Below are 203,735 nucleotides of genomic sequence, written 5' to 3' on the forward strand. Positions count from 1 at the left end.
GTACTTGGGCGTGAACTTGTAGGCAATCTCCTCCCCCTCCAGAATCTGCCTCTTGATCCTCCAGTTACCCAGAGACTGGTCCTGGCGGAGGGGACAGGTGCCTGAGACACGGCTCAGGCAAGACCCTGCGGCCAGGCCCTCCCCGCGCTCAGGGGCCCCTCACCTTGTCCGAGCTGTTCTTCAGCCTCACGAACTTGCCCTCCAGGTCGATCTCCTCAATGCTCACGCTGCCCGAGGCCGAGGCCTGCTGGGCCAGATGGAAGCTGCTGACACTGCTGCTGCCCGAGCCGATGGCACTCGAGGCCGAGCCCAGCGACTCCTCGGCCTCCAGCCGCTTCCGCTTGCTGCGGCCCGAGCGCACAGCCGTGGACACGCTGCTGCCGCTGCTGCTCGAGGCGGCCCGCGAGATGGTGATCCGCGACGACGGGCTGGGGGACAGCTTCAGTCTGGGGACAGGGGGCGGGGTGACTGGCGGTGGGACCCGGCAGCCCCAGAAGCAGGCCAGATTCGCCCGGCCGCCCCTCCTCGCCCCCCGCCCCCTCTCCCGCCCACCTCTCCTCCTCGCCCTCCAGGAGCTTGCGGTAGGCGTTGATCTCCATGTCCAGCGCCAGCTTGACGTCCAGCAGCTCCTGGTACTCGGCCAGCTGCTGCTGCATCACATCCCGCATCTCCGTCATCTCCCGCTCCTTGGCGTCCAGCAGCTTCCGGAACTTGTCCCGCTCCCCGGCCATGGTCTCCTCCAGCTCGCGGATCCGGTCCTCAGCTGCACTCGCCTGCGGAGGGGTTCGCGAGGCCAGGTCAGGCCAGCCTCTGCGCGTCGTGGGCCGAAGGCCAGGTCTGGGGGAGCCAGGGTGCAGTGGCCGGTGGGCCTGACAGCCCCACTCAGGGCCCAAGAGGGAAGGGACGGCCTGGCCCTCAGGCTGCACCCACCGCCCAGAGGCGGGGGAAGGGCCGCGGCTCGAGGGTGGAGCTGGCAGGGCTGTCACCCGTCACCTGCTTCTGGAGGCCGGACAGCTGGTAGCTGAGGGACTCGACCCGCATGAGGGCCTCCTTGAGCTCCTCCCGGGCGGCGCTGGCGGCCTTGTCATTCTGGTCAGAGATCAGCTTGGCGTTGTCCAGCTGCGGGGACAGGACGGCGGGTGAGGGCCGGCGCAGGGCGGGAGGGCTGCGGGGCCGCCCCAGACGCCCGGCGCACCTTGGCCTGGTAGGTCTGCTCCAGCTCCAGCTTGTAGAGCCGCACTTGCTCGTCGTGCTGGGCACGCAGCTCCTCCAGCGCCTGAGCCATCTTGAAGTCGTACTCCTGCTGCCGGCTGCTGTCCACCTCCACCAGGCGACGCTCATGCCGCCGCCGTGTCTCCCGCACCTCCTAGGGACGGAGACACGGCCGCTGTGCTGCGCGGTGGCAGGGCACGGCCCAGAGGGACACCCAGCTCCACCCCCGCCCGGCCCGACCCGAGCACAAGGCAGCACAAGGGCTGAAACTGCGCAATGAACGTCCGGGCACTCGCGCCAGCGACCTGTCCTCAAGCACCGCCTGTGACACAGCCCACAGGCGTGAGGCCCAGTCACCAGAGTGGAGGCAGCCTGACCGCCCCCTGCTGCTGAGCGGATAAACAACAGGTGCGTCCACGCACCGGAGCACGACAAGGCCGCGAAGAGGAGCGAGGCCCTGACACGGCCGCACGTGGACGGACCTGAACACACGACGCTCAGGGAGAGAAGCAGAGACAGAAGGACACACGGCGTGTGATCCCATAGATGGGAAACATCCAGAACAGGCAGATCCACAAACAGAGAGTGGGCTCGTGGGGGCCAGGGGCTGGGGAGGGGCTGGGGGTGATGCTGATGGGGACGGGGCTTCCTCTGGGGTGACTGAGTATTCTGGAATTATACAGAGGTGATGCTTACACAACAGTGTCAACGTAATAACTTCCCTTAAAATAACTGTATGTTCTGAAGTGCTCCATTTTATCTCAACTAACAAACTGAGAAAAGAAAAAAATCAAGAATGCTAATGGGTGTGGGGGTTTTTTTAGGATGATGGAATGTTCTGGAATTAGAGGTGATGGTTGCACAACTCCATGAATGTACTAAAAACCACTCTAAATTGTACACTTTGAAAGTGTTATTATGGTCTGGAAATATTTCACTAAAGTTGTTGTTTAAAAAAAGAATTCCTGGTGGAGTCCTTCCCAGGTGCCCAGGGTCGGAGACAGACACCAGCGCTCAGGACAGCAGTGGGACATGACGGTGACACCCTGGCCACACGTGTCACGGGCGAAGCTGCCCCAACTGGGGCTCCAGGGGCGGGGAAGTCGGGTTCTGTTCTACGAAACCTGCTCCAGCCCACAAAGTGGCCCCTTATCGCTGTCATCGGTTTCCAGGAACAATAGGGATGTTTCTAAAGGAAGCCAGCGCTGTTTACAAAGAGCTGGGTGACTCGCGGGACCCCGACCAGCACACCCACCTGTACAGTGGCCCCCGGGGCTGCTCGCACGGCTCCGCTGCAAGAGCTCCTGGTGGCCCACCCCAGGGCCCCCCTGCTGGAGGCCTGCCAGGGTGCCCTCCTGGCCCCCCTCCTGGGCCCCCTCCCGGTTCTCTTCAGGGCTTCCCTCAGGGGGTCTGTCAAGCGTCCGCTCCCAGGTTCCCTCACAGGCGTAGCTTCAGGGGCCCCCACAGGTTCGGGACCCCCCATGTACCCCCCGTCAACACGGCCCGCAGCCTCCATCCCAGCTGCCCTGGCGGCTCCGGCTCTCTTGGGGTCTGGCTGGAGCTGGAAGCCGCTCCTCAGCTGCATGGATATGCTTCCCACTAGCAGCTCTTCCCAGCAGGGACCACAGGCCCCCAGGGTTCCGTTCTGGGCCATGACAGCACAATGGGGTTTGTGAGGATGAGGCAGGAGGGCCCCGAGGGGCCAGGCTCCCGGCAGGATGGGCCCAGGCATGTCGGGCTCCCACACCAGCCCCACTCTCCGAGGGCACAGAGCCCCGGCTCTCCCGCCAGGGACCCTCAGGCACACCCAGCCAGGCGCAGCCATGCCAAGGAAACGAGGCCCAAAGATTAGGAGGCTGAGGGGAACGGCTGGGCCCCAGCCCTCTCTGAGACAGGGAGGGTCTGCAGTGGGCCGAATGGTGGCCCCAAAAGGGTGTCCATGTCCTAACCCCAGAACCTGTGAATGGGACCTTATTCGGAGAAAATAATTTTGTAAATATAATTGAAGGTCTCAGGATGAGGTCATCCTGGCTTATCTGGGTGGGCCCTAAACCCAATGACAAGTGTCTTTTCATAAGAGACACACAGAGGAGACAGAGATGAGGCTGTGGGACACTGGAGGAGAGACTGGGGGACGCGGCCACACACCCAGGGACGCCTGGAGCCTCCAGAAGCTGGAGAGGTAGGACGGACCCTTCCCTGGAGCCTCGGGAGGGAGCATGCCCCTGCGGCACCCTGACCCCAGCCTCGGCCCTCCAAAGCCGGGACGGGGGAGATCGCCGGTGGCTGAAGCCCCAGTTTGCTACACTTTGTCACAGCGGCCCCAGGACACTGACGCCCCGCGCCAGGCGAGGGCGGGCCGCACAACTCACCTCCTCGAAGACGCTCTTGCGGAAGTCCAGCTCCTCCTGCAGGCTCTGGCAGCGGTTCTCCAGGTCCACGCGCATCAGCGTCTCCTTCTCCAGCTGCTTTTTGGCCACCGCGTGACCGTCCTCTGCCTGGGACATGCCGGACAACAAGCTGGGTGACCCCCTTACACACACAAACTCCGACGTGGAGTGTCAGCTGGGTCAGGGGCCTGCAGGCCACTGGTGTCGGACCCCAGGCCGCTCGCCCCTTGCGGGACGTCCCTCAGCCACCCCAGCACCCAGCACGGGCACAGGCCCGGCGGCGCAGAGACCCCCTGCAGACTGGGGGCTGCCCGGGGCCCACCTTGGCCAGCTGGGCCCGAAGCTCCGCCACGTCGCTCTCGAGACTGCGCTTGTCGCTGAGGGCAGCGGCCAGCTCTGCCTCGCTCCGATGGAACAGGGACTCCAGGTCCTTGACGCGGCCCTGGGCCACTGTGAGCTCACCCTCTCGCTTCTTGGAGCTGAAAGTCAACAGGAGAAGTTAGGCAGGAGGACAAGCAGCATGCAACGGCAGGGAGCCTTCAGGCGGCTGGGACAAGCTCCCCTTGGCCTCCAACCGCGGTCACCGGGTGCCAGGGCCCAGCCTGTCGGCCCAAGGCGCCCTGTCTTCAAACCCGCCCTGCGCCCTTGGGACGCCGCCTGCCACCAAATACAAGCAGACGCTCAGAGACCCTCTGGGCATGGGTTTCCCTGTCCTTGTCTGAGACTCAGACACAGGAGAGAGCACTTTGGGGAGAATTATGTTCTTTTTTTAAAAAATTAACGTATAATTTGTTAAAGTTACAAATTATAACCCTGTTGCAAAGTCGATCTTATTTGTAAACATGAGCCATGTTGAGCGGGCTCCCCCAGCATCCTAAAAGACGATTACCTCCGGTATTAAATACTTAGGATGGCAACCAAATTCTTTAGCACACGGCTACTGAGAGCATGGACCCTGGGCTCCCGAACATTTCTAAACGTGACTCTAAGCCTTCCTGGGGCTGAACGCCTACCCACCTCCCCCTCCAAGGAGCTCACTGGGCCATCCTCAGCAACAGTGGGGACACCCAGGGGTCCCCCCCCAGCACTGTGGGCACTGGGGCAGGGTCACTGTCTCTGGGGGGCCGTCCTGGGTGCTGTGGGGTGTTGAGCAGTATCCCTGGCCCCACCCACTCGAGGCCAGGAGCATCTCCAATGTTGACAACCAGAAACGTCCCCAGACATCACTCGGTGTCCCCCGGGGGGCAGATTCACCCCAGGTGAGAAGCACGGGGACCCGACATCAGCTTGCGTTAGGTGGGGTGGCATCAAGACCAGTGACTAAGCCGCAAGGCTGACCGTGTCCACCTTGGAGCTCTAGGCAGGTTTGGACGGACAGCCTCCACAAGGGTCTTGGGGTCCCTGAGCTTCAGCCGCACAGTCCTGGTTCCTCTGCTCACAGGGGGCTGCAAAGCCCGCAGCCCTCAAGGGGCCTTTGCCGGACTTTGGAGAAACTGCAGTCATTGTGTGATCAAGCGTGACTGAGCGCCAGCTTCGTGGAGAAGGCCGCCCTCCCGGCAGACACACCTGGAGGACGCCTCTGCCCTCAGGGGTGGAGAAGACAGAGACACATGCTGCCTGTCAGACGGGAGCCTAAGGACAGATGACGCAGGGACAGGAGGAGTAACGTGTGTGTGCTGGGTGGGAACTGCACTGTTACGTTGCGGAGGTCCCGCGGGAGCCCATGAAACAGAGAGCCGCGGGAGGGGAGCATGGAGCGAGCCAGGCCCGCTAGTCCCAGAAGAGCGTTCAGGCAGAGGAAAGGGAAGTGCAAAGGCCTGGGGGTGAGGTGTGCCTGGCAGGTTCAGGATCTGCAACAAGGCCAAGGTGACGGGAGCAGAGGCACCAGGAGATACAGACATTTCTAGACCACCATCCAAGCTGATCCGAGGTTCTGCAGAACCACCTGGAACAGCCCGGAAAGCCGGGGAGCAGTGGCTCTCGCTTGCTGCAGCGCCCGTAAGCAGATGCCTCACCCCGAGACAGGAATTCCCGGAGGATTAGGCGGGAGGCCCTGGCCCAGGGGTCAGCCCCTGCGGGGCCCCACCTTTCCGTCTGCATGGGGATTTGGTGATAAGCTTGTCAGGAGAGGAAAGCGCTGGCCAAGAGCTGTCAGGAGGGCAGTGTGTCTGGGCGACACCTGCCACCCTGGGTCTGGAAGGGCCCCTCGGCCAGCAGAGGCAGGGTGCACCTGCCGAGGCAGGACCGGGACAGGCGCCTGGACCCGGGAGGACAGCCGGCCCCTTCCAGAGTGCGGGCCTTAAATCAACGAAAGCACGGCTCCAACACGGGCAGTCACTCCCGCCAGCACCAGTGGCCTCAGTGACAACGGGACAGTCCAGCGGGCCACTGAGGAAGGCACCGCGCCCCGCGCCCTGTCAAGGACCAGGCGGCTGTGTACGCGGGTCTCTGCTGGGCTGTCTGCTCCGCTCTGCTCCAGCAGAGCGACCCCAGGGGGAACTGGAAACGCACCTCACAACTGGGAGGCCAGCCTGAGGGCGACACACCATGAGTCCCACTCCAGGACCCCCTGGAAAAGGCAAACCACGGAGACGGCCAGGGATGCACGGTCTATAGGGCTGGGGAGGAGGAACTGGTGGGGCACAGGGACTTTCGGGGCATCGTGCGTGGCACGATGACGGTGGACACGTGTCATCCTCCAGTTGTCCCAACCCGCAGACGCACAACACCAAGGGGACCCCCAGGGTCGACTGTGGACTATAGTTGATGACAATGTATCGGCACCGGCCCAGCAACTGTCACAGTGCGGCACACTCGCTGATGCAAGATGTTTAGAACAGAGAAACGAAGGGGAATTTGGGAAACACTGTACTTTCCACTCGTTTTCCTGTAAACCTAAAACGGCTCAAAAAAACCAAAAGCTGGAAAGACTCCTGCAAGTGTGAAGGTGGCTCTGGACACCACCGAGCTGAGGGACCCCGGACAAGGCCCTGACCCCGTGCCTCAGTCTCCGTGTAAACGGAGAACTGGCACTCGGCCCTGCCAGGGTCACTGTGAGGATGACAGGGGCCCTGTGTGAACCTGTGTTCCTCACGGTCTCCTTCGTTACTTTAAACACTGGAGGTATGTCAATCACTTTACTGCTCGCGCCATGACACCACCGGCACCACCTCGCCCTCCAAGCGTCCCACGAGCCTGACTCAGAAGCAGGCGGGAGAATGTGCTATGTGAACAAGCAGAGAAAAGCCCCCAGCCCAAGGGTCGCCCGCCCCGCCCCCCTGGGGAGCTGGCCCGAAGTCTACTGGGGCGGACAGCCACACATGAGGCAGCCAGCGTGCCAGGTCCAGGGCAGAGGAGGGAGGGGCATCCGTGGGGAGCTGGGGCTCTGCGGCCTGGAGCCGGCCCTCCTCTCTGGGAAGGGCGAGCGGGCCCAGCACCGAGAGCTACCAGGATATTCAGTCCCAGGACAGCTGCTCGGGTTCAAAATCCTCCTGGGGCCAAATGACGTTTGTGGGGGAACACAGCGGCGGGCGAGGCAGGGAGAGGTCCAGGCTCGAGAGGCCGGCCCCATCCCAGGGGCCTCCAACACGCCACACGGCCGCTCCTGGAATGGCCGCCTGAATGGGGACCCCCGCTTGGACCCGAGCCCCCATGGGTCCCTGGGTGCTTCTCAGAGCGGCCCCAGCCACGCACGGTGACAAGCCCTGCCCCCGGCGCCCACCCAGCCCCGTACACCCCAGCGCCCGGAATGCCATCAGCCACGAGCCCCTACCTTTTGCTGGTTTCTTCCAGCTCAGTGTGCAGTTTGCCGATCTCGATCTGCAGCTGGGCGCGCTCGCGGGCCGTCTCGTCCAGCACCCTGCGTGCGTCGGCCAGCTCCGACTCGTACAGTGTCTTGATGCCGCTCACCTGGGGACAGCGAGGCCCCTGAAGGCAAGGACCCTCCCCCACGACCGGGCGCCCCCAGCCGGCCGGCTGCAGGACACATGAGCTCCTACCAACCCCGAGGCCTCTCCACCCAGCTCAGCCCCGCCAACCCGGAGGGACCCCAGCCTGCCCATGTCCCTTGTCCCTGCCCAGGTCACACCCAGCAGCAGGGCACACCACTGACACTTCCCATCGGCCTTCTTACCCCTGCATGTCAAGGTGAACGGGGCCACACACACGTGTTCACAAATATGGGCTCAAACCAGAACAGACACTGCGTCACCCCGCGAGGACGGCCGAGTCAAAAGGACAGGCGGGAGGGAAGGAGCGCTGGGGCGGAGGTGGAGACACAGCACCTCCACGCCCGGCGGGGGAGGAAGGGGCAGCCGCCGCGGAAGACAGCCTGGCGGCTCCTCAGATGGTTCAACAGTTTCCCTGTGACCCAGCAGTTCCGCTCCTAGGAGTCCACCCACGAGACGCAACAACGTCCATCCACACGGGACCCGTCCAGGCCTGTCCCCAGCAGGAGCACTCGCCACAGCAGAAAGCAGAGCACCCCGAGTGTCTGCTGACCTCTGAGCGGATCCACACACGTGTCCCCCCACCCGCTGGAGCACGATGCAGCCGTGACGAGGAGCGAGACCCTGACACGGCTGCACGGGGACGGACCTGAACCCACGACACTCAGGGAGAGAAGCAGACACAGAAGGACACACCGCATGTGACCCCAGTGATGTGAAATGTCCAGAACAGGCAGATCCACAGACAGAGAGTGGGCTCGTGGGGGCCAGGGGCTGGGGAGGGGGTGGGGGTGATGCTGATGGGGACGGGGCTGCTTTTGGGGTGATGGAACATTCTGGAATTAGTGGTGATGGTCAGACAGCTCTAAATAGACTAAAAACTACTGGACTGTACTGTCTGACTGGGTGAAGTGTGTAAGATGGGAAATACGCCTCAATAAAGGCGTTAGACCTCTTTCTGGAGCTGAGAGAGAAGGCAGGCAGTCGGACAAGGAGAAGCAGAGCCGGCTGCTTCCCCCCTGCGCCCTGGCCACCTCCCCCCACACACAGCAAGGGCCCTCCCTGCATTTCCACCCTCTAGGAACCGACTTCTGGAATGAACCTCGGTTCACAGAAAGAGGCCAGCCCCACTCTCCAAAGAGAGCCGGGCACCTGGGGTCACCCGTGTCTTTGCCCTCTCCTGCCACCTCCCATTCCAGAACTCTCTGAAGCCCATGGGAGGGTCCGGCACCCTGAGGGAGGGCTCAGAGACAAGACCTCCAGGGAGCAACGCGACCAGCAGCGGGGGCCTCGGGGCCTCCAAGAGCCAGCGGTCGAGATCTACTCCAGCTCCTGACGTTCCGCTCACTGCGGGCTTTGTGCATTACCTTCAACTTTTTAAAATATTCCACTAAAAGGTTATTCACCCCATTGGCCCAGGCTGAGTGGTGGGAAACGCCAGAGAAAGCCCCTGGGGGGCATCCTGCAGAACTGCCCGGGCCCCTCACACCGGCCAGGGCGCCACCATCATGGAGCATGGGAGGAACTGTCCCCACGCAGAGGGGCCCGAGGAGACGGGCGCCTCAGTGTCACGTGGGGACATCAGGGAAACTGAGGGACCTGAGGGAAGTGTGGGAGGAGTTCACATGACATCTCCATGCTGGGGAGTCAGTTGGGAGGGACACGGAGGTCAGAGGCTGACAGGGACGGGACACATGGGACCCCGCGCCATCCCGCATTCTTCTGCATAGCCAAAAGGGGCCTGGAAGATGACGGGGAGTAACGAAAACTCTATCCCGCTGTTCATCTCGGGCCGGAGACCGGCGCCCAGTCAGTCTGTGCCCGAGGGGACAGCCTCACTCGCCTGCCCCGCTCCATGACCACCCTGGGCGCCTTTTTAACGCACTCATGTTCCTCTCGCCATGTGCCGGGTTTCTGTGTCTGCCTTGTGTGTGTGTACGCACGTGCACATGTCCGTTTGTCTCAATGAGGCAATCACCCACAGCCAGGTCTGCAAACTCAGGCCCCTTGGCCCCGACTCCAGCCCACCGCCTGCCTGTCCAGCCTGCAGGACCAGGACAGTTCTTATACTTTTAAATGGCCGAGGAGAAAAAAGAATAAGAAATGTCGTGACACAAGCATGCTCTGCAATCCACAGTTCAGCGTGTGGAAATTGTCTCGCTGGGCCGTGGCCTGGCCTGTGCCACTAGATGTGTCCGTGGCTGTCCCCTGTGAGGGTCCAGCTGAGCGTCCAGCTGAGCAGGCAGGACTGGGACCGCCCCGCCCAGCGCGGAAAGCACGGATTCTGGCTCTCTCCAGAGGGCGTTGGCTGAGCCCGACCTGTGGCACTAGCCGATTCAGAACCTGCGTTTCCAGAGGACGGACGAACAGATGGCCGAGCTCACAAAGACCCTGAGAGCACTGACAGGCGTCTCCCGGCAGGCCCACATGTCCCCGCACCTGTGCCCGAGCCACACGGGGAGGCACAGTGGGGCCTTTGTTTTGTCTCTGACAGTGTCACCCAAGTGCCCAGCGTGCAGAATCCCCACAAATGCCTTAGCATGTGGTGGCCTGGGGGGGGGGCACAGATAACCTGAGGCAGCCTTTGCCTGCTGCCTGCCTCCCAGGGGACAAAACCAGCCCCGCTGAGAACCACAGCTCGACAAGGGCCCTCATGGGCCCCGCCTCAGGCCCCCCATGCTCCTTCCACTCCCAAGCTGCCCGGTGCAGCCCAGTGCCCCCCACCCAGCCCAGTGGGGACACCCCATCCCCCAACCCCCCAGTCCACCTGGGAACACCCCCCCCACCCTCAGAGCAACAGGATGCCTGGGCGGTAAGAGAAACTGAAGCCTGGAGGAACCCAACACCCAGCCGGCTGGGCCAGCTCCCTGGAAAAGCCCCTCCCGCCCGGCACCCAGGATCCTTCTCCAACAGACGTCAGGCAGTGCCCCCGCCCAGCAGCAACCTCCACCCTCCAGAAACCCTCCGGTGACACCTGCACCCTAAGACTGCCCACCGGCCAGGAGGTACCAGCCAGCGCCCCAAGGGAAAGACCTGGAATCTACACACCGCTGCGGCCCGGGATTGTGTCCGACAAGAGTGACGGAGCGAGTGAGCGTGGACGGGACAAGGGGGCAGGACGGCCCAGCCCAGGGGGAGGGAACCTGAGTTTCACCTGAGGCCCCCGAGCTGTCCAGCTTTATCCCAAGTATGCGGGGTACTTATAACGCTTCCGATGGCATCTTCAAAGGCTTCCTTAAGTGGCTTCTCTACCTTGACACTACGGCAATCAGGGCCGGGTCACTCTGTGGGGGGCCGTCCTGGGCGCTGTGGGGTGTGGAGCAGCATCCCTGGCCCCCACTCATCGATGCCAGGAGCAGCCCCAGTTGTGACAACCACAAATGTCCCCCGACGTGGCCCAGTGTCCCCTGGGGCAGATTCCATCCAGGCAACAAGCCGCAGTACAGGTAAAGTCCCCAGGCCTGACGCCTCCACGTCCCTCCTGATGAAGCCACCTTGCGTCCCGCCCACTCACCGCTCACTTCCAGCCAGCCTGTCAAGCCCAGGCCCCACCAAGGCCACTTCAGGTCACTCCCTCCACAGAGCCCACGTGACCCCCCAGGCCCACTGCTCCACACCCCTCCCCCCATTATCAGCTGGCTCCGTGGACAGCCACAGGGGCCTTTACTGCCTCACCCCCCAAGTGGCCGCCAGCTCCAGGAGAAGGCAAGCTGGTGGGAACGCCCCAGCTCCGCTGCGGACACACCTGTCACCCTGGGGGACACCAGAGCCTGTGCACCAGCCCTCGGCACACAGCGGGGCAGGCTCCCCTGGCCCCCACGTTTTAGTCTTGCATTCCAGCGAGCCTAAGCAGCTGAAAAATAAATAAAGCCACTGCCCAGACACACAGGGGCTGCATCAAGGGCCCTAGGCACCCACTGTGTGTGCTCTAGGTAGGACTCTGGAGTCTAGGTAGGACTCCAGGGGGGCCAGCACCCCCAAACGTGGTGGGACGACTAGAAACCAGGTCAAACACGGTGCCTGGACCAGCCAGCAGGTAGGAAGCGGGCCCTGCATCCTGAGGATGTGCGCACTGAGGCAGGTGGCCACACTCTGGGCTCGAATTCCAGCCCCACTGTACAGAGAACAAAACTGAGGTCACTGGGTTGCGGGGGGCCAGCGGGAGAGAGAAAAGAACCTGTAGGGGATTAATTTGGCAGCCACTGTCCCCAGCTCTGGCTAGACCCCCGCTGACCCCTGGACCCTCAACCCTCACTTATCCAGCTCTGCTCCCTGCGGCTACAGTGAAGCCCCAGGCCCACTTGGAACCCAAACTTCCCGCTGGATCCCCAAGACATCATGTCACCCCCTTCGCTCACATCCCTTCGGGGGCGGGGCCGACCAGGCTCCCGCCCATCAGCCGACGCGGTCTGGAGGCCCTCCCAAATTTCCCTCGGGTCCCACGCATCAGACCCCTCCCCTCGGACCCCACCCAGGCCAGGCCGGTAGGAGCCGAACCGACTGCCCAACCCCCACCCCAGTCCCCGAACTCCCCCGGATTCATCACTGGAGCCCTGAAAAGTTCCACGGGAACTGCGACCACGTGACTCGCCCCAGGGAACCTCCCCCACCCCGTAAGACCCTCCAGCCCTGCTCAGGGCCCCCTCAGAGGGCCTGAGCCTCCCAGTCTCCTCGGAGAGCAGAGAGCCTATCCCACACTTTTCTCCCAGGACAGCTGAACACCCAAAAGCATCCCCGGAGACTTTCCGCAACTCCCTTAGGGGCGGGGCCTCGCCCGGCTCACACCCCCAGGATCAGGGGATCCCACGATCTCCTCCGACCCCAGTCTGCGGGGCCTGCCCCACCTCTAGCTGTCGTAAAGGGGGCCCCGAGATACCCTGGGGACTCCTGAGGATAGGTGTGCCCCAGATTGCACTCCTCGCTCAGGGACCCCCCCAAAACCCCTTGGGAGCCCCTCGATGGGCAGGGCTCGCCCCAGCCTCCACCTCTCGTAAAGAGGATCCCCAAAACCCCATAGGAGCTCCTCAGAGGCCGGGGGCCCTCCGAAGTGTGCACCCCTCGCTCAGAGGGCCCCCGAAAGCCCGGGGAACCCCTTCGGTGGGCAGGGCCGTCCCAGCCTCCACCCGTCGCACGGGGGATCCCCAAAACACCTGGGGATCCCCAGGGAACCCCCTCAGAGACCAGGCCCCGCCCCAGCGAGCACCTCTAGCCCAGGGGTCCCCCGAAATCTCTTGGGGGCCCCTCAGAAGCCGAAAACCCGCCCCAGCGTGCACCCCTCGCACACAAGGGGTTCCCGAACGCCCCGGGGCCCGCTCCAGCGCGCGCCCCTCCCTCAGGGGACCCCGGCCCCCTCGGGGGGCGGGGCCGGCGCCCGTCTCCGCCTCGCGCCCCGGGGACCCCCGGGACGGCCGCCCGGGGCCCGCGCCCACCTCGCGCGTGGTCACCTCCTCCTTCTCGGAGATCTTGAGCAGCAGCCGGTCGTTCTCGAGCTCGAGCGCGCGGACGCGGTCGATGTAGTGCGCCAGGCGGTCGTTGAGCTCGCGCAGCTCCTCCTTCTCCTGCAGCCGCGACAGGCGCGTGGGCGACAGCGGCGTGGGGGGCCCGCCCGCGCGGCCGGGCAGCGGCGTGGCCATGGCGGCGGCTCGGGGCCCGCGCGGCTCGGGTCGGCGGCCGCGGCTCGGCGGGCTCATTCAATCCGCGCCGCCGGCAAGATGGCGCCCGCCGCCCGCCGCCGCCGCCGCGGGGCAGCCTGGGCTTCGTAGTCCGGCCGGCGCTGCGCGAAGCACGCCGGGAGTTGTAGTTTCCGGCGGCGGAGGGCGGGAGGGAATCTCGCGCTCGGTTTCCCTCTCGATCCTGAGCCACTCATTGAACCGCGAGCGGAGGGCGCGGGGTCCGGAGCGAAACCGCCTGGCCTCAAAATCGCAGCTCGGCCGCTGTGTGACTCTGGGTTTCTGTCCAGTGCCTCCGTTGTATACCCTACCTACCTCTTAGGAGTCTCATTAAAATTAAAAGTTGTGCAAGAACCTCGAAAACATGCTCAGTGATGTCACTTACATGTGGAATCTGAAAACACAAACCGAGCTCAGAGACAGAGACAGATTGGTGGTTGCCAGGTTGAGGAGTGGGAGAAATGGGTGAAGGCCGTCCAAAGGTACCACCTCCTAGTGATAAAATAAATAAGTCCTGGGAATGTCACGCACAGCACGGTGATGATAGCTAATAATACCGCATTGCATTTTTGAAAGTTGCTAAGAGATCTTGAAGTTTTTCATCACGATGAAATAAATTGTAACTATGCACGGTGATGGATTTATGGTGGTGGTCATTGCTCAATATATACAAACGTCGAATCCTCAGGTTGCAGACCTGAAACTAATATAATACTATATGTCAATTATACCTCAATTAAAAAAACAAACATGCTCGGTGAAAGCAGACAGACAAAAGGCCACACAGTGTATGATTCCACTTATATAAAATGCTCAGAAGAGGCAAATCTATGGAGCGGAGTCTCCCCAGCCCGCACTATGGACATCTGGGCCCCATTTTTCTCCAGGGCGGGGGCGTCCTATTCACTGAGGGATGTTGTCCGGCATCCCTGGGCTCCCCCTACCCTTGATGCCAAGAGTACCACCATCCCCCTCCAGTCGAAAGAACCCAAACCGTCTCCAGATTTGCCACGTGTCACCTAGAGGGCAAAATCGCCCCCCAGCTGAGAATCGCTCCCTTGCCGTCACTCTGGAATTTGCCAGGTGTCCTTTCTGCCCGGAGAACCCCTCCTCCGCATGCACCCTCCCTCGGAGGAACCTGGCTCAAACAGCTTCCTTCAGGGATCCCAGCAAATCGCACACGGAGAACGTTGACCCCCTTTCCAGCCTTCCGAGGACACCCAGGCGAGGACTCCCCTTCTTGCACACCTGTCTTGAACACCTGACCCTCACAATACTCCCCTCTTAGCAGAAGCATCGGCCCCGCCTTGGAACCCAGGCAGGCGGGGTCCCCGGCGACACCGTGACCACGCGGTCTCTCAAAAGCTCCCCTGTGTTTGTGGCCCCCATGCTGCTGTCTCTCCCTCACGGTAGGAGGAATATCAAATATAGAAGACGGTAAAACGTGAGAGCAAAATATGAATAAATGATGCCACAGGGGGCACGGCCGGAGAGCAGAAGAATGATTGACGTTGGGGAGTGGCACGGGGTCACTTGCCTACCCGCCACCCCGAGACTTAGCTCCCCATCAAAGCTCCCGCTGAGGGCCACGGGCGACCTCATCCCCGCTGGCCTGCCACTCAAGGCCTGCAGGGTCCCACGCGTCGCCGGGCGCGCTGCCCCTCTGCGCACTCGGACGTCCCATCCGCCTCCCGGTCTTTGCCTGCGCTGTTCCCCCCACCAGGATGCTGTTCCCGTCCTGCCCGTGCGGGTGGGCCTGGGCCTCAGTCTTCTCCTCTGTAAAATGGAGCCTGGTCCCTCCTCCTACCCCCACCATCTCTCGGCGCAGGGCGGGACTCGGGGTGTCCACAGCACCCCCTTCCCTGAGGACCCCCCCGAGGGAAGGACTCCAAGTCCCAGAAAGCCCCGCGCTTTCCGTGGGTGGGGCCCGGGCTCCCCCTCCCTGCGCTCAGTTTGGGAGGCGTTGGCGGTTTTCAAATTTTGGCGCAGGGCAGGCGGGGCGGCGACAGCTGCGGCCATCCCCCCCTCTTCCCCCGGAACCCGAGGTCTGGGCAGGGCACGGCAGGGCTGACTCCCCCGGCACGACCCGCCGCGGGGGGCTCCGAGCCCAGTTCCAAGACGGGAAACTGAGGCACGGAGAGATTAGGGGACCTGTCCTGGGACCACCCCCAGCAGGGGCGTGGCGGAACGGGATTCGAACCTGGGGCCCTCGGACCCCAGGACGCTAGAAAGCTGACGGCCAGTTGCTGTCCGCTTTGGGGGCAGGGGGTGCGGACGGTGGGCGAGAAACCCCGAGCCCGGGATGGTCCAGCCCCGCCAGGCCCTGTGCCTCTCCGCGCGCCGCCGCCCCCGCTCCGCGCCGAAGTTTGGCGCCGGATTTTTCAAAATCTCAGCCCAACGGCTGCCGCTGGCTCCCGGCCCGGATCCTGAATTCCGGAGCCTGGATCTGGGGATCCCGGATTCGGAGTCTGGATGGCGGGGGCCCTGGATTCCGGAGCCTGGATCTGGGGGACTCCGGATTCTAGAACCGGGGCCGGGGGCGGGGGGATGCTGGAACCCAGACTCCAGAATCTGGAGGAAAGCTGGAATCTAGGAGGAGAATTTGGGAACCCCGGGGCAGGAGCCATGTTATCCCAGCTGCATCGTGGGAGGCAGGTGGAGGGCTGGGGCCGCGGCTGCAGCCGATGGTTACCTGAGTGGAACGGACTAATGGAATCCACAAGCATTGACTGAGCATCTCGTGTGCCAGGCACCGGGGCTGCCTCAGTGACCAAAGCAAAGATCCCTGCTTTGGCGGAGCCGACATTGGTGAAGTAAGGAGACAGAGGAAACAGACGCATAACAAATAAGCAAATTATGTGGCATGTTAGGAAATAGAAAGCGTGGAAAGATAAAGCAGGGTCAAGGGGCTTGGGAGCACGTGGGGTGGGGGAGTTGCATTTTTAAATAGGATGGGCCTCTTGTAGAAGGTGACATTGGAGCGAGAACTTAAAGAGAAAGAGAGGATCAACCTTGTGGACATGGGGGAGGGACCAGCCAGGACAAAGTCTATGTTTTAGGCATGACAGACATGGCAATGAATGAGGATTTCCAATGGGGGGAGGCAGATATTAAAGAAGGAAACATATGTGTTATGCCATTAATGTATTAGTTATTTACAGCTGCGTAAGAAACAGCCCCAAGATACAGTAGCTTAAGGCAATTCACATTTCTTATCTCAGTTTCCGTGGGTCAGAAATCAGGGTGCAGCCTAGGTGGGAGGTCTGGCTCCCAGGTTTCACAAAACTGCCATCCAGATGTCAGCTGGGGCAGGTCCATTTCCACGCTCACCCATGCCTCAATGGAAGGATTCAAGATCCTCGCAGGCTGTTGGACGGAGAGCCTCAGGTCCCGCTGGCTGTTGTCCAGGGGCTGTCTCAGTTCCTCATCACATGAGAGAGGATTTTTTTGGGTTCTGAAACCCTCACTGCTGGTTGTAATAGGAAAACAACAACTGAAAAACCACCCAAATGTCCGTCAATAAGATCAGACCCATAGCTTCGTTTAGATTCACACAGTGGAATATTATACAGCAGTGAAAATGAATGCACTTCAGGGATGCCCGTCCCCAGAACATCCTCCCAAACATAAGATCATGCAAAGCACAGAAGAATACCTACGGGACGCTGCCATTTTTATAAAATTCACAACTGGGTTAAACTAGCTGATATGTTATTTAGGAATGCTAAATATTTTGTGAGCCCAGTGGTGGTGAATGTTTCTATTCTGTAAGCCAGACGTATCAATTACAGATGCTCTTTGTGTGTTTGATCTATTTCCTGTTTCAGAAATGGAAAAAACAACCTCCTTCAGTTTGCTGTGTGAAACAACATGGTCCAGGGAGAAACAGAAATAGAAAATCTCTCCACAAACAAGAAATGACAGTTGCTATGACGGTAATCATGTTGCAACTTATAAACGTATCAAATCAACACCTTAAACTTACAGAATGTTATTTGTCAATTACATCTCAATTTTTTTAAAATTCTTCAAAAAATAAATGTGAGCCGCATACATTAGATTTTCTAGCCCATACCTTAAAAAGACTAAAAAGGGAGAGATTAATTTTTAATATATTTACTTAACCTGATATACCCAAAATATTCTATCCAATTAATTTTAATTAATTAAAATTAAATTTTCCATTTAAAATTCAGTTCCTCAGTCGCACCAGTCTCATTTCAAGGGCCCAGGAGCCACATACGACTGCTAGCTACCTGGCCAGCACAGGTGAAAAGGATGCTTGGAAAGTCACCCAGGTGAGGGACTGGAGTGGCCTGGGCTGTCCCCCTTTCTGTGCATCTTGCCACACCTCCTTTTTCCAGCGCTCACCCCAGTCCCCAGGACTCAGGAATCCTGTTTGCAGTGTGTGGGCAGATCTCAGCCCGGGGGGCATCCTCCCAAAGGCAGGCTGGGCCCCAGTGTGCACACCCCCCGGGACCCAAGAGGCGGCAAAGTGCAGCTGTTTGTTCTGTGGGATGTGGATCTGTGAGCCGAGCTGCCACCTGTGCGCAGAGGAGGACCCTCAGGATATAGGACAAACCCTGGGGGAGAGAAAGAACCGAGGCGGCCCGGGGCTTAGGGCTGGCCCTCCCCACACTGCCACATTCCAGGGGCAGAACCGCAGGGGGGGCAAGAATTCTAACTGTGGACCAGACTTGGGGGAAGTTCCGAAGGTTTGAATTCCAATCTGTTACTGTGTAACAAAGCCCCCCGGCACCTTATTGCTGATGCCCATGGGTCAGGAATGCAGGTGGGGCTCAGCCCGGCTGTTCTTCTGTCCCCTGCGGCGTTGACAGGGGTCGCTGGGTGATGTCCAGCTTGCCGCTGGGCTGGGCTGGGGGCTCCGAGCAGCTTGTGTGGTCCCCCTGGTGCCTGGCTGGCCCCTCGCCCTTTCTGTGTGGTCTCGGGGTCGCTCCATGCCCGCTCCTACAGCATATTGACCCTTCTTATACAGGGTCCCAGGACGCCCTGAGAGCCAGACAGGACCTGCCAGTCCTCTTGACGTCTAGGCCTGCATCTGGCAGTGAGTGTCACTTCCCCCATGCCATCGATCAGGGCCTTTCACAGACCCAGCCCAGATCGAAGCAGAAGAGAAACTAAATCTGCCAGTGGGAGGAATGTTCAAGAATTGCAGCCATGTTTTTTCTTTTTCCTAACGGCTTCGTTGAGGTATGACTTACATACCATATAATTCACCCTTTCAAATGTACAACCCAGCGGTTTTTAGTGTATTCACAGATGTGTGCAACTATCACTACTATCTGGTTCCAGAACGTTCCATCACCCCAAAAAGCAACCCAACCCTGTTAGCAGTCACCCCCCCCCAGCCCCTGGCCCCCATGAGCCCTCTCTGTCTGTGGATCTGCCTGTTCTGGACATTTCACGTCAATGGGATCACACGCCGTGTGTCCTTCTGTGTCTGCGTCTCTCCCTGAGCATCATGTGTTCAAGGTCTGTCCACGTGCAGCCGTGTCAGGGCCTCACTCCTTTTCGTGGCTGCATAATATTCCAGCATGTGGACGGACCACAATTTTTTTAAATCTATTCATCAACCGATGGACTTTGGGGTTGTTTCCACTTTTGTCAATTGTAAATATTGCTGCTAAGAACGTTCACAAATAAGTTTCTATGTGGAGGTGTGTTTGCATTTCTCTCGGGCAGACAGGAGTGGAATGGCTGGCTCGTACGGTCGGTCGACATTTACCCTTCGGAGAAAATGCCAGACTTCCACAGTGGCTGCCCCGTTCCACCTTCCCACCAGCCCTGACAGTTCTGATGCCTCCACGTGCTCCCCAACATCTGGTATCTTCTGTCTTTTTGACTGTGACCATCCTAGCGGGTGTGAAGTGGTTTCTCGCTGTGGTCCTGATGCTGCCGTCTGTAATCCACTGCAACATTGGTCCAGGTGGGAGGATAGAAGAAATTTTGTTTAGCAGTTGGTTACTGGATGTATAATTGTGAACACTGAGACGTGGGGTATGTGGCCCCCTTGAATTCTTGCTCTGGGTCCCATGAATGTTAGGGGCAGGATTGCTGGTGGTCTCCAAAGGCTGGAGAGAAGGGATCGATCTGAGATATGTTTTGGGGTCGAAGCTGATGGATGAGACGTTGGGGAGGAGAGAGCTGTGAAGTTTGCCCCCCACCCCGGCCCCTCCTGCACTCCGTGCAGAGCCCCTCACGGTCTTTCTCTCTTGCTGGCTGACGGGTCTGTACGTCTGGCCCCCTCCAGCCCGGGGGCCCCGAATCTTCACTGTCGGTGTTGACACCTGGAACCTGTGAATGGGACCTCGTGTGGAAATGGGGTCCTTGCAGATGTCATTGGTTCAGTTAGTTGAGGTCGTCTGGATTAAGGTGGGCTCCAGTTTACCGACCGGTGTCCTTATAAGAAGGGGGCACTGTGGACACAAGGAGGAGACGTCACATGAAGAGACAAGGAGAGCCGCAGGGAGGGGGCCAGGTAAAGACAAAGGCAAAGATTGGATGGACGCATCTACCAGCCAAGGGTCGCCGAGGATTCCCGGAGCCGCCAGAAGGGCTGGACCGGAATCTCCCTGAGAAGGTCCCGAGGCCCCAGCCCTGCCCACACCTTGATTTCAGACCCCGGCCTCCAGAACCGGGAGAGGGTACCGTCCCGCCGTTTGAAGCCCCCCATTCGTGACACCTTGTGGCGGCCGCCCCGGGAGACGCACACGCTGTAATCACAGGTGGGGCCCTGTCCTGAGTGCTGAGCTGCTCCGGTGTATTTTCCAGCCCGAGGGTGGCCCTGGGGACCTCCGCTTTTGTCGCCAGCTGGTGTCTGAAGTGAGAGCAGTTGTCCGGGAACCACATCCTCCAACGACACCACTGGCTAAAGGGCGGGCATCCGCCGACGTACAAAGCATCTGACGGAAAGCTGAGGATCGTCCTACGTCGTTTCGCATCTACCGAGCAAATTCGCTCCGGTATCCTGACGGACTGGAAAAGCGTGGTTCTGAGTTCTTTGAAGCGGGCGTGACATCTCCCTGGTCCCTTCGTGAGCGAATGAGTTAGACACCATCTTTGACCCTGCTTTCATTGTATATTCAGGGGCCAGTCAAGCTTCCTCCTTTTTAACGAATGTACCTTCTAACATAATGCCAAGCTCCTCCGAGTGTTGCCAGGGACTCATTCAGTCATTCAACCAGCGTGTATTTCTGAGCATCTACTGTGCGCCCTGTAGACGCTGACATGTAGTGAGGGGCACAGATAATCGTTCCGATGAATAAGTAAATAGACAGACTGTTAGATGGTGTTAGGGGCTAAGAAGAAAGATGGGGGTGTGGGATGTGCGATTGGGGGCGTGTGAAATGTGTTGAGTGTGAACCAGGGGAAGCCCCAAGAGGACATAGTGCAAGGAACGGTGTTCCACGGAGAGGAACCAGCCCAGACAGAGGCCCAGAGGCAGGACCGTGCCTGGCACCTTCAGAGAGAAATCAGAGCGGCTTTCCGGTGGTGTTTGGTTTCTGGAGGGTGAGCAGAGGACGGACACGGCGAGACAGCCTTTTCGTGCTGAGAGAGAACCAGCTGAGGGGGACACACGTGTCCAGAGAGGGAGGGGAGTGGCTTCAGGTGGCTTTCAGGGTAAAACAGTAAGGAAGATGTAAGGAGCATTTTCAACACACCAAGCCCATTCCAGGGCATTTTTTACAAATTCTTTTATCGAGGTCACGTTGGTTTATAACCTTGGAAATGTTCAGGTGTCCATCCTTATCCGTCTTCGCAGCATCTTTTCGAAAACTACGTCTCCTCCGGCAAGGGAGACAAAAGAGAAAATTAACAAATGGGTCTTCATCAGACTAAAGAGCTTCTGCCAGGCACGGGAAGCCATCAGCAAAACGAAAAGACAACCAGCAACTGGGAGAAAATGTTTGCAAGTCATACATCAACCAGGGGTTAATTTCCAAAAGATGTAAGGAACTCGCACAACTCAACGACCGAAAAAAAAGAAAATCGGATCAAAAAGTGGGCAGAGGAGATGGCCAGACATTTCTGCAAAGAAGATATACAGATGGGCAACGGGCACATGAAAAGATGTTCGAACACCAATTATTAGGGAAATGCAAATTAAAAGGACAATAAGATGTTACCTCATACCCATCTGGGTCATTGTTTTTTGTAATCCTTTCGACAACCTGGTTTTCCCATGAAAAAATGAGGGAGTTTCAGAGAGGTTCAGTCACCAACTCAAGGGCACACAGCTTTTGAGGAATGGAGGTGGGATTTGAACCAGGCAAGCTTGACCTCAGAGCGGATTCCCCAGCTATCTCCCTGGGATGTCACAGGGACAGGCATCCTGGCCTCCCACTGCCCCCCCATTTCCCTGATTCCTGCCCCCCCATCCTCCTCCCTGCTTCCAGGCCTCGGCCTTCTGACCTCCTTACCTTTGTTCTTGCCATCTTTGCCACCTGGTGCGCCATCCCCACCTCCTCCCAGCCCATCCTGTCTTGCCAGCATCTGTCTCAAAGTTCAGATGATGACTCACCTCCACCCGGAAGCCTTTCCTTGGGGACAGGAATCACATCTTGTTCATCTTCGCAAAAAAAAAAAAAAAAAAAAAATGACATCAGAGGCCGAGCCTTCCTCTGCTTCAAACTCCCCAATCCATGGCTTCCGGGCACATCCAGAGTCAAGTCCAGACCCGTCCCCATAGCTCCCAAGGCCACCTTTCTGATCTCATCTCCCCCATGCTCTGCTCCTCAGACATGCCAGGTGAGGTCCCACCTCAGGGCCTTTGCACGTGCTGTGCTGGAGCACTCTCCCTTTGCATCTTCCCAAGCCTGGCTTCCTCGAGTCACTCTGGTCTCAGCTCATATGTCACCTCCTCAGAGAAGCCCACCCTGACCACTCTACCTGAAGTGGTCGAGTTGCCACCTCGAGAATCAGTGCCCAGTGGGCCTTAAGTCAGTGTCCGAAAGTTAGACAACAGCCCCCGTACAGAGGGCAGTTCCTACGCACAATCCCTCTTCTACCGGGGGGAACCAGAATGAACTCATTTCGTGCTCAGAACGATCCTAGATAATGCTATTATTTCCATTTTGCAGAGGGGGAAACTGAGGCACAGAGTAGGGTGGGGGAATGACGTGCCCAAGCTCTCACGGCCGGTCAGCAGGGAAGCAGGGATGCAAACCCAGGCGGTCAGCAGTCTGCCGGGTCCCCCATCGGCCATCCCTCCCACGCACTGTTCCCTCTGACCCCCTGTCTCCCTCCCCAGCCCCGCACGGCCCTCCTGCCCGGGTCCGCTCGGGCTGCTGTCTCAAGATGCCACCGGCTGGGCGGCCCAAACAGCAGACATTTGTTCCCCAGGGTCCTGGAGGCGGGAAGTCCACGATCGGGGGTCCGGCAGACTCAGGTCCTTTCTTCCTGCCACTTCCGGCCGCCTTCCGCTGTGTCCTCACGTGGTGCAGAGCCAGCTCTGGTCTCTTCCTCTTCTTACAAGGACACTAACGCCATCGCGGGGGGCCACCCCTATGACCTCATCTAACCCCAATCACCTCCCAAAGGCCCCACCTCCCAATACCATCCCACTGAGGGTCAGGGCTTCTGCATATGGATTTGGGGCCCACAAGCATTCAGTCCGTAGCGTCTCCTCCAGCTCTGCTGTCACCTTTCAACTGTCCCCCCCCCCCAGGCTTGGGGCTCCTAATCCTGCACCATGCCCGCCTCCACCGTGCTCGGGGGGACCCTGGATCCACTCCTCCCAGGCAGACCAGCCCCCCACCTCCTGGAGACTTGGTTTCCCGCTCTGTCCAGTGGGAAATCCCCTGCCTCCCAGGTTTGCTCAAGGGGGGCATAAAGGCAGTGCAGGGGCAGGCCTAGGAGAGGCATGATGAAAAATCATATTTCGATGCAACATTTTTTTGTGTGTTTTTTGGGGGTTTTTTTTGAGGAAGACTAGACCTGAGCTAAATCTGCCGCCAATCCTCCTCTTTTGGCTGAGGACGACTGGCCCTGAGCTCACATCCGTGCCCATCTTCCTCTACTTTCTATGTGGGATGCCTGCCACCAGTGCCGATCCTGGGCACGGACATGGCACCGCTCGTCAGGCCACACTGAGGTGGCGTCCCACATGCCACAACTAGAAGGACCCACAACTAAAATATACACAACTATGTACTGGGGGATTTGGGGAGAAGAAGGAGAAAAAAAAAAAGGAAGACTGGCAACAGGGCCAATCTTCCTCAGGAAAAATAAAACAAAATAAAATACTGTTGATCTCATCCTGCACTCGTGGTGACAGTTGCACAAATTTGCACCTATCTAAGAACCCACTGAACCGAACACTAATAGGATGGATGTACGGTATGCCATTATATTTGATTAAAAATGAGAGGAAAAAAATTATTTTAAAAAAATTGTGAAAAGATTCTTTGTCTCGATGACTGAGTTTTTTGACATCCCCTTAAATTTTGTGCTAAAAATTTGAATGCTTCCCTCAGGCCAGCCCACATGTCCAGGACCTTCCTCTGCGTCAACATGACAGCCTTTCCCTGGGAGGCCAGGCCTTTGTCCCCGCTGTGTCCTCTGCCTGGGCGTGCCGTTTCCTGTCTCCACCAGGCAGACTCCTACCCATCGTTCAGTGTCGCTCTGCTTTGCTCCTCCCCGGTCTGGCTTCCCTGACCTGCATCAGCCCAGCCTCCTCCCTCCAGGCCCCAAACATCCCGTTCTAACCCAGGATCTTGGAATATCTGGGGTCTCTGGGACTCTCCTCGGGGAACTCCGAGCTCTGTGCTCTGAACGAATGCCAGTGTCTTCCTCAGTCTCTCTTCCCGCCTCTGAGAACCTGGAACAGTCACATGGGGCTCCTTGGCGGGCAGTGAAGGAGACACTGCTTACACGGCGCTAAGGACGTGCTAAGAGCTCCATCAGGGTCTGCTGTTTTTACTGCCTTTAATGCAACACAAAGTTCGTTTAAAAAGTGCTTAAGTTGATTGATTCCAGAGACGAGGAGTCTGGTTTGCAAGGTGGGCAAGGATCTGCCCATTTTCTGGCACGGGGAAGGCTGTGGGTCCCCCCGGTAAAGGGGGTCACCTCCTTTTGGGGCAGATGGGGACATCCTCAGGGCTGGGACGAGGGTGAATGAGTGAGGCACTGGCCTGAGGAGCAGAATTTAAGGGGGCGCCAAAAACCTCAATTATCAAGATAAACATTTTAATGCGATATTTAAAAAACAAAATCAACACAAAATATCCATGGTGAACAAAAGATTAAAATTGTAAATAAAGACAGGACCTGACTGCATCTGCACAGCTCCCCTCCCTGATCCCCCCTCCAGTCCTGGTCCCGTCTGATCTGGTCTATATTTAAAATCTTGATATTTTGTTCATTATGGGTGGGGGGTTGTTTTTGCCTAAATTTTGATTTTTAAAAAATATTGCATTAGAATATTATTTATCTCCATGACTGAGTTTTATGACACTGCCTTAAAATTTTTGCCTGAGGGGTCAGCCTGGTGGCGCAGTGGTTAAGTTCGCACGTTCTGCTTCGACGGCCTGGAGTTCACCGGTTCGGATCCCGGGTGCGGACATGGCACCGCTTGGCAGGCCATGCTGTGGTAGGCGTCCCACACAGAAAGTAGAGGAAGATGGGCACGGATGTGAGCTCAGGGCCAGCCTTCCTCAGCAAAAAGAAGAGGATTGGTAGCAGATGTTAGCTCAGGGCTAGTCTTCCTCCAAAAAGAAAAAAAAATTCTGCCTGACGCAGTGCCTCACTCTCCTGGCCTTAACATTCTTCCTGCCCTGGCGCCAACAAAAGTTTATTAACAAAAACAGGTGTCCACAATAGCCAAATAGTGGAAGCAACCCTAGCGTCCACGGATGGACGAACGGATAAACAAAATGTGGTCCATTCACGCACTGGAATATTATTCAGCCTTAAAAAGGAAGGAAACTCTGACACCTGCTCCAACATGGATGGACCTGAGCACAGTAAGTTCAGTAAAATAAGGCAGACACAGAAGACCAGAGTGTACCATCCCATTTATACAGGGTGTCCAGAATAGGCAAATTCATAGAAACAGAAAGTGGTAAAGAGGTCACCAGGGGCTGAGGGGAGCTACTGTTTAACGGGTTCAGAGTTTATGTTGGGGATTATGAAAAGGCTTTGGGTCTAGATAGTGGCGATTGTTACACAATATTGTGCACACACTTGATGACCCCGAATTGTACACTTACAAATGGTCAAAATGATCAATATGGTGCATGGTTTACCATAATAAATAACAGGCGCCCCTGGGCAGTAGTTTGCCTATTTGACTTTTTAAAAATATTGCATCTATAAAATTATTAAACATATGTTGCATATGTAAAATATTGTGTATATAAAATATCGCGGGTGTCGCAGCTCCTGGCCCGCCCGTGGGTGCCTTCCGGAGCTGCGGGCGCAGAGACCTCACGCGGCCACCAGGTGGCGCCGCCGCGCCTCGAGGCGCCCGGGACATTTCGCGCCCCCACGGTGGGCGGCGCGGAGGCGGCGCGATGCGTCAGCCAGACCGCCGGGCTGGGGAGCCGGGGGAGCCGAGTCCCGGGGCCCAGTCCAGACCCCAGGCTGGCGGAGGAGGGGACGCAGTTGTGAGTCACCCGGGAGCCTCCGATCGATCGTGGGAGACACTCCCACGCGGGCCTGCCCGCCTGGCTCGTGAACTGCCCTCCCCGGGAGACAGCGAGGCTGGCGGCCGTCCCTGCGCGCGGCCGTGCACCGCGCACACGTGTAGCTGGTGGCTTGGGGTGGGGGTGGGGGGGCAGTGGTGGCCTCACCAGGCCTCAGTTTCTCCTTTTGCATAATGCAGAGAAGTATGGCCTCTGCTTCCCGGGTCCTTGAGAACTGAATGAACCATGATGCAGGCAGCCTGGTACACAGTGTGCGCTCGAATGCACAGCAGCGCCCACCCCGGAGGGAGGAAATCACAGTGGTGACCATCGTTGCAAGCTGACCCGCGGTGGCAGCGTGCAGCGCCGGCAGGAACCACGTCGCCCTGGCTTTCTCCCGGGCCTTGATGACTCCCCACGTTCAGGTGCGGAGGTACGGTCAAAAGGTGGAACGCCAGGCGCCGTCAGGGGGCGCGGAGCCAGCTGAGGCCCAGCCACCTGCGCCTCCCACGCGCGCCACACCCTGAAACTCGCAGCGGGTTGGGGTGGGGAGGGGGCGCCCGGCTTCGTCCCTAGAGTGCTTGGGGCTTTGCAGCCCCAGCTCCTGGGGACCTCGAGGGCGGCCTCCCACGACCACCCTGTGACATTTATTGAGCGCTTACTCTGTATTCCTTAGTTTATTTAACGCTCCCTCCAACCCAGTGAAGCCGGCCATGCATGCGCATTAGATCGGTAGGGACGCAGGGGCTCAGAGAAGTTAAGTCACCCAGGATCTGGGGTCCCTGCAGCCAGGGGAGACCCCCCCCACACACACCACCACCACCTGGGAGGGATCAGGCTGCAAACCCGCTCCCTTCTCCATGCAAACCTCCAGTACAACCCAGGAAAGGTGCGGGCCGGGGACTCTCCGGGGACGGGGAGGGGATTCCTGGCCCCCCCGAAAGTCCAGGCCGCCTCGCGCGCTGGAAATCCCGCGCGCGCCCCGAAACGCGGCGCGGCTGCCGGGAAATCAGGAGAGAAACTTCTGCTTTTTTTTTCTTCTCTGGCACTCACGCTCCCCGCTCGGCCCCCCCCCCCGCCCTCCTCCCGGCTCGCGCCCCCACGTGGGGCGCCCCCGCGCGTCGCCCCGCCTCCTCCCCGCCGCCGGCCAACCGCAGCGCGTGTTTCTCTCGCCTTTGTTGGCTGTCCAATGGGAGGGGCGGTCGGGCCGCCTTGGCCACGCCCCCTATTTTCCCAGTCTATAAAAGGCGGCGCCTGAGGCCGTGGGCTTAGATCGTTGAAGCGGTGGGAGCGAGCGTTTCTCTTGCGGGTGCTGTTGCCTGGATTATTCTTGCTGAGGACTTTGTAATTTTTTTCCGCCTTTTTTGGGGAGGATTTCGCCGCCTTCCGAAGGTCTTGGACGAGCGCTCCGTGGGAAGGTTTTTGGCTCTCCGGCCTCGGATTTTGCATTTTTCTCCCTTGGGACTGTCGTGGGGCTGTTTTCCACTGTGGATTATAACTGTAACATGACGCTGGAAGAGCTCGTGGCGTGCGACAACGCGGCGCAGAAGTAAGTAGCCGGGGCCCCCGCCGCCTGAGGTCGAGCGGGCCGGGATGGGCCGGGCCGGGCCGGGCCGGGCGGGGACCGGAGCGCCGGGTGGCCGGGCCGGCGCTGACTCCCTCTCCGCCGGTCGCAGGATGCAGACGGTGAGCGCCGCGGTGGAGGAGCTGTTGGTGGCCGCGCAGCGCCAGGACCGCCTCACCGTGGGGGTGTACGAGTCGGCCAAGCTGATGAATGTGTGAGTCAGATCCCGTCCCCGGGCTGGGCGCGGGTGGGGACCCCCCTCCGCTCTGCACGCTCCGCGCTGCACCTCTCTCTTGCACGGGGCTGGGACTTTCCCAAATGTCTCCACTGTGGATCGAGGTGAAGGGGGCTGCAGTCTCCGGACGCTGCATCATTTGTAACTGCACCCCGTTGCATGTATGCGCCTCCCTTACACCCCCCCCCATACTTTAAACCGCGCCTCTGCCACACTCCACCATCTGCGTGCAGACACCATCCTTTGCACACCTGCGGTTCCTCTTTGCTTTTGCAAATTCCCCATGCACCGTGGCCCCTCCCCTGTCCCCAGCTGACCCGTCCCCTCCCTCTGGCCCCCTCAGGGACCCTGACAGCGTGGTCCTGTGCCTCCTGGCCATTGACGAGGAGGAGGAGGATGACATCGCCCTGCAGATACACTTCACGCTCATCCAGTCCTTTTGCTGCGACAACGACATAAACATCGTGCGGGTGTCAGGCATGCAGCGCCTGGCACAGCTGCTGGGCGAGCCGGCGGAGACCCAGGGTACCACCGAGGCGCGGGACCTGCACTGCCTCCTGGTCACGGTGAGCTGGGCGTCCGCCGTCCTGCCCCGCCCCACCGACCCGGCACCTGGGCCGTGTTTGTCAACAAAGTTGGTCTCGCACCAGCTCAGCACTCAGCCATGCTTGGCATGTCCCGTGGGCAGCCGGGCCTGGGCCTCGGTCACCCAGCGAGCTATTTTGAGCCAGCCTGTTTTCCCCAAACGAGCTCTGGGAGAGGGAGGCTCCCCGCCCACTCCTGGGGCTCCCGCTGAACCCCGTCTTCTCTCTCCTCCCGCAGAACCCTCATACAGACGCCTGGAAAAGCCACGGCCTGGTGGAGGTAGCTAGTTACTGCGAAGAGAGCCGCGGAAACAACCAATGGGTCCCCTACATCTCTCTCCAGGAGCGCTGAGATCCCGCCCGGCATCACAACGTGTCGAGTTGCTGCCAAAAAAATAAAAATAAAACAAATATTTGACCCCCCTCCCCCCCCAGAACAACCCCCCCAAAACAACCCGGGAGACCGTCGGGGGCAGAATCATTGGAGAAGACTGAAGACAAGAAGAGGGGAGCGCACCGGGGGCGGTGAGCCTGGAGCTGCGCCAGCGGCGGCCACAGAGAGAGAGAGAGGAGAAGAGGGGGACCCAGGCCAGCGGGAGAGGGGACCCCGGAGCTCAGGCCTTGCGACAGAGCAGAAGCTGGAGTGGAGAGCCTGGCTTCACACTGCGGGGCTCGGGGGAGCCTGACTGCATCCCCCCCCCCAGCCTTCCTGGAACTGGAGCTGACACCTGCAAACCGGCCCTGGTGACCGAGGGTCTTGCACCCTCGCCGGACCGTACTTTTGAGACTTGGGAGCTGGGGCTGATGTTACTCGGTACCCACGAACTCCCAGTTTGCAAACTGAATAGACAATCGATTTTGTAACTTGCACTGGTTTGTTTCTGGAACCACTGAAAAAGAGAGGGGAAGCTCACAGATACGTCTATTTTTTGCTTCTATGATGGCCTTGTAATAAATTGCTAAAGCTTCTGGGTTCTTGTGTACTTGCCACCGCCTCCGAGGACGACCAGGACCCCGGCCCCCCCTCACCCCGCAGCACCGCCCCCGCCCCGCCTCCCGTGGGCTCCCCAGGAAGTGTTGCCTAAGTCCCAGCTAACAGCTCCAGTCTCCTGCCCAAAACAGTGGCTCTTCTCTCTGCAGCCGGCGCCACCCAGGTCCAACAAATCTTTGCCTTTTTTTTTCTTCTCCCTCCTCCTGCCCTGTAGCAATTAAAAGACCGGTTTATTACGAAACCTGGCCGCCGTGCCACTGCTGTTACTGGCTGTGCTGGAGCCAACCCCAAGCTCTGGGCACATATAGGTGCCCCCACTCCCCCCCCCCACCCCCGGGGGAGTGGGGGTGCTGGCTCCAGGCCCTGCCTGCCCAGCCGCCACCGCAGCCCCAGGTCCAGAGAGGTCAAGGGGGCACCTGCGACCACACAGCGAGGCGGGCTCAGAGCTGCCTCTGGGGGGAAGGGCTTGGGCCTTGCAGGAAGAGCTCCTTCGGAGAGCGCCGGCCTCCCCCGGAGCAGCCCCCTCCCCCCAGGCGCTGTCCCTCCCACGATGCGCCGGTCACTGCCCTACAGCAAAAACTGATTTTTTTTTTCTTAAACTCAAACCGACGAGCAGAAAAGTACCCCAGGAAGCGGTGGTGCTCCCGGCCCCTGCGTTTGCCTCTAAAGCGAAACTGGAGGCCGGGCCGGCCACCTCCTCGCGACAGCGCAGTGGCAGGCGCGGGGACGCCCCCTCCGCGGGCTGTCCAGGGTGCCAGCCTCCCCTCCGCCCGCGCCCCGGCCTGGGAACTGGGGGGGAGCCCGCAGGCCGCGACCTTTCCACGGGGCCCACGTGGGCGCGGGAGGAAAACCCCGGCGGCCCCCCGGAGTCACGGGGCTGGGGGAGCCCCGCCCGGGGAGGGGGCGGGCGGAGGGGAAGTCCCGGAGGAGGGCGAGGAGGAGGGGCAGGGATCCCTCCCTGGGTTGGGAGAAGGGGAGAGCCCACATGGGGAGGGAGGAAACCCTGAGATGCAGCCCCGAGTGAATAAGGGACCACCCCATCCCCCCCCCCCCGCCCCGGGGGAGAGGGGGAGGGAATCCCTGGAAGGGTTGGGGGAGGGGGATTCGAAGTGTCGAGACCCAAGTCCCAGGGCTGGAGGGGGAGGTGAGGGGGAACCCAGACGGGCTGGGGGGGAGGGGGAATTAGGTAGAAGGAATCCCCGTAGGGGTGGAGGGAGGGGAGAGAGGAGACCTGTGCCGCAGGGGGGCGATGAAGGGAGCCTAGGGTGGGGGGCGCCGACACCTGCTGGGGTTGGGAGGTGAGTTGGGAACCCCGAGGGGGAGCAAGGGAGACTCCGAGGGAGCGGGGAGGGGGGAGACGGGGAGATGGGGAGAGGGATCCCTGAGATGGAGCCCAGAGGGGGAGGGGCCCTCCGGAGGGGGGGGCCAGAGGCTATGGGATCCCCCCACTGGGGAAGGACCAGTGGTGACAAGGGTTGGCCCAGCGGTGGCCTGGCTCCTGCTCTTTCCCCGAGGCATCTCCCTGCCCGCTCCACCCCCAGGCATGGGCTGCTCTGTCCCCATGTGACCTTGGCCTTCCGGAAGGGCCACATGACCTCGAACCCTCTCCTCCCTATGTCCCCTGTGCCGTGGGGGTGAGACCCCAGGCTCTTGGGCCCCAAGGAGACCCAGGGCATGGGTAGGACTCCAGCTGTGTGACCCTCAGGGGGCACCTGAAGTGTGTGCCTCAGTTTCCCCCTCTGAAAAGCGGGGCTCCAAATGCTGCCTGTCTCATAGATTGTTGGGGAGGCTAGAGGAAACATATTCCTTAGATTAGTGCCTCCGACAGAAAAAGTCTAAAAACCATTAGCCACTATTATGCGGATGACTACTGTCACTGTCACAATGATTATGTCCCAGGCATTTCTAGAACCATCTCTCCTTTAATCCTCCCACAGCCACCCTGTGAATTAGCAGAACCCAGATGAGGGTGAGTCGGGCAAATTTCGGGAGCAGGCGCCCGAAAACTTAGCCAGATGAAGGATATTTTCAAGCAATATTTTTTAAAACTCGAATGCAAAAATAAATAAATCCATAAAATTCCCCGGTGAGCAAAATTGTCATTGACAAGATTCACATCTGATGTTTCCCTTTGCCTCGGCCGCCCTGGTCCAGCTCCTGTCTGATTTAAATGTTTGCTGTTTGGTTTGTTACCTTCGCGGGTGAAGGACCGAGGGCTCAGAGAGGGGCGTGGCTTCTGACGACGCGGACCAGCCGGGGGCTGGATTCTGACCCGGCTCTCGCCACCGTCACCCGCGTGCACGTGGAGGGCCGTGGCTCCTATGTTCTGACAGTAGTTCTCTCATTACCATTATTATTTTGTTGTTGTTGTTGTTGCTGTCATTAATAAAAGTCCCCGTAAGTCTTCCTGACCCAACACAAGGGTGTCCAGGAATTGGCTTCAAATGCTGTTGTCTTGTGAGTAAATAATAGCAGGTGGGTTTATCCGGGCTTCCCTGGGTATAAACACCCTTAACATCGACCTCGGACCTGCGAGGCTGACGCTGTCGTCCCGTTTTTCCAGAAGAGGAGCCTGAGGCCCAGAGCGGAGGACCCACAGCCTGGCGGAGTCTCGAGTCGTGGGCAGCCGGCTAGTGGGCCCCTGGGAGATGCTTGGGGTGGGGGCCAGGTTGCACCACCCCCAGCGCACACTCCTCCCACCCCCGGAGTTCACGCTGGGTCAGAGAAGGTCTCCGAGCCCCCTTTCCATGTCTGTGGGATGGACACACGGCCTCCCACAAGCGTCTGTCCACCCGCGTACACACACGCATCACAATGGACACAGAATCGTGCGCATGTTGATGGGTGTGTAAACACAGAAGTGCTCCCTGCCCCCCGGGCCTCGACAGGTGGTAGGATTCTAGCCATTTCCCTGAATCCTCCCTGCCCGGGGAAGGGGGGATGGCCTTGTGAGCATGTCATGAAGCACATACCATGTCCCGGGACTTGGGGACCAGACTGGGGGGCCGGGAGTGAGCCCGCCAAATATGGGCGGGCCCTTCCGCCCTCTGTCTCTTGTCATCCTCACAACGACTCCCACAAGGTAGGTACTGTTATTATCTGCTTTTTACAGAAAGGGGACACAAGGGCTCAGAGAGGTGCAGCGGCTTGCCCAAGGTCACACAGCTGCCCAACGGCAGAGCCTGGGACCAGGCCAAGGCCTGTGTGATTCAGAGTTAGAACGTTCTATCTATTTCTATTTCTGTTTCTATGTAGTTGAGACAGAATTCACATACCATAAAACTCACCGCTTTAAAGTGTAATTCAGTGGGTTTTAGTGTATTACACAAGGTTGTGCAACCGTCACCGCTATCTCGTGCTAGAACATTCCATCACCCTACAAGGAAACCCAGTCTCCGTGAGCACACTCCCCATCCTCCTGCCCCACCCCCTGACAGCCATGAGCCCACTTTCTGTCTCTGTGGATGTGCCTGTCCTGGACATTTCCCGTCAAGCGGATCACATGCCACGTGGCTTCCTTCCTTTGCACAGGGTTTGAAGGGCCCTCTGTTGTAGCACGTGTCACTGTCCAAGCCTGACCTCGTATCGCCCGCCCCGTGTTTGTACCCTCCCGTGTAGACGAGGACACTCAGGATGGCCCTTGGAGTTGCACGCTCAGTTCTGTTTAGCAAGCTCCCCTGAGCGTGGGCGGGCATTGCACACTCCCAGCCTGGACCCAGACGCCACTCGCACACCTGGCCCTCTCCCCTCCAGCTCGTGCACACGCTTGTCCCTCTGCCTGGAACCCTTCTTCGCCACCTTTCTCCAAGCTAACGCCTAGTCACCCTTGGTTCTCATCTCCGATGCCCCCTCCTCAGGGAAGCCCTCTGGATGGGACCCCTGGGAGCCTGTCTCCCGGCCCCGTCTGGCTCCCCGTCCTGGCACCTGCCCTGTTTCTAATGACATCTTTAATGGCTCCTTGTATGTCTCCTGTCTTAGGCTGCGGACTCCAAGCAGGCTGGGAGAGGATTGTTGTCCTCACCCGCAGGCCCCGCGTGGCTGAGCTCAGGGCCTGGGACCCAGCGGGCACTTCATCAATGCTGGAGGCATAGACTCAAGCCGGAATCCCGAGTCGCGTATAACTAGACACTGACCCCTCAGTGACCTCCTTCTTCGGGACAGACTGTTTTGTCCCTAAGGGACACGCGTTGACCTGCCAAGTGCTGGCTCCTGGCAGGTACAATGACACCACCCAGCACAGGGAAGCAGGAACCCGTGGAGGCGGCCGCCCTGTGCCCTTGGGCTAGTTGCTCCCCCTCTCTGGGCTCAGTTTCCTTATCTGTACAAAGGGGTACTAACAGGAGTGCCCATCTCTCGGGGCTGTCACGAGCATCGAATTCGCGAAACTGTGTAAGGCTTTTTAGAACAGCCGAGAGCCTTCCGGAAGAGCTGTTATTGTGCGAGTCCGTGTGCGACCGTTTCCAGGATTCTTTCTCCCTGTACACACCTTGTCTGCCTCTCTGCCTGTGTCCCCGTGAGAAGGAGGTTGTCTCTGAAGCTGCACGCAGTGTGTGGGGGCTGGACGACCCGCGCTGGTACACAGGGGCGCAGCAGGACACGCGCACGTCTGGCTGGGCCTCGAATTCTTGGGGTCCCCCGTGGGAGCCCACCGGGGTCCCACGATGACACCTCACCCCAGCTCAGAGATGCTGCAACATGGCTTTGTGTCTCCCTGAGAAGTAAGGTGGCCCCAGGCGGGGCATGACCTCTGGGGGGCTGGGGGGCAGCAGATATGGCTGGTGGCCCGAGGCCTGTCTGTTCCATGTGGGCACCGATGGCCACATGGATGCACGCATGCACACACGTGAGCCTGCACATGCGGACCGCATGCACTCGTGCTCAGACATGCAAATGCACATGCACATCTTCGACATCCACACTCCCCCACAAAAATACCCAAAACTCCCAGTCACACATGCAGATGCTCGAGAGCCCAGGCTCACGTTCGGGACGGGCACACACACGCAGGTGCGCCGACAGACGCTCTCCCAACACTAGCCGGGCCCTGGGGCTCCGCCGGGCGGGGGGGGGGGGTCCGATGAAGACTGAGTGTTCTCAGGAGACACAGGTGCGGGGACACACCCACCTCCAGGTCAACACGCGGGGCCAGGAGGGAGCAGGGCCCTCATCCAGTTCTCCATAGGCGCTCACTCTCCCCACTGCAGGCTTGTTCCTGTGGGGGGGGTGGGCGCGGCAACTCCCTGGTACTGCCTGCCCACCCACAAGGGGTCTGGGAAAGCCCCCAGGAAAGCTGGCGGGTGTTGGCAATCACCCCAGGCGACCTCTGGGGTGGCCGAGGGGACATGGGGAGCATCTCAGGGGGCATTCCGGCCCATGGGCATGGCACACACCTCTGGGTTCCTGCATTTGGTAGGTAACATGGTGCCCCCCGGAGGGGCGGGGACCCATGTGTGCGGGAGACTGGTCCCCCTTTCTAGGAAGGGGCTGAAGGAATTCAGGGCCCTCCTGGCCAAAGTGTCCGGCCTGGCTTCTGACTTACTTCTTCCCTCCTCGCTCCCAGGGGTCAGCCAGAGGTCCTGCCCCACTCTGATCTGTCCCTTGCCTCCACAAACCGCCAAGCCCTTCCCAGCTCTGCGGCTTGGGCCCCTGGTCCCCTCCGCTCGCCAGGGGTGCCTCCCCGCGGCTCCTGTTTTCTGACCCCCACCCCCAAGCAGAGGGTGTGGCCTCTCTGCTAGATTGTCAGGGTCCCAGGAGCGCCCAACTCCAGGGGGTGGCGAGGCGGGGGAGGGGCTCGGCTTTATGTGTTGGAATTGAAAGTCTGGGGATGACGCCCCCGGAGTCGTGCAACAACCGAGCCTCCGCGACCGGCCCGCTGCCTCCCACCCCCCGCCGCGGGGGAGTGAACAAAGCCCCCGAGTGCACATGCATGCCAGTGACCACAACCTTGCAGATATCCAGGGACCCACGGTGACTCACAATGACCCAGGCTGACACACAGCGCGAGGGACACCCCCTCCCCAAGGACGCGCGCCCGGGAGCCGGCAGAGACACACTCACAGACCCGCTCAGAAGCTCCCTCTGGAGAGGGGCGGGGGGCGGTTTCCTCTCGAAGCCCCTCCCTGGCCTTTCCCTGCATTGTTCGTCCCTCCGCGTTCCCACCCCACCCCCTCCTCCCGGGCACCCGAGGTTCCCAGGCTCTGGGACTGGGGTGGGGTGGGACGAGGGACGTCTCGGGGCAGCTGAGTCCTAGCCGAAAACCCTCGTGCACACGGGGGTGCGCCTGCCCCGTGCGGAGCACGAGCCTCCGATCACATGCGTGCACGCGCCTGACGGTGTTTCTGCCACGGCGTACACAGCAGGCGCGCCATAAATGCCTGTGGGCTGGCCGCCAGGGCGGGTGGAAGAGGGGCAGAGTTCAGGCCACACGGGGATGGACGGCCTCAAAGCTTTGGATTCGAATCTCACCACTGCAGCTTACTAGCTACCGCGGCGGCGCGCAGCAAGGGTGACTCAGTTTCCCCATCCATAACAGGGAAAGTCTAGTCGCCCTCCCACGTGGCGAGGACAAAAAGCAGGACGCTCGGTCCTGAGAACCCTTATTACGCCGTCCCTCCACCCCACCCTCCCGCCAGACGCTCAGCGGGTGGAGAGGGGCGCTGACCCAGGCCCCAGATGCCCCTCCCTCCGTCTTTAAATTGGATAATTGGAGACAGAGGCGGGTGCGCGAGAGACAGAGAAATCCCCGAGTGGGCGAAAGGCAGGGGCCTGTCCGGCTCTTTCCCCACGCCCGAGGCCCGGACCCTCACCAGCGCCCCCTCGGGTGCGCCCTAGGCGCGCAGCCCCTGCACACCGGAGCCCACAGCGCCGGCCGCCGACCTCCTCCCGTGCCCGGCGGTGCCAGCCTCCCTCTGGTGCCCGCCAGGCGCGGTGTCTGCGGCCGCCCCCGGGGCGGGGGGTGTCCGCGCCGGCGGCGGCCCCGGTGGCGTCTCCCTGCCCCCAGCCACTGGCGGCGGGCGGCCGGGCCGAGGGCGGGGCGTCTGCACAGACCCTCCTTTTGTGAGCGGCGCCTTCCCCGGGCGGCCTGGCGCGCAGGGCCCGGGCACCGCGCCAGCGCCCGGAATAGCCTCCTGCCCCGTCGGCCGCCCCACGCCCCGCCGGAGCCGCCTGACCTGCCCGGCCGGCCGGGCGCACGGGTGGGGAGGCCGACTGCGGGGACGCGGGCAGCAACCAGCGTGTGCCCGGCGGCACCGGGTGTGGCGGGCATGCAGCAAGTCCCACTGTGTGCAGCCCCTCTCCTGCGTGCAGACACCCACTGTGTGCAGACCACGGTCTGCATGCAAAGCCTGTGTGCAGACCCCCACCTGCGTGCAAACACTGTGTGCAGACGTGCGCCAGCATGTGAGACCCACTGTGCAGCCCCTCTCCTGTGTGCCCACTGTGTGCAGACTCCCACCTGCGTACAAATTCCCATTGTGTGCAGACCCCCGCCTGCATTCAAACACCTACAGAGAGCAGATACTCTTATGTGTGCCAATGCCCACTACGTACAGACACATTCAAACACCCACTGTGTGTTGCCCCTGAGTGTGCACGCACTCACTGTGCACAGGCACAGACACTCACAAATATCCATTAGCGGAGACGTCCCACACTTTCCAATGCCCTCATCTGTGCATGCATTCCTTTGTGGTTAAACACCCTAGTGTGTGCACAGCTATTCTAACATGCACCACGTGAGGTCATCAGGATGGTGCGAACATTTTCCTGGGTCACAGGGTCACTGTGCAGAGCCCCTATGCCTGCAAACACCCGCTGTGTGCAGAGATCCACATGGCGCGGGCGCCCAGGCCATGAAGGGTGCACACACTGACGTGGGGTGGGAGCGGCATGGGGTGCCCAGCAGAGAGCTGGGACCTTCTCCTCGGGTCCCTTGTGTATGCCTCAGCTGACCCCACTTGCAGAGACTCTGCTCTGCTGGAGTCTTCTCTAGTCTGGCCGTCAGGGGCTCGGAAGGTGTGGGAGGAAGTGGGTTGCACACCCCCCTGCAGTGTCTGGGTCTGTGCGGCGGACTCAGGCGTGCAGCACTGGGGGTGGGGCCTCCCGCGGCCTTCCTGGAAGCTCGGGGCACAGGTGCAAGGGCAGGCGAGCTCTGTGGGCAGGACGCCAGCGGGTGGCTTCCCTGAAACTGGGCACAGCAGCTGGGAGAGGTTTCCGGGCCTGCCCGGCCCCACCTGGCCCCGGGCACTCTCGGCAGATGGGCAGGGCGGGCGGGCAATGCCAAGGAGGGCCAGGCCGCAGCCTGCACATGCCCGCCCAGGAGGCACCTGTGGACCTGTGCACGCACGCTTGTGTGCATGCATGTTTGTGGGCCACGCGGGTGGGAACTCTGCACCCTGAGTACAAACGTGCATCCTCGTGCACGCACAGGTTTATGCCTGCGTGCTGCACACGAACCACAGGACACATGCAGTGGCCCGGGGGGGCCTATATTCGTCCTGAGGCTACAGGACAGACATCTGTCGGCTTTGCTCACCGCCTTGCTTCAGTGCCTGACAGTTGGTTGGCGCTCCATAAATATTTGTGGAGTGAACAAAATGCACTAACGGACACATCATTTTGCAACTATGTACTGAGTGTGTAAGATGGGCTGGGCGCTGCTACATCCGGGAACAACAAAAACCTCCTTGGACCGGCATTCTAGACACGTACTCAGGGGTGTGAACAAGCTCACACCTGCACACACCTGTGGGAACACACGCGCATTGATCAGGAAACACCTGAGTCCGCTTGAATTCATTCACCTGCAGGAAGCAGGGCCAGGTGGATGCACACACATTTCTGTGCACATGATTTTCCCTCTTCTCTCTCTGCAATCTGCTTGTGCTATCCACTCGGCCACCCCCTTGGGGCCCCCCTTCAGAGGCCACTGGGTGTCCGTGCCTGACTTTGGAGGGGTTCCTCAGGGCGCGGCAAGCCCCACACCCCACTCCCCAGACTCTCTTACCAGGTGGCCTCATGGCCTGGGGTTCCCACCACTGGAGCTTCTCCTGGGGCCTAGACTGTCTGCCGAGGGCTCCAGAAAACATGCAGCCAGAGTTGGCAGGATCAGAGCCGTGCAGGATGCGAGGCTTGGAGCAGCGGCTGCCGGATCCCCCCCAGAAACCATCCTTTCATTTTGCAACATGGGAAACTGAGGCCCAGAGAGGGGCGGGCCTTCCTGTGGGAAGAGAGGGGGAGGCTGTGAGGAGCAGATCCCCTGCGGGGCCCCCCTTCCTTCTCATCCCCTTGCAGCCAAAAACAGGAGGTTCCCACGGCCGGTGGCCGGCAGGGTGGGGACAGGATGGTGGAGGACAGAGCTGGGAGGAGGCGGCCTGCGGGGGGGGAGGGGAGCCTGTCTGCGTCCTGGAGCCAGACACAGAGGCCCGAGGCCCAGAAACACCCACCCCGGCAGACAGACACACACGCGCGGCAGACAGACCCAATCTGGGACACACAGCCACTCGACACTCGCAGGCCCCTTCCTGTCACAGATGCTCCCTCCCCAGCCTCCAGATGGGGCTCTGGGAGCCTCTCCCCTGCCAGGGAGCACGTGTGTATGTGTATAAATGTGTGCATGCATGTGTGTGAATGTGTTTTGTGCACGTGGATGAGCACACACATTTCTGTGCACACATGTGCTTGCGTGTATCCGTGTGTGTGTGTGTGTGTGTGTGGTGTTTTGAGCGTATGTATGTGTGTGTTGGGGAGGTGAGGCCAGTGCTCCAACTGTCCTTAGAATCCAGGCTCCACATTGGGCAGCTAGTTTCATGCCCTTGGGGGCACACGCACGCACACACACACATAACAACAACAACGACGGCAATAATAGTCACACTTATCGTCTCTTGTTTCTTTCCTATGTATGGGGCATTTTTCTAAACACCTCACATTTACTTTTTAACGAGGTTTACTGAGGTATAACGCACAGAGAGCAAAGTCCTGGTTTTTATGTGTAGAATTGATGCGTCCTGACAAACGGGTAGTCGTGGAACCCTTCACAGTCAGGACTAAGAGTGGGCGCCTCGTCCCGGGGCCCCCTCCCGCCCTTTTGTGCGGGCAATCCCCTCGCCCCATTACCAGCCTCTGCAGCCCCTCATCAGCTCCGGCTCGATGGTTTCCAGAAGGTCACAGACATATGATCACACCGGATGCAGCCTCATGAGTCTGTTCCTTAAATTCACCGTAATGCTTCTGAGACCCACCCACGTCGGCGCATGCCTAAGTAAGTTCCTTTTTCTTAAATTGTGGTATAATTCACATACCATAAAAGTGACCCTTTTAAACCGTGTAATTCAGCGGTTTTCAGTGTATTCACAGTCATGCAATCACCACCTCTAATTCCAAAACATTTTTATCACCCAAAAAGCAACCTGTCCCCATCAGCAGTCACCCCTACGCCCTCCCCAGCCCCTGGCGCCCACGAGCCTGTTCTCTGTCTGTGCATCGGCCTGTTCCAGACGTTTCCCGGCAATGGGGTCACACGCTGTGTGTCCTTCTGTGTCTGCTTCTCTCCCTGAGCATGGTACGTTCAGGGTTAGTTAGTTTCTCTTTCCTGCTGACTAGTCGTCCATCCTGTGGACTGACCCCCACTTATCCTGGGTAGCTGGGTCTTGGCAGCTGTGGATGACTGGGAATAAAACTGCTGTTAGCATGCTCCTCGGGGTCTCGGTGTGCACCTAAGTTTCTGTTTCTCTTGGATAATACCTAGGGTGGGTCTCATGATGAGTAAATGCCTTACATTTATTAATTCATTTATTCCTCATAATCTGGGAGGTAAGTACTCGATGAGATCCATTTTATACAGAAAGAGAATACAGCTCCCACAGCTCGCTCTCTGCCCTCCCCCCCCCCCACAGTAGACAGGGATGTTGCCCACATCGCCCACCCGAGGCCCTCCAGGACCCACACAAATGCCGAGGCTCCTCACGGCACACACAGCAGCACGGCTGTCACGCCCCACTCCCCCGGAACAGACGCCGGTGGGGCCTGCAGACCCAGACGTGCTGCAGACACTCTGCGATTTGTTCATCTTTCCAGCCAACCCGTCTCCTCCTGATAGTAATTAGCTCCCAGACTGGCGGAGAGACGGTGAACAGGCTCCGAGTCATCGCCGTGGCCCCACGCCCACAGGCCACGGGCTCCCGGCAGTGTGTGTGTGGGTCCAGGCTGGGTGCGCCCCCCACCACCCCAGATATGACAGACAGGCCCTGGAGAGTCAGGCCAGGGGTTCCCACCCACTTCCTAGAGCCAGCCAGGCTGGTGCATGCACGCCCACCGTGCGTTCCACGCGGGATCGCGCCCCGGGGGTTTCGGAGCATGCACACGCACGCACGCCCGTGAGCTCGTGCACGCCTACACACCCCAGACATGCAAACGTGTCCGTGCACTGAAACGGTGTCGGCGCGGGGGGCCCGGGGCACTCGGCGCCCGCGGAGTGTGCACATGCGCGGGTGGGCGCGCGTGGAGAGGGCGGCGCGCGCCCGGGCCGGCGGGGGGTGGGGCACCGTGCGAGACGCCCCGCCCCCAGCCTGCCGGGCTCGGGGGCCGGAAGACCTGCGGCGGCGGCGCGGCGCTGGCGTCACGGGTTTCCACTGGGGCCCCCGCGGGGGCCGGGATTCCCTGGCGCAGGAACGAACGCCCGTGACGGTGGCGCCGGCCTGCGTCGGCCGCGCTGGGAGGGAGGCTGGACCCGCCTGGGAATGACATCAGCCCTGCGTCTCTGGAACGTTTCTGGAGCGGGCCTGGGCGCGGAGGGGGCCCTGGAGAAATTAAAGTCACTCCGGCCGCCGCCGACACGTGGGCTGCGCTTGGTACCCGCGCTGAGCGCTGCGTTCCGGCGGATCCGGGTGCTGCTCGTGTCCCCATTGCACAGATGCGCAAACTGAGGCCCGCGGGCTCTCATCTGTGAAACTACTGTCAAGCGAGGGGCGCGTGCCTGGCGCATGGGCAGGCGGTTGCCAAGTCCCCATCTCGGGGTTCTCAGAGAGTCCCCCAGTCCAGAGTGAGGGGTTGGGGCTGGAAGCCCCCTTTGCCCAGCGCCGTCTGGGGTCCAGACCTCTTGCCCGCTTGTCTCCCTCTCTCTTCTGCAGCAAGCAGGCTCAGAGGGGGCGTGTGGATGCCCTGGCGCCACCCAGCAAGTCGGGCGCTCAAACCAGATCTGTCCACACTGTTGGTCTCTCCCCAGCTCTGGCCCCTGCAGTGGCCAGAGGCGGTGCCCGCGTCCGAGCCAGGGCGCCCAGGCTGCCCGGCGGGGTGTGCCCACCGGCTGGCTGCCTTTGTCCTGAGGCCTGGGCAAATGGACTCTAAAAATAGCCTGGGAGGAGGCGAGGGCTATTTTTAGCTTGAGTGGCTAGGGCCCTCCCAGTTCCCGGGTCAGCAGCCCTGGGGCCAGGGCCTAGGGAGGGGGAAGCGAGTCTCCGTTTTACAGAGTCCCCACCCCCCGGATCCCGGGGTCAGCCAGCGGGCCCTTCTGCCACAGCTAGCCCCGGAGAGGACAGCTGGGGAGAAGGGGCCTGGAGGGGGGCTGCCCGAGGCCACCTTTGCTCAAACCCCACCCCCATCTCTAGCAGCCGGCCCGCCCTGGCCTTTTGTTGGGCCGGGAGCCTGCTTTCTATTTGGGGAAGGTGTTGGAATAATTTCCCCGGCTATTTTTAGGTGGTTTGGGGATTCCTCCACCCAGGCTGGCCGCCCCGCCTCTCCGCCTTCTCGTCCTCTTCCTCCCTTCTGACCCAGGGCTTGCCGCACTCATAAAGGGCAGTCAAGGACACACAGCCCCCTGGAGCAGGAGGTCTCCCCTGGGGCAGTCCTGGAGTGGAGAGACCCCCATATGTCCTGGTTAGTGGGGGAAAGGGGACTCTGAGGGCGTTCCCGCGTTCCAGGTGAGCCAGCCATTCTGGTCTCAAGGAATCCGTGACATGTCGCATCTGAATTCCATCCCCAGGGCAGGGTGTGCTCCTGGACTCTGACCTTTCACCTCCTTTCAGGGTTGTGACAGGTCTGCCCTGCTGGGAACAGATCTTGACCCACCACACCCCTTGGCTGGAGGGCTCCCATGTCCCCAAGCGGAAGATCTGCTCCCTGAGAGGAAACTGAGGCCCAGAGAGGACGCAGGCGTGGGCCACATCTTAGGCTCATTCCTTGATGGTTTCATCTCCATCCACACACTTAACAGCTAGGTAACCCTGGGGTGGTGGCTTCAGCTCCCTTCTCAGCTGCCTCCTTCTGGAAAATGGTATAATAATTGCAATGGAGTTATTGTAAAAATGTGAGTGCAGATATTCAAGATCTTAGAATAAGATTCTGGCAGGAGATGGAGCAGGTGGGCGCAGAAAGGATGCTGAGATGGGTCTGGACGGAGCTAAGAGGAACATTTTGGGTTCTGGCTGGCTCCACACTGAGGCGACTCTCCTGTCACCTCCTTACCCCTCAGAGCCCATGAGGCTGGCAGGAGTGACCCCACGCTACAGAAGAGGAAACCGAGGCCCTGGAATAACTTCTTGGCCCAAGGGTCTCATGACTGGTGACATACGGGAGGCCAGCACAGTCTCCTGACTCTTGGCTCTGACACACACTGTATTCCACAGCTGCCTTCTGCATCCTTTCATCCGTTCCTTCACTCATTCAGCAAATATTTGTTGGGCACCGTATGAGTTTCCAGTAGCTCCTGTAAGAAGTCATCACACATTTAGTGCCTTAAAACAAACAAATTTGTTCCCTTACCGTTCTGGAGGTCAGAGGTCGGAAATCATTCCTACTGGGCTAGAACCAAGGTTCCCACAGGCTGTGTTCCTTCCGGAGGCTCCCGGGAGAATTGGCATCCTGCCTTTTCCAGCTTCCAGAGGCACCTGGGCTCGTGGCTCCACACCACATGCCTTTTCTCTTGCTTCCATCTTCACATCACCTTCCCTTTCTGACAGATCCGCTTATAAGGACCCTGGTGATGACAGTGGGGCACCCCCAGATAATCTAGGGTCACCCCCTGTCTCCAGATTTTCAATTTAATCCCATCAGAAAGTCTGGAAAATAGTCACAGGTTCTGGGTATCAGGACATGGGATCTTGGGGGGCCATTATTCAGCCTACCACTGGTACCGCCTCAGGTAAGACCCTGCTGGGCACCAGACAGACAGGGAGGAACGAAAGCTGGCAGGTGCCTGTCCTGCTGGAGCTCACCGTCTGGGGTCCACGGCCACGTGGATCAGATGGTCACCATGATGAACAAAAAATTGTACATAGGGTTGCCCGATAAAATTTGAATTTTAGATAAATAACAAGTAACTTTTTAGTATAAATTTGTATTAATGTATAATATATATAAATTTATTATATTTATTATAAATATAAGATATATTTATATTTCTAAAATAAAAATATTATAAATATATAATACATAAATATACTATATAAATTATATATAATATATATAAACTTATAAACTATTTAGTATAAATTTGTATAAATAGTATAAGTTTAGTATAAACTTGTCCTATGTAATATTTGGGATATTTTAAGTATGTCTCATGTAATACTTGAGTCATGCTAAAAAAAATTAGCTGTATAGTACTCCCGTGCGTGACTAGACCACAAGTTAAAATTCATCATGGATGGTTTAATCAGAGACAACTAATCAGCTGATACGTGTGTTAGATCACTCGGCCCTGGCAGGAAGAACACAAGGGTTCCATGCCCAGGTGCCCACTTTGTGTGTTTCTGGACGTGGCTTCCTGGATTTTATAGCTTTGGAGTGGGCGGGCCCTATGAAGGCTCCAACCCCTCATAACTGCGCATGCGCATCCTATCATTCCGCATTCCCCCACAGCCCCCACCACCCGGGGAGACGCTCGGCCAATCAGAAGCCGAGCCTTAGCGTCAGGTTCTGAGGATGCGCTTGCCTGCGTTGCCCTGGCACCTTCTGCGCAGCCTGGAGGGGGCGGAGCTTCACTCTGGCACCTTCTGCGCAGCCTCGCGGGGGCGGGGCCTTCTAGTGGGCGGGGCCTCGCTCTGATTTCCCGCGCAAACAGCCCTGGAGGCTGTCATGCACACAGAGCATCCCCGGGGCGCCAGGAGGAAGGAGCTATGGGCCCGCTTCCCGGGCTCCTGGAGACCCCCAGGTGTGGCCGAATGGGGATTAGGGCCCGTGGGGCCGCCCAGCTCCGCTCTGAATGCCCCGAGGCTGAGGACCCCCACCCCTGCCTCCCTGGCCTCGTCCTCCTTTTGCATCGCACCACATCGCAGCCGCCCTGACAGCCGGCCGCGTCTTGAAGTTCATTTTCCGTCGGGCCAGTTGATTCCTGCGTCTCTCCAGGAGAGGACAGTCTGGGGAGACAAGGCCACACGCAGAGAGTACCTGGGGGTTCAGTCTCCAGCAGGAAATGCGCTGGAGTCAGAGGAGACGCTTGTCCCTTGTTTGTGCGCCAGTGGGATGTCGGCGACATTCACAGCATCTCAAGACCATCCGTCGGTTTTACTGCTGAATGCTTATTCTGCACTTTGCGCCGATTAAACGTCTTCACGACAGCCCTGGTGCAACTAATTATCATCGATGACAGACGAAACCGAGACGGGAGCCAGGAGATGGTGGAAGTCGCCTAGCCAAGATGGTGGCAGAACCTGCCTGGCCTGTTCCTTTTCCTTGCATTTCACCTGCTGCCTCGTTGGAATGCTTTCAGAGGTCGTGCGAGAGAACCACTGCGGAGCCATCCCACCAACTGTCACGGGAAGATGGTGGGTTCCACAGTCCGGGGCCTGAGCCCGCTGCAGCCCTCCGGATCTGAGCAAGGAGCCTGCAAGAGCCTGAGGAGGGAGCGCGTCACAAGGTGCTGGGCAGGAAAGAGACCAGACGTGGAGGGCATTTCCTTCCTCCCTCTGTCCCCAAGGTGGCCAGGATGAGGCTGGCGGATAGATGAGGCAGCAGGAGCGTGGGGAGGACAGCAGTGGCCACTGCTGCCTCCCAGGGCCGGATGTTGCTGGAAGCACTACTCCATGACCCAGGGGTCCGGCCTGGGCTTTCTTTTACCCCTAAGCCAGCCCTTTTCATGCCTTCCACTAGACGGGTGTCTGTGGCTCTGACGCCATCGTTGTGCCCACGTTGTCCCATGAAACTTTTAGACCCTGGTCTGAGAATTTCTCCTTTCCAGAGGCAGCTCCACGTGGCTTTGAGGATGGGGACGTGAAGATTTGCCAAACTCAGAACCGTTCTAGAGTCTTCTCATATTTAAGGAATGGGTTGGGGGCAGATAAATTACCTGGCAGTGCGAGTCGGGCTTTTCTGGAATGTTCTCCAGGAGTTGCCTTTCTCCAGCTTAAAGCTGATCTGTTGCCCAGGGTTTGAGGCTTGAGAAGGGGAAGTGTCACTACGACTTGCTCCAGAATCTGCATGCCACTCGATCTGTGGCTGTACATTTTCTTGATCCTGGAAGAGGGGAGTAAGGAGACATCACTGAGTCGTCTCTGGAAACCGAAGATCTGAGAAGGGATGTGTTTGCCATGTGAGATCACAGAGCAGATGAGGGGCGGAGCTGGGATTAAGAGCCCAGACACCTGTTGGCTAGCCCAGTTCTGCTCCTCGCCCTGGTCTACTTTGGTGTAGGCCGACTGACTGCATTCTGACCAGAGGAAAAATTTCTTTCTCAACCCTGGGCTTGGAGTTCTTCCCAGGGTGATAAATTTCGGTGAGAAAGAGGGCCACATTCTTCAGGCAGGCTCGCCAGCGAGGCCTTGCATCACTCTTTCCACTGTAAACGCTGCGCTGGCTTCTACGCATCAGCCACACGTGCGCTGCAGAAAGCGCTGAGCCTGCTGTGGCCACCCAGGGGGACGCCCCCGAGCCTGGAGACTTCGCTGCTGCCTCCGAGGCCCCTGATGTGGGTTTTTTCCCCTCATCTCTTTGGATCTCTGGGGGGACTGAATCCTGAGCCGCCTCATTGGCTGCCCGGACTTCAGAGCCCAGCGTTTGCTTGTGAAGGATTTTCTTGGAACCACACGGACTAGCCGGGAGGGCTGGGGCGGGCTTCCAGAGGAGGGAAGGTCGCCGTGGGAGGCTTCTGCTGCTGGCAGTGGGTCAAAGGTGGAAGTCTTGATAGAGAGGATCAAAGTCATCACTGAGGTCCGCACTTTGGTTCTGCACCACGGCCTTAGAAGAGTCTCGTTTACCCCTCCTCTAGCACGAAATCCACCTTTCTGATTATTACAAATAAAATGTGTGCAACGCGAAGGGTGGCTGGCGGTGCTCCGTAATCCTCCTCTCGTTTGCGTCAGTCAATTTCGAAAGGGTTCCCCTTCGTGGAGCTGGTTGGTGCCAAATGTTTATGCCTAGAAGAAGGTTCAACAGGAAAGCTAAAGATGGACGAGGCTGGTGGGCGTGGAGATGTGCAGCCCACGTCCCTTCGAGGGGGGCTGGGTCGCCCTGGCCTCTGGGATTGTTGTCTGTGGACACCCTTCAGCGGCGAGCTCCTTGAGGAAATGCTTCGGCGAGCGGCAGAGAGCTGCTTGGCCTGGGTCGCAGCCCTCTGGAGGCAGCCTGTCCGATGGCCGCTCAAGACGGAGATAGAAAGGCCTGCATTCGGGCCCCACAAGGGCTGTTCTAGTGGGGGCGGCCTGAGGTCCCTCCCTCTCCCTTCCACATGTTTTAATCCCCAAAGTCCCCCCTAATAAACATCCTGAACACAAGGCAGTCTGCTTCCTGGGCAACCGGACCTGCCCCTCCAGCACTGGGATACTGCGCTCGCCTGTGTGCACCCTGCATTTCCTGTGCAGGGCGGTGCATCTGAAGTTACAGAAATGAGGAAAGAACGTTAGGACTGGTCTTCTAGAACTATTGCAGGATCCTTGCAGTTCCTACAGTTCTTGCTTTTGCTTTTTTTTTTTTTTGAGGAAGATTAGCCCTGAGTTAACATCTGCCAGCCATCCTCTTCTTTTTGCTGAGGAAGACTGGCCCTGAACTAACATCCGTGCCCATCTTGCTCTACTGTATATGTGGGACGCCTGCCACGGCATGGCCTGCCAAGCGGTACCATGTCCGCACCCGGGATCCGAACCGGGGAACCCCGGGCCGCTGAAGCGGAACGTGTGCACTTAACCGCTGTGCCACCGGGCCAGCCCCGCTTTTGCTATTTGGACGCGGTGTTACTGGTGTGGCGCTTCCTCTAGGTTGTGACTGCTGCCTTTTCTCATATCAGGAACCCCTGAAGGTCTCAGTAGATGCTTTTGACCTTGCTTTCAACTCTGAAATTAAACACCACTTGTTCGAGTGACTTGCCCAAGGTCACAGGGAGGCTGGGCTGTTTCCACTTGGTGAGGTTTTAAAATGTAGTTAAAAGAAGAAGAAATACCAAAACAGGATAAAGACATTGCAGAAGAAGAAGAAAAACGAGATTGCAGAAGGAAAAATAGAAGACGCTATTCACAAACTGATGACGCGGTTTATAAAGAGATGAATTCGTCGTGCCCTGCAGGTGGTGGAGTCTGGTAACGGGACACAGATTTAAAATTGGAAGATGAATACGCTCTTTCAATCTGGTCAGTCCACGCCTCACACTTATCATTTCTTTGGGAGATAACACAAGAGTCTAAAGAGGCTCTGAGGGGCCAGCCCGGTGGTGCAGCGGTTAAGTGCATGTGTTCCGCTTCAGCGGCCCGGGGTTCGCCGGTTCGGATCCCGGGTGTGGACATGGCACTGCTTGGCAGGCCATGCTGTGGCAGGCGTCCCACATAGAAAGTAGAGGAAGATGGGCACGGATGTGAGCTCAGGGCCAGTCTTCCTCAGCAAAAAGAGGAGGATTGGCAGCAGATGTCAGCTCAGGGCTAATCTTCCTCAAAAAAAAAAAAAAAAGTAAATAAAGAGGCTCTGAGCTCAATTACTGAGCTGGATAGAGATCTGGCCTCTTAAGTCAGTGTTCTCGCTGCCACATTCATGTCCCTGTTGTGCACCGATCAGTATTTGGTGTCCATAAATTAAAAGAATGAATAAGCATGATGTGTTTGAACAGCCGTGGTGCTACGGACCTGGCTCTGGATACAGCTGTGACGTGAGTGTGGTATCTCCAGGCACCTTTAAAAAATGATTGATGGGGCCAGCCCCGTGGTCGAGTGGTTAAGTTCCTGTGCTCCGCTTCGGCAGCCTGGGGCTCGCAGGTTCAGATCCCGGGCACAGACCTAGCACCGCTCATCAAGCCACACTGTGGCGGTGTCCCACATAAAGTAGAGGAAGATTGGCAACAGATATTAGCTCAGGGCCAATTGTCCTCACCAAAAAAAATTAAAAAGTGACTGATCCTGAGTTAAAGATTAGCCTCTTAATTTCATAAAATGCAGTCATTTTGATTTGAAAGGGATTCGGGACCTTTTTTTTTTTTAAATTTACATTGTCTCCCGAGCAAAGAGGTTTTTGTGAAGGAGAACTCAAGGTCAGTGAACACTTTTGGCATTGCATTTCTTGAAAAGTTGGTTGCAAATGCAAAGAGGGTCCCAGGTTCCCTCGTTCTGAGCACACTGTCTTTGAAGTTCCTGCATGGGAAGGCAGGACATGTGGCCTGTGGGGCCTTTTTTCAGTGCCCAGCTCAGCGGCATGAAGCACATTCACGTTGCTGTGCCACCATCCCCTCCATCCATCTCCAGAACTTTCCATCTCCCCAAACGGAAGCTCTGTCCTCATGAAACACTGACTCCCACCCCTCCCCCAGCCCCTGGCCCCCCATCCACTTTCTGTCTCTGTGGATGTGGCTCCTCTGGGGACCTCCTGTGAGTGGACCACACAGTGTGTGTCCCTCTGTGTCTGGCTCACGTCCCTGAGCATCACATCCTCCAGGTCCCTCCACGTGGGAGCAGGTGTCAGGATCTCCTTCCTTTTCACGGCTGCGTAATATTCCAGGGTGTGGACGGACCACATCTTGTTCATCTATTCACCTGCTGATGGACACCTGGGGTCTTTCCACTTTTCGGCTGCCGTGCAGTTGTCTGGGCCCCTGCTCTCGATTATTCTATAGGCTCAGAAGTGGAACTGCTGGGTCATGGAGCCATTCGATCTTTAGGTTTCTGAACTGCCTTCTCATTTTATATTTTTTGATTCATAGGGGATAATGTTTATGTCATTGAATCTATAAATGCTTGACACAGAGAAAGCTCTTCTCTGCTCAGAGGTCAGAATCACCCATTTACAGATTTATTATTAAAAATGTAGCTTTTTTTCCTCGTACGGTATGAGTCAGGGCCCTGACTTGCTTGACATCTGGGGGTCAAGGATAGTCTCTGGGCGATGGGAGGGCAGGGAACAAGCCCAAAGGGGTGAGATTAAGATCTTCCCAGGCTCCAGGCCCTTTCCCATGTCTGTACCTGACAGTAACGGTCCTGAACTGTGGGCCCCATGGCGCGTGCGGATCCTGAAGTAGCTTTTCCCCCTGCAAATCGGAAAGCCATCAGAGCTAAAGCTTACTCATTTGGGCTGCTGCCCAAGGCCTGGGTCCATCCATGTTGCCTCTTTCCCGGGCAGCCCCTCACCTCTGCCGGAGCCAAGCCGGGTCATCCCGCCCCACCCAGCAGCCAGAAGAGAAGGAAGGGCCCGGAGCCGGGAGAAAAGGAACACTGAGCTGCTTTATTGTGGATTAATTCACTTTGTATTAACGATTCCACACAATATTAAAACACTGCGAGAAAGTGGGTGTGGCACACTTGGAATTTTTTTTTTTAAAAATCAGAAATAAAAACCACGGGACATCCAAATGCAGACGGGGTGGAACCTGCTGGAACCACAGATCGCTTGCGAAAACCAGGGACTGGTCTTTACAATGTTTGGCAATGGTTTCCACGGGGGACAGAGAAAGAGGGCGAGTGACCTGCATATGGCTTCTTGTCCAGGGACCCCGTGGCGGGCTGGCTTTTTATAAGAGTGACCTTGGTGGCCTCACCTCGGCCCGAAAACGGCCCTGGTTACTCGTGCTTGGGGCGGTGGTTCGATGGCCTTTTCCTGCCCGCCCCAGAGCTCGGGCAGGGCTGGAGCTGGTCACATATGGATGAGCTGCCTGGAGGCCCGGCACTGTCCCCACTCAGTGGCCGGGACCTCAGAAGAAAGACAGCACCTTCCGCCTGGTGTGGCCCAGCGGCTACATCCTGGGGCTGGAGGTCACAACCGAGTCCTTTAATTCTTGGCCTGGGGGTCACCTTGGGGGAGGGTGGCGGGGGGGGGTGCACATTCTGGCTCCTTCCTGGATGGGAGAGGGGAGGGGAGGTGCCCCCATGGTTGGGGGCTGAGACGGGCCCCCTGGAAACACTGAACAGGCTGCAGAAGAAAGAGAGGCTCCGTGTCTCCCACCCCTGCCCTTTTTTGGGGGTGCATGTGTATCCTTCATCACCCCCCCATGACATAGCTTTGATGGTGGTTTCCCCAAGGTCCGTGATGCCACCACCGCCAGCCCGCTGCCTCGCTGGGCAGGTACAGTCCCAAAAACCCCGTTTGCACGCCAGCCGCTCTCGCCAGGACAGCACAAGTGCACTGGCGCTGAGATCGACTCTAAGGGGTGGGGCGGTCCTTTTTCTCAGCTAGAAGGAAACCCATGGTGTGGCTTCTGTCCTTCGCCCCCTCCCTGGGGTCCGAGGCTGCGGGCATCTGGGCTCAGGGGGGAGGCAGCTGAGCAGGTGTGGTGGTGGGGCGGGGGCCCGCCAGTCCTTGTCCCTCGTGGGCCTCAGTTTACCCAGATGGTTCGGTCTCTGGGGTCTCTGACTGGGGAGCCTCCTCCCGCCCCCTGGCCTGGGTTCGAATTTGCTTCCGGCCTGGGGGGGTGGGCGATCATGCCCCCCCTCCCTCAGCCGGGGGTCCTAGGGGGCTTTGCTTCCTGCTGGCTTCTTCAGGGTCACTCGGCTGGGGACACACGGCGGGGCTTGGCACAGCTGGCAGGGCAGGGGGCAAAGAGAGGGGAGGGCTGGGCCCCTGGGGCGCTCCTGGCTGGAGTCAGGACCTCCCGTCCGCTTTGGGGCCCAGTGGCCGGAGGACGGGGATGCTGGGGGACGCAGGAGGAAGGACGGGCGTGCAAGGATCTGACGCGGGCTCAAGGCATTAAGGCTTCTTTCACGGAGCAAAGGGGGGGGGGGCACTGGCCACCAGTCACCAGACAGCAGGCGGGAAGGGCCGGGTGGCCGGGGTCACCCTCGCCGGCGGACGTGGCCTCCACGAGCCCGGCTCTGCCACTTGCCCCCCAGGCGTCTGGGGGTTAATCCCCGCCGCGCCCTGGCCTCCCCCTGGGTGCGCCTGGGTTTCCAGAACAGTCTTTTGTTCCGTCCTGCTGCTCTGCAGGGGGTGGGGAGAGGCGCCCCCAGGCTGGCGGCTGCAGTCTCGGGGACCCTTGGTGGCGTCCCCATCCAAGCGCAGCTTTGCAGGAGCCGGGCTCCCCAAAGCCCCCTGGGGCTCCCGGACCCGCCGGAGAAGCTGGGCACGGGGGGCTCGGCCGTGCGGTCTGCGCCTGCGCAAGCCGGCCGGCAGGGGGGAGGGAGGGGCGCCCACCCGCGCGCACTGCATCCCACCCGACCCTCCCGGTGAGGTGAGTTCGGAGCCTGACGCTGCCCCAGGGGCTCGGGTGAGCACGGGCACGAGGCTCTGGCCCCCGAAGGCGAGGATGGGGCCCTCAGACTCTGCAGAGCTGGACCAGTTTCTCGCCACCGGGCCCGGGGTGAGTGACAGGGCGGGTGGGGATGTTCAGGGCTGTGTGGGGTCCCCGCGGCCGCCGGCGGGGGAGGGGGCTGCTCCGCGGCTAACAGGGGAGAAGTCATTAAAACAGGTTCCCTGGCCCCAACTTGTCAACTCCAGGATGCTTAGCTAGCTTGCCGAGGCTGCCGGGATGCTGGAGAATTCTGCTCAGAACGCCCCTTGCCTCCTTCCAGACAATCGCACACCTTTTTCCAGCCGCCCAGGCCCCAGCCTCCCCTGGACTGCATTTCTGTCTGAAAAACGCCCAGGGTGATGCTACAGCCACCTGGGTGACACGAGGGGTCCCCAGCAAAGGGCGGGGCCCACGGTGTGGCGGTCGAGCGACGCATGCCACAAAAACGCCACACAGCGGGAGGACACTGGGCGACACGGGGTGCGTTTCGCAGACAAAGCCCCCCTGGCGGCCGCAGAAACCCACCTGTGCATGATTACGCGGCACAGTTAAGCCTCAGCTCAGCTGTCAAGGTCTGATTTGAGCAGTATGCAAACACAATTTTTTAAGAGGGAAGGAGAAATTTTCCCAGAAAAGTTCCTTATGTCCCTCCCCTGCCTCCCCCCACCCAATTTTACTCCGCTCAAGAGAAAAAAAAAAAAAAAAGCACAGCAGCATCGATCTGGCGAAAAGTCTTTTCACAAACGGCCGATCGTGCGAGAATCGTGCGGGCTGGTGGCAAACTCACCCGCCTGCGCCCCTTCCCGGCCCGGCCTGGCTCCGGGCCACCAGCTCAAAGGGCGACCAAGAGGCTTAAAAAATCGCTACCACATTGCCCGGCACGCCAGTGATTCCTGGTCGGAAGTGGCGGGAAGCCACCGTTCCATCTGGCCGGGCCGGGAGAGGCGTGTCGTTGGGTCTGGAAACCCCAATAAACCCAGAGGGTGCCTTTTACCCCATGTGGGTGGTGGCGATGCTGTGCATTTCTTTTGGAATTAAAAGTTTTGGGGACTTGAGCTCTTTGCTTGACTACGTGCTGAATGACACCCTGACAGAGACAGAGAGGGGCGGGGGACACACAGGAAAGCAGAGCTATAGGATAATACACGGCTTCTTGTCCTTAAAGGGATTCTCGGAGGCAGGGACGCCGACCAGCAGGGGGTCGTTGCGGGCGTGCTGCTCACAGTAGCTCATGAGTTCCGACGAGGCTTTGGAGACCTGGGTGTGGAGACAAGGACGAGAGAGCAAAGATAAGAAGGGTGACACACGCAGGTGCACAGCATCGTACACAATGGCCAAAAGGTGGACACAACCCTAGTGCCCATTGACAGCTGATGGATCCACACAATGTGTCCCCCCCACACACTGGAATATTACGCAGCCGTGAAGAGGAGCGAGGCCCTGACACAGCCGCACGTGGACGGACCTGAACACACGACGCTCAGGGAGAGAAGCAGACACAGAAGGACACACGGCGTGTGACCCCATTGACGTGAAACATCCAGAACAGGCAGATCCACAGACAGCGGGCTCGTGGGGGCCAGGGGCTGGGGAGGGGGTGGGGGGTGTCTGCTGATGGGGACGGGGCTTCTTTGGGGTAATGGAATGTTCTGGAAATAGATCGTGGTGATGATTGTGCAACACTGTGAATATCCTAAATATCACTGATGGCTAATTTTATGTTATGTGTATTTTACCCCAATTTTTAAAAGATTTAAAAAGAACAATTCCTTCAGCAGGAGTTGCCCAGATTTTGAACAAAAGGGTTGAGGGAGAGATGGATTCGGTCAAGGACCCCCTCCCGCCTGAGAGAGGCCCGGACAGGCAGACCCTGCCTGGACCTCGGCAGGACCGAGGGGGACGAGACAGACGTGTTGCGTTTCATTTCTGTGTCATCTGAGCTCTTCGGGGTCTTGGTGACCCCAGCGAGGGGGCTGACGCTCGGGACCACCTGCATCACGGTCCCCAAAAGAGGACGGAGGAGATGCCGGGGGGTCCACCCCAGCCCCCGGGACAGCTGACGTGGGAAAAAGCGGTGCTTAGCGTCCAGGGAGCTCGGGGTCATCCCTGGGTCACGTGCCCCATTCCTCCTGGGGGCGCATTCGGGGTGCGGTAGGAACCGCCCCCTCTGCTCACCCCGCAGGGCTAGGCGGTTGGGGGGCAGGTCTCGGGTGTCCCGGGCCGGGGTGCGTGGGGCGCCTGGATCTCACCCAGTGGTGGGAACTGTGTTGGTGGACTCGGATCGCCTTTCTCAGCCCCCACACTTTCTGACCTGTGAAGCGGTGGCTGTGCAGGGGGCGTCTGAGGGTAAGTCGAGGCAGGGCTGAGAAAAACGCTTTGAAACCTCTCTGTGAGCTGTCTCTGCACCCGAGACCCCGCGACCCTGGATGCCAGGACGGCCCCGCCGCGTCCCGTGCTGCCGAGAGCCCGCGGGTTTCTCTGGGTTTGCCCCGGGGACACTCATGTCCTCAGAGACAATTGCCACTGTCGGGAGCCCACGGGGCCACTCCCGGCTGCCTTTGATGACCGCGGCGGCGCTGGGTTTCCAGAGTTCTGTCTGGAAAGCATTCCTCCTAGACGCCAAAAATAGTCTCCAGACCCTGGAAATAGCTGAGGTCGTGGGGCCGGCGTGGGGCCCCGCCCGCCGCGCCCCTGGGGTGACAGCAGGCTGTGCCCAGGGCTCTGGGCTTTCCAGGCCGTGGGGACGCTTGCTGGCCGGGCCTTGGCTGGCTGGACTTGCAGACATGATGCCCTGTGGTTCCGGCCGCCGGGCTGGGGGCACCGGGAGGGAGAAGGGGTCCTGTGCTGACTCCCTCCTCGCGGCTTTCACGGCCAGCCCAGGCTCCTCCTGCACAGCAAACGGCGGGTGAATCAGTGCCCTGCGCCCGGCCCCAAGGAATGCTTTGAATGTGCAGAGTTCTGGAACATTCAGACACCTTGTGGGGCAGCACCCTCCCCGGGGCAGGGGTTACCACAGCCCTCCTCCCCACCTGGCTGGGCCCATCACAACGGCTTCTGACTCCCTTCCGCTGTCTGGTCGTCAGGGGTGAGTCTGTCTGCACCGGGGGCCAGACCATCCCTCCCTGGTGAGTTCCCGAGACCAGCAGTGACTGGGGAATGACAGGTGCTCAGGAAATCCGGGTCTGAACAAACACATGGGGTGATGGGTGATTTTGTGTCCACTTGACTTGGCTGCGGTACCCAGATATCTGGTCAAATACTGGTCTATATGTCTCTAGGAAGGTATTTCTTAGATGAGATTAACATTTAAGTCAGTTGACTTTGAGTAAATGACCCTCTGTGAGTGGGTGGGCCGCATCTAATCAGTTGAAGGCCTTCAGAGAAGAGACTGAAGTCCCTCGAGGAGGAGGGAATTCTGCTTCCAGATTGCCTGGGGACTCAAGCTGCAACATTAGCTCTTCCCTAGGTCTCCGCCTGTGGTCTTGCCTTGCAGATTTGGGACTTGCCAGGCTCTACAATCTCATCAGCCAATTCCTCAAAATACGTTTACCTCTCTCTCTCTCTCTCTCTCTCTCTCTGTCTATATACACACACCCTGTTGCTTCTGTTTTTTCCTGGAGAACCTTGGCTACTCCAGTAGGGAGCTGGAGCAGGACTGATCTAGAAATGTAAATGGCTCAGGTCTTCCAGATGGAGACTTCTTGGTCCTTACCTAGCCACACAGGTGACTTTGAAAAGTGTCAGAAGCCATGACTGGCCCGCTGGTCCATGCCCTTTGAAAGGGGAAAACTTGTGAACCCTGGATGTTGTCCTGATGTCCCCTCGTGGGTTTAAAATTCATCTACATAAACACAACATTGTCCCCCCACACGCTGGAATATTACGCAGCCGTGAAGAGGAGCGAGGCCCTGACACAGCTGCATGTGGACAGACCTGAACACACGACACTCAGGGAGAGACGCAGACACAGAAGGACACATGGCGTGTGACCCCATTGACGTGAAACGTCCAGAACAGACAGATCCACAGACAGAGAGTGGGCTTGTGGGGGCCAGGGGCTGGGGAGGGGGTGGGGAGTGACTGCTAAGGGGAACAGGGGTGCTTTTTGGGCTGATGGAATGTTCTGGAACTAGATGGTGCTGGCTGCACAGCCTTTTGAATTCACCAAATGCTGTTCAATTGTGCACTTTAAAAATGGCTAACTTCACGGGATGCGAATCGTAAAGAAAAAGCCAGTGTGCAGAGCTGGCCGCCCGGCCGTGCGGGATCTCATTTTGCTTTGCACGTTCCCGGTCTCCGACGGGCTAAGCGTCTGCAAGCAGGAACTGTTTGTCCTTTTTCTTTTTTTAGCCTAAAAATCAAACGTGCTTATTGCAAAAAATTCAGTCAGCACAGAAGTGAAGAAGGGAGCCCATGACCAGCCCTGCGTCCTTCCTTCCCCAGGGCCGGGTCTCTAACTTCTGTCCCCATCTGTTGTGACGAGGGAGCTGGACACAGCTCTGCAAATGAAGGGACAGAGAGAGAGAGCAGGGCCTGCTTTCCGCTGACCCTTCGCTGGGCCGTCCGGGGCAGGATCCCAAGGGCTGGGGGTCGGCTTCACAGAGAACTCTGGTCCCACTGTGTTTATGAAGCATTGTGGCACATTGGATGGCACAACAACCCAGAATGAAGGTGTACGTCAACTGTGCCTTTCTGCTGAGAAAACTGAGACTCAGAGAGGTTAAGTCAGCAGCCCAAGGTCACACAGCAAGAGGCCCAGCCGGAGCGCAAACCCCGGCTCTCGCGCTGTGCCTGAGGGTCTCCCCCTCTTCCGCCCGCCCGGCTCACCTTGATGCGCTCGATCCCGGCTTCGATCCGCAGCTGTTCCACCAGCTTCCGGGCCTGCGCTATGTTGTTAGTGGCTGACATTGTCTGCCATCAGCTCTGGGCCCCGGCGTCCAGAGAGCTGTGGGGAGAAGCAGATGGACGTGAGCCGGCTGGGGAGGCCCCGGGGCCACGGGCCGAGGACGGAGCGGCAGCACGCCCCGCTCCTGGAAGCCTCGCCAGCCCGCCGCCCTGCAGCCACGCTGTCCGCGTCCCCAGTCCCCGCTCGCGGCCAGCTGGGGGTAAGTGCTCGCAGGGGGCAACCTTCGAGGGCCCCAGGAGAGCCCATGGAACAGCGGCCTCTGCTCCTGGCTGGCTCAGAGGGAGGGGCTCGGCAAGGAAGAGCTGGGGTCGTCTCTGATGGACGCTCCGCTCCGGGTCTCCCCCTTGCCCTGTGACATCGGGGTTGGGTCACTCTCTGGGGGGCCGTCCTGGGCACTGTGGGGGGCTGAGCAGCATCCCTGGCCCCACCCACTCGATGCCAGGAGCACCCCCAGTGTGACAACCACAGATGTCCCCGAACATGGCCCAGGGTCCTCTGGGGGGCAGGACCACCCCGGGTGAGCTCCCTGGCTCCGGATCACCTGGGAGACGGCACACTGTGGCCCTGGGTACGTCACCCCTACTCTGGGGGGCCTGGCCCTATGTCCTTCCTTCCTTCCTTTGTCCGCTCGTCCAGCAAACTGTCACAGAGAACGTCCCTACCAGGTGCCCCACGCTGCTCTGAGAATCAAGCTGACGCACGGAGGCTGCGGGCCCCACGGGAGCCAGCTCCCCGGTTCAGACTCCCGGCCTGTGTCCGGGGCGTCCCCTCCGAGGACACAGCGGGGGCCCGGGGCAGGAAGGGCTGCACAGGAGCGGCTCTGGGTCGGGGGTGGGGGTGGGGAATAGCACAGGGGAGGGGATCACGTCAGAAAGCCTGGGAGACTCAGGGACTGCGGTCGCCAGAGGGTGAGGGAGCCCAGTGGGTTTTGCAGGATTTTCCAGAACTTTCCAAAGTCTGGGGCTAATGTTCCCTTATTAGTGTCCTGGGGTGGCCCGGACAAATGACCACAGGCGGGGCAGCAGGAAACAACACGAATTTGTTCTCTCACATTCTGGAGCCTGTAAGTCCGAGATCCGGGCGGGCACGGCCGCGCTCGCTCCACAGGCTCCAGGGGGGATCCTGCTCGCCCCTCCCAGCCTCTGGTGTGGCCGCCATTCTGGGCCCTCCTGGGCTGGGGCCTTGTCACCCCACCCTCGGCTTCTCCCCCGTGCGGGCCTGTGTCCAGATTCCCCTCTTCTTATGAGGACACGAGCCATAGTGCACTGGGCCCCCACTCCAGGGTGACCCCATCTTCACTGATTACGTCTGCAGGGACCCTCTTTCCACATCGGGTCCCATCCTGAGGTTCTGGGTGGACCTGAATTGGGGCAGACACTATGGTTTCCTTGAGTGAGGGTGGTGAGCTTGGACGGGTGGATGGTTCGAGATAAACGCTCTCCCCCCAAGCCCGGGTGGACCTCCAGCCACCTCAGTGCCAGGACGAGAGGGCGCCTGCTGTTTCTTCTGCACCGAATCCCACCATCGACCTCTTTACCTCCACGCGCCCTTGGGAACTGGGGGTCACACGTCCCAGTGTCGTGGGGTCAGAGAAGGCCAATCCTGCATTGTACCAATAATTCCTACTTCGCTATCGTTTAGGATGATTTCTATTTTCTTTCCAAAATGTTTTAAGTGATTTGTTTTTAATGACATTTTAGACACTGAGATGCCCATAGAGCCACACGCAGCTGTGGGAAATAACAGGGAGGGAGCCGCGATCCCTGGATGGGTCTCCCTCGGCGGCCACATCTTCTCAAACCGCAGTATGGTCACGACCAGGACGTTGACACTGACACAGGGAAGATCTGGGGCATCTCCACCCCTGGCCCCTGGCGACCACCCAGAGGTTCTCCTTTTTGGTACTTCCGTCATTTTGAGAAAGTTATATAAATGGAACCATAGGTATGTAATGTTCCCCCCCCAACTCCAGCGAAATTATCTGGAGATCCACGGAGGTGGCTCACGTACAGCTGGTTTATCCTTTTTCACTGCCGAGTAGTATTCCACAGCACGGGTGGGCCAGAGGGTAACCTGGTGAAGGACATCTGTCTGGGCCGACTCCACTTTTCAGCTGTTGTGAAGAAACCCGCTTCACTGTGTAAGCATTGAGCAGACACGAGTCTTTATAAACACCCAGGGATGAACGCCGAGGAGCATGACTGCGTGTTTAATATTTTAGAGAAAACACCAGACTGTTTTCCAGAGTGGCCGGATCATTTTACTTCCCACTGGCAGCGTGCGAGTGATAAGTTATCATTCAGTTATGCAAATTTTTTATCTGTTCCTGGAGGCAGTGAAAATTCTACTTTTTCCACCCAATCTTCATTTAGCGGTCCCTCGTGGTTCTCACCCGGGGTGTCCCTGCCCCCAGGGGACAGTGGGTGACGTCCGGGGACATCTGTGGGTGTCACACTGTGGAGGCTTCTGGCATCGAGTGGGTGGGGCCAGGGATGCTGCTCAACCCCCCACAGCGCCCAGGACGGCCCCCCAGAGAGTGACCGGGCCCGATGTCATCAGTGTTGAGGCTGAGGAAACCCCCATGAGGGTCAGTGCTGGGGGGCGGTGCAAGGCCCCACTGCAAGCAGCCTGGGAAGGTGGGGACCCAGGGGGCCGACATTTAACTGGGTAACTAAGGAGCACTCAGCCTTCCGCGTGACACACTGTAGCTCTGTCTGTTCCATGATCAGAGCCAGGTAGCTCCAGAAAATCAAAGGCAGATTGCAGATTTTCAAAAAATGTCCTATTGATGGGGCCGGCCCGGTGGCGCAGTGGTTAAGTTCGCACGTTCTGCTTCAGCGGCCTGGGATTTGCCGGTTCGGATCCTGGGTGTGGACATGGCACCGCTTGGTGAACCATGCTGAGGCAGGCGTCCCACATATAAAGTAGAGGAAGACGGGCACGGGTGTGAGCTCAGGGCCAGTCTTCCTCAGCAAAAGGAGGAGGATTGGCAGCAGATGTTAGCTCAGGGCTAATCTTCCTCAAAAAAAAAAAAAATTTTCCTATTGAGCAGTAAAAAGGAACGGACTGTTGACGCACACAACCCCTTGGATGGCTCTTCAGGAGCTCTGATGGGTGAACGAGGCCAGTGCACAAAGGTCACACTTAGAGAAGGTTTCAGAGATGACCCGACTGTAGCGATGGGGGTAGATTCGAGGTTCCCGGGATCAGGGGTGGGTGGGGGGGTCTGGGGAGCGAAGGCGACAGGAGTGTCCTTGTGGTGCTGGAAACCTCGTGTTTGGACTGTGGCGGTGGATGCACGCGCCTGCACGTGGGATCAGCGTGCAGAGAACTTCACGCTCAGGCAGAGGAGTAACCTGCAGAAAGGGAAAGGGGCGGGAGGATGCACAGCGCCAACAGCCAGCCTGGGCTGCTGGCCGAGTTTGGACACAATGTTACCAGTGGGAGATGGACTGAAGGATGCAGGGAATGTCTCTCTGGGGCTTGTTACAAATCCCATGCACGGCGATCGACAGAGATCTCCACACAGGTTTCAATTAAAAACCAAACCAGGCCACACGGCTGGCTCCCCGCACCCCGGCAGACATCCAGACCACCCCCCCGCCGGGGTCAGTAGGGGCCGGAGTGTGTCTGCCCTGGGCGCGCGGAGCCCACGTGTGGCCTTCCAGAAGGCTCTGATTCAGCAGACAGCTTCAAAGCAGCCACAAAACATCCAGCTCAGGGAAAACCGCCCTTGGTTCTGCTTAAAAATACTGAAATTACTCAGCGCTAAATATAGACGCGCACAGAGAACAAACGGGTGGGCCCCACGGCGTGTTTCCTTGGAAGGCGGGAGACCTGCTCAGGGCCGCACTCAGAGGTGTCCACCGGGGCCCTGGGGCCCGGCCACCCCGTGAGGCCACCCCAAACCGTGGCCGTCCCCGTAAGCTTGGAGCCCGAGCGCGGCTGGCTTTCTGCTCCAGGCACCAGACCCTCAGATGCTCCCTCTGAGCCTGGTCATAACCCAGACCCCTGGGAATGGCCAGAGGGCTGCAGGGTATGTGTGTGCGTGTTTGTGGGTGCATGTGTGCATGTGTTTGCGTGCATGTACCTATGTGTGAGCGTGTGTGCATAGGGGTATGTGTGTGAGCATGCCGAGAGGCTGAGACCCAGACGCTGGCTGTGTCACCACAGCCCATGCGGCAGACTGAAGCCCTGTGCCAGCCGGTGTCACCTCCAGGCACTGACTCAGGGCCCGGCCGTGCCCCCCGCTTCAGGCTGGAGCGGCAGCATCGCTGAGTCAGCCGAGAACATTCCTCACCGGCCGGCTTGCCACAAGAGCACGTGACGGCGCCGGGCACCCCTCCTGGCCAGCCCGCCCGGGCCCTGCAGAGCGTCCGCCAGCCCCTGGAGACGGCAGGGCTTGGGGAAGCTGGGGGGAGAGGGCGGAGGGGCAGCTCCAGGAGGCAGGGGCGGGTCACTTTCTGGACTCCGGTTTTGCCTAAAATAGAACCTGAACAGACGCGGCAGCACCGGGCTGGCCTCCAGGAGGGGCGGGGAGGTCACGGCAGGTCTCAGCCGGCTCCCGCAGACGGATCGGACAAGCGTGTCCGACGGGCAAGGATGGGAAGGCCCCCACCGCAGACCAGTATGTACTGTGAAGCTGCGATCATTATCAAGGAGGGTATCGCCCCCGAATAGCACAGATCTGAGCTGAGACACGAGGCCTCAGTGCTGGGCTGCGGGGATGGTGAAATGGGGGACCTCGTTCAGAACAGGGTCTCCCCCCTCGGTACTGTGGACACTGGGGCCGGGTCACTCCTGGGTGCTGTCGGGGGCTGGGCTGCATCCCTGGCCCCCACCCACTTGATGCCTGGAGCTCCCCCAGTGTGACAGCCACAGATGTCCCCAGATGTCACCCGGTGTCCCCTGGGGGCAGGACTGCCCCCTGGGTGAGACCTTTGGGTTACATCAGACCTATTTCACACCCAAAGAGATTCCACATAAATAGCTATAGAATGACAACCTGCACGTCAAGAACCACAAGGCCGTCCTCTCCAATCCCTCGATCGGGTATTTATCCCGAGGAAAAAAATTAAAAGAAAGAAAACGCTCCATACAGGATGGCGTTTACAGCTGCATTATTTATAACAGTAAAAAAATGAGAAGGAAGCTGCACGTTCTGCACCAGGGGGGACGGCTGATTCGATGGGATGTTTCCCAGTGGAACATTATACAACTGTCATAAATGATGCGTAAAGATGTGGAGCAGAGAGGAGGCGTTCTGTGAAGAAAAGGCGACGGGCCAGGTGCGAAGGTGTGATTATTTACCGTTGTATTGAAAAATACGTGGATAAAGGCAGAAAGGGAACCTCAAAGTGAGTTTTGTCAGTGACTGTTTTCATGATTTCCTTTACGGTTTTTCGTTAAGGTATAATTTGCGAACAGTAAAATTCGTGCTTTGGGGCATACAGTTGATGAGAATTTATAAACACAGACAGTCGCGGAGTCAATACCACCATCAAGATACGGAACGACTCTATCATCCTAAGAGACTCCCCCGTATTGTTGCTCTGCAGCCAGCCCCTGCAACCCCCCGATCAGTTCTCTCTTCTGATAGTTTCGCCTTTTCGGGAAATCCTACAGATGGAGTCACCCGGTATGGAGTCTGGCTTCTTTCACTCAGCACGATGCCTGTGCGATGTGCTGTTGCACTGTGTTTTTGGGGGGGGGGGGACCATCGTTCCTTTTTCACTGCTGCGTAGTACTCCATTATGTGACCATCGCATGGTTTGTTGAGCCATTCGCTAATCGGGCGACATCCGGGTTGCTTCCAGTGAATGAAGCCACGATGAACATTCGCACACAGGCTTCCGTGGGAGCCTGAGGTTCCATTTCTCTCGGGTCACCCCTGGGCGTGCGATCTCTGGTACCCAGGGCAGGTGTATGTTTAACTTCACAAGTTAAACATTTTCCAAAGTCCATGCGCTATTTCGTGTTTTTGAAATAACCACAGACTCACGCGCAGATGCAAAAATAGCACAGAGAGCCCCGTGCATCCTTCTCGCCCAATGGTGACCTTCTTGCGTGACTGTGGGACAAGATCAAACTGGGACATTGGCGCTGGCCTGATGCTGTGACACGCTCGGATTTCCCAAGACTCATCTGTGGGCCGAAGGGACTTTCGTCAGCACTGATTGTCCCTCCAGGAAGGTCTGGCCTAAACATCGCCTGTCCCAACCACTGTCCCTGAGCGAGGGCCGAGCCCTGACCCCCTGCGCCCCTCATGGAGCCACACCACCTGCCCGCAGGCCGGCCCCCACGCTGCTGTGAGCCCCACGGGGCGGACTGGGTCAGGGTCAATGTTTGCTGAGTGGCTGGATGTGAAGATCCAGGCGAGAAGTGTGACAAAAGTGGTGACAGGGTCAGGGAAGAAAGTCCAGGGCTCCAGTGTGTCAAGTGGCTCAACTCTTGTGTTCATCAAATCCTAAAGGTGCCTGATCAGCAGTGGGGGGAACAAGTCACCATGGTCCAGGCTCCCACCTCGCACTGTGACATCGGGGCCGGGTCATTCACTGTGGGGCTGTGGGGGGCTGAGCAGCATCCCTGGCTGCATACACTCGATGCCAGGAGCTCCCCCAGTGTGACAGCCACGGACATCCTCAGACATCGCCCAGTGTCCCCTGGTGGCAAGATTTAAGGCCTTCATGGGACTCCCTTATCAGAGGAAAGTCTGCAGCTCAAAGAAGTTCATTTTGGCAAAATGCAAACAGTTTGGACGGAAACGGTACTGAATGAAACAGAAGCCTGTCTCCAAAGGGGGTTCAATTTTCTCAGCATCCAACGACCCCGTGTGACTAGGAGAAGTCACACAGGGCCACAGCTTCTCCTTGAACTTGCCCAACAAGACGTTCGAAGAGGGTGAGACCGCGACTCCTGAGGAGGAGAGAACCTCAGGAGGCGGAGCTGCTGTGCAAGGCGGCAGACCTGGATTCTGCCCCGGCTCCCAAAGCTGTGTGGCTTTGGGAAAGTTACCTCCCCTCTCTGAGCTCCAGTGCACTCCACTGGAATGCTCAGAGGGGCACTCCCTCTTTGCCCTGAGCCTGACAGACCCCCAGGTCCCAAGTTCCTGTGCCAGGGAATGGGGGACCCCAGAAGCCAGCAGCCATGGAGAGGGCCCTTTTTCAGAGACTTGTGGCAACTGCCAAGTATAACACAGCTGTTGGAGAGAAAGAACGAGGGACAAGGTGACCCGGACATCCTGCACCCAGTGAATGTGGACGGGCCGGTTTGCCGGGAGCTGTTGAGAAATCCCACTCTCCACGGAGCTTACTGCACTGTGATGGCCACTCTCCCCACGCGGCCTGGGGAGACCTGGGCAGGGCCTGAAGTTAATCATCTTCAAAACAGGAATGGGTGAAATGAGTGGGAGAGTCAGAAATGGAGAGGCCTAAATGGTCCATTTCGTGTCTGACGACGCCTGCAAATTCCTCCCCTTTCGGAGGCCATAAAGTCAAGGTGAGCTTGGATTCCTTTAAGCTCTGCCGTGAGCTCAGAGAGTCCACGATGTCCGGTCAGGCCCAGGTCACCTCTGTGACATCTGTGGACACGATTAGCGGCTTCTTGGCCTCTGGTGACCCTGAGTTGCATGAGGGTCCTGCTGAGCCCACCGTAATTTCCGGGGACCTCAGTGCAAGGGACAAAAGCTGCCACCCGTTCCTGCAGATCCAACAGACAGCGCCACGTCTGGAGACGGGAAACCCAGATTCACACGCCGGCTTGGCCCTGACCTGGGTCTTGGCTTCCTCAATCAGGAAATCAGAGGTTTGTGCTAAAAGCTGAGGCTGGAGCCCAGCTGGTCGTTCTGTGCTTCTCAGATCAGGATGCTCTCTACACTGATGGCCTCCTCCTAGGCCACCTGGACGTCAGATAGAAATCTCTATGGGCGGATTTCGGCTTACACAATGGTGGGCCAGCTAAGATGGACAGATTCTCCCCCTGAGGGCAAAAGCTGGAGAGAATATAGAAGCATCTGGAGGGTTATTAAGAGAGTGAAGAGCTTCCAGCCAGGATCTGGGGGAGGATGGAAGCCCAGGAGTCTGGTTTTTGGGGTGACAGACCCTCCCAGCGACTGCAGCTGAGTTTTGAATAATCTCAGTTCCTAACTGGGGAGGGCGGTGACCCCCGATGGCTATCAACCCTAGAGGTGGGGCAGAAGTAAACACAAATCCCCCTTGGCAAAAAAAATCAACATCATCTTAGGCTGCACATTATCTCTACAAACAAATCTGCAATCACAATGTCCAGCACGCAACTGGAAATAACCAGGCATACAAGGAGACACGACCACATGAACAAAAATCAGCAGAAATAACGGGCGATACAGACAGACTCACAGGGCTTTTGTACACTTTAAAATCATCGTGTTAATTATGTTCAAGGAGATAAATAGGTGAAATCGGAATTTCAGCTGCGGATTGGAAGCTATAGCAAAAGAGAACCAGCGGACATGTGGAAAGTGTCAATAACTGGAAGGTAAGAGCACGATGGAAGAAACAGCATCATTAAAGACAGCCAAAGGGGAAATTAGTGAACTGGAAGACGGGTCAGAGGAAACATCCAGAATGAAGCACGGAGACACAAAGAGAAAGAAATCGCAGAGTAAAAGACAGAGAAACTACAGTAATTCCTCATATGCATGTAATTGGAACTCCAGAAGGAGGGGAGAATGGGGCAGGAGCCAACTTCGAAGAGATAATGATGGATAAAACGGAGGATAAAACAGCCACTCTGGAAGATGGCTTAGCGGTTTCTTATTAAACTACGACCCAGCAATTCCACTCCTAGGGATTGACCCAAGATAAATAAAAACATATCGCCCCAAAAGCACTTGTGCAAGATGTTCGCACATCTGTATTTATATAGCAAAAACTGGAAACAAACCAAATGCCCGTCAACAGAACAGATAAACAAACCGGTCATTCACACTGTGGACTACGATTAGGCAAGAGCAAGAACCACCTACTGATAGACGGGGCCCCACGTGCGGATCTCAGAAAGATTTTGCCAAGCAAAAGGACAGACTCTAGACATGTTCTGTATCTTCACTGAGGTGTTGGTGTACACAGGTGTGTGTGTTTGTCAAAATCCATCAAGCTGTATGTTTAAGATCTGTTCATTTTACTGAATATGAAGGATACCTTAATAAAATCAATTAATTGTAAAGCAAACAAACAAACATAAGCTGCCAGAGGAAAAAGGACCAACAATTTGACCGCTCCAGTGGAAATCCTAGACCTGATGAAAGTAAACTTCAAGAATTAAGGTGAAATACAATAGCCAAGACGTGGGGGCAACCCGAGTGCCCATCGATGGGTGAGCGGATAAAGCAGATGTGGTATATACAGAGATAATGGAATACTACTCAGCCATAAAAAAGACAGAAATCGTGCCATTTGCCACAACATAGATGGATCCTGAGGGCGTTATGCTAAGTCAGATAAGAAGAATGGAGAAAGACAAACACCATAAGATTTCACTCATATGTGGAAGATAAACACACAGATAAAGAGAACAGACTAGTGGTGACCAGAGGGGAAGGGGGCTGGGGGCTGGGCGAAAGGGGTAAAGGGGCACATGTGTATGGTGACAGATAAAAACTAGGCTATTGGTGGCGAGCACGACACCGTCTACACAGAAACTGATAGATAATAATATTCACCTGAAATTACACTATGTTATAAGCCCATATGACCCCAATAAAATAATTTAAAAATATATTTACAAGAATTAGGGTGAAATAAAGACATTTTCACACAAACAGAAAGAAACTTTCTCACCAGCAGTCCTGCCTTCTTAAAGGTAAAATGAAAGGATATTCGAGAAAAATGACTCCAGATGAAGGGTGGGAAATGCGAGAAGGAGTAAAAAAACAAACAGATAAAAAAAAAAAAACTCCCAAAACGTGTTGAGGAAGGGAAAGAATTTGATAAAATAATTAGAAAGTTCCAGAAAGAACTTGATAAAGTAATTAGAAGCTTCCTGTGGAAAAATCAACAGGAAGTGAAAATCCAGAAAGAGCCTCGGAACACACAAGAATCCTAAGAGACGTCAACTTGACAGTCGCGACCAGCCAGTCCGTCAACAGAATGGCCTAAGCTTCCGCCTTAAATTTACAGCAGTATTTTTTATTACGCTGTTTGGTTACTGGATTCCAGCGAGTGGGGTCCTTGGGATCATTTTGGGAGTTTGCTAGTGACATCTCATCGAATCGTGTGACCCTACACACAGGAAAAATGAAGTCAGCATCTGAAAAAATATATACCTGTCTCCATCTGCAGCGGCTGGTCTGGGGCCAGAGGGCGCAAGGCCAGCTGTCCCCTGGGGTTTCTGAGCCCAGCCAGCCCCTCCCTGCACGGCCACCACGCAGCCTCAGGCAGCTCCTGGGCCGTCCCACCAGGGGTGTCTGCTCCCTCCGTCTCTCCTGCCAACAGTTGGAGCGAGCTTCTCAAAATGCACTTGAGTCCGTCCCTCCCCGACTCAGAAACCAGCAGAGGCCCCTGCCCCCCGGAAAAGGAAGTGCCAAGTCGAAGCTCGCATCCTGGGCCTCCCTGCCCGGGGCCACATCTCGTGTGGGGACGTGGGTCACACCCAGGTGGTTGGTGCACCTGTCTGCCTGCCTCTCTTTGGGAACAGGGTCACTGTCTTTCCCTTGGGATGTCTTTCTCCAAAATATCTTCCGCCCTGGGCCCCTGAATCATCTTTCTAGAAGAAATCTCACCGTGTGACTTCTCTGCTTAAAACCATCCCAAGGCGAAACTTTAAAGAGAAACGGGACATTTCGCATCAATGAGATCACACACCGTGTGTCCTTCTGTGTCTGCTCCTCTCCCTGAGCGTCATGTGTTCAAGGTCTGTCCACGTGCAGCTGTGTCAGGGCCTCACCCTTTTTCACAGCTGCATAATATTCCGCACGTGTACGGAGTAACATTTTTAAGCCAACGCTTTTTAACAGAAAAGGAAGGAAAAGGCCTCATCTCGCTGCTGTCGAAACGGAAGCTATATGTTTCTTCCTGATCAGAACTAAACTGGAATATGAAAACAACCAATGGTTTGTCTGACTTGGAGCACGAAAGCTAAGATTTGTGTTTTTGGCCCGTGGACAAGGACACTGGAGCGCTAATCTGTGTGCGTACTGAGCACATGATGGAGCGCAGGGAGCCAGCTCTCACTTGGGGCCGGGAGACCCAGTCCTGGGCACGTCCCCTGGACTCTCTGAGCCTCAATTTTCTCATCCGTAAAATTCAGAACTAGAAAGTGGCTTCATTTCCATTTGTTATATATATAATTTAAAAAAACTTATAACAACTTCATACTCTATAACTATAATCAATATGCAATAAACTGAGCTTATGTAAAGTGTAGAATCTGATGGCTTTGGAAATCATCCCCATAATCAAGACGATGGACGTACCCCAGACCCCCAGGAGTGGAGCACTGCGAGCGTCTGTTCCCGCTCAGAAGCCGAGGGTTTTCGCTCTGTTCTGTCTTCGTTTTGCAGGCGGGGAAACTGAGGCTCAGAGATGGCACTGGTTTGTTCAAAGTCACCCAGCGATAAAGGTGCAGAAATGGAAGTAAAAATAGTCACAATAGTCCCAATCGTTGGTGAGGACCATGATGTCAGGCGTCACGACGGAATTATTGTGTCAATTTTCACAGACGAGGGGACCGAGGCTTGAAGATGTTAGTATGTTAACAACCTTCCCAAGATCACGCGGCTGCTGGAGGTCTGGCCAGGGTTTGAATCGAATTCCAAACCAGAGCTTACGGGAGACCCGACCGAGGGGCAGCCTGGCCATGTCCCGCCACACTGCCCCGTTCCCTGTGCACCCAGAGGCAGGCTGCGGCGGCCCAGGGTTCGCCAGTTTGGATCCTGGGTGCGGACATGGCACCACTTGGCAAGCCATGCTGTGGCAGGCGTCCCACATATAAAGTAGAGGAAGATGGGCACAGATGTGAGCTCAGGGCCAGCCTTCCTCAGCAAAAAAGAGGAGGATTGGTGGCAGATGTTAGCTCAGGGCTAATCTTCCTCCAAAAAAAAAAAAAGTCTCAGCCTCGTGCCTCCTGTCTAGTGGTTTGTAAGCGATGCCAAGGTTCCTGGGAATTTTTCCCCAACGCCTGGAGCAGGCTTTCCCGCCAGCGAGGCAGGACAGGCCCAGACGTGGCCGGCTCCAAGACGTCACTCGGTTTCGCCAAGATGCTTTGGAGGATTGCACATTGGGACTGCCCACAGGGGACACGAGGCAGAGAGGTCCCCGAGCCCCATGGGGGGCGGGCAGGCTGGACCTCGCTGCCCTACTGTGCAAAGCCAACATGCACTCAGCAGGCCTGCGGTGGCCCCAGCCCCACGGGAAAGTGGATCAGTTCCCTGCCGCCCTGGCCCACACCCTGGGCACCCAGGGAAGCTCCTGGCTGCCGGGTGACCCAGAGACTGGCCCAGACACCGCGGGGGCCGGCGTCCCCCAGAGACCCAAAAAGCAGCCGCGGCTCCTCTGTGGGCGCCGTGGTCCCATCTCCGCTCAGAGGTGTTTTCCGGCTGCACAGGAAGCAATGACAGCAGGACCCAAAAATGCCCCATCCCGTGAATTCCTCACATAGCTCTCATAGCTGGGACAGCGCCCCTCCCCGCGAGCGCTCCAGAAACCCACACCCGGCCGGCTCTTTCCAGAAGGCAGCGAGCGGGATGCTTCCGAAAGTCGGCCAAAGTCGGCCAGCGGCTGCGTAAAAGGAAAAGAATGTGAAAAATGCGCAGCGGGCCGGCTGGGCGGGAAGGGCCTTCGAGGAGTGGCTCCCGGTGCTGGTGGCCGAAGGGGACCCTCCTCCGGGTGAGAGGCCCCGCCCCTGGGGAAGTGGGGGGGGGACAGGTCTCCATCCAGGCGGCCGCCCAGGCGCGGGCGGCCCGGCTGGCTGTTTCCTGGTGTCAATTCCCTCCCACGAGGGTTTACCCACAGCCCTGGGGACTCAGGTGGGGACAGGCCGGCCCCCGAGGCCAGAGCAGCAGCATCTCTTCTCCACCTCCATCCAGAGGCGCATGTTGTCGACGGTCGAGGTTTCCAGCAGCGGGCCCTGCGCTGCCTCCTAAGTTCATGAAAACCTGGGCTGGTGGTGCTGGAAGATGAGAGGACGGGGTCGGGGTCAGCGCCCCATTAACCCGCTGCTCCCGCATCCTGTGTCTCAGAGAGCAATGCCTCTTCCAGAAGCAGCTCGAGCCGCCAGGCCGGGGGTGAGAAGGGTCAGCGAGCCCCCGGCTTTCAGAGTCAAAAACGGGACCTCTGTCACAAGTAGGATGGACCACGGCAGGGTCCCCCCTCAGCACTGCTGACATGGGGGCTAGGTCCCATCCTGGGCGCTGTGGGGGGTTGGGCAGCATCCCTGGCCCCCACCCACTCAATGCCAGGAGCGCCCCCAGTGTGACAGCCACAGATGTCCCCAGGCATCACCCAGTGTCCCCTGGGGGCAGGACCGCCCCTCGGTTGAGGACCCCTGGATTAGAACCTCTCAACAGAGCCCTCAGATAACGCTTGTTTCCTGAATCTGCTGTTGCAGACGGTCAGGAGCCCCCAGGGAATGGGTACCAGGGTTTCTTCCTGTGCTGGGTTGCGGGCTTCAGGCCCCACCCCGAGTCAGGGCTGCTGCGCCCAATCTTGCCTTCAGCCTGTAGAGACCACCCTGGGGCGTGCACTGGTGGCCCCTCCACCACCCCCCCCCCCCCGTCTCCAGGGGGCTGTGTGGCCATTTACAAGGCATTTGTCACACCTGTTATGTCACAATGAACCTTCACCAGCAACCTAGCAAGGGGGCAGCAGGGGCTATGTGCCTGTGAGAGAGATGAAACAAGGTGGGGCCCCCAGTGACCCTGTCGCATGGCCTCCCCTAGAGTGTGGGACCTGAGACTATGACAGGATATCGCTCCAGGCCAAGGCCATGTCACACGGCCCAGGTTACTTTAAGAAGGGAGATTATTCTTGGTGGGCCTGACCTAATCAGGTGAGCCCGTAAAAGGGAGAAGCAGTCATTCGAACCTTGAAAGGGACTCCATGCAACGAAGACCCTCTGCTGTGGCTTTGAAGACGGAGGGGGCCAGGTGGCAAAGAATGGGGGCAGCCCCTAGGATCTGACAGCAGCCCCTGGCACAGTGGACAAGGGAACGAGGACCCGAGTCCTGCAGCTGCAAGGAACTGAATTCTGGAACAATCTGAATGGGCTCGGATGACCTCGAGCTCCAGGTGAGACATCCCGACTTCAGCCTCGTGAGCCCCTGAGCAGAGAAGCCGGCCACACCACAGCCCGACTGCGGACTTCCAGAACCTCGAGGTGACACGTAGGCGCCGTTGGAAGCTGCTACGTTTGCGATACTTTGTTACGCGGTGCAGACAGCTGATACACAGGCCACGGTGAGGCCAGAACGGGGTCTCGGGACTGCCGGGCTGGCTTTTTTCTAGTACCCTCTGTGCCACACCTCGGTCACTCAGCTCAGGTGGTGTTCACTGCTGGCCGCTGGGTGTAGACGCTACCTGGGCGGGCTGCACACACGGTTTCTGCCATTTGCCTTTGCAGCGGCACTGCCATTCGGGAACAGCATTCAAACCAGAGGGCTTTCCGGTGGCTCCTCCATGAGCGGGCCGAATTGTTCCCTGTGGTCCCCGTGAACTGGGACATGAGTGCCACGTGCGTTTAAGCTCCCGACGGTGCAGGAAGTTGGCCTGAGCGAGCTCCTGCTCCGGGGGAGCCCTGGCCATTCCAGGCAGTACAGCTCTTCGCCATTGAGGCCGCAGGGCTTGAGTGGCCGGCCAGCGGGCTGCGTCAGGGCCGGAGGACGGTGGCCTTGGTGATAGACGGGGGAGCGGCTGGACGGCCCGAGGGGAGGGGAGGCGGCTGGCGGCGGCTCCCTGTCTTCAGAGAGAACACAAACAGCCTTCGCTTCGCCTTGAAACTTCCGGAACCGGCAGCTTCACAGCTCCCGGAGCTGCTGAATTGTCCCCTCCGGGGCCCAGCAGCCTGCCCCCGGCCCTGCCTGCCGGTAAATAGGGAAGAAAAACATCCCGCAGACACACAGCTGCGGCCCGGCTCTGCCTGGCGGGATGACTGTTCCGGGGACGCCGCGTGCAGGAGAGATGGGCTGTATGTTGACAGGAAAGAATCCCAAAGCCAGACAAAAGGAGGCGCGGGTTGGGGGAAACAGGTCCCGTTGGAACAAGCCTCCCCCTTCAGGGCCTGTGGAGCCGGGTTTGCAGACAGCCGGGTCTGCATGCACCTGCAACAACGTGCATTTCTGCACCCCTACTGTGTGCACGAGGCCTCGGCCCTGCACACCTCGGGTGGGGGGAGAGCTTTGCACTATTGTCCACATCACAGAAGCCCCTAGAACAGGGACTCCCACCCGGGGGTCCTGCTCTCTGGGGACCCCAGGTGATGTTGGGGACATCTGTGGGTGTCACACTGGGGGAGCTCCTGGCATCGAGTGGGTGGGGGCCAGGGACGCTGTTCAGCCCCCCACAGCGCCCAGGACGGCCCCCCAAGAGAGTGACCCGGCCCTGATGTCACAGTGCCTGGGGGGAGACACGGCTGTAGACTCTACTGAAAGTGCACAGCGTGGACGGCACAGGCTGGACGTTGGGCTGAGAGAGTCAGAGGGAGGGTCCCGGCCGTGCCGCCTCCTGGCCGTGGGGATGGGGCCACCCCCCACGCGGGGCATCCACGGACAGCCAGGGGAGCTGCGCTGGCATCTGAACCCCAGTACGAGGCCGACGCAAACCTTGTGGAACCCCTCTGCCTCCGCAGAGGCTGAGCCGGCACCCCGGCCTCGCTCGCCCCCTTGGGGGCCCCTCGGGGGCCGGACCTCGGCTCCGAGCCCTGGGCCTCCCCTGCCTGCAGCTCCCCCAGGGTCAAGGTCACCCTGGCCGGCACGGGGAGGGGAGGCCGCGTGGGGGCCTTCTCTGACCCTCCGTGGACCTTGTGGTGGGACCGCGGGGGCCGTGACACCCGAGCTGGCTTTCGCCAGGGGCCGTTCCCCGAAAGAGGGCACGTGCCCATGGGGGACCAGCGTCTTGTGACTGCCTGTCAGCCGCTCCTTTGTGTGCGGGCTAAATCGGGTCCCCAATGGCTATATTTAGAAAGGGCCGGAGAAAAGGGAACGAAGGAGGTGCCCACAGAGTGAGGTCGCCTTCGGCTGGCAGCGCGGAGCCCCCAGACCGAGCTGGCTCGTGGGCGCGGGCGGACGGCGACTCTGCGGTGACGAAGGGTGACGAGGGAGCAGAAGAAAAGACTCTCTCTGTGCTCCCGGAGGAGGACTGCGGTCATGTGAGCATTTGCAAGCCTGGGAGCCGGGCCCGGCCAGGACACCAAGCCCCTGTCACATGGCACTGGGCCTCCGGCTTCCCGGCACTAAGGAAATGCCCCGAGAAGGTGCAACTCAGGAGCCAAAGGGCAGGAGGGCTGGGAGAGAGGGGAGGGCAGATCCAGGCCTCCCTACCTCGGTTCAGGCAAGTCTTTCTCCGCCTGGGCCCAGACAAACTCCTACACATCCTGCAAAGCCCTGTGAGACGTCATCCCCTCTGAGAAGCCCCTGGTCTTCTGTCTGTGCACAACCTGGCTGCACCAAACCCACTTTTTGGGGTGTCTCCAACTTCTTGGGCACTGTATGTGTTTCCTGTGGCTGCCGTCACAAATTACCACCGACTTAGTGACTTAAAACCACGCACATTTATTATCTGTGGGTCCGACATCTAAAATGGGTCCCACTAGGCTAAAACCCAGGTGAGGCCAGGGCGGGTCCTCCCAGAGGCCCCAGGGCAGGAGCGTGTCCTGCCTCCTCCAGCTTCCAGAGGCGCCGCGTCCTGGGCTCGGGGGCCCATCCCTTGTCTGCACGGCCAGCAGCGCAGCGTCTCCATTTAGGCCTCTGACCCTTCCGCCTCCCTCTGATCAGGACGCTGGGATGACCTTGGGCCCTGGAAACCCTGGGTCATCCTCGTCCCAGGGGCCTCGACTTAACCCATCTGCAGAGTCCTGGAGCAAAACAGACCCATAGAAGCTCTTCCTCAGGGCTAGCTGCAGTTAGAGACATTTCTCATGCCAAAAATGAAAAAAAAAAGCCAACAATGTGATTTAACTGAACAGTTTATTTATTTTTATTTTTATTTTTTTGCTGAGGAAGATTGGCCCTGAGCTAACATCTGTGCCCATCTTCCTCTATTTTGTAGGTGGGATGCTGCCACAGCATGGCTAGGTCCATGCCCGGGGATCTGAACCGGTGAACCCCAGCCTGTCAAAGTGCAGCGCATGAACTTAACTGCTGTCCCACAGGCTGGCTCCGTCTGAATAGCTTTAGAGAGGTGCCTGGTGTAGGGGGCCAGAGTCCAGAGGCGTGGTTCTCAACCAGGGGGGATCTGCCCCCCAGGGGACACTGGCTATGTCTGGGGATGTCTGTGGCTGTCACACTGGGGGTGCTCCTGGCATCAAGTGGGTGGGGCCAGGGATGCTGCTCGACCCCCTGCAGTACCCAGGACGGCCTCCAAGAGAGTGACCCGGCCTGATGTCACAGTGCCGGGTGGTCTGGCAGGAAGCTTGACCCTCCAACGCGGCAACAGGGCCGGCAGAGTAGCAGTCTTGGTCCAGGCAGGATGCAAGTTTCGGCCTTGACTGAGGTGTCTCCGGGCTGCATCCTCACTGGGGGACCCGGTTGGGGAGCGAAGGGTCCACATTAGCGCTGTGGTGCTAAGCGTGCAAGTTTGGTGCGTCCTGTGGAACTTTCCAGCGAGGGACAACGGCAGCTGCCCTGCTGAGGACCCACAGCATCCAAACCCCAGGGAGGGAGCTCAGTGCCTGGTGCCCACGGGGGGCGGCAGGGGTGTGGGGCCAGCGCTCGATCTGCAGACGACCCTCGTGAGACTGAGTTCATCGCGGCCTCCCAGCGGCCTCTGCCCAGGATGAGGTTTCGATGACCCGCACGGAATTTCTAACAATGAGCCCGAGTGTCTGCTTCTGCTCACGCTGACATCCCCCTTCTCGTCCGTCCAAATTCCATGACGCCTTTTCTTGTTAATGCAGAAATGCGGCCAAGCCCCGGGCTGCCCAGGAAGCGGGGAAATGTGGCCGCCTCGGGGGCGGGGGTGCCCCGACCCTCGGATCCTGGCAGGACCGAGGGAAGACGGCCGGGCGACTCCAGCCCTGGAGGTGGAGGGGACGCAGAGGAGGGAGCCCCCGGTGCACGCGCCCTCGTGGGATCCTCATGGGACTTCCGTGTGGCGGCCGTCCGTCCGGTCTCTGGGATTTTCAGAGAGGGCCGGGCAGAGCCCCCCGACTTCTAGACGCCTTCCTCACCGGCCCGACGGTCAGCCTGTGTTTCAGAAGCCACACGAGGCAAGGAGCTGTGGGCAACCCTCAGCTGACAGGCAGGGAGCACCCAGGGGCGCCGTCCCACAGCCGCAAGTGAAGGAACCCCGCCAACGCCCCAAGGGACCCTGGAGCAGCCTCTCCTCCAGCTGAGTCCCCGGGTAAGAATGCAGCTCCGGTGACCCCCGGATGGCGGCCTGGGGGGACCCTGAACAGAGGCCCCTGCCTCACAGACACTGTGAGCTGATAAACGGGCAGAGCTCGGGGTGACTTCTCTCGCAGCGTCGCTGACTAATACAGCAGAGGAGCACAACCAAGACAGAGAACTGGGGCCCGGAGGAGACGCAAGGGGACGCGGCCCCAGGTGGCCGGCCACGACGTTCCCCACTTATTCCTATGATGTCACGTCCCCTGGGTCTTCTGCCCCTAAATTATCTACATGACTGTAAAAATAATACAGACAGAAAATATAAAAATAATGCAAAATAAATAATAACGTCTCCCTCCTGATCCCAAAATCTTGCACTAAAACGACCGTTCTAGGAAGACACAGCCGTGTGTCCTGCTTGGAGAAGCCAGCCCAAGGCCACATGGCTGGGGAGTGGCAGGGCCCGGAGGGGAAGCCAGGGGCCCGGCCAGCATCAGCCCCGGTTCCCAAGGTGTGACAGGGAAGGAACAGCGGCAGGAATAAGGAGATGTGCCGGTCAACCACGCGCTGAAGGGCCATCGCGTGACGAAAACACTTGCCACGGGCGGCAATCCGCTGCGTCTGAAGCCAAACCCAACGGCCTCCGACCACCGGGAGCCGTCCAGAGACTGGACTCCCCCATCTGGTCAGACACGCCGGCCTGTCCCCTCTGTGCCCTCTGTCCCCTGACCCTGCTGTGGACGTGCGGGCCCCGCGCCCAGACACAGGAGGGCCAGCGTCTCCTTCTTGTCTACCGTGTCGCAGGCACAGAGGCGAGAGCTCCGACTGCGTCCTGACTCTGACGGCCCGCGCCTGCCCCGTGTACGACCGTCTCTCCCCGTCCCCTCGGCTCATCCCCCAGAGGCTGCGGACGCGGGAGAGAACACGGAACCGGCCCCCGCCCCCCACCCCGCGGCTGTGCTCGCTCCTTGTCCCCCTCACCCATCATCATCTTAACAGCTTTACTGAGACACAGATTCCAAGACCGCACGGTTCACTCATTTAAAGTACTCCACGGTTTTTAAAAATTGTGGTGAAATATATATAACATGATATTTGCCATTTGAACCGTTTTTAAGTGTACAATTCAGTGGCATGAAGTACATTCACATTATTGTGCAAACAGCACCTCTGTGTAGTTCCAGAACATTCCATCACTCCAAAAAGAAGCTCCATCCCCATCAGCATCACCCCCACCCCCTCCCCAGCCCCTGGCCCCCACGAGCCCGCTCTCTGTCTGTGGATCTGCCTGTTCTGGACGTTTCCCGTCAATGGGGTCCCACGCCGTGTGTCCTTCTGTGTCTGCTTCTCTCCCTGAGCGTCGTGTGTGCAGGTCCGTCCACGTGCAGCTGTGTCAGGGCCTCGCTCCTCGTCACGGCTGCGTCATATTCCAGCGTGTGGGTGGCCACATTTGTGTGTGTCCCTCACCCGTCGATGGCCATTTGGGCCACGTCCACCTTTTGGCCGTTGTGAATCGTGCTGCTGTGAACGCATGTGTACAAATATCTGTTGGAGAATTTGGCCTTTTAAAGCTGCCTCCTCAGTCACCTTCTCACCAAACACCCAGCTGCTGTCTGTGCCCTGACTCTCCCAGGGAAACTGACGATACTCCCAGAGGGCTCTGAGGCATCTGGTCCAGACGGACAACTGGCTGTGCAGCCTGGGAGACCCTGTGACAGTTAATTTGTGTGTCTACCTGGCTGGGCCACAGGACACCCAGATAGATGGTCACACAGTCTTCTGGATGTTCCGTGGGGGTGTCACTGGAAGAGATGAACTTTGAGTAACGTGCTGGCCCTCTCCAATGTGGGTGGGCCTTGTCTGATCAGTTGAGGGTCTGGACAGAACAAAAGACAGGCCTCCCCTGAGCAGAAGAGAATTCTCCAGCCACGGCCTTGGTCTAGGACCACCCCTCCTGGGAATCCACCCTGCAGATTTTGGACTCGTCAGCCTCCGTAATCAATTCCTTACAATAAATCTCTCTCTCTCTCCGCATCCTATTGGCTCTGTCTCTCTGGAGAACGTTGACTGATACAAACCAACCGCCAGGCGCTCTGTGCTCAGAGGGGAATGAGCTCAAATCCGGGCCCCGTTGTCCACCGGCCGCTGGGCCTCGCTGAGACCCTCTGTTGCTCAGCCTCAGTTTCCCCACTATAAAGTCTGGATAAGGAAGGCTGCTCCCTGGGTGCCTGACGGACGGCTGCTCCGTGGCTGAGGGGGTCTGCAGACGCGGGAGGAGGGGAGGGGGAGGCGGCGGGCAGCAGCGCGGGCATGGGGGGCTGCCTGGGAGCCGGGCCCGGGGCTCAGCACCTGCTCACAGCCACGGCCCGATGTCACCGGCTGGGGCTCGTGTCCTCCCTGCTGGCGGCTACCGCAGGGCAGGGACCTAATCCCGCGGCCCGTGGCCACGCGCCTGCTCTCCTGGCCCCCGAGCCCCGCGAGGTGGTTCCGCTGTCATCCTCGTACAGATGTATGTGCGTCCCGGAGGACCAGATGCAGGTGAGCCCTGGGCTCCCCGCCAGGAGGATGGGTTGCGTGTCTGTGCCTCACTGACCGAGAGGGTGCGGGCCCCTGGTCATCACTCAGAAACGGCTGCGGGCCCAGCATCATGTCATCGGCGTCATCTGACTGTCGGCGGGGCCAGGGTGAGGCTGGGGAGCCACTCGCCTCAGGCACCGAAAACTGTCACCACGGGAACTCACATTTTCACGTAATATTTTCTGAAAAAGTCAAAATGGGGGCTGGCCCCAAGGCGTAGTAGTTAAGTCTGGCACGCTCCGCTTTGGCGGCCCTTGTTTGGTTCCCAGGTGGGGACCTACACCACTCATCGGTGGCCACGTGGTGGTGGAGTCCCACGTACAGAACACAGGAAGACTGGCACAGATGTTAGCTCAGGGCGAATCTTCCTCAGCAAAAAAAAAAAAAAGTCAAAATGAAAGAAAAATATTCATGATAAACCAAATATCAAGCTTTTCAAAAGAGACAGGATCAGATAGGGCTGGGATTAGGGTAAGGTGATGGCCTCTGCAGGTAACATTTTGACCTTCAACTGTGGATTTTTTTTTTCTTTTGCTGAGGAAGATTTGCCCTGAGTGAACATCTGTGCCCATCTTCCTCTACTTTGTATGTGGGACGCCACCACAGCACGGCTGACAAGTGGTATAGATCCACACCTGGGATCTGAACCGGTGAACCCTGGGCTGCTGAAGTATAGCATGCGAACCTAACAACCACGCCACCAGGCCGGCTCCTGGATTTTTCTTTTTGGCATTAATTTCGATTTTTAGGAAATATTGCTACATTAAGATATGACTTACCGTGATGACTGGGTATTTCGGCCCCCCTTGAGTTCTGTGCCCGGGGACAGTGCCCAGCTCTCCTTACTTGGGTCTCGGCTCTGCCTCCGACACTCGCAGGCTGCAGGGAGCAGAGGTCCGGCACCCTTGGGGCAAACGAGGCCAAGAGGCACCAGCCAGGGAGGTGAGCCCCCACTTACGAGCCTGGCGTGGGCCGGGGCGCCAGCCTCTGCAAGGCTCCTTAGGACCGCTGGGGGCTCTCATCCCCATCTCAGAGGTCCAGGTGACAGGGGCCACCCAAGCCACAGCCTGTGTTCCCCTAAAAGGTGTGTTCAAGTCCTAACCCCTTAACCCCCGGTACCCAGGAATGGGGCCTTATCTGGAAACAGGATCACTGCAGATGTAATTAGTTCAGATGAGGTCACACTGGAGTAGGGTGGCCTTAAATCCAATGACAAGTGTCCTTATAAGAGGAGAGGACACAGACACACAGGGAGACGGCCACGTGACGACGGAGGCAGAGATTGGAGTGACGTGTCCACAAGCCAAGGACGGCCAGCCACCACCAGAAGCTGGAAGAGGCAGGAAGGACCCTCCCCTGGGGTCTGCAGAGGGAGCGTGGCCCGGAGACACCTTGATCTCGGACTTCTGGCCTCCAGACTGTGCGAGGACGCATTTCTGTGGTTTTAAGGCCCCCCGTTTGTAGTACTTTGCTGTGGCGGCCCCAGGACCCTACTTCAGGGAGGGTTCTCTCTCAGCCCCCGCCAGCCGCCCCCCAGCCCTGGACCCTGCAGCCTCACTCCTGCTGCAGCCCCGTACCCTGGGGCCTCACACTGCGCCCCCGTCCCGTCTAGGAAGCAGGCAGTCTGGGTTCCTGGTGGCGTTAAGAGAGGCTCAGAGAGGAAGTGGTGAAGCCGGGGTCCAGAGGATATCGCCCCCCAACTCCAAAACTAGCCCCCCCTCTACCTGACCAGCCAGCCCCCCGCAGGGTCCCGAGGTGACCCTGGGATGGGAGCCCCTTCCAGCCACACAGACCCCCAACGCCCTCGACTGAGAAACACATCCGGATGCGCTTTCCTGCCCACACCGATTACGGAGCAGATGGACACTCAGCAACACCCTCTTAAGACAACCAGTGGGTCCAGGAAGAGACCGCAGGGGGAACCAGCAGAATGAAAACGCAAAACGCCGAAACTCTCCGGATGCCGCGAAGGCAGCGCCCGGAGGGAACCCGACGGCTGCGAATGTCTGCGTCGGGAAACATCTCACATCCACACGACTCGACTTCACACCCTAAAGGAACCAGAGCGGAAAGAGCGAAAGAAACCCCAGGCCAGCAGGAGGAAGGGAATGACAAGGACGGCGCGGAGATAAACGGAACAGACTCGAGAAACGAGAGCAGAATCAACGAAACCGAAAGTCGGTTCTTTGGAAAGATGGACGGCGCTGGCAAACCCTCAGCCAGAGGCATCGAGAAAAAAGGAGAGAGGATGCAAGGACCTGAAGGGGGGCAGGAGAGCAGGACGTTGCCATCGACTTTGGGAAACGCAAAGGATCATGGGAGAATCCGTGGATAATCGGATGCCAACAAATTAGGTAACTGACGTGAAATGGACACATTTCCTGGAAACACATCACCGCCCAGCCGCGGTTCCAGACCGGCCTCAACAGACGCCCGGCGCTGTGCAGTTTCATATCAACAGACTCGTTTAATCTTTGCGACCTTCTCGGGAAGCTGCAGGACGTTATTTCCGTGGCAGAGAGATGAAAGGGATCCGCCCGAACGTGACAAGAGCCGCCGAGAGGCGGATGGAGGATTTGAACCCAGGTTTCCTGGCTCTGAGCCCAGAGCTCTTTTCACGGTGACACAATTCCCAGCGTGTCATGTGGGCGTGAAACACTGTGGCTTGTTTGTTCCTTTTGCTAAAAAACAAGAGATTCCAAGCTCATGAAGTCAGATAAAACGCTACATACCTTTTTTAGTTTTTTCTAATCAAGGAGCACCGCTTCCCCCTGTTTGGAAAAGGAGAGAGAGAGAGAGAGAAAAAAAAAAAGCACGGTTACATATTTTTCACTTAACCATCTCCAGCTTCTCTCGGAGAAATACTTTGCTGTCGCCAAAAACGGGGCATGGTTATTGGAAACGGCCGTGTCCCGCCAAGAAACTGGGGGGGTGGGGGGGAGAAACCACTTTATTCTTTACAACCAGTCCGTTCACGAGACACAACCATGTTTCTTTGGGGTGGGATGCGGAGACAGCGAGGGGGGTCAAGTTTTCTTCTGGAACTTGTATTATTCCATCTCAGAACACGGGGACCCCAAGCCATCAGACACGCGGGTACTAGCAAAACACAACCTTCAGGAACTGAGCCCAAAATGAAATGCACCGCATGGGGTTTTTCCATGTCTGGCTTTTGTTTTGATGGGAGCCACGTGCCGGGCGAAACAGGGAGGATGCGAACTCAGGGCCGAACAAATTAACCTCGGCGGGGGGGGGGGGGGGGGGGGGGGCAGGGAAGAGGTGACAGGTATATGGGCACAGGGAGGCGAGGGGTCTGAGGCCGGCCACCCGGGGCCCGGGGGCCAACGGGAAAGGAAGGAAGTCCCCGTGATGGAGGCCTGGGGCTGGGGGGGGGGGGGCTCGGGCACTTCGGAGCCGCTGTTTTCCGGGGAACGGGACCCTCTGCTCCAAGTGGAACCCTGGAAAGAGCATGCGTCTCTGATACTCGATGCAAACAGCATGGGGGTCCCTGGGGACCGCCATGTCCAGCTCTTGGGGTGACCCCGAGACCAAAAAAGCCAGGCCACACCCCGCTCTCCACACCCCATTGGCTGCCCCGAGAATGCACGGCCCAGGGAGGCACGGAGGAAGAGGCGAGTGGAACCCCATCCCGTCCAGCAGCATCGCCGTCTACACGGCCGGCGCCGGCCTCCTATTTGTGCAGGAAGAGGCTCCAGGTTACGAGGCCCTGCTGTGACTCTGCACGTCCACCTCGGCCAGCCGGGCCTCTGTCTGTCCTCCCACGGGGGACCCCTGCAGCCGCCAGGACATGGGCCACACTCTGCAAAGCCGGCAGCCAGCCCGCCCTCCGGTTCGTGGGGAGGCGGGACCCTGGGGCTCACGCTGCTGTGGGCTGGCCTGGGGAGGTCAACAGAAGCCCCCGCCCCGGCCAACGCAGGCCAGACTTCCTGAGCTGAGAGGCCGGCCTGCGGGCGGGGCTGTTTCCCTCTGGTTCCGAAGGCCCCCTGTGGTCTCTGAGAGCCGGCCCCTCTTCCTTTGCAAACATCTGCTCTTTCCACAAACGAACGGGGTTTTTTCCACCTACACAAAGGGATACACCACTGCTGCCAAGCCCTGAGGGCCGGAGCCCTTCTCTGCAGCCCTGGGCCCTGGGCGGGGGCTGGCACTGGAGGCTGAGGGGGCCTGAGGATGGGCGGGAACCCCCCACCTCGGGGCTCAGCCTGAGGCTTAGGGCAGCTCCAGGGCAGACAGGAAGGAGGTGGCTGGGGTGGCTTTCTCTAAATTGGGGTCTCCCCCGGTGCCCCAGGCATTGCTGACATCGGGGTGGGTCACTCTCCTTGGGGGGGCCCATCCTGGGCAGCATCTTGGGCCCCACTCACTCAATGCCAGGAGCAGCCCCAGTCATGACACCCACAGATGTCCCCAGACAGGGCCCAGTGTCCCCTGGGGGCAGAAGCACCCCTGAGAGACGCCCTGCCTCGAGGAAGGGCTGTGTGAGACACAGAGAACTCAGGCACCTCCTGATGCCCTCCTGAAACGCCCTGACGCCCGTGGTCCCCATCGCCTGCTGGAGGGCAGCACTGGGGCTCCTGTGGCCTGGTGGGGGGACAGACCACTGCTGGGCTGGACCCCGGGGTGCTCAGGGGACGAGCATCAGAGGTGGCACCTCCCCGTCAGCCTCTCCTCCCGGCCACGGGCTGGGCCTCTGAGAAGGGCGTTGCTGGGGCCGTGACGTGCTTGTGACAGCAAACTCGCGTGGGCTCCAGGCTGGGGGTTAGAGACAGTCTCCATTTTCTGCGGATTCCAGATTTACAAATTTTCTCACTCTTGAAAATTTATCTCTAAGCACTGAAATGAGACACGGGGGTTTTCCCAGTGGACACACGCAGCGCCGAGGTGAGAAATCTGAGTCACCGACAAGCCCGTGCCCGGCTGAGCCAGAACGAGGGGACACTCTGCCTTCTTGTTTCAGCTCAGCCTGTAAACCGGGGTCCTGCTAACTATTTAGGGCCATGGCTGTTGCATTTCTGTCCTTTGCTGGGTGATTCTGCTGTTTCGAGGGGACCCCAAGCGCAGAGCAGAAGTGCCCTGGGGTGAGAAGGCGCGACAAGGCCATGTACATACACAGCCCCCTACTGCTACCAATTCAGGTCCTTATGCTGTTTGATCACCTGCCTTTAAAATTCTTAACATTAAGTTGTGAGGGAAACGTCACTTTCCCATGACATCTCCAGTTCTCGTGACGCTTGACATTTTTAAAAAATACATTTTATTCTGTAACAATTTTAGATGGATGGAAAAGTGGCAAAAATAGTCCAGACAATCCTCCCATGGCCTTCGCCCAGCTTGCCCCAAGGTGGACGTCTTGTCTAAAGGAAGCAGTGAAGGCGGCCCGGTACCGTGAACGGAACCCCACACTTTATCTGGATTTCACCAGTTTTTCCCCCAAACGTCCTGTCCAGGATGCTATGTTGCATTTAGGAATGTGACTTTTTATGCCCGTGTTTTAAACGTTATGGATGTACCGTAATGTATATGGTTAAGTTCATGCACTCTGGTTTGGTGGTCCGGGGTTCGCCGGTTCAGATCCTGAGCTCGGACCGACACACGAGCTAGAAGGATTTACAGGTAGGATATACAGGTATCTACTGGGTCTTTGGGGAGAAAAAAGAAAAAAAGAGGAAGAGTGGCAACAGATGTTAGCTCAGGGCCAATCTTCCTCAGCAAAAAAAAGCATAAAAAAACCAAAAACAAAACCCACGCACAGAGAAGTGTACAGACCCATCCACATACAGCTCTGCGTTTTAAAAGTGCACACACCTTGTCCCCCTTGCCCGAGCCAGACACACAACATTTCCAGCACCCGGAAGGCATCCCAGGGCCTCCTCCCCCGGTGACTCACAGCTCTGAAGTTATTATTACTCCTATTTCCATTATTACCATCATCCTGACTTCCGCTCCTGAAGATGGGAAAGAGGGTACAGATTTGGAGTGCAGGATGAGATGTTTAGGAGAGGAGGAAGCACTTCCTAGAAGATTCTAGAAGGTTCTAGAAGCCAGCCAGCCAGCATCTGCTCAGAGGCACTGAGGAGTCAGTCACCCTGGCCAGAGGTGCAGCAAGGGGATTTGGAGTGAGCGCCAGCCCCGGCTTTGGATGTTGGTCGGGACGAGCTGCCCACTCGCTCTCTGAATCTTGATGCTCTCGTCTGCAACATGAGGCCCCGAGGGTGGCCGTGAGGACCAAACGAAAGAAGCACAGACCTGGAGCTTTGGAAGGTGGAAGGCGCCATCCCGGGCAACAAAGATGCAAATCATACAATATGTATCATATATAATAGACAACATCTATCATATATAATATGCATCATATATAATATATAACATGTATCATATATAATATATAACATGTATCATCTATATCACCTGTAATCTATAATATGGACGCCAACCCCGGTTGTTGCAAGTGGGTGGGTGTCGCAGGGTCCTGGGGTCGAGTCGAAAGGCCCTCTGGTTCTGGGGCTGACGCAGGCTGATCCTCGGTCCCCTCCCCTGATTTGATCCCAAGTTTATGGATGTCAGAGCCCCTGCAGGAGATGCGGCCGGCTGAGGTCACCAGGGCCGGGGTGGGGATGCCACGCTTACTCAGCGTTTATGACGGGTCACAAGTCTAATCTCCCTTCTTTCTCCTCCACGCTCCTGGGGGCGGTGTTAGGAGGGCTTCTGTGGGCCGGGCCAGGCCGGGTCCCCGAGGCTCTGGGAGGCACGGGCTGCTCCATGCCTCACACATTAGAAGGAAGAGGGGAACATTCCAGAATGCCCGGTTACTCTGTGCTTTTGCATTAACAAGGCTCTGCTTTATATGAGGCGTGGGCAGAGGGGTGTGTGTGTGTGTGGGTAGGACAGGGGCAGGTCACTAGGTCAGGGGATCTCTCCTGAGGCCATCTCACTCCCCAGGGGACACGGGGCGATGCCTGGGGACATCTGTGGTTGTCACAGCTCCTGGCATCGAGTGTGTGGGGGCCAGGGCTGCTGCTCCATCCCCTACAGCACCCAGGACGGCCCCACAGAAAGTGACCCGGCCCTAGTCCAAGGTGTGGAGCGGGGACCAGGCCTGGGTCCCTTCACACCCATCAGTGCGTCCTCTGGGCCCGGGATGCATGCCTGCCTCCCGGCCTGTGGCTGCTCCTCAAGCCACCCCTCCTCGAAGAATTTACAAAGAGACCCTCAGCTTTTCGGCTTTTCGTTTCAAGTCTCAGAAACGTCCAGGGGGCCGGCCTGGTGGTGCAGTGGTTAAGTGCACACGCTCTGCTTCAGCGGCCCGGGGTTCGCCGGTTCAGATCCCGGGTGCGGACATGGCACCGCTTGGCAGGCCATGCTGTGGCAGGCGTCCCACATAGAAAGTAGAGGAAGATGGGCACAGATGTGAGCTCAGGGCCACTCTTCCTCAGCAAAAAAAAAGAGGAGGATTGGCAGCAGTTAGCTGAGGGCTAATCTTCCTCAAAAAAAAAAAAAAAAGAAAAGAAAAGAAACGCCCAGGCGGCCCGCCCCGCAGAGGAAGCTGCCCGGGCGCCACCGAAACCGGAAGCGCTCTGTGACCGGTGCCAGCTCTTCTGGGAGCCGCCGGGTAATCCCCTCCCCGGGGCAGTTCTCTTCGAAGTTTCTCTGCTTTCCACTTCTCAGAACGAAACTGGGCCGGGGCAGGCATTCACGCCCTCCGCCCCCTCGGGGCTTTGCCACCCAACCTAACGGAGCAGGCGACTCGGAGGGTCCAGATCAGAGCCAGGACCCTGAGGGGGGGGGGACCAGGAAGCCCCAGTGCAGCCGCCGCGGGGGTCCCCTTGTCCTCGGCCCCACAGTGGCGGGCGGGGGGGGGGGTCCCAACTTGTCACAGCTGCAAGGAGACACAGCTGATTTTTCTTTCCTTCTTCCCTTTTTTTCAAATGACCAATAAACATTATTTCTGTTCAGTTGAAAGCTATTCTCACTCGATATCGACAACAGGGTCCCTGTTGGCACTGTGACATCGGGGCCGGGTCACTCTCTGGGGGGCCGTCCTGGATGCTCTGGGGGGTTGAGCAGCATCCCTGGCCCCCACCTGCTTGATGCCAGGAGCTGTGACAACCAGAGATGTCCCCAGACGTGTCCCCTGGGGAACAGGCTTGCCCCCCCCAGCCCTAGGATTATTCATAAGGTCTTCGAATGTCCTCAGTGTATTCATTTTAAGTCTGAATTTGTAATATAACCGTTAACCGTCAACTTATTTTTGAAAAAATGTATTCGTCCTGAGACATCACTGACATATGACACTGTGTGACTTTGAGGCGTACACTATCTTGATCTGGAATGTTTATACACTGCGCCGGGAGGACCCCCGTCCTGTCCACCAGCCTGAATGCTCCTCCCCACCCGCCACCCCTCCCTGGTCCTAGACGGATTTGAGGCGCTCACACAACCGCCGACAACACGAAAAAGTCCGTGCAGAGCGAGTCAGCGAGGAATCGAAGGTGGCGTCCGGGGTGGGGAGGGGATCGGGCAGTGGGGCGACGGCTCTGGGCAAGGCCATGTGTGCGTTCGTCTCAAGGATGGGTATTTTTCAACCAGACAGAAAAAATGTCCACCGGTGGCAGAGTGTCCCTAAATATTCACGTTCCCTGGGAGGCTCAGTACGTGGCCTTATTTGGAGAAAGGGCCCCTTGCAGAGGAAAGAGGTTAAAAATCCCAAGATGAAATCATCCTGCATTTAGGGTGGGTCTTAAATCCCATGAGGGGTGTCTCTCCAAGAGAAAGTGGGGGGAGATGAGATCCTAAGACACACAGGGAGAAGCCACGTGAAGACGGAGGCAGAGACAGGAGGGAGGTGCTGACAAACCCAGGGACGCCGGGGGGTCCCCAGAAGCTGGAAGAGGCAGGAAGGACCCTCCCCTGGAGCCAGCCCTGCGACACCTTAATTCCTCCAGAACATGAGAATAAGTTTCTGTTTTAAGCTGCCAAGTCCGTGGTCATTTGTGACGGCCGCCCTAGGAAAAGAAGACATCAGTCATTCAGAAAAAGAATGGTTGAGGCCGGCCGGGTGGCGCAGTGGTTAAGTTCACACGTTCCGCTTCTCGGCGGCCCAGGGTTTGCCGGTTCGGATCCCGGGTGCAGACATGGCACCGCTTGGCAAGCCATGCTGTGGCAGGCGTCCCACGTATAAAGTGGAGGAAGATAGGCACAGATGTGAGCTCAGGGCCAGTCTTCCTCAGCAAAAAAGAGGAGGATTAGCAGCAGTTAGCTGAGGGCTAATCTTCTTCAAAACAAGATAAATAAGTAAAAGATCTAATTCCTGCCCGGAAGGAGCTTTCTGGGCCAGGGAGCAGGGGAGGAATAAACAGATGACTAGAGGGTGTGATAGAAGTGCTATTAATAACACACTTTTTACTGGAAAAGGCCAGAGAGTAAATAATTTCGGTTTTGTGGGCCACGTGGATTCTGTCACAACAATTCAACTGAGTTACCGTAATGGGCGTGCTGTGCGCCAATAAAACTTTATTCGCAACAAGAGGCAGGGGGCCAGATTTGACCCCGCGGCTATAGTTTGCAGGCCCTGAGCTAGAGGGAGGAACGGCCTCTGAAGTTAAGGGATGGCAGCTCCTTGAAAGGTTAAAATAGAGTTAACCATCTGACCTAGCAATTCCACTCCTAGGTACGTGCCCAAGAGAAATGAAAGCACACGCTCACACAAAAACGTGTGCACTGACGTCCACAGCAGCATGAGCCATAACAGCCAAAGAGCGGACACAACCCAAACATCCACCAACCAGCGAAGGGATAAATAAAATGTGGTATATATATGCACACATAATGGAATATTATGCAGCCATGAAAAGGAGCGAGGCCCTGACACGGCTGCACGGGGACGGACCTTGAACACACGACGCTCAGGGAGAGAAGCAGACACAGAAGGACACATGGCATGTGATCCCATTGACGTGAAACGTCCAGAACAGGCAGATCCACAGACGGAGGGCGGGCTCATGGGTGCCAGGGGCTGGGGAGGGGGATGGGGTCTAGGGTTATTTTTGGGGGTGGTAAAAATTTCCTGGAATTGGACAGCAGTGATAATTCTAGAACCTTGTGAATGTACAAAAAACACTGAATTGTATACTTTAAATGGGTGAATATCATGGCATGTGAATTCTATCTCAATTTGTTTTTAAAAAGGACTTAAGCAAGGAGGGCTTCCTGGAGTAGACAGTGTCCACGTCCAGAGGGCAGGGATGGGTACTGGGGAGCCAACATAATCCCACAACGCCTAAAATATTTACCCTCCAGTTTTGCTGACCAGTGGAATATTATGCAGCTGTGAAAAAGAACAAGGCAGATCTCTATGTACTGATGGATCAAGCCCCTGGAAGGGATTATGTTGGGTCACAAGGAATGGATACCGTGGGGATCACGGCTCTGGGCACCCCTCCCCGGTCAGGTGTATGCACTGATGGAGGAGGCTGGGCTAGTCGGAGGGAAGCAACGGAAGACGTTGTTTGTGCCCCATCCCTTCACATCTGCACCCCCTTGGCCAATTCTCTTCTCCGTTCTCTGCGCAGAACCATCTAGATGTGGAACTGATATCCACCTCCCGTGGTTTTGCTTGAGAGATTAAATGAGCGTCTGGAGGAAGCCGGAAAGTCATTGCATGAATGTGACAGACAGCGGGGGGAAGAGACCGGCTGCTGAGAGGCTGCAGCCTGCAGGAGCTGGGAGCTCCCCAAGATGGAGATGCTTCCTTCTCGCCTCCACGCCCGGGTCGAGCCGGGAGCCCATCGCACCTGTCCTGGGTGGAATCCAAGTGAAGCTCCCCTCCTGGGCTTCCCATCCCCCCTGCTGTGGTCCTCCCATCGCCTCTCGGGGGGTCCCCCCTGCACCTGCCCTGCCGCCTGGCCCCCAGGCTCCACGACATGGCTGGCTGAGCACACACCGAGGTGTGGGCTGACCTGCAGCCAGAAGACCAGGACCGAGTTTGGGCCTGAGGCTCCTTTCTTTCCGGGAAAGCCTCGCTTTTTGTTTAAATTTAATTAAAAAAAAAATTTTAACTCTGGGAGGCCAGTGACCCAAGCAAAAGCTCAGAGATAGAAGTGTGCAGAGAGAGGGGGGTGTGTGGGGGGGAGGGGTGTCTCAGAGGGCAGGGGGGGCGGCGTCTGAGACCATTTTTTACTCCACATCCTCAGTAACATCAATCTTTTAAATATACATTACAGGAAAGTTACCATTTTAACTTTTTTTTTTTTTTTTTTTGCTGAGGAGGATTGCTGCTGAGCTAACATCTGCTCATCTTCCTCTATTTTGTATGTGGGACGCTGCCACAGCATGGCTTCATGAGCAGTGTGTAGGTCCGCATCCGGGATCCAAACCTGTGAACCCCCGGCCGCTGAAGTGGAGCACATGAACTTAACCATCATGCCACCGGGTTGGTCCCCATTTTAACCATTTTTAAGTATATAATTCAGTGGTGTTACATACACTCACAATATCATACAACCGCCCCCACAAGCCATCTCCAGAACTTTCCATCTCCCCAAACTGCAGCTCTGTCCCCATGAAACACTGACTCCCACCCCTCCCCCAGCCCCTGGTCCCCCATCCACTTTCTGTGTCTGTGGATGTGGCTCCTCTGGGGACCTCCTGTGAGTGGACCACACAGTGTGTGTCCTTCTGTGTCTGGCACACGTCCCTGAGCATCACGTCCTCCAGGTCCGTCCATGTAGGAGCAGGTGTTAGGACCTCCTTCCTTTTCACGGCTGCGTAATATTCCAGGGTGTGGATGGACACACTCTTTGGCTATTGTGAAAAATGCCACCGTGAACGTGCACAGACAAATATCTCTTTGAGTCTTTTGGGTCTGTACCCAGAGACGGAACTGCGGGATCATATGTGGATACTGTTTTTAGCTGAGGAACCACCATCCTGGGTCCCCAGCTGCCTGTCTTACATTCCCACCAGCAGTGCATGAGGTCCCAATCTCTCCCCACCAGTACCAGTCCTAAGCCCCATTTTCAGCTGAGCCTCAGTAGCCCCATCTATTAATGGGGCCCACACTTCCTCCCACCTGCTGGGAGGCCCCACGGCAGGTGTGTTTGTATGTCAGACTGCCTTTTGCTCAGGGGGGACAACAGAGGTCTCTGGGCTGCCGGGAACGGGGGAGGCGATGCTGGTTGGATTTTGTCCCGTGTGTTTTTGGCTGTCCTTTGGGACCGATCTGGAAAGCCGCTGGGAGATGAACACACAGGAGAAGGGTGGCCACCCACCCGCCCGCACGCACGCACACGCAGACACATGGACACACGTTGCAGGCATCCGTGTTCCCGGAGCACGGGTCGCGGGGCTGGCGGCCTCTGGGACCAAGTTTCCCAGCCGGTGGCCGGGCTGCCTTGGATGACGTGCGGGCCTGCAGCCCAGGGCGCAGGAGGCCGACAACAAAAACAAACACGCCGGGTCACTGACAGCGAGCGCTCAGCCGGCCTGCACGTGGGGCGCTGGGAATCCGCACAGGGCTGGGGGGGCGCGGGGGCGGGGGGGTCTGCCCCTTCCCGCAGGGCCGTGTGGCTCCGGGACACGCGCAAGCCCCCGGTGGACAGGGTCACCCGCTCGGGACCGGGAGAGGGGCGAGAAGCAGCCGCTGGCCATCCTCACACATCTGGAAAAGGGGGCGCCCGGGCACGCCCCTTGTTCTGGGCTCCTTCACTCTGCACACTGTCCCCCGGGCCCTCGTGGGCGCAAACCTCGCTAAGTCCTGGTGTCCTTGTCCACGGGCTCGCAGGCTGGGGCGCTAGGCCAGCGGATCTGTTTTCTGTGCTGTGTAATGAATCGCCACAAACGTGGTGACTTCAAATGCCACCCATTTAGTGTCTCACAGTTTCGGGGGCCAGGAGTTGGGGCACAGCCAAGCTGGGGTCTCTGCCCTGGGGCCCCACGAGGCTGCCGTCCAGGTACCGGCCAGGGCTGCCGTCTCATCAGAACCTCGCCCGGGGCCGGCCCCCCCTCCTGGCTCCCTCGTGTTGCCGGTACAATTCGGCTCCCTGTGGCTGCACGATGGGGGTCCCCCATTTCTTGCTGGCTGTTGGCTGGGGGTCCCGCTCAGCTCCTAGGGGCCACCCCAGGGCCCTAGCCATGTGGCCCCCTCCACAGGCCCTCTCGTGACGTGGCAGCTGACTTCTTCAAGGCTGGCAAGGCAGAGTGTGATTACGAGCCTGCCGAATGCGAGTCTTGTAGCACATCCGTCACCTGAGCCACCTTCTGGTTAGAAGGAGCTCACAGGCCTCGCCCACGTGCGGGGAGAGGGGACCGCACGAGGCTTCCCGGGACGGGAGGGTGGAGATCCTCCAATCGAGTCCGGGATCATCTCTCCGGGCCCCAGAGCTGAGAAAAGACAGAAGGAGGGTCTGTGGTTGCCCGAGGCAGGCTGTGCGGGGCCCTGAGCGGGAAGACGGCTGCTGGGTGGGCCCTAAACTGGGGAGGGGCCTTCCGGGGGCGGATCGGGCCAATATGTATACTATATATACACATAACATATACGTAACAAATGTATACATATGCATACATATATCCGAACGTATATATAATTATATGCATATATCATATCTTTACTTACATGCATATATACTATATACTATATACTTATATTTATGAATGAATCTAGAAAAATGCAGAGCTTGTCTATATAAAGCATTAGGGTCCCCATACACAGAACCATGACCGCACAGAGGGGCAACCTGGAGCGAGCTGCTGAGGTTCGGCGGGAGCAGAGCCGGGACCCCCGGGGGAAGCCGGGCTGGAACCCCGGTGCAGCGGGCGGCCGCATGCACGCGCTGGCGCTTGCTTTCATAAAGCTGTGAGCCGGTTTCTATTTGATCGGATCCCTTCCTGCACGCGCGATTCTTGGGGGAATGAGACAGAATACAAATAAATGGGCACAAGGGTGCGCTCAGGCCGCAAGCAACAAACCGCCCGTCCTGCAGGGCAGAGCGTCGGTTGGGGCGGGTGGGGTGGGCCGAGGCCGCCACGTGCTCACAGGTCCCACCATCACAGGATCCCGAAGACACCCCATAAACCACCCCGGCACTGTGGACACCGGGGCCGGGTCATCTCTAGGGAGCCGTCCCGGGCGCTGTGGAGGGTTGAGCAGCATCCCTGGTCCCCACCTCCAACAAGAACCATCCGGCCCCAAATGCCAACAGCGTCGGATGGAGAAACACCATGGTAAAGAATTTCCAAGTCACACGACCAGGAAGGGGTGGAGGGGGGCCTGGAGCCCACATCTCCTGCTTCCCAGGTCGTGGGGGCACGGACCCCACACTGACCCCCCACATGGAAAACAACCAGCCCTGGCTTCGTGCCAGCATCGCCCGTCTGCGAGGGGCCAGGAAACGGGCGGAGAGCCGGTGAAACGGAAAAACCCCCCGGAGAACGCAAACGGCTCCTCTCCACCCCTGGCCCTCGCCTGCCCCCACGGCCCGCTTCGGAGGGACCCATGACTCCCGGGTCCCGGCCCTGTCTGGACAGGTCCAGACGCAGAGGCCTGGGAGGCGGCCTCAGGACACGCCTGGCACGTGTCTTGTGGCTCCCTGTCGTTTTGAAACTTCCTGGCAAAGAGGCCACTTCCAGGAGTGCCGGCCGCTGTCCTGGGCCCTGGGGTCACCGTGTCCTCCAGGGCAGCCAGCCGGGCGGGCACCCAGAGCTCTGGCCGGTGACTCACCTAGAACCCTGCAGGGACCCAAACCCTGACCCTGGCCACCGGGGGAGACGCAGCCGAGCGTCTGAGGGGCTGGGACCTGAGCACTCGAGTGGCTTTAGCTGGAGGCGCTGGGAGCATTTGCCCTCAAGTCCGGGAGCATTTGTGGTGACGAGAGGGGGGACAGGCAGCTCTTCCTGCCGGTCACCTGCTCGGGGACACATGAGGATGGGCCACCCATCTGAGGGGCTTCGCAGAAACGAGAGGGACGGAGAAGGATGCTTTTCTAGTCACCAAACTAGCAAACGACGGGCATGAACCCCAATTCGTCCTTACTCTGCGTGCATCTCCTAGGCTGTCACAAATACCATCCATTTAGTAGCTTCAAACCGCACATTGATCATCTCACGTCCTGGGGTCAGGAGTCCTAAACCCAGGGGCGGGCAGGGCGGGTCCCCCCGGAGGCCCCAGGGGAGGAGCGTGTCCCGCCTCCTCCAGCTTCCAGAGGCGCCGCGTCCTGGGCTCGGGGCCCCTTCCTCCGTCCGCACGGCCAGCAGCGCAGCGTCTCCATCTCGGCCTCTGACCCTCCCGCCTCCCTCTGCTCAGGACCCTGGGGTGACCCTGGACCCGGGGAATCCCGGGTCACCCCCATCCCTTAACCCATCTTGGGTTAAGTCGGGGCCTCGTCCTGGCCTGTCCCGGCTCGCTGAGCTGTAAGGCCGTGCATGTGCTCTTCCGGCTGAGGGTGGCGTCACGGGTTGAATCGTGTCTCCCCCTCATTCCTACGTTGACATCTGACCCCCTGTGTGATGCTCTCAGGAGCTGGGGCCTCTGCAAGGTGACTAGGTCTTGCGGGGGCACCGGGAAGCGGGCCCTCCTCTGACATGGAATCTGCCGGAGCCTTGATCCTGGTCCTCCGGCCTCCGGAACCGTGAGAAATGAATGCTCGTCGCTTGCGAGCCACCCCGTCTCTGGGATTCTGTCACAGCCGCCCAGACGGACCGAGACACCTGGAGATCGGGTCGTCACAGATGTCATAACTTAAGTGGAGATGATCATGCTGGAGCAGGTGGCTCTGATCAATGACGAGTGTCCTTACAAAAAGGGAACACTGGGACACACAGAGAAGCTGAAACAGATTCTCCCACCCAGGGAGCCAGCCCTGCCGACACCCCGATCTCGGACTCCGGCCTCCAGAACTTCAGGGGAAGAAATCTCTGTTGTTCTCAGCCCCCCGGTCTGTGGTGCCTGTGAAGGGGCTCCAGGCAGCTCAGACAAGTATGGTCCCTATTTTATAGAAAAGAGAACCAAGGGGACAGACTGAAGCCCCCTTCCTGGGGCTGTAGAGCTGGTGAGGGCAATGACCCAGGAGACAACACGATTCCAATTATGGTTTTTATTTTTTTTTTTGAGGAAGATTAGCCCTGAGCTAATATCTGCTGCCAATTCTCTTCTTTTTTTGCTGAGGAAGACTGGCCCTGAGCTCACATCCATGCCCACCTTCCTCTACTTTATATGTGGGACGCCTGCCAACGCATGGTCTGATGAGCGGTGCCATGTCCGCACCCGGGATCTGAACCAGCGAACCCTGGGTTGCTAAAGCAGAACATGCGCACTTAACCGCTGCACCACCGGGCCAGCCCCACAATTCTAATCTTCTAAACGAGGTTCTGAGACACAGAGAAGCTTCCAACTTGCTGAACACCGCGACGCTCTGGGGCCCCTCCGCCTCCATGCCCCTCAATCTAAAGGCAGGACGCGCCCCAGCTCCCCTCTGCCCCATCCCTGTGGGCTCATCTTCTTTCTCTCCTCTTTCCTCCCGACCCCGTATCAGGCCACCTTGTAGGACAACCCGCTCTGTCCCCCACGTCCGAAGTACTTTCTTGCGACCCCAGCCTGACAAGTCATCAAGCTGTGGTTTGGCCCCTCCCGGCCCCCAGCCGAGTTTTCCTTAAGGACACAAAGTCCCCAATAATGAGACAAGAGAAAAAACAACAGAGGACGGCAGAGGTGACAGTGTGATGGGAGGGGGGCGGCCTGCCAGGCGTCAACTCCCTCACTTACAGATTGCCCAGGAGGGCTCCCCGGACGGGTTTGCCAAGTTCCCAAACCACAGGGGGGTGAGAACTGGCCCCTCGCTGGGGGGTGGGCATGGGGGCCGCCCCGCTCATCCCTGGCTTTGTGCTCTGCCCTTCAGGGGTGACGGTCCCCGCTCCGTATTTATAGGGACATGTATTTATAGGGAACCCATGAGACACCCCCCCAGGTGCTTGGCGGGGTCCCACTCACTCCTCACCACTTGCCAGATGCTGGATCAGAGGGCAGCACGATTCGGTACGGGACACAGCTCTGCCCATGGCTGGCACAACTTTGTGTAGGAAAATACTGAGGTTTTCATGAGGCACCGTGTGGCTGGTTACTCAGCTTGTGCAGGGGAACAGCGGGTGTCTGGGAAAGGATGGGCCGGTGTGCGTGGGAACTGTTTGTGCAGGGCCCGGCAAGTGGCCTGTGCCCTGCTGGGTGGCTCATGTTCTGATGTTTGTTCCCATAACCTGAATGCAGGACACAGGCACATCGTCCTATGAGTCCTGTCCACCGTCTCTGGTTGGAATTAGGACTTTGGTCTATGGCATTTCTAATTCACCACCACAAAATGAAAAGGCAAAGTGGGAAATACTTTGCTACAGGTCTGAGGGACAAAACGTTCAGGTCCTTCATATACAAAGATCTCCAATAAATCAATAAAAGGTCAACAAACCAACTTAATGAATGTGGGCTTCTGGATAGGATGGCCAATGGAAAAGTTTCATTAGCGGAAAAACTGGTGAAATTCGAATCAGTTCTATGCTTTAGTCAACAGCATGGCAGTGAGGTTAGTTCCTTGGTTTTCTAACTGTTCTGTGGTTATGGGAGACGTCGACCAATGGGAAGCTAGATGAAAGGTGGAAGGGAACTCGATACTGTTTCTGCGCCTCTTCTGTAAGTCTCGAATTATCTCAAAACCTTAAAAATGAACTGCTAACAGTGAACTTAAATAATCCACAAAAAGCACTATAAAGGACGATTATCAGAAATTTTCAACTCTCTAGCAATCAAAAAATGACAGATAATACAAGGAGATGTTACATTCAGGCTGTGATCCAAGGAGACCGACAAGCTGGGGCACCTGAATGCAATGGGGGATCCTGGGGGGGAGGTGGCTGTGAATGATGACGCAGGGGACAAGTGACAGAACAGGGGTACGGACCGTGGGTTAGATGAGACCGTGTCATAGTGTGTGAGTCCCAGATTCTGACCACAGGACTGTGGTTACACAAAAGAATGTCAGTGGGGCATGTAGGGGTTAAGGGACACGATGTCTCCAACTGGATCCCAGATGGCTCAGGAAAAATTAATATGCACACATGTCTAATGACATATATTCAACCATACGTGTACAGATGACTACATTGCTATAAATGCTATAGGATGTACACACACACATGGCTATGCACACAGGAAATACATGTGCACACACACACGTGAATACACCCACATATATAGAGAGAATTATAAAGGATGTGAGGCCAATGTGACAGGTGGCACACCTGGATATAAGGGTATATGGCGCTCCTTGTCCTATTCTTGCAACTTTTCAGCCAGTTTGAAACTCTCTCGAAAACAAACCATTAGAAAAAGACAGTCTGGGGTTGGCCCCATGGCCGAGTGGTTAAGTTCACGCGCTCCGCTTCGGTGGCCCAGGGTTTCGCCGGTTCGGATCCTGGGCGCGGACATGGCACCACTCGTCAGGCCACGCTGAGGCGGCGTCCCACATGCCACAACCAGAAGGACCCATAACTAAAATATACAACTATGTACCGGGGGGGCTTTGGGGAAAAGAAGGAAAAAAAAAGAAGAAGATTGGCAACAGACGTTAGCTCAGGTGCCAATCTTTAAAAAAAAAAAAAAAAGCTAAAAAAGAAAAAGAAAAAGACAGTCTGGAAGATATTTTTAACTTATCTCCAGGTAGGGACTGCAGGTGAACTTTTCCTAATTTTTTAAAAATTCGGATATCGTTCACCTATCATAAAATTTACCTTCTTAAAGTGTATAATTCAATGGTTTTTTCTCAATATCCTTTTTTCTTTAAACCTTTGTGCGTTTTCTGAAAAAATTTTAAAAACAACGAGCATGTGTTCCTTTTATAAATAGGAAAAAAGTGCTATTTTTAAAAAAATCCCGACCTTTCGCCCCGTTTACAAACTGTGGACTAGGGGTCAGGCCAGGCGTCCGGAGGGCACGGGGACGGGCTGAGAATGACCTCGGGAGGGACGGGGAGGCTGGCCCTCCGCACACCCGGCCCCCATTGAGCCATGGGGGGGACGGGCCCCTTGATGCAGGTGCGCTGGCACCCTGCCTCCTAGACGGACGTTCTTGCCCTTATGACCTTCCCACCTGCTTGGCGGGCCCTTAAATTCCCAGCAAGGGCTGCACACGGCAGCCACCTGGGGTGGCGGGTCTGGCCTGGGAAGCCTCGAGCCAGGATGCGGGACATCCCACGTGAACCGGGTCCCCCAGGAGCCCAGCTGAGGCCAAGGACCGGGTGGGGTGGGAAGGACACACGGGCCCAGATGCAAATGCCAGTCTGCACACCTGCCCGCCAAGGGCCCTGGGTCTTTCTGAGCCTCGATTTCCTCAAATGACAAAAGGAGATGGAACTGATGGACACACGCCCCTCCGCGGGAACGCAGCATGAATGCTGCATGTGGATGCAGCAGAATGTGACCTTAAACCAGACCCACGGCGGAGCGGCCTGACACCCATGATCTCGGCCGGGGGACCAAGGTCAACAGCCACAGTGAGAAGTCCTGTGGCCAGCACTACCCTGGATATGGTGGGGTCAGAGCGGCACTTCACCTCTGAGGTCTTTCTCCCAGAGCCCACGGCCGCGGCCCGACCACGAGAAAGTCACCAGGCCAACCCCGACAGACAGACCTCCTCCTCTTTAACTTCCCGCCTAACCCGCCCCCCGCTGTCCGGACCATCGGCAACGAGGACAGCCTGAGAAACCGCCACGGCCCAGAGGCGCCGACTGCATGTCAGGTGGGGTCCAGGGACAGAAAGAGGACACTAATGGGAGAGCTGGTGACATGGGAATAAACCGTGTTGTTCCGTTAACGCTAAGGCGCCATTGTGGTTTCTTGGTGGTGGCGATGCCCTGGGGCTGGGAGACGCCACCGCGAGAGGAGGTTGAGTGGCGGGTTGATGGGAACTCTGTGCTGTCTTTGCAACTTGCCTGTATGTCTAGAACTTTCCAAAAAGAAAAGGTTTACTTAAAAGATGACAATTGGGATTATTACAGCAAAGTGGTCTCGATGGCTCCCTTCGGTGGGATCCACACCACCCCTGTTTCCCGCGGACGGGAAGCCGGTCTGAAAGCCAGAGCCGGGTCAGGTGACCATTCTTGGCAGGCGTGTCCCCGCTTCCCGAGGGGCACCCCCCCGGGGGGTGACACAGAGAACCTGGATCCTCGCAGAGGGCCGGCCCCCACTTTGAACAGGTCGTCTTGGGGTCCACGTGCAGTGCCCCCGACAATGTTCCCCTGATGGTGTCAGCCCCTGAGCTCAGCTGAACTGTCCCCCCCAAAACAGCTTCAAGTCCTAACCCTCCAACCCTGTGAATGCACCCCCATTGGGAAATGGGGTCAGTGTGGACATGCTCAAGTTAACAAGAGGTCATGGTGGAGGAGGGGGACCCTCAACCAATGTGATGGGGTCCTGATGAGAAGAAGGAGAGTGGGACATGGTGACACACACAGAGACAGCCATGTGATGATGGAGACAGAGACTAGAGGGACGTGGCCACAAGCCAAGGATGCCTGGAGACCCCAGGACCCTCCCCTGGAGCCTCCGGAGAAGCACGGTCCTGCCCCCCTGGATCTGGGACTTCCGGCCTCCAGAACTGGGGGAGGATGAATCTCCACGGAGTGAAGCCGCCCCGTGTACAGGGACCTGCCGCGGCGGCCCCAGGACACTGACTCGGCACGCGACGTGAGCTTCGCCCCCAACAGTTCTTCCCATCACGATTGGGGAGGGGGTTTGCAGAGTCCCCCCGCCTCCAAAGGAAAAGCCTCCAGCCCCCTCCTCTGTTATGGGCGGAATAAAAAACCCAGGAGGGGGCAAGCTCTACCAGACTCTCGGCTCGAGAAAAGGGGTCACTTTCATGCGAAAGAAACAGACACAAAAAGGTGCCGGTGGAGATTGCTCCTCGATGAACGGAGGCCCCAGGGATAAGCAACTGCACCGAGGGGTCCTGACGGGGGCTCTGGGTCCGGGGGACCCACGATGACCAGCCCTAAAAGTGCACGTGAGGGGCCGGGTGGAAAACCCTGAATTTAGACAGGATCCTGGTTCCATGTGGATGTGGAGGAATGTCCTTGTTCTCAGCAGGTGCACGCGGAGAAAGTTAGGGGTTACGGGCATGGTGCCTGCAAACTGCTTCCAGAAGGTTCACCCAAAAATGTGTGTGCAGGTAGACGGATAGATGACAGACAGATTGATGACAGATAGACAATAGATAAATAGAATAGATAGACAATAGATTGATAGAGACAGACGGATGGATGGATGAGACTGACAGATGATGGATGAATAGACAGATGATAGACAGGTGGCAGATACACAGATGGGTGACAGACAGGGGATGGACAGAAGAGTGAGAGACCCACACGCACCTTTCTGTATACACACACATCCTCGCACGTTTCCATAAACACATTCCACGCAAAAGCACACGTCTCTCGCCATATACCACCTAGGACATTTCCGATCTAAGTTCTAAGTTCTCTGAGGTTCCCCCTGAGCCTCTTCCTGTGTCCCTCTTTGTCCCTCCCTCTGTGTCCACAGCAAACCAGTCGCCGCGTCCTGCCAGCCCAGCTTGGCGGAGGGTCAGCCACCGGCCCCTGCTAGGTACTGTCCTGTGGCCTCTGTGTGTTTTCCAGAGCCGCCCCCCGCCTCCCGTGTGGCCTCTCTGTGTCCTCAGCACATGGCTGCCATCCTCCTGAGACCTAAGCCTGACCGTGTAAATCCTTGGTGTCATCCTGGCTTTCTCCCCCCGGGGACACTCCCTCCGTGGGCAGCCGTCCTGGGCGTTGTGGGGGGTCGAGCAGCATCCCCGGCCCCCACCCACTCGATGCCAGGAGCACCCCCAGTGTGACACCCACAGACGTCCCCAGACATGGCCCAGTGTCCCCTGGGGGGCAGGATGACCCCAGGCGAGGACCATACTGGGTTGGGGGCTTCACCATGGCCGACCTGCAGCCGTGAGAAGAGACTAGAAGGTGTTCCAATCGGATCTTTCCTGGATTTGGAAACTCTGCGTGGACCAAACCCTTTCAGGTTGGGGTCCAGGGTCTCTCCTTCTCCTTAGACTCCCACCGTGCCCCGCTGTGCTCCACCTGTCCTCTCCCTGCGGACGGCTCTGACATGCTGACAGGCTGCCCGGGGTCCCTGGCAGATGGACGGATGCTCCTCAGGCGGCGATTTCTGCTGATGAGGATCCCAGCTGGCGCAGGTCTGGGAGAGTCCCCGGGAACCAGAGAGCTGTCAGATGTCGCGCCTGGCCCCCACGTGGGAATGGGAGACGCAGGCTGCCACCACCGACCGACTGGGGGCTGAAGGGCAGGGCTGGCCCCGGAGGGACGGGGCCCAGACCCGGGCTGCTAAGTCATTTCGGGGCGTGTGCATTTTGCAAAAAAGTTATTAACCTGAGAGGTGGCTTCATGAAACAGAACTCAGAGCTCCACGGGATGGCCCCGAGGCTGGTCAGGGCAACCCACAGATCAGAGGTCTTCTTGGCCGGGGTCTCTTCCCCTCGGCACTGCTGACATGGGGGCCGGGTCCCATCCTGGGTGCTGTGGGGGGGTTGGGCAGCATCCCTGGCCCCACCCACTCGATGCCAGGAGCACCCCCAGTGTGACACCCACAGATGTCCCCAGACATCATCCGATGGCCCCTGGAGGCAGAACTGCCCTGTGAGACCCCCGCTAGGTGACAACCAACCCTCACCCCCCCCATGAATAGGGCCACCGTCGGGATGAAACCCTCCAGGGTCAGAGCAGGCCTAATGCTGGCCTCCCCCAGCCCGGGCTCTCGGCTCAGAAGGAAACAAGGTCATGGAGACCCGATGAGTCAGAAAACTCAAGGGGGGCGGAGGGCAGCCACTGACAGGCTCCGGCTGGCTTATCTCTGGGGAGCTGCTTGCTGGGTTTCCTTCCCAGGAAACAGAGAGGTGCAGATTCTGCCCCCCAGATAAGGACGGGGTCCCCGGCTGCAGGATTTCGTGGAAGGGAAGCGTGCTGAGATCTTTCCCTCCTCCTCCTTGGTGACCCCCCCCACCTCCGCCATCTGCCTCAACGTGAAGCCACTCAGCTACACCCTGCTCGCAGACACTTAGCAATGGCCCCTGGAGTACTTCTGCATCTGCGGCTTTGGTTCATGAGTGACGTTTAGGAAGGAAGGCACGTCCAGAACATACTCCCCCAGCCCCTCCCATCTTTGCTTCCTGGCACGGGGCCGGGGACAGGGTCCCCCCACGTGGCAGTGACGGGGACGGGGAGCCTTGCTGGTCCCCAGGGCACGGAGCAGAGTGTGGGGGAGGCTGGCATCACTGAGCAAATAAGCACTCGAGATGAGGATGCTCAGAGCCTTGTTTCTTGTGGTTGGAGAAGGCGTTCGAAAATGTGTGGACGGGGAGGCAAGAAAGGACTGGAGGTGCTGGATGGGAACTGGGGTGTCAGTGTGGACGCACAGCTTCTTTAGCAGGTAGTGGGGTAGAAGGGAGAAGATAGATATGTACATAGAAGATACAAGTAGATACATACGTACATAGAAAATACAGATAGATAGACAGATACATCTCTACATAGAAGATACAGATGATAGATAGACAGGTGGCAGATGATCGATACATACAAACACAGACGATTGATACATGGATGATACATACATACATTGGTTCATAGAAAAATAGATGAGAGATGGATGGATGACAGATACATACACAGATCACAGATAAAAGGATGATAGGTAAGATAGGTAAGTAGGTAGGTAGGTAGATATAACTACCTAAAAACAGTCACAGATGCACACCCACGCACAAATCTTTATGTGCACACACACGTGCATATCTCTACTTCCCAGCCCCGCCCCAGGAGAGCTCCTAGAAGCAAGGACACCCCAAAGCAACGTGCACACGACGAAATAGGGCCCACCCCCAAACGAGGGAGGTGATGGTCTCTGAGAGATTTATCGCATTTTGCACCACAGACCCCGAAAGAACCGCCTGCGGCTGGCAGACAGACATCGGCCATTCTCTAACACCCAGTTCGCAGTCCCCGAGGCCTCGAACTTACGGAAGCAATAGGAATTGCTGCTGATACACCAACATCCGGTAAAAGGAGAGACTCAGACGGTCGTTATGAAAATGCTCATTCCCAAGGCCAAACCAGGCCAGCCTCTACAGGTTCAACCAATCCGGCCCCCTGCTTGCTTTTATAAATAAAGTTTTATTGGAACCCAGCTGTGCACATTCACTTACAAACAGCTATGGAGACCCCCTGGAAGGGCTGAATAGTTGCAACAGAGGCTTCCTCATCTCCAAAGCCAAAAATATTTGCTACCTGGCCCTTTAAGCAAAAAGTTTGCCAAACTCTGGATGTGACGACTTCAGGGTGGGCTGGCAGCTCTCAACAACATAGAAAACATCATAGTTCCTCTTTTGTTTAAAGGCTTCCAGGACTTCTCACGTTCACTTTTCAGCAACGGGCCACAGAGCTCCTTGCTGCCACTGGGCCTTTGCACCTGCTGTTTGCTCTTCCCTGCACGTCTCTCCTCTCACAGAGCTGGCCCCCTTCATCCTTCTGATCTCACCCCCAGAGGCAGTTTATTGGAGAGGCCTCCTCAGCCCGCTCTACTCCAACCCATTTTTTTTTTTTTTGAAACAAGAGAAAAGCCCAAGGGAACGGTTTTCCATGCTTTAGGTCAGTGGTTCTCAACTGGGGGCGATTCTTCAACTGGGACGCTGGGTGACATCTGGGGATAGCTGTGGTCGGTCTTAGGCTGCCGTAACAAAACGCCATAGACTCGGGGGGTCTAAACCACAGGACATTTAGTTTGTCACACTCTGGAGGCTGGAAGTCCACGATCAGGGGGTAGCAGGGTCGGCTCCTCGTGAGGACTCTCTTCCCGGCCTGCAGATGGCCACCTTCCCCGAGTCCTCACGTGGTGCAGAGCGAGCTCTGGTCTCTTCCTCTTCTTACAAGGACACTAATCCCATCGCGGGCCCCACCCCTATGACCTCGGTTAACCCGAATCACTCAAAGGCCCCGCCCCCTGACACCATCCCACTGGGGGGTCAGGGCCTCAGCATGAGGATCTGGGGGGCCACGAGCACTCAGTCCATTACAACCAGACGCTGACACTGATACAATCCACAGAGCTCGTTCACGTGTCCCCGGTTTTACATGCATGCATTTGTGTGAATGTGTGTGTGTGTGTGTCATTCTATGCAACTTTAGGACGTGGGTAGATTCACGCCCCCACTACCGCTACCAGTCAAGATACAGGACGGTCCCAAGACTGCCTCGTGCTATTACTTGCAGCCACACGCCCCTCTTCCTCACCCCCAATCCCTTCCCCAGGGCAGCCATCAAACATCCACAAAATGCCAGCAACCCAAATCCAGCAACGTATCCAACAGATTCTACGCCGAGGCCACGTGAGATGCATCCCAGGAATGCAAGGTTGGTCTAACGTCAGCCAGCGTGAACTCATCATCCCAAAAGGATAAAAGGGCGAAACGCGTGTGATCATCTCGACAGACGCCGACAAAGATCTGACCAATTTCTACCCTCCTTTGGATGAAAACAACTCAGCGAACAAGGAATAGAAGAGAACTTCCTCAAGCTGACGGAGGGTCTCTAGGAAACCCCCACAGCCACCATCATAGTCAACCGTGAAAGACCGCAGTGCCTTTGCACGAGACCAGGGATGAGTCAAGGATGCCCACTCTCGCCACTTCTGCTCGATGTTGTCCTGGAAGCTCCAGCCAGGGCAGACGGGCAAGAAGAAGGACTGAAAGGTGTCCAGAAGGGAGAGGAGGAAGGGAAACCGTGTCCCCACTTGGAGGTAACATGATCTGACATAAAACATGCATGGGTGTGAATTGTATGGCACAGAAATGGCAAGGTGCTCGATGGACTGCTCAGAAAGCAAGAGGGCCTCTGGAGCCACAAGCCTTTTCCTAAGCTTGGCAGGGGAGGTGGGGGGGACCGGAGGAGGTGACGGTGTCATTCGCGCCCCGGCAGGAACAGGAACTGCAAGTGGCCTTTTTACATCCTCATCGGCTCCCTCGGGGCAACCAGAAGGGGATCAGATCAAAAAGCCACATTGAGATAAACCCACGGCAAGACAGAGAGAGAGGCAGTCAACAGACCTCTTAAAACACGTCATGAGGTTATTTTTTTAATTTATTTTTTAAGTCAGCAGCTGCCCCGAGCCCGGCAGGGCGGTCAAAGGGCCCGTTCCTTGGCCGGGAAGCGGGTGGAGACAGCGGCCGCTGGAGCTGGACGCCCGCCCTGCGGGAAGGCTTGCCCGCCACGGGCCGTATTTCTTCCCCAACCTCCTCTGGCCTTTGTCCCAAGCTGCCTGCTGACGTATCTGCTGTCGGCCGCCTCGTGGGAACCCTAGACTCAGGGGGAGAAACTTATCCTGCTTTCCCACTTTTAAACCCTGCATCCTGGGGACCCCTCAGCCCTGGCAAACGGGGACAGCTGGTCACCCCACAAACTCCTCCAGCTGGCCCTCTTTCTCTCCCGCTGGGCTTTGTGGCACTGTTTTTCTCCCCCACTGAGACACTGGGGACCCCATGCTGTCCCCTGCTGCTGGCTGGCTCCCAGCTCTCCTTTCCCGTGACTCCTCAATTTCTCCTGCCTGCCCCTTGACCTTCCTGCATCGTCCCCACCTCTACTGCTGGAATTCGGTCCCCTCCTCCGTGTCTAGGCCATGAGAGCAACAAGGACAATAAATTAATGATTTGGTGGCCCTGGGCCCTGTGTGCAGAGTGTTGCAGAGTGTCTGTGATCATTTAAAACTTCGTTGCATACATGCTACCTTATAACACGGATGAACCCCCAAAACACGACGCTCAGGGAGAGAAGCAGACACAGAAGGACACACGGTGTGTGATCCCATTAACGGGAAACGTCCAGAACAGGCAGGTCCACAGACAGAGAGCGGGCTCGTGGGGGCCAGGGGCTGGGGAGGGGGTGGGGGTGACTGCTGACGGGGCACAGGGTCTCCTTTGGGGGTGATGAGAATGTTCTGGAACTAGATAGTAGTGATGGTTGTAAATAATGTAAATACACTAAAAACTGTTGAATTGTACACTTAAAATGGATCAAGTTTATAGTATGCAAATTTTGAATAAAGTTGCTAGAAAAGAAATGATAGGTAACAACATTATCAAGAGGTTGGGCCCTTTATCCAAAAGGCTTTTTTGAACGCATCAGTTTTCAAAAGCATCATTTTACAAAGAGAGAGTGTGCAGGGTTTTTTTTTAAGGTACAGTTTTTTTGTTTTTGTTTTTGTTTTGTTTTTTTGGTGAGGAAGATTGGCCCTGAGTTAACATCTGTTGCCAATCTTCCTCTACTTTTTTTTTTCTCCCCAAAGCATCAGTGCATAATGGTATCTATCCGAGTCGTAAGTCATTCTAGTTCTTCTATGTGGGATGCAGCCACAGCCTGGCTTGATGAGTGGCATGTAGGTTCATGCCCAGGATCCGAACCAGTGAACCCCAGGCTGCCAAAGTGGAGCATGTGAACTTAACCACCCATCCGCCATCCATCCATCCATCCACCCATCTGCCATCCATCCATCCATCGACCCACTCACCCATCCATTCATCCATTCATCCATCTATCTATCCATTCATGTATCCATCCATCCATTCATGTATCCATCCACTCATTCACCCATATACACAGACGTAATAGAAATGGCAGAATTGCAACTAGAATTCAGGACTTGCAAAACATGGTTCACACTATTCTTATCCTTTTTAAACGTCAATACCTATTTTATTTTTCCAAGTTGAGCACGATTATAAGTACGTTGTTCCACAGACTCCTGATGCTCTCGGTATCCTAGCAACTCTACATCTTCCGGAGGACACGCGGGAACACTCTCTCACACAACATGTTCAACTCGCAAACAAGCTTTCCATGCTCGGAGGGCTTGTGTGAACCGATGTTAAAAATAATCAACCCTCCTCGCCATTTCCTACAAGATTTGTAAGGAATACTCCCACGTGCCCATATTATTTGCCCACATGCTACCTGCCTCCGCTCTGTCTTCTTTTCTCTCCTGTAGGATGCCAATGACACGCACAGCATTTGACTTCGGGCACAGCATTTGACTTCAGCACTCTACAGATCCAGGGACCGTCCAAGGGTGAGGGGCTGCTGCCCATCGCCTGACTCCAAGGAGAGGAGACATCGCAGCCACCCAGGTTGAGAGTCCAGGGGCTGCTGGTCTTGCCCACCAAGAGCTTGATCCTGTTCTTGTTTTTTTTTTTTTTAATCACTCTTTCCCGTTAGTGGGAGATTTCAGCACACACTGAAGTGGAGACAGCAGGGTGCGGCTGTCCGCACACCGTCCCCCACCTTCGACAGTGAAGAACTTGCCATTCCTGCCCATTCTCTTCCTCCCTCCATCTTTGCCTGAGTATTTAAGCAAATTCAAACAGCCCCCCCTTTTTTTTTTTTTGAGGAAGATTAGCCCTGAGCTAACATCTACTGCCAATCCTCCTCTTTTTTGTTGAGGAAGACTGGCCCTGAGCTCACATCCGTGCCCATCTTCCTCTACTTTATATGTGGGACGCCTACCACAGCATGGCTTGACAAGGGGTGCTATGTCCACACCCGGGATCCGAACCGGTGAACCCCAGGCTGCCTAAGTGGAACGCACAAACTTAACCGCTGCACCACCGGGCCGGGCCCTAAACAGCACTTTACTCGGCTTGTACAGCTTCAGAACGTTCCTCTAACAGTTGATGCCTTTTTTTCCCCAACACAGAACCACGATAGCGCTATTGCCCTCAACGACATGAGCAATAGCTTCCTATTATCTCAACACTCGGTCTGGGATCAGGGGTCTCCGACGACCAAAAACGTCCTTTCCCGGCTGGTCTGTCCAAATTGGAAACAGCTGACACACCTGCGTTGCATTTGGTTGGTGTGTCTCATAAGCTTCTTTCTCTTTTCCAACTGTTTTTTAAAAAATAAATTTTAAGGGCTGGCCCCGTGGCCAAGTGGTTAAGTTCACGCGCTCCGCTTCGGCGGCCCGGGGTTTCATGGGTTCGGATCCTGAGTGTGGACATGGCACCGCTCGTCAGGCCACACTGAGGCAGCGTCCCACACGCCACAGCTAGAAGGACCCACGGCCAGAATATACAACTGTGTACTGGAGGGATTTGGGGAGAAGAAAAAAAAAAGAAGAAGATTGATGACAGATGTGAGCTCGGGGCCAATCTTAAATAAATAAATACATAAATTTTAGTTTTCAGACTAGTTTTAGGTTTATAGAACCATCGTGAAGACAGCTCAGAATTCCCACATACCCCACGCCCAGTTTCCCCGATTATGCATTTCTCGCCTTCGTCCGGTACATTCGTCCCAATGAAGGAACCAATACTGATATATGATTATTAACTGAAATTGGAACTTATGCGGATTATTCCGATTTCCTTAGTATTTCCTCGACGTCCTTTTTCTCTCCTGGGATCCCATCCAGGACCCCACGTTATATTCACTTGTTGCGATGGTTAATTTTCTGTGCCAACTGGAGCGGGCCACGGGGTGCCCAGACCTTTGGTCAAACGCTGTTTCTGGGTGTGTCTGTGAGGGGGTTTCTGGGTGACCCTGACACATGAATTGGTGAACTGAGTAAAGCAGACTGCCCTCTCTGGTGTGGGTGGGCCTCGTGCAATCAGTTGAAGGCCTGAGTAGACGAAAAGGCTGAGTACGGGAAAAATCCTTTCTCTCTGCCTGACTGTCCAGCTGGGACATCAGTCTTCTCCCACCTGCAGACTCAGGCCTGGACTGACGCTACACCATCACCTTGCCAGGGCCTCCAGCTTGCGGACTGCAGACCTTGGGACTTCTCCCCCTTTGTCACCACAGGAGCAATGCCTTAGAATAAATCTCTTTGTGCATATATATCCTACGGGTTCTATTTCTTTGGAGAACCCAGACAATGCAGTTGTCACATGTCTTAGGCTCCCTGGGGCTGTGACAGTTTCTCAGACTTTCTTTTTTTTTCATGACCTGGACAGTTTTGAGGAGGACTGGCCCGGAATTTTGTAGGAAGTCCCTCTCTTAGGGTTTGTCTGATGTTTTTCTCACAATTAGACCGGGGCGACGGGTTCTGGGGAGGAAGACCACCAAGACAGCGTCCTTTTCATCCCAGTATACAAAGGGGCTATACTTCTTGGATAGGACACCAAATGCACAGGCAATGACAGAAAAAACAAACTGGACTTAAGCAAAATTAAAAACATTTCTGCATCAGAGGACACAATCCATAAAGTGGAAGGCAACCCACAGACCGGGAGAAAAAGTTTGCAAATCATAGATCTGAGCAGGGGTTAATATCCACAATATACAAAGAACTCCTATTACTAAATGACAATAAACTGATTTAAAAATGGGCATCTGAATAGACACATCTCCAAACAGGACACACAAATGGCCGATGAGACATGAAAAGATGCTCCACATCATGAGTCATTAGAGAACTGGAAGTCAAAACCACAGTGAGGGACCCCTTTGCGCCCATTAGCAAGGCTATTACAAACGTAAAAGAGTAATAATAGAAAATAACAAGATTGGCGAGGATGTGGAGAAATTGGAACCCTTTGTGCTGCTGGAAGGAATGTAGGATGGTGCAGCTGCTGTGGGAACCAGTATGAAACTTCCTGAAGAAACTGAACGTGGAATTGCCATATGGTCTAGCAATTCCACTTCTGGGCACAGACTCGAAAGAATGGAAAGCAGGACCTCAAATGGATATTTGCACACCCACCTTCACAGCAGCCGAAAGGTGGAAACACCCCAACTATCCATGGACGGATGATGGAGAAACACAATGTGTCCATCCACACCCTGGAATATTATGCAGCCATGAAAAGGAAGGAGGTCCTGACACCTGCTCCCACGTGGATGGACCTGAGGACGTGATGCTCAGTGACGTGAGCCAGACACAGAGGGACACACACTGTGTGGTCCACTCACAGGAGGTCCCCAGAGGAGCCACATCCACAGAGACAGAAAGAGGAGGGGGGGCCAGGGGCTGGGGGAGGGGTGGGAGTCAGTGTTTCCTGGGGACAGAGCTGCAGTTTGGGGAGATGGAAAGTTCTGGAGATGGATGGTGGGGATGGTTGCACAGCAATGTGAATGTGCTTCATGCTGCTGAGCTGTGCACTGAAAAATGGTGAGGACGGTGAATTTTATGTGATGTGTATTTTACCACAATAAGAAAAAAGTTACGTATATCTTTTAAAAGGCCAGGACCCTCATAGGGCTTTCACCCTCTAGACAGAAGACCCACCCACTGTGGAGAGACGCAAGAAGGACGCCCCCCTCCCTGAGTTCATGGGGCTTCTCTGAGGACGGGTGGCCAGAGTCCTGTTCTCACCCTGTGTGGCTCAGAACCCGGAGCTAAGAAACCAACATAAAACGTGATCCCACACACCTGGGGAACCCACTAGAAACCAAACCTCTGTGAAGGGACATGCACTCAACCCAGGCCATCCCGGGGCCTCTCAGCTTCGGGAAGGCGAATTTGCAATGTGCTCAGCATTGTCATCCTGCACGCCCACACCCATACGGGCGTGCGTGCCCGGGAAAAGTCTAGACACAGTTTCAGAGGGGGACGGGGGCGCTGCCGATGACAACGGCAAAACGGGCATTTATTTATTTAGCACCCACTCTCGTTGGGCCTACTATTTAGCTTTTTCCATAAATTATCGAACATCGTGCTCATGACAAGCCGGAGCTACAGGTGGTGATTATTCCACTAAACAAACGCAACGCCAGCTCTTTGCACAAACAAGGAAGCTGAAACATAGAAAAACCCGGAAACTTGCCCAAAGACTCATCATTAAAATTTGTGGGCGAATTTAGACCGGACAGCTCACCTCCTACCCACCGTGTTAACGATCGTTACCATCCACCCTGCCCACACTCTCCGTGGCCTTATTATTAGATTTATTTATAAATACGCCCTCAAAGGAGGGGTGGAAATCAATTCTCGGGGAGGCGAAAAAAATCTTTCTCTTTCTACGCATCCAGCAGCGTTGTACACACACTCCACACACAGGTACCCAGTATACACGCTACGAACATTTTGTGGATCTCCCATCAAGAGACTTTTTCCTCGTCAACATTTGGACGATCTGAACTTCAATTTTTCCCAATAATGATTTGGTCACCCAGCCAACGATGAACAATCGAGGGGTTCTGCAAAGCCTCCTTATAAACTCGTCTTGCCCCGTTGCCGGCCGCATTCTTTCAGACGAGCAATTAGGAAAAGTTGGTCTAAAAAGTCTCCTTTAGAGAGAATGATCACAAAGAGAAAAAAAAAGGCTGAGAAAACACTGATTTCTACTGAACTAGTCTCACTTCTGCCTTAATTTCTTTGTAAGTGAAGAAAAAAAAAATTGAAACTGAGTTAAAAGGTCACCTCGTTTCAGCTGGAAAGAAATCTAGTTTCTAGAAGTGTCTCTCCCAAAAAGAGAAGCTGAGTTTTACCTAGTGCGAGTAAGGAGGAGAGGCTGCAAAGAGGAGCATGGGGGCAGCAGGAACTGGGGTGCCCCACACGTGGCTGGAAAAACCAAATGCCCCCCAGTCCTGCCGTCTGCTTGCAGGACGGATGGATGGACACACGGCCGCCCGGGGTGTGAGCAGGCACGGTGGCTGTGGGCGCTGGGCCGGGGCATAAACACCACGTGGCATTTTCCTGGACGGCCGGCCCGCTGTCCTGGGCTGACCTCGGGAAGCTGCTCTTTGCCTCGCGGACTTGGGGAATGTCTGTCTTCTGGAATATCTGCGTGGAGATCTGAGGCTTCAATTCCACCAAAATAAACACTGCGCAGGGCCCACCCCTCCCTTGAAGCCGGGGCTCCAGGAATCCAAACCAACCAGCCTGGTTTCGGAGAGCATCTCTGGGGTTTCTAGGGGGCGAGCCCACCCGCCAGCCTCCGGCACGCAGACGGCAGCGGCTGCAAGAGTAGACCCCGGTGCAGTGTGACACCCAGGCGCTCCCCTTCCCCGCTGGGACCAAAATTGGGGGGAAGTGTGGGCATTTCTCTAAGGTTGTTAAGTAATCATTTAAACCCAGGTTTGGTCCGTGACATCAAAGTTGGGAGGCAACATGGGAGACCTTGTATGTAGGGACCTTTAACACCTGAAGGAGCGTGACTTAAAAATCCAAGGGGCAAGGACCCCGGGGGTCAGTGTGATCACCAGGCCTCATGTGCAAATCTCAGACCCCATGGAGAAGGAACTTTCTAGAACACCGAGTTTTCCTCCTTGACACTGCTGACACTGGAGCTGGGTCACTCTCTGTGAGGCCGTCTTGGGTGCCGTGGGGGTTGGAGCAGCATCCCTGGCCCCCACCCACTCGATGCCAGGAGCACCCCCAGTGTGACACCCACAGGTGTCCCCAGACATCACCCAGTGTCCCCTGGAGCCAGTCACCGCAGGTGAAAGACCTGGTCTAGAAGAATTCACGGCACGAGCGACTGTCCTTTGTTGATTCAATTTAAGGAACATTCATGGTGCACCTGCTGGACGGCTCCCTCGTTGCTCGGCCCTGGGCAGGTCAGTCAACTCTTCGGGCCCCTGCATCTCGCAGGGCTGTGTGGTCAGCACCCCACATGGGTGGAGCCACGGATGGAAGAAGGACAAATGAACAGAGTAGGAAAAAAAGACACGGTTTCGCAGGGAAGTCCAGCCAGCAATCATGTAAGTAATGAGCTACATCCTTTCTCTCAATCCCTGTCTCTCCAGAAAAAGTTCCATTTGCAGCCTCCCAACGACTTGGACAAACGTAAGCAAGAAGTTTAGAAAAACGAGCAACGAGAGAGCTGAAATGTTGCCTCCGAGACGACGACGACACTGAAAATAGCCTTTCCTCTTTGGAATTGCCGGGCCTTCCAAGTTCTAGGCCAGCCTCCTCCGAGCCTTCAGGTTTGGCTGATCCCTAAACGAATGTTCCTCAAGCATTTAAAACAGGATCCGCTTTGCAAAACAATTCAGACGACTGACATCAGGAGCGCCCGTTGTGTTCTGTGGGGGGGGAGTTAAGATGAGTCTCAATGTCTGAGCGTTCAGCATCCCCTTGTAAACAGGGCGGCAGGTGGGTTCCACCCACCATTCTGCGACAGCACCCACAGGGTACACGCCCAGAGGGAGATGGTTGACATCGACTCGCAGTTCCCTCCTTCCGTCACTGTTCCCCGTGCTCTCACGGTGACAAGCCTGGCGGCGTGTGCTGTTTCCATTTTTAATTTTTAACAACACGGCCCCTGAATGCAAGCTATCTCCTTCCGTATGTAGGTGAAGGTACAGTAGGTTGTTCCAACGCCGGCAGAAAAACTGGTTGTGTTGGACTTACAGAGCGTGACAGCAGACCTGAAGGCCCTCCGGACCCGTCTGCCTTATCTCAGTTTTAATCTTTTGAAAGGTAATAATGAGAGGAGCACTTTCCTAGCAGCTGAGAGCACAAGCGTGGAGGCAGAAGGGCTGGTTCCCCAGGCCAAGCTCTCCCATCCACTGGCTGCACGATTCTCGGAAACTGAATTTGCATCAATTTCCTGGTTCCTCACCTAGAAAACGAGGCTGGCTTTTGCCCCAAAAGGAAGTCGAAGGGTCAGATGAGGCAAAGATCTCCTGGAACTGTTATTTCAGGTCAGGGATTCTCAAACTTTCTGGTCTCAGGACCCACTTACACTCTTAAAAATGATGGAGGCGCCACGTTTGACAAAATTACATAGAACGGCGCACACACAAATGAGAGTGTGTTAAGCTGGGGAAGTGCGGGCTGGACCAATGTCAGCCTCCCGGATTTATATCAGACTTTAGTTATTTGAGATGCTGACATGGGAGGAGGAAGGCATCCACAGGACCACTTTTCTTTGCAACTTCCTGTAAATCTATGTTTCAAAAGAAAAAGGTAAGTAAAAAAAAACCAAAACATACAGGCAAAGCCTTCTTAGCTATGACACCAAAAAGCACGAGTCACACAAGAAAAAAATAGATAAGTGGGGGGGACGTCACCCAAGTTAAAAAGGTTTGAGTTTCAAAGGACACCAGCAAGAAAGTGAACAGATAGGCCACAGAACGGGAGGAAATATTTGCAAATCATAGATCTGATAAGGGACTTATATCTCTAGAATATACACGGAACTCTTACAACTCAACAATAAAGGGAAACAGCCCAATTTAAACACAGGCAAAGGATCTGAACAGACGTTTCTCCAGAGAAGATAAACAAATGGCTAATGAGCACACGAAAAGATGCTCAACATCACTGACCACAGGGAAATGCAAATCAAAAAACCACAGCGAGATGCCGCTTCACACCCACGAGGACGGTTAAAATAAAAAAGACGGACAATGACAAGTGTTGACGAGGATCTGGAGAAACTGGAACCCTCACGTACTGTTGGTGGGAATGTAAAATGGTACAGCTGATGGGAGAATGGTCTGGCGGGTCCTTAAAAGATTCGAAAGAGTTTGATATGACCCAGCAGATCGACTCCTAGATGTCTACCCAAGAGAAACGAAAACACACGTCCACACAAAAACTTGTACATGAACACACACAGCAGCATGATTCACAACAGACAAAAAGTGGAAACAACTCAAATACCCATCAGAGGATGAATGGATAAACACAACATCCACACAGTGGAGTACGACGCAGCCATGAAAAGGAGCAAGGCCCTGACACAGCCGCACATGGACAGACCCTGAACACACGACGCTCAGGGAGAGAAGCAGACACAGAAGGACACACGGCGTGTGACCCCATGGACGTGAAACGTCCAGAACAGGCAGATCCACAGACAGAGAGCGGGCTCGTGGGGGCCAGGGGCTGGGGAGGGGGTGGGGGTGATGCTGATGGGGATGGGGTTGCTTTTAGTGGGGGACAAAAACATTCTAAAATTTAATTGTGGTGATGGTTGCACAACTGAGAACATACTAAAAAGCACTGACTTGTATCCTTTAAATATGCAAATTGTATAGTATCTTAACATCTCAATAAATTTGCTATATAAAAAATACATTTGTGTACATAGTTATGATAAAACTTATAGGGCAGACAGCAGACATGTGTGGGGGACGGAGCATATGGGAACTCTCTACTTTCCACTCAATTTTGCTGTGAACCTAAAACTGTTGTAAAAAATAAAGTCTATTAAAAACAATGATTGAGGACCCCAAACTAAGTGTGTTCAAAAATAACCGATTTCTCAAATTTTAGCAGGACTACATTTTTAAATGACAAGGAACAGTTTTTTCAAGAAAAAAAAAAATCCTTCTTAGAAGAGGAGAATGGTGGCGTTGTTTTGGATTTTTGCAAATCTCTTTCGCATCTGGCTTAATAGGATGCAGCTGGATTCTCGTGTCAGCTTCTGCGTTCGATCTGCTGTGACGTCCGACTCCCGGAACCGGCGGAAAGCAAGCTCCACCACACTCGTGCGCGAAAATGCAACTGAAGGAGGCAGATAGCATCTCAGCCTTATCATGTCACCAGGGAGAACGCCGCTGAGCGGATTCCCTTCCCTCCATTGCACAGAAGGGAAAATGGGCTCCGAGCAGGTACGTGAGCTGCCCAGACCCACCCAGTTCAGCCGAAGGAGTGCTTCCCATCCTCTCCGTTCTGTCCGCGTGGTCCAGGGTGCATCGGGGACCTCTGTGTCCCCAAAGAACTTGGGCATCAATAGGTACCACCAGACCAACCTGCTTGATTCATTTCGACCGCCCTCCATGGACCAGGCCCTGCGTTTCCATAGTGATGTGACTGCATCCAGCTGAGGCTCAGGCTGACTCCCAGGGACACATGCGTGTGTCGCCCTGGCCCTGCCACCACCGTCCCCCTGCCTGGCCTGCAGGAAGGGGTCTGATGTCACCTCCCCGTGCGAGATTCTGTCGAGGAAGAGAAAAGGCGGTGGGATCTCAGACGCTCCTTATCGCTCCTCCCAGAAGCTGCCAGGAGCCTTTGGGAGGCATCTCCGGGAAGGAAGGCCGCTGGGTCCTGAGACCCGCTTCTGAGCAAGGCTTAACCATCCCGTAAGCTCTGGCTTTGCTCTCCCCGCCCCCTGCGCTGTCAGCACAGCCGCCGCCTCCCTTCTGGGCCCCGGGGAGAAGCTGCCAGCAGGAAAGAGGGAACAATCTGTGCGAGGGCTCCAGGCTACACTGGGCCCCCCCAAATCAGCAGAGCAAGTGAACACAGATCTGCAGCCGGGGACACCTCAGCCGGGGCCCCCGGAGCATCTGAGCACGGGCTGCTACGCAATCCTAACAGCATGTGCTGCCTCCGATGGTATTCTGGGAATCTAAATTAATCCCAGACGCCGGGCTGTGAAGCAGAAGCTGAGCTCGGCCCGGGCAGCAGGCCACCCCGCTCCTCAAACTCGCTTTTCCTTAGATCAGAATTGCCTTTTATAGCCAGGCTGATATTTAACCACCAGAAGGGGTCAAAGGGCAAGAGGAGTAAGCACGAGAAGCGAGGGTTACGGGAGCAGGGAGCAGATCAAGGCTGGAACCCGGACCCTGGGCTCCGGGGGGGAGGTGCTGAGCACAGACGAGCTGAGAGGTGGCCGAAGGTCCAGGACTCACAAGAGGGAAAGTGCAAAGCCTGGCCGGGCATCGTGCCACGCGCTCCCCCTGCTCTGCGAGGTGGGTGCATTGCCCACTTTCTCTAATTTTTACAGAGAAGTGAAATGCTTTGCCCTGTGTCCGCCAGGCTAGAGAGGGGACAGTGGTGGCTCTCTGGGTGGCAAATGCTAGAGGGAGACGCAGGAGAAACCCAACCGTCCAGGGCTTGGAAATGCAGCCTCAGGGCCGTGTTTTCAGAACCTGGACCAGAGACCGACCGAAACTATGCTGGGCTCACGCTTGTGGGGCGGCGGCTAAATTTAGGAAACCGAACTATCTGGAGAATGCAGGCAGGCGAAGCTGGCAGGAGCGGCCCCTGTGTTGGGGAGAGGAGAATGTAGGTTTGTTTTTATTCATTGTTCACAGGGGTTTTTTTTTTTTTTTCTTCAGTTTTTCTAGTTTTCGTCGAGCGTTAAGAGCTGGGAGGAATTTCAGTTTCTCTCACCTAGATTCATTTTACAGCCGGGGGAACTGAACTCGTGAGTCAGGGGTATTCTTTGCGGAGGAACCGAAAGTTCTCTGGCAGGTGCTTCCGAGCGAGGAGGTGAAGACCTTCCGCACGCCTCCATTCCCCGCCTGGAGGGTCTGCGTCTCCCACCACCCCGTGTTCTGGGACGAAGCGTGGGACAGCAGAAATTTACCCTCTGCAGTTCTGGAGGCCGGAAGTCCAAACTCAGTATCGTTGGGCTGAAATCAAGGTGTGGCAGGACCGTGCTCCCTCTGAAGTCTCCAGGGGAGGGTCCTTCCTGCCTCTTCCAGCTTCTGGGGGCCCCAGGTGTCCCTTGGCGTGTGGCCCCATCACTCCAGGCCCTGGCTCCATCTTCACGTGGCCGTCCTCTATGTGGGTGTGCATCCTGTCTCCTTCTGCCTCCCTCTTATAAGGACACACGATTGCATTTCGGGCCCATCAGAATAAGCTCTCCATCTCAAAACCCTTCATTTAATCCTATCTGGAGAATCTTGGCCCTATCAGGTAGCATATCCACAGGTTCCACGGATTTAGGATCTGACATCTCTGGGGGCGGTCCTTCAGCCAACCTTGAACTCTCTTTCGGGGGCAAATGTCTGTGCTTACGAGAAACGCCTCCAAGCCCGGCAGCCTGGGGAGCCGCCGTGGAGCAATCTGTTCCCGATAGCTGGGAAGAGAGAAGGCAGAGGAAGCAACCAGCGATGGTGGTGCAGACTTTCCATAGAACATCCCGAAACCAAGATGGGAAGGTTCCCATCTGGGCTGATAAGAAAGTTCCAGAACTAGATGTGGTGATGGTTGCACAACCCCGTGAATGTGTAAATGCCAATGAGTTGTCCACTTCCAGATTAAAAAGATGTAGATGGGAAATAAAATCTCCCCGGGGTGGGGAGTGGGGGGGTCAGCATCCCATCCAGGGCTCAGCCTGGCACGAGGGGACCACCCCCGCCCCCAGCGGCAACCCCCTTCCACTCCCACTTAAGCAGCAGGTGAGGTACCAGGATGACCCGTGGTCACCACCAGAAAGGACCGAGGGGCTTTCTAGGGAGCGGCCACAACTGAGGGCAGCAGGACCTGCTCCTTCCTGGCTGCCGATTCCGGAGCGCACGTGCAGGGCGCATGCGCGCTCAGAACATCCTCCAGGATCCGGGATCAGCGCTGCAGGTCCCCCAGAGAGCTCATCAGGGGGACATGGCATTTGAGAGAAAAGGTTAGGCGGAGCCTACTGGCTGCCACTCCATGACACACAGCAAACCGCATGGGTTTCAACACCGAAAAGTCAGAACGGGGTGCAGGTGGCGAGTAGGTGGGGAGGCGGAGGGGGGAGGACCGCGGAGGAGAAAAACCCCAAATGGGAGCTTGAGATCTGATTCAGCAAAGGTGCTGCCCACGCATGCTCTGCCCTGGGAAGATGAGAAACCTGAGGGCCACGCCAGGGCAGACCTGCAGCCTGAAATGACACATGGCACCAGGAAGGCTTTCTGGGCATGCGCGTGCAAAAACACACACACACACACACACACACACGTGTCGTGGCGCTCACACGGGCTTGGGGAGGGGGGCGCATGGATATTCCAGTGGAGGCGGAAGGACCGGCCAGCACGCTGCGAGGACAGCACGTGAAGTTCCCCAAGTGACGCAGGTGTGTCATCCGGAGACGGGCGGCTGGCTCACCTGTCCTCAGGTGCAGGCTCACCTGTGCCGTCCTGAACTCACCCCAGAGGCATGAGCCAGGAGCCCTGGCCAAGCTTCCCCTACTTGTGCCAGATGTCCCTGGGCCTCCTCCAGCTCCTCCTCCTGCAAAGAGCTTTGCAGGGGGAGTTCCAGAGTCCCTCCTGGGGTGGGCAGAAGCGCAGAGCACGGTGGCCCCGGGACCTCCCGGGTCCGCGGTTTGCTATGGTGCCCTCTGGGCCAGCACCGAGGCGTCCATCAGATGCCTGCAGGCCTGTGCACGCAGCCGCGATCTGCATACCTGTTCCACAGCCACACTTCCTTCTGTCATTTTTTTTTAAAATTGAGGTGAGATTTGCATAAAATAAAATTAACCATTTTAAAGGGAACAATTCCGTGGCAGTGAGTGCCTCCACACTTGTAACCGTCACCACTACATACATACAGAACATTCCATCACCCCAAAAGGAAACCCTGTCCCCATCGACATCACCCCCACCCCTCCCCAGCCCCTGGCGCCCACGAGCCGGCTCTCTGTCTGTGGATCTGCCTGTTCTGGACGTTTCCTGTCAATGGGGTCACACGCCGTGTGTCCTTCTGTGTCTGCTTCTCTCCCTGAGCATCGTGTGTTCAGGTTCATTGACGTGCAGCCATGTCGGGGCCTCGCTCCTCTTCACAGCTGCGTCATGTTCCAGTGTGTGGACAGACACGGGTGTGGATCCGTTCACCTGTGGATGGACATTTGGGTTCTTTCCACCTTTTGGCTGCTGTGAATTGTGCTGCCATGAACATATGTGTATGTATATTTGTTCGAATCTCCTCAATTCTTTTGGGTAAATCCCTAGGAACCAAACTGCTCTTCTGACTCACTTCTCACCTCTGCTGCCCCTGAAACACCCCAGACCAGGCCTCCATTCTGCACCTCTGCGGCTGGCTCTTTAGAAGTGTGACTCCTCATGGCAAGCAGGCTACATCCATCTGATGACCGGGCCTGGGGAACAGTTGATCCCGAAGGCCGGGGACCCACATTGGGCGAGCGAGCCACTCCTCTTGGGCACAAAACAGATGGGGATACCCAAAAACCCCAGCGATCGTGATAAATAATATCTCAACACGCTATTGTAAAAAGTCAAAATGAACAACAAACTCCTCGATGAACCAAATATCGGCATTTTAAATCTAGACAGGATTGGTTGCCGCCGTCCTGGAGCCCGAACCGAGAGGAGGAATCAGGACGGCCGATTCTGTCTTGACTTAACATTCGGTTCACTGCGGATTTTCACATTGATTTTGGATTTTCAATGGAAATAATAAACAATGTCACAGAAAGATGTTTTACTTTTACATTAAATCAATTTAGAATAAATTAGATTACGTAAATAAGTAAAATGAATACGAATTAATTTTTATCTTATGCTAAAATATGATTTATCTTGATCACTGAGGTTCTTGACGCCCTTAGATTTTGTGCCCAAGGCCCCGCCTGCCTCTCCCTGGTCCTGGCCCTGGGAGGTGGGTCCCGACGGCTCTGGCGGGAAGCAGCCCCAACCCCTACTCGCTGGGGGTCCTCGGGCTCCCATATCTGAGCCGCGCTTTGGCCATTTCTAGAATCTCAATTGTGCACAGAAGATAGAGAGTCAGAGCGATGCTTGCCCAGCCCATCCTGAGTGCCGGAAACATCAGCCTGGCTGCCTTGACCCGGAAGGGGCCAGCACACCCTGGGATGACCTAACGGGAATGGGGAGCCAGTGAGGGTTCCGTTTTTCACTTTCTGTTGATCCGGAGGTGCAGGGGAGTGAGTGGTGGCTGGCATTATCTTCTGAGCCCCAATTTCCTCATCGATAAACGTCCCCAATAAGAAGTGGGCTCCGGGCAGGTGGCAAGATGCAGGCATGTTCCACCCAAAATACTTGCGGCCGATGCACCGTGCTGGTGAGGGTCAATGTCCCTCGAGATGCTTCTGCAAACAGTTGTGGCGTGGAAAGGGGGGGAGGTAAGGAGGCCTCTGGCCTCTCCCCAAGTCAGCAGAGCCTCCCTCGGGGACCTTGCGCCACCCTGCGAGGCTTCAAGGAAGCGTGTCAGCACTTTCCTTAGGAAATTATTTATTCCGCAGACGACAGCAGCGGGCACTTCCCTCGGCCCTGCCTGGTCCCGAGCTGTGCTCGGTCAGCACAGCCAGGCCGGGTCTGCGTCCCGGGTCCCCCTCCCTGGGGCCGGGCAGGATTCCGGCTGCCACAGAGCAAGGCCGGAGGCACCACCGGGCACTCCTCCCGGCCCCAGCCCCCAAAGGGCCGAAGGCCAGCGTCTGGGGTTAGGCGTTGAATTAGGTGGTGGCAGTCCTGACCCCTAGGACCTCAGAAGGGCAACTTAATTGGAAATGGGGTCATTGCAGGGGGAATTAGTGAAGGCGAGGTCACACAGGAGCAGGGTGGCCCTAATGCAATAGGACTGGTGTCCTTATAAAAAGGGACATTTGGACACAGACACACAGGGAAGGCGCCACGTGAAGACAGAGGCGGAGACGGGGTGATGCTTCTACGAGCCACGAGACGCCAAGGACGGCCAGCGACCCCCGGAAGCTGGGAGAGCATGGGACAGACTCTCCCTCCGAAGGACCCAGCCCTGCCGACACCCGGTTCCCGGACTCCTGGCCTCCAGATCCGGGAGACGATGAACGGCTGTCGTTGGAGCCGCCCCGCAGTTCACAGCATCCTGCTACGGCGGTCCTAGCAAACCAACGCACTGGGTTAATAGGCCGGATGGCCCTCAGAGGCCCCGGCCGCAGACTGTCCACCCTGGAACGTTCGGGGGCACCCTGGCAGTGCCCCGGTCTCCACCCCAAGCCCTCTGAGGCTCACATCGTTGGATGAAGATGATGACACTTCAGGAGAAGCCCCTCGCGAGGGTCGCATTGACAGGGCGCGGGTGCAGACGGCTTAAGGAAATGTGACAGAGACCAGCTTGAACTTCTGCGAGATGCTGACCCATTTCAGAAGGGGCTGGGACCGAGGCGGGGCCGGGGGGACGCTTCCCCGGGTTTGTTTTCCGTGTGGTTGAGGGTGTACACACCTGTCTTCTGAGCGTTCAGGCTGAGATTCTCGGTTCCCAAAAGGCAGCAGAGAGAAGAAACTCAAAGCCAGACCCAGGGTGGGCAGCTGGGGCGGAGCCGAGGGCCAGATGGGAGGAAGGGGGGGCCTTCACCCCTAGGAAGCCATCACCCGTGGCTGAGCTGGTGGCGCTGGCCCTGGGGGTGTTGGGCGGGGGTGTGAAACTACTGCCTTCCCAGAAGCAGTGGCCCCCCTGGGTGCAGGGCCCCGGGGGCTGCCCCCCACCTAGACCCTTCCTAAGACACTCAGTCGGTGATCTGGCCCTGGCGAGACAGCCTCGAAAATGCACAGCGGGAAGTGATGACCGAGCGCTGGGATGGCGAATGTCTCGGCACAGGCTGACTTAAGGGGAGAGGAATTCGGCCGGTGGGTGTCTAGACTGCGGTGTTTCTGGGCTACAGGGACAGGCAGCCAGAAAGGTTAGCCAGCGGGAGGGCTGTGCTGCCCCCTGGCGGCCGCATGGGCTGCACGGCGTGGGGCCCAGCTGCATGTCAGGGGGACCCCCCCCCCACACTGCCCTGTGCTGCAGGGGGGTTCCAGCCCTCGCAGGGCCTGCAGCTGGCTGCGAAAAGCTGTGCAAAACCTGCGCTTATTTAGGGCAAGGTGAGCCCCCCCAGGTCAGGGCACTCCACTGACCCCCTGGAGATTCCGTTCTGTAATCATCCGACTCCTGAGGCCCCAGGATGCTGCCCACACTCAAATCCACACACTGAGTGCGAGGGAGAGAGGAGGGGCTCACAGACGCCGGGGGGGCCCCCTGGTTTATACTGACTGACCATCGGGGGTTTATTCTGGTGTCTACTGTGAGCTAAGGATCAGATTCAACATTTTTCCAAAAATTAACATCCCGTTTCTCAGCCTTGGCGCCATCAACATTTGGAGATGGATCATTTCTGGGGGGCAGAGGGCGTCCTGGGCGCTGTGCGGGGGCTGAGCAGCATCCCTGGCCCCCACCCACTCGATGCCAGGAGTTCCCCCAGTGTGACACCCACAGTCATGACTGCATTTTAAATTTCTCTAGAAATCAGTCAACAGAAAACAAATACTGTATGACAGAATATATAATCATGGACCCAGCCTGGTTTATCTCCCACTTGACACCAATGCAATTGTGAGAGATAATTTTCCCCATGACAGTATGGAGGCGGCAGCCCATGCAGGTCGGGCCCCAGGCCGGCAAATGTCCTGACAAGTCCTGCAGCCGGGGCGGGGGGGCAGACGGGAACAGATCATGTTAAAAGGCCATGAAAACAAATTCAGACATAGGATTTTGCCGTGAGAGGTTAACCCTCCTGGCTGGATGTAGCCCTATCCTGGGACGGGCCCCGGTCTCCAGACCCTGACCCCCTTTGAACTAGCAAACCCCCCAAGCGTTGTCTGAGGGGCACACCGGGACCTCCACGATCTCAGACTGTCCCCCTGGGTCCTGCCTCCCTGGCCGCCACTGAGCAGCTGGGGTTTCCTCTATCCCTCACTCTCCGGCCCCCAACACCATGGGCTCGGCCTCACCCCGGCCCTGAAAGGAGGGTCCCCAGGGGTGGGAGGACAAGGACCCCCTCTGAGGGTGCCCCTGGCATCCACTGCCTGGAAGGCTGCTGCTTAGCAAGAAGGGCATCTGGCCCTAATAACAAAAATAAGAATTATCTATGGCCGGTGTTCCTAACCTGGGCTATGTCTGGGGGCATCTGTAAGTGTCACACTGGGGGAGCTCCTGACATCGAATGGGTGGGGGCCAAGGATGCTGCTCAGCCCCCCACAGCGCCCAGGACGGTCCCCCCACAGAGGATGACCCGGCCCTGAGATCACGGCCCTGGGCCATGCCAGTTAACTCCAACCACGGGGGCTTATGAATTCCTTGTCGCCTGAACTAGGCTCGCAGCAGACACTCAGAGCTCTTGAGGCGGTTTGCTGAAAGCTGCAGACAGAGTGACTTCTCAAGGAGTGGCATTGCAGTCAAAAGGCCACCGGGAGCCACCTCCCAGGGCTGAGAGGGAGGGAGGTGCAGGAGCCCGGCCCTCGCAGGGGACCCATGCACGCGTCCCGCAGCCCGTGAAGGTCACAGCAGCCCAGGGAACCAGGTTTGGGGGCAGAGTCAGGGCTTGCAAGATGCAGGGAGGGCAGGAGGCGGTTCCTACGCTGCGGCCGGAGCAAGGTCACAGGACGAGCAAGTGAGCAATTACGAGTTTCCTGAACGCCCACTTCCTGCCCACCAGGTACTGCGTGTGTGCGTGTGTTAAAGTGTACATAACCGAAAGCTACCATTTTAACATTTTACCCTCTTCATTCAGTGGCATTTGTGCAACCATCACCTCTATTAATTCCAGAACATTCCACCATTCTACCATTCCCAAAAGAAACCCCATCCCATCAGCAGTCACCCCCACCCCCTCCCCGGCCCCTGGCCCCCACGAGCCCGCTCTCTGTCTGTGGATCTGCCTGTTCTGGATGTTTCCCGTCCATGGGGTCACACGCTGTGTGTCCTTCTGTGTCTGCTGCTCCCCCTGAGCGTCGTGTGTGCAGGTCCGTCCACGTGTGGCTGTGTCAGGGCCTCGCTCCTCTTCACGGCTGCGTCATGCTCCAGCATGTGGGTGGGCACATGTGTGGATCCGTCGTCCACTGGTGGGCACTCGGGGTGTTTCCACCTTTTGGCAGCTGTGAATCACGCTGCTGAGAACACATATGTACGAGCATCTGCTCGAGGCCCTGCTTTCCATTATTTTGGGGAGACACCCAGGACTGGAATTCCTGGGTCACAGGGAAACTATGTGTTTAACTTTTTGAGGAACTGCCTGCCTTCCTGTCTTCCACAGCGGCTGTACCATCTTACGTTGCACATTAGTTCTCGATTGCCAAGGCATCCCCCACTTTTAAATGAGGAACTGAGGCAGGTGGCAGCACGCGGATTGCCCAAGGCCACGTGGGTGTGATCAGCAGAGCTGATATTTGCAGCCATGATTTTTTTTTTTTGGCTGAGGAAGATTAGCCCTGAGCTAACATCTGTGCCAGTCTTCCTCTACTTTGTATGTGGGTCGTCGCCACAGCATGGCTGATGAGTGGTGTAGGCCCGCACCAGGGATCAGAACCTGTGAACCCGGGCCACGGAAGTGGAGCGTAGGAACTTGACCATTATGCCACAGGGCCGGCCCTGCAGCTATGATTTTTGCAGTGGCGCAAGGACTCGCTAAGATCACGTATACTGGGAGCCCTGAGATGCGCCAGGCGCAGTGGAGGCCTCAACAAATGGGCGCTTCCTGTGCCGCCACATCCTTCCAGGCCACCCAGGATGGGGTTTACCTGGTACAACCCCAGGCCAGGCAGCAGTGAATCCCGCCACACCTTCCAGGCGGACACTGCAGGGCGATCACGTGGTCCTCTGAGGGTCTCCGTGCCCCAGGCACCAGCAGGGGTGAGGGCAGGGCACAAAGAGAACCCCTCCCACGTGCCCTGCTGATGTCCTCAGCTGCAGGGCCCAAGGCACCGGCTGGGGACTGACCTGAGCTGCTTCAATGTGTTTTTGGGGCAAAGACCAGTGAACAGATCCCATGCTGAGGATGAGGGGAGGCTCTGGGCCTGGGTGCCACCGTCCTTTTCCCGGGCCTCAGTTTCCCCATCTGTCTTCACAGGATAAACCCACCCCGGCCTTGCTGGTCGTGAAGGTGGCTGTGAATGAAAACGTGTTGTAATTTGGAAATTTCTGGCAAGTGTGAACCTTTCACGGGTGGGCCACCCAATCTTTCACCACCACAGAAACTCTGGCATGTGACGACCCAGCATGCATATAGTTCAGGCAGCGTCTCCCCCCAGCACAGCGGACACTGGGGCACTCACAGCGGACACTCTCTGGGGGGGCCGTCCTAGGCACTGTGGGGGGTCGAGCAGCATCCCTGGCCCCACCCACTTGATGCCAGGAGCTGTGACAACCACAGATGTCCCCAGACATGGCCCAGTGCCCACTGGGGCCGGGATCGCCCTGGGTGAGACCCCTTGCCTTAGTCCAATAATAGAAATGACTTCAGAGGCAGCAGGTCAGACCCTGGGTCCCGTCCCCGGTGTGGGCCTGGGACGTGTCCGAGGCGCTGAGTGTGGAGATGGTGAAGGTCCTTGTCCCCGGGGCTGGCAGACATCAAAGCTCCGAGCACAGATGCTAAACGTCCCGGTCGCCCAGTCCCTGGGAAGCACGGATCCCAGCCTGTCTGCTTCCCGGCAAAGCAATGTGGCAGGGCAGCCCTGGGTCGGGTTCTGGCTGCAGCAGCAGCGGCTCTGTGTGACCCAAGGCCCGACCCCAGCAGGTGCCGGGAAAGGGACCCCAGCTGCACCTGGGGGCTGGGACTCTGAAGCTTCTGCAGCACCCCGCCTCCCCATCCAAGAGCCTGGACTAGCAGTCTCACTGGGGCGGTCCTGCCCCCAGGGGACACTGGGGGACATCTGGGGACATCTGTGGTTGTCACACTGGGAGAGCTCCTGGCATCGAGTGGGCGGGGGCCAGGGATGCTGCTCAAACCCCCACAGTGCCAGAGAGAACGACTCGGCCCCGACGTCCACAGTGCTGAGGGGGGAGACCCCGGGTTAATTATTTGGGGAAAAATATTGAGTCCGACCCCCACCCACACCAGATGCCAGGACAAATCCCTCATGGGCAGACGGTGTAAGCCAGGGTGGCACCAGCACCCCTGAGTCACTCCTCTGCCTGGCAGTGGGTGGCCCGGGGGGCGCACAGAGCCTGTCAATCAATGGGACGGGGGCCACAGCCAGAGGACCACAGTGGGGTTCCGCTCAGGGGGTGGCCTGGCCTGGGTGTGACGGCCCTGGGGAGGAAGGGATGGGCAGAGGGTCCTGGGGCCTGATGTCCAGCTGTCCTGCCAGAGGGCCCTCCCGTCCGCTGGCCTCAATCTCGGAGCTGACACCAAGGCCCTGTGCTCAGAGGGCGCAGCCTCAGTTTACCGCTCTCTGTCCACGCCTAGAATCTCCTGGAAATTTCTGAACAGGGGGCCCGAGTTGTCATTTTGCACCAGGCCCCGGAGATTCTGTGGCCAGGCCCGGGGCTGACAGAGGAGGCAGTTTCTGAGGCCTCTTTGCTCTGAGCCCCAGGTGGACCACCAGCAGCTCGGGGAGGCTCCGGATGGGCAGGCGGGGGGCAGCGGGGCATCTTAATTTCCAAGTGGAGAGCGATCGGGAGTCCCACCCGAGTTCACGTGGGCTGCACACCCGGGAAACAGCCTGAGCAGCCATCTGACTCAATGCTTTTCCCAAATAATGAACACAGGGTCTGTCCCCCTCGGCACTGTGACATCAGGGCCGGGTCACTTCACTCTCTGGGGGGCCATCCTGGGCACTGTGGGGGGTCGAGCAGCATCCCTGTCCCCCACCCACTCGATGCCAGGAGCAGCCCCAGTGTGACAACCACAGATGTCCCCAGATGTCACCCAGTGTCCCCTGGGGGCAGAGCTGCTGCATTGAGCCCCCTGGCCTAGACGGGGAACTGGGCTCTTTGTGGGGGTCTGAGCTGACCCGCTATCGGGGGGCTGAGCCCAGATCTGCCAGTGCAGCTCGACTCTGCCTCAGGGGCTGCAAGCCTCAGGGCCCTGGTCGGTCTGATCAGCCAGACCAGGGCCACTCTACAGGTCACCTGGCCATCATTGCCTCCCGCCCTGCAAGAGCGGCCTCGGCCCCCCCCAACGACTCCCCAAGCCCCCGCCTCCAGGTAGTCCGCAGAGCCTCAGGGTCAGAGCTCCTCCCAGAGGGACTCCTCCTCATCCTCATCCTTCTGGGGTGGGCGTGGACGTCCCCCACCCCCGGACCCCTGGCGCACAGCCATCCCTCTTTGTGGCCCCCACCCACAGCACACTGCTTTATTTCCTTCTCAGGCTCACAGGACTGTCCTTGTTTGCTGCGTGTCTGTGCCAGCACTGTCCCCGGAGGGCGCGGCCTCTTCGGTCCCTCTGGCGGCCGTGTCCCCGGCACCTATGACCGTCCTGGGCATGTGCCAGGCGCTGGGTCAATATTTGCTGACCAGCGGCCTGACCTGCATTCACTCTCCTGCCATCTGGCCGCGACGCCGGGCACGGGGAAGAGGTCCCTCCTTGCCCTCTGACCGTGGTCAGCCACACCTTCCTTTGTTCCGTCCTGTTTTTTTTAAACTTTTACTTTGGAATAATTCGGGATTTACAGAAAAGTTGCAGAGACAGTCGAGGCCAGTCTCCCCTTCGCCCAGCGCCCCCACGGGAGCGTCTTCATAACCAAGGTGTGTCCATCCCAGCTGGGGAAGTGACACAGGGACACTTTACCCAGATTTCTCTAGTTTTTCCCCTAATGTCCTTTTTCTGCCCCAGGATCCCATGTTGCATTTAGTTGTCACGTCTCTCTGATCTGCGACAATCTCCTGGTGTCTTCCTTGCCGTCTTCTCACTAGCCGTTTGTCTTGCAAAACAGAGTTACTCTCATTAAAAAACATCATTTACAGTTTACTGCTGTGATTTCTAAATGAATTAATAAATATTTAAAATTTTCCTCGGGTTCAATTTTGAATCTGGGAACTTTTGATAAATATAACCGGCATAAAACAAAAGCTCCCTGGAAACCTCGGGACCAGAAAGTTTGAGAATCTCTGCTCCAAAGAGGGGGCGAAGAGCTATGGCCCGAGGGCCACATCTGGCCCTCTGTACACTTTTGTCAATAAAGTTTTATTGGTACACGGCTATGCCCATTCGCTCACATATAGTCTCTGGTAGCTTTTTTTTTTTTTAACAAGGACAGGGCTGAGTAGTTACAAGAGACCCCCCTGGCCTGCAAACATTAAAATATTTAAGGTCTGGCCCTTTACAGAAAAAGTTTGCTATCTTTGGTCTAGATTATAGCAAGTCTGTGGCAAGTGCCTGCTTACAATCAGCCCCAAACATAATCAGGGTGTAGGGCCCCCAGACGCTGGAATACCATCGAAACGTCTGTCACATAATGTCTTTGAAAAGCAAACCCCACTGTGGAATACAACGCAGCCATGAAGAGGAGCGAGGCCCTGACACGGCTCCACATGGATGGACCTTGAACACACGACGCTCAGGGAGAGAAGCAGACACAGAAGGACACACGGCGTGTGACCCCACTGACGTGAAACGTCCAGAACAGGCAGATCCACAGAGAGCGGGCTCGTGGGGGCCAGGGGCTGGGGAGGGGGTGGGGGTGGCTACTGATGAGAATGGGGTCTCTGTTTGGGGTGATGGGATGTTCTGGAATTAGATAATACAATGGTTGCACAGCTATGTAAATATACTAAAACCCACTGACTTGTACGTTTTACAAGGGTGCGTCGTATGGTGTGTGAATTATATCTCAATAAAGCTGTTGTTATAAGATTATTTTTAATCTTGGGGAATTAAGAGAAAAGCGCCTCCTGCCTGAGCTTTGGCTCCAGGATGCCTTCCCGTTTCTCCTGTCCACAGGCCAGGTCTCCACGCTCACGGCTCCATCTTGCCATCCGCACGGCGGACACCGTGGGGGCCCTCGCCCCATCCCCCCACCACACCCAGAGCAGGACCCACGCCCCGGGAAACCTGTCACCCGCAGGGGCTGCCCCAGCCCCAAGATCGACATGATCTAAAAGAAGAGAAAAAAATCTAAACAGCCTCCCAGCTCAGCAAATTACCAAGATCTCGGGCAAGAAGGCAACATTTTCAAGTGACTAAAGCACAAGAGAAGATTTCATGGCAACGTCCCAGAGGCTGGTGGGCTCCTAGGGCCATGGTGCCGGCCACACTGGGGGGCACCCCGGGGGCGTCCCTGTGCCGCCGGCACCCGTGGGGGCAGCTGGCGCCGTGCAAAGCCCCGAGCGTGGGGTGCAGACGCCGGCTCTGCTCAAGGCCGTTTTGTGGCCTCGGATAACCTCCGCCAGCAGAGTTCCCAGTTTCATTTATAAAAGAGGGTGAGGGCTCCAAGGTCGGAGATGACATCTCGGCTAAGTGACTCCCACCGGGCTTGCACGAACCCCATCTATGGCATCAATGATTGGCTTCAGGGCCCTCCCCTGGGGGGACCTACCCGCTTCCCCCCCCACCCCAGTCCCTTACTGAGGACTGAGCTCAGCCCACCTCCCCGTGTTGGGGTGAACGGTGTCCCCCCAATTCACGCGCACTGGAACCTCAGAAGGTGACCAGTATGAGCTGAACCGTGTTCCCCAATTCCTCTATTGAAGGCCTGACCCCAACGGGACTGGATTTGCAGAAGGGCCTTCAAAGAGGAAGTTAAGTTAGAATGAGGTCATCAGGATGGACCCTAACCCAGCTGACTGGTGTCCTTTAAGAGGAGGTGAGGACACAGACACGCACAGCAGGACGACCACCTGAGGACACAGGGAGACGACGGCCTCCACACGCCACGGAGAGAGGCCTCAGGAGGAACCAGCCCTGCCGACACCGGGACCCCAGACTCCAGCCTCCAGCGCTGGGGAGAGAACTCATTGTCGGAGCTGCCCGAGCAAAGTTATCCGGCGACCTTATTTGGAAATAGGGTCTTTGCAGATGTAATTAGCTAAGATGACGTCATGCTGGAATAGTACGGGCCCTAATCTAGGAGCTGGGGTCCTTCTAAGAAGAGGTGGGACGTGCAGAGACAGACGCCCAGGGAGAGGCCATGTCATGATGGAGACAGAGACGGATGATGCGGTCACAAGCTGAGGGTGCCTGGAGACCCCCAGGAGCTGGAAGAGGCAGGAAGGACCCTCCCCTGGAGCCTCGGGAGGGAGTGTGGTCCTGCCCCCATTGGTTTCAGACTTCTGGCCTCCAGAACAGAGAGAGGATAAATTTCTGTAGTTTTAAGGCCCCAGGTTTGTGGTCCTTCATTACAGCGGCCCCAGGACGCTGACAGGCCCTCCCGGGTCTCCCACTCCGCACCCCTGTCAAGGATTGAGAAGCCAGTTCAACCCACCCCACCGTCAAACCCCTCCGATCATCCATCATCGAGGGTCAGCTTCCCCCGCCCTCGTCCTCACAAGTGTTCACTCTGCCCTTCCAGGTCGCTCCCTTTGACACTGACTTTTGACGGGATGTGTTAGTCCCCTCGGGCTGCGCTCCCAGAACATCAAAGACGTAACAGACCTTTGTCCCTCACCGTCCTGGAGGCTGGAGTCCACCATCAGGAGGTAGCAGGGTCAGCTCCTCGTGAGGACTCTCCTCCCGGCCTGCAGACGGCTGCCCTCCCCGAGTCCTCACGTGGTGCAGAGCGAGCTCTGGTCTCTTCCTCTTCTTACAAGGACACTAATCCCATTGCGGGCCCCACCCCTATGACCTCAGCTAACCCAAATCACTCAAAGGCCGCGCCCCCTGACACCATCCCACTGGGGGTCAGGGCCTCAGCATGAGAATCTGGGGGGCCACAGACAATGGGTCCATAACACGGGGGTAAATTATTGTTATTAAGTATTGACTACGCCCGGTCTGGGGCCAGGCACGCGGGACAGGTGGGTCCTCTGTGGCTCCATGGCGCCCGGCAGGTGAGCTGGCCTGAAGCTGACGTGCCGCCAGACCTGCTGTGCTCACGGCCCCCAGCGTCCCTCTGAGCCCCTCCTTCAGCGGCCTTAAGCCTACGAGGGATGCACGACTTTATCCTGCAAAAATTAACGGTTGGAATGTTGCCCAGGAGGCAGAGCATATCTAGGGAAAGACCCAGAAGTTGGTCATGGCAGTTGCCACCAGCAAGGGAGGCCAAGAGCTGGCAGCAGGGGTTGGGGAGATGTCGGTCTCACCGTCTGCCACTGGCAGCTTCTGAATTTTTATACCAGGGCACAGTTATGGATGCAAAAATCTATTTTTCTTCCTAGAAGTGTGTGGGCCCAAGCGAGGGTGGGCAAGGGAGAAGCTGGCTCGTGGCCCAGGTCCCTGATTCTGTGGCTCAGACCGGGCTCCCTCATGTCCTGCGGGTGGACAGGGACCTGCAGGCTGGGGCTGAGGTGTCAAAACCAGAACAAAAAGGTATTTCATACCCCAAGAAAATTGAAAGCAGGAACTCAGACAGATAATTGCACACCCATGTTCACAGTAGCCAAGAGGTGGACACACCCCTGGTGTTCATGGATGGGTGACAGACACACACAACATGTCCATCCACACCCTGGAATACTACGCAGCCATGAAAAGGAAGGAGATCCTGACGCCTGCTCCAACATGGAGGGACCTGGAGGACGTGATGCTCAGTGACGTGAGCCAGACACAGAAGGACACACACTGTGTGGTCCACTCACAGGAGGTCCCCAGAGGAGCCACATCCACAGAGACAGAAAGTGGATGGGTGGCCAGGGGCTGGGGGAGGGGTGGGAGTCAGTGTTTCCTGGGGACAGAGCTTCAGTTTGGGGAGATGGAAAGTTCTGGAGACGGATGGTGGGAATGGCTGCATAGCAACATGAATGTGCTCCATGCTACCGAGCTGTGCACTGAAAAACGGTTACGACAGTAAATTTTAAGTTATGTGTATTTTATCACAATAAAAAAAAAAAAAAACAAAGAAAAGAAGGTGCCCCAAACACAAACGAGGCCCCATGTGTCCTGCTCTTGCCATGTGTGGAACAATACAGCCAATGAGTAAACATGGCAACCCAGGTGGCCTCAGGACGCGGGTGACCGCCCCCAGCTGGCATCTCCACCGGGCTCCCCCCGGGAGGCAGCTGAGCGAATCTGAGTCTTCTGGGCAGGGAACCAGGCTCACCAGCCTTTCTGGAGAGTTCCCAAGGAGCAGCAGGCGGGTGGACAAGGAAACCCGTACCCCCCCCATCCCCCCATCCCCCGGTGTTTACTGAGCCTGGAGAGGTCTGCTCCGCGGCCGGCTGTTCCCGCCCCGAGAACAGGAAAACAAGGTCAGCTCGGGACACAGAAGCACCGCCCAGCCGCCGGCCGACCTTCCTGGTGGACGCAGAGCTGGGACCCGCGGGCCTGCAGGGCGGAGGGTTGGGTGACCCCCAGGGGCGCGGGCTCTGGGCCGGGGGTCACGGTCAAGAGCAAGGGCGCCGGGGCCGGGAGCAGGGGTCCAGGGCTGCCACCAGCTCGCAGAGGGGCCTCGGGCCCTCACACACATCCCAGCGTTTCCATGGATACCAGAGAAGCCAGCTGACTGGGGGTCTCGGGAAGGAGGAAGGCAGAGCTGGGAGACGGGAGGGAGAGGCAGCTGGCCAATGTCAACTGGATGAGGGACACACTCCGGTCCACGCAGAGCCCTCGCTGCACCCGGGCACGGGGACGAGGTCTCAGAACTGAAGATTTCATCTCCTTCTGTCACCCTGGGTGTTGGGGCAGCCATCACCCCAATTTTACAAAGGGAAACTAGGGGTGGGAGCTGGTGGATGCTCGACCGGGGGTCTCAAAGCTAGGAGCTGCCAAGGCGGATGCTGCCCCCCAGGCCTGCCTCCAGCGCCCACGTCCAGCCTCAGTGGCCTTGTAGCAATGCCCCTGAAGCCCGCTGGGACCTCTGCCCACCACCGCTGGGGGTGTCAGGGGCATCCCCAGCTTCCCTATGGCTCCCTGCTGCCCTCTGATGAAGCACGGTCTGCCCACAGCCTCCTCGCTCCCTCTCTGTCACCCTGTACCCCTGCCCACTGTCCCGGGACCAGCCTCTGCTCCTAGGCATACACAGCTCCCACCACCCAGAGGGTTCCCCCCACCCCGGTCAGCTTCAGGGCATCGTCAACCTCAACCCAGATGTCACTTCCTCCAGGAAGGCCTCCCAGAGGCCCCAACGGGAGACCCCGGGGCCGGCACCTGCTCTCACTCTCGGGCAATGTTGTGACCATCAGTTCACTCGACCGGGGGCCCAGCCGGAGTGAGTCTGTCCCCAGGGGGCCACCGGGCAATGTCTGGGGACATTCATGGGTGTCACAACTGGTGTCATAAACACCCACCCAGACCCGGCCCTCCCCGCTGCTCCTGGCTGGCGGGGCTGGGGGCGCCTGGCTGCGAGCCCGTCCCTGTGAATCAGAATATTCGTCAGGACGAGCCACATTCCAGGAGCCTCATGGGCTCAGACCTCAGCTCCGGGGCGTGACTCAGCCAGGGAAGCCCCGTATGAGCATCACTCCTTTTGGGGGATGACAACTACATTCTCCAGACTCTGTCCACTGTCCCCGACGAGTCAGTCACCGGGCCAGGTTACAGGCTCAGCTGTCCGTCAAGGTCAGATGAGGATTCCTCCCCGAGCTCATTCTGTCCTTCCTTCTGTCAGTCACTCGCTAAACATCCAGCGAGGGGGTTGGACCAGATCCCGGAGCTGAAGGAGCTCACGGCCTGGCCCGGTGACAGATACAGCGGATTTGAATATCACAGAACGGTTACCCGGTGGCCCCGGGCAAGTTACTGAGCACCTCCCTGCTCCTATTTTCTCATCGCTGAAGTGAAGATAATTGTCTTGAATCCACAGAGATGTGGGGGGTTTCAGAATGAGCGTCTGAGGCCGGCGTGGTAGGTGTCTCGGTCAGCTACTGCCGCCTGACGAATGGCCCCCAACTTAGCCATTTAAAACAACGCCCATTTGTCAGCTCACGGCTTCCGCAGCAGGAAACGCGGCCCTGGGTTCTCAACTCGGGCTCTCGCGAGCTTGAAATCAAGGGACTGGCCGGGCTGAGTTCTCCATCTGGAACTCAGGGTCCCCGTCCGAGCTCGGGCAAGTGCTTGGCAGATCTGTCACCTGCCGCTGGAGGACTGGGGTCCCCGTTTTCTTGCTGGCTGTTGGGTGGGGGCGCTCCCAGCCCCTCCAGGCCACGTGGGCTCCTCCACAGGCAGCTCACAAGGTGGCTGTCGGCTTTGGTCAAGGCCAGGAGCGCGTCTGCCGCTGCTTCTGGTCTCTCTCGCTCTCTTTATTATGGCAAAAATACATAACCAGCCTCATCATTTTTAAGCGCACAGCCCAGTGGCATGAAGCACATTCACGCTGTGCAACCATCCCCTCCATCCGTCTCCAGAACTTTCCATCTCCCCAAATGGAAGCTCTGTCCCCATGAAACACTGACTCCCACCCCTCCCCCAGCCCCTGGCCCCCCATCCACTTTCTGTCTCTGTGGCTGTGGCTCCTCTAGACTTGCTTCTGGTCTCTTTTAAGAGCTCCCCTGATTAGGTCAGGCCCACCCAGATAATCTCCCTCCAGATGAACTCAAAGTCAACTGATTGAGTCCTCGTGACAGCTGCAAAATCCCTTTTGCCGTATCACATTGGCCTAACCATCCCACTTATTCACAGGTTCTGCTCACCCCTAAGAGCAGGGCATCAGACAGGGCGCGGACACCAGTGGGCAGGAGTCTGGGCGCCATCTTGGAATTCTGCCTCCCACCGGAGGTGTCCGAGAGGTGGCGGGCTTTGCTACCGTTAGTGCCGCCGTAAGGAATAAACACACAGCAGCCCCCCGGGGAACACCTCCTATGCATCAGGCTCTGTGCCCGGCGTGGAAGAGACAGAGGGGAACTTTGGGAAAAGTTGGGGGTTTATTCAAACAATGGGGTATCTTAGTTGGTCTCTGGAGGGGAGTAGAATGGATGGGGAAGAACGAGGGCCGGGTCCTCCACCCTGGAAAGAACTGGAGCCTCTCACAGTTAACTCTCGGCCCTCCCAGTCATCCATCCCTCCAGGGCATCACGGGGCAGTACTTGGTGGTCCTCCCACAGACGCCAGCCAGCCCACCCTCCGAGCTCAGAGAGGTCAGGTGAGCTGCCTGGGGCGCCCGTGCGAGTGGGTTTCAACCTGGGCCTTCTGGTGCTGGCAGCCCCCGCAACCTTGCTGCCCTCCAGCCCCAAATAAACCCACTGGAAGGGCTGGCTGCCCGGAGAGATGGCCACCGAGACCCCACCGAGCTGTGGGAGGACAGAGGAGGGGGCTGCCCTGAACGCCCAGCGAGGGGCCCACGGTGCCACGTGATTTAGACATTTACGTCTGTTCTGCCCCACCCCCCCGACCCCACACACACGCGCCCTCTCCACCTCGTGGTCGTGCGGTGGTCCCCCACGCTCACAAACGGGGCGAAGCTGGCTCTGCACACGTGATAAGTGGCGCGGAACTCTGCACACACAGGCCCCGTGCCAATTTCCTGGACTCGCAACAGTTACACGAGATGCCAGTGCCGGGGGAAGCCGGGGGAGGGGGCACGGGATCGCTCTGCGTGATTTTTTTGCAACTTCCTATGAATCTGGAACTATTTCAAAATAAAGGCATTTTTAAAAGTGAGGTGAGGGCCAGCCCGGTGGTGCAGCGGTTAAGCACACACGTTCCACTTCTCGGCGGCCTGGGGTTCACTGGTTCGGATCCCGGGTGCGGACACGGCACGGCTTGGCAAGTCACGCTGTGGTAGGCATCCCACATATACAGTAGAGGAAGATGGGCACGGATGTTAGCTCAGGGCCAGTCTTCCTCAGCAAAAAAGAGGAGGATTGGCAGTAGTTAGCTCAGGGCTAATCTTCCTCAAAAAAAAAAAAAACAACTAAAAAATGAGGTGAAGCCGTGGGTACGTTTAGCCGTGACAGGGACAACGCAAGCCGAGCCGGCCCCAAACACCAGCTGTCTCCCCCCAGAGTCCTGGTAAAACTTGCAAGGAGGCGTGGGAGTCAGAAGAGGAGGGTGAAGACGCCACCTGCTGGGCCCTGCCTGAGGCTTAGCGCCGACTGTGTCTCGAAGGATTATGTCCTCTTCTTCCCCTCTGTGGCCAGCAGGATTTTAAAAGCCCCCGAATTCCTGCCCGCCCCCTGCCAAGGAACACACCCTGTCGACTAACCCCCGTGTGCGGACAGGACCTGTGAACACGGTAAGATGCTGTTCCCCTGATCAGATTACTTTGTACGGAAGGAGGGGTTTGGAGGATGTCACAAAGGCCCCAAATCGGTTGACTTTGAGTTAATCAAAAGTGAATTCACAAGGGTGGGCCTGGACTAATCAGGTGATCCCGCTCAAAGGGCAGGGCCCACAGTGAAGTGAGAGGCTGGAGGTGTGAGGGGGCCTACGGAGGAGACCAAGCGGCCAGGACAAGACCGGAGAGCGGCCTCGTAAGGGCGGAGAGTGGTCCCCGGCCGACAGCTACCAAGACCACGGGGAACTTCAGTCCAATGACCGCAAGGAACTGAATTCTGCCGACGACGTGAGTTTGGAAGCGGCTCCTTCCCCAGTTGAGCCTCAGATGAGAACGCAGCCCTGGCCAGCGCTCTGAGGGCAGTCCCATGAGACCCAGCCACGCCGCGTCCACACTTCCGGCTTGCAGAACCAGGCGCTGATAAACACCTGTGGCTTAAGCGGCTAGATCTATAGCAACTTGTTACGCACCAACAGCTAGCTGCTACGCCCTTCATGTGACGGCAGGGCAGGGCGCCCTCGGGTTTCATAGTCACTCTCATATTCAGCCACACACAAGGGGGTGCTCCCGTGGCCCAGGAAATTCCAAGGGTTTGGGGAGCTGTGAGCCAGGAAGCGCGGAGGAAGGCCAAAAGATGGATTTATTACAAACGACAATGTCACACCTCCCAGAGGCCCCACCTCCGATGACTATCACACTGGGGGTTAGGTTGTAACGTTTGAACTTTGGGGGGACACCAGTGGAAATCAGAAGCAATTAGTGATTCACTCTATGGTGATCAGAGACAAGTTCCCAACATGCCAGCCACCAGTGGGCCCTGCCCTCAGGCCCCCGTCTGTCCCCCGACTCCTGAGCACACCCCACCTGGGCCCTCTTAACCCCCACCTCCCACTGTCCTGGGGGCTTCTGCAGGCAGATGCAACAGCGTCAGCCTCCAGGGACCTGGCCCACGGGCGTTTGTTGACTGAAAGAATGAAGCAGGGCGGAAGGGCGAGGAAGAGCCGAGGCCATGGCCTCAACGCCCACTGGCTCAGTGGGATCAGGCCGGGGTGTTGCAGGCACCACCCGAATGAGCCCCCCCTTGGCCTCATCACGGCCCCCCCACTTCCCCCCGCCCACCACTGTCTTGTCATATGTGACTGTCACCCCTGTGTGCTTTGAGTCAAAGGAGGCCCTCAGTTCAATGACTCTCCGGATGAGCGTCTACGTGCCTCACCCGAACGCATCCTCAGGGAGGCTGACTGTGCGAGCGGTTGCCTAGCAACAAGCACGTGCCTGGGGATGTGGTGGTCCAGGTGCCTCTAATGCCGGCCGGGCTCTTCCCCTTCCAGCTGCCCCGCCCACGGACCCCCTGCTCCAGAGATCTTGGACGGGAACTTCTCTGGGCCTCGATTTTCAAACCAGTAAAATGAGGCGGTGTTAGCGCTAACCAAGCCGGGAGAGGACGACCGAGCCCGCAGGGTCCGAAAGAGAGGGCTCGTGGATCGGGACTCAGGTGGGAAGCACAGAGACAACACAACACACAGAGTAAAGAGAGTGATCTCAAGTCACCCTGGGAGCAAGAATCTCGAGGAGCTGGGTCTCTCCCCTCGGCACGGCTGAGGTTTGGAACCAAGCCATTCTCTGTCGGAGGGCCGTTCCGGGCGCTGTGGGGTGCGGAGCAGCATCCTTGCTCCTACACTCGATGCCAGGAGCACCCACACAGTGTGACAAGCACAGATGTCCCCATACATTGCCTGGGGTCCCCTGGGGACAGGATCGCCCCGGGTGAGACTGTGCTGTAGGGGGCAGGGGGTCAAGCTTGTGTCTGAGACGCCCCTGCCGCCTTGGGAAGCCCCACACGGCCGGGTCTCCAGAATGGGAGGCCACAGGGCGAGGGCAAGGGTACTGTGGGCTGTGATGGGGTCCCCCCCACCCTGGCCGGGTTCAGCATGGCACCCCGTATTCCCGCCCCGAGGGCGCACATTTCTGCCAGGAAAGGCGGTGGGGCAGCCGTGACCTTCCACCAGCAGAACTTTTAAAGGTTTGACTGCGTATCTCGGCCTTGTTCTTACAGCAGAACAACTTGTCCATGGAAAGAACTGATAATAACGTGGATTTCAACACGCCCAGGACGCACTGAAGGCGGGCAACCCAGCAGGGGAAGGCGCACGCCCCGATTTCCAACGCTGGGGCTGGAGCTGGCCCCACACAAGGGCCACCCTCTCGAGATAAAGGGCGCCGGGAGCGCTTTCCGCAGAAACGCTCAAGAGCCCCCGGGAGCTATCAGAGAAGCACGCTCTGCCGCTCGGAGGTCACCGAGTTCTTCTGTGCTCAAGGCAGGGAGCCAGAGGGCTGGGCAAACGCTTGCCCCAGGCCAGGGGCCCCCTCAGCACTGTGACCTCGGGGCCGGGTCATCTCTGGGGGGCCGTCCTGGGGGATGTGGGGGGTTGAGCAGCATCCCTGGCCCCACCCACTCGATGCCAGGAGCACCCCCAGTGTGACAACCACAGATGTCCCCAGACATCACTCAGTATCCCCTGGGCGCAAGATTGCCCTCAATTAAGAATCGTAGGTATAGCCCAATTTATGCAAAATATTATGATTTCCACTTATGGCCACATTTCAGGCACCCAAGGGCCCCCATATAGAAAGGCACAGCTCTGGACACTGAGTTCAGCTCAACAGCGATGTCACATATGAAAGGAAAGCTGAGACCAGGTGACTCGCAAGGTGAAAGGTCAGTGTCCTCCAGGGACGGGGCATCAGAGGTGTCCTTCAGAAGCCCTTTGCACTGCATGGCCACCACGCTGTGGGGACACTCGCTAGCCACCCCATGAGGCAGCAGTCACCCGGCTGTGGTCCCAGCCCCTCAGAGCTTCCGAGCCGATGGGAAGATGCACACAGGGGAAACCGAACCACGTCCAAAAACTGAGTGTGAGAGGAGCCAGCAAGCAGGGGGCCCACCTGGGTGGTCTCGCCCCCAGGGGACACTGGGCGATGTCTGGGGACATCTGTGATTATCACACTGGGGGAGCTCCTGGCATCGAGTTGGTGGAGACCAGGGATGCTGCTCAACCCCCTACGGGACCCAGGACGGCTCTGTCCCAGGGAACGCCCAGCCTTGATGTCATAGAAGGTGAGACCCCACTACAGGTCCACAATCTCACTAGAACGTTAGCTCCATGAGAGCTGGGGTTTTGCTCATCCTGGTGACTGCTGTTTCGCCAGAGCCTGGCCCAGGCAGACACTCGGAAGTCCTTGCTGAGGGAACAAGTGAAGTCTTTTTTTTTTTTTTTTTTTTTTGGTGAGGAAGATTGGCCCTGAGCTAACATCTGTTGCCATTCTTCCTCTTTTTTTTTTTTTCCTCCCCAAAGTCTCAGTACATAGTTGTATGTCCTAATTGTAGATCATTCTAGTTCTTCTATGTGGGACGCCACCACAGCATGGCTTGATGAGCGGTGCTAGGTCCACATCCAGGATCAGAAGTGGCGAACCCTGGGCCGCCAAAGCGGAGTGCGTGAACTTAACCACTCGGCCCCAGGGCTCACCCCCCGAATGAAGTCTTTGAGAAGGTCACCACGTGTCCCACCGAGCCAGGCAGTAACGACCCACATCACTGTACTCGAAGGTGTGACACAGGCTGAGACAAAAGGCCGCAGGAGCCGCAGGGGGACACAGAGCAGATTCCACACCAGGAGGCCCGAGGGGGCTTCCGAGGGGTGAGTCCCAAAGGAGGAGCTGCGTGGGGCCAGCCTGGGGGAGACTCCACGTGGCCAGAGCCGCCGGCCCTCGCTCCAGGCGATGGAGGGAGAGTCCAGAGACAAGACCCCGTCCTTTGGGGCGGCAGAGCGGCAGCCAGGCGCCCCACCTCCACTCTTTGCATCTTCACTTCCCCAGCCACACGGCCATGCCCTGGTCCAGGATGGGGTTGGGGGGTGCGGGCACCCCGAACCCCATAAGGTTGCAGAGCCCGTGCTTTCCGTCTCCCTCCTACACCCAACAGACGGGGCCGGCCGGCTGACGCTGGTCCTCATGGGCAGAGGCTCCAGGTCTGCGTGTGAGGCAGGGGGCCCCCTGGGACGGGGGACTCTTGGGGCTGAACTGGAATGTTCTGGAGAACAGGGATGGGATGGTCACAGGGTTCTAAGAGGGGCGAGGGGTAGACTGGAGACACCTGGGGCGCCCACCTGCACCCACCCAGCATCTCCATCCACACCTGGCTCAGGGCGGGGCCCCGCTGGAGACCCATGGGCCTCCTCCGCCCCCTGGTGGCCGCCAGAGGGAACTGCAGTGCTCTGCCGCCGGTCCCCCAGGAGCCCCAAACTCCTGCTCATCTTTCAGCCCCCCGTCTGCAGACATTCAGAGCAGCGGAGCAGAGCCTGGCCCTGTCACCGGGATGAGCGGCGGTGGCTCCAGTCGGTGACACCCCAGTTCTCCTGGAGAGGCGGCCCCCCCCCCCAGCCACGGGAGACCCCAGCTAGAGTCTTGCATAGCTCGCAGCCTTTGTCTCGTCCCCTGTAGGGCAAAGAGGAGCGCCAAAGCCGCCCCGGGGCTGCCGGGGAGCCGAGCACGAGGAGGCCTGCAGACACCCAACACGGTGCCTAGAGAACAGGATGCGCTTGACGAGCGACTATTAAACTGGAAAACAATCAGCAACAGCCTGGACTCCTGGCTTCGAGGATTTCCTCTGGGAGACAATAGGCTCCTTTGTAAGGAGAACCCCAGCAAGACCCCCACGCAGCACGTGGGCCAGCTCAGCCCTCTCCCTCCAACAGGGTCTGTCCCCATCGGCACTGTGGACACTGGAGCCAAATCATTTTCTGGGGGGCCGTCCTGGGCGCTGTGGGGGGTTGAGCAGCATCCTTGGTCCCCACCCACTCGATGCCAGGATGCCAGATGTCACCCCCAGTCGTGACAACCACAGGTGTCCCAGACATGGCCCGGTGTCCCCTGGGTGGGCGTAGGGGGTCAGAATCACCCCCAGGTGAGACCCACCAGCACAGCTGAATTTCAAAACAGCTCAAAGATTGAGTGTAAAATGTGCCGTCTGGAGCCAGCCCTGATGGCCCAGTGGTTAAAGTTCGGCGCTCTCTGCCTCGGCGGCCCGGGTTCAGTTCCCGGTCGCAGAACCACACCACCCATCTGTCAGCAGCCGTGCCGTGGTGGCGGCTCTCAGAGAAGAACCAGGAGGACTTACACTATACACAAGTACATACTGGGGCTTTGGGGAGGGAAAAAAAAAAAAAAGAGGAAGATTGGCAACAGATGTTAGCTCAGGGCGACTCTCTTCCAGCAAAAAAAAAAAAAAAAAAAAAAAAATGCAGTGTGAACAAAATACAGGTGAATTCTTTTTTATCATCTTGAAATTTGGAAGACGGCCACACAAAATACAAAGGAGGACGCAGGTGTACACAAAATGTTTAAAATCCCCTACGGCGAAACCGGCTGTAAGCCAGGCGCAAAGACGCACTCAGAGAGATGCTCACCGTGTGGGTGACAGACAGCAGATGGCGTCCCGACGGAGAACAGAGCAAGTTGAAGTTCACATGCAAGTGTGTGTGAAGAGCTCGAACGAATCCGTGAGGGAGGGAGACCCCAGTGGAAAGGTCAGTAGAGAGCACAGCCGGGCCGTTGGCAGGAGAAACACCCGAGAGAAAAGGCTGACGCCACGAACAACCGGGAGACCCCGACAAAGCAGCTGAGATCGTCCTGGCCGGTCAGACTGGCAAAGACATCAAACTGTAGCTGGCAGGGTGGGGAACGGGCCTGGGGTGGGAAATGTGCATTTCTGGGGATCCCGGTGGCTGCATGTCAAAATGTCAATGAGAACACCCCAATATAAACACACACACCCCACAAACCCACTTACAGGAATTGACCCCAAACTACAACCAGCCAAGGATGAAAGATGTACAAAGTCTGTGCAAGGACGCTCATCCCAGGGCATAGCAAAAGAAAAACGAAAAGAAAAGAAAAGAAACATCTCCAAAAAACCCACAAATAGACCAGTTAAATCAATTATAAAATTGCTTAAAAAGAAATCACAATTCCCTTATAACGTGGAATGTTAAACCAGCGTAGGAAAGATGAAGGAATCCAGGTTTATTGACAAGGAAAGACGCGCATCAAGCAAATGGGCACATTAAAGAGAAAATCCAGTTTATCTAAAATCAAGAGTGTGTGTGTGTCTGTGAATGCACTTCACAGAGAGATTGGGGGGGGGACGCTCCCCGAGATGTCGGCAACCATCATTGTCGGGTGGGCATTTTGGGTGACTTCATCTTTCCTCTTTAATTGTCTGCATTTACTGTCTCTTCTTACGGGAAGTCCGCCTGGCGTGGGCACTGAAGAGAACGGCTAAGCGGGGCTCACTCATCACACACGCTGCGCAGACACAGACGCCCTGCCCAACCTCGCTCGCTGGCCTCCCAGTGGTTCGCCAGACTCCCAATCTTGGTTGGCAACTTTGCAAACCAGAGTTCACGCTTGAAGTCTATGTCGGACCCAGGCTCAGCATAAACAAGTCAGTCGGAGACCAGGGCTCCGATCTCAGCTTTTGGTCTCTGTCCCTGGGGACGGCTTCTCTCCCAAGCTTAGCTAAAATATGTGTATTTTAATTTCACTGCGGCGCACTTTACCTGTTACAAAATTCCCTGGTTTGAAGCGCACAGCTCAAAGATCCTTTAGCGAGTTCGTAGGGCTGTGTGGCCATGCCCGCCACACCATTCTGGACCCGTTCCTTCACCCCACAAGCTTCCTGGTATGAATCCACAGCTAGTTGCCTTCACACCCCAGCACCTAGCAACCACCAATCACCTTTCTTGCCCTACAGATCGGCCTTTTCTAGAAATTTCATCTAAATGGAATCATACGACGGACGTGTTGTCTTTGGGGTCCACCTTCTTTTCCGACATTTTTTCTTCCATGCACACGCACGCGGGATGGGAACATTCAACACTAGAAAGACATCAAATCTCCCTCCAACTTATCGATCAGCTAAGCACAACTCTGATCCAAGTTCCACCCGAATTTTTGTCAGAAAGCAGAAGTTCATTCTAAAGATCACATGAAACAGAAGACTCCACCAGAACGGCAAAGACGTTTAGGAAACACAAAGAAGGAGCAGGAGTTGGGCTTCCCGGCCGGGCAGGAAGACACCCCGAGAGTGACAGTAAATCAGACAGCGAGGCGGGACACAGAGGCCCCTCTAACCGCTCCTCACATGGTTTCCTCCTCGTATGTTATAAAGGCCACTCATATCCAGCGACCCAGCTCTGCTCTTGGCGGTGGCCCTGGATGGGTCACCCTCCACACACACGGGACATGGAGCGAAGGATCAGAGCTCCCTAAGGAAGCCTCTCCAGGACGAAGCTGAAAGCAGGCGGCACGGCTGGTTGCACACTCTCGGCCCCAACCCCGTCCCGGGGCACATTAGCACCGGCCCGCCAGCCCCCCCACCGTCCCCAGCTTCACGAGCCACCGGAGCCCAAGAACAGAGCCATTCCCTGTCGCTCCTGTTGCTCCTGTGCACTCCTGGTGGACAAGACAAACCCTCAGACACGAGCAGAGCTGGGAAGATTCAGACGTGCACGGTGAGCACACAAACCGCCCTCTTAACTCTCCTCCTGGCTCAGAACGGCCAACCTCACTCCCGCGGGAACCGGGAACGCGGAGAAAAGACAGACATCGTGACACCGACCTGTGTGCGAGGCCTGGCCGTCTCCAGCGCCGCGGTTCAGGAACCAGACGTCTGTCCCCTGGGAAGAAAAACGTAACACGTTAGTCGAGCATCACATGGCCAGAGACGCAGGCGTTCCGGCGGGCGTCAGACGACCCCGATCGATGATCGTTTCCGGAGTCCTGCCTCTTGCTTCCTCTGCCAGACTCCGCGGACAGCACAGGTGGGGAGCCTTGCAAGGCAGAGACGTCAGATTTAAGAAGGCGGTTTGCCTCCTCAAAGAAAGAGTTCTCTCTCCTTCTTAAAGAAAGAAAGACTAGAGATTTAAGACGTTATCCCTTTAAATTTTCCACATCTTCCAAAACTAAGTTGAAGGGAAGATCGGGTGTCTATATGACGTTTTATAGTTTATAAAAGATGTTTGCCTTCATCGTTTGACCCTCAAGGTCCCCTGGGAGGACGAGGAGGAGACCGCGTGAACCCTCTGCCCCCGGGGGGACCAACCCACCGAGCTTTGCCTAGGGAGACGTGAGGGCTAAGCGTGCTGTGGGGTCCTGGACCGGGTCCTGAGGCAGAAAAAGGGACATTCGGGGAAAACGAGTGAAATTCGAATACAGAACGGAGCTGGGTTCACGGAAACGTGCCCGTGTCCATCTCTTGGTCATCACAAATGCTCTAGGTCATAGAAAATATGACTATTAGGGGAAACTGGGGGACGAACAGACAGAACTCTCTGCCCTATCTTTGAAACTCTTCTGAAAATCTGAAATTGTTCTAAAATAAAAAAGTTTATTTAAAAATAACTCCATAAAAAGAAATGGAAACGCTGGTTCCTTGTCTCCGTCCGAGTTCAGGCGGGTTTGTCAGGATGCCAGGATGGAGAACGGAAATCCCCACCATCACCTGCAGGTGGCGCCATTGTCTCGGGAACGCCCTGGACCACCTTCGGGATCCTGCAGCTTCTAGGATCTCGCAGGATCTGCTCTACCAGGCCCATCACTTCGGACAGGAGCTGCTGGGACACTGAGGTGACAGGGGGCCCGGGATGAGGGATGAAAGGGCCGGATCAACACGCCCACGGACCTGGAGGCCAGGACTCGCCTCCACCTTGCAGTGACTGTCTATGCATTCGATCCTTCAACTTTTATTTCTGAATCAGTTAAAGACCCCCGAAAAGTTGCCAAACTATTACAGAGCCGTCTCATGCACCCTTCACCCAGCTCCACCAAGAGGGGTCCTCACACAACTGGGGGATGTTATCGAAACCAGGAAACACAGTGACTGATAAGCTAGGAATCACCTTTTCAGAGTCTTACTGAGATGCAATTCTCAGGCCACACAATTCAACTATTCAAAGGGCACAGCTCAGTGGCTTTTAGGACATGCAAAGTGTTGTGTAACCATCACCACAATCTAGTTCCAGAACATTCCATCATCCCAAAATGAACCCCTCTCCCCAGCAGTCACCTCCACCCCCTCCCCAGCCCCTGACACCCACGAGCTCACTCTCTGTCTGTGGATCTGCCTGTTCTGGACGTTTCACGTCCGTAGGGTCACACACCGTGTGCCCTTCTGTCTGCTTCTCTCCCTGAGCGTCGTGTGTGCAGGTCCGTCCACGTGCAGCCGTGTCAGGGCCTCGCTCCTCTTCATGGCTGCATAATATTTCAGCCATAAAATTATAACAGATTTTAAGTCAGCGACGGCAGAGGCCCAGGGCTTCCAACGCCACAGACGCCGCCCCAGGGACAGCTGACGAGGCGGGGCGGATGAACTCAGCCAGGAACAACGAAAACCCAGGTGGGAAGTGACAAGTGCCAAGAGGGAGAAATAAATCACATGCACGGGAAACAGACGTAACTCACAATGCTGGCTATCGGGGCCGCCCGCGGGCAAAGGAGTAACTCTCACTCTTGTCACAGGCAGCTCTTCTTACGGCCTCGACCCCCACCCCATCCACAGGCTTTCTTCTTCTTTTTAAAATTGCGATATAATTCATACACCATAAAACCCACCCTCTGACAGTGTCCAAGGCAGTGGCTTTTAGGATATTCACAAGGTTGTGCAAACACCACACCATCTAATTCCAGGACACTGTCGTCGGCCCCCTGCAGAGACCCCGTGCCCATCAGCATCATGCGGGTCAAAGTTGTGTCTCCTCTGGGAATGGCGAGATCCCAAATAGCAAGAATCACGTGTGTTTCGCTTGCCATTGAGATTTACCTTTCGGGGAGCCCGGCCCACAGCAGGCGCTCAATAATTCTCGGGATTTTGCACAATCTGGTCGGGGCTAAGGAAACAGCCTGCAGAGCTGAGAGCATCTTGGGGACACGGGGCCGACCCCACAGAACTGGGGGACATTGGGCACATGGCCCTCCCACCTCACCTGTGAAGTGGGAACGCTGCCTGGGAAGCCCCGTGCATTCCTGCGGGCCGGGCGCACAGGCTGGGCTGGGGCAAGGCCTGTCACTCAGCCCCTGTTCTCAGCCGTGTTATCTGTCACCTTGAAAAAGGAAGACAAGAAACACGGATCGCAAAGCGAGAGCGCTCAAGGGTCTTCCACCGTCGATTTCCTGCTGGTTTCTCTGTCCCTTGTAATTCTGAAAGGTCTCCACGGACTTACAGCCTAATGTCACCAAGCGGTGGGCGGGGGACACAGCAGGCTGGACCCTCGGCTCCCAAACCCACAGGAGATTCGAAACAGCCAAACACAGGGCAGTGACACTGGATGCTTGGGGAGATGACAGGTCGATCCTTGACAAAGCAAGACGGGCCGGGAAGGAATCGGACCGCTCCGGACCCTTCAGAACCCATGGCCAATGAAATGCAGGAACCAGCCCTGGCTGCCACGCGATGTCACATCTGGGAAGGACCCAGGCAAGTCGAGTCCCACTTCGCTAGATCAGAGCTCCCCGAAGTTTTCAAAGGGTCTGCACAGCCGACACATATCTGCAGAGGCCTGGGGTGCGCGAACCCCACTGTCCCTCCAAAGTTCGGGGTCTGTCCCCCCTCGGCACTGTGGACATTGGGGCCGGGTCACTCTCTGGGGGGGCCGTCCTGGGCGCTGTGGGGGGTCGAGCAGCATCCCTGGCCCCCACCCACTCAATGCCAGGACCACCTCCAGTTGTGACAACCACAAACATCCCCAGATGTCACCCAGTGTCCCCTGTGGGGAGGAGGGTGGAACTGCACTACAGCTTCCGGAAGCTTCTATTTGAGATTCTGTGCCCGTCTCCACACAAGAGCTCATGAGCGGCTGCCACATCTGAGAGCCCTGTTCCCTTGTGAGGGGTAAATCCCTTTTGGGGCAGGACCCCGTGGGCCAGGAGAGGGTGGGGCGGAGAGAGAACCTGAACGTCAACTGTGGACTTTAGTTCATGAGGATGTATCAATGCTCCTCGATTGCTTTTTTTTTTTCTTGAGGAAGATCAGCCCTGAGGTAACATCTGCCACCAATCCTCCACTTTTTGCTGAGGAAGACTGGCCCTGAGCTCACATCCGTGCCCATCTTCCTCTACTTTATATGTGGGACGCCTACCACAGCATGGCTTGCCAAGCGGTGCCATGTCTGCCCCCGGGATCCGAACCGGCGAACCCCAGGCCACCAAGGCAGAATGCGTGCACTTAACTGCTGCACCACCAGGCCGGGCCCTGGCTCCTCAGTTGTAACGAAGGTCCCACAGGGACGCAAGATGGTAACACAGGGGAAAGTGTGTCTGCGTGCATGTGTCTGTGCGTGTCTGTGCGTGTGCAGGGGGACGGGGGTGCATGGGAACTCTCTCTACTTTCTGCTCACTTTTTCTGTAACCCGAAAATTACTCTAAAAAGTCCTCTCTGAAAGGAGGGTCTTGCACACATAAATTAGGAGTTATGTCAAGAACCAAGAATTCTGATTTTAGAAAGAAAGAAAGAGGGAGGAGAGAGCCCATCGCAGACTCACATTTTCCGAGCTGATTCCGCTGACGAGCTGTTGTGAACGGGACTCAGGAGAAGCCGGTCAGTCTTGGCCAAAGGGGTTTCCGACGCTTCCCCAGGGCCCCCGCGCAGCCTAACACAGGGCGAGGATCAGAATCTCCTGACCACTCGGGCCTGGATTAACGGGCACCGGAGCCACGTGCGGCCCGGGGACCTCGGCGGCCCCATGAGGAGATCGGAGAGCCCTAATGCCCTAATAGCATCAGCCCCACACGCTCTCCTCAGATTATTCGCAAATCCCATTAGGCCAATGGAAAGCAGATTCTGGCCGGCAGGGAGCTGATTTCCGCGAAGAGAAACCAGCCTGAGCGAGAGACAACCTCGTCTCCGTTCCCCCGTCACCGACGAGGCTCCTCTGCAGTTCAGCCTGGCCCTTGACCTGCTCCCACCGCCACGCCCAGCCGTCCATCCCGGAGACTCGATCCCCCCCCCAGCTCGGGGGTGAGGCGCTCAGCGAGGTCCGGCACGCATCTTTCTGCTCCAACACCGCCCGGAAAGGGGGACCCGGACATGCCCCTCTCATCCACCCGCCATGCGTCCATCCTCAAAGGTTTGTGGGGAGAAGCATGAAAGCAACGGAAGGAAGTGGACAAAAGCAATCCCAAGGGGGGGTTCCAGAAATCACAATTCTACCCAAAACGTCCTGAGAATGGACCGTGCTCAGGACTCCGAGACGGCTAACTCTTGGGGACATCGCTAAACCCATCACTTCATATAGGCATTGCTTTGTGAAGGCAGGTGGGGGTCCCCCCCTTTTTTTTTCTAGGGACATCAGGCAAATAAACTAATGTCCCCATTTTGACTGATTTTCAGAAATAAGTTTTCCCGCCGTGGCAGCTGGTCTCCAGTGACCCCGAGTCCTGACATCCACACCCCTGTGCCCTGTTCTGTCCTCCCACTCTGTAGCAGGGTCGGTCCGTGAGATCAAGAGAATGTGCCAGAATTGACAGGGCATCCCTTCTAGGTCCTAAAAGACACGTGGCTTCCGTGTGCTCCCTCGGGGACCCCTCGCGGCACGGAGAGCCAGCCAGCCGCCACGTCGCGAGCAGGCTCGAGCAGCGCCACTGCAAAGATTCAGGTGCCGAGGAACAGAGGCCTCCTGCCAACAGCCACACAGGGCAGCCATCCCGGAAGTGGTCCCTCCGGCCCCAGTTGAGCCTTCAAACGATGCAGCCCCGGCCGACGGGCTCTGCGACGCCCTGAGAGACGGCGAGTCCGACCCACCCAGTTCCCTCCCCCTTCCCGCCCCACAGAAACGGCGAGAGGATAAATGCTGGTTGTTTAAGTTTTGAGGGTGACTCGTTACGCAGCCCTGGATACTGATGCACCTGCCGTCTGGGCTGATGCGCCTGACCGCTCCACATGGGCGCTGAGCCAACCGCTCTGTTGTTGGAATGGCGAGCACGGAACAGCATCGGAGTTTTCATTTTCCTGTTTTCCCCACATCCATCGACCTGGTACTGGGGGGAGACACGAGAGCCCAACAGGACGCAGACAAATCAGTGGGGGAGAGGAGGACACCGGGGACAAGAAAATGAAGCCTTTGTGATTTTGCAAACACCACGATTCGAATGCCAGTGCCTGGTTTCCGAATCTGAACAAGCCCACTGCTCGTAGTGCTCCCCTCCTCTCCCGGCCCCCTCGGCGCTGTGACATCGGGGCCAGTCATTCTCTCTGGGGGGCCGTCCTGGACCCTGTAGGGGGTCGAGCAGGATCCCCGGCCCCACCCACTCGATGCCAGGAGCACCCCTAGTGTGACACCCACAGACGTTCCCAGACATGGCCTGGGGTCCCCCAGGGGGCAGGACCCCCAGATGAGACCCACGGTTCCCAGCATGCCCCTCACGGGCAGGGACTGCAGGACCCAGCATTTGGGGACAGGCACATCTCCCGAGGCCCGGCTGCAGGTCCCTCCTCTGGGAACCAAGTGGGTGGGCCCGGGGCGCCTGAGCCCCCCCCTTCCCACGCCACATCCCCCCGGGCGCGTGGCAGGAGCGCCTGGCCTCACGGCGGCTCGATATAGAAACGCAGCGCTGTCATTTATGCACCCGCTCCGGCGATCACCCTATCACCACGGCAACCATCTAAATCTGTCACCCTGACGAGCTCTGGCTGTTGCAAGTGAAGCGGGAGGAGAAGGCTGGGGACACAGGGGACAGCCACCCGAGCTCTGAGACCCGTGGGGAGGCACCCAGGGCCCCGGGCAGTCTGCTCCCAAGCCACGCTCTGCAGGGACTGACCCAGAACAGGCGCCATCACACCCCTAGGCAGACAGGACAAAAGGGCGCGGCGTGCTTGACCCCAGGGGTTAAAGGTCTCTGGGAGCCGAGGAGGACGAGGGCAAAGAATGCTGCCCTCACATCTCTGATCTTGGTGCTCAGAGGCCGCCCACCTCTGTGTAACGTGGGGGCCACCCCGGTCTACACCGTCTGACCATCAGGAATTTATTCTGGTGTCTATGTGAGCAGGGATCGAATCAACTTTTTCCTACACATTTAATGGAGGGTCCCACCGTTCGGCACTGCGGACATCGGGGCTGAGTCATTCTCTGTGGGGAGCCGTCCTGGGTGCTGTGGGGGGTCGAGCAGCATCCCTGGCCCCCACCCCCTCGATGCCAGGAGCTCCCTCAGTAGTGACACCCACAGATGTCCCCAGACATGGCTCAGTGTCCCCTGAGGGACAGAATTGCCCCACTGGGCTAGGCAGCGAGCATCGCACCCCTGCCACTTGGAACTGTAATATATGGAGGGACGAGCAACTGATTTGGGAAGACGACCAATTTCCGACCAAAAAAAAAAAAAAAGGAAGAAAGAAAAAATGTGTACAAACGGATTTCTTTTTCCACTCAAAATGAAAATAGCTACACTGAGTCCCACGGAACGGGGGTGGGTGGGGACACAGATTCGCGCATCAGGGAGGCTGCACAGCGGCGTGCTGGCATTATTATTTAGAGCTGCTCCCTCTTGTCTTGTTGACAAGATCAGGGTCCAGCAAAGTGCTTCTGCGAAGGGCCAGGGGGTAAACATTTCGGGCTTCATGAGTCACATGGTCTATGTCGCTACTATTCGACTCGGTTGTCATGGACTCATGGGCGTGGCCGTGTGCCAATAAAACTTTATTTACAAAAGCAGGTGGCTGGTATTCAGCCCCCGGGCGGTAGTTTGAGACCTCCGGACCAGAAGACCGTCAATGGGAAAATGGCACTATTTTACCATGAATGCTCATATCCAGGCACCAGGGCAGAGCCAGCCTCCCAATCTTCCATCCTGAAATCAGGTCCCGGGTCAGACGGACGAGCTCCAAGCTGCCCTCACTGTCACCCGGCCAAAATGCTCACAGACCATCCAGCCACCCCAAACGCAACCCCAGAGGCCTCACTTCTTCTATAGGCAGAAGATAGCCGGTGCCTTCCCATCACCTCGAAATATCCATCGCCCAACTTGTGTTCATAAATACCTCATCTTTATTAACTGGCCAGGAAACCTTGGCTGCAAAGGGTACCCAAAATATCTAGATTCGGCCAGCAAAATTTTCCCATTGTTCTGGACAGGGCATGTTATCACCTGCAAAATCGTCGTGGGGAACGTCCCCTAATAATCCATCCGGAGAGTGGGAGATGGTTTCCTGTGTATGGAAAGTCTGAGAAACCATCACAGCCCAGGGGGGCCTGGGGCAATGTGACAAATGAATGTCACAGGGCGTCCCAGATGGGTCACAGGGGAGAAAAAGGGCGACAGGGCAAAGTTAAGGAAATCTGAATAAAGTGTGGACTTTGGTTAGTAAGAACAGATGCATGTGGGTTTCTTCATGGTGTCGAACGTGCCAGACCGAGGTAGGGTGCTCACGATGGCGGGAGCTGGGTGTCAGGTACGTGGGGACTCTCTCTGTACCGTCTTCCCAATTTTTCTCTGAATCTAAAACTATTCTAAAATGAAAGTTTATTTAAAAAAAAAGAAAAAGAAAAGGGAATAATGACAGGCAATTAGCTCCTTGTGCTGGAGAATGCTTTAAAATGTGACTGAGGGAAGATTAAGTTCCCATGACAGCATCTAATAATGAGATGATTATATAAAGCCGACAAAAGAGAGATGCTAAAAACAGGATATGCTAATTGGCAGGGAAGTTCGCTCTTAGGAAAGGAATGAGCAGGGGGAGAAAAGACAAGGGCGGGCTGAGTGGTTCCTGTGGGAGCCGTGTGGACCCGAAACAGGCGCTGCTGCTGGAGGAAGCCTCTGGAACATTCCAGAAAGATGCAAGCAACGTGGTGCATTCAGCCAGGAGGCTGTGGAGCCCAGCCTGGGTCTGGCCAAGGAGGCCCGCCCGGTTCCCGGGGCGCGTGCCATCGTAAGTGTGGGCCACTGCTGGGGTGCTGGGGGCTGGCGGCACACCAGCCCGCCGGCCTGTGAGGCCGGGGTGTGTGGACTGTGCTGTCATTGCAACCCCACTCTACGTGGACACAGCGGAGGCTACTGCTCTGAGCTGGGCGCTCTCGGGAACCACGTTCACCCAACCGGGCAAGGTCAGCCTGCGGCCCTGGCACAGCTTGAGGTCCCCAGGCTGAGACCTACAGAACGTTCTCTAATTTGCAAGTCACCTTAGTCCATGCTTTCTGCCCCCCACCTCCAACACTGCAGACATTGGTGGCCCTCCCGGGCGCTGTGGGGGGTTGAGCAGCATCCCTGACCCCCATCCACTCGATGCTAGGAGCTCCCCCAGTGTGACAACCACAGATGTCCCCACACGTGGCCCAGTGGCAAATATGGAAACCATTTGCTCTGCACAAGTAACTCCTGGGCGGTCAGCACTGGACTGCGCCCGACACTCAGAGACCACACCATGGACACTGAGTGATGCAATGAGACCAAAACGCAGGCCCAAGCGACCTGGACCTCACTGTGTCACGCCTTCAATGAGCTCCAAGCGTGTTCCAAATGCACGGTTTGCTGGGGGTGGCGGGGGGGTCTGTTTTTCTTTCCTGAAACCTGCTCACTTTGCCATGGGACCCTCACCCACTGCACTTACTCCCTGGGGCGGCCGGAACAAAGGACCCCAGATGGGTGGCTTAAGAACCCAGGAAATGATCCTCTCCCAGTTCTGGAGGCCGGAAGTGCGAGATCAAGAGGTTGCAGGGCTGGCTCCTTCTGCGTCCGGGAGGGCGAATCCGTCCCACGCCTCGCCCAGCGTGGGGGGGTCTTCGGAAATCCTCGGCTTATAGAAGCATCACCCTAATCTTGTGTCTGTCGTCACATGGCTGTCTCCCTGTGTGTCTGTGTCTTCACGTGGCTCTCTTATAAAGACACCAGTCACTGGATTGAGGGCCCACCCTAATCCGGTGGGAGTCATTTTAGCGAACTGCATCTGCAAAGACCCTCACTGCAAAGACCCCAGGCCTGGGTACTGGGGGGGGGGTCAAGACTTGACTGTCCCCCTTGGGAGACCACAACTCAACCCACAGCATCCCCTCTTCAGCCTCTTCAGCATCTCCCAGCTTCACCTTATCCCCCCCACTCTCCTGACCCCGACATGCACTCGCCCCTGAGCCTGGGACCCCTGCCCTCCCTCCTTGTCCACCTGACCCCGGCCCTAGGGTCACCTGCTTTGTGGGGCCTTTTCTGGCCGGCCCAGGGGAATGATGGCCGTCTGGATGGAAGAAGGCCCGAGGGCCACTCCCCATTATCTGTGGACGCCGGTGGCTCTGAGCCTCACGTGGCTCGCAGTGGGCAGCGTGTCCTTCACACTAATCACAAAGGGCTCCGTAACCTTCGCCTGCCTGCATTCCAACATGCTTTTCTGATTTACAGCCACCCCCCCGCGGACTCGGTGCTGCGAGCGAGCTCTGCATGGGGACATTCTCCCTCGAGGGCTGAGGAGGGGGCCCCGCTGAGCTCCGGTGCCCGTCCCGGGGTCACGAGTTTGAGGTGGCCCCCAGGGTGGGCAGGGGACAGCAATCTGGGGCCCTGGAGAGACGACACCTGGCTCGCTGGAAGGGGACACAGCTCCCGGCCCCAGCTCTGTCACCACACGGGAAGATGTCATCAGCTCTTCCAATTATCCCGAGAAACTGGAGGGTTTTGATTGTATAATCTCCTGATGTTTACACACTGGCAATAATTCAAAGCTAAAAGCACGGGGTTCTGGCTCTGCTGGGGGATCAAGGTCAACACGGAGAGTGGTAAGTCACGCGGACAAGCACGTGCCCCGGGGGCAATGTGACAAGAAGGGCACCTCACCTCGGTGTCTTCCTCCCCAAACCCATAACCCTGGTCTGATCACGAGAAAGCACTCGACAAACTTAGACTGGGGGATGTCCTGCAGGACACCAGCCCAGTTGTCCTCAGGACCGTCAAGGTCATCAAAAACAAGGAAAGCCTGAGAAACCGCCCCAGCCCAGAGGAGCCTAGGCAGACGTGACCACTCACTGTCATGTGGGGTCCTGGGACAGAAAGGGGACATTAGGGGGAAACTAAGAAAATCTAAATAGAGCGTGGACTTTAGTTAATCATAACATATCGCTACGGGGTCAGTAATTGTGACAAATGTCCCACACTAACGTACGACCTTAACAACAGGAGAAAGTGGGTGTGGGGTATACGGGAACTCTCTGTACTGTCTTCGCAGCTTTTCTGTAAATCCAAAACTACCCCAAGATAAAAAGCTCATTTTAAAGAAAAGCTCGCAAACTATAAATTGGGTATTGTACCGTAATAAACAGCAGGGCGTTCACAATTTCCTTATAATTTGCTGTTAGAAGGTCTCAATTAGTCTTCCAAACATTGGCTTGTTCTCAAAAGAGACGCCAAATAAATATAAACACAGAGCCATGATAGATTTTTAGAAATTAAAAAACCACCGGGTGGGTCAAGCTCCTGCGCGTGTGGCCAGGATTTAGTCTATGACCCACCAGACCCACGTCGGGGAGAAGGTGGGAGCCCCTTCAAGCAGCCCGCCATGGCACAGAGGGGCACGGGGACCCCCAGCCCGCACCAGCCTCCAAGCCCAGGAGGACCACAGAGCCACGTCTGCGGCCACCACTCCTGAGCGGAGACAGTGACCACTGCGTGCCCGGCTCTGAGCTGGGGGCCTGGGGCATCTCGATGTCATTTCACCTCATGTCAATATGGCTGGAAGGTCAGGAACCACCCCCTTTTGTATTTCAGGGGAGGAAAAAGCTGTTTAAAAATAAAAAGCTAGGGCCGGCCCGGTGGCACAGTGGTTAAGTGTGCACATTCTGCTTCGGTGGCCCGGGGTTCGCCGGTTCGGATCCCGGGTGCAGACATGGCACCGCTTGGCAAGCCATGCTGTGGTGGGCGTCCCACATATAAAGTAGAGGAAGATGGGCACGGATGTGAGCTCAGGGCCAGTCTTCCTCAGCAAAAAAAAAAAAAAAGAGAGAGAGGAGGATTGGCAGTAGTTAGCTCAGGGCTAATCTTCCTCAAAAAAAAAAAAAAAAGAAAAGAAAGAAAAGAAAATACAATTTAAAGAAATGACTGCTGAAGAAGTGATGTGCTAAAGATGACTTCCGCAGAGAAGGCGGGCAGAGAAAGGGGGGACAGGAGGAAGCTTCACGACGAGGATGGAAAAACGAAGGCAATCACTAACATAGACCAATATGAAAAACGGAAAGCCAGCCACGGCTGGGGACAGAGGGTGGCACTCAAGTTATGAAACCACACAAGGTGGCCACTGTGGACACTCCCATGGGAAACACGAGGACAGACTTTAATTCTTTGAGAGCAGTTTTTTATGGCTGCTCATATATTTACATGGAATCGATATACCAATTGATGAACCAATTTCCTTACTATTTAGACCGTTGCCAATTTTTGCTTTATAAGTAACGCCGTAGCGAACATCTTTAGGCCCACCTCCAATTCCTTCTCTGGTATACATTTTCAGAGATGGCGTTACGGGATCCGAGAGCATTAAATATTTTTAAGGTTCTTGAAAACATACTAAATTACCGTTGAGAAAGATTATGCCATTTTCTTTCATCCTTCTGTCCACACCCTTGTCAACACTGGTATTATCTTTTATTAATCGTCACCTATTTTAAAGGTGAAAAATAGAATCTGCTTTTTTTTTTAAATAAGCTTATTTTGGAATAGTTTTAGATTTGCAGGAAAGTTCCAAAAGTGGTAGACAGCTCCTGTACACCCGTCACCCGGCTTCCCCTAAGGCTGACGACTCACATAACCAGGGTGCATTGGTCACAACTAAGCCACCAACGTCACTATGTTACTATTAACCAAACAGCACAGTTTATTCAGATTTCCCTGGTTGTCCACTGATGGCCCTTTTCTGTCCCTGGATCCCGTCCCAGAATACCATATTGCATTTTTTACACTTTCTATATGTTATCCTTGATCCTTAAAACAACCTTGCAAGCTAAGGTTTAACATTTCCATTTTGCTGATGTCAAGATGGAGGTTCAGAGAGGTTAAGCGACTTGCCAAAGTCACACAGCTGGCGAGTGGCACAGCCCGGATGCCACCCACGCCTGAGAGACCCCAAGCCCAGGACTGCTCCTACCCTCTCGCCCCAACCGACGTACCCCCTCCAAACGCGCAAAGGCTGGTCTCTAATCCTCCATGAACACACGCGGGGATCCAAGTTGGGTGATTAACCAACAGAACAGAATTAAGTAGACATCCTTCCCTTTAAAGAGCCACCTTGAGAGACGATTTCAAAGCAGTGTGGCACCTCGGGACGTTTCCAGAGGCATCCTCAGAAATCACCTTCAGAAACAGAGTAAAAATCTGACACCTAAGAAATACAGTCCCGTGACTTAGCAATGATAACATCTCCCGTTCAACCAAAATGGACCCGGTACCCACTGGGCCATCTACGTTATTCACTGGTGAACGACCTTTGGCCGGGTGGAAGGCACTCTAAGACGGTCCCCCAGCATCGTCAACTCCTGGTACTCACGCCACGTGCCATCGCCTCCCCCTGAGTGTGGACACGACCTGGGACTTGCTTCTAGCCGCCAGAGTACGGCCAAGGCAACGGGACGTCACTTCCAAGATTACCTTATGTAAGAACATAACTGCCGTCTTGCTAGCAGCCTTTCCCCTTTGCTGCTGTGGGGAAGCGGGCTTCCACGCTGGGGAGGCCCACCGGCCAGCAGCCAAAAAACCGAGAGCGGCCTCCAGCCAACAGCCAAGGAGAAAGGAAACCACGCCAACGGCCACACGAGCGAGCGAGCTTGGGAGCGGATCCTGCCCCAGCAGAGACAAGACTACAGCCCAGACAGACAGCTCAGCTGCAGCCCAGGAGACCCCGAGCAAAAGACCCTGATCCCCGACCCTGGAAACTGGGAGACGATAAATGAGAGCTGTTTCGAGCCACTAAGTGCGGTGACTTGCTACGTGGCCTTTACGGATTCATACAGGTTGTTCCCCAAATTGCAATCTACCCGCGAAAGATAAAAATCTGAAATGCGTTTCAAATATACAAATCTGTGTCTGTGAAACGGACAAGAGCGGTGTGGCCACGCGTAAAGGCAATCTCGATGGCAGCACTGTCAGACAGACAGTCTCATGAGGTGACTGAAAACGGAGAGGACACCAGCTCCGAGGGGAAACCTGGGGGTGTTGCAGAAAATAGAGATATCCTTAGTTGACACTCCTAACTCGGATTTTCGCAGTCTACAGCATGCACGACATCGGGGGTTTTTCTACGTTACCGGGTTTGAAAGCAGTGCTGGTGCATATCACCAAACAGAAAAACGGATTCAGAAAACAATGCTGTGCATTATATATATCACACTCCTTTCCCTAAAACAGAACTGTTATCACGCCTCCCCCTCTGGCTGAGACGAAAATGGATAAAAAACCAGATTTTCAGACGTTTGGGACTGGCAATGTTTTAACACACGGAAAATGCTACACGGCTTGCAAACTGCTTTCTATTCTTCAAACGCATCATCTCCAACCGTGCCAACCGCCCCACGGGGGGACACTTTCGTCAATGAACCAAAACAGAGCACGGTCCCTGGAGACAGACGCACGGTGGAAACTAAAGGGCGTCTGGGCCGCGGAGGGAGAATTAGACCCCCGAACCATCACGGGAAACGGGAGTCCGGCTTCCATGAAAATCGAGGCTCAGGGAACACGTCGGGGGGGCGGGGAACGCCACTGCCAAGTTCAGCGTTATCTGCTAAAAGCTCGCAACCCCGAAGATCAGGAAATGCTGGCCAGCGAGGAGAAAGACAGGTCGCTCAGAGGTCAAGAAGCAGGCGACATTATTTAGCAAAGCGGGCTGGTGAGAGACTAGAGCTATCAGACGGCGTGGCCCCTCTCCGAGGACAGCCACAACCTAAATTTTTTCCTGTGTGGGGACTCCATGTAGAACTCTGGGGAAACACTTATCCAGGGTCCTATAGGGTAGGAAGAAAAACGCATGAAAACATATATTCCTTGCGTGGGAGTTCTCAATGGGGGAAGACGGACAATTTTCCCCCGGGGGGGGACGCTGGTGACATCTGTGACTGTCACACTGGGGGAGCTCCTGGCATCGAGTGGGTGGGGGCCAGGGATGCTGCTCAGCCCTCCACAGCGCCCAGGACGGCCCCACAGAGAGTGACCGGCCCCATGTCGGCCGTGCCGGGGGGGACCCTGCCCCCGTCTGGCTGTCAGGTCTAAAGGGACTCATTCATCTTTATTACAGACTCAAATCCGTGTCATCACCGCAGAGGAAAAGCGGCTGCTTAATTACATTTCCATAGGTGCCACCAAGAATTTTTCCAGAGAAGACGATCTTGGGAACATCATGTGGAGATAAAACATCCCAGGACAGACCCCCACAGGGAGTGACCGGCCCGATGTCACAGTGCCGAGGGGGGACCCTGCCTTATAGGAAAGGAGTCTGGAGGAGAAGGCACGGTGTGGAGGGTCAGAGATGTGGAGGGCCGGGACCACACCTCCAAGATGACCTCACCAATGACAACCCCGTGGGGCAGGAGACAGCACACACAGCACTTGCAACCCTCTCACCTCGTCACCCCCGTAACTTGGAGCTGAGTTTCATTACGGCCCCATTTCACAGGAGAGGAAAGGACGGAGCGGGGCCCCAGGGAAGCTGGGAAGGGCTTTGCCGTGGGCTGGCCCCTGACTGACACCTGGGGTCCCCACCCGCTCACTCTATGACCTGGCACAGGTTTCACAACTGCTCAGCTTTCCAGCTGCTTTAAAATGGGGCCAGCGACACCCACCCTCAAATGCTTAAGGTGGGGTCTCTCCCCGTGGGAGCTGCAGACTTTTGGCACTAGCGTCTCGGGCACACACCGTCCGCTGCCGGACTGGGGCATGGAGTGGAAACACTGATAAAGGAGACGCCACAGGATGCGACCCCCTCCCCGGGGATGACGCGGCTGCCACCTGGCGGGTCGTCTCCCCGGGTCCTCCTCCACCGCGTCTGGCTCAGCTCCCTGGACAGTCACCTGTTGTGGGGGCAGAGCAGCCAAGTGACCAGACCGAGTCCTTACTCTGCTCCCACCAGGGGCCTGACCTGAGACAGGGGGATGAGAGGCACATGCATCAGTTTCCCCACCTGCAACACAGATCAGGGGTCCAATGAGGGGTTAACATATCCTAATTTTAGCTATAATAAAAGATCAATAATCATATTAACAGTGATTACAGCAACCGCAGTGATCACCTGCCCACCCCCACCCAGCTCACTGCCTCACACACCATCTCAACCCTGAGGATGATCCTGGGCGGTGAGTCCTATTCCATTTTGCCCACACAGACACAGAAGCAGAGAGGTTCAATGTTCTGCCCAAAATCACACAGAGAGGAAGTCATCCAGTGGCTAAGAAAGGAATTCCAGCCCCGAAGCCTCACTATTCCACGTAAGGCTCTCTACATTCCAGAATGTTCCGGAATGTTCTGGAAGGTTCTGGAAAGTTCCATAATTCTCGACCTTTTACCTCTTACCTATCTTACTCCCTGGATCCCTCTTCCTCAAAGGAGGATAGATGTTTATCCTACATCTTCCCCTTACTGCTTTCTCCCGGGGACCCGGGAGCACCTTCCTTCCTTCCAAACCTAAGTCACACGCGTGGCCGGTTAAGGCCGGGGGCTGGCAAGACCTAAATCAAAGGTGTGACTGCTCGGCAGCCCCAGACGCGCAGAGGAATTCATGCCCTTGTGCCAGACTCACAAGGACGCGAGGCTTAAAACAAGCACAAGACAGAGGTCACCACTCCACCAGGGTTGATCTCAGGAGGGAGGGGCCCTCGCAGGGAGAAAAACAGGGTCGCGCCCCCACTGAGGACTGTCAACGGTCTCATGCCCTGAACTGTCACCGCCTAGACTAACAGATGCTTTTTCTGGTAAAACACACAAAATACAAAATTTATGACTTTAACCATTTTAAAGTGTACAATTCAATGGCATTTGATGTACTCACTATATTGTGCAACCATCATCTCTCTCTAGTTCCAGAACATTCCATCACCCCAAAAGAAGCCCCGTCCCCATCAGCAGTGACCCCCATGCCCTCCCCAGCCCCTGGCACCCACAAGCCCGCTCTCTGTCTGTGGATCAGTCTGTTCTGGACGTTTCACGTCAATGGGGTCACACACCGTGTGTCCTTCTGTGTCTGCTTCTCTCCCTGAGCGTCGTGTGTTCAGGTCCGTCCACGTGCGGCTGTGTCGGGGCCTCGCTCCTTTTCATGGCTGCGTCATATTCCAGTGTGTGGATGGACACGTTGTGCTTATCCACTTGTTTGTGGATGAACATTTGAGGCGTTTCCACCTTTTGGCGGCTGTGAATCAGGCTGCTAGGAATGTGCACATACAGGTTTTTGTGTGGATGTATAGTCTCAATTTTTCTGGGTGGACACCTAGGAGCGGAAATGCTGGGTCAGACGGCAACTCCATGTTTAACCTTTCGAGGACCCACCAGACTGTTCTCCACAACGGCGGCACCGTCGCCATCCCCACCGGCTGGGCACGAGGCGCTGGTCTCTCCCCATCCTCACCGACACTTGTAACAGTGTTGTTCCGATCCTTGCCGTCCTGGCGGATGTCAAGTGGTGTCTCACCGTGGCTTTGATCTGCGTTTCTCTGAGGACTAACGACGCTGAGCATCTTTTCACGTGAGACCACCGGTCTGTAATACTAGGAGGCGGGTGCCCCAGAGCCAGCCTGGCACACGCAATTAAACGACCAGAAGGGAGCATGGCTGGTTCCGTCACCAACACAAAAAACCAGGCAGCCTGATCAGCAGCTTTGTCTCCTGCAAGAGCCACAAAGTGGAGGAGCCTGGGGCTGGGGACCCTCCCGGCTCAGCTCCCCTGTTTGGAGCCTCAGTTTCCTTAGCCGAAGACAGACACTCAGAGGGGCACCTGGGGGCACTGCTCTTGGGGCCACTGCCGCCCTGGGTGGGAATCATCACAAACAATGTGAAAATGCAAGACAGGAGCAAGCAGCGCGTCACGGGAAACTTGACCTGGGTCGGGAGGGGGAGGGGGAGAAAGATGGAGCTGCGGCCACGGGGGAGAGAAGGCGTCATCATAGCCTCAGAACATTCTAGCACATTCTGGGAGATTCCACCCTGGGCGGACGGAATAGGACCCCACTAAAGAAATGGAGCTGACGCAACGATAACGGGAAGCTCGTCTGAGAGGCATGGGGTGAGAACCCTGCGTTGTGGGCTCGGCCGTGGGCCGCCGTGCATTGTGCGGCTGGAAACTCCATCGGCACTAATGGTCCAGTGCAGCCCGCGAGCAGGGGGCACTGTGATCCCGTGTTACAACGAGAAAAAGAAGCTGGGAGGACGCAAATTTTATCTGTGATGCTATTTCCTAAACTGTATGAGTTTCCTGCAGCGGCTGTAACAAATTACACAAACATAGTGGCTTCAAACCACACACATTGATCATCTCAGGCTCTGGGGTCAGGAGTCCTAAACCCAGGGCGGGTCCCCCCAGAGGCCCCAGGGGAGGAGCGTGTCCCGCCTCCTCCAGCTTCCAGAGGTGCCGCGTCCTGGGCTCGGGGCCCCTTCCTCTGTCCGCACGGCCAGCAGCGCAGCATCTCCATCTCGGCCTCTGACCCTCCCGCCTCCCTCTGCTCAGGACCCTGGGATGACCCTGGGCCCTGGGAATCCACGGTCACCCCCATCCCAGGGGCCTCGACTTAACCCATCTGCAGAGTTCCCTCTGCCTCGTGAGGTGACACGTCCACAGGGCCCTGGGACCAGGACGGGACCATCTTTGGGGTCCATCACTCTGTCTACCACAGCTTGCTTCTGTTTCTTTCACCCCCCCCACAAGCTTTTATCTGAAGAAAGCCATTTTTTCGGCACATTTAACCCCTGCCAACTACTGTTCCTACATTCTATGTGGTCTTCCCAACTGCCCTTGACGCAGGAGCTTCTTCTAAAGATAAAGCAAACAAACCAACAGAAACTGAAACTCAGGCTAAAGAAAACGGGGCAGGTCCCCCGGCGACGGCACAGCAGAGGTGGCCAGGAGTAGGGAGGTGAGAGACGTCTAGAAAACGCTGGACACGAGGGCAGGTGGAGGGCAGGGGAGATGAAGAGGTGGCCGTCGGAGGGGCGGGCACAGAGCTAGCAAGGAGAGTTTGTCAGAGAGCGAGCGGAGGGCATTCGAGGCCAGAGCACACAGGCGTGAGACCCCAGGGGCGCGAGGGAGAAAGATGGACTGTGCCGAATGTGCGACAGAAGCTGCCCGGGGCAGGCGGGTGGGCGGAAAGGCGCAGGGACGCTGAGCAGAGCCGAGGGTGGGGGCGGGGAGCCGACCAACGGAATCGGCCAGAGGAACACAGATTCTCCCAAGGCCCCCGAGGGCTGAGCTGCGAGAAAAGCTGCAAATGGACCGAAATCCCACCGGGCACAGAGGCACAAGCCATTTATGGGTCTAAAAATAGATGATGGGCGCCCGACGCCACTCCTGGTGTCCGCCCAGAACGGAAAGCGTCCGTCCACAACAAAACCTGCACACGCATGTTCACAGCAGCACGATGCATGATGGCCAGAGGGTGGACGGATCAACACAATGCGATATGTTCACACAGTGGAATCTTATTCAGCCATAAAATAGGAACATGGACAGACCTGCACACACGACACTCAGGGAGAGAAGCAGACACAGAAGGACACACGGCGTGTGACCCCATGGACGTGAAACGTCCAGAACAGGCAGATCCACAGACAGAGAGTGGGCTCGTGGGGGCCAGGGGGTGGAGGTGATGCTGATGGGGACGGGGCTTCTTTTTGGGGCAATGAGAATGTTCCAAAATTGCCTGTGGTGATGGTTGCCCACATCCGTGAATATTCTAAGAACCCACGAATGGTACCCTCTCAGTGGGTGAATTGTACGGTACGTGAATGATGGCTCCAGAAAGCTGCTAAAAGACACAAATTCTACCAGGCATAGAAGCAACCCACTCCTCGCTCCCTGGCGCCCCTCCTTCACCTACCCCCCTCCTTCATTCAACCAAGCAGCAAGCGATGGAAACACTTTGCAAACCACCCCTTGCGTGGGTCTCCCCAAATCGCACCTCATCATCTCCCTCCTGACAGGCTGTCCTGTGACGTTCCCGTCCTCCGACCAGCTGACCCAGCTGAAAAAGTACCCACGGGACACGCAAATCAAAGCCACGTGAGACCCTGCCTCACCCCACCAGGGCCGCTACACTCGGAGATGGACCATCAGAAGGACTGACGGGGGTGTGGAGAAACCGGAGCCCTTGGGCGCTGCTGGTGGGAGGGAAGACGGTCCGGGGGTTTCTTACTGTTACTAAGTTGATTAAATGACCCAGCAATTCCACTCCTAGGACTCCCCCAACGTGAAATGAAAACATACGTGTTATCTACACAAAGATTTACACATGAATGTCCACAGCAGCATGATTCACAGAAGACTAAAGGTGGAAGCGCCCCCAGTGTCCGTGGATGGATGACAGACACACACAGTGTGGTCCATCTGGACACTGGAATATTATGCAGCCGTGAAAAGGAAGGAGATCCTGATGCCTGCTCCAACGTGGAGGGACCTGAGGACGTGATGCTCAGGGACATGAGTCAGACACAGAAGGATACGCACTGTGTGGTCCACTCACAGGAGGTCCCCGGAGGAGCCACATTCACAGAGACAGAAAGTGGAGGGGGGGCCAGGGGCTGGGGGAGGGGTGGGAGTCAGTGTTTCATGGGGACAGAGCTTCAGTTCGGGAAGATGGAAAGTTCTGGAGATGGATGGTGGGGATGGTTGCATAACTATGTGAATGTGCTTCACGCCGCTGAGCTGTGCAGTTAAAAACAGTTGAAATGGTGAATTTCATGTCATGTGTAATTCACCGCATTAAAACCAAACAAAGCGGAGTGGGGAGAAGCGGACGGGGCTAGGTGCGTGAGGACGTCCGAGCTGTACTGGGCAGAGACTGACGGCTGGTGAGAAGCGAACGGGACTCCGTCTGGCGTATGGCAAATGCTGGATCCACAGTAACCACCATGACCGACAGGTCCCCTCCCCCTGCGGTGGGGGACACGGCAGAGGACACTGTTGTACACCCAGCACCTGGCAACATCCCGCCGTTGTTTGCTGAGTAACAGGACGCCACGGAGGAAAAGGCCTCACTCGGCGCAACAAAGGGTGCCACGCGCTGTCCCAAAGGGGCTCAGAGGACATCCTGCTCTCCTTCTCTGGGGAGATCTCCCACTGCCACCCGTTTAAAGGACATGCCAGCCACCCCCGCCCCGCCACTAAGCAGCCTGCTTTCCAGCAACCCTCTGCTCCCGCCAGACACTCCATCGACATGTGAGCGGAGACCAGGGGGTCACTCTGCGAGGCAGGCGGACCCGGGCAGGAGGGCAGGGACACTAGCGCTGTCAGGGGCTCTCCGATCCTTGGGCCACCTGTGTGGCAACTGTCCCCCTGGATCGAAAGCCTCTCTCCTTTTCTTAGAATGTGGTGCCTCACGCAAAGCTGCGCCAAACACTCCGGGCCGGCTTATGCCGACTTCAGTCACGCGCTCGGGACCGGCCGTGCCCCACCGCCCCCCCCAACGTGGATATGGGACGGACGGGACCCATGTGTCTCCCATCAGAAGGATGACATTTCTCCCAACAGCCTGCGGTGTCTGTGGCCACCACCTCTGAGACGATGAATCTCGGTCCCCAAAACCATCTCCAGGAGCACAGCCGTCATCGAGCACGTTTACCCCACGCTGCGCAGAGCGAAGGCAAAGTTTGCAGCACAGAGGGTGGCAAATTGGCTCGGGGAGCACAGGGGGTGTTCTGGGGGGGCCCGGGGTTCCCTCGGCAGGTTAGAGGCCAACGGAGACTAATCGCGGCCTCTGAGTACCTGGTGGGCGGGTCAGCACTGCCCGGGCCAGGTGGTCAGGGTCAACCTCAGGGCGACGTCATGTGGGTGTCAGGGACTGCTGTGGGAAGCGACCAGAAGGGCATCTCACCTTGGTGTGTCCTTCCCCAAAACCCATAACCCTGGTCTGATGACGAGAAAATGCCAGACAAACCCAGATCAGGGGGCGTCCTGCAAAACTGACCGGTCCTGCTCAAGATGCCCAGGTGTGAAAGACAAGGTACGTCGGAGGGACTGTCACAGCCCAGAAGGGCCGGTGGAGACGGGAGAGCAATGTCTGTGCCATCCTGGATGGGGTCCCCAGGCAGCAAAAAGACATGGGGAAAAGCAGTGACATCGAATAAAGTATGGAGTTGAGTGAACGGTCATTCACCGTGTGAATGTCAGAGTGTGGCGACAGCCTGGGGACGCGAGATGTTAGCATTGGGGGGAAGCTGGCGGAGGGGCACCCGTGGACTCGGTAGTGTCTTTGTGACTCTTCTGTGCATCTAAAATTAGTCCCAAGTAAAAAGTCAATCATGAAAAACCCAAACAGTTCTGGGAGCTCAGGCCACTGTCTTTCTCAGAGACGACACAGACGGGGGTTGTGCGGGGTCAGACGGAGCCGTGGGGATGGGAATGATGGTATTTCATGCCCCATTTCACGGCCCGGGAAGCGGAAGCTGAGGGCGAGAGGGGGCTTTGCCAATCTGGGAACAAGAGTCAGAGCGGAGACAGGAACAAAGGTTCTGGAACCGGGTTCCCGTCCTTCTGCGCCCCAAACCTGCGAGCACGTGTGTGAGGTGTGCGAACATCACTGATGCGATTTGGTTTTCTTTATGGAGCAACGGGGAGCGTCCTGGAACCCAGTGAGAGAGAGAGACAGAGACAGATGGAGAAAGAGATAGATAGAGAGAAGAGAGAGAGGGAGAGAGAGGGGGAGAGACAGACAGAGACAGAGACAGAGAAAAGAGAGGGAGAGACAGAGAGACAGAGACAGACAGAAACAGAGAAAAGAGAGGGAGAGACAGAGAGAAGAGAGAGGAGCCATCTATTTTTTTAAACAACAAAGGCCCAGCCCATCCACAAAGCCCCACCCAGCCTCATTTCCTCCCCATCACCTCCTGCTGACAGTCAAAATTCAAGTCAAAAATAGCCCATTTCCTAAGTAGCAAGTTACAAAAAAAAAAAAAAAATTTAAAAATCTTCCATTTCTTGCCCCAGCCTCAAATACGGAAAAACCAGCCTCCGTGAAGAGAAGGGCGTTTCTCAGTGGGGTGAGTGTCACCGAGCGGCAGCCTCGGCTCCGGGCCCAGGAGAGGAAGCCACCGTTGTCATTGAACCCTCTCTGAGACTCCTGCTCGGGCAACCGCGACTCTCGGAACATCGTTCTCAGAAACACACACCGCCTGGCGTCAGAGGTGTTCGTATGAATGTGCGTTTGGATTCACTGTGCTGCTGTTGTATTTATTTTCTGTGCTTTTTGGGGGGGTTATTGCATAAAGCTGTAAGCACAAACATTTAAACGGAGGTCCATGTTTGCGCATCTTTAAGCAACAAGGTGATAAACATGAGTGACATTGGACAGTGTGATCTATTTCTGAGTTTTGGATGCCACAGTTCATCAAATCCAGGGGCCCATTATTTCTAAGCTGTGCTGTTATGTCTCGTGACATGAAACAAAATAAATGGTCAATCATACTCCTCCCACAAAGGGCCAGAGAATCAATATTTTCAGCTTTGCCAGCCACACGGTCTCCTATGTTGCAGCGTGAAAGCTTTATTTCTGGACACCGAAATGTGGACTCTGCATGATTTTCACGTGTCAGGACATAACATGCTTCTTTTGATGTTTTTTCCAAACATTTAAAAATGTAAAAGCCATTCTCAGCTCAGGGGCGGTATAAAAACAGATCATGGGCTGGATTCGTCCTGACGGCTGTAGTTTGATGCGCCCCTGGACTGGATATTCTCGGGGGCCCTTCCAGAACTTTCTAAGATGCTCTGCTCCTCAATCTGTTTTTTCAACCAGTCAGCTCAGTTCTGCCAGAACAAAGCCGTGTGTGACCTGAATTGTGCGTTGCAACAAAGCACCAATGTTCTTTTCAATTAATGAATTGTAAATCTCACAAGTCACACTCTAACCAGCGATGAGTAAGGTGTCTTTTCTTCTCCCTCGGGAAATCTTGTCACGGATGTCACGGGGGTCCGGCACCATTCGTTAGCAAAGCAGATACTTCTGTAGGTCTAAAAACGACCCACGACGCATCCAAACGCTAACCACCCCCCCATCGGCCTCCAGAGCTCTGATTTTCTCCTAAAATGTCCCCTATTCACTTCTGAGACCTGCCACGTCGGGTGTGGCGGCCACTGGCCACGCGTGGCCTTGAGCATTTGAAAGGCGGCTCCTTCTGACCCATAAAAATCTGTGAATGCAAAATCCACACCAGATTTCGAAGACTTCGTATGAAAGAAAGAATGGAAACGCTCCTTCACACCTCCTTTCCGTCGATGACAGGTGGAAATCGTAATACTGTGGCTATACGGGGTTACGTAAAATTTATCATTAAAATCAGTTTCCCCTGTTTTGCTCTCTCGAGTGTGGCTGGTCGAACACAGGAAGCTCAAATCCTGGTTCTCCTGGAGAGCACCGTTTTTTGGAGTGGAGACATGCAAGAATAATTCATAATAAACCCCACAGCAGCGAATAGTTACATGCCTCCCAACACGCACTCAGGGTGGCCGCGCTCTTCTCGTCGATTTGCCCATAAAAGCAAAATGATGGGGAGGGAAGGACAAACGGGTGGGGCACAGAGGGTGTCTAGGGAGGTGACACTACTCTGTATGATGCTGTAACGGGGCATACGTGTCATTACGCATTCGTCCAAACCCACAGAACATCCAACACCAGGAGGGACCCCGACGTCAACTATGGATGCTCGGTGACGCTGACCTGTCCACGTAGCTTTATCGGTTGTAACCAGTGTCGCACTCTGGTGGGGGACATTGATAACGGGGGAGGTTGTGCTCACGTGGGGACGGGGGTCTATGGGAAATCTCTACCTTCTGCTCAGTTTTGCTATGAACCAAAAACTGCTCTAAAAAATAAAGTGTCTTAAAAAAAAATACCCAAACTTATCTTTTTACTTGAACGGAACCACAGAATCGTAAAATCTTATAGAAATAATTCAGCCCAGTGGTTCCCAACCTGGGGTGATCCTGCCCCCAGGGGACACTGGGTGACATCTGGGGACGTCTGTGGGTGTCACACTGGGGGAGCTCCTGGCATCGAGTGGGTGGGGCCAGGGATGCTGCTCAACCCCCCACATCCCCCAGGACGGCCCCCCAGAGATGACCCGGCCCCGAGGTCACAGTGCCTGGGGGAGACCCCGGTTTACCAAACCCCCAACATGTTAACAACAAGAACACGTAATATTTACAGAGAGCTTTAGAATTCCCACCGCATCCTTCGAGAGGGGCCTCATTTGATCCACATCCCGGAAGGCGGCCGAGGCGGGCGCTCCTGCCCCATCTTACCGCTGACAAATGATCCACAGCTTCTCCCAGGCTACGGGTTAACCTCCTCCTCCACGCTCGTCCCCAACGATCGAGCCAACCCCCACTTCCTCCCACAGCCGGCACACCCAGGGGCCCCGTTGGGCACAGAGTTCTCCATTTTCTCTGAGATGGTGCAAATTTCTATTTTTCTGGGGGTGGAGAAAGTAGGAACAGAGCAGAAGGAAGCAGGGCATTTAGCAACCGGGACCACACCGCCCTGGAAAAAGCTGACTGTCACCCCATGAGTGACCGTTTGCTGGGTGGTGTGGGAGTCACTGGGTGCCCCCCAAAAAGAGATGTCTGTATCCTAACCCTGATACCTGGGATGGGACGTTTTTTGGAAATGGGGTCTGTGCAGACGTGAGCAAGTTAAGGCGAGGTCACCCTGGACTCAGGTGGCCCTAATCCAACGCCTGATGTCTTCACAGGAAGAGGGAAATTTGGACACAGCGACATGACAAAGATTCTCTCCTTGGGGCCGGCCCGGTGGTGCAGTGGTTAAGGTCACACGTTCCGCTTCAGCAGCCCGGGGTTCACCGGTTCGGATCCTGGGTGCGGACACGGCACCGCTTGGCAGGCCATGCTGTGGCAGGCGTCCCACATATAAAGTAGAGGAAGATGGGCACGGATGTGAGCTCAGGGCCAGTCTTCCTCAGCAAAAAGAGGAGGATTGGCGGCAGATGTTAGCTCAGGGCTAATCTTCCTCAAGAAAAAAAAAAAAGTGATTCTCTCCTTGACCCAACTCTATTCAGGCTGCCCTGAGCTTTTCAAACTGGGCCTTGAGGTTAGGGTTTCCGTGTTCATCTCTGTGTCATCCCATTTTAGCAAGAATCCGCTAAGTCGGTAGATGCAGAGTACCCCCTCCTGTATGTCTGATCACCCTCAGGACCCAACCGGGTTCATCGCCCCCTCGCTCCCCCGGCCACGTCTGCACCAGGAATCCCGTCAGGTCAGACGGCCAGAATCCCCCCGGTGATGTTTCTTCTTAGCAATTCTCCATCCCTTGACTCCCCCTGCTCCTCGGCCGTAAGCCCCCACTGGTCCATGCTGCCTAGGGGTCTACACAGAGGTCTCCTGCGCCCGCGGCAGTTCCTTATTACAATGTTTCCACCCCTCGAATGACGTCCACCTCTGGTTTTTCTTTGATACACCCAAGGAGATGACCATGTGACCACAGAGACAGACGCAGAGACTGCAGCAAGGCGTCTACAAGCCAAGGACGGCTGGAGACCACCAGGAGCTGGAAGAGGCAGGAAGGACCCTCTCCTGGAGCCTCGGGAGGGAGCGCGGCCCCGAGACACCTTGATCTCAGACCTCAGAGAGGAGAGATCTCTGTTGTTTCAAGCCGCCTGGTTTGTGGTGGCCCCAGGCAAGTCACGCAATTAGACACAGAGCAGGCTGGTGGCACCGGGCCCGCCCGCCGACCCTCCCGGGCACAGCCGTCTGCTCCAGCACGGCGCCTGCCGGGACCCTGCCTTTCAGCTTGGCCGGATTCACCTCCTGTGCTGTGATTTCTCCTGACTCTTTTTCTCCATCAAATTAGGGAGATTCTTAAGAAGACAGGGGCAGCAGGGGCCTCGAGCGCAAAGGACAAAAGATCTGACGAGCGGTAACCGTCCAGAAGCAGAGCTGGGGGGCAGGTTTCAAACTCCCGTCACCCCCGACCGGCGTGGTCACCTCCTCCCATCAGCACAGGGAGAGTGGAAAACACACATGTGTGTGCGCACGCACGCCCACGGCTACGATGAGCAGACTCTCCACTAATTGATGCATATCAAAGACAGGTCATCTTTTTCTATTTTATCATCTCCAAACAGTTAACTTTCAGAGATTCCAAAAAAACGTAGCAATTTCTGCAAATCAGTTTCTCCCCGTCCGCACTGAATCCGCGCATCGAGTGGGTGGGGGCCAGAGATGCTGCTCAAACCAGCACCCCCCGCCACCCAGTGCCCAGGACGGCCCCACAGAGAGGATGACCCGGCCCCGATGTCCTCAGTGTCTAGAGGGGAGACCCTGCATGAGAGGACATGGACAGATCCGGCCCAGCCTCCGTGCTCACACAGGGCGTCTAGGCTCCCCCAACCTGACCCCGGCAAACTGGTCCTCAGGGCACAGCTTCTCCCGGCCTGTCCCCCAGACACCTGTGCGCAGGTGTCGTCTCCACCTCTCCGTCCCCTAAGAAACTGATGGTCGTCGCGCCCGCGGAGCTCAAGGAAAGCACAGGCCTGGCCCCCATCCCTGCCACCCTGAGGGACCCCGACTCAGGGAGCCGGGCCGGGGACAGAATGGCCCCGTGTCCCCCGGTCTCCGTGCCTCCCCACGCGCACACACAAGCATCTCATTCACGTGGCGCTCCCGGCGCCTGGCACCCGTTCTGACAGCTTAAAATAGGCACACAAGCAGCCTTTGTCGGGGAAAGGAAGGAAGGAAGCAAGCAAGGTTTGAAAGGAGACAGCAGACCACGCGGTCCAGGAAAGCTGGGGGCCTGTGGCGGGTGGTGGCGGGAGCTCGACGGGAGGCAACGTGAAGATCACTGGGGACGGGGCAGGTGGGGCCCACTCCCACGGTGCCACGGAGGCCACGAGGGGGACTGCGACTTTGTCGAGTGGGTGATGAGTTGGGGACGGTGGCAGAGAAATGATGAACGGATCTGTGTGCTTCAGAGAGTGGATTCTGGTCGTGCGGGGTCAGCCCACCGGAGCAGGAGGGACTGGAGGCCGAACCGCCAGCCGGAATGCTCTGAGCAAGAGACGGCGAAGTGCTCAAATCAGGGGGAAAGAACCACAGAGGGGAGAGAGAGGGATGGAACCAGCACGGTGACACCTAACGCCCCCAAGCTCCAGTTTAGGGGGCTGTCAAATGCCCTGGAAAAGGCCATTTAAATAGCAGCACGATTCTTCACCGCCCTAGTGTGGGAGCTGCCCAGCTGTCCATCAGTGGATGATGGATCCACACAACATGGCCCATCCACACACCGGAATATTATGCAGCCGTGAAGAGGAGCGAGGCCCTGACACAGCCGCACGAGTACGGACCTGAACACACGATGCTCAGGGAGAGAAGCAGACACAGAAGGACACACGGTGTGTGACCCCATTGACAGGAAACCTCCAGAATAGGCAGATCCACAGACAGAGAGCGGGCTCATGGGTGCCAGGGGCTGGGGAGTGACTGATGGGGATGGGGGATCTTACTGGGGTGATGAACATGTTCTAAAATGAATTTATGGGGATGGTGGCACAACTTGACAAACTCCCCCCAAAACTGACCTGTGTCCTTAAATGGCTAAGTTTTCTGATAAGGAAATTGTACCCCAAGTTAAAAAATAAAAAGCAGGAAAACATGCCCCTTCGCAAGGTTCCCAGGAGAAAGAGTAGCCGGTTCTGGAAGCGCGTCAGAGCTGCCCCCCGGGAGGAAGAGGAAGAAGTGACCGCCCCTGAGAGGTGGCCCCAGCTCTTCTGTCCCCAGTCTGGTCTCTAAGTCTCCTGGGTGACATGTGGGACAAATTTCCTCCAGACTCTGAAACGAGAGGCCACAACAAACAGGAGCACGAGAGCAGCGGTGACAATCGAGAACTGTCCGGACGAACATCGCAACCGGAGGAAGGGTCCCCGACACCGCCAAGGATGTGGACAGCGGAGGCCAGCGGTTCAAGGACCACAGCAAACCTCGCAAGACCCACACTCGGCCCGGGAGAACCCCAGAGGAGCAGCCTGCACGTTTGGGGCACAGAGAGAGGGGAAAGACGTCTGTGTCAACTCCCAGTGATTACGCCACCATCCTGCTCACCGTCCCCCCTAGAAGGCTCCAGAAAGTTCCACCATCGTGGAAGTCAGGCACAGCCCTTGTGTAAGAAACCACAAAGGAGCTTCAAGAACACACGTAGCCTAGTAAATAGCATCTTGAAGACTATTTGTCTCCAGATGCAAATGAGAAAACCTGTAATAACACCTTGAAGGGAAAAGGGAGTTTTCACACTACTGCAGGGTGTACAAAAAAACCCCGCCTCCATTCAGTAAACAGGGGGCTGAGCATCTGTGTGTTAGCGTAACGCTGTCTTCCCTCCGAACCACAGCGCTCCCGGCTTTACGAGACAAGAGCAGACGACGACGCGTCAGTCGCCGGATATTTTCCGTAGGACACCAAGAATTTCCCAAAGAATTCAGGCTTCTCCGCTTGGTGAAAACCACAGACGCCGACAGCAAACTTGGGTCTCTCTGTGCCCGCCGCCCGCCGGTCACTGAACCCCGGATTCGAAATCGGGGTGAAAGCTGGGAAGCCACACAAAAGACTCGCCTAGAAAGAAGCTGGCATCTCTCAAATTCTCGAGGAGCAGCGTGATTTTAATCTGATTTTATTTTTTCCTCTCAAAATGAGAGCACTAGATGATTGACGATCAAAACCCAAATCTGGGCAAATATGTGGTCTTTAAATGAGAAAATAACTTGGTTTTGTCTATGATGGGGGGGTGGTGTCTCCGCCAGGGGCGGTCCTGCCCCCAGGGGACATCAGGTGACATCTGGGGACATCTGTGGTTGTCACACTGGGGGAGCTCCTGGCATCAAGTGGGTGGGGGCCAGGGATGCTGCTCAACACCCTACAGCGCCCAGGACGGCACCCCCAAGAGAGTGACCTGAACCCATGTCAGCCGTGCCGGGGGCGGGGGAGACCCAGGTCCCTCATATGAACTCAAGTTGTAAAGCTCATGTATTTAAAGAGCATACAATCGTGGTCCCTCGGGGGGACACATCCAAATGGCTCCTGGGGGCACATCTACATCAGAATGACCCCTACAGCCTCCTCTTACATGGACACACTTGTTCCCTGACAAACCTTCAGAATCTCCTGGCACCAGATCCAAGATCTTCCTCTTTTTTTTTTTTTTTTTTTGCTGAGGAAGATTAGTCCTGAGCTAACATCAGTTGCCAATCTCCCTCTTTTTGCCGACTGTCGCTGAGCTAACATCTGTGCCCATCTTCCTCTATTTTGTATGTGGGACGCCACCACAGTGTGGCTTGATGGGCAGTGTGTAGGTCCATGTGGGGGGATCCAAACCGGTGAACCCTGGGCCACCAAATGGGAGCACAGGAACTTAACTACTGAGCCACAGGACCGGCCTCCATGGAATTCTTTTTGTTTGTTTGTTTTTTCCTCACTTTTAATAATATAGAAATTATTTTTTGCAGATTCTTTTTCAGACCTCCAGGGGTGATTCTCACGTGCACCCCAAGGTTGAAGGACTGGGGTCAGATGGAGCCTGACCCCTTTCCTCCCCTCTCTGACGACCTAGTAATTCCGCCTACCCACCTCCCCCCTGCCAAAGAACCCTCGATTTAGAACATCGTTATCAACGCCGCAGGCACGCACCCGTGCCACGTGTGCGCTCGGTGCTCCCCTTCCCTCCCCTGACCCTCGCAGCCATCCCGCGGGGTCCCCGCTCGCGTTTCTTCTATCAGTCCCATTTCACAGAGCGGGAAACTAAGGACCCCAGAGGCCACGTGGGCACGCAAACAGCCAGGGCCGAGATGGGATCGCAGGGGGCGCATCCTCCAGATGCCACTGTGCCCTTCACCTCCGCATCCCAGCCAACGAGTTCGCGCCCCTGGCGCTGCCTCGCCGCCACCTAGCAACAGCTGAAGGCTCTGCGCTGCTGTTCATCACGCCTGTCTTCTCCCGCCCACCTCCCGGCCCCGTGGCAGCCCCCGCTCCCCAGGAAAAATAAAGTGCCACCCACAGCCCTCAAGAGCACCGTCCCCAAAACTCCCACTTGGGTCCCTCCCCCCTGAGCCCAAAAATCCCTGAAAAATTCAGTCACTGAGTCAAGCTGTTCTGCGTCCCGAGACACCCTCCTTGGCACCGTCCATCCCAGCAACAGGCCCCACAAAGTCCACTGAACTCCGGGCTCCTCCAGCTCACGGTGGCCCCGGGGGGTTTCTGCCCTGTGCCCCCTTCTACAGAGAATGATTAGCCCCCCAAACGAGGGGGCGAGTCCCCTCCACGAGCCGTATGACTTCTAACCCAGACCCCTCCACTTTCTCCAGAACAGTGACCCTCCGGCAGACACCTGTCCCCGCGTCTCCCAGCCCTCCGTCCCACCATCTCTCCGCTCCCCTCCTCCTTCCTCATCCCCCCACACACTCCTAACTCTCCATTTCACCCCAAATCCCTCGGGCCCCTTCTGAAACAGGTCTGACCCCCACCTCCATCCCTCAGCCCTCCCCGTGTCTCTGCCCTCTGGCCCTGTGCCAGCTCAGCCTAACCCCGGGCTCTGCAATCAGGCTTCCCGGCCAGCTCGACCCCCAGCTCCAGCTCGACCCCCAGCTCCAGCCTCAACTCCAGCTGCAGCCTCCTCCCCAGCTAACCTCCACCTTCAACTCCTCTCCCAGCCCCCCCCTCAAATAAGTCCCACCCTCAACTCAACCCCTATGCCCCTCCCCAGCTAATCTAGACCCCCAACTCAGCCCCAGCCCCCTCCCCAGCTAACCTAGACCCCAGATCTCCAACTCCAACACCAGTCCCCAACTCCAGCCCCTCCCCAGCTGACTCCATCCTCCATCTCCACCCCCAGCCCCTTCTCCAACTAACCGTGACCCTCAGCTCCAGCCCTGATTCCTAATTCCAGCCCGGATCCACAACTCCAGCCCCCTCCCCAGCTAACCTGGACCCCCAACTCCAGTCCAGATCCCCAGGCTCCACTCCCAGCCCCTCCCCAGCTAACCTGGACCTCCAGCTCCACTCCCAGGCCCCTCCCCAGCTAACCTCGACCTCAACTCCAGCCCCAGGCCCCTCTCCAGCTAACCTCGACCTCAACTCCAGCCCAGAACCCCAGGCTCCATCCCTAGCCCCCTCCCCAGCTAACCTCATCTCCCAGCTCCAGCCCCTCCCCAGACAACTTGACCTCAACTCCAGCCCCCTCCCCAGCTAACCTCCAGCCCCAGCCCCGCCCCCAGGCCCCTCTCCAGCAGACCCCGACCCGACTCCCAATTCCAGCCCGGATCCTCAACTCCAGCCCCCTCCCCAGCAGACCCCGACCCCCAGCTCCCGCCCTGACTTCCAATTCCAGCCCGGATCCTCAACTCCAGCCCCCTCCCCAGCAGACCCGACCCCCAGCTCCTGCCCTGACTCCCAGTTCCAGCCCGGATCCTCAACTCCAGCCCCCTCCCCAGCAGACCCCGACCCCCAGCTCGGTCTGCAGCCAGATCGGAGCCCTCGGAGTCCCGCTTCCCCCGGGACCCCGGGCCTGCCCTCCGCCCCGGCCACGCGCCGGCCCCCTGACCCCGGGGAGGACGGCGGACCTGGCCCGGACCCCGGCCGCACGCGCCCTTACCTGCGCCCGGGCCACCGCGGCCGCCTCAGCCCCGCCGCGCAGCCGAACCCGCCGCCTGGTAGCGACCGCGGCTCCCCTCCTCGGGGCGGGGCCGGCGCGCGGGGGGCGGGCCCTGGCGGCCGGCGCGGCCAATCGCGAGCCCGGACTGCGGGAGGCTCGGGCCGAGGGCGGGGCACAGGGCAGGCAGCGGGGTAGGCTGCGCCCAGGAGAGGGGGCGGGGCGCGGGGCGCCGGCGCGGCCGGAGGAGGAGCGTTGAGTGGCACCGCCGCTGGCCACCCGCGAGCGGGGACCGCGCGGGGGGCGGGACTATGCTAATTTGCAAATTGGCTTGCAGGGGAGGCCTCCGCCGCGAGGCGGCGAGCGGAGTTTCAGAGGTGACCTGGCGACGTCAAGGAAGCGCGTGGAGGTTCGCGAGTTCGAATCCCGGAGGGCCCAAGGGTTCGAATTCCAAATCCTCGCTCCGGGGGCTCATTTTCCCGGGGCAGAATGTCCCCTCCTAATCGGTCGCCTGGCTAGCGGGACAAAAATAATAATAATTGCTCTCTCTCGTTGAACCCTCTGCATAAGGCTAGGAGAAACCATATCCCCATTTTACAGAGGGGGAAACTGAGTCTCAGAGAGGTTAAACCCACGGTCACTTGCCCAAGCCTGTCTCATAATTTCCAAGGTTTCTCAGTTTCCCAACTCCTGGGCTTTAAAAGCAGGTTCCTGGGCCCCCACCCAGATGGAATGATCCAGAATCCTGCAGGGGGTGGGTGGGGAGCTGGAATAGACCCCTGGAATGTGCATTTTTCACAAGCTCCCTGGCGATGTTGGGAAACATTTGCGATGTCTTTAAAAGCATCCAGCCCTGATGGAAGGAAGAATTTCTTACACAGAAGGATAGAGCCACCATATTCTGAGACATCAACTACCTTGTGCAACCAACACTTATATTCTGTGATCTGAGATGCTGGCCTCCCTGCTGGGCCCCCCAGGGCTCCTGTCATCCCCGTAGGAACCTCCTTGCTCATGCCCTCCATGCACAGAGAGAACCAGGTGCCTGGGGCGGGCAGGCATCTCACTCCCTGGCCCGTATCCCCCAAAGGAATTACTGTCTAAACAAGGGTCGCAAACTGGTGGCTTGTGGCCCAAAACTCCTTAAAAAATTTTAAATTCGTTGCCAACATTTGAAAATCTGGACGTTTTACAGAAAGAAATCCAGATTTCCAGGCACTCTTGGAAAAATCAGAAGGTTCGGGATTCCTGGAGCCATCGGTAGACGTGGCTGCCACGCTTCACTCGAGGACATCATCGTGTGGCCCCAACGACAGAGCAGGGTCGAGACTGGGGTGAGGCCAGTGAGGCCCTGTTCTCAAATCCAAAACTTAAAGGGGAAAAAAAAAAAATCTCGCCTGCAAGATAAATGCTACATTAATGCAATATTTTAAAATTCAAAATAAATGCAGAAATAATCCGTGATGAATAAAATACCAAGATTTTAGAGAAAGACAAGATCTGATTCTGCACGCGGGAGAACCACCTCTCTTGCTTTTCCCTAGCCCCGCCCCGCCCCCCAAGTCAGATACTGTCTCTAAAATAGTGATGTTTTGTTCACCGCGGCTGCCTTTGCGTTGAAATATGTACCTTGATGGCTGAGTTTTTGGTGCCCTCCGCCGAGTTTTGCACCTGTGGCAAGTGCCTGGCTCTCCTCACCCTAGACGGGCCTCTCAAACTCAACCCAGAGCCGGTTAATAGATGGGGAATCTGAGGCGCCGTGGGTTCCTCCCCGTGTAAAACGGGGCTCATAGCGTCTGTCTGCTCCCCACAACTGGCCGCAGTTAAAGTACTGGGTCCGGCAGGACCCTCGAGGGCTCTTGTAGGGGGCCACCCGGGGAAGGGCTGAAATGTTCCTGTGACTTGCCGGTGTGCTCATCCCCAAAGTGCAAACTCTTCCCACATCCCCATCACTCACCCCCCAGTTCTCACCTCCTCATGCCTCATCTCCATTCCTCACCTCCTCGTCCCTTACTTTCTCCATTCCTCACCTCCTTCATCCTTCATCCCTCACCTCCTCCATCCCTCATCCCCATCCCTCACCTCCTCATCTCTCACCTCCTCCGTCCCTCATCCCTTGTCCCCATCCCTCACCTCCCCATCCTTCACGTCCCTCATTCTTCGCAGGCGGTAAGCTGACCCCCCGCCCCCACCCCAAAGAAGGCGCACCGGTGGGGAATGCAGGATCCACTTCTTTATTGCAGGAAAACTATTTCTAGAGCGAATGCTACACAGACCCCACGACAGGGGGCGGGGGCACCCACATGCGGGGCAGAGGGGGCAGGGCCGGGATTACAGCAAGCGTGGCCTGGTGCGGTCCGCAGACCCAGGGATGCCCAGGCAGGATGGGCAGCAGCGGGGGCAGGCTCCAGGGCCCCCTCCTGCTGCAGAACCCCTCTCTTGTCGGGGTGGGGCCTGGGGAGGGAGAGGCCTGGAGGCAGGCGGGGCCCCAGGGAGATTGTGCTATCAGGGTGTGTCCCTGAGAAAAGGGCCCAGACCCCTGCCCCAGCCCCACCCTCTCCGGCACCTTCAAGGCCCAGGAACCACTCCTGGAGCCGACAAGGGGCACCACCTGTTGCTGCTGGCCCCTGGGCCCCCCATGGGATAAGGAGGCTCAGCTGTGCTCAGACAGGAGGCTACTGTTCTTGCCGGGGCCTGTCCACGTGCAGGGCGGTGACCTCCCACAGACGCGCACGCACATGCACTCCCTCTCTCTCACAGTGTGCCCAGTAAATGTTTGCGGAGCGAAGTCACAGGAACACAGAGAAGAACATCCATGCATCTACCAAGATGGACACAAACAGTCCCTCTTAGCCACACAGAGTCCCCACATGGTCACATGACTTCCAGCCACACGGCCTCTCTCTCGCACATGCACACACACACACACACACAGTTCAGTCCCAGTGTGCACAAGCACACACAAGCACACACACATGCAGCCTCCTCACGCCCAATGACACCCAAGGTTGTGAGCAGCCCCAGGGAGACACCCATGTGACAGGGAGATGAGAGCAGCTCCAGCTGACAGCCACTGAGCCACCAAGCCCCTCGGTCCTGTGACCACAGAGACCTGAGGGCTGCCGACAACGAGACCCTTCCCCAGTCCGACCCTCGGATGAGACCGCAGCCGGGCCCGCACTCTGACCGCAGCCTCGTGAGATCCTGCACACAAGACCCGCTAAGCCGTGTCCGGACTCCTGACCCCCAGAATCCGGGAGATGATAAACGTGCGTTGTTGCAGGTGTCTGAGTCTGTGGTCCTCTGTTGGGCAGCCACGGCTGACGGGGACAGATTTTGAGCAGAGAGCCACCTTGCTACAGCGTGAAACAGGCTCGGTGTTCCCCAGACAGTCAGAGCAAACAGGTTTACAGATGCTCTCCGATAAATCACGTCACCCGCTCCCGAAAAGACAGCCGCTTGTGGTCACACTCATGCTGTAGGAAGGTTCACACCTCGCAAATATCCTGTCCTGCCGACAACCACACTGCCCACTCCTGCATAGACCCTACACCCTTACGACACACAAAACACTGTCCCAGGCACGCACCATCCCCGTGACAGCCACACACACACACACACACACACACACCTGGACACGGCCATCCGCCCACCTGTGCACACCACACTGCACAGCTACACCATCCCATGGTCACCCCCAACCTAGGCCTGCAGGTCCCCTGTGCTTGTCAAACACAGCCCCACACGGCCCCAAGAGCGTGGAACCGTCTAGATGCTCTCACGAAACACTCGGAATCTCACGTGGCAGACACACCCCGACCCCAGGACTCGCCTTCCCGGTGGGCCCCCTCTCTGGGGCACAGTTGGCCGGAGGAAGCGGCTGCTCAGAGCTCTGCCTTGACCCCCTCAGATCCTGCTGGTGCTGGGTCCGGTCGCCTGCCCCTAGAGGGGGCCCCAGGCACCCCTCTCCAGCACCCCAGATCCCCCTGCCGGGGCCTCGGTGGGGACACCCTGTGCCGATCTCTCTCTGCGGGCCGTGTCCATGAAGGCCCTCCGTATTCACGCCGGACGGTCCCCTGGAGTTGTGCTGTGGCCATCGGCCGGTCTCGGGCTTCCCCTGCCTGCACCCCAGAGCCAGGCCGTGCGAGGAGTGGGACTCAGGGCTGGTGGGGTGCTGCTGCGGGCCCTGTGGTTATTGCCTGGCGGGGCCTAAGACCCGTCCCGCGAGGCCACCCCCCCCAGGCTGTGGGGACAGGGGCGAGAGGGGTGGTCTGGGACCCGGGGTCGGGGGCACAGGCCAGAGGTCATGAGAGAGGGAGGTGGTGGGGGGCGGGGTGTATGTTAATTAAACACCAAATAGGAGAAAACAAGATCTGAGGTCCATGTGCATTTCAACTCCCCCTCCAGCAAGGTCACAGTGATCTGACGGGGGAGGGGGCGCAGGTCTGGCGGGGGGAACCCAAGGGAAAGGGTCAGAGACGGGGGTCCTGGGAGACACGGAGATGGGCAGAGATGGGAAAAACCCAGCACCCTCAGTCCCGATGGGGACAGGCAGCTCCCCCATCTTCCCACGTGCAGATCAAGGGGGCCACCTCCAGCACTGAGCTTTGGGGGGTACAGACAGGATGGGGGGTGGGCAGTGAAGGGAAGGCAGAGTGATATGACAGCGCCAGACCTGCCAGGAGCTCGCTGGGGCCTCGGTTTCCCCAGCAGAGACGGTGGAGGAAGGAAGAGAAGTGGAAGAGGCGAGAGAGAGGAGAGGAAGGCAGCTGCAGGGGGCGCCGGGAGAGGCACGGGGCTGGCGGGTGGGCGGGCGGGCGGGCGTCCCGTGGGCTCACATGAGGACGCACTTGCCCTTGATGCGGTCTGTCCTCTTCTGCTTGCTGGAGCGCTTACCGTCGATGTTCAGGCTCATGTTCCGGCGCGTCTCCAGTGTGAGCAGCTCCTGGAAGAGCTCCTTGACGTTGTAATTCATCTTGGCCGAGGTCTCCATGAAGGCGCATTTCCACTCCCGCGCCACGGCCTGGGCCTCGCGGGTGTCCACCTCCCGCTGCGTCTCGTCGCACTTGTTGCCCACCAGCATGACGGGGATGTCCTCCACGCTGCCCTTGATCTGCACGATGAGCTGGTAGATGGGCCCCAGCTCCTCCAGCGACTGCTTGCTGGTGACCGAGAAGACCAGGATGAAGGCGTGGCCCTTGGAGATGGACAGCCGCTGCATGGCGGGGAACTGGTGGCTGCCCGTGGTGTCGGTGATCTGCAGCGTGCACACGCTCTTGTCGCAGCTGATCACCTGCCGGTAGGTGTCCTCGATGGTGGGGATGTAGGTGTCCCGGAAAGTACCCTTCACGAAGCGTAGCACGAGAGAGCTCTTGCCCACTCCGCCCGCCCCGAACACCACCACTCGGTAGTCATTGCTCTGTTCGGGCATCTTCCACGCGGGGGGTGGGGGTCAGGGCCCGGAGGGCTCTCGCCGGCTGCTAGAACCCCACACCGACCCTGTACGGAGAGGAGTGTCAGAGGCAAAAGGCCGCTCAGTCGGGAGGGGACGGGTCCGGACCCGGGGTGGGGAGGTGGGGGGATGGCTTCTCAAAGGAGATGGCGCTTCTCCTGCGTCCTGGGCAGGCCCTTCTGGTGCACTTGGCCGCCTTTGCCATTCTGCCCTGCGTGCAGGCTGGGAGCCAGCCCCCTCTGCTTGCTTCCCGCCTCAAGATCTGGGGCCTGTGCGCCTTCCCAGGGGACTCTGGGCTGGGGGAGGCGTGGAGATGCCAGTGCGCTCTGCACACCAACCCCTTTCCCCACCGGCATGCCCCCTCTGCCCTCCCGCAAGCTGCACCTGCTTCCCCCTGCCTTCCCAGCACAGCTCCTGGAAGCCAGCAGCCCTGGCTCTGGGACCTGGGCAGGCTGCTTTGCCACCCTGAGCCTCAGTTTTCCTCCTCTGCAAAATGGGTGAAATGGTGCCTCTCTCCAGCAATCACAGCTCTTCCCCCAGCCCAGAGGCTCCTAACGTGGGAGCCACATGGTGGGGTGTTTTTAAAATGCAGATTGCAGGGCTTCAGCCCTGGCCCCAGAAGGGATGAATCAGTTGGCCCAGGACCCTGGGCCCGGTGGCATAGTGGTTAAGTTCGTGCACTCTGCTTTGGCCGCTTGGCTTTGTGGGTTCGGATCCCAGGCGCAGACCTACACACTGCTCATCAAACCATGCCATTGTGGCGTCCCACGTACACAATAGAGGAAGATTGGCTCAGATACAATCTTCCTCGAGCAAGAAGAAGAAGATTAGCAACAGAGGTTAGCTCAAGGCTAATCTTCCTCACCAAAAAAAGAAAAAAAAAAGGAATTTGCATTTTAAAGCCACTTTCCTCCCCTCATCCCGTAAGTGTGATCCTGGAGCTGCAGGTCCAAGAATCAGTTTGCAAATCATGACTGATTTCCAACAGCAGCCCAGGTTGGAGATGAGAAAAATGAAACTGAGCCCCGAGAAAAAATATCACTCCCTAAACTCTGTCCCCAGGCTACGCTCTGGCCTGCCCTGGCCTCCCACTCAGGTCTGACATATCTATAGGAACAGAACTCCCAGGGAGGGGGGTCTTCTTATCATTGCTCCCTTCTCCTGTGCACAGAGAAGTCCAGGGGCCTCAGGAGGTCACACAGCAATTCCTGAAATGACGGAGGGGAGGGAAGAACCTTGGGCTGTGGGCGGGAAGGCAGGAGGCCTGTCTCTAGCATCCGTGTGCTTATTTATAGAAAGCAGCAGAGACCCCTTTCCCTCCCTGCTCCCCAGCTGTCCCTGAGGGTCCCTCACCGTGGGGCTTGGCCTACACGGGGAGAGACAAGGCAGGTAAGATTGCACCTCAGCCAAGTCACTTCCCTCTGGTGCATCTGGGGAAGGGGGTGGTGGAGCGAGACCCGATGGTGTGGACCTGGTGGTGAGAACCCAGGCAACAAGTCGGTCCTGGAGCCTCGGTCTCCACATCTGTGAAATGTGAGCCGTCACAGTGTCCCTGCCACGGAGTTGCTGGGACCAGCGGTGTCATAAGCTGGATAAAGCCCCTGGCCAGGTGCCTGGCACACGGAGCCCCCGAGAAGGATGGACTGTCCTGCTTATCGGTCCCAAGGGCTCAGGGCGGGAAGCACGTGGCTGGTGGTGGGGTGGGAAGGCACGTTCTGGATGAGCAGAGGTACCAGATCGTCAGAGAACGACAGATGATCAAGTAGGAGCTCACACATACCCCGCGAGTTCTGCGCCTGGCACTCTGAGGAGCTCTAACAGTGCTAACTAGAGTCGGCTGTCAGGCACATCGGTGACATGCGTGGCAATGCTCAGCACTGGGAGGAAGCTGGGGGGCTGGCTGGCAAAGCGTGCCGGCCGGCTGCTCTGCTGTCACTGCTGTTTTCCAGGTGGGTGCCCCAAGGAGCGGGCACACCGGTGTGCAGCCAGACACCACCACGACTGGCCCGAAGTGGCGGGTGACAGTCGCTTGTGCTACCCCAGACCCAGCCCTGGCTTTGCTCTGGGCACAGACCCTCTCGCAGGGCTCCGGGCCCGTCAGCAGGGGTGTCCTCCAGGAGGGGCCCCGTTGGGCCCTGGGATCCCTGACTAGGAGCCCCCATGCAATGCCCCCCAAGTCCACACCAGGCACTCACCTGGTGCTGTTTGAATCCCACCCCCAACTCCTGCGGTGTGGGGGGAGGGAGAGGAGGTCACAGCACCACGCTCAGAGGGGGAGCCACCGGCTCAAGGTCACAGAGCAGGGAGGTGGCAGAGCAGAGCAGGACTTGAACGGGGGCCCTGGTTGGCTGTTCGGCCCCTGGGCCTCCCGCCGTGCAATGCAGCCCACCCTGAGACGCCCCCCGGGGGGGCCAGGCGAATCGGCCCGGCCCCAGGTCCCCAAGCCCAGCCCTGGAGGTTGCAGCGACCTCAGGGGCAGGAAAGCAGGCCCCGACCCAGGGGAGGGCCTGGGGGGCGGGATGCTTGACCAAAGGGGTGGGGGTGGGGGTCAGGGTCTGACCTGGGGACCACCTGACCAACCAGGGGTTTGATGAGAGAGGGCCTGCTCCAGGGGACCTGAGGGAGGGGAGGCACACTGGGGGGCCAGCCCAGGGGTTCCCCTTGGTCGAGGGAGGATCTCAGTGGTGAGGGAGGGGCTTCTGAGTGTGGGGCAGGAGGGCTGAGCAGGTGTCCGGCGGGGCGACGGGCCCAGGGTCCTACTCACTCCTCCGCGGGGGGGGGGGGGGGGGGGGGTGCTGACCGAACGCGCCCGACCAACCCAGGGAAGGGGCCCAGGGCCCGGGGAGGGGCTGGCCTGGCGGCGGGGCTCGCTGTGAGCATCCGGGGGAGGGGATGCAGAGAAGGCGCCGTCCGCGGTGGGCGCGCGGAGGGGGTCCCGGTGGAGCGGCCGCCCGGGGGAGGAGAAGGAGGAGGAGGAGGAAAGGGAGAAGGGAGGGGAGGGCCGGCCCGCGGCCCGAGGGTGGGGCTCGGACAAAGGAGGGCGCGGGGAGAGGCCGCGGGTGGGATGCTGCGGGCCCGGCCCCCGCCCCGCCCGGCCGCCTACCTGGGCGCTCGTCCTGCGGCGCCGCCGCGGCTGCTGCTGGCCGGCTCGTGTCCGCGCGGCCGCCGCCCCCCGCGCGCCGCCCGCCGCCCGCCGCCGCCGCGCCCGCGCCCGTCCCCGCCCGTCCCCGCCCGCCGCCCGCCGGGCCCACGCTCCGCCCCTCCCCGGGGACCCGCGCCCGCCAAGGTCACCGCCGCCGGCGCCCCCGTCCCCGCCCCCGCCGCGCGCGCAGCCCCGCGCGGAGCCCGCCTGGCCCCCCCACCGGCCCTCCACCCGCACCCACCCCCCCCACCTCGACCTCCACTCGGACCCCCACCGGGCCCCCATCCAGCCCCCAACCTGGCCCTCCACTTAGACCCCCACACATGGACCCCCATCTGGACCTCCGCTCAGACCTCCACCCGGCCCCCCACCGGGCCCCCACCCGGACCTCCACTCAAACTCCCAGCAGCCACCCCCCTACCTCCACTAGGCTCACGTCCCTCGACCTCCACCTGGACTTTCACCAAGCCCCCCATCCAGCACCCCACCGGCCCCTCACCCAGCCCTCCATCCGACCTCCACTGGAACCCCCACAGGCCCTGCCCCCCACCTCCACCTGGCTCCCCCAACCTCCACCGGGACCAAGGCCTCCACACAGACCTCCACCTGGTCCCCCATCCAGCCCCCCACCAACCCCCCACCCAGCCCTCCACCTGGACCTCTGCTTAGACCCCACCAGGACCCCCATCGGGCCCTCCACCCGGACCCCCACTGAGGACCTCCCCCAGGGACCCCCACCCTTACCCCCTGCCGTGCACACACCAGCTCCTGCCTGGCCCTGGGAGGTGGCCAAGTCCCTGAGGGGGGCAGTGAGCGTGTGGTCTGCTTCCGCCGGAGCCCCAGGTGGGAGCTGGCACCCTCAGGGTCACCTCCATGAGCCAGGCGCTGCGAAAGAGTGGGGCAGAGTTGAGGTCCCCTGGGGGGCGCAGGGCAGGGGCAGAGGGAAGGGGCCATTGGCGGGACTGCAGATGAAGGGGCTCGGGGAGCAGAATGGGACTCCCAGGGCTGGTGTGGGGTGGTGGTCCACCGCAGGACCCTGCACCTGAGGAGGTGGGTGGAGGGGGAGTGCGGAATGGATAAATAACCAACCAACAGAGGAGGCTCCAGAGAATGGGGCAAGGGGGGGCGCACCTAGACACTCCCGCCGATGCCAGGGGCTTGGCCCTGGCCAGGGAGCGAGGGGAAGACTGAAGAAGGAAGCCAGCACTTGGTCCGGGTTGGTGCCCCTAAGGCAGCCCACCCAGCGGGAGATGGCAGGGGGCCCCTGGTGAGTCTGGGGGCCGGCAGGGAATGGGTTTGGGGTTTGCTGGTAGGAAATGCGTCTCTTCCTCCAGTAGGAGTTGTCTCTGAGAATAAACGTTTCCCTTTGGGAAGTGTGTGCGCATTGAACGCGTCTGTGTGTCCACGTTTAGGGCAGCAAGATACCCTCACCACCCCCAGGAGGTGACCCGAGGGGACACAGGCTCATGACAGAGGAGAGCGGATCCCGGGGTGCAGCAACCAGACCAGGCGTGGGTGTGAGACAGCCCCAGGCCCCAAGCCTGTTGGAGGAAGGCGCCCCTTGAAGGGGAGGCTGTCCCTATGGTGCCATAAGGAGGGACTTTCTGGAGTCAGAGCAGATGGAGGGTGAAAGAGGCTCTTTGGGAGGTGGTGAGCTCCCCGTCATGAGATGTATGAGCAGATGAGCCCCTCTGGCTCTTGGCTGCTTGGTTCTTGCTGATGCACCATCTCCGTGGCTCTGACTGAGGCAGATCCTTCCTGCACCCTTGGAGATATGGGTGGGCACTGCCCCCAGGACCACCCGGCTCCCCCAGAGGCTGGGCCACTGAGGCTTGTCCAGCTTCTGGGGCTTGAAGTGCCCCACTTCTCCCTGATTCGCCCCTCCGCTGCATCCCCAGGCCTCTCCCGCCTGGACCATCCCACCTGCCTCCTTCCTGGCCTCCCAGGATGGCCCCCTCCAGCCCTCCTTCCATTCCGGCATTCACCGCCCAGCCTCCGATGTGGGCCTCTGCTGCTCTAACGCCTCCCGTGGCTCCCTTCACCGCCGGCTCAAGGTCCAGCTTCCCAGCCTGGCGTTCAGGTTCCTCTGAGACCCATGGGAGCTCTCCTATTGGTTCCCCATCCTCCCCCAGCCACCTGGAGCTGTTCCCAGGCCACTCCTCCCTCCTGCCCTGTCCTTGGCCCCATGGGCACCTCAGAGTATGGCATGGCCCCAGCCCCTCATCCGCCAGAGATGGAGACAGCCCCGTGAGCAGACATCCTGGCTTCTGACCTGGGTCCTCACGTCATCCCTGGCCAAGGGCCCCTCTGAGCCTCAGTTTCCCCACTGATGAATGAGGATTGCTGTTGTCTCGCCTCAGAGGGTTGCTGGGGACAAACAGGTGTGACATCCACATCCGAGGGGCTGCGGGCCCACAAGCGCTCAGGCAGCCCTGCTCCCTCCCACGCTGCCCGCCTTGGTCTCCTGAGTGACGGGCCGGCGGCGCTGGGCCGGGCCTCTGGCCTCTGGCCGGCTCCCTGGCTCCTCCCGGGCGCCAGCCCAGGCCGGGCCAGGCTGACTCATGCGTAGGAGCGTGGGCACAGGCGGCAGTTCCACTCTGCGGCGGCTATTTATAGCTCCCAGGCCCGGTTCTCGGCCTTGGGAGCCAGGGGAGGACAGGCCCAGAGTCCCCTCTTCAGCTTCCTGGAGGCACGGGGCCCAAACCACCACCAGAGCACCCCAAACTAAGTCAGTGGTACCCCTTCCCCGTGGCCGGCTGGCAGAGCTTGGCCTTCGTGAGGGAGAGGGCCCGTGTGTGCGTGTTGGGAATCGCCAGCTCTGCCCACTCCAGAACCTGAGGCTCAGAGAAGGAAAGCAGCTCGTCGGAGGTGGCCCAGCTGGGAAGGGGCTGAGCTGAGGCTGGAACTCAGTCCACCAGGCTCTGAAGCCACAACCCAGCTTTCTGGCTGTCCCTGGCTGTCGGGGGGCCTGGCCTGGGGACCCGCACCTGGCCTCCAGCCGTCCCTGTCCCAGAGAAGTCCTCTCAAGTGCAAGGGGCAGCCGTTCACCTGCACATCCGAGCGCCTCGCCTGGCCCCACAGCCCATGGGACTTCTCCCCTCCCCAGTCGCCCCGGCGGGACCACCCCGGCCTCTCGAGTAGCGCCCGCTGCTCCCCCGGTCCAGCGCGGCTGCCTGGTGGGAGAAAGGCAGCTGGGGCGCATCGTCCGCCCACTCTGTGCTCCGGGATCAGTGCCATCACTCTGGCCACGCAGACGCTGGACACAATGGCCTCTCACAGATGCAGTCCGGCCACCCAGGTTTTTTGTTTGTTTGCTTTCAAGTTTGGTGTCAACATTTAAAAATAAGGAGATCACTTGTGGAAACCCAGTGTGCCTTGAAAAAACGAACGGGCTGACGTGTGCGAGCTGGAATCCTTCCTGCCGGCATCTGGGGGAGCTGGACCCCAGCCCAGGGTGGAAGACGCTGGTTCCCCATGGGAGCCACCTGCCTGGCCCCGGGAGGTGGCCTGGGACTTCCCCTCAACGGATACACCCCTGCAACCCATGGGGCTTTTCACAGAGAGACGGGGCAGCTTCGGGGGGGACCGTGCCATGCGGAGACCTCAGGGCCTTTGCAGGGGCCGCTCGCTCTGCCAGAAAAGCTCTTCCCCCGTCTTCTTGTGACTCACATGTGGCCCCCGGAGATTTCCTCTCTGACCACGCTGCTAAAGCAGTCCTTGTCTTCATTTGCTGTCCTGTCTTCAGGGCACTTGCTGCGACATGATATTGCATTATGTGTTCACATATCACCTGTCATTAGGATGTGAGCTGTCTTGCCTTCTAGGGCAGCGGGTCTCACCCGGCGGTGACTCTGCCCCCAGGGGACACTGGGCCATGCCTGGGGACATCTGTGGCTGTCACACTGGGGGAGCTCCTGGTATCGAGTGGATGGGGGCTGAGGATGCTGCTCAGCCCCCCGCAGCACCCAGGACGGGCCCCCTCCACCCCACAGATGGCCCGATGTCAGCAGTGCTGGGGGAGAGAACTTGGAGCCAGGCAGTGGGCCTCCAACGTGCCCCCAGACCAGCAGAATCGGCATCACCTGGACACCTGGTAGAAATGCAGATTCCTGGCCCCTCGCCGGGCCCCAGCCGGGAATGCCGCTCCCATCCCACACGGCACAGGATGGCCCCGAATGTCCACAGGTCCGAGGTGGAGAGGCCCTGTTCTAGGGGCCAGCTCATCGGGCCAGAGTGGCTGGACCTGAACCAGCTCTAAGGGAGGCCCAGCCGGTCCCTCGAGGCAGAGAGCCCGCCGACTGTGGCAGCTGTCCACTTTGGTCTACATGCAGCGCCTCAGCTGTGCGTCCCATGCACTGAGGAAGTGGGGCCCTGACCTGCCCATCTGCCCACCTCAGTCCTCTGCGGCCAGGCTGGGCACACAGCAATCGCTCCGGCCCTTGGGCAGAACGCCGCAGCCTGCCATGCCGGCAGTTCCTGCCCCGGAAGCTGCAGACGCCTGGGGGGGCATGGACACAGCGGGTCTCCGAGCTCCAGCCCGCTCTGGCCTCAGCACCCTGGCAGCTGGAGAAGAGGTCTAGGGTCTTCACAGAACATCCCCCATGCTCTGCCGCGGCCCGCTCTGCCCTCGGGAGTCCAGTCCCCTCCCTGCCAGCTCTGGGAAGGTCAGCTGGGTTGTCACTGGCTTTGTCCCGAAGCTGACGGACAGCTGGGGTGCACGCCCCTCTCTCCCGGGCAGGGCCGAGGGTCTGAGCTGGTGGCCAGGGCAAGTCCAAAGGTGCTGTGGGCTGGGAGACACCATCCCGTCCGTCGCCTGCTTTTCGGGCCCGAAAGACACAGACAGGCCGGGAACTGCCGCTCCCCTCCCCGCCATGCGCTAATAAGTTCTCCTGCAGAATCGCAAACACCAGACAACAGAAGCCCCGACACGCTGTTATTACGATTGATTCAACCCGAGGGGCCTGGGTGCCGCCTCCTAATTTTCTCCTCTTTTGTCTCCAGATGGAGGAGGGGAATCCGGTTGACTCCATCCAGCTGTCACCTGTGCTGGGAGTCCCCTCGCTGAGCAGACCGAGGAGGGTGGGGGGCTGGCACAGGGGCTTCCTGGTGAAGGTGACACTCCAGCAGGCTCGGCCCAGGATGGAGCGCTCTGCACCCAGAGCTCTGAATGGCACCCCGCCCCGTGCACCCCCACAACCCTCCCCTCCAGGGAGCCTGCCGGTCAGGGCCAAGAGAAGCCTGGCTGAGCAGGTGGCCGGGGGCGGCCTTGACCCACCCAGACGCATGGGGACAAAGGTGCTGTTTGGTGTTAGTGGTCAGGGTTTTGTTTTTTTAAACAAAGCTGATTGTGCTATTTGGGGACGGTGGCGTCCAAGCTGTGCCTGGTGGTGGCCGAGAGCGTTGGACAGTCCATCAGCAGGCGTCACCTCCCTCTCCTCTCTCTGTCTCTTTCACCTACAGACTTTCAAAGCCAACTGGCCCCTGTCTGTGACCCGCCATCACTCCATGTGAATTAGGGAGGATTTCTCCCCTTAGCATTGCGGACATGGGGGCCAGGTCACTCTCTGTGGGGGGCCGTCCTGGGCACTGTGGGAGGCTGAGCAGCATCCCTGGCGCCACCCACTCGATGCCAGGAGCACCCCCAGTGTGACAACCACAGACATCCCCACACATCACCAGTGTCCCTTGGGGGCAGAATCGCCTGGAAAGAGAACCACAGAGTTAGCAGAAGACCCCTGAGCAGGAGGAATCTACTTTCACTGGCCAGGTGACATTTCCTTGATGTCGCAAAGTTGCAGAGTGGGATGAAGCCTTTTGGGGCCAACATCCATTTTTGTGGTGGGGGCTGGTCCAGGGCCCCAGGTGGTGACCAATCTGCAGGCTTATTCAAGGAAAAGCCCATCACCACCACCGGTGCCTCCACCCCGTCCCCACCCTGTCCCCCGCCCAGCCCCGTCCCACTGGCCACCGCCCCTGGTGAAGGCAGGCTCCGGAAACTGGCGGCTCCACAGCAACCCACCCACCCGGGGCAAAGGCCGATGTGGTGGAACCTCCGGGTTCGCCGGCGGAGTGAAGGGGGGCAGGCGGAGGCCAGCCACACTGGGCTTAGGATGCAGCAGAGATGAGGTTTCCACACCCACGGGGGTCATCTTCCAGGCCCGGGGGCCGGGTCAGGCCATGTGGGGTTCATGTGGGTCCCCGGTAAGAGATTCAGACAGAAGGTCCTGGAAATGGGGGCGTCTCAGACATACGTCCCTGCTCCCCCAGACTCTGGTAGCGACACTGATGGAGGCCAGGGCCATGGTGAAGGTCACGTCCCCTCGTGCCTCGTGCCTGGCAGGGCCCACCCCTGGGGCGCCCACCCTTGGACAAGCAATTAGCCGCTCCTGGAACTCCCAACCTGGCCAGAGTGACGGAATGGAGGCCCCGCCGAGCCCAGGGCCCAGGGGCCCGTCCTTGTCGGGGGGGCTTAAACGGCCCCAGTGCAGCAGCCGGTGCTCCTGGCATGGGAGGGGCGGCGGGCCCTGAGCGAGGCACAGGAAGGATTCGGGATTCTCGAAGGGCGCGCACCGGGGGCCCCCCGCAGCCACAGCCAAGTGAGGGAGCAGAGGCCCCACAGCCCGGGACAGAGCTGGGAGACGCCGGGGCTGCAAGAACGCCCAGGCCACGGAGCCCGTGCGCCCTCCTGCTGAGCCTGCCACGGCTGCGAGCCAGACACAGCAAAGTCCCCAGGGACAGGCTCGCCCCTGACTCGCTCCCGGAGGCAGCGGCCAGGTTGCCCCAACAACAGGCGGCTAACGAGAGGTTGCCACGGAGCCAGGCCGAAGGTTTCCGCCAGCCCGACACTCGGCTGCGAGACTCCTGCGCCCTGAGGCCCAGAGCGCCAGGGAGTTTGTGTGTCCGGTGGGGGTAATCGCGTGGCGCAGCCCCTGCCCCTCAGCCTGGGGGAGTCCGTCCTGCTCTGGAGACCCTGGCCGCACCCAGGGCTGAGATCTGACGGCCAAGCTGCCCCTTGGCCCCACCCCACCCCCGTTCCCAGAGGAAACGAGATGCTCACCTGGCCCAGAGGCCCTCCCAGCCCCCACAGAGAGCAACCCCCCCCATGCAGGGGCGCCGCACCAGAAGGCAGGGACAGGGTGGCCCTGAGGTACCCGGGAGCCCAGGAGGCACAGCCTCAAGGGGCCCGAGTTTCAGAGGCGCCACATCTCACTGTGGAATGGAGTGAAGCCGTCCGGGGCGTCGCGTCACAGCGGCTGGAACCGCGGATAACCCTGGCCGCCACGTTCCCCACCTTCCATAGGGCTCAGAGGGGAGGCCGGGGGCGTGGAGGGTGTAAGGCGCCAGAGGACAGAGGCCTCATCGTCGGTTGGGGTGTGCGGGGGATGGGAAGGCTCGTCCTGACCCCATCTGGACGCCCGAGGTTGACACGGCCACACGGCTTTGGTAAATACTTTTAAGAGAAGTATTTTTAAAAGTAGTAATAGTCCCCCGAGGCTCAGGGGGTGGGATGTGGGGCGCAGCCTGGTGCCAGGCAGCCCTTCTGTGCTCAGGTGGCAGCCAGGGGCCGAACACCCCCTTGGGGGGATGTGGGGCTGGGGGACGGGGCTTGTGTCCGGCCTGGGGCTCCTGGCGAGCTCCAGCTAGGCGGGGCAACCACGACAGCGACAGGCCGCTCACCACTTGAGGAAGACCATGCCGGCCAGGACGGCATAGCCCAGCACCAGGAAGAGGACTTTGAGCAAGCGGTCGTTCTTCCCCTCCAGCTCCTTCGCCAGGATCTCGAAGAAGGTGACGAAGAGAAACGTGCCGCCCGCCAGGCCCTGCAGCAGGACTGAGGCCACGCTGCTGGGCACGCCCTGGGCGCTCTCGATGCCCAGCCCGATGCTGATGCCCAGCGGGATCATGGCGCTCACGGTGACGGCCAGCTTGGCCGCGTCCCTCAGGGACATGGAGCTCCTGGCCATGCTGATGCCCAGGGCCACGGCCACCAGCGTCTCGTGGACGGCCACCCCCACGAACAGGCTCGCCACCTTCTCGCCCTCCTCCTGCAGGCCCAGCGCCAGGCCCTCGAAGACGGAGTGGGCCGACAGGGCGAAGACCAGGCTGAGCAGGCGCAGGGGGCTGGAGCTCGACAGCTCCTGGACGCTCAGCCCGTGGCTGTGTGTGTGGGGTTCCACGTAGAGCGCGTGGCCCCGCGCGCCCCCCATGAAGGGGCTCTCGTACTCCGAGTCGCTGCCGGCGTCCGAGCCGGCGTTGAAGGTCTCCAGGTCGATGAAGGACGGCTTCTCCTTGCGGAAGGTCAGGACGAGCTGCTCGAGGAAGACGGTCAGGAAGAGGCCCAGCATCACGATGGTCTCGGCCAGCGGGTAGTCCGTGCTGATGTGCCCGAGACTCAGAACTTTCTGGAGCTGCAGCGGAGGGCGCGGGAGGCAGAGGGAGAGGGAGAGAAGAGAGAGACTCAGAGGCACAGCGGCCGGGACCCCCACCGCCCGTGCAACAGGGTTCGTCAGACATCACTGCTCCGTGAGCACAGCACAGAAATACCCAATTCCGGGAAAAAGTTTAAAAAAAGGGGAGGGGGAGGCGGGTCCATCCTTGATGAGTTAAAAAACAACCCTATTACGAAGGGAATCGTGAGGCCTCATTACACCCACCACGTCAACCACCAATTCTAAAATACCGTGGCTGAAGCGTGGCCCCCAAGAGGTACGTCCACCCGGAGCCTCAGAGCGGGGCTTGATTTGGAAGAAGGGTCTTTGCAGACACAGTTAAGGTGCTGCGGGCTGAATCGTGCCCCTCGTGAGAGAAAACTCATATACTGAATTCTCCCAGGCCCCAGTACCTCAAAATGAGCCACATTTGGAGACGAGGACTTTAAAGAGGTGACTGAGTTAAGATGAGCCCGTCAGGATGGGCCCGGATCCCACAGGACTGGTGTCCTTCTAAGAGGAAGAGACATGGGGACCACAACGTGAAGAGGCAGCAAGAGGACGGCCGTCTGCAGGGCAAGGAGAGAGGAGCAGAAGGACCCAGCCCTGCGGGCACCCTGACCTCGACCCTGGCTGGCCTCCGCCACTGTCACAGCCGCCAGCTTTCCAGGCCCCGAGGCCTGTGTGGGCTCTGCTTCCGTATCACACAAGGGGGCTCTTTGCCAGAGGTCTTCCCATCACTCGGACCTCCCGGGACAAGGCGCTGAGAAGGAATATGAGGCTCGCCGGCCCCTTGGGCCACCCCCATCGGATCCCTGAGCCAGCGCCGTCCGACAGAACTTTCTGGATGATGGAAATGTTCTCTATCTGTGCTGTCGGATACGGAAGCCACGAGCCACACGTGGCTCATGAGGACTTGAAAAGCGGCCGGTGTGGCTGAGGACTGACTGGTGCTTCGGTTTAAGGCACTGAAAGGACCAGCCAGGACGGCGAGAGGCGGCCACCCTGGACAGCAGCGCGGCTCTGGAAGTGGGCCAGCAGAGCCGGGGTTAACTTGCCCTGGAGTCGAAGGATGCTTGCGCACGCCAGGCTCGGTCCAGCCCTGCGGCCTCAGAGCGTGCTGTGGGCTCTGTCCAGAATGTTCCTCCTTCAGTTTGACTCACAGCTGGTTGATGCTCACTCACGCTTCGGGTCTCGGCTTACAAGTAATGTCCGAGTGTCCTCCCTAAACTAGTGCCTCATCGCTCCGCTCACAGCCCCCTCTTCCTTCCCGTCACAGCCTGTGCGCGCGCGCACACACACACAGAGCACTTCTCAACCGGGGCGGTCCTGCCCCTCCAGGGGACACCTGCAATGTCTGGAGACATTTCGGTTGTCATGGCTTGTGAGGGAGTTGACATCGGGGCCGGGTCCTCTCTGGGGGGCTGTCCTGGGCGCTGTGGGGGGTTAAGCAGCATCCCTGGCCCCACCCACTCGATGCGAGGAGCTCCCCCGGGGTGACAGCCACAGATGTCCCCAGACATGGCCCAGTGTCCCCTGGGGGCAGAGTCACCCCCAGATGAGCCCCCGTGCTGCAGTGGAAGGCTGTGTTCCGTGGAGAAGTCGTTTCATTCACTAAACATCTCACGGGGCCTCCAGGTGCCACCCGCAAAACGCCAGCTGGAGAAAAAGACTAGCTCCTCCCGAAGGGATAAACACGGATCAGGAAAGACAAGCAGACACACTGAAGCCACAGACTGTGGGGCTGGTCTCCCAGGGGGACTGAGCCGGGGGCTGAGGCTGAGGCTGGGGGATGGGGTGGGAGGAGGGACCTGACCCCTGGAGTTGAGGGGCGCCCGCGGGCAGGGGTGCGGCACGGAGCAGGTTGGGAAGGACCCTGAGAGGGCCCCTCCCCAGAAACGGACCCGGCCGAAGGTCAGCAGGGCCACGGCTGAGGGACCCAGCCCCGCGGTATCACCAGCACATGGTACGAATTTCCTGTGCCGCGTAACGAAGGAACACAAGCCAAGCAGCAGAAAACAACACAAGCATAAAACATCAGCTCACAGTTCCGAGTCCCAGAAACCAGGCACAGGTTCTGGCTCGCGGATGAAGCAAATGGCCACGCTGGGGAGGCCCACGTGGCAAGGAACCGAGGGCGGCCCCCAGCCAACAGCCAGGCGGGAACCAGGCCCTTGGTCTGACAACCAGCAAGGGACGGAACTGGATTCCACCACAGGCCCTCAGGAGCCACTCCATCCCCAGTCGAACCCTGAGCCGACACCACGGCCCAGCAGATACCTTGACAGCTGCCTCCTGAGAGCCTGGAGCAGGGGACCCAGCTCAGCAGTGCCCGGACTCCCAACCCACAGAGACTGTGAGATGACCAGCGCCTGTTGTTTTAAGATGCTAAATTTGTTCTAATTTGTCACGCAGCAGGAGCTAACTGATACGGGAGTTGCGGAAAGCCCGTCGTCGCCAGCTTCAGGACAAAGTGTACATTATCCGTGGTGGCTGGTCTGGTTAGGGAACGACGGATGAGCCCACCGGCTGGGACCCCAGGTCTAGTTTAAACCCCTTGATTACCAGATCAGGCCCAGAGAGGAGAAGCAACCAACTCATGGTCACACAGCAAATTCATTTTCGATTTCCGGTCACCTTTATAGGATCGAGGCCCCCATTGAGCTCGGTGTCAGTGATGAAAAAGCATCAGAGACCCTTGGCCACAAGGGGCCGGGGCTGCGGCCGCCACCCAGGGAGCCCTCACCTTCTCCCTGACGGCGGGCAGCAAAGCATTGAAGCACGTGGCCAGAAAGACCCCGCCTCCGAAGGTGTTGCAGACCGAGAGGATCTTTTTGGAGCGATGGGCCTTCTCAAAATCCGCCTCGATGATCTTCACGGGGAGCAGGGAGCCCAGCAGCATGAAGAAGAACATGCCCACCATGCAGAGGACCTTGGCCACCAACAGCTTCATCACGGCGGCTCGGGCGGCGCCAGGCGCTGCGGGGCCAAACCATGTGTGGGAGACACTCCCCTCCCGCGACGCGCTACTGGGCCCCACCTCGCAGTGAGGGGCTCATGCCTCAGTCCAGCCGCTGTGAACACACACCGGGGGCGACCGTGTCAGCTGAGGGGTTCTCCGACCAGTTCTAGTGACCGAGTCCGTGATCCGCCCCCCCGACCCTGTCTGCCATCCCCTTCCAGGCCTGGCACACGTCACTGCCTCCTGCAGACGGCACTGTCTGGTACAGCGGTCACCAGCCACCGGTCTCTGCTTAAATTCATTAAAATTAAAGAAAACGTAAAATTCAGCTCATCACTCGCACTACCCATATTTCAAGCGTCCAGGGGCCACCGTATCGGACAGCACAGACAGAGAACATCTCCATCATTGCAGAACGTTCTAGAGGGTGGTGCCGCCTCACTGCTTTCCCCAAGGCCCCTACATGCAACCCAAACGCTTCACCCTGAGGCGAAGGCTCTGTAGCACGGCTCCTGCATCCCCTCAGCCCACTCGGGCCTCTGTGGTCCTTGAACATGCCAAGCCTCAGGGCCTTTGCACGGGTTGTTCTCTCCACCCAGAACCCTTCCCTCCCACGACCTTCCAGCGATGTCTTGTCTTTCAGGTCGCTGCCTCTGGGACCCCCCCTCCCCATCCGGGTAGGGCCTCCCCCAGCCGACCCCTGCCCTAAACCGTATCCCTTGTACCCACCGTACGACCTGGCCCAGAACAGATGCTCAGTAACCTGAACGGATGGAAGAGCTGAAGCATGTGGATACTTTACATGACTCGAGGGGCCCAAGTGGAGCCGGCTGCGCCCTGGACACAAGAATGTCACCGTTAGGACGAGGGACCTCGGCAGCTCCCGCCTTTAGGTCGCCCCCACCCCACCCCGACCTCCTGGTTCTCACTGCCCATGCCCCCAGCACACTGAGCCCTTCAGATGCCACCTCCTTCCCTGCCATTATTTATGGAGAACCACATCATGGAAAGTCCCTGGATGTCCTCACTCGCTCGAGGCTGCGACCTCCGCGGGGGGCGGGAGTCTGTCTTCCCCAGGGCCAAAGCCAGGTACACAGCAGGCGCACAATAAGTACCTGCCGGGTGTCCGGATGCCCCAGTCTGCGGAGTGGGGGCGAGGGTGGCCTGGAGGCTCTCAAACCGGGGGCAGAGGGGGCAGGGCAGAGGCGGGGGCGGGCTCATGCATGCATGCATGTATTCATTCGTTCGTTCATTCATTCATTCATTCCCGGCACGCATTGAGCGCCTGCTGTGTGCCCCGCGCTGCACCCCGCGCCCCGCGGAGGGCGAGGCCCACCCGGTCCCGCCCGAGAGGGGACAGTCCGCGCTCGGCCGTGGCAGCCGGATGCAAACCTCGCCGACAACGGCCCCCGGCCCTGCCCGGCCCGCACCCACCTCCGCCGGGCCCCCGCCGGCGCAGCCCGCCGCTCAACCGCCGCGCGGTCTCGACCCCACCGCCGCGCTCCTGGTCGGCGCGCCGCGCCCACGCCCCGCCCACGGCCCTGCCCATTGGCCGCCCCGAGCCCCGCGGGGCGAGCGCGCCGCGCCATTGGCTGCTGCAGCTGCCACTCCTCCCGCGACCCCACCCCTCCTACCTGCACGGGAAAGGAGTTTCCTCCAGCTGAGCGGCGGGTCCAGCCACCAGGCGTTTCCGGCGGGAAACTCCGACCTTCGAGGAAGGATTCCGGAAGGGTTGGGCTTCCCAGAGCTGTCCAGGGGCCCCTGGTGCTGAATCCCGCTGGCACGGACGGGAATCGAGCTCCTCCGGCAGCCCGACCTGGGAGCGTCCTCGCTGCTGATGCCCTGTCCGTCGGCTTCAGAAGCAGATTCATTGGTTCAGCATCCCTGCCTACTATGTGCCAGGACGTTTTCTAGGACAACATCTGTGAGCGAATCAAAGATCTCCTCCCTTTTGGACGTTCTAGGAGAAGACACGGAAAATAGTCGATAAACATAATAAGTGATGGGATTATGTCAGAAGGCGACAAGTGCTCTGGAATCATAGAGTCCCGTAGGGGCTATCAGGAGTGCTGGGTGGGGGGTTGCTATTTTAAATAAGATGCTCGAATAGACCTCATAGAGAAAGAGATATTTGGGCAAAGACTATAACGTGGAGAAGTTGGTCAAGCCGATAGATGGAAGCAGAGAGCTCCACGCAGAAGCAACTGAGGGTGCGAAGGCCCCGGCCCGAGGCAGGAGTGTGCAAGAATGCCAGTGTGGCCAACACACGGTGAGGCGGGAAGTGTATTTGGAGGTAGATCATTAAGGGCCTTGAAAGGACTTTAAGGGAATGGAGACCCATTGCTGAGTCTGGATCAGAGATGTAACAGGTCTAGCATATTTTAACAGGATCATTTGGTTATTGTCTCAAGGCTGCCAATAGTTCAAGTAAGATGCACACTGAAAACTGACTATTGACATATATATATATATATATATATATATATACATATACATATTTTTAAAGATTGGCACCTGAGCTAACATCTGTTGCCAATCTTCTTTTTTAAAAAAGATTTAGGGGCCGGCCCTGTGGCCGAGTGGTTAAGTTTGCGGGCTCGGCTTCAGCGGCCCAGGGTTTCGCCAGTTCGAATCCTGGGCGCAGACATGGCACTGCTCATCAAGCCATGCTGGAGCGGCGTCCCACATGCCACAGCTGGAAAGACCCACCACTGAAAAGACACAACTATGTACATGGGGGGCTTTGGGAGAAAAAGGAAAAGTAAAATCTTTAAAAAAATTTTATTTTTTCTTCTTCTTCTCCCCAAAGCCCCCCAGTACATAGTTGTATATTCTAGTTGTAGGTCCTTCTGGTTGTGCTGTGTGAGACGCCACCTCAGCATGATGAGCGGTGCCATGTCTGTGCCCAGGATCTGAACCAGTGAAAGCCTGGGCCGCCAAAGTGGAGCATGTGAACTTAACCACTATGCCACAAGGCCTGGCCCAACTATTGATATTTCTAAGATGGGAGAAAGGAACATTGGAAAAAAAAAAAAAAAAGCTTGCTCCACTTCCCCATAAAAGCAGTCAGATTTATGAAGGAGAAGATTGTATTCATTTATTAATTAAACTCTTATTGTCAGCCTCCCACGAGCCAGGTGTGGGGAGAGATGCTGAGAATAAAGTAAAGACTGCTGCAGTTTGGATGAACCTTGAAGACATTACGCTCAGTGAAATAAGCCAGTCACAAGAGGACAACTATCATGGAATCATGCACATATGAGGAACCTAGAGGGATCAAATTCATAGGGACAGAAAGTAGAATGGCAGGTGCCAGGGGCCGGGGGAGGGATGGGAGTCAGTGTTTCATGGGGACAGAGCTTTAGTTTGGGAAGATGAGAAAGTTCTGGAGATGGATGGTGGGGATGGTTGCACAACAATGTGAAGGTGCTTCATGCCACTGAGCTGTGCACTTAAAATGGGTAAGATGGTAAATTTAATGTTATGTATATTTCACCACAATTTAAGAATGTTTCTAAGAAAATGGAGCAAAAAACCAAAGCCCACGCCCTCACAGTTTACAGTCTAATGAGGGAGATGAGTATTCATGAAATAATAACGTACGCAGTAGGCAGACTTCTCAGATGGCTTCAAATGGTCCCCACATCTGAGTACTCATGACCTTGTGTAATTCTCTCTCCTTGAGCGTGGGCTGGACCTGGTGACTTGATTCTAACAGATAGAATATTGCAAGCTGATGGGATGTCATTTCCGTGATTAGGTTACAAAAGACCGTGACTTCTGTCTTGCTTGCATGACTCTCTCTATTGCCTTTTCAACTTGCACACTTTGATGATGCAAGCTGCCATGCTGGAGAGGTCCACGCGGCAGGGAACTGAGGGTGACCTCCAGCCAACGTCAGCAAGAGACCGAGACCTTTGGTACAAAAGCCCGTGAGGAACTGAATCCTGCCAACAACCACGTGAGTGATCTTGGAAGGGATCCTGCCCCCGTCGGGCCTTCAGATAACTGATGCCAGGGGACACTGTCATTGCAGCGTTTGAAAGACCCTGAATCTAAGGACCCAGCCAAGTGCACCTGGATTCCTGACCCGCAGAAACTTTGACATAATAACGTTGTGCTGCAAGCCACTAAGCTTTGGGGTAATTTGTTATGCAGTCAAAGATAATGAATACACATCCTCAAAGGAGAAGCTATAGGTTGTAGTAAGTGCTGTGAAGAAAAAAGGGAAAGAGAGTTCTACGGGAATCAGCTAAGTAAAGTGTGATGAGAAGTGGGGGCAGCAGAAAGGATGGTTGATACAAAGGGGAGAAAGAGCTTGCCATATTTGAGGAACTGGAAAGCCAGGCTGGCTGAACGTTAGCGAGCAATGTGGGAGGTGAGAGATCAGGGACAATCCTATAGCCTGTGTCAAGGAATTTGGATTCTACCAAAATTGCAATAATTCACAAAGGGTTTTAAGCAGGTGAGGGTTGTGATATAAGTTATGTTTTAAGGTTATTCTGACTCCTGTGCAAAGAAAGGCTGAATTATAGCGAGCCAGAGTGGAAGCTGGGAGACCAGTTCACAGTCGTTTGCGCAGGACTTGATGCAGGTTTAGACAAGGGGTGATCAAGGGCAGTGGGTGATTGTGAGAAGTATCTCGGAGCACGGACTGACAGGGCCTGGCACTGGTTTGTCCATGTGGGTTGCTGGAGTGGGAGGTGTCTGGATGACTTCTAGTTTTCTGGTTTGAGCAATTAGATGGATGCGGGTGTTGTTCTCTAAAATAGGAAAGGCTGGAGGAGGCACAGATATTGGAGGCGTCGAAAGACTGAGTTTGGTTTCGCAGAGGTCAAGCATGGGACGTCGGGGAGTTCTTAACATTTAATGCCACTGCCCGCCCGCTTCATTAGAAGCACGAAATATGCGGCAGCCATTTTTATTATTAGACTCAAAGTGACTTGACTCTTTTTCAGGTTTCCGTAATTCACAGCAACAGCAAAAAAGATCACTTGTAATAACGGCACAGCAGGTAAATGCCCACAGGACGACTCCCTCCTATAGTCCTATAGGAGAATTCATAATGTGCTGTATTTATTCATGATTATTTAGAGGATGAGAAGCAGTTGCATAAGCGTTGGGCTTTTATTCATTTGAGACATATTTTTGAAAGCCTCCTAGACGCCAAGACCTATGTATAAGCAGATATTTTCGGCGTATGAGAGAAAAAATACCAACAAATTTGACTGCATTGACTATTTCAGAAATCTCCCATAGTGAAAGGCACTATGAATGGGCTTAAGGGACAGGGGACAGATGGGGAGGAAATGTTGATAACAGATGAGACGGAGCCGTTGGTAGAGAACAGGCGTCCTAAAATAAAAATGGGAAGGCAGATGAATGACAGCTCATAGGAGAACAAACACAAGAGGTGAATAAATACAAGAAAACACGCTTGATCCATACAGGTTGTCATGGAAATATGAAATAAAATCATTTTAACAGCTTTATTGAGGTTTAATCGACATACAGTAGCTACAGATATTTAAAGTATACAATTTGACAGGTTTTGACGTACGTAGATACCGGTGAAACCCTCCTCACGATCAAGATAGCGAACATAACCTGCCCCTCACCCCCAAATTCCCTCCTGCCCCTTTCCACCCCCGAACTCCCATCGTGCTCCGTGCTCGTTCACTTGGGTAGATTCCAGTGTTGGCCATTGGGTGGTAATGAGCGGAGGGGGCATGACAGGGGCTGGTCGGGTTTTGTTCTTGGTCTGGGCGCCAATGACATGGGCGCTCCTTTTGTGAAAATTCATCGAGCTGTTTGCTTACAATCTGCGTCCTTTCGTGCATGTATGTTACCCTTTGATAAAAAGTCTAAGCAGCACAATAATGAGAGAGAGAGAGAATAAAGAATGGACTCTCCGAGTCTACATGAGCTTGCAGAGAACTGGGAACAGCCATGCGCTGAGCAGAATCTGTAGGTTGCACCCTCCAACCTCACCACCGGAGCAATTCATTTTCTTTGCCCCTGTATCGAATCAGGCAACTCGGGACGTTGGCCCCATCGCAGCCCTGCGCCTAGCAGGACGTCTCCGGTCGGAAGGGTTTCTCATTCCGAAAGGAGAACCAGCTCAGAAAGCACAACGCCAATCTGCAGGACCAGGCCGTTTCTACGCTCGAGCCCAGGCGCTTTCAGGATTAGATGCGGTTCTTCCTGGTCCTGATGCTGCGCGCAGGCCCCAGGGATGAAGGCGGCAGCGTCGAGGAGGCCCCGGCGCTGGTGCGCCACCTGGCGGCCACAGCTTCTTATCTCCGAGGGCTCCGCCGGAGCCCTTGGTCTCTGCTCCAACTTTGAAATAATGGATTCTGCAAGATCGGGCGGAGGGGGTGTAGAGTGGGGAAGCCGATTCAGTTTGGGGTTTTCAAGTTCCCCATATTGGGGTGAAATCTTTGCTGCAAAGATTAGTTTTGCTGGTGGCAAAAGGGTTTGGGACATTCGCTCATGTGGCACGTTTATCTAGAGTCGACGGTGTGCTGGTAACACTGCAGGGTAGGGTCTGTCCCCCTCAGCACTACTGACGTTCGGGGCCGTCCTGGGCGCTGTGGGGAGTTGAGCACCTGGCCCACCCACTCGAAGCCAGAAGCACCCCCAGTAGTGAGGACCCCACACAATGTGGCCTAGGGTCCCCCGGGGGCAGAACTGCCCCCAGTTGAGAGCCCTGCTTCTGTGACAGAGACACACTTTCTTTTTTCCTTGTTGCTTCCTGGTCTTAATCTGGTGGGGTTTGGGGTCTAGCCCCAGGGAAGATATGCCAAGGGTGTGCGGACGGAGAGAACAGAGTCTTCCTAACTGCGTCTACGGAGGCAGCAGCTGCCGTACATCTCAAGGTTCATCCTCCTTCTGGAAGTTTTTCCAAGTCACGACTTATGCTAAATCCATGTTTAATTGCTGTTTTTTTTTGCTCAGTGCACCTCTGACAGGAATATTCAGAAATATCCTATTTCTGACTTGTGTGGGATCGAGCAGTAATTATCCATGACACACTTCTCATCAAGGCACACAGAGAAGTCACCAGCTTCTGGGGTGAGATGTTGACAGCTACTCCTGTTTTTTTCTTCTTCCCCACTCTGCTAGTGGTGCCAAGCCAGAAAGTTTCTGGATCTCTCCTGAACACTTAGGCTGGGTTTAGGGGAAATTTGGAAGACATGCCACAGGGTCTCCCAGTGATGGACACACAGGATGGGAGGAGAGCAATGGAGATCATCTTGGAAGATCTAACAGGCACACAAAGATGGTTCTGTAATGTATGGCCCATAGTCACGTGTCCACCAGTGTTTCTCAAAGTGGGGTTCTCCCAACAGGTGCGTCACGCTCACCTGAGCTGCTGGTTTAAAAAGCAGAACCAATAGGAGCCAGCTAAATAAATCCAGGAGAGCTCAGAGACTGGACAGGAGTTCTCGAACCCTGCAGAGTGTTGAGCAGCATCCCTGGTCCCCACCCACTTGATGCAAGGAGCACCCCTCAGTCGTGACACCCACAAATGTCCCCAGACATCACCCAGTGTCCCCTGGGGGCAGGATCACCCCTGCTGATGATTACCCCCCAGATGAATTATCAGAGTCTGTGGAGGTGGGACACAGGTATCAGAGTTAAAGGTCCTTGGATGATTTCAACGGGCAGCCCAGGTGGGGACTACTTAATCCTCTCCTCTGAGCTGGGGCCACCAGTCCATCCTTGCTAATCGCAGACGAGAAGGAAACAGGCTTAACTGGCACCATGAGGCATTGAGATTTTGACAAAAGCACTTTCTAGAAGGTTTGTAAAACCTTAGAATGATGCCGGAGTTTCTCTCATCGTTCTGAAGAATTCCTGCTAGAAGCAATTGATGGAAGTTGGGACCCACATGGAGAGTGAGACCGAAGATGCCAAGATCCCTGCCAGACCTGATGATTGACAACTGCTCCTCCATCTCGGACCGTTGAACGTGCCACGGCCCCCTTCGTGGAGGCTGTAAGCCTGGCGATCAGGTCCCTTCCGGCTGATGGCAGGGACAGATGGCTGGAGGATTTGGCTAAGCTCAAGCCTGTGGCAGACAAGGTCTAAGGCACCCCCAAGGACCCCCACCTCCGGGTGGTCACCGTCTGCATAATCTCCTCCTGTTGGGTGTGGGCGGGCCGTGTGACTCACTTCTAACCAACAGGGTCAGGCAAAGGTGATGAAGGCCGCTCCCACGATTTCATGATGTTACAGAAGATTCTGTCGCGGGAGCAACTCCCTCCTGAGACTCCCTCACTGCTGCAGGCTTTGATGAAGTGGCCGTGTTGGG

General features: G+C 57.5%; 5 protein-coding genes and 1 long non-coding RNA gene across 11 annotated transcripts in view; 1 reads left to right on the forward strand and 5 right to left on the reverse strand.

Moving 5' to 3' along the window:
- Positions 1 to 13,287, reverse strand: part of LMNB2 (lamin B2) — a 17,683-nt gene extending 4,396 nt beyond the window's left edge. Inside the window, exons 1-9 of the mRNA XM_044752184.2 lie at positions 12,979 to 13,287; positions 7,375 to 7,511; positions 3,925 to 4,081; positions 3,585 to 3,710; positions 1,196 to 1,366; positions 994 to 1,119; positions 553 to 773; positions 164 to 446; positions 1 to 81 (exon numbers count right to left, since the gene is read on the reverse strand). The exon at positions 1 to 81 is cut by the window's left edge and continues 27 nt beyond it. Coding sequence (XP_044608119.2) covers positions 1 to 81; positions 164 to 446; positions 553 to 773; positions 994 to 1,119; positions 1,196 to 1,366; positions 3,585 to 3,710; positions 3,925 to 4,081; positions 7,375 to 7,511; positions 12,979 to 13,239 — 1,563 coding nt within the window. The 5' untranslated portion in view covers positions 13,240 to 13,287. The remainder of the gene's footprint in view (positions 82 to 163; positions 447 to 552; positions 774 to 993; positions 1,120 to 1,195; positions 1,367 to 3,584; positions 3,711 to 3,924; positions 4,082 to 7,374; positions 7,512 to 12,978) is intronic.
- A 12,775-nt stretch (positions 13,288 to 26,062) lies between these two features.
- GADD45B (growth arrest and DNA damage inducible beta) lies at positions 26,063 to 29,214 on the forward strand. Its single transcript, XM_014845633.3, has 4 exons — positions 26,063 to 27,411; positions 27,539 to 27,640; positions 28,005 to 28,227; positions 28,484 to 29,214. The coding sequence occupies exons 1-4, from the start codon at positions 27,368 to 27,370 to the stop codon at positions 28,595 to 28,597; spliced, it is 483 nt and encodes a 160-aa protein (XP_014701119.1). The 5' UTR covers positions 26,063 to 27,367; the 3' UTR covers positions 28,598 to 29,214.
- Positions 29,215 to 37,357: 8,143 nt separating this feature from the next.
- On the reverse strand, positions 37,358 to 39,475 carry LOC123279010 (uncharacterized). Its single transcript, XR_006516790.2, has 3 exons — positions 39,353 to 39,475; positions 38,241 to 38,453; positions 37,358 to 37,979 (listed from the first exon to the last, which is right to left on the reverse strand). It is a non-coding gene; the product is annotated as an uncharacterized lncRNA (long non-coding RNA).
- A 10,365-nt stretch (positions 39,476 to 49,840) lies between these two features.
- Positions 49,841 to 175,529, reverse strand: GNG7 (G protein subunit gamma 7). Of its 4 annotated transcripts, none has more exons than XM_044752055.2 (5): positions 175,437 to 175,529; positions 143,273 to 143,330; positions 80,593 to 80,631; positions 56,688 to 56,805; positions 49,841 to 53,117 (listed from the first exon to the last, which is right to left on the reverse strand). In XM_044752055.2, the coding sequence occupies exons 4-5, from the start codon at positions 56,766 to 56,768 to the stop codon at positions 52,992 to 52,994; spliced, it is 207 nt and encodes a 68-aa protein (XP_044607990.1). In that variant the 5' UTR covers positions 56,769 to 56,805; positions 80,593 to 80,631; positions 143,273 to 143,330; positions 175,437 to 175,529; the 3' UTR covers positions 49,841 to 52,991. The 4 variants fall into 4 exon arrangements, with proteins under 4 accessions (XP_044607990.1, XP_070347778.1, XP_070347777.1 ...); XM_070491677.1 differs by lacking the exon at positions 175,437 to 175,529 and adding an exon at positions 168,089 to 168,234; XM_070491676.1 differs by lacking the exon at positions 175,437 to 175,529 and adding an exon at positions 167,992 to 168,138.
- A 2,124-nt stretch (positions 175,530 to 177,653) lies between these two features.
- Positions 177,654 to 184,102, reverse strand: DIRAS1 (DIRAS family GTPase 1). Of its 2 annotated transcripts, none has more exons than XM_044752793.2 (2): positions 183,989 to 184,102; positions 177,654 to 180,932 (listed from the first exon to the last, which is right to left on the reverse strand). In XM_044752793.2, exon 2 carries the CDS (start codon positions 180,862 to 180,864, stop codon positions 180,268 to 180,270), a length of 597 nt encoding a protein of 198 aa, XP_044608728.1. In that variant the 5' UTR covers positions 180,865 to 180,932; positions 183,989 to 184,102; the 3' UTR covers positions 177,654 to 180,267. The 2 variants fall into 2 exon arrangements, with proteins under 2 accessions (XP_044608728.1, XP_044608733.1); XM_044752798.2 differs by lacking the exon at positions 183,989 to 184,102 and adding an exon at positions 183,081 to 183,629.
- A 7,360-nt stretch (positions 184,103 to 191,462) lies between these two features.
- On the reverse strand, positions 191,463 to 196,963 carry SLC39A3 (solute carrier family 39 member 3). 2 transcript variants are annotated; one of them, XM_044752843.2, is made up of 4 exons: positions 196,853 to 196,949; positions 196,148 to 196,255; positions 195,203 to 195,530; positions 191,463 to 192,435 (listed from the first exon to the last, which is right to left on the reverse strand). In XM_044752843.2, the coding sequence occupies exons 3-4, from the start codon at positions 195,407 to 195,409 to the stop codon at positions 191,701 to 191,703; spliced, it is 942 nt and encodes a 313-aa protein (XP_044608778.1). In that variant the 5' UTR covers positions 195,410 to 195,530; positions 196,148 to 196,255; positions 196,853 to 196,949; the 3' UTR covers positions 191,463 to 191,700. The 2 variants fall into 2 exon arrangements, with proteins under 2 accessions (XP_044608778.1, XP_044608779.1); XM_044752844.2 differs by lacking the exon at positions 195,203 to 195,530 and having other exon boundaries at positions 191,475 to 192,435; positions 196,853 to 196,963.
- Between the last annotated feature and the right edge of the window lie 6,772 nt (positions 196,964 to 203,735).

The sequence above is a fragment of the Equus asinus genome, chromosome 20 (assembly GCF_041296235.1).
Source record: "Equus asinus isolate D_3611 breed Donkey chromosome 20, EquAss-T2T_v2, whole genome shotgun sequence".
In the NCBI taxonomy this organism is placed as follows: Eukaryota; Metazoa; Chordata; class Mammalia; order Perissodactyla; family Equidae; genus Equus; species Equus asinus.

Excerpts from the sequence above, each read along its gene's own strand:
- GADD45B (XM_014845633.3), top strand. The coding sequence starts at position 27,368 with ATGACGCTGGAAGAGCTCGTGGCGTGCGACAACGCGGCGCAGAA. Across the intron at positions 27,412-27,538 it reads TGCGACAACGCGGCGCAGAA|GATGCAGACGGTGAGCGCCG; the intron begins GTAAGTAGCCGG and ends CGCCGGTCGCAG. Across the intron at positions 27,641-28,004 it reads TCGGCCAAGCTGATGAATGT|GGACCCTGACAGCGTGGTCC; the intron begins GTGAGTCAGATC and ends TGGCCCCCTCAG.
- GNG7 (XM_044752055.2), bottom strand. The coding sequence starts at position 56,768 with ATGTCAGCCACTAACAACATAGCGCAGGCCCGGAAGCTGGTGGAACAG. Across the intron at positions 53,118-56,687 it reads CCGGGATCGAGCGCATCAAG|GTCTCCAAAGCCTCGTCGGA; the intron begins GTGAGCCGGGCG and ends CTCCACACCCAG.
- DIRAS1 (XM_044752793.2), bottom strand. The coding sequence starts at position 180,864 with ATGCCCGAACAGAGCAATGACTACCGAGTGGTGGTGTTCGGGGCGGGC.
- SLC39A3 (XM_044752843.2), bottom strand. The coding sequence starts at position 195,409 with ATGAAGCTGTTGGTGGCCAAGGTCCTCTGCATGGTGGGCATGTTCTTC. Across the intron at positions 192,436-195,202 it reads TGCCCGCCGTCAGGGAGAAG|CTCCAGAAAGTTCTGAGTCT; the intron begins GTGAGGGCTCCC and ends CCTCCGCTGCAG.